The 283431-nt window shown below is 37.2% G+C and overlaps 7 protein-coding genes and 1 long non-coding RNA gene across 13 annotated transcripts in view; 3 read left to right on the forward strand and 5 right to left on the reverse strand.

Moving 5' to 3' along the window:
- Nucleotides 1–2252: 2252 nt before the first annotated feature.
- Nucleotides 2253–23060, reverse strand: foxred1 (FAD-dependent oxidoreductase domain containing 1). Its single transcript, XM_039764085.1, has 11 exons — nt 22794–23060; nt 19904–20124; nt 19664–19774; nt 19321–19439; nt 14952–15046; nt 13253–13354; nt 12816–12892; nt 6933–7093; nt 6205–6334; nt 6010–6114; nt 2253–3530 (listed from the first exon to the last, which is right to left on the reverse strand). The coding sequence occupies exons 1-11, from the start codon at nt 22927–22929 to the stop codon at nt 3276–3278; spliced, it is 1512 nt and encodes a 503-aa protein (XP_039620019.1). The 5' UTR covers nt 22930–23060; the 3' UTR covers nt 2253–3275.
- Nucleotides 23061–28828: 5768 nt separating this feature from the next.
- srpra (SRP receptor subunit alpha) lies at nt 28829–62332 on the forward strand. The gene is made up of 15 exons (XM_039764088.1): nt 28829–28934; nt 29092–29249; nt 32515–32598; nt 33943–34103; nt 36412–36560; nt 36993–37164; nt 38093–38240; nt 42256–42356; nt 42442–42560; nt 46062–46148; nt 46320–46492; nt 53544–53757; nt 56033–56196; nt 58772–58870; nt 61358–62332. The coding sequence occupies exons 2-15, from the start codon at nt 29133–29135 to the stop codon at nt 61484–61486; spliced, it is 1917 nt and encodes a 638-aa protein (XP_039620022.1). The 5' UTR covers nt 28829–28934; nt 29092–29132; the 3' UTR covers nt 61487–62332.
- fam118b (family with sequence similarity 118 member B) lies at nt 62321–95732 on the reverse strand. Of its 2 annotated transcripts, none has more exons than XM_039764087.1 (8): nt 95568–95732; nt 82721–82804; nt 71873–72125; nt 68666–68893; nt 67962–68090; nt 66811–67108; nt 65807–65857; nt 62321–63030 (listed from the first exon to the last, which is right to left on the reverse strand). In XM_039764087.1, the coding sequence occupies exons 2-8, from the start codon at nt 82795–82797 to the stop codon at nt 63017–63019; spliced, it is 1050 nt and encodes a 349-aa protein (XP_039620021.1). In that variant the 5' UTR covers nt 82798–82804; nt 95568–95732; the 3' UTR covers nt 62321–63016. The 2 variants fall into 2 exon arrangements, with proteins under 2 accessions (XP_039620021.1, XP_039620020.1); XM_039764086.1 differs by lacking the exon at nt 95568–95732 and adding an exon at nt 84483–86690.
- Nucleotides 95733–104728: 8996 nt separating this feature from the next.
- On the reverse strand, nt 104729–134262 carry stt3a (STT3 oligosaccharyltransferase complex catalytic subunit A). Its single transcript, XM_039764089.1, has 18 exons — nt 134165–134262; nt 126322–126450; nt 126102–126162; nt 124294–124415; nt 123095–123240; nt 121799–121889; nt 121500–121606; nt 119217–119381; nt 116589–116769; nt 115940–116095; nt 115181–115272; nt 114689–114844; nt 112848–113036; nt 112643–112759; nt 111912–112014; nt 107317–107505; nt 105383–105498; nt 104729–105049 (listed from the first exon to the last, which is right to left on the reverse strand). The coding sequence occupies exons 2-18, from the start codon at nt 126407–126409 to the stop codon at nt 105011–105013; spliced, it is 2118 nt and encodes a 705-aa protein (XP_039620023.1). The 5' UTR covers nt 126410–126450; nt 134165–134262; the 3' UTR covers nt 104729–105010.
- A 167-nt stretch (nt 134263–134429) lies between these two features.
- On the forward strand, nt 134430–150682 carry LOC120535912. Of its 2 annotated transcripts, none has more exons than XR_005634988.1 (3): nt 134430–134504; nt 147823–147914; nt 150580–150682. It is a non-coding gene; the product is annotated as an uncharacterized LOC120535912 (long non-coding RNA). The 2 variants fall into 2 exon arrangements; XR_005634989.1 differs by having other exon boundaries at nt 134436–134759.
- On the reverse strand, nt 138628–165464 carry ei24 (EI24 autophagy associated transmembrane protein). Its single transcript, XM_039764090.1, has 11 exons — nt 165336–165464; nt 154890–155023; nt 154439–154584; nt 149169–149229; nt 146820–146886; nt 146279–146403; nt 146057–146176; nt 145844–145955; nt 145123–145234; nt 143905–143979; nt 138628–140621 (listed from the first exon to the last, which is right to left on the reverse strand). Exons 2-11 carry the CDS (start codon nt 154929–154931, stop codon nt 140459–140461), a joined length of 1023 nt encoding a protein of 340 aa, XP_039620024.1. The 5' UTR covers nt 154932–155023; nt 165336–165464; the 3' UTR covers nt 138628–140458.
- A 5281-nt stretch (nt 165465–170745) lies between these two features.
- Nucleotides 170746–210969, reverse strand: ilvbl (ilvB (bacterial acetolactate synthase)-like). Of its 3 annotated transcripts, XM_039764092.1 has the most exons (16): nt 210867–210969; nt 210419–210561; nt 200695–200896; nt 196690–196817; nt 195007–195145; nt 194819–194930; nt 193657–193756; nt 193098–193195; nt 184434–184570; nt 182022–182156; nt 181758–181872; nt 180169–180338; nt 176707–176777; nt 176384–176455; nt 174459–174564; nt 170746–171234 (listed from the first exon to the last, which is right to left on the reverse strand). In XM_039764092.1, the coding sequence occupies exons 2-16, from the start codon at nt 210530–210532 to the stop codon at nt 171056–171058; spliced, it is 1878 nt and encodes a 625-aa protein (XP_039620026.1). In that variant the 5' UTR covers nt 210533–210561; nt 210867–210969; the 3' UTR covers nt 170746–171055. The 3 variants fall into 3 exon arrangements, with proteins under 3 accessions (XP_039620026.1, XP_039620025.1, XP_039620027.1); XM_039764091.1 differs by having other exon boundaries at nt 210419–210964; XM_039764093.1 differs by lacking the exons at nt 170746–171234; nt 174459–174564 and having other exon boundaries at nt 176453–176555; nt 210419–210964.
- A 27579-nt stretch (nt 210970–238548) lies between these two features.
- Nucleotides 238549–283431, forward strand: part of LOC120535914 (beta-galactosidase-1-like protein 2) — a 108809-nt gene continuing 63926 nt past the window's right edge. The window contains exons 1-3 of one of the 2 annotated variants that reach the window (XM_039764095.1): nt 238549–239024; nt 282747–282944; nt 283404–283431. The exon at nt 283404–283431 is cut by the window's right edge and continues 41 nt beyond it. In XM_039764095.1, coding sequence (XP_039620029.1) covers nt 238942–239024; nt 282747–282944; nt 283404–283431 — 309 coding nt within the window. In that variant the 5' untranslated portion in view covers nt 238549–238941. The remainder of the gene's footprint in view (nt 239025–282746; nt 282945–283403) is intronic. The other variant, XM_039764094.1, reaches the window with a different exon arrangement.

Consider the following 283431-nt stretch of genomic DNA (forward strand, 5'->3'; position numbering starts at 1 on the left):
TCCTCTTTAGAGTGATTATAACAGAGTGAATCATTTCTGCTGCCAAGTTTAAAGATGAGCCTCAACCGGATAATGCAACAGCCTCCTAGTTAGTAATGTGGAGTAACCCAAACTGAATTTCAAAGTCTGAATTTCACATTTCGGCTTTAATTGTAATGTATTTGATTTTTCAATACATCTTATTCAGATAAGTCTCTGGCTCCCTCCTGCTTTTTCACCTTTGTCTGATTCTATCAGATGTAACCCGTTCAGCATCAAGCAGCATCTAAAACAGGAGGTTTAAGCCAGCTCTCTGCATTACCCAAAATGCTACAAACTCACATTAACTCGCCATGAGATGTGATACTTCTTCTAATTTAAAAAGCCATCAAGGCTGGCCAGTTTTTGAACCCTCTCCACCTTACTTTTTTCCTGGCTCTGGACATTTGCCATCCTCAGAAGAGCTGTTCCTCCCATAAGGAGAAACGGAGCTCCTTCGGCAATACTGATCAAAGTGCTACCAGCGGAGTGCAGAATATTTAATATATCCCCATTTAACTTTGCTCAAGGTCTCTTAAATTCCCAGATGTAGTAGACATGAGGTAGTCTCCAGATCGTCAGTGCTCACCCTTTGACATCTCCCAAGTATGCAGTTCTTCAGGAAGGCAGTTCAGATGAGCAGAAGCTCAGGTCTGTGATAACAACAGTATACAGTGCATCCAGGAAAGTATTCACAGCGCATCACTTTTTCCACATTTTGTTATGTTACAGCCTTATTCCAAAATGGATTAAATTAACTTTTTTCCTCAGAATTCTACACACAACACCCCATAATGACATGAAAAAGTTTACTTGAGGTTTTTGCAAATTTATTAAAAATAAAAAAACTGACAAATCACATGTACATAAGTATTCACAGCCTTTGCTCAATACTTTGTCGATGCACCTTTGGCAGCAATTACAGCCTCAAGTCTTTTTGAATATGATGCCACAAGCTTGGCACACCTATCCTTGGCCAGTTTCGCCCATTCCTCTTTGCAGCACCTCTCAATCTCCAACAGGTTGGATGGTAAGCGTTAGTGCACAGCAATTTTAAGATCTCTCCAGAGATGTCCGATCGGATTCAAGTCTGGGCTCTGACTGGGCCACTCAAGGACATTCACAGAGTTGTCCTGAAGCCACTCCTTTGATATCTTGGCTGTGTGCTTAGGGTCGTTGTCCTGATTAAAGATGAACCATCGCCCCAGTCTGAGGTCAAGAGCGCTCTGGAGCAGGTTTTCATCCAGGATGTCTCTATACATTGCTACAGTCATCTTTCCCTTTATCCTTTATAGTCTCCCAGTTCCTGCCGCTGAAAAACATCCCCACAGCATGATGCTGTCACCACGATGCTTCACTGTAGGGATGGTATTGGCCTGGTGATGAGCGGTGCCTGGTTTCCTTCAAATGTGACGCCTGGCATTCACACCAAAGAGTTCAATCTTTGTCTCACCAGACCAGAGAATTTTGTTTCTCCTGGTCTGAGAGTCCTTCAGGTGCCTTTTGGCAAACTCCAGGCGGGCTGCCATGTTCCTTTTACTAAGGAGTGGCTTCCATCTGGCCACTCTATCATACAGGCCTGATTGGTGGATTGCTGCAGAGATGGTTGTCCTTCAGAAAGGTTCTCCTCTCTGCACATTGGACCTCTGGAGCTCTGACTAAAGCCCTTCTCCCCTGATCGCTCAGTTTAGATGCCGGCCAGCTCTAGGAAGAGTCCTGGTGGTTTCGAACTTCTTCCACTTACGGATGATGGAGGCCACTGTGCTCATTGGGACCTTCAAGGCAGCAGAACTTTTTCTGTAACCTTCCCAAGATTTGTGCCTGGAGACAATCCTGTCTCGGAGGTCTACAGACAATTCCTTTGACTTCATGCTTGGTTTGTGCTCTGACATGAACTGTCAACTGTGGGACCTTCTATAGACAGGTGTGTGCCTTTCCAAATCATGTCCAATCAACTGAATTTACCACAGGTGGACTCCAATTAAGCTGCAGAAACATCTCAAGGATGATCAGGGGAAACAGGATGCACCTGAGCTCAATTTGGAGCTTCATGGCAAAGGCTGTGAATACTTATGTACATGTGCTTTCTCAATTTTTTTATTTTTAATAAATTTGCAAAAACCTCAAGTAAAGTTTTTTCACGTTGTCATTATGGGGTGTTGTGTGTAGAATTCTAAGGAAAAAAATGAATTGAATCCATTTTAGAATAAGGCTGTAACATAACAAAATGTGGAAAAAGTGATGCGCTGTGAATACTTTCCGGATGCACTGTATCTTCAATTTTGTAAAAAAAAAATACAGTATATAGTAACAAGCCTGAGACTAAAACCTAGTATTAATTACTAATAACAATAATAACGGGTAAATAAAAAACTGCACAGGTGAGCTGCTCTACTTATTGAAACTTCTTAGATATATTCAAGTACAAGGCTTATATTTTCCCGACAAGGTTTTCACTTCCTTTTCTTTGACTTTTTAATATTTACACGTCTCAGTGAACTTTGCACTGCCAATTTCATGTGAAACGCAATGTTAGCCAATGAATAAGCTGCTGCTGGGCTGGACTTGTGACCTATGAAGGGACAAAGGTTTACGTTTTAGTTAATGAGAGCACTTTCTGCAATTTAATGTTTTTAGTAAGAATACACGTGTTTGGGACATTGCAAGTATACGAATGAATAACTCAACAGGTGCCCTATGGGACACGAGGAACTGGAGATTGACTTCATGGATGTTTTGATATCATTTGCTGCTGTTCAATATTGGACACCATTAGCTTCTTTTGTATGAAAAACTTTTTTATTTCTGTTCTGCATGAAATTCAAATATTTACTGAGCCATCACTACAAACTACATAGGTGAAGAAATATATTATGTGGAGGTTTCCTTTAATGTCAAAATTTCAGCTACATATAAAAAGCATGATAAAATGAAAACAATTATTGAAATCGTTTATTAATACTGTAAATCACATTATATTTGTGTATCACTAAAGTCCTCCTCTGGCCCCCTCGAATTAGACCCACCCCTTCATGAAACTAAGAACCATCATAATAGAATCTGTTTAATAATATGTCATTTTATCAGCCAACATGTTAACAAAGTTTCTGTATGCAATGAAAACAGCTGCTGTCAGATGTTATGGGTGCTACGAGAAGCACTTTATTGCATATAAATGGAGTGTCTGTTACACATTGCAATAGTAGGTGTTTGGTTCAATTCAACAAGAAATATTTCATTCTGCTGGACGGCACAGGTCACACTATATTTCTTTCAAGCATCTTCTCCCCAATGAATAAACGTTTGAAGCCTAAATTTGTGAGGTCAAGAGTCTGAAAATCACCATCTAGTATCAGTTCTGCTATTGCTCGTCCTACAGCTGGAGCTTGCTGGATCCCATGACCACTAAAACCAGTGGCAAAGTATAAGTTGTTAACCAGTGGATGGATTCCCAAGATTGCATTCTGATCGAAGGTATTGTAATCATAATATCCAGCCCAGGCACTTTTCACCTGCATAACAGACACAGTATTAAAACTTTAATTTATTGCAGTGCATTTACCTTTTTTTTTTATTAAAGATTATAGTTTCCTTTGTTGTCTGGATTGCACTATAATCCGATAATAATATTACTGTGAAGTGTGACAGTTATTGAATTTATGTAAAAGCACACTATCATAGAATGTGAACAATCAGAATAGTGCTAAAGAAAGAACATTTGAGCTACGTATTTGTAGTGGGTTGTTTGCTTTAAGCATCAAAGTAATTTAACTAATACAATCATATGAAAAAGTTTAGGAACCCCCCCTCGGCCTGCAAAATAATTTACTTTCAACAAGAAAGATAACTGTGGTATGTCTTTCATTTCCTATGAACATCTGAGTACTGGGGTGTTTTCTGAACAAAGATTTAGGGAAGCAGTATTTAGTTGTAAGAAATTAAATCAAATGTGAAAAACTGGCTGTGCAAAAATTTGGGCCCCCTTGTAATTTTGCTGATTTGAATGCATGTACCTGCTCAATGCTGATTACTTGCAACACCAGATTGGTTGGATGAGCTCGTTATGCCTTGAACTTCATAGACAGGTGTGTCCAATCATTAGAAAAGGTATTTAAGGTGGTCAATTGCAAGTTGTGCTTCCCTTTGACTCTCCTCTAAAGAGTAACAGCATGGGATCCTCAAAGCAACTCTCAAAAGATCTGAAAACAAAGATTGTTCAGTCTCAAGGTTTAGCGGAAGGCTACAAAAAACTATCTCAGAGGTTTAAACGGTCAGTTTTAACTGTAAGGAATGTAATCAGGAAATGGAAGGCCACAGGCACAGTTTCTGTTAAACCCAGCAGGTCTGGCAGGCCAAGAAAAATACAGGAGAGGCATATGCGCGGGATTGTGAGAATGGTTACAGACAACCCACAGATCACCTCCAAAGACCTGCAAGAACACCTTACTGCAGATTGTGCATCTGTATATCGTTCTACAATTCAGCTCAATTTGCACAAAGAACATCTGTATGGCAGGGTGATGAGAAAGAAGCCCTTTCTGCACTCACACCACAAACAGAGTCGCCTGTTGTATGCAAATGCTCATTTAGACAAGCCAGATTCATTTTGGAACAAAGTGCTTTGGACTGATGAGACAAAAATTGAGTTATTTGGTCATAACGAAAAGCATTTGCATGGTGGAAGAAGAACACTGCATTCCAATAAAAAAAACCTGCTACCTACTGTCAAATTTGGTGGAGGTTCCATCATGCTGTGGGGCTGTGTGGCTAGTTCAGGGACTGGGGCCATTGTTAAAGTCGAGGGTTGGATGAATTCAACCCAATATCAACAAATTCTTCAGGATAATGTTCAAGCATCAGACAAAGTTGAAGTTACGCATGGGTTGGATATTCCAACAAGACAATGACTTAAAACACAGTTCGAAATCTACAAAGGCATTCATGCAGAGGGAGAAGTACAATGTTCTGGAATGGCCGTCACAGTCCCCTGACTTGAATATCATCGAAAATCTATGGAATGATTTAAAGCAGGCTGTCCACGCTCAGCAGTCATCAAATTTAACTGAACTGGAGAGATTTTGTATGGAAGAATGGTCAAAAATACCTCCATCCAGAATCCAGACACTCATCAAAGGCTATAGGAGGCGTCTAGAGGCTGTTATATTTGCAAAAGGAGACGCAACTAAGTATTGATGTCATATCTCTGTTAGGGTGCCCAAATTTATACACCTGTCTAATTTTGTTTTGATGCATATTACATATTTTATGTTAATGCAATATACTTAATGTCACTGCTGAAATATATACTTTCCATAAGGCATGTCACATATTAAAAAGAAGTTGCTACTTTGAAAGCTCAGCCAATGATAAACAAAAAGAATTATGACGGGTTCCCAAACTTTTTCATATGACTGTAGTGTTCCATGATACTCTAGTGTAAGCAAATAAATTGTCAATAGATGGCACATATTGTTTAATTTCTTGTTCAGCTGGAATACTTTTTCAGAAAAACTGCTTTTGACCTGCAAGGTAATGGAAAGATTTTCTAGCTGTGCTTTTGGAAGTGGCTCCTAAATTTGGTGTTCAAAATGCTACTGCCATTGCACACATGGTCATCTAAAGCATGCAGCATAACTCCTTTTAATTTCTACACGGCAGAAACTCCAAATGGTTTTTAACATTTACTGAGTAATTATAATAGGAGAAGTGCTCTTCAGAGATATCACGTTAGAAATAAAAAGACTGATTGTTGTTGAGGGTATACTGAGCTACAAAAAATGCAGTTCAGTGCATTAACAGAAAACACAGAAGCACAGCATAAACCATTATGTCCCAACGTAACCAGTAAACATTACAGACCTTAATTATTTTTAACATTCTACTTAACTGAACCACACTACTTGCAACAGCAGAGTGGAAATTCTATTAGGATAAATGGCATGTCTTAACTGAAAACCAGATTTTTTTCTTCTTCAATGCCAGGACACTTACTTTAAGGTTTTGGAAGGAAGGAATTCTGTTTGCCAAGTTGGGCCACACATTTTCTGTAAAGAAGTCGTAATTGACGTCTAAGTTGGAAACCTCAGGCTCACCATCCTAGATTAAATACATATAACCAAAATTATTATTGTATGGCTTATGCATTGTAATTTATTTAAAAGCAGTAAATGAACCTAAAATATCTACCTCGGTAGGAGACTGTCCACCAAGATAATTTCCTCCCAGTCCTTCTCGTCTTGCATAGGCTCCGCTGTTATCAATGAGCATAGGCATATCTAGACCTGGTCCTTCAGGGGAATGAAACACATACACATACCTAGGAAAATTAAAATTAATTTGTTTATTACAATTTTGACTTTTCTTTTATATCCATTCAGAATCTTAAACATTTTCAGAAACACTATTTCCTCCCCAGCAATAAAGATAAATATTCATGCACAGTCTGAAACTACATAAACAAATTGAGGAACACAGGAGCTGCCAGCTAATCCAATGGCAACAGAATGATATTTCTTTGAGGAGGCAACATCATTAACCACTGTTTTAGTAAACTACTTAGTTTTCTTTTTATTATCTATATATCCAAATCTGGTTATAAAATTTTGCAATGTACTTCTATAATCCATGAAAGTGTAAATTCTACATGACTGAATTATTCTCATATGCTCATATTTAACAGTGAAATGTTTACAGATCTTGAAAATACTGCAGCTCAGTGGTCACTTGCATAATTACAATGGTTTGCTTTCTAATATCCATCAATCCATTATCCATCCCGCTATATCCTAATATGATGCTTCAAATTCTTTTTGATACATAAAATACTTATGGCTTCTCATTCTTTCATCACCCATCAGAGACATATAAATGAAATAAGAGATTAGAAGTGATTCGCCCATGTTCCTTTAACATACCTCTTTCTTGGTTCCACTGGTACTGGCATGCTTAGAATATTGTCTTTTGAATCCTCACCAATCCCTGCCATTTGTGCCACATTACCAGACCAGGCACCAGCAGCATTCACTACTAAAGCACACTCCACTGGTTGGTACTCTGCACTATTTGGCATCTGTACCTGCAGGCACAAAGGTAGATTAATACATTTAGATCAGTAGTGGTTCTTTGTTACATGGTTTTACACCTCATTTAAATATACTTCAGAATGCCCATATGCTAATACCAAATGATTATTTTCAGAAGGTGTGATGTTTAAAATGAACAGAAACATTGTCTTACATAACAAGTCAGTACTAGAAACTGACTGAATCTAGAATACAGCAAAACACATTTTTATAGAATTGCCTTCAGTTAGATCTACAGGGATTGTATTGCTATGGAATCACACAATGAAGCATCTGTTTGTAGACTTGCGGTGTGGTAACTGTTGGTGGTCAGCCATGAATACAACTGGCTCAGACGTTGATCCAGATGTTTCAGCAGTTACCACAGTGCAGATATGTGAACTGATGTGTGATGGGAGTCCACAGTAATACACTGATATACAAGGCAGAGAGACAAAGACAGTTTTTTTTTTTTTCAAATAGGGGGCTTTGACACTGACATTTTTTGTAAGCTTTAATACTTTTGTAGAGGTCATTCTACAGCCATCAGAGACAGAATGTTGTATAAAGTCATTAAATGCACTTCTAATTATAAAAGCAAGTATCTGAGCCAAATCACAGAGCACAGTTTCAGTATTATGAAAAAAAATTTGTAAGGAGGATCATACCAAACCTATTCTTTTACTAAATTCTTCACAAATATAAACTTAAATATCAGTATGTTTCCTTTCTGATTTGTCCAAAATCATACTAGCTTAATTTTTTACAACTCCCCTAGGTTACATACAGTACAATCATATGAAAAAAATTGGGAACCCCTCTGAGCCTGCATAATAATTTACTCTACGTTCAACAAGAAATATAACAGTGGTATGTCTTTCATTTCCTATGAACATCTGAGTACTGTGGTGTTTTCTGAACAAAGATTTTTAGGGAAGCAGTATTTAGTTATATGAAATTAAATCAAATGTGAAAAACTGGCTGTGCAAAAATGTGGGTCCCCTTGTAATTTTGCTGATTTGAATGCATGTACCTGCTCAATACTGATTCCTTGCAACACCAAATTGGTTGGATTAGCTTAAGCCTTGAACTTCAAAGTCAGGTGTGTCCAATCATTAGAAAAGGTATTTAAGGTGGTCAATTGCAAGTTGTGCTTCCCTTTGACTCTCCTCTAAAGAGTAACAGCATGGGATCCTCAAAGCAACTCTCAACATATCTAAAAACAAAGATTGTTCAGTCTCATGGTTTAGGGGAAGGCTACAAAAAGCTATCTCAGAGGTTTAAACTGTCAGTTTCAACCATAAGGAATGTAATCGGGAAATGGAAGGCTGCAGGCACAGTTGCTGTTAAAAACCCAGCAGGTCTGGCAGGCCAAGAAAAATACAGGAGCGGCATATGCGCGGGATTGTGAGAATGGTTACAGACAACCAACAGATCACCTCCAAAGACCTGCAAGAACATCTTTCTGCAGATGATGTATCTGTACATCGTTCTACAATTCAGTGCAATTTGCACAAAGAACATCTGTATGGCAGGGTGATGAGAAAAAAGCCCTTTCTGCACTCAAAGTCGCTTGTTGCATGCAAAATGCTCATTTAGACAAGCCAGATTCATTTTGGAACAAAGTGCTTTGGACTAATGAAACAAAAATTGAGTTATTTGGTCATAACAGAAAGCGCTTTGCAAGGTGGAAAAAGAACACTGCATTCTAAGAAAAACACCTGCTACTTAATGTCAAATTTGGTGGAGGTACCATCATGCTGTGGGGCTGTGTGGCTAGTTCAGCGACTGGGGCCCTTGTTAAAGTCGAGGGTTGGATGAATTCAAATCAATATCAACAAATTCTTCAAGATAATGTTCAAGCATCAGTCACAAATTTGAAGTTACGCAGGGGTTGGATATTCTAACAAGACAATGACCCAAAACACAGTTCGAAATCTACAAAGGCATTCATGCAGAGGGAGAAGTACAATGTTCTGGAATTGCCGTCACAGTCCTCTGACTTGAATATCATCGAAAAATCTATGGGATAATTTGAAGCAGGCTGTCCATGCTCGGCAGCCATCAAATTGAACTGAACTGGAGAAATTTTGTATGGAAGAATGGTCAAAAATACCTCCATCCAGAATCCAGACACTCATCAAAGGCATCTAGAGGCTGTTATATTTGCAAAATGAGGCTCAACTAAGTATTGATGTAATATCTCTGCTAGGGTGCCCAAATTTATGCACCTGTCTAATTTTGTTATGATGCATATTTTCTGTTAATCCAATAAACTTAATGTCACTGCTGAAATACTATGGTTTCCATAAGGCATGTCATATATTAAAAGGAAGTTGCTACTTTAAAAGCTCAGCCAATGAGAAAAAAAAATGCAAAGAATTAAGAGGGGTTCCCAAACTTTTTCATATGACTTTAAATAGTATAGACTTTTTGCAATTTCCAATAAAACAACACAGGTTTATAAAAATAAGATGCCGGAAAAACATGATATAGAGTGGATATTTTAAAAGGGTGGTACCAGGTTTTCATAAATTCCTTTCCTTTAGGACTTAAATGTAACCTCTGCAAGGACAAATTAGGCTAAAGGAATGTTGATTAGAAAGCTACCATCTCTTCGCTAATCTCCAGCCGTGCTGGGGCCCTGCATTACTCTAGCAGCTGAAATCTGAACTCTTATAAAATATGCTTTCCTCACATACATACAAAATAGTTCATTTTTTGTCATACAGACAATGTGTCCATTTTACCAGGTACTGTTTAGTTTACTACTAATGAGCAATGTTGTTTAATGTATGCTGGCAGGCGCTTAAAATTTAGAGAAATATTTTGTTTTTAGAGAGATCAATTCTATTACCACTGCATTCCAATGGTAATCAGATATGCAAGTCTGCTTATATCAGGGATAGCAGGGTTTACATACATGTTTATTTTTACAGGTGACTATATGTATTGCTGTAAATGAAGTATTAAAGTCCAGGGGTCGCCAACTACGGTCTTGCAGGACTACTGTGGCTACAGGTTTTCATTCTAAGCCTTTTTTTAATGAATGTCTTGCTAATTAACTTCTTTTGAACTAATTTTAAATGACTTGCTCTTGAAGACTCAGATCCCATAATTGTTTCTTTTTCCTTAAATAGAAACCAAACAATAATGAGATACAACATGAGCCAAAACAACTGGTGTCCATCATACACTATCTGAAAATAAAGAACAATGAAGGTCTCAGGAATGCTGATCTGCTGAGGTCCCCAAAAAATTTTATTTACTGCCCTTAGAAAGAGAAAAATCAACAATTTCGGAAATGTCTGCTAATGCACCACAAGAGCAGCAACAAACCACAGAATTAAAGAACTGGTTTAATTAACGACAAGAATTGGCACCTCATTTAGCAACTGGTTGGAGTTTGAGGCCCTGACTTAGTTGGTCTTCTGATGGCTCACTCACTTCACATTTCATTTCTTAAGGAAAGAAATGAAGCAATTTAGAGGCATGATGAAGAAATTCAGAAGAACAAATCTTAAAAAAAACAAGTCAATTCAAATGAATTCACAAGAAATTAATTAGCGTCACAAACAGGGCACTCATTAAAAAAGGGTTAGAATGAAAACCTGCAGCCACAGTGGTCCTCCAGGACAGGACTTGGTGACCCCTGTTATAGCCAATACCTCAATGCAAACAATGGAAAACAAAAATATGGACTGGTATGGTATAAATCTAATATGTCATTAGAAAAATAAATGAATGACATAGAAAATATAAAATTGGATGCATGCCTTCATGACAGCAGTGTACTTATTCATGAATTTTTTTTTTTGGCAGAATAATACTCCATACAACAAGGTTAGGAAAACTTCAGTGTAGCTCCAACAACATTACATTTAATTCAAGTTTAATGAAAGTTTGGTGGCTTTGAACTTATTCTTTTTACAGTTATGTACATTTAATTTTAGGCATCGAGTATAATTAATAGTTTTTCAAACTGAACAGTTCCCTATCAAAGTCACTTGCAACTTGCTACTATATACTTTTCAATTCATTTAATGTTTGTTTTAGAAAGCTAGAAAGCAGAAATCTTTAAAAAAATCCTTTACAAAATCTTGATACAACTTATACATTTTAAACTATTCTTTTTTTAATAAAATTGATCTTGTTTAAATAAATAAATAGTGTCTTTGCATTTTATTCTTATACCCATTACACTTACAAACCATCACGATTTGAAGCACTTCCCTTTTTTTATTGTAGTTTATTTTATTAGTTTCATTTTCACACACACACACATACATATATATATACATATATATATACACATATATATATATATATATATATATATATACACACACACACACACACACACACACACACACACTGTATATTGCCACTGTAATCGGACCAGAACATTTAAATAATTTTAAGTTTTGAAAATTCTACAAAAAACATTGTTTTAACTTAATCAGAATTTTTAAAAAGTGCTTAGTGCACTACTATAGCCCATATCTCAAAATAACACTACTCAAAAAGCTATAATCAAATTTCATACTCAGGTACACTAGGCAAATATAGTCAGCCACCCTTAAAGCACACCTTTCACATGTTACGAGACTGTATAATCCGTGTATCTTAATTTAATACATCTGTAGTACTAGGATGTTGTACCGTGTTAGCCATTATGAATGTAGAAAAAGCCAAGCAAAATGACACCTTTTATTGGCTAACTAAAAAGATTACAATATGCAAGCTTTCGAGGCAACTCAGGCCCCTTCTTCAGGCAAGCCTGAGTTGCCTCGAAAGCTTTAATACATCTGAAAAACACTGCTGTGTAATGGGTCATTTTTAGTAACCATGACCACAAATGTGCAACTGCAAAAAGAATTTGTTTATTCTCTACACCCACTTATTCCAACACAAGGCTTCTTGGAGCCAGAGCCTTATTTTGGAAACATAGGGTACAATGAAAGAACCAACCAAAGACAAGGCGCCAGTCTTTCACAAAAGTGCAACTATAATCATACATAGGCAGATTATAAGGGTTAACTTTAGTATATAATGTATCCATATAATCAATAAAGGTATTTATATGAACAAAAAGGCCTTTAGAAATGTCATCACAAAAAGTGATTTCCCAAGGTCTTACTATTGCAATATCGTAGAAGGCTTGTTTAAATTATCTTAATGTTTGTTTTAAGGGTAAAAAAAAAAACAACTATAGTTTCAGTGATTGGGGAAACAACTGTAAAAAATTATATGATATTTAAGCTTTGCCAATTAAACAATCACATGTATTTTAAGCAAAGCGTGAATGTCTAGGAAAGTTTGAGTATGTACATATATATATGGATAGAAGTGAAGTATGTCTGTGAATGAATATAGGTAAAAAAAAAAAAAAAATGGATCTCATATGCATAGACGCACTTTATATTTCAACTTTTGGTTACCATATACAACTCTGGGTAGAATGCCCTCTGTGACTCTGATTGGTCTCTCCAAGTCTATACTTTGAACTTTCAGAGGTATAACTTTTCTCCCACTGCAAAAAGATTCTATCATGTTAAATGGGAACACTAAACTCTTCCAGTCTAAGCATGGATTTTTTTTTCATGCTATGCATCAGAACAATCTATTTCTCACATTAAGTTCCTTCCTTACTCCTGTTACTGCTACCGTTGGCACAGGCTTTCTTGTGATCCTTAAAAAGACAAAGAAGATGTTAGATGATCTACTTGTACTTACAATGACATGATGGATTCTTTTAAAATCTACCTTCTCCCCACTTGCAGTCACCATCTGCCTGCTTGAAGTTTTGAATCCTAAAGAAAGATAGAACAATTCATACTATAAGACCTATTTAAAGACCATTTTGACATTACTAATGATTCTAGTGATCTTTAAAAATATATGATTTCATAATTCTAATGTAAATAACAGTTGCATTACTTGCATATTCACATAGCATCTTCTGTTTTCTATATGCAAATTTAAAAATTGGTGAATGTTCTATACATTGTTACATATAATTATGCACACATAATATTTTAAAATGAATGCATTCTGATTTTTTAGACATTTACCTCTTGCCTTGTTTTCAAAACTTACAGTTACTAATGTCTAAGAACTAAAAATAGTACAACAGCACACTGGGAGGAAATTCTTCTGATACTGAAACTGACCTGTAACATCTCCAAAGCACTGGTATACCCCCATGCTTATTGCCTTCTTTCGAAAAGCATTTAAAAGAATCCATGGGTCAAACCAACCTTCATTCTCCAAACCTTTTATAAACAAAAAAGTAGAAATATCAGCCTAATAAAGTGTAATCTCTTGAAAAGAATCGATTACATGAATTTCCTCACATAATCTAAAAACACGAGCTTTTGGTTTAATTAATAATCAAAAAGCAAAGGTTTATTATCCCAGCTTAGAAATGCTACATACACTGTATAATACTATCATATCAATCTATTATATATATATATACACATACACAGTAGGGGAAACAACTATGTAATCCCCTGCCTGAATTTGTAAATTTGCTCACCTACAAAGAAATGACCAGTCTAATTTATATGGTAGCTTCATTTTAATGGAGAAATGCAGAATATCAACCAAAAATCCAGAAAAAACAACACATTACATAAAAGTTATAAATTGATCTGCATGTCATTGAAAGAAATAACTACATCCCAGATCTTCACAGCAAGCAGTAACACAGACATGCAGCATAGACATGCAGTGTTGCTGAAAGAAAAAGAACCACAGTGTGCTCTGATGACAGTGAAACCCAGTGCACAGGGTGAGTGATCATTTTCAGTGCACGCTTCAGTCAAACTCTAAACACATCAGAAAATCCTATACCAAAGAATTAGTGATGGGGGATTCCTCAAACACATTTTTGGGCCTTAGGGCATGTGTCATGCCTGATAGGAAAAGATGTGCATTGGCACCAAATCACACTAAAGTACACTACAACAACCTAGAATGCCGGCCTCAACAAACTTATCAGGGTTTTTTTTGTTTTTTTTTTCATATGCTGCCCATCAAACAACCTGCTGGTGCTCATACACTACTGGGGCTGGAATCTTGATCTTGGGAGGACTGGAGGTCCGCATGTTTTCTAGTAGTAAATATTGTATTCATGTGGTAACACTTGTAAGTGATCCATTCAAAACACAAAAAAGCATGTATTTTTTGCTTGTAGCTGTGACTTGACTTTTTTCATGACTAATACACCGTTAAAATATATAAATAAATACATAAATAAAGTATGATATGCTATTACAATCACCGTTTAGATTTTTAGTGTACAGAATTTGTAATAGAAAGTCTTGGGCAAGATTATTCAGTACCAGCTCTCTTTTAGGAATATGACAAGAGCAAAATTTTATGATTTATCATTTTTTCCACACTTACAATCCCTCTGGTGTTCTTTTGCGCATTAGTTTGTAAAGCAGTTTAAAACTGAGCATTGAATACATAAAAAGTATAAACAAAAAATAGCATAAAATTCTAGTACACTAAACAAATTCAGGACCACAAATGGCTGGAATACACACCAGAAGCATCAGCAAACAGGCAGGAAACAACCCTCCATGAGATGCCTGTCCACCACAGGACCCACTCACTCACTCACGCACACAACACATCCTTGGGGCCAATTTACAATTGACAGTCAGTCTAATGTGCCGGGTTTGTTAATGTGAAAGGGGTTCCAAGAAAAAAAGAAACACAGTATATTCAAACTCCTCTCTGACAACAACCAGGCACAAGAGTTTAAATTGACAATGCTAAACATTTTGGGCAGCAGCACTAAACACTGTGCTACCATCCCACTAATAAAGCATACAGCAGTATATCTAAAATAAAAGGTACCATATGATGCCAGAGCAACTCCTTCTGTGTTGATCCAAGGAAATTTTTTCTTCAGTTGCTCTGGTGATAAAAGAATGACATTTGCTCCCTCTCTCCTACACAAAAAATAAAACAATTTGCTTGTAAGTACCATAAAAATTAATTTGCAATTATTATCAACAAGAAAAATCTTTACAGTCAATACTACTTAGATAACCACAAAAGAAACATTTTTCCCATAACAGACCAGTCATCTCTTTTCACCTATTTCCTTCATAAAACCAAAATGCTACTACCAACCACACTGCTTAGTAATTTATTCCATATATGCATTGATCTAAATTAGTGTGTTGTAATATTAATGCAAAATTTACTAATTGTCAATATTTCTGTTTCTGTGTTGTTGTTAAAGAATTAACTTAACATTAACAGCTGGCATCCACCATATTACTTTTCTTCAAGTTGTAAATCACTTGTACTGTGTTGCTTCTTAGTCTTTGTTTAGACTGAAAAGATTCAACTCTTTCAAGCTTTAATCACTGGTCATACCCAGCACACCTGAAATTCACCTAGCTGCTTTTCTCTGGTCTTTTTCTAATGAAAGTATGTATTTTTTGTAATATGGAAACAAAAAAATGCACATTGCATCTAAGTTTAACATAAACTTAAGCGAAAAAGAAAATATTGATGGATATTACCACATTTCTGTTGCAACATACCAGCGATCCACTAAGGACAACTATGAAGCCAAACGTATATGGACACCTCTCCAAATTTTTGAGTGCAGGAGTTTCAGCTGCAGCTATTTATAACAGGTGCATAAAATCAAGCATACAGCAACAACCACCATTTATTTCTTGTAAAACCCAAAATCACCTCACCTCCCTAGCCTTGACTTCCTAAGAAGACAAAAAAAAACTGGAAGGAATCTACGGAACGGCAACTCAGAGCAAGGCCCTCTTCTAGGTAGGTTGGGCATGCAATGAGTGTCACAAAATAAGGTAAATACAATACACAAAACTGAACACAAGTAATCCTTTTCACAGAACTAGATGAGGAATCTATCATTGGCACCTCAGAAATACAATACTGCAAACTACAAGGCAAAATGTAAAAATATACAGCATTATACCACTCACTAAATACAGAACTACCACATAAAAGGAGGTAAATTTGTTCAAATACACCAAAAGAAACTAATTAACATAAATAAAAAACAACAATATCTGTCCATTATCTAATTACAGAACCACTGGCAGATTGCAGAAAATGAGTCAGACAAGCCAGATGCAGTTGGAGTCATGGAGACCTTGGCAAACTAGCCGCTTCTTCTCTTACTGGCCATTCTACAGCTGAGTCACTGGTGGGTCAGCCAATCTGCTGAAAGGACCCTTCTACTCCATTATTCCAGTGCTCCTTTATCTGAGATGACTTTACCATAGATAGGCAAACAACTTGGCAGTAGAGTAGTGGCATCAACTGCATGACAGGAGAAGCATTGGCAGCAAAATAGGTCATACTGAAGAGCTCAGAGACTTTACACATGCCACTGTTGATACAAGTCAATATGTGAAATTTCTGCTCTGCTAGATCTACCCTGGTCAACTGTCAGTGCTACTATTGTGAGGTGGAAGTGTCTAGGAGTAATCACATTGTGCTTATGAATGAAAAGTTTAATAATATATATATATATATATATATATATATATATATATATATATATATATATATATATATATATATATAGAAGATATAGAGAGAGAGAGAGAGAGAGAGAGAGAGAGAGAGAGAGAGAGAGATAGTGAAAGTAGCATGTTAATTGGTCTACATATGGGAATTTACATTTTTGTAGCTCACAGAACTTTAAATGCATATTTTTAAACATTATCAATTGGTAGCTGACAGCCTCACTACAAACACAAGGACATATTTCACAAAGAATCACTCAGAGCTAAGAACAGATAATGCATCTCTGGGTAATGTATACTGTACCTGAGTATTCCAAGTGTTACTGCACAGATCACCAAAATATGTTAATCCTATAAAATGTTGTCAAAGTGATAACGCCAATTATAGAAAAAGACCAGAAAAGTACTTATGAGGAGTTAATTATGCCTTAAACGATTGACAAATTATTGCCTATAAGGATTAGATCTCAGCTCTAACTTCACTCCTATAAAAATGTAATTATAAATTGCAATACATTGCAAAACCCCCCCAAATCCTTCTCATATGTTTGGCTTTTAATTTTCAGACACCATTTTATGTACTTATCTACATAAATAAAATTGTAAGCTGTGTAGATATCTGTTCACCAATCAGTGATAAATGACTAAACCAATTTTCATGAAATTTTGCATATGGGTTTTCATTGGTCCAACTTAAAATGAAGGCTGCATGCCATATTGTAGAGTGGGGTTGTAATGGTGTGGGGCAACCCAAAAACCATTGCAGATGTGAAGACTTCAATCCCCTTAAAGAAGCAGGAGTATCCAGAGGCTGATGGGAGGATACCATCGGGACACACAAAGTTTTGTACCAACCAACGTGTGTCCTTGTCAAAGACCACAGGTACATAAAGCCCTTTCTTCTCGACAAATGGGGTCAACAATTTCTTTGTCTTACTAGATTACAGCTTTGTTTACATCTTTTTATCTCACAGTGGGTTGTGTTTGGCCATAATTAATGTCAAAAAGATTGTTTTTTTTTGTTTGTTCTTGTTTATTTATGCCTAGGCAACAGTGGGTAATTTGGCAACTGTGTACTATTTTTACTTCCCATGTATATACATTTTATTTACATTTACTTTCATCTGAGATACATACAGTATAAACAACTTGGAATTCTGTTCTGTAATGGTTGAATGGATTTCATGGTGTCTACTAATCACTCTAATTCAGTGCTTTAATCCATGTTCATTTATTGGAAATTAAAAATAATCACCAGGTACAAGTAACTTGCAAGTATGTTTTAATATGAACTCAGAAATTGTAATTTTAAAAATAATTTGTATTAAGAATTATTACAGTACATTTATGAGCAGCACATACCGGTACAGTGCTTAGAGCTGCTTCCTACAAAATCAAAGACCAGGATTAAGTTCCTGGGCCATCTACCATCTATATGGATTTTATACATACTTTCTGCCTTCTGGACAGTTTACTCCAGGCACTCCAGTTTCCTCTCACATTACAAAGACACGCATGCTGGTTGTCATCTTTAAACTGGTCCAATGGGTTGAATACGTGCTTGTGTGTGTATAAGAGTGTCTGTGACATCTGGTTCCTGTCTTGCACACTGGAATCGGCTCCACTGCCTTATGATGACTTAATGGCTTATGTGGGCTTAGATAACGAAAGGATGTACACTTCTTATCCACTTACATTGGTAAAACTGATAAGGTAGTGATACCAGGATCTGCTCATCTATAAAAATGCCACTTCTCTCAGACCTCTTTTTGGGGCATAATATTTTTCCTTCTTTCTGTTGTTCCAGGCCTTTAATGACCTCTTGGGCATAGCCATAAGCAGTGTGCCTGTCTGAGGAGGGAATGTCAACCTTGTCGAGAGGTTTACTTACCTCAGCAGTGACATTCATGTCTCTGATGACTCTTCCTATGAAGTCAGTAAAAGACTGGGAGAGAGCATGGAGGGTCACAAGGTCGCTGGAAAGGGGTGTGTGGCATTCCAAATATCTTTACAAAAGGACAAAGTTCCAAGTCTTTTGAGGCATGGTGCTGCCTGTTTTCCTATATGGTTGCAAGACATGAATGCTATCCAGTGACCTGAGATGAAGACTGGACTCCTTCAGTACTATGTCTCTTCTGAGAGTCCTTTGGCACCGCTCATTTGACTTTGTGTGGAACAAGTGCTTGCTCATGGAGTCCCGACTGAGGCGCATTACCTGCAATGTGAGGGAGAATCAGTTACGGTACTACGGCCATGTGGCACGACTCCCTGAGGGTCATCTAGCTCACAGGATCCTCATTGCGGAGGACCCAAGTGGTTGGACCAGGCCAAGGGGACGCTCAAGTAAGAACTGGCTGTGGCAGATAGATGGTCATTTCCAAAGGGTGAGACTGGATCTCGTGTCTACCTGGGAAACCGAGCTGTTTCATCATGTGATGGATGCGGCAACATGCTCTACCAGTGCATGCTCCCCAACCTGACGTGACCTGAATTATTTTCTATCTTACTACTTTGCAGGTTACACTTATGTAATTTTCTTATATACTTTGCTATACTCTATTCTGGATAGTCCTTTCATTACACCCTAATTTGAGAATGTGGAGGGATTGTAACCTACAACCTGGACTTTTTCCTTTTATTTATACAATTCTGAAAAAATAATAAATTAAAAATTGAGCAGCGATAACCTATGCCATTGTTACCTCTGAATATGATAATTTTCCTCCATGACTTGGGCACCATTTTCACTTGCAAGAAACAGATACCCTGCATGGTTAAACTGGACATCAATTGGGTCTTCATTCATAACTGAAAGGTATTCCTGTGATGCAAAAAATACACTGCAGCTGAAAGCAGATGTATAAGCAGGACTAGCTAAAATGTGTGCAGGTATGAAGCAATAATTAACATAAGCAAGTGTTCTTTACATTATGACTACACCATAGTAAAAATAAAGAAATGCAAACAGCACTGCTATGTCAGTAATAATGGGGATGAAATTAGTCAGCTAATATATATATAATTATTTGTCTTTAATGGTCTTACATTGATATTCCTTAAGAAGTAGCAAGAGAAGAGAGACATGTGAATGTTTTCTGGCATTGAAAACTGCTGCCGTATCCCTCCCACTGAGAGCACTGTGGAGGCCTGGGTGTACTGAAACCAAAGAGAAAAGAAAGTGATTTGTATACTTGATTCTTTTTGATCACATTATTTAATTTCAGAAGCACATGCGTGCTGATATGTTAAAAATGTAAAGAATTCTGCTTCAGTAAGACAATTTACCGTTGGGTCACGCTCCACTACCACAACTCTCACACCATCTCGAATTCTTTCCTTCTTTTTTAGCCAATATGCAATTGCCCAACCCATTATCCCTCCACCAACAATGACAATGTCAGCTCTCTCCGGAGGCAGATTTGTGTTCATATGAATGGGTGTCCAATCACTGCCAGGTAGTGCAGTTACAAACTTTTCATGGAATTTCTTCATTTCTGATTCCAAATCTAAATAAGGCAAAAGAAAAAGGTTCCAGGCAAATTTATAATGCTTACTTTTTCATATACTGTATATAATATGAGGCTTTCATACAGTTAGCTAGAGTGATATAAAACATCCAAAGAGCGGTAATCAAAGTACTGACAGACCTCATAGTAGACAATTTCCATGAATACTTCCAGGGTGGTAGAACCAATATGTAACCATTTTTACAATATGATTCTCTTTAATTATTTCATGACAGACCTTTTGTATATGTAAATGCATATGTATGCATAGACACACACACATACACACATAGTGTTAGAACTATTGTGACCATAAACATTTAGACAAAGAACGAGGTCCTTCACTAATAGATTGAAACAACCCTATCCCCACTAAAAGAGCAAATAAGCTACACTCTCATACTCACAGAATTCAAGACCACCAAAATTTAAAAACACACCATTTCTCCCTCATTTATTTTCAATGTAAATAAATACTCCTAAATGTACATAAGTGTTGATAATGTGCAGATGTAAAACATTTGACTTAACAAAAAAAAAAAAATACATGTGAATTTTAAGAAATTAAGTATTAAAAGTATAACCTTTTCATAAATGAAGATTTCATAATATACAACCAGTAAAATAAATATTTGCTCTGTAATAAATATTTTCTAATATTTAAAAGACTGTAGAGAGATTATCAATGTGGATGCACAGAACACAACTGAGGGACTGGCAGAGACAAAAACAATAACAAACAGCTGGCACCTTAAGTATGTGTGACTGTTGATCCAATTCAAACTTTTCATCCTACTAGTCCTTCAGGTTATTAAAACATTTGAGTTAAATTTTAGCAGTTTCGAACATTAACATGCTTTTTTGTCCTAAGCAAGTCTAATAAGTTACCAGTGCTCCAAACACAGAAAAAAAATTAAACTTGATGGATTGATGTTTCCTATGAAATGTTCTATATAAAGTCAGTCTGAATTAAGTTGCATCAAAGCATAGCGAGTACTTTATTTCAAACAGATTGCAATGCATTCACCTTGTGGATTTTTATTTATTTTTCTATAGTTTTAGGTGCAAGTGATTTTTGTAGATCAATGCAATATGACTTTTAATAGGTTTCTTTTCAAATCATGACTGCCATTTACAAATTAATACTCTACCGCAAGGTCTGAGTATGGTTATTGTTTGGATGCCAAGAAAGGGAATAAATAAGGTACTATGTTTATAAAAAAAAAAGTTCTTTTATTTTCATCCTAAAAAAGTAGTCTAGTTTAAATCTATAAGTAAAATGATTTACTTAACTGAACACATAGCATCCTGATTCTACATTTCAGGTGTCTGGTACTTCTGGAATATACAACAGTCAATTTTACTATTGCTAGAGGTCTAATTGACATGTTTCAAACTAATTAATAATAAAAGTGCTCTTACTGTATTCATACCCAACACTGTAACACCCACACCTTTTGAAAGTTGCTAAACCAAGTCAAAACATTCTAGTTCTACATTTTTGCAGGGTTGATTCTACCACCAGCTACTACAAGTTTTATGTTTGATCTGTAGTTCTTTAATATCTTGTACTGTACTGAACTGATATCTTGCATCTGTACTGAAAACATAAAATGAGGCAAAAGAAAAGAGGCTATTCAGTCCATCATGCTCGTTTGGGAAGGCAATCTGTAGAGGATCCAATTCTGAAGCATCATTGGCCCTAGCACTATAGTTTATCATGTAAAAGGTAGTAATGCATTTTTGGCTAACTCACTATCCTCACCAATTTTTATAAATCCTGCTCCCGAAGGAAAGACGGCAAAGGGCAGAATCCAGGATTTAAAACACTGCCTGGTCACGATCTGTATGGACTGTGCATGTTCTGTCTACACAAATTGTCTTCCCATATCCAAAATAAAGAACTACAGTACTAGGCTTTTCAGCAACTGTAATTAGGCCATGTATGGGTGTATGTGTGATCATGCCCTGCATTGTACCCAGTGCTGTTAGGACAGGCTCCAGTCCTTGTAACCCCAAACTGGATTCCATAATGGATGGGTGGAAGCATGATCCTGCAGGATCCATGTAAGCAATGGTTTTCAAATGTTATAGTACAATTTCTTAATACATTTTTACTGTCCCACTAGGAAAACTTGTCCCCCATGGAGTGTAAAATGGTACTATGGGTGCGGTAGCACATCAGCATTTTTTATTAACCCTAAAACCACAGTATTGGCAACAGCTATCATCTTGACCATGGGAAAGGCGCTATATAAGTAAAATATATTAATATTAAAAGCTTAGCTTACAATCTACTCTACGGTATATTATTGAAATACACAAAAACAACCTCTCACAACCCTTATACCTTAGGGTACACCGCTCATCCTCTGAACGTGAACAGCTTAACAATGTCTTATTAATCATACACTCCGTATGCATGCGGTAAGTTAACTACCCCTTAAAAAAACAAAAAACGCAAGAATTCATACAAGAAAACTAACGCGTTAATACTGAAAGTTTGCCATGATTTGCTGCTTGTTTAGTGAAATGTATTCCACAGACAGGATGACAGACGTGATAAAACATGCTTATTCCTAGCCATCTGTTTACCTTTGACCGGTGCATATAAGAAGGAATACATGTTGAATAACTTTATCGAATACAAGTTTAATAATGAAACTTACCTTTAAAAAAGTCATTGCCTTTTCGCAGTGCTTTGGAAGAGGTGAACTCTCTAGCACATCGACCAAGACTTACAGGCTTGCATCTAAAAAGACGAGCAGTGAGTAATCTAAAGGCTATCCGCCTCCACGCTGCCATCCTTTCTTACTAACAAAAGGCAATGTTGAACACTCTCCAAATGCCAAACACGAAGTCCACTTGAACAGCAGCCAACTGCGAGGACATCAGGGACAGTAATCAGAGAGAGAACTTCACGTGTCACGTAAGGAACACGCACTTCCGCGAAGCCCGCGAACCCGCCCCTCTGATCACGTGACGGGGCGGTTCGTTGCCGCCTCCTGTTTCTTCCAGTCTGTGGATTGTTGTTAGCGGAGACGGTATCCATTTGAATTGATTTTAATGCTGTTGTTGGTATAAAAAGTTCTAAATAATCTTCCTCCTTTGTATATTTTGGAGTGCTTTTTCCCCTTACCGTCGCAGTCGTAACTTTAGATTTTCTAATAATGGCCGGCTCATTATTCCATGAGCTAAACATTAAAGAAGTGGTGAATACATCCATCCATCCATCCATCCATTACCAATTGAAATAAACCAAGCTAACATCCGTAAACAACTAAAATAAGAAAAACTTCTAAAACGTTAACTTTTTTTCATTTGGTCTTTTCATAGCTACATTTTAATTCTACTTCAAATAAACTATACATGCAGAGAAATATGTTTTCATGGGTTTACGAACAATAATAATCTACTTTTCTCTGCTTTCTTTTTCAGTTTTCTGTGACAGCGTTATGGGCCACAGCCACCTGATCAAAGTACTCCGCATCCTCCTGCTGTGTTGGAATTTAATAAGATACCCCTGCTGTCGACAAGACCTACGGCATCAAATCTTCCGGGATGAAGCTTAAAAAACAATAAGGAGCAACTTAAGTACATTTATGTTATATAGAATGCCTAAAAGGTCCTGAGTGGTCTTTGGATATTTTTACCCTTGCAGATTTTTTTCTGCTCCAGCACATCACATCTGAAAGCTTTTTTTTTTTTTTTTGTCCCTGTGTCCATCTGACAATAGCATCTCTTATCTCTAGAGACAGAAAAACAAATACTGTACATGTATAAGGAGTTTATTTTTTCTGTTAGTTGCATGTATGTTATGTAAACTATTATTGGTTTATTCATATCTATTATTTCTGATTTGTTGTTTATTCTTTCTTATTCTTATTTGTTTCTCTTTTCTTTACTGTCTTGTTAGCCACTTTGTTACATCTTTTCTATGAAAATATGCCTATATAAATAAACCAATAATGGCGCACTGCACGATAACATGCAGTGAATACACTTGACTTGAGCATTCCTAGTTTTCATTGTCTTTCTCTGTACGTTTAGCATTTGTTTGTTCAGAGGTTGATGCGCTTGCTACTTCCTGAGCAGCTCTTCTTTTCTTCACCCTAGCGGTCAGATTCTTCTCTTCTTTTGTCTGCATCTTTTTACATTAAAACTGTTTAAGTCAGTCTTTGTGTTGCAATTACTTGGTACGTTTTCATTAATTTTTCACTTAAGCTGGCACTTAAGTCTTCAATCTGCCTCAAGAATGATTTAAGATATGAAGTGACGGCGAAGGTGGTAGGGAATGAGAACAGTGCGCCGTATGCATGCACTGCATGGCCACCCTGCTAAAATAAAATAAAATAAAACTAAAAACAGGAATAATGTTGGAGGTCAATCGTCATCACGAAAGTAGATAGTAGACGTCACATAGTATATGTATACGAAATGGCAGGTCAATAGGTCAAAAGGTTTGCGAGCTACAGGTGATTTTAAATCCTGGACAGACAAACAGACAGCCAAGGTAGTGTATTATATAAGAAGATGTCATTGATGCTGTTACTGAAGCAAGTAGAAGAAGTCACAATTTGGCTTCAGTTTGCCTATAGAGATGGCTCTTTCAGGTTTTTTTTTTTTTTTCACTTACAACTGTTTTAACTTCCTGATTGTTTTCAAATTACCTCCCCAAACAGGAGCAATGTAATGTTTACTGTATTTTTCCTACCATATATGCAGGAGAATTAACTTGTTTTAAAGATCAAGTTTATTGAGGTATGTGCAGTAAAATGGGTTTCTTACTCAAATCTCTTACAGACTAGTGACAGTAGTACAGTACTGACTGCAGACATTAAATACAACAACAGAAAATATGTAAGAACACACATTAGGCACCTTTGGGGATTTGTCAGTATAAGTAGCTGTTGGGTAGCTACCTAGGGATAAAAACAGTCCCTAAATGTGGTGGTATGAGTCCTAATGGTCTTCATTTGCTAAAAGTGAAGGTGCAGAGAACAACTAGGGTCTTCAATAATACTGTTTGCCTTTCTAAGGTAATGTGTGTATTATATGTACTGGACTAAAGGGTACTGTGTGCCAATATTATTCTTAACCAAATTCCTCACCCTCTGTAGTGCTTTCTGCACCAGGTCTCATATCACGGTGCTACACAGCCAAGTAAGGATGGAGTCCACTGTGCAGCTATAGCAGTGTTTCTCAATTATTTTCTGTCATGCCCCCCCTAGGAAGAAGAAACCATCTCGCGCACCCCCCGCTCAACTATAAATAGTATCATTTGTCTATAAAATTGTTATAAGTACACCTCTGCATAACACTGTATCCTTATTAACGTATAAGAGAATAAAAAAGGAAAGAAATATGGAGTAGTGGAGTGGTATTGCACTTTATTCTAGAACAGTAAAAAAAATCAAAATAGAAAAATAAAGTTCATTTCACTTGTTACATCTGAATGATGATTAGCTGCATTACTAATTCTATTATTATTATACTATTGTTACTAATGCATGTCTGTCTGTATAACAGCTACAATAAACAGTATTTTTAAGAATGTAATGTGTGGGTGTACAATGAGTGTAATTCTTTCAACCAGTTACTGCCAACAGGACATTTGTGGCCACGACTGCTTTATTCTCTGAGTGTTAAAGTTTTTTCTCCTACATTCCAAAGGCATATGCATTACTTTAAATTGCAATTCTAAATAGTCCCTGCATATGTACTTATGCACACTATGTTAGCCCTGGATTGGGTAGATTGGTTCCTGCCTGGTGTCCATGGTGCTGGGATAAACACTTGCCTCATGACCCCGAACTGGGCTTAGAGGATTTGATCGATGGAAATGTGGATTTTGAATCAAAACATTTTTTTCCTATGTCATTACATTGGGGCTTTGGAGAAATGACTGAATGTTTAGTTTTTGTCATGTTGGAAAGCAAAACATCTTCTTCATATCCACTCTGCTGCAGGTTGCCTTGTTTGTGTATGTTCATTTTGAATTTGATCTTTATAAGTTGCCATGAGCCACAATAGAGATGTACCCCTTTTTGCCAGATGCTGTCACTGCCATACTTCGTGACAGGTATTGCTTTCTCTGAATATTGTGGCTTTATACTGGTGCCAAAGATAGCACCTAGTATGGATATGAAAAGTGTTGCCCAGATAAATTAGAAAATTGAATCTTCCTTTGCTTGGTTTCCAAGTGTTTTTCTTTAAGTTCAACTTGAACTTTACTGCCAGGCAACATCTCTTGGTGTTACAGCAATACACACAATTTTCACAGGTGAAAATTTTTGTACACTGGGTGTTTTTTTTTTTCTCTTAGGCAAAGAAACATCTAAATATTAAATGTCAAAACCAGTAGATGAAGGGGCAATAGGCACCCATTTATTGGACTGGGATGATAAGTGGAAAGGCAAATCTCCTGAGTAATTGTGTTACAGATTATTGTTGCTGGTTGTCTACAGGACATAAATAGTTACCTGCTTTGATTTTGTTGTTTAAACAATGATAATATGTTTACATTACAGCTGAAAAAAGCAAATTGGTATGTACCATTGTTTGATAAATCGTCATGTTAATCTAGACAGGGACTGAAGCAGAAATATACTTCTGGGCAGTGGGTGGTACCGTGAGGGACAGTTCACTGAGAACGCCGCCAAGACCACATGCAAAGAGCACAGGTAAGACTTGAGACATACTGACGACAACACCTACCTCCAGGGAGGAAGAGCCGCTGAATGGGATTCGACAATCTGGCAAAACTTCTGTCGGGAAACAAGCAAACGGAGTGTATCTGTGGACAGTGGAATGATTAATTGTTGTGGTAACACAGAGCGCATCTGGACTCCGCACCATGCACTAAAGGTTGTATTCTCCACTTTTTTGTCTTTCACGGATTTTTAGAGTACGGATTGTGTTTTTCTTAAGTTTTCGTTCCTGATATTTCTGGATACTTATGTTATTTATTGTCTTGTGTAATACAGGTTGCTTTTCCTGAAATTGCTGCCGAGACTTTCATTGTGTGTTTACTCGCCACCCAAAACCAGTGTTCTATTAAGTAAACCTCAAGAGTTCCCAGTCTGTTAATAAAACTGGGTGGCGTAGTCGGATATTGTATCTGTGTCTAGGTTAGATTACCTATAAGTGTGAGCAGAAACCTGTCACATAACACGGTACATATAACTAAAAAACACGATATACTGTACACGACGCCATTGCAACGTCATATACTGTAGAACGCAAATATACTGTACAAGACAAGATAGCTCGATAGATAGCTCGATAGATAGATAGATAGATAGATAGATAGATAGATAGATAGATAGATAGATAGATAGATAGATAGATAGAATGGTCTAAACACTTTACAGAATTACAAAAAAGAACGAAAAACTGTCTTGGGAGTCACATCGAGGAATTATGCAGGGGTATTGCCTTTCTTGACTCGCTTCTGCCGAATAATTTGTTGGCTGAAAGTATTCAAAGTTAGTGTGTCAGCAGAGCTGTTCATAACAGCACTCAGTTTTGTTTTAACTTTCTCCTTCCCTGCTGTCTCCAGGAGGTTCAGAGTGCATCCCATAACCGAGCTTGCCCTTTTTGTATAGGATTGCACTCCTGTCCAGTAATATATTAAGTAAGTCATATATAAAATGAATACTAAAATAAACACAATTTGAATTGAAAGGAGGAGTGTAGAAATCAGTAAAAGACGGAGATGAATTAGATAATGTAACTATCTTAGTGGCTGCATTAGGAAAGAAACTATTTACATGTCTAGTAGTTCTTGCTTTTAGTGACTGGCACTGTGAAAATTGAACATTTTCGCAATTTCTGACTGGATTTTCTCTCGGTACTCCAAAGTCTTCCCATATTCCAAATATGTGGATTAGAAGGATTGGAGGGAACCAACGCAGTATAGGGTAAAATTTAGCAGCAACTGGACAGAAGAACACCATTTTATTAAAAAGTGTTGCCTTTATATGTAACGTCTTAAAAGAATTACTGTACTATAAATTACAGAAATACATCTGTTCACATTCTCCACTATTTGTTCCCATCCTTGACATGAACCTGTGACCTTGTACTGATACACAGGGCCGCTTTGAAGGAAAATTCGATGAGAGCATGTTAAGTCTAGACTGACCAGCTTTTCATGGTTCCAAAAACCTAACTCAAGTTACTATTTTAGCGAATGGCATAGATGCAAATTAGATCGAAGAGCGGAGAGTGGTCCCTGGTGTGTATACAGTAGCTCTACTGGGAGTATCGTGCGCATTGTAAAACTGTGCATTGCATTAAAAAAGTTGATGAGAAAACCTCTTCGCGTTTCGGCCGGTTCGGACATTTTGTTGTATTCCTTGACATAATGCAAATAAACGTGACTCTCCCATAAAAAAAACAGGACGTCTGGTCACTCTCCCATAAAAAAACAGGACGTCTGGTCAGTCTCTTCATTCTTGTAACCCAGGGAACTCCCTTACTTTGCATCAGCAGGGCATGGTTGTTATAACACCCAGTGCAAGACGTTTATTTTTAAGTATATGACAATATTAATCAAATTCGAGTAAAAGAAGAATGAGTGTCATTTTTTCAGGTTAACTCTATTTGTCAGATATGTGGCTTGAATCTGGAGGCTTATGGCACGGTTCATCACGTGACTGGGACACATTACTGTCTTACGCTAGGGTGACGTAACCGAAAGAGGGCGTGTTACTGAACGTAAACCGGCCTTCATCACATGACAAGGGGAAGAAAATGTCATTTCCTGCGGTGACGTGTCAATCAGAAGGTAGCGGCGCAAGCATAAGGTAGAGTTCTTCATGTTGTATTCTGTTGATCAGTTTATTTATGGTTTTATTTCGACAATAAACAGGCAACGAACTACTTCAGTGTAACTTTATTCATGTTAAGGAACCTGTGGTACCTAATTATATTCTATTACATTTTTCCGTTTATATTTTACAGTGTGGTCGCATCAGCATTTGTAATAGTGCAGTAACGGAACGATGTTAGACTTCTTCACCATTTTTAGCAAGGGAGGCATTGTACTGTGGTACTTCCAAGGGGTGAGCGAGTCCTTCACTGGCCCTGTCAATGCGCTCATTCGCACCTTCATCCTTCAGGTACTGAACATGGGAAACATTTGGAGTGGGCAACAGTTTGGCGTCACGTTAACGGTCTTTGACGTAATTGCTCATTTGCTTTACTATATCCGTTGACTCATGAACCTTTGGGTATATCAATGCAATCGCTATTTAATAAGATCTTGATTTGTGTCTGGTATTTTAAAAGTTCGGCCTTATGTATTGCATATCCTGGAACCTTGGTTGCGTAGTAGTGCTGTGTAATTATTTTAATTATACATTGCCTCATAGTTTTGAATACTCTAATGTACTGTTTTTCTAATAATTGCAATTTTTAGGGAGCGTAATCCTTTTAAACAAAGTTTCTTGGGCTCTTCTTCACTATGAAGTGAACTATATACTGTACAAATATTTAATGTATTCAATATAATATATTGTATTGCTTATTTTGGGATACAGGCTGATAGTCCACATTGTGTACTGCATTTGTAAGAGGTTTAATAAAATACGAATTTTAGGTCACAGAGTATTTAGAAGAGGGCTATATACATGTAATTAATTCATTATTTATAATTGCATTGCAATCCGCTTTGTTTTTAATACAGTTTAAGTCTGACAGACTGTAAGCAAATGAACAGTATAACATTTTGGTGTTTTTACATGCAAAATGTTTTTTTTTAACAAATTATTGCATTGTTTACAGCATTTCTATTTCCTTATAATTTACATAATAAAGACATAAATTCAGACTTGTACAGTCCATTTCTTTCCTTATTTTCTGCATGAATTTATATCCTATACAGACTATATAAATGTCTTTATTGCTACTATGTTATGTGCTAAGAAGTGTGTGTATACCCATCCACAGAATGCTTTAGCCTTGCCCTTGCAACATAAAGTCAAGCACCGTGACAAGGACCAGATGTTAATATTTTTTTTTACTCTGAGACAAGAAATACAGTAGATATCATTTGTATCGCATTAAAATAACAATTGATAGGCCAAACTTATATTCTGTAACTTTCTCTTCATCACTTTTTAATTTTTTTTCTTTACCATACTACCATATTGGAGTAATTCTAAGTATAAAACTGCAGTGACATACAGTACTGCATGTTTCCTAAGTGGTAATAATGACTAAGATATATATTGTAGATTTGAGTGCTTATGTCCGTAGCAGAATACTTGGTTAAGGCATAATTTTCACATCCATGTTGTACAAAGTATTCAGTTTTTTCACAATAAGGTAGAAGTTTTGAGGAAGAAAATAATTGAAATGTTTTATGTTATACATCTTGTAACTTTTATGTGCTAAATTGTAATGGCAATATTGGGTAATAGTATAATGGTAATTATTCATGTTTTCTCAAATAGTGAGTCTTTATCAAAGTTGTTTGCAGATTGATTTTAAATTTGTTTTACCGTGATCTATCTTGCAGCAATACCGGACTTCCATTTCAGTTTTTAATGCACTTGTTAATTCTAATAATTGCCCTTTGCAACAGTCTACTATACCATATCACTTATATAAAGAATTATGTATTATTATTAAAATATATATCTCTCTCCAATCCATCCATTATCCAACCTGCTCTATCCTAACTACAGGATCACGAGGGTCTGCTGGAGCCAATCCCAGCCAGTACAGGGCGCAAGGCAGGAAACAAACCCTGGGCAGGGTACCAGCCCACCGCAGGGTACAAACACACACACCATACACCAAGCACACACTAGGGACAATTTAGGATTGTCAATGCACCTAACATGCATGTCTTTGGACTGTGAGGAAACCAGAGTACATGGAGGAAACTCATGCAGACATGCGGAGAACATGCAAATGCCATGCAGGGTGGACCAGGGAAGCGAACCCAGGTCTTGCAGTTAGGAGACCTGGGTTCGCTCTAATATATATATATAATATATATATATATATATATATATATATATATATATATATATAGACCTTAAACATGATACTTTGTGCCAGGAGATTGACTCAGGACTGTCTCACGATGACGTAGAACATGAGATTCTTGCAAGACATGCCCTACTTACAAATAAATAAGAGCAAGGGCAGCTGCACACTCAGTCGTGTTTTGGCTTCAAGCACACACAGATCCAGGGCTCTCAGCGCATATAAAGCATATAAGGACAATACGTTATAAATGAAATGTCGACAACTAAGCGAAGAAGAAAGCAGCACGGAGAAAAGGGACTCAAAAGCATTGGAAGGACAAAAAAGAAAAAGAATAATCTAGGTGAAAATCAGAAAGTATAAAAAAAGAAAGTAAAGATTGCAGGAGCGCAAAAAAACGGAAATTATTAATCGAAAAAGGGAAAATAATCACCACGGACCAGGTGTCATTGAAACAAAAGCAGGACAAAGTGAGGTCAGAAATAAAAGACAGAGTAGAAAACAAAGTAAAACACCATAAAAAGGTTAAAAAACAAGGGGACCAAATACATGCAGAGCAGGTTAGACATAATGAAAACTGGAATTCAAAAGACTCCAAAAAAACATAGGCGCGAAACACATGCAGAGCAGGATACAGAATATGAAAGCAGCAAACAACGACAGAAAGAAAGTAAACATCGCATTAGAGCAAAAAAAGAGAAATTATTACTCCGATAAATAACGAAAAGGTGAATAGAGATCGAAAATATGGACATAGGTGATATGTCAGAAGTATGTAAATATTGTAAGGCTTTGAAGTTTAAGTCAAGAGAATTTCAAAAACGTGGTTTATTTCATATGCATTTATTGGTTACTTTGCAAAAAAAAAAAAAAAAATATTAACTGGTGATGCTGTAGATAATTTTGTCTGTGCTTAATTTCCAAACCAAGAAACCTATCCTGAATTATGGTATAAAGTCATTAAACACACGTCTCACTGACCTCATTAAAAAGATTCAGCATGTTGGGACTCAAAAGATTTCAAATATTGTTTTTACAGAAGTTCTGAAATAAAAGTGAAACTAAAGAAATAGCAACAATTCAAAGAAAATAAAAATATTAAAAGTGTGTATCTGGAAAACCAAAACGGGGATTGGTGAGCGAAGCGAGTAATTGTGTGTGTGTGTGTGTATGTATATACTGTAATGTGTTTTCTGAAAACTATTTTTGGTGCCCAACAGAACTCCTTCCATTCCAGCATATTAATAGTATAAGATCATCTGTTTGTATTATTATTGTTGTATAGCATTTTGGATAGGTTTGTAATTTATGTTTGCAATTCTTGTTTTATATAGTGTATTTTTTAAGAGCTGGTATATATATAATTTTTTTTTATTGTGTTCACTTTAGGAGCGCAGTGGAAATGACCCTTTCACTTACAATTCTCTGAATCTGAAGTATAAACTAGATAATGAGTTTGAGCTTGTGTTTGTGGTGAGTAAATTGTACTTAATGAACTAGGTATTGTACAGACTAAATTTATATGTCAGTGTTTAAAATGTTATTTAGAACAGTGCTTGTCAATATGAGCATTTTTTTGGTTAGTGATTACTTGCCCATTTCCACAACTAGAGTGAAATTGTTTACTGTACTGGACAGTTATTTTAAGCCATTAGAAATAATTTGTGTGACATGGCCCAGATGTGGGTCACCGGATGCTTTAGATCAGTAGTTGTTAACCTTTCTGTCCTTGGGCCCCATTTTTATTCTTGTTCAAAGATTAACCCTTTTTAAACAATAATTTTTATTTAAGTTTGCCATCATTTTCCCCTGGATGGCGCACTTTTAACACATAACAGTAAATACATATTTGGTATTTAAATACAAAGTAATGACTGACACAAGACTGATTAATGTTCGGTTAAATTTAGTGTCCTTAAATTAATTGGCTTAATGGGAAACTTGGGCTTGTGTGGTTTTCAAGTGTATTTAAATCTAGGGGTAAGTGAAAAGAGTTTAGTTCTGAGGTCCAACAACAGACCAATGATTGCCTCTCCAGAAGTGGGTATTTTGCTGTACAGTTTTATGCACCCTTTGATTCAGCTTGTTTACATGAGATATAGAGGATGGGGACGTCCAAGAGCAGTTTTTAGTTAGTGCTCACTTACCCACAACTTCCTTTTCTTCTTCTTAAGTGGTGTCAACTCCTCAAGAAGACAAATGAAAGGACACTAAGTTTATAGTATTAATCATTCCTTTATCAGTTATTTCTGAGTGGAGTACTGTGCATATTGAATCTATTATGTACTCTGTTTTTAAATGCTTAGATATGTATTTACTAGTATTTGTTAAGGTGTGTCATTCAGGGTAAAAATGTTGGAACGTTTATATAAAAATCACCAATAATAATGGGACAGAAACGTTGAGAACCATTGTTTTAGAACATGTTCCTCAGCAAATGTTATGCAGAGCACAAATAACAGTAATAAAGATTAGTCATTTTAGGGCTACTAGTTTTTTTAGGACAACTTATCTTTAACCAAAAGATTCATTTTTTTTATTGTGTACATGTGTAAACATTTTCATGCTGCTTGTTTTTTTTTTATACATATATTGATTATGCTAATGATTTGTTAACAGTAAATTGGATTATAATTATCTTGTTGTGTATTTTTTTTTTTTTTTGCTATGTTGTATATTAAAGTATTTTCACTGTGCCTTTAGCTGAATGTAATTTAATATAAATAAACTTCATCAACATTTGTGCTGATTACTCTGAAACTGTTAAGGTCAAACACCTGCTAATATTAATTTTCTTTTAAACATTTATTATTGTAGGTGGGGTTCCAGAAAATACTGACGCTGACTTATGTTGATAAGTTTATAGATGATGTACAGCTCCGGTTTCGGGATCTTTACAAAAACCAGCTTGAGCAAAAAGGAGCACTGAAACTGCTTGACAACTTTGATTTTAAAGATGACTTCCTACGGCTTCTACAGTAAAGTGTCTTTTTGTTTTAAATTATACTACGCAAATAAAGTAGGCCTTTTTTTAGATATTTGTATGTTTTGTAATTTGAAATTTTGATAGTTAAGGCATTGTTATTGATGTTGATGAGATAATCAAGAAACAAGGATTCCAAGATGGGGTAATAGTATAACACAACAAGCATATTCAATATATACAGTGGGATGCAAAAGTTTGGGCTACCTTGTTAATAGTCATTATTTTCCTGTATAAATCGTTGGTTGTTACGATAAAAAATGTCAGTTAAATATATCATATAGGAGACACACACAGTGATATTTGAGAAGTGAAATGAAGTTTATTGGATTTACAGAAAGTGTGCAATAATTGTTCAAACAAAATCAGGCAGGTGCATAAATTTGGGCACCGTTATCATTTTATTGATTCCAAAACTTTTAGAACTAATTATTGGAACTAAAATTGGCTTGGTAAGCTCAGTGACCCCTGACCTACATACACAGGTGAATCCTATAATGAGAAAGAGTATATATAGGGGGCCAATTGTAAGTTTCCCTCCTCCTTTAATTTTCTCTGAAGAGTAGCAACATGGGGGTCACAAAACAACTCTCAAATGACCTGAAGACAAAGATTGTTCACCATCATGGTTTAGGGAAGGATACAGATAGCTGTCCCAGAGATTTAAGCTGTCTGTTTCCACAGTTAGGAACATATTGAGGAAATGGAAGACCACAGGCTCAGTTCAAGTTAAGGCTCGAAGTGGCAGACCAAGAAAGACTTCGGATAGACAGAAGCAACGAATGGTGAGAACAGTCAGAGTCAACCCACAGACCAGCACCAAAGACCTACAACATCATCTTGCAGCAGATGGAGTCACTGTGCATCGTTCAACCATTCGGCGCACTTTACACAAGGAGATGCTGTATGCGAGAGTGATGCAGAGGAAGCCTTTTCTCCGCTCACAGCACAAACAGAGCCGCTTGAGGTATGCTCAAGCACATTTGGACAAGCCAGCTTCATTTTGGAATAAGGTGCTGTGGACTGATGAAACTAAAAATGAGTTATTTGGGCATAACAAGGGGCGTTATGCATGGAGGAAAAAGAACACAGCATTCCAAGAAAAGCACCTGCTACCTACAGTAAAATATGGTGGTGGTTCCATCATGCTGTGGGGCTGTGTGGCCAGTGCAGCGACTGGGAATCTTGTCAAAGTTGACGGACGCATGGATTCCACTCAGTATCGGCAGATTCTGGAGACCAATGTCCAGGAATTGGTGACAAAGCTGAAGCTGCGCCGGGGCTGGATCTTTCAACAAGACAACGACCTGAAACACTGCTCAAAATCCACTAAGGCATTCATGCAGAGGAACAAGTACAACGTTCTGAAATGGCCATCTCAGTCCCCAGACCTGAATATAATTGAAAATCTGTGGTGTGAGTTAAAGAGAGCTGTCCATGCTCGGAAGCCATCAAACCTGAATAAACTAGAGATGTTTTGTAAAGAGGAATGGTCCAAAATACCTTCAACCACAGTCCAGACTCTCATTGGAACCTGCAGGAAGCGTTTAGAGGCTGCAATTTCTGCAAAAGGCGGATCTACTAAATATTGATTTCATTTCTTTTTGTGGTGTCCAAATTTATGCACCTGCCTGATTTTGTTTGAGCAATTATTGTACACTTTCTGTAAATCCAATAAACTTCATTTCACTTCTCAAATATCACTGTGTGTGTCTCCTATATGATATATTTAACTGACATTTTTTAGATAGATAGATAATCGTAACAACCAACGATTTATACAGGAAAATAATGACTATTAACAAGGTTGCCCAAACTTTTGCATCCCACTGTATCTGCAAGACAATGAACACAATATTGCAGTTTAAGATATCTTTGTTGTAAATTGTATTTTAAAATTTAGTGAAAAGACTTTTTTTCTCTCTCTGTACTTTTGGTGCCTAAACACATTTTCTCGGGGGTGAAGTGTGTTATAGTTAATTTCCAAAGCATCAACGTATTGAAAGAGCTGTATGTTTTCTATGCTGGAAGGAAGAATTTGGTATGGCTTTGAAAATAATGGGCTGCTGAATATCTCCAGGTAACTGCCAAAAGATGAATAGATGCAGCTCTGCGGCCAAAATATGTAAACTTTAAAAGGTTAGAAGTATGCCAGAGTATTGTGAGACATGCTGTTTAGTGTTCAATTTCTATCAAATAAAAGATTTATATTGAGCATTTTAAAAATGTGCTTGTGTTGGGTAAGTTATTTATTTATTTATTTTTTAAGCCTGTGTTAGCATACATTTCCTTTCTCCCCACAGAAAGGCGGAGCAAAGCAGCAAAGCTCGTGCTCCGACTTCAATGAAAACCTATGAAGAGTCAAAGAAGTACCAGAACACTGTTAAATCTATGATTGAAACAAAAGGGTCTGATACGGGAAGTAAGAAGAGCAAAAATGGGAAAAAGAAAGGTGAGTAACGGACAAAAAAACTTTAAAGAGCCAGTAAAAATGGAAACTGGTAAGCTATTTAGCTCTCTGTAGTTTAAAAAAAAAAAAAAAAAAAAGATTTAGGAGGTAGTGGCTTGATAAGAATGGAGAAGAATTTATTTAATAAACTTTTTTTGCTGTCGTCTTAATACAATTGTAAATAATAAATTGTTAAAATGAGTAAGTCCTTTAAAAAGTAATACTCTTAAAAGGAATCCAGTAAAAATTGTTTAGATTACTGGCAACTTCCATCTCGTCATTTGTGATGTGTTGGTCGTAAATTAGTATGACATTTTTCATTCTGACAGTTTGAGCTTAGTACAGGTCTATTTTTCCACTTTGGAAGTGTATTTTTGCAGACATTAATTCCTGTAAGAAAAATACCTCTTTTATGATTCTTATTTTTGACTTAAGCATCAGAAACTGGTGGAGACTCTGCTAAAGCAGTAGCACAATCAGTATCAAATAAGAGCAGTTCGCATAAGAGTGGAGGAGACGTAAAAGATACACTGAGTGCTGAAGAAATACAAAAAAATAGAGAAGAATTCTTTCGCAAGCGTAATAAAGGAGTTGGAGAGAAACCAAGGTAGGCTGATTAGCGGGATACTTAGCAATTTATTTCATTCTTCTTTTTCTGTCATAAATAAATATCCCTTCCAAATGTTTTCTGTGTATCCACTCAAATTTTGAGCAAAATGTCTGTAAGCAAATGTACACAGTTTTTGTTAATGTTTCAGATTATAGCATTTTCTCTCCATTATGCTTTCTAAATCAGTTTTCAATGCAGTTTCTGACTATTCTTTGTTTTCCATGTAGAGAAAAGCTAGGTTTATACTGTGCTTATAGACTTTTAAATTTGCTTTGGGTTATTTGACAAAAATATACTCAGGTAGAAAAATTATTAATTAGTGGCTTTTGCAATAAATTTCTCAATCTCTTCTATGAAATATTATAACTGGTTGGTGTGTTTTTTTGTTTTGTTTTTTAAATGTAGGGGTTTGGGCAGAATAGATAAGCTGATGTTTTTGCTCTTAAATTGCAAACCCAAATTTGGCATCTCATCAGTAATTCTTTATACCAAAATTAATATCTTGCATCGTTAAATGGCATGTTAGATTATAATACAGTGTGCAATGTATCAGATGTAATTGAATAGCACAATATTAAAAATGCAGAAAACTGAAAATGCACTACTGGTACACAACAGCAGCCTTTGAAAGCGTACCTAATAAAGTTTATACAGCAAGTGTCAAAAGGAAAATTTAACAATCCAGTGTACTGTAGGAAGTATAAAGTTATAAAAAAGGTAAACAACAATAGTGATGGACAAAGTAAGATGAAGTAACAAGGCACAGTTACAAAATTAAATAATCATACAGGGTATTGACAATTGGAACAAGTTAAACCAAGAAATTCAAAGTAGAGTTTAAGGTTATGTAAATGTTGTTGTGAACTGAAAATTAAATGCACAAAGCAGGAAGAAGTTAAAAGTATGTTTTGTTTTTCATTAACAGCAAATCTCCCAAGCCTGACAAAAAGAAGGGAAAAGAGAATCGCATTTGGGAACTGGGTGGTAACAGTACCAAAGATCTAGATTACAGCCAGAGTTTAAATGGAGGACAAAGCCCTGTGGATCAATCTAAAGAAGATGTGGCTGAGCTGGTACGGTGAGAATAAGGAATGCCCATAAAAAAGTTTGCCAGTGTATTTGACTGTTATCCACTCATTTTTATATGCAAAGTCTGGCTTGTAGTCCAGTCGAAGAGCTGCCAAATACTCTCAGGATAACCTGAATCAGTTGAGGAAACGATCAGACACTGTGCTTGAATATTCCTTAGATGTTTTGGTCCCTGCTGACTTGATAGCATCAAGCTGTGGGCCTCCTCATCTTAAAGGTGTGTTACCTTGGCACAGTCCAGGCCACTGATAAATAACTGTGAGTTATGTGCAACTAGCTTGACTAGCACATCACGATGCAAGGATAAAATAAGATTTTGACTTTTGTATAGGTATACCACCAGTCTAAGAATAGGAAATAATGACACTATAAGTAGTGTATGCCTGCATGCATGTGTCTTCAGCTAATGGGTGTTTCCTATCTTGTACCTAATGCAGCAATGACTGACTACCACTCTGAACCTACAGATTTAAACTATGATTGACAAATTATGAGAAACTGCAGTAAACCGGAAAATACAAAAAAAGTATTTGTGTTATGAATCAGGCACTAATTGCTAATTTGTTGCAATTTAAAATGAAAGTGTCACTTTGATCTTGTTGACTATCTATCTATCTATCTATCTATCTATCTATCTATCTATTCTTGAAATGCAGATCGGTACAGTAATCAGTCAAAATGCTGAAGCTGTATTATTAGTTTGGTGGCTTTAACGGGATTCGATCCTTACTTTTAATTGTTATTTAGCGTATCCTGCCCTAATTCAGAGTGTTTATCAGAAATGTAGTAATTTACTTCATGACATACAAATACATAATACAAAACAAGAATAGTTGCATCAGATATTTATGTTTGAATCCCCAGCAAAAACTCTTCTGTTGAGATGTATACTATCTTTCACATTACTTACATGTATTAAGGAAAAGGAATGTGTAGGTTTATAGGTCATTGTTGTGTAAATCAGCAGTCCTCAACCACTGGTCCATGGATCATTTAGTGTCGGGCTGCACAGAGAATAAAAAAGGTTTTTATTTTTATTTGCATTTTATTGACTATCGGAGTCTGCTGTTTTATTTTGAAAAATGAGCAGATCATCTCAGTACAACAGTTCTGTTCTGTTGTTTATGTACTTTGACAGGCACTGTAGTTGAAGTAGGAGGGGCGGCATCAAGTAAAGTTTGGATGTGCGTGCAGATTTATTTTTTTTTTTGTGGTGTACAATAAACCGTTGATAACTTTCAACAACTGTGACCAGTTGTCATTTAGCAGCCTCCCCATTACTTCCATCTGTGCCTCTTTCCCACACTTGTCTCTTACACCGTTTTGATGCCTGATCAATTAAGCCCACAAACCAACCCTACATAAAATGAGTAAAAAAAAGCAAAACATCTTTGGAGATCGCCACAAAAGAAAAACGCTGCTTCTGTTTCCAACATTGTGACTTTGTGAAGCAGGGTTTTCTGCAATAATAGCAACTAAAAAGAAATTATGGAGTAGACTGGGCATCATGAAAACGCTTCAGGTGTCATTGTCTCCCATGACTATCTGAGATGGGACCATCTCGTTTCATGGAAACAAGCTTGGGGCTCCTCCTGATTCTGTGTTATATTGAGTTGTATTTACTATGCACTTGCAATGTCCAGTCTGTGGAAAATTTGTCTTACATGAAACTGGTCCGTGGTGCAAAAAGGTTGGTGACTGCTGGTTTACATAATATAGTGAAATTCTTACTTGCATATGCTAACACATTGCCGTTCACTGGTCCCATAGTGATTTTTCACAGTAGGTTTACCAAGAGTCCCATAGCTCTCAAAATACAAGATTATTAATACCTCTGTCGGATTTAGTACTACACCACACACTTAAGTAGTTACTTGAGTTCATGCCCAGTTTTTAAATTGTGTGGCTAGAAGAATACAGTATATGAATTAGTAAGCCTGGCACATTTTTAGAGTCAAAAAAGCTGCTGAATTTCATAATCTTTACAACAGTGATGTGATGAATATGGCAGTTCTACTGTCATTGTACTGAAAGTATAGAAGAGTTAGAGAATGAATAATCCTGGTTCCTTCTTTATCCTGATGATGTTGTTGCAATAGTCTGTGGGCCCTTATGACAAAAATGGCATCCTGATTGATGGATCGAAAAGGTGACTCATTCATCTGTAAAGAAGATTTTAGAAACTATTGAGAGGCATAAGGATGTGACTGTTTTCTGCGTTTTGCATGGGGGTTGTGTTAGTATATCTGGAGTGTAACAGTGCTGTGCCAGTCTTTAATGCTAAATGCAGTTTCAGTGGTCATGAGCAAATGGTCGAAAACCTTGTTGCATATTCGCTGTTTTGCCATACTTTGAATGTACAAAGAAGCCATTGTATTAAGTTTCATGTGCAATAGCAAGGGCAAATTCCTTTTCTTAACAGCGTTTCAAAATGGTTCTACCAAGTACAAACATCTGCAGAATTATATTTGTGTATTGACATAACTCTGACAAATGTTTCAATTCAGTTTAAATGTCCTGTCATTGTGGAGCATGACCCAGCTAGCATAGGGTGCAAGGCAGGAACAAACCCTAGACAGGGCATCGGTCTTTCAGAGGGTGAACACCCACACACCAAACCCACACTAGGGCCAATTTAGCAATGCCAGTTCATGTAATCTTGCATGTCTTTGGACTGTGGGAGGAAACCCATGCAGACACAGGAAGAACCCAGGACATGAACCCTGGTTTCCTTACTGTGAGGCTGCAGCACTACAACTGCACCACCTTTCTGCCCAAATTTAAACATGACAACAGTAATCTGTATTGTACTACAATACTTGATTTTGTTTTTTCTTTTTTTCATAGGGCAATTGTTGTAAATGCTATTTCATTTCAACCTCTACTGGGGTGGGCTGGCGCCCTGCCCGGGGTTTGTTTCCTGCCTTGCGCTCAGTATTGGCTGAGATTGACTCCAGCAGACCCCTGTGACCCTGTAGTTAGGATATAGCGGGTTGGATGATGGATGGATTTCAACCTCTACTCTGGTAATGCTGAAAGCTACAGTGAACTGATACACTCAACTTACCAAAATGTTCCACATTTGTTGAAGATTCTGCAGTTATGGTAGCATGCGTAGTTGCCTTCCGCCTGTCTACACAAAATACAGATTATTCACAGGTTATTTTCATTCTCCCAAAAAGAATGCATTGTTCCATGAAAGGGAGTTTTAAGACGTGGATTTTGTCATGCAAGTACAAATAATAGGTGCAAATATTTCAAACTAGTTTTTCTCCACCATGCACATTTGTTTATTATTTTAAATGTCTTAGTTAGGCCTTCATCCACTTTACAAACATTTTTATTGTGTCTGGGATAAAATGAACCAGAGTCTGTTACAATATAATGAACAAATCAGAGGCCCATAAACTTTACTATTCTCAATGTGTTGTTTATAATGTTTGTGGTATGTATATTTAATGCAGTGTAGTGCAAAATCACGTCTGTAGAGTCCTGTGTTTAAATCCTGACCTACTCACTGACTTTGTAGAGGTTGCCTGCTTCCCCTGTGTGTGGGTGGTACTCCTGGTTCCCAAAAATATGTATGAAATATTAATTACCTAGTCTAGATTAGATTAGCTCCATATGAGCGAGTGTGGGTGAGCCCGTGGGTATGCCCTTTTTGAAGGTCTTCCTCCTCATCCGTGATTTGTCCCTGTTTTGCGCTTAGTGCCACTGGGATTGGTTCCAAGAATTTGATCTTAAGTATGCAGAGTTATGGCTGGGTAAACGTTAATATGCATAATCTTTCTAAATCGCCTGAAACATTTTTAGGCTTGTTTTAAGTAAACTTCATGTGATTACAATCTGGAATAAGTCTGAGACTCATTCGTGCAAATCCTCTTGTATGTAGGAAAGAGACAACATTCAGAGTGATAAACCCTTCTGTTTGCTTTCTCGGTTTCCCTTTCAGTTGTAAACATCTTGCCTAACTTTGTTCTTCTGATTTTTATATTTAAGAGTAAATTGGTTGGCCGAATGAAGGGAGAGCTTCGTTCAGTGGACTATGAGAGCAGTGAAGATGAAGAAGTAGCTGAGGTACCAGACCATAGTAAAGCCAGGTATGTTTCTGTTTCTTACCAGATGTTGAGCATTTTCAGAGTATAGAATGTTAAATATGCAGTATTATCTGTTCCTTGTATTCAGCTCTAAGAAAGGAGGCTTTGGTGGAATGTTGGGCATGCTGAAAGGACTTGTAGGTTCTAAAAGCCTCACAAGAGAAGATATGGAATCAGTCTTGGAGAAAATGTGCACTCATCTTATAGGTATGATAAACTTTCAGAAGTATAATCTTGTAGAGGTCTGTTTGTTTACGTTAATCTGGAAGTATTGCCTAGGCTATAGAAATTAAAATATATGTATGGATATGTGTGTACAAATGAGGATTGAATTGTGAAATTGGAATAGTGGGGAGGAGAATAAGACTGCAGTCATTTTTGCATTTTAACAGAATGTTGCAAAACTTTGGGGATACTCCTAGACCTGTGGTTCAAAATACAGTGTACATCAGAAATAATGGCCATCCCTCTGGTGTACTATGTAATGTGTTCCCATCAACGGTTTAGCCAACTAGACACAGACTCATATTTTGTAAATAACTTTAGGTTTTCATTGGTCAGATCGTGAACAGTAACTTTGGGATGCTTTTGTCATCCTCTTAAGAGTTTTTTCAATCGTGGCATGTTTTCACATTATATTTTTACATCCTATGGAAAATATGGGGAATATGTGCATTCCAGTGGGATATTTCACATGAATGCCCTTCCAATTAGTAGCTTCCAGAGTGGATTCACACTGGGCTTTGTTGGCCCAGTTTGCCAAGTTGTGATACAATGCTGCAAGTTACCTATTTACATTTAACAAATAAAGACCTGCTTAGCAAGAAATAGATTTTTGCAGCCACAGTTTACTTGGAAGGCTGTGATATCCACTTGTAATGCTTTTCTTTTGTGTTTTATTTTCACACAAAAAATATTACCGCAAATCAAGAATGGCCTTGCTTTTATCATATTATCTGAAAGAAAACATACATTAACATTAGTTCACTGAGCAGGCTCTTTTTTCTAAAGCAATTTACAAAAGACAGAAAAATTTCTCCGGAGGACTATTTTGAAACGAGTGTTCTAGGACAAGGTTACAAAATTGATCATTACAAGTGAAGAGCTTTAAACCATACATAACAATGCAAAACTAATTGCAGTAAAATCCCTCTTAACTGGCCTCGCATTAACTGGCCGATGGATTAACCAGCCTGTTAAAATAAAATGCAATTTGTGTTTTTTTTTAATCCCGAGTTCTTCTTTATATTATATGTATGCACTTCCTTCTTTCCTGGAAGGTGAGAGGTATTTTAAAACCAGCAAACAACAAAACAGTGTTTAAATAAAGTGCATTGTATCAAAAGTCTTCCTTAAATAAATAATCCATTAAAATGAGTTAATTAGTGGCTGTTAAAATCCATTAGGTAAAAAACAAGTCCTTTAAAAACAAAGCAAACAAGGTTAAAACAATGGCTGGAAGCGGTCTCTTAAAATCCAAAGCACGGTGCCTTCTTCTTTCTACCTGGCGGCTCCCCTGCTTCTCCCCTCGGGCTTTGCAACAGGGAAGTCTCCCTACCTGCAGGTGCAACTGCCTACCACACTGGTTCAGTAGCGCTCTGATCCCTGGCTACGTCGGGCTCCATCCGGACCGAGACTTGGGTTCTTGGCACAGCGGCCAGGGCGCTCACACTGGGGCTAAGCCAGCCCAAAGCCTCCATGACTGCAGCTGCCTTTCGACGGCCAGTCGTCTTCAATACCGGTCACTCCAGCTCCATGATCGCTCAGCAGGAGCGACCGCTTTCTTCAGCATCACAAATTCCCCGGGAATGATCGGCCACACATATCACACCCCCTCGCTAAGCTGCGAGTGCGGCGATTATTTATTTAAAAAGTATCCTTTTTGATTTGAGTTGTGGACTGGCTACACCACACTGTCCAGTCGTTGTTCGAGAAAAAAAAACCCGTATGCGAAATCGCGGATGAAGCCCTGTGGATATGGTTTCTTCAGGAACGTTGAGGTACAGCATATACCTGAAAATAGGTATGCGTCGGATTAACCGGCCAAAGCGGCCATGGGTCCAGTCCCGAAGGAGGCCGGTAAAGAGGGATTGTACTGTAATGTTTCCTTAGTTGCAAAAACTTATGAAAGCCATTATCAGTTAGATATTCACAGAACAAGAGGTTCTTAAAAAGTTTTTCTAAAGCTCTGAAAATTCCTATAGAAAGACTACTAACTACATTCAAAAAAAGGAAATTTTGCAGATTAAAAGAATTTGATCTGTAAAAAAAATTATTACTGCTTTCAGTATCGAATAGCAGAACATTGCACTTAATATGCTGACTTATTTTGTTTTTGCATGTTAGAAGCGGTAGCTTTTTAAAATTTAAGGGTGCCGGGTGAAGCGGATTCATGACAGGTAGATCTGCATCATTGCTGAGCTTAGTAAGACAATTGACAGAAGCAGAGTTGGAAAATGTGAGGTTTTACTTTCTGTAAACTGTCGACTCTTGCTTATTAAAAAAGAAAATGGGGGGACACCAGCTTCCAATTTTTTTCCCCCAAGTTTTTGGGCATTGAATGTGTTGGCTGCAAGATGTCCTCCTTGGGTTCATACCTATTCTTTGAGAATGAACATCTGCTAGATGTCAGTACACCACGGACAGACTGCTGACTGTAGATGTCTTTGTTGCCTGATGTCACAATGGGTGCACCTCTGCTGACTTCATTCTGCCTTCTTACACTCTAATTCTTCTGTCAGAATAATAGAGAAAGATAGCTTTTCATCCACAGGCTGAACAAGAATTTAGGCTGTTCGAAAACTGCCATCTGTCCTTGTGTAACAGAAGCATTTGAAAAGAATATGCCCATAAAGGAACAGTACGTTCCAGAAGCACTGGACTTGTCAAACATGGTTTTATTACGCTAGAAATAAAAGGATAAAATGAACAAAGAATGAGAGAACAAAAAGAGTATATGAAAAGATGACACACCGTTATTGCGCCTTAGTAGACTCCTTCCACACTGAATTTTAGTCAAATGGCTTGCCCACCACATGGCACCAAATAGTCAGTGTGCCAATAGTGTCTGACTGTCCATCTCTCTTCCTAACCCTAAACTCCATTACTTCAGAATAAATTTTTAAATGACTTAAGAGGTTTGCTTTAGGGGAACACATAGAGGGCTTTTCAATTTTAGGCCAATCCTGATGAGTCTTTGTGGAGTCACTGGGTCAGAGTGTCTTCTGGTGGTTTGGATCACGCTGCTACACTGAGATGTAATATATGCTTACACGGTCAGGCATCTATATCAGACCGATTTCTGACACTTTCTGCCCTTTTTTGAGTTTACCTGCTGCCAAAATGTGTCCTTTATCAAAGCATGTTTTACAACTGGCCATCAGAAACTGTGTCTAATCTGATGCCATTTACTTATATAGCGCTAAATGCCTCCCGTTAAGCCATGTTCAACTCCAGTTACTGTACATCTATTGATGTACCCTCCAAAAGCTTGTATTTGTTTTTGCACCTTATAGATACCATTATTGCTCTTGATAGCCAGGCCATCAGTTAAACTTATACTGTAAATCATTTACGCATTGTGGCCAACACAGAAGAGTGGTAATTGTGAAGACTACAGATTAATTTCTGGCTGTGTTTAAATTTGTGGGCCAGGAAATACATTTTGCTCTGTGCTTTTAATTAGAATGTAGTTTTTATTTCTTGCAGAGAAGAATGTTGCTGCTGAGATTGCCAATCAACTTTGTGAATCTGTGGCCAAAAAACTAGAAGGAAAGGTTATGGGTACCTTCACTAGTAAGTGAAAACTTGAACCTTTAATAATACTATAATTGATATTTTTTTACAGTATAACCAGTTGGTAAACGTGACATATAGGTAGTTAGTAGGTACCTGTTTTAATTAATAAGCACTAATAAGATGAAGGATGAGCTTGTGTCCTAACTAAAACATTTTGTACCTTGCTAGCTGTGAGCTCGACTGTGAAGCAGGCACTTCAGGAGTCGCTTGTACAGATTCTACAGCCAAAGCGACGTGTTGACATCCTACGTGATGTCTTGGATGCACGTTCACAGCATAGGCCTTTTGTTATCACTTTTTGTGGAGTAAATGGAGTCGGCAAGTCTACAAACCTTGCTAAGGTGGGTATGTAGTTAGCGTTCAGTTTAAGACTGGTGTGTGGTATTAAACTTCTTGGTATGTGGATGTGGCACTTGGTGCCACTGCTGTCCCGTGTATAGAAAAGTCATCTCCGATAAAGGAGCATTGGAATGAGATGGGATGGCCAACACAGACTCCCCTATAGAAAACTCAGCAGGGGGCCAGGACTGTGGTTTTATTTTTGACTTTCTCTTACAATTTTAATCTCCTGTGTTGTCAACTGGCCATAGTTTATTAATTAATTAATAGACAGATATTGTTGGTTTCCATTTATGTTTAATCAGTTTCTATATGGTTCTTTATGCATTTTAACAAATTTGCATGTATATGTCTACCAGTTCTGTATTAGTATAATCTATATTTGTGTATTAACTAAGAATTGTTCACAGTACACTTCACCTGCACTCGGTGAAGACTGATATACAAAAATTAGAAGAAAATAAATCTTGTTAACAGCCGGAGTCCAATCAGTTTAATTTTTAGCATCCTTTCTAATGCAAATCCAAAACAGTGAAATGTTAAGCAGTTTTATGTGATGAAATATTTACTGAAGTTTAACTAACATTGATGAGCAATAGAAATAATGACATCAACAGATTTCTTATGAAATAAGCAGTCAAAAAATGTAAAGACAGTAATAATAACAGTAAAATACAACCCCAGCCACCGAGACACAAAATATGCCCTGTTTTAAAAGGTAAAAAGAAAACGGCCTGACCAAAACCAAATTAAACCAAATTAAAATACAAAAAATAGAGGAGAGTGACAGCAACCACCAGTCATTCAGCTCCACAGATGTTGACCCATTGATCCTGCTGCTCAGAGTTATTGGAGAGTATGTTTGAAAAAAAGCCAAGCCTGGGAGGGAGGAGGGGTGCACTCCCAAAACATATGCAACAAAGTACATTTTATTTTTTATTGCTCTTTAATTCATTTTTATCATATGCTGCTGCTGAAGTATGTGAATTTCCCCTTGGGGATTAATAAAGTATCTATCTATCTGTATCTCTTATCTCTATCTGGAATGAAGGAACAATAGGGGATGAGTGGACAGAATCATGGCAATACTGTACTCATTTTGGGAGTAGAATGAGTGTTATGAAGTCCAGCAGTGCGCTTGTGGTTTGTTTAAATTTCCACATTTATCCTGTTATTAATTTCTTCATAAAGAATCCAAACTCTTGTGTGATCAAGAACACTGCTCATATCCTGCTTTACCTCTGGTAGGAGCTACAGTCGTAGTGTGTGTGTTTTAAACATTCTGTACAGTTGTTTTAGCTTTTTGTTTTGTTTACTTTGCCATGTTATGGTGGGAGGTACTGACTTTCTCCACCATAAAAGCCATTTATTAAAAGACATTATTTAAGAAGCCATACCACATGCACTTCAGAACAGGTCATCCACCGGAAGCTAAGCATGCTCAGGCCTGGCCAGTACTTGGATGGGAGACCAACCAAGAAAATGCTTGGGTTGCTTCTGGAAGAGGTGATGGCAAGGTCAGCAGGGAGGCACTTAACCAGTGGTCTGAATGTGGATCCCAGTGCCCCAATGCAGCGACGAGGACACTGTGCTATAAAAATTTTGCCGCTTCAAATGAGAAATAAAACTGAGGTGCCTAACTCTGTGTGGTCACTAAAGATCCCCTGGTCCAAGATGTATCCCGATATCTAGGCAAACTTGCCCACCACAGCATAGTCATTGTGGCCCCCTAATCATCCCCTGTCTTTTATATTGGCTAACTATCTCTGACCCCTTCACCTCCAAACATATAATGTGTGGTGAGCATACCGGTGCAAAATGGCTGCCGCTCATGCGCATTAGTGGTGGTTGAAGTAGCTCGCTACTCGCTGTGCAAAGCTCTTTGAGCAGCAAGAAAAAGTGCTATATAAATGTAACAATTTAATAATAGTAATAATGATATTATTAGAAGGCCTCCTTCAACTGTGCCCTGCAGGTTCTTGCTTAGTAAACCGTGTTTTGGCTTCCTTTTTGCCCTTTAACTGTGAACTCTTTGTTAGAAGAAGAAACATTAGGCCGACTCTGTCATTTGACACTCCTGCATTTCTTGGCATTCTGCACTGATCTGATAAGACAAAAAAAAAAGGCTGTGTAATAGACTGTCCTCCCTCAACTGGACATTTAGGAAGAGAACAGCAGTTTTAGTGAGGATAGGCCCATTAGCCCAAAATAGTTTGCAATACCTGTTCATCTAAAATTGGCAAAGTATCCTCCATCTGAGTTGTGGACAAACATGTCCAAAGTACTACTGTTTACAATATTTATATGGTGAATTCTTTCCACATAGTATCTATGGTTTCCTCTGTGGGGAAAAAAGGGTTACAACAATTCAGTAAAATCTTTATACTTAACCAGTCCCAGAATTCTTCTGTCATGTTTCCTCATACCCTCCATTTGCTTAAACTGAAAAACGGACTCCTTCAGGTTCCCACCACAGCTCATAACCCACTGTCCTGTAGCTCTTCTCCTGGCTTTCTTTAATGCTCTTGTATCTGTTACACGAGTTGAGAAGGGGCCTACACAGTGTGTTGAGTAACTTAATAACCTCTCTTGACTTGTACTCATGGCGTTATCAGCCTTCTGACCTATCTGGATGTGGACGGTGAGGAGTCAGTCCACTGTGATTTGTATGTCTTGCTCTTAATGTGTATATTTAAATTTCCAGGTTCCTATTTTATATTAAAGTATAAATTTTTTGTTTTCTGCATGTGTCGTAATCTAAAAATAACAAAGGTTGTTTCGTAGGCAGGTTGCTTCTTTGTTTCTTTGTTTTGTGTAGAAGGGCACAAATTAAGACATGATATTGTGAGATGAGTTAAATAAGTAAAATATAATTTAGAATTTTAACTATTTTGTTTCATTTTGAGAAATGGATCAGACTGCCAACAGGATTTGTTTTCCCTCTTAATTTGTAATTTCAAATACTAAGAGTGTACCAATCATTTATCTTCTCATGTGTCCATTTCAGTCCCTTACACAAACTCTGAATTTTGTGTATACAGTACTTCTAAACTTTTGGTGGTTTAATTTTGTTTTTTTAAGTATTTTATTGATTTTATTAAAATCAAATAACATTCCATACAAGCAAGTCAAGTTTAACAAAACTAGATTCGAAAAAATCAACACCCACTCTTTAATAACATAACATTCTGAAAGCCAATTGAAACGAGTCTTGACTGATGTGCTAGTCCTTTGAAGGACTCCACCATGTTTGTTTGCACAGAGCTAATTTAAAATTGTTGGTTAATAAAAAACCCATGCCTTTTCAAGTGTGGGAAAACCAAGCAAGAGTGAGTAAATGCCACATAAGGGTTAACTCTGCACAGGGTGCCAGGCCATCCCAGGACCCAACCAAACATACACTAGCAGTGGGTCTAATTTAGAGTCCTTTAAATACACATGTCTTTGGGATAGTGCTGTAACTGGAGCACTCTGAGAAAACCTCTTAAGACAGGAAGATCTTACACATGATACACCAACAATGAAGGGTTGCAGGAGTTGGACCTTGGGTCTGGGGAGTAACAGTATTTACCACTGTACAGTGCATCCGGAAAGTATTCACAGCGCATCACTTTTTCCACATTTTGTTATGTTACAGCCTTATTCCAAAATGGATTAAATTCATTTTTTTCCTCAGAATTCTACACACAACACCCCATAATGACAACGTGAAAAAAGTTTACTTAGATTTTTGCAAATTTATTAAAAGTAAAAAAATCGAGAAAGCACATGTACATAAGTATTCACAGCCTTTGCCATGAAGCTCCAAATTGAGCTCAGGTGCATCCTGTTTCCCCTGATCATCCTTGAGATGTTTCTGCAACTTAATTGGAGTCCACCTGTGATAAATTCAGTTGATTGGACATGATTTGGAAAGGCACACACCTGTCTATATAAGGTCCCACAGTTGACAGTTCATGTCAGAGCACAAACCAAGCATGAAGTCAAAGGAATTCTCTGTAGACCTCCGAGACAGGATTATCTCAAGACACAAATCTGGGGAAGGTTACAGAAAAATTTCTGCTGCTTTGAAGGTCCCAATGAGCACAGTGGCCTCCATCATCCGTAAGTGGAAGAAGTTCAAAACCACCAGGACCCATACTAGAGCTGGCCGGCCATCTAAACTGAGCGATCGGGGGAGAACGGCCTTAGTCAAGGAGGTGACCAAGAACCTGATGACCACTCTGTCAGAGCTCCAGAGGTCCTCTGTGGAGAGAGGAGAACCTTCCAGAAGGACAACCATCTCTGCAGCAATCCACCAATCAGGCCTGTATAGTAGAGTGGCCAGACGGAAGACACTTCTTAGTAAAAGGCACATGGCAGCCCGCCTGGAGTTTGCCAAAAGGCACCTGAAGGACTCTCAGACCATGAGAAACAAAATTCTCTGGTCTGATGAGACAAAGATTGAACTCTTTGGTGTGAATGCCAGGTGTCACGTTTGGAGGAAACCAGGCACCGCTCATCACCAGGCCAATACCATCCCTACAGTGAAGCATGGTGGTGGCAGCAGCATCATGCTGTGGGGATGTTTTTCAGTGGCAGGAACTGGGAGACTAGTCAGGATAAAGGGAAAGATGACTGCAGCAACGTACAGAGACATCCTGGATGAAAACCTGCTCCAGAGTGGCTTCAGGACAACTCTGTTAAAGTCCTTGAGTGGCCCAGACAGAGCCCAGACTTGAATCCGATTGAACATCTCTGGAGAGCTCTTAAAATGGCTGTGCACCGACACTTCCCATCCAACCTGATGGAGCTTGAGAGGTGCTGCAAAGAGGAATGGGCGAAACTGGCCAAGGATAGGTGTGCCAAGCTTGTGGCATCATATTCAAAAAGACTTGAGGCTGTAATTGCTGCCAAAGGTACATCAACAAAGTATTGAGCAAACGCTGCAAATACTTATGTACATGTGATTTGTCAGTTTTTTTTATTTTTAATAAATTTGCAAAAACTTCAAGTAAACTTTTTTCACGTTGTCATTATGGGGTGTTGTGTGTAGAATTCTGAGGAAAAAAAAAGAATTTACTCCATTTTGGAATAAGGCTGTAACATAACAAAATGTGGAAAAAGTGATGCGCTGTGAATACTTTCAGGATGCACTGTATCTCCCTGCTTACCCACCTTTAAATCGCCATTAAATAGATGATTTGTCTGTGGCTTAAGAGTTTTTAGTCAGTGATGTTTATAGCAAATTTTACTTTGTCCAATTTTCTTTCTATTATAAAAGAAAAACCTGAGACAAGACGAGACGAGAATATTTCCAAGAAATTTTTTCAAGTCCTGCAAGATGAGAATTTTGCTATGAGATTTTTTTATTTTTTTTTTTTATATAAAGTCCCACCCTCCTCTCAACCATTTCTGGTTAATGGCCAACGTCTATGGTCTTCTCACCTCTCACTCATGTGAATGCTTTTGACAGATACAGTTCCTGCTCTTTCAGCTCTTATAAATTTTGACGTTTTTCTCACTTAAAGATCCCAGATAAAGAAGACTTATTATGTCCAAATCTTATTGAAGAATTTCATCCCAAAGCGTTATCAACTGAAGAAATGAGTACACGGGCAGTCGTAGCACCGAGAAGTCAAACGAATTAACGCAGAAATTGTCAATTGGTTACATGCCAAATTGGTTAAATGCATATTAATAGACTATGCTGAAACAGTTGGTGGTGATGGTGCGGAAGATGAAAACATCAGCTTACAAATCCCATAGAATATCTACAATCGTTAACACTGTGCGGTCTTCCACTGCCCAAATTACGGTTGAAAGAAGTGCTACATTACCTTTCTTGGATACATCCATCTTCCACAGATAACATTATACAACAAAGGAGATCTTGATGTGCCATTTGTATTAAAACATTAACAGTTTCTTGTTCAAATAGATTTTGCAAAGAAAATTAACAAATCACAGAGGCAAACATTCAAAAAAGTTGGTTTATTTATTGGAGAGAAAGAAACACAATTCACTCACGGGCAGTTATACGTTGCGTTGTCACGATGTAAGTCCAAACACAGAATCTAAATTCAGTGCAATATTGACTAAAATTAAATTCAAAAAATTCATTTTACTGACATTTTACAGTAAAATTGTAAGTTCAAAAAGTATTTGCGTGTTAATTTCAAAGTTAAACAGAACAAAATCGTATAATGCAACGGATATCTCTTAACGCAACATGAAACATAATTTATTTTCAAATTATTATGTTTTACTGTTTTTTAATATGGTTAATTACTCGCTGTAATGTAAAATAGTTCTATACGCATATGTAACAATTCCCATGAAAATAACAATCTGTTTAAATTGCACATCTGCATCCCCATATGCGAGCGGCAGAAACACAAAATGGCTAGCATATAGCACCCACATGGGGGTAGGCGAGTGAAGCGAGCAGGGGGCAAAGCCCCCTAGTTTTTCAAAAAAATGAAAATTGTTCAGTAGAGAAAGAAAAGAATTTTGGCATTGCACACAACAGAAGTGATGCTGGCGATCCAAGAATCTGCAGCTAACAGAACTAATCAGATATGAGCAGATCATGTGTAAAGAGCTTATATGATGAGTAAAGATTATGTAATCGGCCTCTGACTTGGCTGTCATTACCCTGCATCTAATGGCTATGGAAATCTTTGGAAAGCAATATGGTGGCAAAAAAATGCATTTCATGGCTTTTGCTGTTAAAAGTTTGTTTTCTTGACATCAAAATCCCAACCCACCATTCAACTAATGGCATAATGTTTTGTACCTCAGTATCGTCTGATCCTTTCTTGTTAATTTTGAGTTATTCCTCAAAGTCAGTTATTATGTTAATTATTCCAAAAAGTGTTCCTATGATATTGAACATTTAAATAAAATAAATAATACAAATAACAAATAATCCGTTTCAGCTAGGAATACGAATCCAGCTTTCATCTGCTAGTGTGCACACCTTCCAGTATTAATGGTCGGCTGTTAACATGTGCAGTCTTCAGGCTGCTGGCGACATTTCATTTGTCTCTTCTCTTATGTCTGCCATCACAGATCTCTTTTTGGCTTATTGAGAATGGCTTCAGTGTGCTCATTGCAGCTTGTGACACCTTCCGTTCAGGCGCTGTGGAGCAGCTGCGCATCCATCAGCATCGTCTGAGCTCTCTGTACCCCTCTTCAGAAACGGGGGGCCAGTCCAGAGTCCAGCTGTATGAGAAAGGATACGGAAAGGATGCTGCTGGTATCGCCATGGAAGCCATTGCATATGGTAAGTCATTCTGAATCTTCTGTTACTGGCAGTTACTTTCTCTTGTGAGTCACATTTATGTGTACTGTATTTATTTATAAGTTGAAGTCTCCTTATATGTAATATTTAATTTCCCTAATTTCACAGTTTATGGAAGTCTTTTTATGTGTCTTTTAAGGCATTCAGTACTTTGCAGTCATTGGATTATTATTAATTATTGGGGGTATATCCATTAGAAAAGTTCATCTATGACTCGGACAAATCCCAGAGTTTGACTCATTGGAGTGGATGGCAGGGGGCCTCTTCCAGGCACAATGTAGGAACCAACACTGGAGAAGGTGGTAATGTGTGCATTAAATTGAGTAGCATTTCTAAACTGGCCTGGCATGTGCATTAGTGTGCCCTGCGACAGACCACTACTCCAGTTCCTGTATTGTGTCCAGTGTTTCTAGATTAAGTGTGTTTGATAATGGATGAGCTGAAGGATGGATCACCAGAAGGGGGTTGCACAGAGTCATGACTCACCATTGTATTCAATGGGAAAGGGGTGCAAACACTTAGCTAAAAGTCTGATGATGGGTCGCCATGGAATTTCGAGTAAGTTACATAGCTGCGCTATAACTGTCAGCCCTGATTTCCCAAGGGGAACCCTCGATGAAACCCTTGCCGGGATAACTGCTGCCAGTGAATCCCCAATGGGATTACTATCAGTGGTAGTTTTGTGTCTTGGTGACGCTAAGATGGACAATATTGGGTTGTGAGGAAAACAAAGTTAAAGAAACACTGACATTAAGAAACATAATACTGCATGGGGAAGTTTAAATATTTGCCTTGTGCAACTTTTTACTTTTACTTGTCCTCTGCAGCTCAGTGTGTGTCACATTTATTTTAAAATATGCCCGAATTGCATATGAAAACAGATGGACTTGGACCCTGGTTAACTACCCTCCAACATAAGTGGGTGGTTTCCCACTAATACAGGGTTACAAACTACAAACGAAGTGCTAGCGTGAAAGGACCGGAGTTCCCGCTTCTGATTTCGGGGAAGATGGAAAGATCCCTTCTTGAAAAGCATTACTAGCCTCCCGTTTTATGTCATCTGAAGCCTATGTCACATTTTCTGTCGTAGCCTTCATTTACATAATCTTAGCGAGTCGGGGGCATTCTGATGCGTACAATTGTGAAGCTGGTCACGTAGTGTGACAAACCCCACTACTCCCCCCGATAAAATCTAACAGGTTTGATTCTGTCTTTGGTCAGAGAGGCTGACTGGGTGTGCAGGAGAGCTGACAACCAATGAATGCTCATCCAGAAGTACAATGCACAGAATGTAGTGACAAGGAATAAAGAATGTGAGTTTTGAATGTCACAGATTGATAGAAGAGAGGCTCATCTGTCTGGGGTCACGCGTTTTTCATTCTGTTACGTATGTATGTTAAAAAATATAAGTTAAGATGGCTGCTGAACTTGATGCAGCCGTTAACCCTTTGCGCAGCACGCAATTGGCTTTCGGTAAAAGCAGCAAGCACACCTGGGCTGGAAGATCAGGGCTTGACTGGTAAATGTGAATGGGCTGTGATTTTATTTTTTTCAGTTGTGTACTTTCTCATATATGATGTATAGGCAGAATATTGTAATCGTCCAAAAACTTGAATCTCGAACGTTTTAGACCTCCCTGAGTCCGAAAATACTATTTTTGGAATTATGTCTGTCTCTCCGTCTGTCTGTCTGTGTGTGTGTGTGTGTAAACACGATAACTTGAGTACGCTTTCACTTTGATCAACCAAATTTTGCATACAAGTATTGGGTACAAAACGTAGATTTCTATCAACTTTTGACCTATTTCTGGTAACTGGAAGTGGTACGTTACCTTTTATTCATGCAGCTGCAGAGTCTGATTTATTCAACTTTACTTTTATAATAATTGTTTGATATATTATTAATTTGATTTGATTTATTGTTGCTGGTTCTTTAATGTACATAATATAAAAATCTACTCATTGTCTTGCTGTTTACTCCTCAAATGTCCATCCCCATATCTGAGTATACAAGAAAGTCTAGGGGAGACCATTCCTGATTTTTTTGAAATGTTGCAGTGACGAGATCGGAGACTGCGGTTGGTAAACCTGCCATACCCCAAGATAAAAATATAATGTGACCTCGGTTTTAGTTGACAGCAGTTTTCTGAAGTTACTTTTGCATTGGCTTTGAAATATTAAGCAGGACAAAATTGATTTCTGCTGAAAGAACCAAAGTGGGATTTGTGTTTTACATTAGTGCTTCTTTTGTTTTTCAGCCCGGAACCAAAATTTTGATGTGGTTTTAGTTGACACTGCTGGCCGTATGCAAGATAACGGTCCATTGATGAATGCGCTGGCTAAGCTGATTGCAGTCAACATGCCAGACTTGGTTCTGTTTGTGGGTGAAGCACTGGTGGGAAATGAGGCAGTGGATCAGTTGGTAAGTGTTGATTCTTTTTATTTTTAGTTTTTTTCCTCCTAGTGGAGTGTGCCTCCCTTTTTCATGTTCGAAATCAGCAGAAAAAAAAAAAATACCATATATACTCGCGTTTAAGTTTTCCTGTGGATAAGTCGGGTTTGATTTTTACCTTATAACTTCGGCATTTTATAATGTCAGTCGTATAAGTCGAATGTCAGAAACTCGCGCTATTTGTCCAGGAGATTGTGATATTCTAATGCCCAGCTGAGAAAGTAACCACGGGGCCTTTTTTTATCTCTGTGTATTGTGCCTACGTGACCACAGGGTAATACCCGAACTATTTCGAAGCAACGTTTGCACTGTGTTGTGCTTTTTTTTTTTTTTTTGTATCTCACACACCATTATCTTAAGAGCCTCCCTTATCTACGATGGAGCGTTCGATCAGATTTGTAACTGCGCTGCTGCAACAAAATTCAATGTGTCTAAGAAACTGGTGTGAGATTGGAGGAAGCAAGAAGATTAAAAAAAAGTGTCACATTTTTGAACTGGCGTACAAATTGGGGTCTTTTTTTTTTTTTTGATCGATTTTTCAGGTTTTATTTGCCTTTTGGGCCAAACACTCTTAACACATTTTGGCCAGGTTAGTGCACCACATACACTTTTTTTTGTTTTTTATTTATGTGCTACATGTCTTTAATAGGTGGCACAGTAATACAGTGGTTTGCACACTTTATTCCGATCCTGCTCCCGGTGGTCTCTGTTCAGCTCCTGTCCGCCTGACATCTGTTTTCACTTTTTCTTACCAAATCCCCACAGATGTTAATGGTCGGATAACGTTTGTCAGTTTTCTAATAGGCCCCATGAGTGTGAGTGACGGTGTGTTCATGAGGGGCCTTGATCTTCTGGGGGCCCTGCACTGGAGGAGAGTAAATAAATGTTGCAGTGCTTGCCCGGTTTCCCATCATTCTCTTTATAGGCACTAGAAAACACACAGACCTCTGGTCCTCAGGTGAAGGTTTTTCATATACTGAAAAGCTCACCAGTTCCATTCACATTCTTTTGTTTTCAGGATGAAGAAAAAAAAAATAAAAAAAGGCTTCACGTTGAGCAGCACATCACCAATGTAACATTCTAAAGTAGTGCTCATCAACCAAACATCGCTATAAGAACATAAACGCAAAGTTTGCGTATTGGCAGAAGTTGTCTCTGCTCTTGCTGACATACATTTCTTTGTCGTTGTTGGTTTTGCATTCTGTAGCATGGAGTATGTGTGGCATGTCGATGAGCCATCGACAGCAGCAAAGGTCATGGTGTAAGTGCAGCCCACAATACCTGTGAAGTTGATCACGTAATGCCCACAATGTCAGTTACAAAATGCCCCATTACACTATGGTTAAGATTTGGGTTGTGGCAGAGTTATCTGATTTGGAGGCCGTTTTGTGACTGACGTTCTGGGCGTTAAGTGACCAATGTCATATGTGGGCTGCAGTTAGACCCATTTTGTTTGCACAATCATTTGTCTGTCCTTGTCGCTCAGCAGGTGGTGCTTCTGGTCTTCCGTTTCTTCTTATGAGTGGTCTCAGCAATGCACTGTAAGCTCAGCAGATGTTGCCCCTTTTCCTTTTTGCCATGTTGTCCTCTTGAGCCGTTTGCAATAATAGACTCAAATCCTGCTAACTTCATGGAGGAGACCAAGACCCTCATTTTTTTAGTTTTTTTTAGTTTACCAGCGTGTATCACATTATAAGCTTTCGATCAAGATTAAGGTTCTGTTCCCAGTGGCTTGTTATTGATTTTGTAACAGACGGACACAATCCTTAGCATTTTATATTTACACTTGCCACAGTAGCTGTCAAAGACATTTCGCAAATTTGTTAATTATTCTACTATATTTTGCCCTACATAGACCGTCTAAACCTTTTTTCTATGTTTGGGTGTGTGAATGTCACTTCACTGGTGCTCCATCTCTTGAGCATGTTCCCGTGAGGCCCATTTCTCAGATGCTCCCATTATTTTCTCGCCTCCTGTCGTCTTTGAAGGCGACTCTCTCGGCGTGCTCATGCTCCTTTACTCCTCCTTGTGTGTCTCACACTCAGCTCTTTTATTGTGTCAACAAAGCCAAACTGACCAATCAGATTGCTTACAGGGACTGGACACACAGACCTTCATTTTGTTTTATTATGTAATAGATACAGAATAGATTCCTCTTTTTCCTGAAGGATAAATATATGCCTTACAGACTTATGAGCTGCTTCGCGTGTCCTTTTTATCATAAACAGAGTTTCAGTGAAGCTTATGCTGTCATTTCTTTTATAATAGAGTAAATATTGTGCAGGATTTAATTAAACTGTATCCTTATTTTGTGCAGATGTGCCTAAACAAAATGACAATAATGAGCATTTTAAAATGTCTGAAAAGATAAATAGTACAATTATAAAGTCCTAAACTTTTGATTATAAGAATTGACATTTGGTACAAAGATCTTGCCATGTCAAAGCTGTGAATGTTTACAACATAAAAGGTAGTTACAACCGAGTTGGGATTCAGCTGGAGCCTTGGACTGCCATTAACGCGATTATTTTTTCTCCCCTCATAGGTAAAATTTAATCAAGCGCTGGCCGACCACTCAATGTCTGATAAACCACGTCTGATTGATGGCATTGTCCTCACAAAGTTTGATGCCATTGAAGACAAGGTATGTCTGAAGTGGAGAGTTCCATAATTTATGTCTGACATTTCTGAAAATCCATCTGCCTATGGAATTCTTTTCTGTCCATTCAGAGGATTGTCAGGGTCCTGTGGGTATCGCATGGAAATTCTGCCCTGTCTTTGTGTAGTATCACTGCATGCTCCCAACCTTTGAGTAGTGGTTGTGTTTCTGTATTGCTAGGGTTCTCTTCTTTTGCGTTCCAAGTTAAAGAATACATTTGCTATTCTACAAGTTGAAGTTGTTTCTTCACAGTCATGGCATATATTAATTTGCCACATTAAAAAAGTAAAATCTGATTTTTTTTATATATCTCTACTAAAAAAAAATCTTGGGACGAGACAAGACTTTTTTCTGGCAATGAGACGTGATCTTTTGAAGAGAGACACTTTCACGTCCTGCAAGATGATCAAATCACGTCATACTTATAACTTTTGGAAGCAAGTCCTGTGATACACATGCAGAGCAGGTTAGAGATAATGGAAGTAGGAATTCTAAAGTCTCAAAAAAATGAGAGTAAAGATCACATTAGCACTAACAAATGGAAACTAGTACTTGGTGAAATAATGGAACAGTGAAAAGAGATCGAATAGTGTTTGAGGATGTCTGGGGGAGAAGAGAGACAAGAGGACAGCTGCTGTACAAGCTTTTAAATGTTTGAAGTGCCGCACGGGATGCAGATCATGCGGCACGGCGGCAGCAGCAAGACAGCAGCTGATCAAGCAAAGTGGAGGTTAAATAAGTAAACTTTGTTTCCCATTGAATCACCATTTAAGAGGGGGTTTCGGAGAAGCGACCATGTCTCCTTGGGGTGTGTTTAGCCTCACTCTTAACAACGGCACACAGCATGGGGTGGCAAGACTCCTAGTATAGATTAAAAAACTAGTTTGCTCTTGTGCTTTAAGGGAGATATAATATAAGAAAGAACACTTGAAGCTTAATGAACACATCTATTTTGAAGCAATAAAGGCTTTGATTTAAGAAACTGTACTTTCTGTACATTTGTCTGTTCAGTTACAAGCATCCACAACCCCATATACATGTCGCTTCAGGCTGCAGAACTCTTTCCTCAACTGTTCTATTCTACCTTGGACTAATAACAAGTAGTGCTTGGCAGAGTCTGATATTGCATGCAGAGTAGTCAGTGTACCCAGAAATCATCAGCCAAGCTATGAGGCAGTGACTCTGCACACGTGTAATCAAATCATATTTTCCCATGCTATGCAAGTGAATTGAAAACAAATCTATTTTTTTTTTTTAAATTATGCAATGATGCAGATGTACTGAATAACGCGTTACAATGTGCTTTCAAATGTGTGTCTGTCTAAATCCCCTCCCCCACCCACTTCTTGCATTTCTTCTGTTCTGTTGTTTCACATAGCCAACACATCAGGTCAGCATGGTGCGTGATTGGGATGTGTGCACATAAACATCTCATTGTATATTTTGCACAATAAACATATCTGAACTGAACTCATTGCAATGCCTTGAGGTTTTTGTAAAAGCCCTGACATTTTAAAAGAGCTAAGACAATCAACTCATCAATACTAACCTAATACGGCTAACCGACACCCAAAGTTATTCAGTGACCCTTGTGTGTCATGTGCATGCAGAATCAAAAAAAATAATAGATAAAAAGAGAGATTATGCGATAGAGCTGAACTACAATAAAGCAGACTGCCACTTATCAAATGTTATAGCGCATGTTGAGTAATCATTTGGCTTTATTTTGGTGATTACTATCACAGGGGCAGCAAACCACATGTGGGTAATAACTTGAGGAACAGCTCTTGGCAGTGGCTTTTCCAAGTAAAGCCACTCTACTGAGGCTAACATGTTGCTGCAGAGGGAGACGAGTAGTTGAGGTTGGGTGCACAGTGATGTTGTTGACCCCCTAAAATGACACAGACACACTTTTTTTTTTTTTGCAGTACATTTACAATCTTGAGATGCAAATTAATACCAAACCACATTCTTTAGTTGTAAAATTGACATTCTCTGAGTTTCAAGTGTTTTGTTTTAATTTTTAGACCCTGTCCCCCATTCACTTTGATTTTAAAACGCAAGAATACACTTAGTGTAATTTAGATATTTAAAAAAAAAAAAAAAACTGCTTCATTTTAGAACACTATTTCATGTGGCAAATTAATACATACTATGATTTTAAAGAAATAACTGCATAGTGGCACAGTGGTTATCTGTACTACCTCAGTGCCCTATTGTCCTCGCTTCAGGTGGTCTGATTCATTCCATGTGCTCCAGTTTTCCTCCCACCTTTACAAAGATGTTGATGTCTTTGGTTCATTGGCGAGTCTTAATCGATGGGGCCAAGCATTCGATGGGTGGTTTCTGCCTTGAAGTCGGTGCTGCCCAGATTGGCTTCAACCCATAACTCTGACTTGATTAATGCTGGTTGCAGAGATAAGGATTGTAATTATTTTTTCTTTTTTCTACCACCTTCTTTCTATCTTCCAGGTGGGAGCTGCTATTTCAATGACATACATCACTGGACAGCCCATAGTATTTGTTGGAACAGGGCAGACCTACAGTGACCTGCGCAGTCTAAATGCCAAGGCCGTGGTCAGTGCATTGATGAAGGCTTAAATCACAGCTTTGAAAGGAAGTACCATCATGTATAGTTTAAAATGACATTTAGCTGCAGCACCACACGTTATTTCAAGCAGAAGCACCTGGCACAGTAGCATTGCTATTGTAGTAGAAGGGGGGGAAAAAAAAAATGTTGCTTCAAACCATTTAAATTTCTTACATCTCGTATGAATGCGACAGCCTCGCCAGCTTGCCTTGGTTATTAAATAAGCAGGCTGACGTCTGCATCTGTTAAATCCCTTTAGATCTTTTACCAGAAGCAGTGGCTTGACTTGTGTGCTGCCATTTCCTTTCAGTCATTATGATCATAAGAACAGACTGTGCAGCTTGTCTCACACATTTGCCCCATACTGTGCTTTTTCCACATATTGCATTGCTGCCACGCAGGCAGTGACTCTTTGCTGCATTCCTTAACATTACCACAGTGCCTACTGCTGCAGATTTCAGGAGATAATCAGATTAACTTTGAAGTGACTCATCCTCATCAAGAAATCCAGTCCTCCATTTTGATGTGCACTTGCCATGCTTTGTAAATTCACTATGAAGTTGGCATAGCAGCCATGCAGGTATACAGTGGGTGATGAATGGTTGTTCTGCAGTGAATTGCCTGCTGCTGTTCCTATTTTATTTATTAATGTTAATTCATTTCCCAAACACATTTTTAATGGCCAAGTCGTCTCTTGATTATGCTGTGGTGCAATTTGAGATTTGGCAACTGTATGGCAGAGGTAAAAAAAATTAAATGTAAGAATTTACCACTCTTGTTAAATAAAGCTGCTATGCCAGTCAGTGTGCTGCTTATTTTCCAAAATAAAAGACTTGTTACACAAGTGCCAAAAGTAACGTATTTATTAGTAAGAAGTCTGTAAACAGTGCACTGCTATGCATAAAAATACACTTCTCGGACGCTCAGAATGACTACTTTTAAAGACTGGCATCTCCAACATCTTACGTGATTAACCCTTCATTGTGCTTCACTTCTCATTGCATCCATAATGGCTAACACGGTACAACACCCTATTACCACCCACATTTTATTGGCCAGAGACAGGGTTTATAATGATGGTCAGCTGGGGTTACTGATGGTCCTTAGGATCTTGTTTCAAGCCAGTTTTCTCCCCTTTGACCTTGATAAGATCCAACTTAAACCAGTGTGCAATTCTGGATATTTACCAACACTTCCTAAATACTGAGGAGCCCTGGCCCCATCTGCAGTCTTAATGTGGGTGAAGCCTGCCATTTTTAGTACCATGTACAGATGAGGCAGAGGTCTTCAGTTTCCTGCAGTGCAACTTGTCTGAGGGGCTGTATGGCATTGTCATCATGCACAGGAAACAAATTAACAATATTTGCAGAATATTTCATTAAATTTGATAATTCTGGTGCTGTATCTGGTACTTATTGTAGGGCTTAATCACATACGCACACCCGCCTCTTTGGTCTCTCCAGTGTGCTGTCCCTTCTGAAGCTGGCATCAGTCCTCTAAGATTGAAAAAGCAGGTATGCTACTGCCAGGAAACTTTCTTGTCATGTGTGACAGTCTGTAAGGAAAAAGGGTGAACATTAGACGAGGAGGTGCATACTTGGGTTGTGTATTTAAGGCCAGTTTCAGTGGACAGGGGGCACTGTGACCAAAACTATTCAGCTACATACATTACTTGTGCCTTGCAACTAAATACCCATATGTAAAAACTGAAAATAGATTTCTGCACCTTGGCATTTCTGTGTAAAAATGATAAACCTTAAGTGTGACTCGGGGACGGGTGGAATGATCTCATAAAATGGGACAGCATTCTTCTGTGCTCTATTGGATGATTAAAAAAAAAAACATTTCAATATGTTCTGCCACACTATGGTAACTTCATCAATATTCATTAGTAGGGCACCGCTGTCTACCAAAACATGGTTTACAGCATTTCGTTAAAACTAAATGAAACCGAATCATTAGTTGTATCGATTGACCGTGATAACAATGTGAACTGGTCATCAGACATTGAAATTGATCAATACAGCACTGTATGACCGGTGAATTCAGGTAGATGCATGCCAAAAAGGTAAAACGATTATGATCAAGTAGAAGAACAAGCAAGATGGTAACCGTCTAAACACTGTTTACAGTGACAGTGTAAAAAGACACATCTCTCCTACTGTAGTTGTGTTGATATTTTGGTATTTACAGGTTTGTTACAGAACATTTTTTGGGGTGGGGGGGGGAATCATTTGGTTTGTTGTTTTTGGGTGTAAACATAACACTAAGGAGCTTAAGCGGCATGTGTAGTTCATTACCCTGCGATGCACTGGCAGTCTGTCCAGGGATTGTTACTGGCTTGTTGCTGATGATGGTCCCCAGGTCCCCACATTGGAGAGAAGCAGGTTCAGAAAATGGATATTTATTTTTTATTTATATAAAAAACCCATATACAAATAGATAATTTAAAAAAAGAAAAAAGTTGATTAAGAAACAAACCACAACTCTGTATTGGTATCAAAGCTGTCAGCCTCAACACATTGTGGACGTTTTTATACATACATGTGTATACCCCATGAGTATGTATGTATGGATCTCTGAACCACAATGTAATACAGGGGTATCCAACTTGGCTGCAGGTTTTTAATTCTAACCATCTTCTTAATTAGTGAAATGTTTTTGCTACCGATTAAGTTGTTTTGCCTTAATGAATAGCTAAACAATAATGGAGATACAAAACAAGCCGGCACATGACCAACTAACCTGATGGTAAAGGCGATACACATGTATATGCTGTATATAAAAGTATTTTTTAGTGGAGTGTTCTTTTAAGGAGGTTAGTCAGTACATATATAAACCATTATTTTTAAAATATCACAGCATACAAGGGAAATTCCTAACAAATGGATGATGGTAAAGATATTACTATCAGGCTGGTCCAAATGATTACAGGCCAGAAAGTTTAACGTGCATCATGGATAGACGGATGAAAAACACAAGTATAATGTCAAGAACAGATGTATTAGTAAACAAGTCTAAAAGAATTCCAGTATACTTGTGACATACAATGAGGAAACAACAAAAGCACATGTTACAAGAAAGGCATTGCAGCGCTACAGAAAGTTCTGATAAGAGCAACTAGACTGATTATACTGATGAAGAAAGGCTGAGGAAGTTCATCATTTGCTTAAACTAAAAGGGTTAATTGTGTAGTGACAAAGTTTTTAAAATTATTAAAAAAAATTAGTTCAGTAGATTCCAGATTACATTAAAATTATGGAACCTCTTTTGGGGTAAGTTTCATACAAATGTTAAGTTTCCCCTCCCACACAGAGAACCACAGACATGGTTGGGATTTCAAGGACTTTCAAGACTTGATGTCTTTTTAGAAAAATGTGGCTAAATGGCCTGTTCTCATCATTATTGTTCTAATTATACATTTAACTTGGGCCTTCCCATGACAAACATTCCACAATATAAATACAGAAATATTGGACAGTATGCACCTGCATCAGTTTATCTACTCATAATATGAAATAATAATAGTCTTACACTTACTGGAGCGGAGGGGCCTGGAACCTATCCTGGCAGAATTATACACCACGACCCACAGTCTGGCACACAGTGCGAATTTGAAATCATCAGTTAGTTAATGTAACACTAGTCTTAGGGAAGAAACCCCTTGCAGACAAGAGGAGAATGTACATATTCCACTTGGATAAAGATTCAAACCCAGGATACGAAGTTCCATTGTTCTGGTTAATCAATTCTCAATTATGCACAGGGGCATTTAAAGAACTAGATTTTGCATTCCCTTGTTTCAGTCCCATCTACCAATGCCATAGGAACTTACTGTAAAATTATCTATACTTCAAATTTCAGTGCATTTTTAATCTCATATTTTATAGACGTAGACTGCACAACACAGAAAAAAATTGTACAAGGAAATACAGGGGAACAAGACAAAAGTTCACAGCCACTGCATTTCAATGAGTTACAGTTAGTGGTTATCTCTAAGGTCTCCCTCCAGTTTAAGAGCCATGTGTCAACTTTCCCACCAAACCTCATTTCTGCAGCAAGGACCTAGAGTCTTTACTAGCAATAATGAATAGGAAGCCACCAGAAATGCAACACCAGGCCAGGAAGAGATGTATAATTCAGAAAATCAAATAACTGAAACAATGACAACTGTGACAAAAACTAAGCAGAAGAAACAGACAGTAGCATCTCTCTCATCACCAAAATGAGCCAAAATATCAAGACTATAAATTATCCTGAAGAAACAAAATCAATTATTTGTTTTTCAGTGTCAAGCTCTAGGAAAAATAGCAAAGACATGAAAAGGTTACCTTCAATGGAACTTCTATTTGAATCAAATCCATTCTGGATATCATCATTACCTGCATAAAACAGTGAAATACGGTGCATTTAAAAATTACAATTATTTATATATACCAATAACACAACAACATGTTAAATATAAATGTGTGCCTTTTTAGTAGATCAACAAAGGCCAAGATTTTATCATCTTAGTGATGCATATGACCAGGACCACTAAAATCTATGTTTTGACATACATTCGAACAATGATGACATCAATATTAATCAGCCTCCAGCCTCAATCAAAAATCTTTCCACTCAAAAGAGCGACCAAGGACAAGCCTAACTCTGGGAAATGTTGCCAGGACAGTACAGAGTATACTGTAATCCTGAGAAAAGCGCTATATAAATGTAATGAATTATTATTATTATCTAAAAGTTAAGGGGGCTAAATTTGGCTATGTGGAGAGATGATGGCATCCTTGATACATAAATCAGGCTAAGAGAGACACTATTCGATATTATACGGCCAGCTCCACTCAAAGCTGTAACAAATGCTTTTAATAATATAAAGTTGCATTGCTTTATAGCACATACTGCTGATGAGACATTATCACATTTGCAATCAAGAATTTTGTCAATTTAAAATTTCTACAAATGCCTAATGCAGTCCGGTATGAGTAAGTGTGGGTGTTTCCATATCTAAACATGTCCTGTGGTAAAATGGCTTACCCATAAAGGGTTGGTTCCTGCTTTGCATCTTATGCTGTCAAGACAGGCTCAGAGTTGGGTTTGGGGGGGGAGATACATGTGCAATACAATTCTACCTGTACCTGTATTCTTCACTGACAATTATGTGACGTCCTCAGAGACATACTGAATGTGGCAAGAATCAAATAGTAGCCTTTTCATTATTTTCAGGTCAACATATTGGTCATTCTACCCAATTATTTTTTTTCCTAAACATTAAAAGACAGTAGTTTGTTTATTCTGCTGTTCAATTTAATATAGTATTATATTTTTCCATACACACCCCATCCATTGCCAGCACTGCCCCGTGTGCAAATCTCGTTGGCCAGTCTTTCGAAGTATTCAGGCAAGTCAGCATATTCATTGCCATAGGAGATAACTTTAATTCCCTTATCCAGCATATTGTCTCGTAATTTCTTGAACTCTCCAACATCTTCTCGCCGTACCAGCATAAAGTGTTCCAGGTCAGATTTGTGTTTTACAGCCTCTAGAAACAATGCCTGAAACGTGGTATCATCCACTGTGCGTCCACAGCCCAGGAAAACAAAAGATTTGGTTTCATAGAGCTTCTGGATCTCCCGCTGCTCATTAAAACAGAGAGCACATTTATATTTTAATGCGATTTCCCAATATGCCAAGCTTTCAACTTTCAAACCTGAGCCAGAAAGTGAATCATTTCTGCTTACTTTTACTGTTGTGTCAAATGTGCAGGGTATGCACAACACTAAACTTGCATGTAGAATTAATTAAAGCTAAAAAAAATCAAACATCAATATTTAGAGCACAATCAGGAAATGTTCCAGCTTGTAGTAGACAATTGCAAACAATGTCAAATTTGTGTTACTATGGTGGACTTAAAAGCAAGGGGCTAAACACATGAACTCATTTCTTTTAGGGTAATTCTGCCAGAATTACTTTTATGGGTGCTTATTTACAGTGGAATATCTACATTTTAGGAAATGCCTCTCAAAGCAGCGTGGCTATCTAATGAATATAAATTAACTGGATAATAAATTATCTTTTCCCTTAGTTCAATGTATCAGTTTTTTTTTTTGTTTTTTTTTTGACTCTCAACAGAAAACACCAAGGACTTGACATACTCACACATTAATTATCATGAGCTAAGAAATTAATCAATTAGTCAAATTCAATACTGTATAGACTACTAAAGGAATAATTCAGCTGTATATCATGTCAACCATGGGAAATACAATTACAATAAAGTACAAAGAAGGCCTAAAAACAGTTAAACATTCCTAGCCAATCAATGGATGAAAGTGTGTAGCTGGCCTTTCTATTACAGGTTGTTTGAATAAGGAAATGCCAAAGAGAGAGACAACCATTGTCCAGTCCTAGACCATTGTAACGGTCTCAGACATTGTAGACAGTGACACCAACATCTTTTCCACCGGCTGAGGACTACCATCATCTTACCATAACCTCTGTGTTTCGCAGCACATTCTGATAACCTGCAGGATGAAGAACTATCCCACAGGGGTTAGTATAAACACCATGAATGTGTAGCACGCTTAGCCTCCTCTTTTCTTGGGCCCACTCTAACACCTAGAGAGAGAGAGAAAAAGTTAAAAACATATTTACTAAGGCAAATTACGTTTGGAATACGTACACATGTTGTACACACATTGACAAAAATATTCCCTTAATTGATGCCACTATTTATCATTCACCCTTATACATATAAATACAGTACTGTAGAATACCTATTGAACAATTTCAAATATCCAAATTTTTGGTTTAATAACTTGACCCACAACACATTTTCTCCTTTCCTTATGTTACAAGAATATTACTTCTAAATAAAACTAAAATTATAAAACTACAAGTATGCTTTAGCAAGTATCCCAACCTCTTAAAACTAGGAATAAAATTAGAATAACCAAGTGCTAAATAAAAAAATAATCACATAGCTTAATTGAAATGTCTGGAATTTCATTGACAACTAAAATGAGCATATTTCAAAGTGTGCGTAAACATTCAGTGTACATAATCACAGATATAAAAAGAGGCTTAAAATAAAATAAATAAAAAGGAATGGGTCACATCTAGCACAGCCCAAACGGGTCTCAATTCTGAATGCAAAATAAGAAACTACAAACCAGAAAAGAAAAAATGCCAACCTTTTTCTCATCAGTAAGGTCGAGGGATTCCAATTTGGTGCCTTGATGGGCAGCATAGATCTCTAACAGGTTGTCAAAGTTAGTAGTAAGAACAAGTGATCCACTCTCCATTAGCTGCAAGACGGAACGGAGCAAGTGTTTCCCAGCATGCTCCATCTTAGACTCAAGATCATCAAACACTTCGTACAAACAGTCTTTAAAAAATGTAGAACGGACATTCCCTGTACGCTGTAAGGAGGAAGGGAGGGGAAAATAAAGAGCAACTTCACTAAACTATACATTCCCACAAGGAAATTTTTTAAATACAGTAATTAAATGATGAAAAAAATGGTAATGTGTAATAAAAGCCTTTCCCCAGTAAATTATTGTAGTTGCTTTGCAACTCTTGCTTGGGAATATTTCAAACTAAACCTAGTTGTTTTAAATATTACTTTCAAAATAATGGACTGTATAAAATTTAAATGTTATGTAAAATGAATGCAGAAAACAGTTGGTTATTCAAATGTGTGGGCAGGATTTCATACTGTGCTGCAAAATCAATAGTGCTGGCAAACTTCGCAATCAATGTCAGGTTTCTCAAAGATGCATACAAAGCTAAATAAAGGAAACAAATGGCTAAAAACATTTATCACCGATCTTTTCAAAGCCTGCTACATATTTGAATGGTGAAACAGAGGGAGGGAGAGTATTTTAATATTTGCAAATGTTGTCTAACTACTGTATGTAACAGGCCAACATTGATGTACCAGGTGAATACAACATGTGACACAGGAAATGCTTGTATAATTGGCAAATAAATTAGAACACAGCTTAATTACTCTAAGGTTATGGGCCAAAGTTTCAAATATTATGGACTATACGTTTCAAATGAGGTATGGGGCAGCATATACTGTGCAGTTTACTCTAAGATGGCTAAAGCAACACCTAATCTTTCTTCTTTCACTTGTCTTTACTTGTAAACTTCCAGGGAAAAAAATTAGCCAAGTAACACAAACAACAACAGAATTTTAATTGCAAGTCAAATCTGTTCATACTCTAATATTACAATCTTCTTCACTCTCTTACCCACACACTTCCCTAATTCAGAGGAAGCCATAAATCATCGCTGTGGGGGATGAACTCAAAGTCTTTATCAATCGGATTAGCCAACAACAATTCATATTTCAAGGCAACTGTCTAAAACATTTGACAAGGGCTTTGGAATAGTACTTAACTCTTGGATGCTCATCTTCAGCATGCTAAATTGTACACACTTGAAAAATTAATAGCTAAAATGTCAGGTATTCTTAATTTGCAGAGAGCTACAACTAAACTCATCTTGCAAATTTTATACTCCCTCAGAAAAAAAAAACATTTCTAAAAATATAAACTACTAGATCAAGTACAAGGAAACAGTCACCTCCACTGAGGTTGTGCCATAAGAGTCATCACAAATTCTCTATTATAAAGAAATATGCTAAATTGAGAAGGACTACACAGGTTACCCCAACATTCAATCATGCCTGCCCTCTTTCTTTTAGATTCCTTTTCTGAATTTAGAGACGCACGTATTTTATACAAAATATTCCAGTTTTTGTGTGGAATTTATTTGTGCCAGGCAGTAGGCAGTTGTCTTGTATTTTTACTCGGGCCAAGTTCCTGCCTTTTTGTTTAATGTAGACTGAAAAACTTACACCTCTCCTGAAAACTAACAATAATGAATTGGTAATTGAAAATTGATTTTTTTTGATTATCACAGGCTTTTTAATCAAATATATTACAAAAGTGCTGGTTCTTTAACAGAATTTTGTGCAAAATATGTGATAAAGTTGAAGTAAAAAGTTTACATACACTATATAACCCCTCTACAGATTTTATATGAACTACAAATTTGGCATATCATTTAAGACATCTACTTTGTGCCTGGCAAAAGTCATTTTTTCCAACAATGTTCACAGATAGAGTATTTCACTTTTTATTGACTCTATCACAATTCCAAAAAAAAAAAAGAGCTTTGCCCTGCTCATAGTAGAGGTCTTAAATGAAAATAAGCCAAATTTATAGTTTGTTAGTTTAAAAATCTGTGGAGGGGTTATAAAGTGAGTTTTAAAGAACTTGCCCTAAGTAGCAAGCGATATTTCCATTAAGACTTTAGGCAAAATTCTTCTTTCTGTATATCAAACCCTCTCCTGTTCTCCACTTCCGGTTAAGATTATGCATAAAGCTTTATATACCAGCTAGCTGTGCTACCTTTCAAAGACAGGCTGAAATTAAAGGCTGTCCATCTAAGGCAGGTTGAAATCCAAGTAATCAACACAGACGAGTGCACCATGCAATGCATATGTGTGTCTCTGTTATATGCCATTTGGTATGGGACTCATAACAGCAGTGGTAATGTTTGTGATGCGCTATCTACTGGAATGATTAATAAAATGCATTACTAGAAATGTTTGTGATGCACCAATTTTTGGAATGACACAGACAACACAGTAGCAAATGAACGGACACAGACAGACACACTTATCCTTTTATTAAGGTGAATAACTACTTCTGCTTTTTATTTGTATTTCATTACACTGTTTTTGGTAATCTACCAGACCGTCAAAAGCAGATCAAGAGCAGTTCATTTAAAATAGTTTGTCAGAAACATGTGGCCATCTCTGGAGCAACAGAATTAAGTTATACAGCAACCCTACCTACACTGGGCTACAACCTCATTGACGACAGTCATTTAAAGAAAATCACTGTTAACCCACAAGTATTACAGGCCACACATTTAAAAATTGTGACGGATGCCTTAGTGCAACAGCATACTCTAGATGCTGCTCAATCTAACTATGCTACTATGAATTCTATGACAGACTAAAACTGACAATACTAAGCCTTTTTAAATGTGTTGAAACCCAAGAGTTTAATTATACTTTGAGTAATACAGATGTTTCACTTACAGGAAATAAGTCATCATGTATTAGTTTGTGCATGTTAGCACATTCCTTACATATCACACTACAAAACGTTTGGCTTTACTCTTACTGCACAAACAAAGGCTTCAGCAGAGAAGAGGCATTTTTCTGCCCCCACAATTACTCCATGTTTCAGCAAGACAGGACTTCTTACTGAAGAGCAACCAGAAAGTTTAGTTAAGTATTATAAAATTTGACAGAAACGAAATTGAATAAAAAAATGTGGCAAAGACAGGCAAATATTGTTTTGGTGTTTGCTGCTTACTGGTGATAGCTTCTGGATGAGGTCATGAGCCACATGTACCAAGTTCTTATCCTCCTGCAAGCTTTGCTGGAAGCGCTGACTTTCCTCTTCCTCAAGAAGATCAAAGTCATTAGCAGCATCCAAAAGTGCCTGGATGAGTCCTTTCCAGGAACGAAGAGCTGGTACTTGGGGAGCAACTGCCGAACTGACTCCTGTCCCAATCACTAGGACCAGTTCTGGGGCACGCTTGGTCTTCAGGCTGGGAAGTAACTTTCTTCAGGTCAGAGGAAAGACAGCATAGTTATTATTGCAAAGGCAAGCATGATATGGACTATCCAAAACTATACATTTTCTTTCCCAGACAGATTTTTTAAATTCACAATATGGATGAAAGCAGAACCATGGCATTGAAATGAAAATATTTACAGATGTTTAAAAAATTTAGAAAGAGTAAAGGGTTTACCAGAAATCATGCCAAAAACTTGAAAGCAAGTTTTATTTTAAACACTGATTAAAACCTAAAGTTTACTACCATATCTTTAGTTAATGTGGAAAAGAATGTCTGCCTAGAACTTTAATTAGCAAGACTTTTAATAATAACAGTTTTAACAATTAAAACCAATTCAAACCCCCTTCCTTTGAGCAATACTGAATTACAAAAAATTAAAAGTTTAGATGTAGCATTTTCTTCTAAGCTAAACAAAGTCTGATACTTTTTTTGTATTTGTTTAAAAAAAAAACACAACACTAGGGCTTCTAACTGACCTTTCAACTGTGAAATAAAAATACATAAGCTCATTGGTTATTAGTGCCCCTCGCCCCAAAAACCTTTTCTTAAATTGTTTGTTCAGTGCGCCCGCACACACACACACACACACACACACACAATCATTATGAGAAAGTGCAAAAAGTATTTGCAACACATTTTTATAGCAGTGTATATGAAAAGAAAGAATTACTATATGTTTGAAACCTGAAATGTTTCAAAACTACAAGACACTGACTGCACTGCTGTAATAAACTTGCTGTTCATCCACTGGAATCCCAAATTAAAACCCACTCTACAAAACATTAAACAAGGCACATTTACTGTGAATTAATAGGTACACCTAAAAATAGCCCATTATTTACCTATTTAACCTTAAAGCAGCCCATATACTGTACTTCAGAGCATGCAACAAAGTACTGATAGTGTGGCATTGAGACGCTGGCCTATGTTGATTCGGATATGCCTCAACAGTTGTTACAAAAAGCTACTGGCTCAAATGAATTTAAAATCAGATGTCGCTCTGCTACAAGAAAAGAATCCAGCTTCAATTCACAGACTCCAGTGGTTTTTATCAGATACTAATCCACATATGTCAACATAACCAGACCAGTTGATTTTAAAAAGAACAGAAAATCTTGGAGAGGGGACATTAAAGCGGACAATGAAGCCTTAACTGCTTTCTATGTGGTAGAAGATGGAGAGGATTATGAGGTTTTGGAACACTGAAATTCATATATTTCTAGATTTCTCAGCTACAACCGCCTCATAACAGGCAGCATTTTATAGCATCAAACACCACTGAAAACCAGGTATAGCATTTTGTTTCCAGCTGAACTTAATAGTCCCTTCTATATTATTCACAAGTATATTTAAATGAATGTATGATAAATATAAAATAATGCATACATATACATACACAAAGACATACCTCTCCACATGAAACTGGAAAAAGAAAAAAAAAAATAAAAGATTCCCACAGTCTTTAAAACATTAAAAGGTCGTGGTAAGTTCTGGAACAAGATTGCAAAGGGGTTGTTTTTAAAGTCAAGACTGGACAGCTGGGGGAATGCAAAGAAGAATGTCAGCAATGTGACAGAGTTTGATTTAACTTTTATCATAACGTACTATGATTAATGGTTTTGCCATTATTTTTGCCTTTTTTGTGATTCATATAATAAAAATAATAATAATAAATACCTTAGTATATGCAGAATACAGAGAATTTATTGGTAGTACTATATACTTGGAGTTGTGTGCACTCTTAAGTGTACTGGCACACACTTTAGTAGAAATTAAGAATACACATTAGTAAAACACACACCCACATATCACACACAGTGGATTCAGAAAGTTTTCAGACCCCTTCACTTTCTGTACACTTTGTGTCATAAATTTAAATTTTAATTAGATAAACGTTACCATTTTTGACCATCAATATACTCAACAATCCATAATGACAAAGTGAAAACATATTCAGCAAGGTTTACAAATTATTAAAAATCAAAACCCGAAATCTCAATTTTAGGTATGTATTCAGACCCTTTACTATGACACTCCAAATAGTGGTTAGGTGCATCCTGTTTGTTTAAATTATCCTTGAGATGTGTCTAGAACTTGCTTGCAGTCTACCTGTGGTAAACTGGGCTGACTAGACATCAGTTTGAAAGAAACAAACATGTATATAAAATGCGCCACAATTCACACTGCATTTCCAAACAAAAACCAAGCCAAGATATCCACACAACTTTCTGTAGACCTACATGAGCAAATTATGCTGAGGCACAGATCGGGGCAAAGGTATAAAACACTTATAAAGCTTTGAGTGGTCCCAAGATCACAGGGATCTCAATAATTGTGAAATGGAAGATTTGGAACCACTAGGCCTCCTCCTAGAATTGGCCTTTCAGCCAAACTGTGGAACTGGGCAACACAGCCTTAGGTCAGAGAGGTGACTAAAGAACCCCATTCTTTACTCTAAGAGGGGTTAAAAAAATCCTCTGGTGAGATGGGAAAAACTGTTGAAAAGGACAACCATCTCAGCTACATTACATCAATCAGGCACAGGCATTTATAATAAAGTGGCTAGACAGAAGCCACTCTTGTCAAACAGCATTTAAAAGACTGGTCTGATGAGACAAAAATTGAACATTTAGGAAGAAATTCCCTGACTATGTCACAAATGGCAGCCTTGGTTCAGTGTTCTCTAGTATTCTGTCTGTTTTGGTTTATTTTTCCCCCATCATTTGGTATTCAACTGTAATCAAGTACACTCATCAAGAAATGCCAAAAATTTGACAATTCACTTTGTGCAATATGACACCAGATTTTTCACAATTAAGAACTTTTCTTGATATCTTAGCTGGCAGACACAGAAAAAACTATCGCAAAAGCGGAAAGCATCCTGAATGCACTCATTAGGCTGAGACGGTGGGGTTTTCAAAACAGCACTCCCAAGTTTACATCTGGTGAATCTCCACGCTCTAGGCAATAAAACTCCTCAACTGTACTTACAAGGCCTTTTCACTTTCTTCTGTTCTGTGTTGCACGGAAACCTGGCTTAATGAATCCATTGCAGACTCTGCACTACACCTGCCTTGCTTTCAACTTTACAGAGTGGACCACGGATCAGAGACATCAGGGAAAAAGGAAAGGGAGGCAGAATCTGCTTTAATATCAATGAAGGTTGGTGTACTGATGTCACGGTATTAAGGAAAATGTTCTATCCTGACTTAAACGCCATTTTGTTAACTGTAGGCCTTTTGATTCACAGTGCGAGTTTTCCTCATTTATTCTGGTTAACTTTTACATTACACCTTAAGACTGTGGTGCTTCAAAAAACTATGTGATCTGATAATGAGCATGGAGCAAAATTATCCAAACTCCTTTCTGATTATTCTAGGGGACTTTAATAAGGCAAATCTCAGCAACAAACTTCCCAAAAGTATACACCACAAAGTTCCCTACCAGAGATAGAAACACAATGGATCATTGCTACACAGTGTTAAAGCATGCCTATTGTGCTGTTCCCCCATGTAAATTTGGGTTTCTCTGACCACGGTTTGATTCATTTGCTCCTAACCTTCAGGAGTAAGTTAAAAATCTGCTAAACCTGTGATTAATACAGTGAAAAGGTGGACTATTGAGACAAAGTTGAAGCTGCAAGCCTGTTTGACTGTATGGACCGGGGGACCTTACATGAACTGGCACACACAGTAACATCTTATGTTAACTTTTGTGATGATGCGTTTCTCCACTAAGACCTGTTTAAAATTTAACAGCAGCAAACCTTGGTTCACTGCAGAACTCAAGCAGCTTCATCAAGCTGCCTACAGAAGGGATTTAAACACTGCTTAGACAGGCAAGGAACACACGAATGACAAAATAAATAAAATGGGCTAAAGAGAGTTGCGCTGAAAAACTGAAAAAACAGCCAATGACCCTGCATTAGTGTGTAAAGGACTACAAAATATTATAAATTTCAGGAAACCATCCCCCATAGTGGAGTAAATTACCAATTGTCTGATGATTTGGAGCATTTTACTGCAGGTCCAAAAAGCCCCATAATACAATCGACATCATCTCCAGCCCTCTCAAGTGTACAGATGTATACAACTCTCTCCCCCACACATTCTCTCACTCAATCTATAATAAATTTGTCAAGGATGTGTGTCAGCTCTTCAAAGGCAAACATGCTAAGTAAGCAACAGGTATAGATGGGGTCTCTCCCTCTTGCTTAAAAAGCTGAACAATGGACCCCAATTTTACTCGCTTTTTCAACAAAATCATTAGTGCTATGTAAAAGTTCCCTTATACTTCAAACAAGCCATAATCATACCAGCTCCCCAAAATATCCAGTAAACAGGACTGAATGACTAGAGGTCTGTTGCTTGGATATCTGTGACCATGAAAACCTTTGAGAGATTGGTGTTAGCTCACCTGAAGGACATCACAACTCTCTTGTTGGCCCCCCTGCAGTTTGCTTATTGAGACAACTGATCAGTAGACTATGCATTCAACATAGGTCTGCACTACATCCTGCAACATCTTGATAACCCAGGAAACATATGCAAGGATTCTGTTTGTGAACTTCATCTCAGCATTCAATACAATAAATCCCAGCATGCCTCCACTTGAAACTCCCATCATTCCGTTCCTGCCTCCACTTGTCAATGGATTACCAATTTCCTGACCAATAGGAAACAGCATGTGAGATTGGGGAAACTCACATTTAGCGATTGCATGATCACAACTGGCAACCCCCAGGGGTGATGTGTGCTCTTCCCAAACTAAAGATTGTACCTTTAAAAGGACCCCTCCATCAAACTTATAGAATATACGGATGACACAACCACCACTGGGCTCATCAGGAATGTTGATGAGTCGACATACAGCAGCTGGCCCTTAGGTACAATCGGAACAATCTGGATCTAAACAGTCTCAAAACTGTGGGATGACAGTGGACTTTAGGAGAGGTTCCACAATTTTATCCCCAGTCATCATACTTAATACTGCTATGACAGTGGTGGAAACGTTCATGTTTCTGGGATCCATAACCTCATGGAATTTGTAATGGGAGACCAATGTAGGGTTCCTCATAAGAAAGGCACAACAGCGAATGTACTTTCTGCGATAGCTGAGGTAGTTCAATCTTCCAAAGGAGCTGCCGATTCAGTTCTACACAGCAGTCATTGGGGCTGTTCTCAGCTTATCCGTAACAGTGTGGTTCAGATCTGTGACTAAACATGTCAAAATGAGCCTTCAACAACTAGTCAGTTCTGACCACCTTACAGGGCCCTGTACTATTCTAGGGTCATGAAACAGGCTGGGAAAATCATCAACAAACCCTCACATCCAGATCACAACCTTTTTGAACTTCTATTATCAGTCAGGCATTATAGATTAATATACACCAAAACAAGCAGATATAACAACTTTTCTCTCCACCGGCCATCAAGCTCACAAACAGTTATTCAGCTTAATTTGGCTACGCACCCCCACCCCTCAGGGTCTTGCAATACTGTTTACATATTGTTAATACTTGTTTTTCAGTGTTTATTTTAGCATTTTATTATACTGAGTTGCACTTTGCATGCACATATTACATATTTATATATAATTTTTTTTTATCTCCGGTGCTTAACAGTTTTGTGTATGTCAATTATAACTTATACTTGGAGAGCCACCAAAACCAGAGTCAAATTCCTTGTATGTGTACAAATACTATGCCAATAAACATGATTCTGAACTACAAGCACTATGTCTGGTGAAGACCAGGAGCTGCTCATCAATTGCCTAATACCATCTTTAGGCTAAAGCATGTTGCTTAAAGCATCATGCTACTGGGCCTCTTATCAACAGAAGAAACAGGGAGATTAGCCAGAATTGACGGATGGATGAATGCTGCCAAGAGAGGTCAGAGTGCACGCAAACTCCGATTCTGCGCGTTTTGGGCATGACCTGCATCATAGAAGGTCAGAAGACCGGGACTCTGTGACGTCTAAGAAAGAGGAGGAACAGGTGTGGGAAGAGAAGGCAGTGACACTAAGTTGTTATTCTTTATTCATTTCTACCCACTGTCTTATTAGGTAACTCACTGAACAACTAAACTAATGGCAAGACCTGACAAAGATATGAAATTAACGGTAAAGAAGAATTTTCAAGTTTCTCACTGGTATTGGTCAATATCAAAAACTTCTTCCCAGAAAGCAAAAGCAGTAAATCCTCACAAAACATTGCTTAAATCAGAATGTTTAAGGCCTCAATCATGACGCTAGGAGAGAAGAGAGTGGGGAAAAAAAATCCAAAAGGATCAGAGCCATTTAGATTTTTCACTCCATCTATCGTAAGAAAACTAGAAATGTGGCAATTTCAATCCACAAACCAATCCCATTCATAGAAACAGATATAGCCTCAAATCCTAAAGAGACATATGTCGTGGTGGTGGGGAATTTGCTCCATTTTGAATGCATTTTGGTTAACATCTGTATAAAATGTACTCTCATTAGATCCCTATATGAACACTCGTAAAAAAAAAAAACGGTAATATTTGGAGACTTTAATTGCACCTTAAATCCAGTTTTAGACAGGGTTTCAGCAACTGTGACCATAACATCCGAAACTGCAAAGACAATTAGTTTATTATGGATCACAATCTCTCTCATCCAAGGAGATTTCTATCAAAATTCAACAGAATACTACATTTCTCCTCCTCATCAGTACACTGTTAAAATTGATTGTATTGATAGTTTATAGTATATAGTTTATCAACCTCCAACATAAACCTTTAAATACAATGGTTATGGCCATCTCTGACTACGCTTGTCTAATTCAGGAAATTACATCATTATGCCCTGTCAGGTTTCAGTTTACAACTGGAGTCTTAACCCATTATTACTAGTTAATAATATATTTTCAAAAGGAATATCATTCTGAATCATTAAGGTTTTTGCTAAAGTTTTAAAGCTGAATGCTCCTCTTGACTCTAACCTTCTCTATCCCTGCTTTTGACCTGCACCAGGTTAAGGAACTTTGTACCCTTGGTGGCTAGACTCAAAAATAAAACAATTCTTTCTTTAAGAAACTGGACTACTCACGAGCACTTAAAGGAAAACTTCAGGAGCGATAAACACTTTCACATCAATATGAGAGTTTGTTCTGCCACTAACTGCGTCTGTTCTGTCCTTACCTCCAAGGGGCAAAGCCTAGAAGACACTAACCACAACAACAGGCTATTCACAGAAAGTGTATGCTGACTCTTAATCTCTAGCTAAGGCAACCTTTAACCAAGGATAACTACGGAAACAGCTTTTTTTTCCCCCCTTTGTCTTATTGAATTCTACAATGAAAAGAAAATTTAGCTTACCTAGAGGTACCCCAACCCCTTAACTATTGCACGACTAGATACTCACAGCAGTATGCAACCTATGGAAAACACTGAGTATTGCTAGAAACTTCTAGATTAATAATATACTTTCATCTTTTGAAAAACAACATCCAAATTTAGTCTTCCAGCCATATACTTTTTTCATGCTAAAATTTGAAGTTTTCTTAAAAGTAACCTGCCCAGCTTCCTACACCTTTCACTCATATGTATTCATGAAGAAATATACTAATTAGTCTGGATGACGATTCAGATGTCTATAAAGTACATAAAAATATTTCAAGGAATTTACTGTAATAATCCTGAAACAAGGGGAAAGAGATTTCTCAATTAAAAACTTCTATGAATAGATTAGTTTGCTTCTTTTTCAGAACACATTCTAGTTTATTATGCATCAAGAACACTATAATTCAACTAAAACATCTCATTAAATCACATCTCCTTTAAAACCGTCTAAAAATGTACCAAAAAAATCCCCTCTATCCCTAAGCCATGCGTTTTGGGAATGCCCTACACTTAAATCATTTTAAGCAGTTTTTTTTTGCGCTTTTTTCTTGGACAGCACTGTATTTAAAATCACTCCTGATGCATTAACAGCAGTATCTGGAGTCTACTACATGGATTCAAAGTGCATTAAAGAGAAATATCCTATACCACACTACTATCTTATTTTGCTCAACTGAAAGATCCAAATCCGCATTTTATAATTCAGTGGGAAAGTTATATACTATATTTCAAATACGAAAATATAATCTGAAATACTTTTATGAGGATCTGCTCACAACATTGCAAGAACTCATTAACATAATTCTAAAATAAATATTTTGGGCTTGTAACTAACTTTCATATTCTACTTACTTGTTTTATAATACAGTATTTAATTATAAAATTTAGATTTTGTTTTGCAAATACAGAGTGATTTTGAAGTATGCAGTTGCATTTACTACATTTTTGATTGTGCTGTATTCAATGTGATTAATTTGCGTTTTCAATGGGGGCAAATCAAGACTGAACTCCTCATCTCACTCCAAACGGCTTCTTGTTTTTCACTGACAAGAGAGAACATCATCCCATTTCAAACATAGCAAGTAAAGCAAGTAGTACATTCCAACATGCATCTTTTCAAACCATGCTTGTGTTTGCATGTTACCTGACTGAATATTATTCTATATAAGCAGTTTTAGAATGTACATACTAGTTTTATTAAAGGTCTATTGCTGACAAGACAATTGTTACTATGCAAGTTGAAGGTCATGATCCATTCAATACAGTCATTGCACTGTTGAGCAGAATAAACTCAGCAGAGTTGATATCTTTTATACAGTAATGCCACTGCATGTGTTGCACACAACCATGCTTGTAGTGAAAGCAACATAAAACTTTAATCATGCTCATTATCTATCTGAATTGATGAGGTCACTCATCAAGCAGTCAAATATTTTGGCTGTACCCGATAGTCATAAATTGTTTCTGGACTATAACAAATCAGCTAGTGTAATTCAGAAATAGTGTTTATAAAACAAAATAGTTTAAATAGCTTTATGTAAAATGCTATAGTGGCAAAAAGCATATCTGATGGGGCACTACTGTTAGGGTTTCTAAATTCATCTGCTATAATTTACTGTAACGACGATCATGTAAACACTTCAAATTATAAATGATGGCTATTGTTTCAAGTGAAAAAAATTAACAAGCTACAGTACTTTCTAATTCTAATTCATTTCTAGTTAATTTGAGAACATTCAAAAATTACCCATCATTATCTATAAATTCTCAAAATTAAAAAAATATATATATATATATATTATATTATACTATAGAGATCTTTTTTATTATGTAATCACCATTAATGAACCAAATCTAACTAATAGTTCAAATGGTTGAACTATATGCAAGAATGAAAAACTACTGGGGCAATTACATAATTGTGAAAATAAAGCGCATCCGATGTACATTCTCCTAGAGTGGAATATGTAATATACTTTTTCCTAAATTCTTTGCAGCCCTTTGAATAACTCAATACCAAGCATCATGTTATCAATTAAAAGGTTATCAGCTAATTTGATTAAATTGTCAGTTCTTGCATCTTAAAATATTAGGCTCCTCATGCTATGTCCTTTAAAGTTAATGGGCACCTCCTTCATACATATGCAGGTATTTTACTAAAGAATACAGTACTTCATTCTAAAGAATATCTAGGTTATATAAGCAGAATAAGCTTCATGCTACAGTTGTATATTGTGAGCTATGCAATTTAAATGTTTGCAGAAGGTACACTACATGCTTAAATACCGCATTCAAGAATCTAATGGATCCTAATGCGGTGTTAACTGGTGGCATTAGAAGGAGCTGGAGAAGGACAACCATAACATATAGCTTCCTCTGGGACCAGCGGTCTTAGAGTACTTGTGTAAAGCTATATACTTTGGGGGACTATCTATAGTTTAAGAAAACAGCATACAAATAGTTTCAAGGGGAGAGGGGTTAAGGTACATTGTACTGCCAACATTTAAGATGGCCCCCCTACTCCAACACCACCCAACTAATGACAACTTCTTGCAAAAAGTCTTACCATTAATATCAGTTCTTCCATCTATCCCCATCCTTCAACAACTGTACAGTTACCGGTTTTATTAAACTTTAAACCCAGGTTCAACTGCACGAGTGACCGTTTATAACTTGTCTTCTTCCTACTTGTAATGCTGCATTCTGCTTCAAGCTCCTTTTTGATCACCTTTTTTAAAATTTTTAATATAGGAATAATACAAACATGCATAGCAAGTGAATATTCACATCACTGTGACAAATCATCAACGACTATCCCTCAATCTCTACATGTGTGATTAAATAACTACAAAACAATAACCTGAAATATTTCATTTCTAAGAAGGATTCATGTGGGAGAGTATACTGTAGTTGCATTTCTTTAATGTAATTTTTGACATAAGCACCCGATTTTACTGTGTGCAGGAACTGCAACTGTGAGACAGAGTTCAACTCTATAATTATATAAAGACAGAAAATTAAAACCATGCAGACTCTCCTAGTCCAAAGACTCTTTAGTAGTCATATAAGCTTAGAAACCTGCATGCATTTTTAAAAATTCCATTTAATTTACAGTCTCATTTTCTCAAGGTTATAAGTTTTAGACAATTAAAAAAACATTGGCACCAATTGTGTAATGTTCACTCCAAAACACTGCACAGAACTGTTAATATACCTGGGCTTCTTAGCAGGAGTATCTAGATCTTCAGAAGAAAGTCGCTTCTCACCCTTTACGTTCAGTGCCGAGGCCATCCAGCTTCTGAAAGAAGCAATGGGATAAAAGAAGGCTAAACTTAATACTTTATGCCTGTTGTGTCTTAACTTCATTGCATTCAAAGGCAATTTAATAGGAAAAGGACCGTAGAAGAAAATTTATGAAAGAGGATAAAAAGATTAATGAAAACTCCACATATAGAAATAATGTTCAACGGAGATCTGTTGAATTTAAACACCTACTACCCAAAGATGTAGACCACTGAACTCGCATTCTATGAAAAGATTCAAATGAGGACAGACCATTTTAAAAGTGGAATTATTTTTTTTTTCTCAGGACATACAAGGTTTCTTTTAAAAACCAACAGCAGCAAAAACTAGTTATTTTGGTCTAGCAAACATGTTGCAAATAGAGATTATATTGTTAGTAACAATGCAGCTGTATAATACATGGGCTTAACCAGAAAAAGCCATGTCAAAACCCTGCTGGTTAGTACTCAGATTTGATGCCAGGTTCTGTAAATCCACCATTCAAATTCAGTAAAATGTAAAACACACATCAATATATGTGGCTCAAAAATCAGATAAAAATTAACTAGAAAATCATAACAGAAAATGTACAGTTTATCCTGAATTGGAAAGCAGGTGTACTCTGAAAGAAATGGTCACATAGAGAATGTGCAGGCTCTGAACAGATGGAGACAATGCAAAGTATTTGAACCCAAGATACTGAATTCATAAGGCAGCAGCACTAATTTATGGCACAAACTCAAGCCAGAAAACAATTACATTTTACAATGTATATGAAAGATTAAACCGATCATTAACTAAAAGCAAAAATGACCATGATTCCACCCACCCCCAAACAATCCTAATTTATTAGCAAGATACAATTCCAATATATTCATTTCCCATTATATTTGTCACTCCTAACCATATACTTTAATATGAAAAGCATTCTTGAGTTTTTATATTTTTATTAAATGGAATTCTTTCTCAATTTCAAATAATGTTTTCAAAGAATAAAAAAGACCTTCATTCTTACTGCAGGAATATTACAAGAACAGAAAAACCTGGCCACTACTGCAGTTAATGGATTCCTGATATCTCTGACCATAATTCTTCATTCCTGTTTACATTTAATTGAATGCCTTAAAATTCACACTATGCATTTTAACATGTTGTACAGTATTTTGTTTTTAATTGATTCTTCTGTGTTTATTATACTGACTTTGGATTGTAGTGTTATTTCCTCTTCTTTCTTCCTGTCTATATAGTCTGCTATTCACTTACAACTTCACATTCACTAACCAAGACTCTTCTGATTACTTCCGTTAACTTTACCATATAAAGAAATGCCTTATTTTTCGTTGTTTGAATGGTACTTTGGTTTGCATATTTGGTTGTTTTGTGTTGATGTGCCGCGAAGGATACAACACAATACGAAACTCAAAATATGAGGGAAATGGCAGAAACTACAAAAGGGAAAAAGATGGGTAAACTTTTTACTTAATGGCGATGTCAATTTAAATTCTATTAAATGACATTTTACAAGAGAAAACTTGAGTTAACTGGAAAAAATGAGCCATGTACTCCGTAGAAATATTAGGCACCAGTGTTTTACGGATTTCTATAAATGTGAAAGTGTTGCTAGTAGTTACTGCCTAACGACTTATTAAAATCTCAACTAAGCCAATAACCTTAAAATAACCAAAGAGGCTTACATTTCCTTACTGAATCCAAATTGTACCGGTTGCTTATTCATTTCCGCCGATAAGAAGCCTAAAGTTCTGGGGAGCTCTTGCACCCCCTCTTGAACCAGAAACTTTTGAAGTGTGTCGAGTGCGACAACAGCCTGGGACGGGGTCACGGGGGCGACGTCGGAAAGCTCTGGACTCGAGTTTTTCCGATGTCTGTCCTCCTCTTCTCCTGTAGTCTCATCATCATCATCCCGTTTGATCAGCACGGACATGACGAGGTCACTGTCGCTGGTCTCCTCTGACATACTTAGAAAGCTGTCCACAGCTAAGTCATCTTGGGAATGTGGCCAAATTACCTGCGCGCTAAGTGGCGCAGTTGCCTCAGTCGTCTCGCTTTGGGTAGAGCCTTCTTCGCCCTTGATAAAGCCACAGTGCTTAAAGCAGCTGGCGATCTTGTTGGGCGGCACGAGGCTCCACGCTTCATGTAAAAGGTTCAGAACTACAGGCAAATCGAGACTGAACTCCGGGTGGTAGTCCGCGGCGCTCAGGAGTCGGCTCTCCAGTAAATAGCGGTAATGCATCGTGAAATCCTTGATGACACCGTCCATTGGCTGCATGCGGGACGTCGTGTTGGGAGGCAACATCTGCAGGCGAACTGACTGCAGTCCCGGAATCTTCGCCGGGTGTACAGAGCAACTGTTAACGATCAGGAGCACTTTACGTCCTTGGCACGTCATGTCGCGGTCCAAGTCGCGTACATACTCGCGGAAGATGGAGCTGACCATCCTTGCATTTTTGTTTTCGGTGTATTTCACAGGGAGCGACTCATCCCCTCGCATACATCGCGGGTGCGGCGATCCACCAATAACTAAAAGCTTCCTTTTATCTGATCCGTCCATGTTCGCCGCGACAAGGATGGTGAGTCCGTCCTTATCGCGTTTTACATCTGCTCCCGGTTCACCAAGAAAATGCAGCATCTTCCCGGGCAGCATCTTCCACAACAGGCCGGTCTCATCTGCACTATAAATGTCAGCTGGAGAGTACTCCTGTTGGATATTGACTAGTGTGCTGGCTTTCCACTGCTTGATTTCATCATCGAGTGCAGCATTTCCCCCAAAGCCGGGTGGCCTAGACGAAATTTCGTACCGGGATTTAAAGCGATCAATCCACGCGTCGTTGCACTTAAAGTTCTCGATCCCTAGGTGACGGGCAAACTGCTTGGCCTTGGCCAGCAAAACCGCTCCACTCACTGGGACGTTTTTAATTCGCATATTGTGCCACCATTGCAGCAGGCACTCCTCTACCCTGTACTGGACGGAAAATCGCATTCGTTTTCTCCCCAAACTGAAGTTTGCAGATGATACTGCACCGAGGATCTTCTCCTTCTGGTTGAGCCACGTAGTCACCGTGCTTCGGGGCACTCCAAATTTATCGACAACGGCTTTAGCAGACACTTTCTTTTCAATTATATCACGTATGACCTGTGCCTTGAAGCCAATCGATCGAGAGTAGTTTTTACGTTTTTCGCTCATTTCTAGTAAAGACCAGAAATGTAAACCGACACAGAAAATGAATGGATAAGCAACGGAGGCAAGAGTCCGTATTTTGACGACTACTACCGGTCACCTGACAGGAAAAAAACGACAGGCTGCCCAATAGAAATCCACAAAAACTGTGGCTTGGGTGTAGTAAACAGCATTGTCAGGCAGTTGCATTTTGTGATCAACTTATTATTGTATTTTTTTCAGTGATCAAATGATACATTTCTGTGGAAAACTAGTATTTCAAAGAAAAAAAAGATATGTCCACTCCAGTTCCAGACGACACTGCTACTGTTTCAAATGACGTTGCGATCTTACAGCCAGGGTGATTCTCGCTAATAAAAACAGCAACCTTGGAGTTTACAGAGTTTATATATTTTCGACTATCGTCCCCGTTTTCAAGGAAAATCGTGTGATATCAACAGCTTCGGAAGCTAAGTGTCACGCGGGGAACCTTCAAGTAAAATACTGATTACAATACATCTGTGAAAAGCCTGCAGCAAAATGGTATACAGTGGGGGCTGCGTGGACTCGTAAACAAAATTCTATATATGTATAAAACATTTAGTTATGTGGCCGTATCCAAGTTTCGCATTTTCAAAAACTGGTAAGAGAGACGTTTTAAAACGTTTATTACCCTTTTCATCCCTAATACAATATATGGCAATAACTTACTGTATAATGCGTTTATATGGGTCCTTGATGAACAGTTTATGCATCTGGTCAGTGTTACTGAATAAATACTACCATAGAGCCAACGACATTTCTACGTTGTGCGCAGTATATGCTAACCTATTTCCCCTAATTCTAACCAAATTCTACCTAGGATATAACAAAGGTTATAAATTTGTTAATCTCAGGTAATTGTACTGCTTGAAGTCTACATTGTATTGCTCTCAGAGATGGGAGTAGATTCACACCTGGTGGCATGGGTCGTGGACTATTTTACAGACAGACCTCAGTATGTGCGTCTCGGGAACTGCAGGTCTGACATTGTGGTCAGCAACACAGGAGCGCCGCAAGGGACTGTACTTTCTCCAGTCCTGTTCAGCCTATATACATCAGACTTCCAATATAATTCGGAGTCACTGATGACACTGCTATTGTGGGTTGCATCAGGAGTGGGCAGGAGGAGGAGTATAGGAAGCTAATCAAAGACTTTGTTAAATGGTGCGACTCAAACCACTTACACCTAAACACCAGCAAGACCAAGCAACTGTTAGTGGATTTTAGGAGGCCCAGGCCCCTCATGGACCCTGTGATCATCAGAGGTGACCGTGTGCAGAGGGTGCAGACCTATAAATATCTGGGAGTGCAGCTGGATGATAAATTGGACTGGACTACCAATACTGATGCTCTGTGTAAGAAAGGTCAAAGCCGACGATACTTCCTTAGAAGGTTGGCGTCCTTCAACATCTGCAATAAGATGCTGCAGATGTTCTACCAGACGGTTGTGGCGAGTGCCCTCTTCTACGCGGTGGTGTGCTGGGGAGGCAGCATAAAGACGAAGGACGCCTCACACCTGCACAAACTTGTTAGGAAGGCAGGCTCTATTGTAGGAATGAAGCTGGACAGTTTAACATCGGTGGCAGAGCGACGGGCATTAAGCAAGCTCCTGTCAATCATGGAGAATTCACTGCATCCACTGAACAGTGTCATCTCCAGGCAGAGGAGTATCTTCAGTGACAGACTGGTGTCACTGTCCTGCTCCACTGACAGAGTGAGGAGATTGTTCCTCCCCCACACTATGTGACTCTTCAATTCCACCCGGGGGGCAAGCACTAACATTATTCAAAGTTACTGTCTGTTTTTTCATGCATTTTTATTACTCTTTAACTTAATATTGTTTTTTTTTTTTGTATCAGTATACTGCTACTGGATTATGTGAATTTCCCCTTGGGATTAATAAAGTATCTATCTATTGACCCAAATAATAATATCTCTTATTTGTTGTATTTATGGTAATATTAATAATAATTATATGGAAATGCTTTCTGTCAACTGTCTAGTAGGAAGACTCTATACAACTTCAGTTTCTGTTGTTTTACCTCACACAAATGTAATCTTTAATTTTGTTAGAAATATTTCTTGCTGCCCACCACTCTTCACCCCACTTGGTTCTCAAGTCTCCACAATGGTTAGTTTGTTTCCTAAATTAATTCTCAATTGATATTAGCATCACACTTTGCAAATAAATTTGAACATTCAGATGTTGAAACTGTAGCTTCTACCCAGAAAATTCACACAATTATTATTACTTATTATTTGGCTGACACCTTTATCCAAGGCAATTTAAAATCTTTGAGATTACAATGGTTGAATTTTTTTTTGTTTTTCCAATTGTAGCACAGGCAGGGGAAGTGACTTGCTTATAGTCACACAGTGTCAGTAGCGCAATTTGGCCCCACAGCCTCAGGACTTGAAGTTCAAAGCACTCACCACTATGCCATGCATAATAAATCAGGATTATTAATTAAAAATAAAGTGCTTCCAATTCCAAGTAGACTTACATTATATCAAGAATTGCTAGAACCAGTACGTGCATGAGAAAATTATGAAAAATTGTCTTGCATGTGATCATTCACAGTGATTATTCTCAGTCAGCTTAGGTTAGGAACAGGCACTGATACAGTGCATTGCTGCACCCACCATATGACAAGCCAACTCAGGATCCCAGATTATGACCCAAGTGCAGCCATGCAACGGGTGACACCTCAGCACCACACTAGTTCAGATGGAATGGAACAGTCTTGGGGACAATTAAGAAAACCCATATTATATACTGTATATTCACATTTCAACACAATATTATTGTTTGCTAACATTGTATTAAATGGTTAAGGCGAATTTGATAGTTCCATCTCCAAAACAATTATTCATAATGTTAACATGACAACTTTCTAATTTATAAGGCAGTTCTTGGTAAAAACTGGCTAAATGATTACATGCACATAAATGCAACAATCTGCCAAAGAGCAGCACAAATAAGGAAAGATATAATCATAACCTGTAGCACAACCATTGCATTTGTCATGTGGTCATCTTTACCCTGACATGAAATCTGCATCTATACAACCCTGAAAAGGAATCTCAGCAATATTAGAACCATATTATGAAGGAAGGAGTATAATGCAAGGCCAACTCATGTACACAGACTCACTCAGACAGGGCCAGTTTAGAGTCATCAATTAAAGTAATGTGTATTCATTTGGTAATATGGGAGGAAGACAGCTATGGAGAGTGGATACACTCTACACAGATAACGACTGGGCTTGGGATTTGAAGCATGCTAATTACAACTGTGAAAAAGGGGTCTTCATTGTAACTGCACAAAATTACTGCAAAAAAGTCACGTGTTCTAGGAGACTTACATCTATCCATACATAAGGATCCATACATAATTAAAAAAGGAAAACACTCAAGCTTGCATAAACTCAAGCAAGGGTAAAGCAATGGTCTAAATTCCATATTGCTCCTCTAAACTTATAGGCTTAACAGTTGAATTGAGTCTTTTTTCAGTACAGTACACCAATACAGACAATCACAGGAAAGCTTAGGACTATGACCCCTTAGTAACTAAATACCACACTTTGATTCTGATTTTTAACATGAAAAATACCCAGAACCATGACAACTTTGTTGTCAGGACACACAAGCTTCTGGTTAAGTTACTGTTAGTAAATTATTGTGGGGGAAAAAGGCTAACCTGATAGAGTGACAGAGAGGTTTAGAGCATGCACTGATACAGCGTTTTGAATCCTGTAAATACCAGAAGTGACTCCACTCTGTAGCGCCCTTGAGCAAGGCTGCAATTGCTCCATCCAGGGTATGACGTTAACTTAACCAGACAGCCTGCATAAAAATCCCAGAGAATTATCCCTTAAAATGAAATATTGGAACTCACTCTTGGAGCCATATCTGCACAAGGTGCTTTTGTCTGACAGCACCTTGTAAATGGGGGCCACTTGCAGCCCACTCAGGTTCACCAAAAAAGGCCACAAGTGGCTACCACATGGGCTTACCCACACTAGCATATTAGTCAGACAGACAGGAGGACAGACATATGCAGGACAAATTTAAAGACAAACTTTGCTAATGAAAAATGGCTCTATAAAGAGAGCACTACTCTCCCATATCCTTGCTTTCCCCTTCAAAATTTAGTAAGAACATTGTTTAGAGTTCAGAAAATTGCTCAGGGTAAAAGTCACTTAAGAGTCTCCTTTCATTGAAATTCCAGTTTTCCACTGCAAGATCACCCTGACAGTACCAAAGTACACAATTATAAAACACTAGTCACTAGATGATACCAGGTTTTCTACAAGTTATTTAACCAATGGCAACTGAATCTAATTCACTGTTATTTGCACCAAATTTATAATCATCTCCACCTTACGCTAATTACTGAAACGTTCAATTTTTGAATTCCAAGCAATCAAGTAGCCACAATTTGAGTTAGAAGCACTGATTAAATGCACTTAAGCATGGTATGGTTTTTAAAAAAAAAAAAAAAAAAAAAGTAAAAGAAAAAAATAGCACATTACTTGGGATGTTTGGGAATGAGATGATTTGTTAGAACAAAAATTTGACTTAGAATGAAAAGCATACGAAATCTATTACACAAATTCCAATTTATAATTCTGTGCTAAAAAGAAAAAAAAAAAGTTAATGAAACTATTAAAATATGGCCTGACTGTGAATTTTACAGACTTCTCCGTCTCTTCTACCCAATCTTTAGAGGCCACTTCAGTTTCAATCAACTCCTTTCCTGCTGGATGACTTTAACCAATACCTACCAACAGAGCCACTGCTGTAAACATACAACATTTTTGGTCATATAGAGCCCATGCTGATTAAAAAGTTGACAGTCATACAAAATAACCATTTCAGTTATTCTGTCCTAGTGCTGTTTTACATCCATCAATTTGCTTTGTAATAAAATAATTAATCATATTCTACCAAATAAAGTGAAATACCTAGTAAAAACAAAGCAAGGCTTTGCAATAAATCACAACATTTTGAAACAAAACTTGTAATAAATTTGTATTTCTAGTTATGTTTTTTTCTCACGGATTAGCAAGCACCTTCAAAAAAGCAGCTTAACTGAATTTGCCTATATACAGTACACTGACACTCTAGTACACATGCATAAACCAGATTGACTCATCCGAGGTTAGGATGGGTCTATGGGCTAGATATGTTGTGAACAACAAGTGGCCATGTATCAAACTATCATCATATTCTCCCAGGACAAAAATCATTGTTTGACTTTCACAGGGTTTCACTGTAGATAGCCATCAATGCAGCTATATGGTAGGCTTACCTAAAATAAAATATCTAGAATCTGGGAGTAGAATGTGTTTTTCTCTTCTCATTCAAGTTCTTCAAGAACCCAATTATTATTTAAACAAAACATGTTTATTATATACTTGTACATACAACATGGCGTGTAACATATTAGCAAAGCTCTCTCTCTCTCCACATAGATCCTGGGGACCATGTTCCACTCTTAGTCCTATAATCATCTGTGTGGAGTTTGTGTGTCCTCTACACACATGTATGGTTTTCCTCCTAAATGCCAAATACATGAATGGTAAAATGACTGGCATATTTAGACCTGCCCAGTAAGTTTAACAATAAGTGTGTGTGTGTGACAGTGTCCTGCGGTGGACAGTTGTCCCATACAGAGCTGGTTCCATGCTGGCTGGACACGTTGCCAACCGACACCCCCACCCCTCTATGAAGAGATATAGGGATAACTATGTCAATTCCATCTATCCATCCATCATCCAACCTGCTATATCCTAAATACAGGGTCACGGGGGTCCGCTGCAGCCAATCCCAGCCAACACAGGGTGCAAGGCAGGAAACAAATCCCAGGCAGGACGCCAGCACACACTCAGGGCACACACACACACACACCAAGCACAAACTAGGGACAATTTAGAATCGCCAATGCACCTAACCTGCATGTCTTTGGACTGTGGGAGGAAACCCACGCAGACACGGGGAGAACATGCAAACTCCACGCAGGGAGGACCTGGGAAGCGAGCCCGGATCTCCTAACTGTGAGGCACAGCGCTACCACTGCGCCACCATCCCGCCCACTATGTTAATTATCAACTTAATTGATTTAGTACTTTGCTTTCAACTTATGCTACTATCTAAATGTTTCATAATAATCAATAATTTAAGGTTAACAATATCCATTATAATAACTCATAAAAATTATGAGTCTATACACTAAAGAAATATCCATCTCTGATCCTCTGTGACCAGATTTTGTTTGCCTTGTTTAGGAGAGTCATTTTCTTAGCTTCTATAGACAAAGGATCATGGTTAGTCTATAAAGTGTTAAACAGCTGCCAAATCTACATTTTCTTTTTTACAATGATGATTTAGGTGAAAAAAACATTTTCTTATGTTTTTAGCAAACTGCAATAAATTTGAATAGATTTAAAATGTTGAGCACTGCAAAGTAACAACTGTATGAGTAAATATTATGGCATACTAGCAAATGTAAAATGGTTGCAGAAAAACAGGACAACAGATATATACGGCAGCATTTGTTTTTACCACATATTTTAATACTTGGGAGATTTAAATCTAGGCTCTATGTCATATAAAAATCGACAAACTACAACATTAATCCAACAACCTTAAAAACGCTGCCTTTGTTTCTGTGATGTTTGAAAATTCCTGCCAGAAAAGCTCAATATAACAGCAGCTGTAACTTGTGTGTGTTTTTGTTAAATAGCATTTGATAAGGTCTTTTAAGTGCCCAATATTAAAGTACAATCTTTTCAGTCAAAAATCAATGCCTGCATTTAAAATGTGCAAATTACAAATTAAAGCTCCTGCAGCGATCAAACCAGGTCTCTTTCTATGTGGGACCCCCAAGTAACTACAGTATGTCACTTTAAAATAAATAACTCTCTCAGCCTATTCTATCTTGGCAGAAGAGAACACTTTGCAGTTTGATTTATTGCTCTTTGTTACCACCGGTTTGGTGGGGAACAGACAGCTCTGTCAACAAAAGTCAGCTTAAACCAGCAAAGCTTTCTTAGGTTTTATGACTACAACACCGCTCAACAGCCATTAAGAGGTAGATGAGAACAAAAAAAGGGGGCATTGCAAAAAAATAGTACAATACTCAACAAGGGATGACTATGGATGGTTATTTTTATGATAAAGATTGACTAAGCTTAAAAATAAAAAAAACACACTTGGGTTTAATTGAGAAGATTTGATTATAGATCTTTCTGACTTTCTAAAGACTTTTTATCGACACTTTCAACTTATCTGTGATCTTTTTAACCAAAAATGTATCTGAACTTAAGATAAAATGGTTGGAACTATTTTTCCATATATTAGAAATGTATCAAACAATCAGTCATCAATTTATACAATGAGAATTGAAACATTCATTATTTTTTCATTGTTAACCTATATTAGTATGCAGGCGCTGTTTCCTTAAAATAAGAACTACACTAAAATATACACTAGACAGATTTAATAATTAATAATTAAGTGCACTTATAACTGGCAATATGTTGGCAAAAAGTTTGGCTTGCTGCTTCTAAGTTCAATTCACAGCTTGGTCAACATTGGCCAAGTCTCTGTATAAGCAAGGGGTCTCAAAGTATTCTGGTTTCCTCCCACAGTCATGCATGATAGATTGACTAACAATTATAAATCAGGCCAATATGAGCAAACTTGAATATACCCATGAATCTGTCTTGTGAAAGGATAGTACATTCAGAACTTTGACGTCTATACTCAGAAACCTTTAAAAGAATCATATACATTATAGAAAAGTCTCAGTATCTGTATGATGCCTTTGCAGGCACCCACAACAACTCAACATATTTCATATCAACAAAACCAAAAAAGATCAGATCACCTTGGGAAAAATGTGACAGAGAGGCAACATATTTGTATGGTTCATAAACACAACAAAACAGTTGAAGGTTAAACTGTTCTACAGGAGCTTAAAAAGTGTCTGTATTGATATTACAATTCTATGCAGACATTCCTGCCCCTTCAAGTATACAAAATCCCAGAAACAAAAAAAAAAAAAAAAAGTTTTTCAAATGCAATGTACAAACATAGGTAGCACACAAGTACAGTGATCAGGACTGCTTCCTCAATGTTCAAGCACCCTGGGAGCAAATACTGCACACAGTTGATGTATGTGTGGCATTTCCATGTTCTAATTATTATGTCTGTGTGGATTTACCTGTCACATCCTCAAAAATGTGCATTTCATGAAATGTGGCAGTGTGGGTGTATAAAGGTGGCCTACTGTGATGGACTGGAATGTTGTCCAGTTTGGTTCAATGTTCATAGAGACAGAGTATTCCAACAGGTTTAGCTTGTAAGTAAATATCTCTACTGAGTAAACTTTGTGCTAGCGTTACTATATTCTTGGATTCCTCATCCAATTCTAGGTCCTCAAGTTTATATAGCATAAATACACAGGTTAAATGAGGTCAGTAAATTGCCCATGGGTGTGACAATATCAGTCCCCGTCACGTAGAATGCGACTTCGGGCAAAACTCTGCCCTTTTTCAGACTATTAACAAACTAAGCCTTTTGAAAGATAAACATTTTTAAGATAGATTACTTTTTCTTCTTATCTACTTTTTAGTTTGAGTTATTCTACATTAGCATTACCAATGTTTAATACTATATGAGACAATCTGAAATGGATATATATATATATATATATATATATATATAGATATATATATATATATATATATATATAGATATATAGATATATATATATATAGATAGATAGATATATATATATATATAGATAGATATATATATATATATATATATAGATAGATATATATATATATATATATAGATGATAGATATATATATAGATAGATAGATATAGATATATATATATATAGATAGATATATATATATATAGATATATATATATATATAGATATATATATATATATATATATATATATATATATATATATATATAGATAGATATATATATATATATAGATATATAGATATATATATATATATATATATATAGATATATATATATATATATATATATATATATATATATATATATATATATATATATATATATATATATAATAGCGTTTTCTCCGGCAAATAACGACTTTTGTAAATCACCTTGAAAATTGCATTAATAATATTTGAACCATTATTCACTCACAATGAAAAGATACAACACTTTTCTTCCAGCTTCCAATTATCTTAAACATAACCCTGACATCTGTCTCCGACGTTCAACAGTTTGGAAGACCGGTGTTCAGTTACTGTGCCGTTTCTGCGACCGGAGTGTTGAGAAAGCAGGAGAGGATTCATCACTTAGTGCCAACTTACAACAACAAAACTTGTACTTTCAGTTTAACTGCTAAAGCACGACATTCATGACAGCAATAGCTGCTTCAATAATATAAATACAAGCGAAATAATTTTATATAACTATATTAGGCAACCACAGATTTAAAAATTAGCTTATTCTAAAGTATATGTAAGAAAACTAACTTGCCCGGTCGCTTTCACTTACCACTTAAGTCCTACTGAAAAATCCGACGCCTTTGCTCCTTAAAAGTCGTGTGTAACTGTCTAATACGCAGCAGAGATTTTGCCAACGCTTATTTCCACAGAGACTCCAAAGCTCTTCCACTTCCCCTCTAGGATGAAGCCTTTCTGGAGAAAGACTATCATACTACAGCTTTAACTAACACCGGGTGCCTCAGGTACTGCAACTACGGGTAGCCGATTGGAACAATAAACACCAAGAAGCCACAAAAGCGGAACAAAAATGACCACTCAAAACGACTGGGTGAAGCTTGCAAGAGACACATTACGCATGCTCATCACATGTGTTGCGATTGGTCAATGCTTCTACGCAGGTTTGATTTTGCGCGGGTGAATGTCGACGATTCACAAGATAAGAAAGCAGTTACATTTGTATATATTAATACGGTATGTGAAGTTCTTGATTGCAAATATTGGAATATAAACTCTATACTTGCACTCCAACAGTTCTCTTTAATTTAAATGCCCAACTGAACTGGCTATCGATATAGAAACAGTACCTTCGACCAAAGGTCTAAACAAGATTCTTTAACACCCAGTAAGTTCTTGGTTGGCTAAACGTAAAGGACGTGTATAAAACGGGGGATAGGTGTTTACAGCGTAATGTTTTAATATGTAAAACATAAAATTAAATGAATATTCAGTGTACTTTTCACCTGTACAGTGTCCTTAATTATTATATGTACTGTATGTACTGTACCGGGGTTTGGATTATTTTGCTAATTTGCTAAATTAGTTTTTTTAAGTGCTTAATGATTGCAATAATAAATCTAACAATATGGTCAGTTGACAACTGAGGATAGAAAAATAAAAACTCCAGCTGGACAGATGCTAGAGAAAAAAAAATCCAAGGGTTTCAAAGCCCAGTGTCCACCTATACCCAACTGGGCATTCTACCAAACATAAAATGTGCTTAAGTAGTTCCTTATTGTTTTTATAAGTGGATGTTGTTGACAGTTAAGAGTATTCAATATTACTGGAGGCTGAAGAGTACTTTGATCAGGTGGTGGTGATGAAACATACAACAACAGAAAAACAGAAGAGAAAACAGTGAATAGTTAAGGTTAATAATGATTGCAAATGTATATCATATATGATATTGCAATACATATAAAATCTGTCAGAAGTGTCAATAAAAAGCAGCTATATAAAAAGCCAACTGTAAAAACTGTTTTTTTTGGGGGTTTTTTGTAGCTTTTTTTAAAATGTTCTGTTCTATTAGCCTGATGCATCTCTTGTGGTTAGGAATTCCAGGTTTTTGGAGCTTAGCAACAAATGCCTCACCATTTCTTTTATGCTTAGCTTTTGTAATAACAAGCAAACCAAGGATCTCGGGTTATATCTTGGAACTTAAGGGGGCAAGCACTCTGAATTAGAAAAAGGAGCAAGATTATTCAAGATTTGTAATTCCAAATAACACAAGTAACAATGCTAAGACTGATGAGATGTACTCAGATTTTCTTTTACTGGTTTTATATTCTTGATGCTGCATTCTGAACTGTAACCAGTTCATGTTTTTCTTAGATAGTCCAGTTTGGAGGGCATTACTGCAATCTATTTGACTAAAAACAACAGAATCAATTATGTTTTGCAATGTTCCTTAAATGAAAACACACATTCCCAATAATGTCATTTTCTAACCCACTTAATCCAGGCCAGGGTCACTTGGCAAACTACAGCCTACCAAAGGCAAAATAGCATGACAAACTGTTAACTCACATCACATGATTAGGAGGACCTGTGGATACAAACTCAACTGGTGGACATGCACTGCAGCTATGTGTATATAAGAGAAACTCGAAAATTAAATAGCCAGATATCTCCTAAACGAAACAGGTAGTGTGACTTAGTAGATGGTAAACCGCAAGGTTGCCAGTTCAATAACAAACTATCACACTTGATGAGACACTGCACAATTCAGTTGTATTGCTCAAATGTTCAATAAAATAGTGTATGTAAACAATTTACTGTACTGTTACTTGCATAGTGACATGGCATATATTCACTAAGGGAAAGTCCTATATATGCAATTGAATGCTGAACCTGGACTTTCTTTCTACAACATGTTTTTATGAGTTGTGCTGTATCAATGTAATTTCAAAAAATTATAATTTTTAACATATTACCTTTAATGAACTATTATAATTACTTCTGCTACAAATTAAGGAATGTTGATAATGATGGACAAGTGATAAATATATGTTAAAGTATAGTATTTCTTGAGAAAGCTGTGTTAAGCTTCAAAGCAGATCATTCAAATCTTTAACTTCATCTGTACATACATATACAGCTTTATGAAACAGTAGGTACACTCCATACATTTTTTTTTTACCATATATAGACGCATCATGATTTGAACTTCATTTAAACAGTATTTATAGATAAAGGTAATGTAACAAACATCATGTCCCATTTATATTTTGTAGTTTATTGTATAATTTTAAAAAAAAAAACAATTGCTCCTACATATATTACCTTAATTGCTTAAAATTAGAATCAGATGCAAAGGATTAGATCATTAGAGATTAGGTCTTGTAAATAAAAACATCTTTTTTATTTAAGCCTTGGATATTAAGGTTGGTTTGCTCTTCACTGTTGAAGTGTGAGACATCGCCATTGCTAGATCAAAAGAGCCCTTTGTAGCCTTCACAAAGAAGATTAGTGATGCCTGTGGATCTAGTAAGGGTTTTAAAAACACCTCCAAAAACTGGAAATCAACCATTCCACTGTTTAGAAGATCATCTACAAGTGGAGAAGGTTTCAGACAACTGGCCCCAGAAAGTTCAGCCCAAGAGCAGAATGCAAGATTCTGAAAGAAGTCTCTATGAAACCCAGAATTTGGGTAACTCTTGTCACTGTTGACATCCTGCCTTCTATCAATGGTTCAGGCTGGTGGAGGTGGTGTAATGGTGTGGGAAGAGATTTTCTTGGCACATTTTGGGCCAATGTCTATCCCTTTATGACCACAGTGTACCCTTCTTCTGCTGGCTACTTCCAGCAGGATAACGCACCCTATCACAAAGCTCAAATCATCTCAAACTGGTTTCTTGAACATGACAATGAGTTCACTGTACTCAAATGGCCTCCAAAACAGCAACTTTGGGATGTGGTGGAACAGGAGATTCACATCATGGATATGCAGCTGACAAACCCAAAATCCCTCAGGAATGGTTTCAGCACCTTGTTGAATCTATGACACAAAGAACTATGGCAGTTCTGAAGAAGTAGTGTCCAATCTGATACAAGGAATGTGTGCTTAATAAAGTTGGCAGTGAATGTACAACTCCAATATAAACAGATGCTAGAAAAATAACTATAATGGGCCCACAGTCATTAGGGTAAATCCAATCAAAGACTATCTGACCTAGCAGTATGTACTTCATTGGGGTCTTGGCTCATTTCTGAATACATGTTCCGCTTTACAGGTTAAAAGGTGGGAGTTTAGAAAAAGCCAAGATGCCCAGATCAAGTGTATTTGTATACACTATGTTTAACTGTTAATGATTGATGCAGTTAATGCGACTTCTTACAGTTCATTACTTGAATCTGCATTTCTCAGGTTTAAAGGGAGACTAATACTATTCTAGCATCACCAAAGGCATGATGAAATCTAACTATAGACAAAGTGCCAGTTAATCACAAAATATGTACATAAAAATAAAATGGCTATAAGTAAGCTAGGAGCATTTAATATTTTCTCTGCACACATTAAGGATTAGCTATGTTTGGAGTACATATCCTAACTACATATAAATACAAAAATAAAATCTAATTTGAAAAAGAGCTAGAGGAATTAATCATTACATCTGAAAAACTTTTGCACTGACATAATTATATCTGTACTCCCTCTCAAAATATCTGAATTAAGAAAAAGTAACTAGCTACTAAATGTACATGAGCAAATTCTTGAATGTTTAGGATATCTAAAAGGTAATTAAAGAAAGCTACATCCAATTAGCTAACAGACAAAACAACTTCTTTCATATACTCAGAAGAAACACCTACAATTTCCTGTTATTTCCATAACAGATCGCAGCTGCACTTCACTCTAAAAATTAATGAAAATAAACTTCCAATAGGTGACATTCAAAAACAATCATACATTCAGAAATGCTAAATTGGAAATTTTAGTTTAGTATTAATTTGGTATATATATATATATATATATATATATATATATATATATATATATATATATATATATAATTTCAGCAATTCCATATTTCTCATGTAACCTGCTGAAATGTAAACACATGGCAATGGTAGTTAACAGCTGAAATGCAACTGTTATACATTTGCTAAATGAAGCAGAAAAGGTTTACAGACAGTCATGGAGACAGAAAGCTCCTATCCCCCACCAACTCATTTTCCATTTAAATGCTGCTGAAAAGTAAATAATTCTTATCTATTATAAAAAGAACCCTGCATACCTCAGTGTTACTGGGCAACAGCTATTTGTTTTAGGCTCAAGTTTAAGATATTGGAATTTATTTCTCCGAGATATGAAGAGAGAATTGCTGCCGGTTGCATTTGTATGACACAGTCATATGCATGGAGGAAACTCAGGAATCAATCTACAAAATGAAAGCCAACTCTGAATTATACATTTGTATTACTGTAGTAAAGGAAATAAATCATTTTTCCGCATAAGTAAAAGAAAAAAGGTACTTGAATATTTACCATAGTCTATGTGACTTTTAGTACTCACTTGTAATTTTACTAGGGACAGAAAGTGGTGATTGGAGCGGATTCCAATGGGGATGTTGGTTTAGGGAACAGTGGAGACAAGGAGGTGATGGGTAGGTATGGTGTCAAGGAGAGGAATGAAGGTGGTCAGAGGATAGTGGATTTTGCCAAAAGGATGGACACGGCTGTGGTGAATACGAATTTTAAGAAGAGGGAGGAACATAGGGTTACGTACAAGAGTGGCGGAAGATGCACAGAAGTAGTTTACATCCTATGCAGTATAGTTGATCTGAAGGAGATTGAAGACTGCAGAGTGGTGGCAAGGGAAAGTGTAGTTAAGCAGCATAGGATGGTGGTCTGTAGAATAACATTGGAGATCAAGAAGAGGAAGAGAGTGAGGGCAGAGCCAAGGATCAAATGATGGAAGTTGAAAAAGGAAGACTGCAATGTTGAGTTTATGGAGGCGGTGAGACAGGCACTGGGTGGCAGTGAAAAGTTACCAGACAGCTGGGAAACTACAGCAGATGTAGTAAAGGTGACAGCAAGAAGGGTGCTTGGCGTGACATCACAAAAGAGGAAGGAGGAAAAGGAAACCTGGTGGTGGAATGAGGAAATACAGGAGAGTATACAGAGGAAGAGGATGGCAAAGAAGTGGGATAGTCAGAGAGATGCAGAAAGTAGACAAGAGTACAAGGAGATAAGGCGCAAGGTGAAGAGAAGTGGCAAAGGCTAAAGAAAAGGCGTATGATGAGTTGTATGAGAGGTTGGACACGAAGAAGGGGGAAAAGGACCTGTACTGATTGGCTAGTCAGAGGGACAGAGCTGGGAAAGATGTGCAGCAGGTTAGGGTGATAAAGGATAAAGATGGAAACGTACTCACAAGCGAGGAGAGTGTGTTGAGAAGATGGAAAGAGTACTTTGACAAGCTGATGAATGAAGAGAACGAGATTAGAAGAGGTTGATGTTGACATAGTGAAACAGGAAGTGCAACAGATTAGCAAGGAGGAAGTAAGGACAGCTATGAAGAGGATGAAGAATGGAAAAGCCGTTGGTTCAGATGACATACCTATGGAAGCATAGATGTGTTTAGGAGAGATGGCAGTGGACTTTTTAACCAGATTGTTTAATGGAATCTTGAAAAGTGAGAGGATGCCTGAGGAGTGGAGTAGTAGTGTACTGGTGCCGATATTTAAGAATAAGGGGGATGTGCAGGACTGCAGTAACTACAGGGGAATAAAATTGAGGAGCCACAGCATGAAGTTATGGGAAAGAGTTAGTGGAAGCTAGGTTAAGAAGTGAGGTGATGATTAGTGAGCAGCAGTATGGTTTCATGCCAAGAAAGAGTACCACAGATGCAATGTTTGTTGTGAGGATGTTGATGGATTTTAAATACTTGGGATCAACAGTACAGAGTAATGGGGGTTGTGGATGAGAGGTGAAGAAGAGAGTGCTGGCAGGGTGGAAAAAGAGTGTCAGGAGTAATTTGTGACAGACTGGTATCAGGAAGAGTGAAAGGTAAGTTCTACAGGACGGTAGTGAGACCAGCTATGTTATATGGGTTGGAGACGGTGGCACTGACCAGAAAGCAGAAGACAGAGCTGGAGGTAGCAGAGCTAAAGATGCTAAGATTTACACTGAGTGTCACGAGGATGGATAGGATTAGAAATGAGCACATTAGAGGATCAGCTCAAGTTGGACGGTTGGGAGACAAAGTCAGAGAGGCGAGATTGCATTGGTTTGGACATGTGCAGAGGAGAGATGCTGGGTATATTGGGAGAAGGATGATAAGGAAGGGAAGAGGAGAAGGAGGCCTAAGCAAAGGTTTATGGATGTGGTGAGAGAGGACATGCAGGTGGTGGGTGTAACAGAACAAGATGCAGAGGACAGAAAGATATGAAAGAAGATGATCCGCTGTGGCAACCCCTAACGGGAGCAGCCAGAAGAACAAGAAAGCAAGAATGTCAATAACAACTAGAGGTCCATCTTACCTGAAGAGTAAGCACCATCAGATTTTTCTAAACAAAGTGGCAACAATGGCAGGGGCTCGCATATTCCAAGATTTGCATATATTGAGCAAACATTTACTGCTGTACAACAGAAAAGATCTTCAGATTCACTTTTAAACAAATGTTCGATTTTCAAGAGTACCAATGAGGACAGAAGTGCAAAGAGGGATTAACAAGGAATGACACCGTACCAGGAAAGTAAAAGTGACTAACTGCACGAGTCTGGCATTTGGGCGGTTATTCTCTCCTCATATAATGAGCAACCATTCTGGGATAATAAAGCAATCACTGAACCAGACAGACTGAATAAATGGTTTCATTTAATTAATAAACTTTATGGCCTTTTAATTGACTAATGTTGATTAGCTGTGAGTGCTCTGCACTGAAACAAAATAACTATGGGGGATTTTGTCAAGGACGATGATCTGCTTTGTACATATCCAGTGTCAGGACTATAGAGAGAAGTCAGGCAAAATGACACCTTTTATTGGCTAACTAAAACAATTACATCTTGCCTGAAGAAGGGGCCAGAGTTTTCGAAAGCTTGTATATTGTTATCTTTTTAGCTAGCCAATAAAAAGGTGTAATTTTACTCGACATCTCACTACATTCATAATGGCTAACACGGTACAACACCCTAGCACTACAGTGTTAGGACTGAAAGTCAGTGGAGACACACAAGTTCATACAAACAGGTTGCAAAGGGGACAGTCAAAAGACAACTCTTTGTTAACATTTGGCATAAGGAGCTTAAACATGTTTTGTTTTACAGATTGACATCAGGTCTACAGGCCTTGTGGGCAATGTAAAACTTTGACTCTTAATCTATGGCTTCTGTTTATTAGAACAATTCTTTTGACTGCATCAGCAGTCCAAGCAGTCGTGGACAACTTTTGCAATGATGTCTGGTACAAACAAGTCTACAGCAACAACCTTTATCATCAACCTCTGGAATTTGTCAGAACAAAGTTCAAAAGATATGTGTATCTTCATTGTTTTGTCTACAGAATACATTTTTTTAATGCATCAAATTTTGCTCCTATATGAAAACAAGGTAGAATGGCAGATGTGCAGAATCAAACAAATCATTACCATGGACCCTGACAGAATTTGTAAATGGGAAAATTTCTGGCAGGTGGAAAGGAGTGTGAAGTTAATATAAAGCATTACACATTGAAAGTAAACGTGCTGAATTTAATACATAGTGGGAGGACTGAAACTTGAAAGTACACCTTATGAGAAGGGGCTATGAGTAGTCGTATCATCTACATCCAGACAATATAAAGAAGTCTTTAAGAAAGCTAACTGAATGTTAGGTTGTACAGCACAATGCGGAGCAGAAGTCAAGAGGTTATGCTTAAGTTAAAGACTGCGCTGTTGGTCTCCATATTAAAAAAGAAAAAAAAAAGACAGAAGCAGTAAAACTATGAGGTTTAATCTATAATAAAAGATTTAAAGTGTTGAAGCTTTAAAGTGTAAGCATACAGAGAACAATAGTAATATGATTTAAGTGTCCAAAATTATGAAGCAAACAAATTCTGGTAGATCCTAGCTGTTATTTTAAAACTGATTTTTCAAGAAGACATGGACACACATGGAAACCAGCTAAAGGTAAATTTCACACAAACATTTGAAAACTTTTCATTGCAGAGAACCATACAGTAGATACATGGAATAAGTTAACAAATACTGTGGAAGAAACTTTGGGGACATTCAAAATTCAACCCATTATTCTGGAGATAAATTAGGTTAATAGAAATGATAGGCTTTGTTGGCTGTTCTTATCAAAGTTGTTCTTCAAAAGAAAAAAAAAAACTACATCTAGTGGTAATCATGTTCATAATGCATCTACATATATGTAGATTAAACTGTTGGGTCTAGCCATCCGTTTTAATCGTTTTGGGAATGCAAGAAGTAATTTTACCACATAATATATCCAGGCACAAGCCAATGCCAAGAAAATTTATCATTACCATTCATCCTAACATATATATCTTTCAGAAGTAATGGATAATTCTAGTATCCATTTAAAATGCACACAAACAAGGTAAACGTATACAAACAACACAGAAAGATGTTGGGCTAAAAGTATCCTCTGGGTCTCTCAATGCAAGAGGCAACAGCACTAGCAACATGTTGTGCCTACCGTCATCACAGCTTAACAAAAATCATAAGAACATGTGTGACACGAACAAGCAATTGATCCTGACATTATCAAACTCTATTCAATCAATTCAAAGGTTTTTCAAAAGGAGTTGTATATTACATGTGAATTAGCTAAAATAACTTCAAAAGTCTAGTACATCTAGCAACTTCTTCAAACAAATCCTGTGAAAATTGCTCATTTTATTTATCCTTGATGTACTTAAATATTTGAAACTTTATCAAAATATATATATATAAAAAAAAAACAAAAAAAAAAAACACCACAACATATTCCCCATTTCTCTTTTTATTTGACCACTGTAAAACTTTAAAGCCCACAAAAACTGCTGATTTGGTCATAGGCACCGATTGCAGAATTCAAATCATTCACACCAAAAATGGACATTTTTACCCTCTTGTTTGTTCCTGACAATTCCATATAAAAGAACAAAAAACAAAAATCTCTTTCTGCAATTAAAAAGTATAAAAAAAGTTGATTTTTTCTGTATCACAGATGAAGGCTTCAGTGCTAAGTGAGGAGGGCATGATGTATTTGATCAGCTGTCAGCTTTTACGTTCGGGACAGACCACGGTTATCCAGATCTTTCACCTAAAGACAATAATTCATAAATCTATTATTTACCTGAAAAATGTGTTTCTTTGTTTAAAGATCTAAATATCAATGACTACCTATATCTAAACACAGTGAAAAGCAAATGAAACAATAGTAGTGAATCAAGATATAACTATTTAGGTTTAAAGTTTGGTTAGGAATACATTTTCAAATTACTAAAACACTAACAACTTCCTTTGTAACATCACTTATATTTTACTCACCTTCAGACATTTAGAAAGAAATATTTTAATTACTTGTGTATTTATTATTATCTATCACACACACAAACCATTAACAATCCACTGTCTTTCTGCTGTTTAACTTTACCTTGTATATCCTAACCAACCAGTGCTCTGTAGTGTAGGCCTCTTCCAATACATCCAGCTCAAAATCTTTGTTTCCAATTTCAGCATTTCGAACCCTGTCATATCCTGGTGGCCTCTCTGATAAAGAAAATAAGTAAGCATAAACACATTACATGTTTAATATTGCTAATAAAGATGTACGATTAAAAAGTAAAGGTATTAATCAAATAAAAGCTGAATAAAAAAGTTGTGATATAGTAAGGTCACATTTGGCAAACTAAACATTTAAAGTGTGAAATTGATATGATTTACACTTTAGCCAACAGTCTACACTTGGTTTAATAATAAGCAACAACACGTTTTGTTATAATGTTACACAACTGGATGCAAAATGTTTCATGAAAAATATTTCAAATGCAACAACATTTATTTATATAGCATAATTTTACAAACAATATAGCTCAAAGTGCTTTACATGATGAAGAAAGAAAAAACACAAAATTAATAATTAAAATTAGGGAACACTAATTAACACTGTGCCTGAGAAGTCACAAAAATTACCAGTAGCTCATTACAAAAGATTTTATTGGACCTTCTATAAATGCATGGTGCTCTGGACACTAGACTCTGGAAAACAAGGATCTGCCTATTTAAGCGGAGCCTTTCATTTTATGGTAAATGTTCTTTACATATTTCAAAGATATAGTAACACTTTAGTAAATTTTCCAATGTGCCAGGCTAAATAGGCATGGAAATGAATGTTCAGTTAGAGAAAAAAAAACAAAAAATAAAAAACTACGTTACTAATAGATACAACTACTGTACTGATGTAACCATACAAAATGCAACTAAAATAAATATTGGCTTATTTAATATACTCTTGTTGCACACCGTCTACAAACACAATATTTGTGCATTAATGAATGATATTTTTTATTTACCACTGATGCATTACAAATATAAAACCTATTTTTATTTCTTCCTACTGATTTATGCACTAGGCAAATCCTGATTGCTGTGTGGGAGCTGCGCTTAATGGTTAGTTTCTACGACCCAAGGGGCAGAACGTAATGAGTCAGTAATACAATGAAAATGAATGCATAAACAGAGACCCAAGAAGAATGAGTAAATGCTATCATTCCAAGATCACCAGTTAAGAAAATCTGTTTGGGTAGTCGTCCCAATACCTGAATAAACAACACATACTGTATACCTCAGCACTGACGGTCAAAAGCAACTGCATGAAATTAGACCCCCCAGCTCCCAGTTTCAAAGTCTGTAGTTTACAGCACTCACTTACACTTTTGATAAACATCCTAAATTACTCCAACTGCCTGCATTATTTTCTCAACATAAAAAGTAAAATAAACAAGAACATTTTTGCAACATGCTTCAGCAGAAAAAAGAAAAAAAAAATCAGTTACAGTATTTACAAATATTCTTTGCACGTCTAGGATTGAAAGCACTGAAAATGCATGTAACATTATTCATTTTATCCACAAGACACAATTACATTTACTTGCTTGGCAGCTGCTTTTATCCAAAGCGACTTACAAAAGATCACTCGCATCACTAAACGCTTATGATTAGTGCAGAAGTGGTTTAGGCCATTAGGAAAACAAGACACTAAACTACTGTTAAACAAAACTGAAGCATTTCACCAAATACACTACATTATTTAACTATATTAAATACTAATGTATACAATTGCTAGCATTTGAGGGGATGAAACCAAACAGCACAAAGACACACTGAGGAAAAAAAAAAAAAGTTTTAATATCACATTTGAAATGACTGAACACAAAGCAGAACTTGAAATCAGAATGTTTCCTTTGTGATTTATTCACTATTACAAAAATGACTATGTTGGTTTCACATAGTGCACATGCAAAGAATGTTTTCCTTTAGAAGTAAATTTATATTGAGTTTAAACAAAAAAAAAAAAGCTCTACTTACTGGCTTCTGTATAAACCTGCCCAAACCGGTAGTAGCACATCTTGTACATAAGGCAGTTTAGTAATACTGGGGAGCCTTCTCTGTCAACACGGAACTCTCCTGTTGATGTGTAGTAGTCATGCTCCTTAATGTGTCTCCCTGTGTCTGTACTACCACCAATGCGAACCATCCACAGGAACTTGTTAATATCTGAAGGGACAAAATATTTTACATAATAAAGAAAATGTAAAAATAATCATGGGAAAATATGGTAAAACAGAACCTTACATTCCTAAGCACGCAGTAGTCAGGGGGGCTTTAAAAAAATCTCTTATAGTGAGGCACCCTTTACATTGCCCCCTGAAGCACTGTGACCTTCATTTTGCGTATTCCCATTAATATAGCATGTACATTCACCCCTCATTATCTGAACCTAATCCGTTTCCCTAATCTTTTTCAATGGGTAAAAAAAAAAAAAGAATGCATTCCCAGTCTATCAGGAAACCTCCACCAATTTCCCCAGGTATCACTGAAATACTCTTAAATACCTATAGTTAGTTGCACAGGTATTAGAACAGTGACACAATTTTCATAATTTTGGCTCTGTATGCTACTATAATGGATTTAAAATAAAGCAATCATTAAGTGAAGTGTAGACTTTCAGCTTTAATTTAAAGGGTTTGCCAAAAATATCGTATGAGCTCTTTAGGAATATACAGAGACAAAATTATGAAAATTGTGTCAGTGTCCAAATATTTAAGGACCTGTGTATAACAACCAGCCTTTGATTACTTCATAAAACACTTGATTTATCAATTACCTAATTAAGAAAACTGTTAAAAGTCATTAATGGCAACATTTCCACACATTATCCTACCTTCAGGATATCAGATAAGAAACAGTGTCTGCACCGTTTGTGTGTGGAGGGAAAGCTTACTTTACAGGACAAAAATGTGGTTATGAAATTTAAACAAACAAACTGCACTACCTTTTCACTTTATTTCACCTTTTTGGAGCCCTTACTAAAGATTACACAGATGATATTTAGTGGTAAATGCAGCCACTGCCAAAGTACATTGTGGTGAAGACAGCAGGAGGCTCCTATATCCAAATGTTCACATAGGCACACTTGCTGGGTTCAACTTTCAAATTCATTTTTTTTTCCAGTTTTTTCTAGAGGCACATTGGATGAAATGCCTTATAGCAAAACACATTCTGGATACCAAATTAGTGGTAAAAAAAAATCGGGAGTGGTCTACTCAGATATGGGGATGTATATTTGAGGAATAAACGGCAAGACAATGATACAACAATTATATTTTTGTATTATGTAAATTAAAAAACATCAACAACAATTCAAATTAATAATATATTGAACAATAATTATAAATATAAAGTTGAATAAATCGGACTCTACAGCTGCATGAATAAGAGGTAAAATACTACATCCTGTTAATGGAAATAGCCCAAAAGTTGATAGAAATCTATGTTTTTTACCTAATGCTTGTATGCAAAATTTAGTTGACCCAAGTGAAACGGACTTAAGTTATCGTCTTTACATATATAAGCACAGACAATTCCAAAAATGGCAGGTTTGGACTCGGGTCTAAAACGTCAAGATTCATCAAAATCTTGAAATGGAAGTTTTGTAGGATTCCAATACTTTCCCTAAACTTTGTATACGAGAAATTCAGGGAAGCCTGAAATGTCTCGACATTGAATCTTTGGACAATTACAATACTTTTCCTATACTCTGTATACAAGAAAGTAAAAAAGCAAGAGGATGGTTAAAGAAAAGTTGGTTAAGGAGCCATGAATGTACATTAATATCTTCAAATACAAATCTGCATAAAGCTTTAAATGTAATGGGCAGCAATGTTATTTTGCAAGTAACTCAGGCTAATTATCTAAGGCTACAGCAAAGGAACACAATGGACCTTGTGCAAGTCCAATATGGCTCAAGTCAGAATACAGTTCTGTCTCACATAAAACAGTTACCAAAGCAAGATCTATATAAGAAGATACATGTGGTAATTACAACCATGTGATAGTACTGAAGTGGGAGCAGAACATTGCAAGACTGCAGGGAGAAAAGCAACTCACCCTTGCATACCTTGCGTTTGGAAATGAGATTATGAGAGCTATGTACATCACTTTTGCTTGCACCACTGTATGCCAGTTTGGGTGAACAGTGAGAGTATTAAAGGCTCTTCCTTCACCTTAAGGAAATTAAAGAGCCCACACTGCACAAATTTTCATTTTTTTCATTAATTTTTAATCTTAACTGTTCAGACACCAGTTTGTGTAAAGCAGAAAATTGTCTAGTTAAGGTTGTATTGAATAGGTACAGCTGTGGCTAATATGTGGCAACCTTGCATTTTAGCTATATAATATACAAGATTCCCTGTAAAAAAGCAGGCAGTAAAGTCAAACAGTAAAAAGTAAAAAAGGAATTGTGTGCAAATAGTTTACAAACCATCATCATAAAATAAAATTGCAAAAGGGTACAAGGTACTTCTGTACTTCAAGACTTGGTACTTCTGTTTACACAGTTCACGGTGTTATAAAGAAGTCTGCTCATGTAATTGTCAAAACCTACTTTTAATTGTGATGGAAAGAAGGAATTTGATCAAAGAAGTCTTAGTCAGTTGGAGCTAGGGCTGGGCAATATGGACCAAAAATGATATCTCGACATTTTTTAGCTGAATGGCGACATATGAGATATATATATATATATATATATATATATATATATATATATATATATATATATATATATATATATATATATATATATAATCAATATTTTTTTCTTCCCTTAAAGTAATAACAAAAAGACATTTCTGAGTCAAAGTCACATGTCTCAAATGTTACACAGGCACTTTAATTAACATACAGCTGTAGATGTACATGAGAAATGGCTCAAAAATAAATTATCAGCATATATTAAATAATAATGCTCCTTGAACAAAATAATGTTCTTTTTTTACTTCATCCTGGGTATGTTAACCTGTACCCAGCCCTGCAAGCGGTCCTCTAACTTGCAGAGAAAACTTGGGTTAGTGGCAAAATTGGCACACCAGCCACCATAAACACCTTCACACCATCCCACACACTCTGATAGTTTGGGCGGATAGTTTATGTAACAAAGTTTCAATTTCATAAGTGGTAGCTGTATAAGAAGAAACATTTCAAATACATTATCTTGTGGTCAATAGGCTTATTTAGCTCTGTAAATGATTCTATAAAACTTTTCAATTAAATCTTTTAGGGCGGGCAGAGGGCGAAAAAAGCTGCAAATGTATTTAACTCGCCTTTACATTGTAGGTAGACCCTCTTTGCTTGGAGAACTGTTATGTTGACTTGACATCGCATCCCAGCATGTGTGTGAGTAGCATTGAGTAAAAAACATCTAGAATGGCATCAACATCAGGCGAGAGAGTGAAGCGAATGTACAAAGCAAAATATTCAGTGGATGATGACATTTTGCATATATTTTATTATTTTGAATTGGACTCCGACTTGTTGGACTATGATTTGTTGCAAGTGATCTGGAGATCAAGGTTTGAAACTAAAGTGAGGTACTGGCATCAGCTGATCAATCCCCAGCTAATGAGTCACCGCTGACGCCCGGCCGCTGCTGCTGCCAGATCTCTAACACCTAGTGACAGCACACTGCATGCAGCAACAAACATTTTATGTTGATGTATGTGGTAAACTATTGCTTTGTGTGATTTTAACAAACCCAAGTTTTTTGGAAAAATATTCAGCCCTGGGAGAAAAGGGGGTGTGTGTGAATTCAGCGATATGATAAGCCACTGCTTTAGTTATGTTGCCCCACTTCTCACTTTTTCTCTCATAAGGCACAGCATTAATATCTGAGATTTGTAACATGGTTTGTTTTGGAGCAGGAGGCTAGCAAGGCTTCATGGTCTGGGCTGCAGCACACATTTTGACCCACTCTTTATACTGCAATTTATGGTGCTGTTGTAAATGAAAAGATTAGTAGTGCTCGAAGCTTTTGTCAGGACTTGTTTTCTGCATTTCCTACAGAAAACATTATTTTGCTGCTCATCTGACACTTTGAACCTGAACTATCTCCAAAATTGAGCCATTGTTTTTCTTTTTACCAACCAGCTCTTCTTCGATAGCTTCCTTTTTGTCTTATCCATCTCAATCATGTCGTTGCCTGCAGGACTTACTGAGTGAAGCGGTGGGAGGAAAGGGTACGTTGCGTTCAGAAAGGGAAAGAGGTGGGGCAGGGTGAAGTTATGCAAGAGACAAACGAGGAGAAGAGAAATGTGAACTGGCGGATGTAAGAGTATCATTTTAACGCAACATAGACTATATTGATGTAAACGCTCAGACTTACCTAAATGAACAACAATCTATTAAACAAAACATTTTATAGGATTTTGCAGCCAAAGCAGAACTCTTTGCAAATACATATCAGTAACTTCTTAAGAAATGTCACTTACAGAAAAAGTACAGCAGGGTCATATATGCATACAACATTGTGCATAACAGGAGAAAAGGGGAAATTCTAATGTTGCATTTGTAATTTTCAAGGCTTGCAGTTAAGAACTAGAGTCACAGTACAGAAAAATTTTGCTTACCATCTGAGGAGTATCCAGTTAGTCCTCCAAAAATTACCAAGACATAACTGACGTCCAATTCTCTCATTATTTCATAAGCTCTCTCCTCAGTTGATGCCATGGCCTGCAAGAAAAACGCTTACACTGATGCTTTTTCAAACATTGAAATTTTCAAGATTCTTTAACTGTAGGGAAACAAACATCACATTTAATCCTTTCATGATCTCAAATGTATGCATGCAATTTATTAAGGCGAACAGTTAAAAGTACAATAAAGCAGATTTGAAAAAGCAGCACAATATGGACTCTAATTAGAGCAACTTACAGGATATGGTACCACTACTTTCAGATCAATAAAATGTTTCAACTTCCTTTTCTTTTGTAATTGTTTTTGTCATTTTTACAATTACTTTTTGTAGTGGGTATCGTAACTTACAAACATGAAGTTAAATAACACTTTAATAGCTTTATGAGGAGAAAGTGGATGAGGCTTTCTAAAAGTAGCATTTTTCACAGTATTAGAGAGTGAATGGATACCAAGTTCCTTCCCAATAGAATACTGTGGAAATTCTCTAATGTACTGATGCTGACTGATAGTATGCCTAGTCATGTGCCCTTCAATTGTTAAGAGTGAAAAAATAAATTATCAATGTGAACAAATAAGGACATGATGAGAATTCCTTAGTTCTGCAAAGTTATAAACACTGGTCACACACATAAAAAAAAAAAAAAAATCATATTACATTACTCACCTGTCCCACCCGAGAGATATGCGTGTTATTCCATGTATTGTTGTCCACCAAAATAGTTCGGTTGGCCATAGCTGTAATCTGATAACCGTAATCCCACCAAGACATCACTTTTGCATCCTATACGTGCAACAGTAAATAAGTCAGAAACAACACTCAAGAAGATGAGGCCTGCATAACCTGGATTAGAAATTGCTTAACAACTGACCTCAGGAGTGTTGTGTCGCAGCCAGTAATATGCCTCTCTGAAGTCATCAAATATGATGCGACTACCATCACCACCACGTGCAGACAGAACAATGGACGGTGAGGAATAAGCTTCACTGGTAACCCATGTTGAGTGGAATGTGTAAGTGATAAGAAAAAATGCCATGACCAAGATCATTCCACTGGCAACCTAAGCAAGACAGAGTGATATTTTTTTTTTCTCACCTTGTAACTTATGAAGACATAAAAGAAGCCTACTTTGTAATGATACATCTTCACCTAACGGGATTGACCAGAAACCATGCTATATTGCAAAGGCAGCAAGGATGGTGAAATGTGAATATAAACAAAAAGCAGGGGATTTAGTTATACTGGGTTCAGCGGTAAATAACAAGAGACAAGGATATAGCAAGACAGTTCTCTGGAACCTGCTTTATGGATCAGGCACCTAATCAACTGGCAAATTCTATTAGTACTGAGCAAAATATCTTAATACAGTATTACTCAGCAGGGTGCCTTAGAATTCTCAGTATAATCAGGGAAATTTATTTTTTGTAGGTGCCCATTTCCTGTCTGCTCAATATAATATTGATCTAACATAAAGAGTATCATGTTTGATGAGAATTTCAAGGAACCCAGCAGCCTGCTGTATATTCAAGGTATGTGAATCTACAAAAGAAGGCATTTGGGTTGCATTAACAATGTGTGTTATAGACAATGGGAAAAAAAAAAAGAGATGCACCCTGGACAGATAGGCAAGAGAAGAGAGGAAGTCAAAGACAGAGATGTGGAAGGTTTAAAGAGATGTGCGAATTAACAATTATTTGTACAATAATACTAAGTTTGATTTAATTACGAATTTGAAGATGCTCAAAAGAACAATAAAAAATGTACAAGACAAACACGCTATAAGAAATAAAATTAATATTTAAAAACTTGAGAAAATTCAGAAAGTAATTAATTAGAGATAGCAACATAATTACGATGGGGGTGGGGATTTTTCTAGCTGGGAAGTAGTGAAACTTCAATCCCCAGCAGTACATTTGAGGGGCAGAATGAAATGCTACAAAAAATGAATGAATTGGTTAAGATGGTGTAACCTTTATATTCATATTAAAATGGTGGCTTTTTTATTTCATCAGTGACCAGAATAGTACCAGTTAACGGGAATTTTGTTAGCTTGTTTTTACTTAGTCTAATGAAATCATTACAGTACAAATGCTTCATACTTTTAAAGATTTATCGACCAATTATGAAACAACTGGCTGATCACATATTAAGAAAGAATCTCAACCAGTTTCACTTACTGGACTGATGACTTTCTAGTTTACGATCATCTTAATATTGCAGCATCGCAATATGTCTTATTTCTCTTCTTAAACTGTATTTTATTCATAACATGTTATGCACACTAGGCTGTAGGAACTTGAAGATGTTTTAGTCTATAATGACTATTAATAAATAGTTCTTATATTTGCAGTATACCACACGTGTGTGTGCCGACTTAGTAATTTTAAACATGATTTTCCTATACAACCAAATATTGCTAATTCACAACATACCAAAAATAAATAAAAAACAAACACATCCAACACTTAACACATGCAACTGTTGCACTTGAATAAAAAAAAAAAAAATCATATTTCCACTGTCCTATTAACAATAACTGACATTTACAGACATCTTAACTATGCAAAATATTAAATTAATTTAACAACTTTTCACCACAAAGCCATTGTGACCAAATCTCTTGAATACATGCCTCTATAAACAAATAGTGCGCACAATTATCACAGCTCTGTAATTTCAATGGCATAAATGTATAACGCATTTTCTCATTACCTCATTCTTGATGGGGTATGTAGAGTCTTGTTGTTTTTTGGCCTTTTTCTCAGGGCGGCTGACATCCAGGTTCTTCATGTAAGTGGTCAGAACCTGAGAAACGCCGATACCAGAAAGGATGCACATCACAGGAGCCAGGACAAGCATGAGACGTACCTATGAAAAAGTTTAATATCAAAGAATAATTGTTACTGAAAAATGCAGTAGATGTACTGTACGGAATATAAAAATGTCAACTAGAAAAGGAAAACAAACATGGTGGAACAAGTAGAAGCTTTTTTTAAAGTCCTATTTATATCAATACGCAATACATATGAAAATAAACTTGTATAATTTGTGCATTCTGGTACCAGCATTGATGGCCTAATCATATCTAACCAACCAGTATGTACAACATTTATATAAATATGAGATATTTAATAAAGTTTACTCCAAAGTGTTATACATTCTGTTTTCTGCTAAACGAGCATTTCTTCCCAGTATGCTACATACCATAACCGCTGAGAAATACATGCTTGTCACTCCATACATGATGATAAATATTCTGGCATCAGAGAGATTGTTGAAGCAGTAGTAAAGTCCAACTGTAGAAGATAGAAAATGGTTGAAGAAAGATGCACTGAATAATACATTCAAATAATCTGGGTATGATCAAATCAGTTAAAAAGGTCAAGCAAACCATATGTAGTGTTTCAGGATTTTTTAATACAAAGATAAATATTTCACTTTTCTATTATAGTAACAATTTTAATACATTCAAGTCACCAAAGCCAATTCAAAAGCAGACATACAGAGTACAAAAGTATTTTTTTCCAAAGATATATTTTACCGTCAAACATCTCTGGCCCAAGTATCTCTAATACAAAACAAACTAGGAATATAATTAAAACTATGAAAATGACTGTTGCAGCTCTAAAGGCTTTGACAGATTCAATTGTGATACTTTAAAACACTAGTAGATCATTGTAAAACCATTGATTTTACCATGGCAGTAAAGGACTTAAGTCTGGATTTAAAATTCAGAATTCTTAGGAACAATTAATAGAAGACTCACATTTTCTAAGTAGTGCAATTTTAAATTTACACTTTCATGGACTGCATCACAGCTAACTGTAGTAAATAACACACACCAAACTTAAGGTAAAATAAGGTCCAGTTCAAAGCAAAAAAAAAAAAAAATTAAAAAAGTTCCTTCCATCTGAGAGGCAATCTGTATATTATTCCAATTACAAAAGGTCTATAGACACACACCTGGGAACATGAAGACAAGCAACTGCAAATCAAAATAATAGGAAGACCATGTGGTTGGCTGGTGCTCAGAAACTGAAGCAATGATGGGAATGTTGTTCTTGGCATAAGAGGGGTCCAACAAGGAGTAGAATCGCCCAGTCCATGGAGAAATTTTGCCTGTCAACAATATTCAGTCAAGGTAGCACAACATCAATAAACATTAGATACTATAGCCATTTCCTGTTTGAATCATTATTTGAGTTTATGTGGGTGTTTAAATAGATTAAAGAAACCCTACTGGTAATTTTAATTTCCTAGATGGCATTATTTATACTCATTTGGAGTTAATTTTAAGAAATTATTGCTGAAAACTTGCAGCGAAATTTTACATTGAGTGAAAATACCATTATTCTCAAATAATGCAGAAACAAGTGAAACTTTAAAAACGTTATATTAACATAATAAACCGTGTATAGACACAACTTGCAAATTATATGCTCCATGCTATGCATATAAAATATGTACAGTATGTATATATACACTGCATACTATATATAGTATCTATTAAATGTTATACCTTCAATTTAACTGTTCTATATACATTATGTACTCATATGTACAATAAATTTGACTTGACTTATGATTAGCAATGTAGTAAGAATTTCCTTACCAGTCAACATAAGCACTGCACCCACTGACAGAAGAATGAAGCCAACAAGGGAGATGACACTCTTAAAAAGGACCTCAAATTGCTGAGGATTGAGTTTGCTGCGCAAATAGTCCACCAAGGCATGTATCTGACATAACCCAAATACACCAAAGGCTGCCATATGCTCTGAAGACTGAACAGGCTGTAGAGAAAAATGCAGAAAACTGGAATGAAGTTATCCATAAATTATCAATTTTTACTGAATGTAAAGCACCAGTTACCAGAGGGGACTCATGATATACTGTAGGAACTGATGAAACAGTTTATACACAAGAATGACTCACATTTTATAAGGCTTCAATTTAAGTTGCTTTCTTAAGGAGATTAACTCACTATGAAGGTTTTACAAACAAGGCATTTTCATTCCTAATGCTATTATAAATAAAAAAATATAGGGTGCATAAATTTTAATGTAACAAAGAATGTGGAAGCGAAAAAAGTTAAATTTTTGATTTAAAAGTAGATAGTATAGTGACTGCACAAAGTTCCAAGAGCCCAACTTTAAATGTTGGCTAGGTCATTGTCTCTGTGTTGTTTGCACACTCTTCCTATCTCTGCATGGATTTTTCTCCAGGTAATACAATTTTTCCTCTCACTACCTAAACACATGTCTGTTGGGCCAATTCGTTGCTCTGAATTGACCTGGCTGACTGACTGTGTCCTGAGGTCATCTCCAATGTTGACTCCAAACATGTGCCTGAAGCTGCTAGGATTGATTCTGTCACCCCATGATGGCAAAGTGAAATAAGAATGTTTTGGTTCATGTGTAGCTAAAGACTTTCAGAATAGCATCAGCAACAAGGCAGAAAAGAATCCTGGACAGGACAACAGTTTATAATAGAACAACATGTAGGAACACACATATAGGCAAAAAAAAAAAAAAAATCACTTATACTGTCCCAACCTGAAGAATAAAATCATCCACGGAAAAAACAGAATGAGAAACTGAACACTTCTCAGGATGACTGGGGATGCAAGCTGTGAAACAGCAGCAGTAGAAAGTGTTACACCAACCCTAACATTTAACTAGCCAATTATGTTTATACTATGAAGAACTTCTGCAGGTATAAATAAGAAACAACAAAAACCATGATTCCATAAAATTCTGCCCAATTACAACATTTGTTACAAGGCAAAACTATAGCAGCTGACACATTCAAGTAGACACATGGCCCAACACATGGAGGGGAGCAGCAATTAGTGCTGCTGATGCTACAGGGCAGGAGCCCAAAGGCAAAATTCCAGGCTGGTTGCTGTCTGTGTGGAGTTTGCATTTCTCTCCAAGATCTTGTGGGCTTTCCCGGATGTTCTGGTTTCCTCTCACATTCAAAGAACATGCAAGGATACCCTGCTTAGCAAATATAAATTGCCCCAGTGTGTGTGTTAGTGTGATCCCTCATTGTACTTGCACTCCATTACAGGCTGATCCCTGTTTTGTATCCCATGCTGCTGGGATAAAAAAAAAGATATTTTAATGACATTAATTATTTTGAGAAACATACCAACGACTTTATATAGAAATGCCATTTTTAATTTAATTTTGCCTAAAATGCTGGAGAAATCAGATGACAGTAAATTATCTGCTGAAGTCTTTTTTTTTCCCCAAACAGAAGAGTAGCAGCAGTTAGGTTGAACAGATAGCAGAATATATACAAATGAAACTCATTAATGCAAGGACGTAAATTTTCTGTTTCACTGTTGTTAATTTTACCTAACTAACCTGTTAAACAGTGTAATGTTTCTAACTCTTACTACAGACTAATGGAAATACCCACCATTGTCATAAGTGCACTTGAAAATGTAATACTTCTTTTAGCCATAAGGAAAAACATGCATAAAATAAAAAAGATGTCTCAATTTGAATACTGTAATTAGGTACATGTTAATCAAGCCATACAATTTCCTTGTAAACTATTTTAATTTTTCCACACTAACAAAATACATAATTATTACATACTCTGAAACAAAACACATCCATTCTAAAAGTGTGAATGTATTAGATTTACTTATTTTCAAATTTCACCCAGTCTTATATTTACTGATTACTGAGTAGTGAACATCAGCTAAGGTATCAATGCATTTATTCTCTTGTAGGAGAAATTTGACTTAAGATCTGTTTAGATTTGTAGTAACTATTTATTGATGATTTGTGCTGTCTTATGTGGCAAATGTTACAATTTCATACACAAGATTTTCATAGAAATAAAACAATAGGAGATAAACTGGCTTGTGTCCTATATGAAAATATTTGTATACAAAAAAAACAAACATATTTTAAGAAATAAACTAACATTTGCTATGTTCTTTTCTTCACCATAAAATCAAAAAGAGTAAGTATTGTTAGTAACTTAATTTATTGCTACCATACGAACAAAGACATGCAATGCCCCATTAATTTTGTATTGTAACTAATTGTTATATTAATTTCTATACTGACTTCATGAAGAAATCACCATATAAATTTAAACAAATCAACTATCTAATAGATGAATTAAATCAATATAACACAGAATGGTTTTAACTAGTTTCCACACTAACATAAACAAGGACATTTTCTAAACAAAAATGTTTGTAACAGTAATGTTTTACCTGAAACCCAACAAAGGAGATCTGCATCGACAATATGGTCCCCAGACAGTACACAGTACAGTAGGCCACATAAATGCGATGGGAGAACCGTCCTGTTAGCATTAATACCAGCACGTGAAGAGGGATCAGATTAATTAGGAAAACATATCCCCCCCAAGATGACACCTGTAACAAATGAAAGATTTATTTCTGTAAAAATGAGAAAATGCTTACTTAAAAACTAATCAGAAAGAAAAAGTATGGGCACATTCAATAGTATTGATAGTAATTGTTACAAACATATTTGAAAAGAAACACACAAAAAATGTTCAAAATATATTCCAAATGCAAATTTTAGCATGTTTCTTTACTAAGCAGTGTATTTTGTTTTATTAAAGTATTCAAATTATATTGGATCATCCTGAAAGCATTTGCAAATGTTACTGTCTGTAATGCAAAACAGCAGCTGTGCATTAAATATTTTGAAGAGACTAAAAATAAACATTTGTGAAACTTTAATAACATAACTCAGCAAAAACAAAATGTTACAATCAAAAATAAAAATGCGTTCTCCTGACAAGTTTTGGTTATGAGGTGGGCTTATCTGGCTAATGCATGTTCTTACAGCATACGGTGTATTCAATTTTTACATAAGAATAGGAGTGAGTTACTACCCCCACAGCCTGTACTGAGATTTTTTTTTTTAATGAAGCATTCATTAACAATTTTTTTCCATGAATTTGAAACACTTAAGTTTAAATATATTACAGTGGCAGTCCACTTTGGACTTTAGATCACTTCCCCTTTGCGAGCCTCAGTTATTTTACATTGTGAAATTAAGCAGTCCCCTTGCTTAGCACTGTGGGATGATCAATACAAACTATGTCAAAAGCAGCATGTTTATCATGAGATAATGAGGTTAACTGGTGAATTTTAAGGCTGATAATTGTTTTTTTCTTTAATGCTTTGGTTTTCTTTATTGAAAAGCAGGAAATTTAACATAAGCTGGAAACTAAAGGGAGAAAATGAGTCACATATCTTAAAGTAGTTTTTTTTATTCCTAAGCTTTCCACAACCAACCAGGTGTCATCATCAGAGGGAAAATGATTAAAGATTAAACATAGAGGAATCAAAGTCAATATCAAAGGCTGTCATGCCTCCTTTGTCGGCTGGTATAATAACAATGCTGTTGTCATTCTGCAGCGATCTTATAGCCTTGTGTTCTTTTTTAGAAATAAAGTCAGTCAGATTTCTTGTGTGTAACTGGCTGGCCAGGGAACACCTTACTTCCTGTGCATTGTCTGCCAGTATCTAAAAATCGACCAGAGAAGAAGAAACACAGTTTGTAAACACTCACAACATGTATACAGGAACATTATAATGCCAATAGAAGCAAGGACCCATGGTCTCTAATATACACACATAGAAGTTTCACTGGACACACGTTTAACTGGGACACTATGAAAGTAAAATTCAGGGCCAATGCTAAGAGTGCCAAAGAGCTGGTTGAATGAAAATGCCATTAACAGACACTTGAAGTTGAACCCAGCATATACAGGCTTAAAAAGTAGAACATCCAAATAATAAAAAACAACTTTATGACCAACACCTCCTGATCACCTCCTTATACGCAACACAACCGCTATGTTACATTAGATTCCTGCATATCTAATCATTTTCCTCTGATGACACCTAATAGGTTGTCAAAGGCTTAAGAATAAAAAAACTATTTTAAGAAACGTGACTCATTTTCTCCCTTTGTGGATCTCTAGTTGCAAACGAATATATAAATATGCATACACACAGTGGATTCAAAATGTATGCAGAGTTTGAGACTGTACACCTTGTTTTGTAAATTTTTATAAATTTGCCATTTTTGCAAGTACAAGCATCCAAAATAAAGTTTCCCCATTGAATTTCTGAACTCTTTCCACAACAAAGTGAGAAGCATGGCAATATGGAAGATAGAGAATAGACTGAACAAATGCATCTCAAGATCAGCTGGTGCTGAGGTGGTTTTGCCAGTTAGGATGCACCTTCAGTACAACTCCCACAGGAGGTATATAGGACAAGGTATATAACATTATAGTGGGTTCATATTTAATCTATCCTGTAAGCACCCAGATATTCTACAAGAGGAGTTTGTTTTGCCTAGCTCAGTATGTTGCTATTTACAGAATGAAAATGATAGCGAGTTCCAATATGATTTTTTTTTTATTTTTTTAATTTTTAAAAGTACTTTATTGAACCAAAAATAAATAACAAATGTTCCAATATGAGCATTTTTGACAACATGTACCATACCATATAGAAGTATGCTAAAGCACACATTGATGACCAGTAGACTGAGCCAGTCTTCACAGCTTTAATCCACATGTAGTAAGTCAGCAACATGCAGAAAATGGCAATCCCTGAAGGCATAAACATATGTATATTACAATTGATGGTCCTGCAGCTCCCATCACCATTAAACTACATCTGCATGTGATATATTTACATTACATTCAATTCAACAGAATAACTCATCATGGAAAATCAATACATAGTACTAGTTCTTTAGTTTTCTTTATTCCCCAAAGTGGGGATTGTCAGTTAAAATATACCTTCATTGTCATAAGACCCAGCGACAGAACGAGAGATGTAGCCTGGTACAACTGCAATCATTGCAGCTGCAAGGAGTCCTGCACCTGCATCCTAGACAAAAAAAAAAAAAAAATAATCAGAAAAATGTAAAAACTAATTAATAGTATTTCATTATCTTCCCCTGTACTCAGCTAAGCCAAGAAAACGCTAAAGTCAATGAAAAATTATGCTGAAATCAATGAACCTTATTCTTCCATACCAAAAAAGGAAACACTCTACAGCACCCAAGAAAGCTCACCACCACTCTGTACAATACATCTAGATTAACCTGACAGATTTATATATAAAAAAAAAATCTGTATGTATGTATTTGTCACATTCCCAGAACAAAAAGCATACAAAAGCAATACAGCAATGTTCTGTGCAGAACAGTTATTAAAACAGATGACTTTTTTATATACTAATGGGGAAAAATTCATTGCCATGGATACAAAGATCAGGGGAAAAAAAATTAAGGGATTTATTAAACACAGAAAGACATAAGTAAACAGAAGATTTTCCAATGGGAAGAAACAAATGTTAAAGTTCATAGTGCAGCATTTTCAAAGATTACAATAAAACCAAAGTTAAACACAAACAATTAAAATTACATGAATAACCAGACTTTTTAATTTTCTATCACAGACAAAAGAAAACTTGACACAGTAAATGTGGCAAGTATAAAAATACCATACAAAATTAAAGCACAGCATGAGTCACAAACCTTAGCTTTCTCCTACACTGGTAATCATGCTGCTTACTGTATGTTGTGTGTGTAGCGGGTGACGTGCCTTGATTACACTATGTTTATTTGTACTAAAACTTTTATTCAATTTATTTAAAGGATAACAAACCATAAATAGATATCCAAGATGAGCACATAAAATATTCATTATAAAACATCTACCCACTTTGTGAATTGTGTTCAGGGATGCAGGGGAGCCAAGCCTACCTTGGCACAACATAGGGTGCCCCATCTCTGTTTTTCTGCATCATTAGTGTAAAAGGTAAAAGTGAAATTAGTTTCTGTCTTAGATATTTAATAGACGGGCATAGTTTCTATTAACCCTGAATGGAATACACACACTGCTTTCTTAATCTGGTTTCACTTGTTTCATTTTTGAATTATTGTTTATGCTAAAGTTATTATGAAACAATTACATTCAGTACAGCTATGACAAAAACAAAACCAAGATGCTGATTTGAAGCCTTAAAGATTTTCATGTTTACAAAATATGGTTGTTATTCATTGCCCATGTATCATAAATCACTCTTACCTTGAGCTCTTTGGTTAGATGGTAGGTGACAATGGCTGTAAATGAGGAAAACAGAGGTGCCAAAAAGACACACACATTCCGGATATCTATAGTGATATGAAAGAAGTGCAAAATGTGGTACAGAGCAGCTGATGTGATCATTAACCCTGTAGGATTAAAACATCTTGAATTAGAGAATACCCAAGAACAGCACTAAAGTACTCAATCCAAAAATTCAACATAAGTGAAAGCAACTTTGCCCAAAAACAGTAAAGTGAAAACTAAATAAATACTTTCAAGTACAAAAAAAACAAGGGTCACCACTTTTAATGGCACACCAAAATGCCGATTAAAGCCACTCTCATTTAATTTAACTCAACAGCATTGTACAAATTCAGGAACTGAGTGAAAGGTGTGCATTAAATACACACAAATGCATTGCAGATAATCTTTCAGAAAATACATTATACAAAAAGGAAACAAGCTGTGCTTTCTTTTTTAATTTCAGTTGTGTGATTAGACTGAATAAGAACATATTCACTAGTAGAATTACACTTACTCTCAAGCTACAGTATTCACTTTGGAAAATTTTCAGCAATTCATGAACAAGTAAATCACTTTTACTGGCACTGATTTCCAAAAATATCCTGAAGCATTAAAAGTTAATCCAAATATTTACTTTTAAATAAGAAAGTTTATTGAGGCCAACTGAAATAAGTTGAGAAAAGTATCCTAGATTTCTCTCAGCTGTGAGCTGGAAAAGCACATTAAAAGCAACTGAAACAATCTTTCAAAAAAAAAGTTCAATATCAGTAAATTTGAAAAGTTATGGTTTATCATCCAACAGACAACATATTAAAATATTTTGTTTTCGATTTTGAAAAATATGCTGTATTTCTTTACAAGTTCCGTTAAGCATACTGTTATCCGCTAAGTGGAGATGGAACTAAAGATGTATACAAACTGTAAAGGATTACTGTATTATATTTTCAGAAGCCACACTGTTCATAACAACAGCATAATCTAGCAGCAAAGAAACTAAAGCCAGATTAAGCTTGGAAGAAGGTGCAGTTCGCTGTTGGTCATTATTATTTTTATATCAACAGAGACTCGTATTTAAAAAAAAAAAAAAAACTTCAGCATACCTAAAAGGTATGAGCAATGTAAAACATAGTAAAAGGGTTCACAGCAGTCAAAAAATAAGGAGTTTACTGTCTTACCTGGGTAAATTGTTCCTCCAATTATTCTTCCCAGAGGGTACCAGGCCCTGTCATCAAACCAGTTATGGAATTTGTAAAAACCTTCTTCTGCCAAAAAACGAGTGGTACGGTAGTTGAAGTATCTGAAAGTATCAAAGACAAACAAAAAGACCATTCACCAGAATAGTTTCAAGTCATATAGAAACACAAGCGTTTCTTAGAAAGGCCTCTTAAGAAAATCAGAAACAGTAAAAATTCCTTCACACTGTCCGCTCTGTCAAAAAACCATCTAGAATAAAAACTAATTTAGCCACATGCAATGGAAATTGTGTTTTAATTATAACTATAAGATCAAAGTGTGAAGAAAATTAAAATATTTGTTGCCTTTTTTCAAAATGTTACTTTGCATATTTTCAGAAGGGAGTACAGTATTTGGTATGACATTTGGAAGGGTATCAAAATTTCTGCATCTCCTTTTAACTTCTAACTTTCTAACTGTATACTAGCATTCCATAAAATAAACTCAAGAGAATACAGCATGATTCTAGCAACATTTCTTATAAGAGTCTACAGATTAATTAACACCCATTAGCATGTCTTCCTAGGCTTCTTTCACCAGCCTTGCAATGTATTTTTGTAAGTGAATGCGGATGCTAATGGCTTCTCTACCTTTAATCCTAATAGTAACAGTTTACTATAACTTCCAAAAACCCATTGACTTCTAAATTATATACTTTGCATTTCTCCACATCTATGATTTTTCTTTAAAAAAAGTCTATCAAGCAAACCTGACAAGACTTTTCCTATTTAAATTGGGCTAATAGTCACTTAGAGAATGTTCTTTAATATATTTTCTCACTGAAGTTGACCCATCTACTTTAAAATATTTTAATAATAAGGAGGTAGGACTGTCAGATTGAACTTCACTATTCAAATATAATTCGAATTTATTTAAAAAAGCTCATGTTCGAAGGCAAAAGCTGACATTGGATAGTGAAAAAAATTATTATTTGTGTTACCTATGCTAATTTTGGATTTGGGGAAAAAGAAAAGACAGTGGGGCAGATTTTGATGGTGCTTAACCGTTAAATAATTATTTATATATATTTACTCAAGTACTGTTATAATTCACCCAGTTTGTTTGTGCTTGTTCTTACAGTGGCAATCAGTGCAGCCGTTACCATAATGACTAAGAATATTTACAGTTTAGCTATACTTCTCATTGGGTAAATCTTGGTGCAATGTTTATCTTTAAAAATCTCATTAAAAAAAGGTTTTGTTTTTGCATTAATTTTTATTTTCTTTATGTTCCTTAGTTCCCATAAATTCTGCATTTTGTAAATTGACTTCATTTTTACATATTTTGGGAAGCAAAGATCTATGCAGGTTTCCTTAGCATACTGATTATGGAAGTAAGGATTTGCCATTATACATATTTCAACTTTTCTTGTTCTGCAGTAGGATATTTTCTCTTAACATCTGGGAATTTAATGTATATGTCACATCTGATTACTACACTTCCATAAAAACTTAACTATCTCATTTCATTGACTAAGATGGTGGTATTACCCACTACACTAAATGTCTTAACTAATTTAAAGCAAGTGTTACATATTTTTAGCAGAAATACATTAACATTTCTTACATAAGAAAGCTCACTGGTTCATAATACCTTAAAAACCTTGATTGTTAATGAGAAAACAAAGCCCCATAATACATAGTGTTAATCAAAAAATCACCACAAGAAACAATAAAATTATATTAGTGTCTTTCTCAATATCATTGTTATCACAAGATCACCAACAATTAAGCTTGTAAGGTGTACTTACGGATCAAACTCGTGAATTACACTCTCAAACCTCAAAACAGAGAATAGCCGTGTTGAAAAAGCTGCAGAATGAATGGAACATAACATAAACATAACATTCTCAAATCCGGTTGGGGCCTGATTCTGTGTTTAAATGGTAAGCCCCATACATTTACAATTACAGAAATATCAACAAATCATATTGCAGTGTTAACAAAGATAAAAAAAAAAAAAACCCCCACAGAGCACAGCTGCCATAGATAAAATAAGCAGCTTGAGAAGTGTATCCTGCTTCTCATAGGACAACCGGAGAAACCCCAACTTCGTCATTGTGCTATGGGAAGGGAGGGGGTAAATAAGTCAGGACTCCTCTGCAAAAAAATAAATAAATAAATAAATAAATAAATAAATATTTAAAGCCAGAAACAAGTTAAATGTTAAGGACCTCAATCTGTACTTGATTTTAGGGCAACAATCAATTTTCTACATATAATTTCTGTGACTTTTTTTTTTTATAGTTTTCATTAATTAGGCGCACTACCCATCTTTCCTAAATTATAAGCTTACCCATTTTCAAATCAATCTGCATTTTTTACATATAAACTCCTCTAAATATAACCTCCGTACCTTTCAATTCTATAATCTGTTTTAAGAAAACTACTTATATGTCATGATTGGCACTGCTGCGTTTGTGATCCAGAATACCAAATTTGAATCTCCTGCCTCATTCTTCATGCAGAATTTGAATATCCTCTGTGTGAGTTTTCCCCTGTTAGTTAGGGTAACTGGCTATTACAAACTAGCCCTAAATGAAAGTAGTTTAAGGATCTAAATCCTGCAGTGTACTGACACACCATCCAGAACTGGTTCCAGTCTTGCGTCCATTCTGGCAGGACAAGCTCAACTGCATACAACCTAGGAACAAACCATCAACACACACACACACCTACTTTCAGATGTAACAAGATAATGCGGCAAATGAACATAATAGCATGTCCTTGGATGGCAGAAGGAAACATGTTCCCAGTTGTAAACCAAGTAAAGGATAATATACAAATGTCACGCAGAAAGTACACCCACTGAGGTAATAACCAGGTTATGACATTGTGACCAAAGACAATAATGCAGCCAATCACATTCAAGAGAAATCTGATCCCTATGACTCAGAATGGATTTCAGTATAACAGTGATCAGATGACATTTATGAATAAAAAGAGGTTTGTACCCTGCAGAGTGCACAATAAAAACTTTACCAAATTAAATTAGCTCCAAATCTGATATATAGAAGACTTAATGTGCCATTTAATCAAAAAGAAAAAGTACAATATGGTAAAGTATAGCCAAATGTATTAAAAGTCAATCTTCAGAATCAACACTGGAGCCAAAAAATAAAATAAACAATACTAAGTAATTTCCAACCAACAAGCCTGTCTTTCTCTTCATTCAATTACTAACCACCTACCTGCTGGTCAGACATTTTCACACAACTCTTAATTTATATTTTGTTAAAAAAAAAAAAAAAAATCCAAATGACCTTTAAAGCCTCCATTCTGACCGCTTCCTCACTGGCACTGACTTCATGTTTGACAGCTCAACAGAAATCCCGAAGATTATACTTCAAACACTGCCTGAACATGTTATAAGAACATCACTTAGTTTACATGTGCTTAAAAATGTGCATCTGTGTGGGGAGAGGGAACCCAACTCTGTAAACATTTTATAATGGTGATTACCTTGAATGGCACTATAGGTTTTTTTAGATGTCATAAAACAAACAATGGTTTTAGCGCTGCTAGACAAATTATCTCCAGGCAATTAACTTCACTATTAACTGCAGGGTATGTGAGGACAGGAAGCTTAAAGGCTCTTACAAAAAATACTTGTAAAAGACAAAAGCTGATTTAAACAGATTTTTTCAGCATTTTAATAGTAAAATAACAGTCAAAAAGAGGAAGTGAGGTATACTAGAAGCATTAAGAGTGAAATTAAATATACTGAAACTGAAATAGCAAATGCTCTAAATTGCTATTTCTCTGAAAATTCATGTAGTAGTAAGTAAAACAACATGTAGAGAGTAGGGTGTAAGGCTGGGGTTTAGATTCTGCTTTTCATTTGTGAAAATCAGGAGCTCAGAGAATGGGGCACAAAATGGGTATTTCATATTATTCTCTCTCTCTCTCTCTATTATATATATATATATATATATATATATATATATATATATATATATATATATATATATATATATATATATATATATATATATATATATATATATTTTTTTTTTAAATCCGATTGAATTAGTACAGGACTTCATATAAATCAAGAAAAAAAAAACAGGTCTTAATGACAAATATCTGTTTTGAAAGAGGACGTCAATCAATTCAAAATTCTCGTCCATAACTCACTTTACAAAGGACAGTCATATTGTTCACCAGGGGCTTGGCGCTATAACAGGAACTACTGTGTCACTTGCAAAAATTTCACCAACAATATCCTTACATCCAGTCCCTCTGGTGCATTCAATGTTAAACAATGGGTGTCTTGCTAGTCTGTATATTTTATTTACTGTATTTTTTGGAAGAAGTGTCCAGCCATCCATATAGGTAAAACAGGAAGACAACTTGAAGGTTTATTCAGGGGTCATGTTTGCGTCATTAAAATCAAAGACCTCACAAAGCCTACTGTAGAATGCTTCACATCCCTTGAACATAACCACACTGATCTTTCGGTTTGTGTTCTTTTGGAGGGCTTCAAAGATACTATTCACATAAAAACAGAAGAGGCTAAACTCATTCTCAGCTTGGGATCACGTATTTCTCCGAGTCTAAATGACAGACTAACTTTTTAATCTCACCTTCTTCTCTAATGGCAGGTTTTCACACCTCCTCTCACCTGCCCTGGTTTCGGTTAAACTTTTATATACTTTACCTGCTTTTCTATTTTCAATTTCACATCTGAGGAAGGGTATACAGCTTAAGCATTGTTTCTTTTACCTTGTCTTCTTTTCAGCATGGAAATACATTTTTTTTCCCTTTGCAGATTAACACTGATTCAGTTCTATACAAACTTCAAAATATACTATCTATATATCTATATGAAAAAATTATTCTCCATGTTCCCCTAGGTCTAACATTCTCTCTAGACCTCACTTCTCTCTCAAAAGTCTGGCATCTCTTCTGTTCAATAGTCAAATGCTTGCCACCAACTCTTGTCCCAGAATCACACTGACTGGATTCTGGTATGAAGGTAACATTATAGAAATTACTTTGGTTTCTGCCTGAAACAATTTTTGTATTATTAGTGACTCTATGTATACACCAAAAAACACTGCACTGCTATTCACATATCCAACCTTTTGTTCAGTCACCCTTTAAGGACTTTTTAAAATTGCGCTACAAAGCAACCTGAACAATTGAAGCACATGGACACATGAACACTTCCAGTGCTATATATGGATGTCACAAGATATTGCTACTTAAGTCACTTCCCTTCAAAACTTCTCCTCTCATGTAGATACTAATTAGGTGACCAAGGTAACAGCTGAGTCATCTGTCACCCAATTATTCTGGTAGACAATTTTTTTACCTGTCTCCACCCAGGATTTGCACTGCATATTACTTATGCTGAAGACCTGGTGCAATAGATTCTAGGAGCACCCTGTGTACATACAAGATATGACAACTTTTGGGGTTTCTTACCTTTGGATCTATTGTGAAGACCACTAGGAACATTCACTAAAAACTGAAAATTACCAAATGGTTTTCCAATTAAATAAATAAGTCACTGCACTGATCCTAGTAGCTGTAAGTTTGTAAGCTTAACCTACATCATGGGTAAATAAATCAAAGCAATGTTTAAAGGATGCAGAAACACATGTGAAAACATAGCTTTATTACTAGATATACAACACGATTACGGACAGGGAAGACGTTTTCTAACATTTAGAATTTTATGAGGAAACAATAAACCCACCTGAACATAGAGCAACATATGATAATATTTATATTGATTTCCAAAAACCTTTGATAACTTGAGAGGCTAGAAAACAACCCTAAAAATAATGAGTTGAAGAAATCGTGTAAAAGAATGAAAAAAGCTGAAACATGGAAAGTAAAGTTTTAGCAAGAGAAACTTTTTCCGAACTAACACACGCTAAAAATTGTGTCCCACAAGGACGAGTGCTGGTGCCACAGCTCTTTTTAATTTTTAGAAATGATCTTGATAAAATGCAAGTAACAAGTTGGTTGAGACTCCATATGACACCAAACTATAGGAGGTGGAATACTGTATAACCTACAGACAGCAGAATCATTACTGATGGATCTGTACAGGCATATACGTGATAGCTGACTTGTAATTTAAATAAATGTGCAGTGTTGCACACAAAACCTACAAATGTTACATATGAATGTGCAATGGGAGGGTCTTGTACACCTAATGAGAAGCAAATGAGAGTCATAGTGGACTAGTCACTTTCACACATGCAAGTGGTTTACTGAAGAAATTAAATATGCAATAAGATATTAGATTATACAACATGATGTGTTGGTTATTCTTAAGCTATAAATTAACTAAAGAAAGCTCAAGTTCAGGGAAATAAACCTCTTTAGTCTTGAGCAAAGACGGATGCATTAAGAACTAATTCATCAGAATTTCCAAACACATTGGCAAAGTTCATTCATCAGAATTATTTTGATTACATACATACAGAAAAGAAAATAAGTAGAAGTGTATTTAAGACTAGGCAGCACTTTTTCTCATAAGCTGTTATGGAACAAACTAACAACTCAAACCAATACAAATTTAAAAAAAAGCATTGATGAGATTTTGGGTCAACTTAGCTATTAGCCAAGCACACAATCTTGATGGACTGAATCGTTTTCTCTCATTTGTCACACATGACAAAAAAGACATACTGTAGTGGTATTACGGAAGAACCAGAGAAGAGCAAATTGAATGATTCTAGACTAAGACTACAGAGATGGTCAATGAGGAAAGATCGTAAAAGTGGAATCTTTTAAGTTTACGCAAACTTAAGAGGAGACATGACTGAAATGTTCAAACTTATGGAAGTAATTAGTACTGTGAATTCCAACTATGATTTTTAACATAACGTCTTCAAGAAGAACACCGGGCACAAATGGAAGTTGGTTAAAGGCTAATCAATCGCAAATGTTAGAACGTTTTTTTTCCACTCAGGGAGCCGTAGATATGTGGAATCAATTAACAAGTATGGAGGCAGATCATAGAACTTTGGGGATCTTCAAAACTTTAATGAATAATAAATCACAAGTTACAATAATACAGGTTAAATGAACTGATCTTGTCAAAAATGTTCTTTTGAATATTAAAACTATTTTTGCAGTCTAAGCAGCAAATCCCATACATCCTTTTCCTCAGCCATACTTGCCAACTCATACTATGGAATCCCAAGGCGTTCCCAGGCCATATGGGAGATATTACCCTGCCAGTGAGCAATGGGTCTTCCCTGGAGTCTCCTCCCAGCTGTTCACGCCTGTAAAACCTCCATAAGAATGGACCTCCGCATCGGATGCCGAAACTACCTCAACTGATTCCACATGATGCAGCTCTTCTCCGAGCCGGTCCTGGATGTCTGCACTTCTGAACCTGTCTGCAAGGGACAGCCCAGCCACCCCATGGAGAAAGTTCATTTTGGCCACTTGTACCCACAATCTCATTCTTTTGGTCACTTTCCAAAGCTCATGACCCTAGTTGAGGGTAGGGACATATATTTTACACATCGTGATATACGCAAGTCAAGATGTAAAGACTTTAAATTTTTAAAATTTTGCAAGGAATTAGTACACTGTGTTAAGACTGATAGATCGAGTGGAAAATCAAGAGCTTTGCCTTCCAACTCAGCTCCTTCTTCACCACTACAGATTGGTATAGCAAATTCGCTCGCCGCCCCAATGTGCCGGTTTCACCTCACTCATGAACAAGACCCCAAGGTACTTAAACTCCTCCACTTGAGGCAGTAACTCACCTTCCACTCAGACAGGACAGTCCACCTTTTTCCTACTGAGGCACATACCTCCAGTATAATACCAATGCCACATAACGGCTATCCTACTTAGATCTAAGTAGGGGTGCTATTACCGAAATTATACTAGTCAAGGGTCCATTATTTTTTCCCCCTCAAACAGCAAAAAAATAATTGCAACTTATCCTTTCAGTATTTTCAATTATTACTGTAATTGCAAAGCATTCAAAATCCTTAGAAATCGCAGAAGTAGGTTTGAGTTCCAAAATGATGATGTACTTGCACTCTGTCAGTGTCTACTACTTTCTCACATTCTTTTCACAGACAATAATATGCATACAATTCATCCTGTCTGTTATATCATAAACAAGTACTAAGTCATAAACTGTACATCTGAGTTCATATTACTGTATAATCACACAGACATGCACAGTACAATATAAACAGGCATGTGTATGGCATTCTATCAAGACAAAAGTCATTTCCATTTTCAAATGGCACTGTATATCCTCACACATAATTCACTCTTGTACATAATAGAACACAACATGTTTACATTTGCTGCATTTGTCACCTAAAGAGAAAAAAACATTTTGACAATATAGCAATAGCAGTTAAATCAGACTCCTACATTACATGTGCAAAGCACAGGGAGCAATGCAGGTACTGGCCAGTAATGCATGCTCGATTACTTGCCTTAAGTATATACAAGTCTAGATAAACATTGTTAAAATAAATGCTACCTCATTCAAGGAGGCATTGTCTCCTGAAAAAGCCTCTAATGTTTCTGACACTGAGCAAGAAAGGACAATAGCAATTTGGTGTTGACTTAGAGCAAGCTGTCTTGAAGTACCTTTGAAAGTTAATATTCTTTTCTTACTGATAAGCACTACATTCACAAAAAACACACAGCTTCACTCTAATTGGAACAAACAGATAACTTTCTGTTTTCAGCTTAATGAAGACTCTTTCTGGGTAACTACTTAAAACTGACTGTTACCACGGAAAGGATGGGACAAGTAAGAATAACTGACACATTCTGTAAACCGTATAAGTGCTTACAAAAATGAACACTCAAAATTTTTTCTCTTTTTAATTAAAATCAAAGCACCTGTAAAAACTCTACTCAACGGCTGAACCTGGAATGGGGCTGCTAGTTGAACACAATTTGTCTGATGTTGTAGTTATCTACGAAAAAACACAATCAGAGCTTGATCTAGAAAGTCACTATGCATATTTTATTTTCAATATCTCCTTTTTTCCAAACCCTTCATTGCCACACATGCACGTTGCTTAACCTATTTCATAGAAACCTTACATATTTTGGATCGGTATCAGAATTGCATTATTAAGTGTAATTCTTAGTTACATTATTAATATAGGAGGAACAGAATACAAAGCCTTAAGTGGTGTAAAACATGTACACGCACACGTTTAATGTATGCTAGCCTAAAGTTCCTTTTACCAAACTGCATCTGCGAATACAAAGTAATTTATATCATTCACTCAACAATAATTACCCCCATAGTAAATGGTCATCGTCATAAACCCGAAATAATACTTTTCATTTATTTTTATTAGGCAATATTATGATGATTAACTTCAAAGTGACTAAACACCTAAGTTTCCAAAGAATACAAAATGCCCCGAAAAAGAATCTCTAAACGGTATTTCTACCTTCTGATTTACTCTGGCGTACTGAACAAATACAAGAAAACCCTTTCTTTTAAAACTATCACATTTTTAGAACTTGCATAGAAAAATAACCTTAAAAAAAACATGTCACTCACAGTTACGTACACAAAGTTTTAATACACATGCAACTAAACATAACTTTTGCACTTTTTGTCAAACATATTTGCTCACTGCTTTATGGAGAGCAACTAACTTGCATTGATTAAATGTAATGTTTGATTGAAATGCTGCCTAAACCTCCAAAGGCGCAAATAACTACACAGTATACACAAATATAGAAGTACAGTTTGCATAGTAGCAACCGTTCTTTAGTTGGCAATCTGAAAGACTGTATAAAAACGAAACCCTGTAATTAAAATATATGAATTTTCTCCCTTCATTACCTTATATCACCCACTGTCAATGCTCAACTCCGACAGCACACACACATACCCACAACCTATCCCAACGGACAATTCCGCCCGCCCCATTCATATCGGGGCTGAATGTCATTAGATGGTACGAAACGACTAATGAGAACCTAGAGTTCTGATAGGTCAAAATAATTATCCATCTTCCTGACAGGGGGGGCGGGTCTGCTTTAAAGTTACTGTGCCGCTTCATCGAGTGACGTGTCCCAGTCGACAAAAACCGGAAGCGCATGCGTGACGTGTCATGAGGACCCCTACAGGTTGGAGGCTGATTTTCAGGAAAATTAATGAAACCTTCGTGCTGTTTACTGCGGTTTGTATTGTAAATTTAATGAGAGTTTAAAAAATAAATGTTATTCCGTTACAAGACGATGGACGAGTTCGAGAAGGACTGCTAAAACGTATCATTATTTTATTTTGACATCTATAGACGTCAATGTTGAGTTATTAATTGAAAAAATAAGACTCTTGTTTATTCCGTGCTGACCCCAATAGGCCGGAGGATAATATCAGCGATATTTTTAAAATTTCGTTAACAGTGATTTTGTTACATCGATTATTACTACAGGTAGTTTCCGCCTGTTAACATTTATCTGTTATATCTTAACTTAGCATCTTGTGTAGACTGTTCTTAATACCATGCCATTCATTATTAGTTAAACAATACTGTATTTACTTCAAAATATACCAACGAATTTCATGTCTGTAATTATTTCTAATGTATTTTGCTTCGTATGCATAGATCATATGGACAATATTTGCTGTATGCTACCTTTACGAATGTATTTGTAAAAAGCCTTTTAATAATTAACGTGTTTAGCATTTTTATTTCTTCCTAGGAACACGATTCACAGTTATCCTTTGTTCATGTTGATGTTTAACATAAACGTTATGTCATTTAATTATGTATTTTTAATTAAACAGTTGCAGTAAAAGTCCAGCCTAACATTAATCCATACATGTAAAAATGTATAAGATTTCTAGGCTCATCCGATGTAATCATAATTGGATTTAGAAAATATTGGATCTATAGCTCAATTTTAGTCAATACAGCCCTGCCATATTCGCTTCACACATCTCAGAGTAAAGGTGACGTTAATGCACTTTTACAGTGGAATTGAAACGGTCTTAATAACAGAAACATTTGGGTGGTAGGGTCAGATTTTGGTATTAACAATAAGAAAGAATGGATCCATCGTGCCTTGTATCAATGGTTAGGGCTGGTGTTGTTGGTGTAATGATGTGAGTGATATTTTCTTGGCATACTTTGTGGCTCTTTGTACCCATTGAGCATTATTTAAATGCCACAGCCTACCTGAGTATTGTTGCTGATCATGTCCATCCCTTTATGACGGCAGTGTACCCATTTTCTGATGGCGACCTCCAGCAGGGTTAACATGCCATGTCAAAAAGCTCAAATCCTCTCAAACTGGTTTCTTGAACATGACCATGAGTTCACTGTACTTTAAAAGTGTCATGTTTTATTATTGTTATACAACATTGAATCACAGTGGATTTAATTTGGCTTTTTTGCCACTGATCAACAAAATAAAGACTCTTTAATGTCCAAGTAAAAGCAGATCTCTGCAAAGTGATCTGTATTTATTACAAATACAAAACATAAAATAAATGATCACATAAGTATTCACTCCCTCATATCAGTATTAAATAGAAGACATTTGGTAGCCATGAATACCTTGAGTCTTTGTGCACAGGTCTCTCTTTATCAGCTTTGCACATATGGACACCACCATTTTTCCTTATTCTTCTCTGCAAAACTGCTCAAGCTCTGTCATCTGGCATGTTGATCGTGAGTGAACTGCCTTTCTCAAGTCCAGCCAGAAATTCTCTCAGTTGAGATCTGGACTCTGACCCGGCCATTCCTGGATGTTCATTTTGTATTTGTAAGACAGTCCTGTTTTGACATAATGTTTGGAGTCTTTGTCTTGCTGGAAAATAAATCTTTTCTCCTTCACATCAGGATTTCCTCTAGAATTTCCCTGTATTTTGCTGCATTCATTTTCCCCTAAACATAAAGATGATGGGGTGGGATGGGGTGTAATGCTATTTGGTCAGATGGCCAAAAAGCCCAATTTTGGTCTCATCAGACCATAGAACCTTCTTCCAGCTGACTTAAGACTCTCCCAGTGCCTTCTGGCAAACTCTACCTGAGATATCATATGCATTTTTTCTCTTTGCCACTCTCCCATAAAGCTGTGACAGGTGAGGTATGATGGCAACAGTTGTTGTCTGCACAGTTGCACCAATCTTTTATCATTGCAGCTTGTAACTACTTCAGAGTTCTCATAGGGCTCTTGGTTGTCTCCCTGATCAGTCTTCTTCTCAGATGATCACTCAATATTTGTGGATGGCTTGCTCTAGATTTATACCTGTACCATACTCTGCGTTTCTTAGTGATTGATTTAACTGGACTTCAAAGGACATTCAATGACTTAGATGTTTTCTTGTAACCATCGCTCTTGGACTTGTGCTTTTCAATCAACTTTTCATGGAATAGTTTAGAGTGTTCTTTGATCTTCATTGTGTAGGTTAGGCTTGACTTATCACAAGTTGGACCTTCCAGATTCAATATTTATACTACAATCAATTGAAGCCCATTGACTGTGGGGAGGATTAGACCCATTAAACTAATTACTTGTATTCTAAAAACTACTGACTGCACCAATGATGATTTGGGTTTGTCATTTTAAAGGGTTGGTCATTTATATGGTCCGTTATCTTCTATTGTATATTTGTAAATAATTTAGAGCACTTTGCAGAGATCTGTTTTCACTTTGACATTAAAATGTCTTCTTCTGTTTATCATTGCCAAAAAGCCCAATAAAATCCATTGTGTTTCAAAGTTGCATAGTAATATAATTGGAAAACTTTGAAGAAAGGTACATGCTTTTTATTGCATCATATATATGACAATTTTGCAGCATTTCCACAGAGGTGCATACATATACAAGTTTGACTTTGATATGAAAAGTATATTGTTTAATGAGAGTAATATTTAAGCTGTAAGACAAGGTCTTTTCAAGTGGAATTACATTTATTAGAAGAAATGTAATTGGAGGGGGATCAGTGCCTGAACTTAATATCTTTTGTGGCAATCTCTTGTATTTATGCAAAACTCTCTGTTCATCAAGTTTTAGGTATAATTTATATTATATTAAAAATGGTATTAGTCAAAATGTGTATTGCCTTAAAAAAATCACATTTTAATACTTAAGATCTCTGATGACCAAAATGTTGAAGCCATGCAACATGTTTTCAATCAGATCTAAATAAAACGTTTGACTGCACCAACGACATTTGCAATCTTCTAGTGAAATTTTTTGTAACTTGGTTTGAATTACAATATATGCTTTAATACCCATTTTAATTCTTTATATATACATATTTACATTTTCAGCTTTCTAAATTAGAACTGGAGACACACTGAATGAGAGTGGCACCATGATCACTGCTATTGCCTTGCAGATTTAGCAACCTGATTTTGAATCCTGCACCTAGCTGTTGCCTGCCCCAAATGTTACAGTGGGTATGTCTGTGTGTGTGTGTTGAAGTGGACCCTGTTCTAAAGCTGGTTTGAGATTGTGTGATTATTATACAGAACTAGCTGTGTAAGTCCATGCTGTAAAAAGCCCGGGCTACTAGAAACCATGGATTCTGGCACTATAATTAATCAATCGCATCAGTTTTGCATAAGTGGCTAAGCGAGGTTCTCTATACTCGGTGGTTTCGTTTTGCCGATGTGCTCGCCTCGCTTGTGTAGTAGCGGCTAAGGGAATTTCTTTTTTCTCAGTGGTTTCACTTTGGTGTCAGAGTTGCTTTCTTTGAGTGTCATGCTGTAGCCTCGCATTTCTGGGCCAGACCAACAGAAAGACAGACACACACTTCCACGCATAGACATTTATGTATAAAATAAACTTAATTTAAGGACATTGTGACCTCTGGGCACAACACAATGTCATTAAATGTACTTTTAAGTCTAGACATGCTGGGTTCTTCTATTCTCCAGTCATCTCAATTTAAAGAGTGGTTTCTTTTTTTTCTCTCCAGTCAGCACAGTAAAACTTTCAATTCAATTAATTTTTGTGTAGGGTTCTTGCACAAGTACAGGCACAGGACAATGGCGCACATTTACAACTCTTGCCTGCTGCATTTTGTAGGGGACAAATTGTCTCTGAAACTTTTCATTTTGCCTAACTGCTAACCCTTGCATGTACACCCACATATTAAAATAGGCAAAAACTCTGTTTGAGAAAAATGCTAATTACATAGTCTCCTGTCTTTTCTATAATGTCTATAAGCTCACATTTTTTTTTAACACCACCAAAGATGACCGGTGTTCAAGCTAAAACTGCATTTCTGGTCTTTCTTTCATGCCACAATGTGTACTGTCCACCAAAATAAAAATTTCACTTGGATTTAATGTATCAATGGGATTTATTAACAGAAATTCATAATACTTTTACAAATTGTCACAATTATCAAGTAGCACACTGTCATTCTGCTTTTGTGTGCACTTTTCACAATCTGTAAATATATTTATTACATAACCAATGGCCACCTGAAATTACCTGATCTGAAATGCACAACCAAGAAGAAATATGCTTCCTTTAGCTGGAATAAAGGAGAGTTTATACATAGGGTCATTATTGTGTTGAACTTGACCAGCATTCATTTTTTGATTAAATGACAACATGGACTAATAGCATATATACTTATCAGATTGTTTTTATTAAATGAACGCAACTTATCAAGACTTCAATACAAATAATCAGAGTCTAGGACAAAGCATGAGCAAAAAGTGTCCATATGAAAATCTGGAAGCAAGGAATTAGCTGTCAAGTGAAAGCTTCATACCGCTGAATCTCTCAATTTTATTTTCAGATAAAGGAAGCAGATTGATTGTGACCAGGCCTCCTGGTTTGTTAACACTGCTCTTTGAAAGGTGTGCCATTTTCAGTTCACTACAATATGTCAGTGCATTGCAGAGGTCCAAACCACATTTGGAAAAGAAAACAAAAAAAAAAAAAAAGCCCGCCGTTACGTTTCTCATGGAACATAGATATTAGATATCCCATTCAAAAGACATACAGTATGTAGGAGCATTCCACACAACTATCAACGTTTAATACACAACATCTTCAGAAGATTTCAGGCCTACACTAGGAAGCTGTCCCTCACATACAGCGACAGGATGCTTGTCTCTTTCCTACCTCTTATTGTCTACATCAGATTACCACTGTCTGGACATAGGACTTCATTTTTTCCAGTCCTTCTTTCTGCCCTTATCATGGCATTGCAGTCTAATGAGCACAGGTACAAGACAATAATGAAAAAGAGTAAAAATAAAAGGGAAATATTAATTCATCAGTGATTCTTAATTAGCACTGCAGATCTGTTCAGAAGCTAAAAGGCAAAAAAAAAAAAAACAACTAAATAGCAAAGCACAAATCCAGAACAAATCAAATTTCGCCTTTTAACAAAATAGTATGATGCATGTTGTAGTGATATGGTAATCCTGATTAAATGACACATTTTTCTTATGCGTGTGTCCCTTTTTCAAAAACTTTAAAAAAACCTGGCAGTTCCACTTCTGGCATCACACCTTGTGTTTTGCTTATACCTATACTCAGGTGTAAAGCTTGGTTTGGGTCCTTTTGTCACAAGTAGTTTTTTTTTTTGTTGTTGAGGTAAGACATGCCTTCAAAGGTCTGACCACATCATTAACTTGTAGCCAAAGTTGTCTCTCAAGAAAACAGAATCCAAACAAACAAAAATAGCAAATCATAGGTAGGCCTGGAAAGACATGCGGAAGGGGGATGGATATTGATGGTCAAAAGAAATGAGTTTCTTTTAATATGGGCAAATGGCACAGCTTCTATACAAAAATAAAGTTACAAGTCTCAGGCACAAGGCAGTCACAAAGTCTATAAAACATTGTTCACATAAAAACAATATTTTTTCAGTGTTAAATCACATAGAAGCATCAAATTTCTGAAAAAAATCAAAATATGCCACTCCCCCAACCTTAAATAAATCTTCATATAAAACCTACAGAGTTTATTTTTCTTTTGCATTCATTTTTTATGTACTGTCCACTAACAGACATGTGCAACCTTCAGGTGGTTAATGGCTGCCAGAATCTGGCATTTGACCACCCTTAAAGAGGAATCAAGTGTCTTGCACTGTCTCATAAGTTGTGGAGAGCAGCCTGAACTGTATTGTTCCCTTAATGTCCTATGGTGGAGCTCACTGTGCAGCAAGGGGGCGATGTCGAGCTGGAGATGAATGGGGAGAAGACAGCCTCTCCGTGGAGGCCGAGGTGGTCAGGGACGACTGAAGGTGTACAGTCTTGTTGAACAGTTTGTTGCTAATCAGCACAACCAGAGAGAAGAGGCGTAACGGAAAGTGGCTGGACAGTAAAAGACAAGAAAAACAAATAAAGAAGTTAGAAATCTGTATGTAAAAGGATCAATTTAGCAACCATTAAGGCACTGTCAAGAGATTTTGTGATTCAAGAATTTAAATATCACCACCAACTGCAAATTATAAAGGACAGCCTTCATGCAGTGCTTCCTGGAGAAACGAGCACAGTAAAACTTTGAAGATATTAATTTACAGACTGAAAACAAAAATGAATCAGTTCAATATCTTTTATATATACAAATATTAGAAACATTTGTACACTTGGTTATCCATGTAGTTACTTTATCAGCCAATCGTGCCAGCATGTGAAAGAAGTTATATTTGCATATATTAATACAAATTGTGAAAGTATTGATTGGTAAACGTTGGTACCCAAACTCTACACTTGCTTCAACAGCTGTCTTTATATTAAATACCCAACTGAATGGGCTACCGATACAGAAATGGTTACTTCTACCAACAGTCTAGAAGGAGGCTTCAACGCCCTGCAGTTCTTAGTTGGTTAAACAGTAAACTGCATAAAAAGATGGGTAGGGTATCTACCACATTAACTTTTTAATATGTAAATCATAAAATTAAATTAAAACTTGCTGTACTTTTCACCTATACTGCATCCTTAATATTATACACTCACTGTGCAAATTATTAGCAACAACTGTGCAGCTGCTTATTCATATAATTTCCTAATCAGTCAATCATGCGACAGAAGTACAATATATAAAATCATGCAGATACAGGTCAGGAGCTTTAGTTATTCACATTAAATACCAGAATGGGGAAAAACTTGGATCTCAGTGATGTAATTGATGGTGGCAGACATTCTGTTTTGAACATTCCTGTAACTGCTGATCTCCTGAAAGTTTTACGTACAACAGTCTCTAGAGTTTACTCAGAATGGGGCAAAAATCAAAAACATCCAGAGAGCAGCAGTTTTGTGGACTTGAAATATTTTGTTGATAAAGAGTTGTCTGAGGAGAATGGCCAGAGTGATTGGAGGTGACAGACAGGCTACAGTAACTCACATGACCACTATATACAACTTTGGTAAGCAGGAGAGCATCTTAGCATGTCCAACACATCATACCTTAAGGTGGATGGGCTACAAAAAAAAAAAAAAAAAATCTACATTGGGTTCCACTCCTGTTACTCAAGAATGTTGCAGTGAGCACATGTTTATTATAACTGGACAGATGAAGACTGGAAAAAAATAGTCTGGTCTGATGAGTCTTGATTTCTGCTGAAGCACACAGATGGTATGGAGCCAACAGCATGAAAACATGCACCCAACCTGCCTTGTGTCAATAGTCCTTGCAAGTGGTAGTGATGTACTGGTCTAGGAAATGCCACGACCTATTTGAGTACTGTTGCTGAACATGTGCATCTCTTTGTGGCCATCTTCTAATAATTACTTCCAGCATGATAATGTACCATGTCCCGAAGCAAAAGTAATTTCAAACTGGTTTCATGAACATGACAATGCGCTCAGTGTTCTACACTAGTTACGGACCCATTTCAAAAGAACACATTTGGGATGTGGCAGAACGAGGGATTTGTAGCATGAAAGTGCAGCTGATGAACTGCATGATGCAATCATGTCAGCATGGACCAGTAATCTCAAAGGATTGTTCAAAACATCTTGTGCAATCCATGGCACAAAGAACAGAGATCGTTTTTAGAGCAAAAGGAAGCTTTAGCCAGTATTAGTATAGTGTTCCTAATAATTTGCTCAGTGAGTATATATGTATTTGTGTACTGTACATGAATGAAAAACAAGTATAATCTGAATGTATGAGTATACAGAGGATGGCTCCCTTGATATTTTAGAAGAAAAACCTGCCTTCATTCTTTTATAGCCTAATACATTTTTGGATAGGTTCAGGGGTGTTGAAATGCCAATTAAGTCTGCTGAAATCTCTGCAGTGTTCTCTGGAACCTATAACATTTGAATCAACTTCTGATTACCAAGCTACTTATCTTATATTATTATCTTTATGCATGTATGACAACAGAGATGTATGCATCATTGTTGCTGCTCTTTGTCTCCTAGGACAGAGGTACATATGACAATAGAAAGGCCAAATGTGCCCATTACTTTGTAGTAGGATTTTGCATGAAGACCTTAATTTTTGTCCATATAAAATGATGGTAGTGCAGGAACTCACTGAGAGAGACTTGGGGAGCAGAGCCGTAGAAAGTTGTGAACGAACATTGTGTAAACTGTTCATCGAGATGCCATTTGTCATGTGCAGTGACGAGGCATATTTTCATTTCAATGGTTGCGTAAATAAGAAAAACTTTCACTACTGGGCTGAAACCAACCCTTGTGAACTTCATCAGAGACCCCTGCACAGTGAGTGTATTACAACTTGGTGCACCGTTGCATAATTTGGCATTGTAGACCCTTACTTTTTTGAGGAGGGGGGGAGCAACAGTCATTGTCACTTCAGAATGTTACATTAAAATGCTAGAGAAGTTTTTGAGGCCCCAACTGAAAGAAATGGATGTGGTGGATGACTGATTTCAACAGGATGGAGCAACAGCTCATACGGTGTGGAGATCCATGCAAGTTTTGCGGGAGATGTGTCCTGGGAAGCTATTACCCTGAGTGGCGATGTCAGATGGCCTGATTTGCGGGTGATTTCTTCTTCTGGGGCTATCTCAGGTCAAAGGTCAAGGACACTATTTGCCACAAAATTGCCGCTATTCCCCTTGAAATGACCGAACAAGTCATATGAGCATTCAGATATTGTCTCGAAGAATGTATCGCTAATGATGGCCACCACCTTGAAGACACCATTTTTAGAACACAGTGAAAAAAATCTATTTTGTATACGCTTTCTTGTGTCATAATGAAAAATATTTTTATCTTGTAGCATTTTGGTAGAATAAATGTTTGAAATGTGATACTTCTTTTTGGCTCATCCTGTATAACACTTGCTGCCTTAAAAAGGCAAACATGATAACTGAAGACCGTTACCATCCTGCACTGGACTCCAACCTTCTATCTAATGCAGAAGTAGATTTAGGGACAACTTCTAACAATAGGTGGTACATTGCTAAACAGTCAGTCAAAAGAACACTGTCAAATAACTGTGTGTGTGTGTGTATCTTGCATAATCTCATTTTCTACTGGGAGAGGTTCTGGTTCATTCATAGACCCCAAATGGGTTAAAAAGTTTTGGTAAACATATAAAATTAAATGATTTTAACTCACCTTGTTGAGATATAAATATTAGAAAATAAGGAGGGGTATTCACTTTCATACTTACTAGAGTTTCACTGGAGTTTTGGCCTCATTAGCACTAATAATGAAGAGAGGAAAAAGGATCGAGAACAGACAACCACTAGAACGAAAAACAAAATCATTTTATAATATCAAAAGTTTATAGAAATGTGGTAACAGAAATGGTGAATAATCACTCAGATTGTCTAAGATTCTGCTGTTTAAATGGCTATATGCAGTTAAAAGAAGCAATAATTATGAACAATAAATGGACAATGATAAACTATTAATTACCAAGCAATGAAAGTGACTTAGGGTTTAATGTTAACATACCATTTTAATTATCAAGGAAATGGACATAAAATTGTGCACTACTGTAAAGGCTATACATATAAATGAATCAGAATAATTTTCAGCGTCCCTATTAATCCATGAGGACTGCAAATGGTTTAAATTGTGCAGTTCTACTCATTATATACAAAAACACAAATAAACAAGTTGAAATCAAGACTAAAGTGAAAATCATTCTTTGAAGGTCTAAGGGAACTGTGAAAACAATATTTTTCCAGCTAACCAATAAACCTGAAACAGCAGAATTATTTGAAATACCGCTTTAGTTAAGGACCCCGGGGAAATTAAGGGAAAATTTGTTAAAGGAAGAACCCAGTAAGTATTTTTTTCTTCAAAAGTTAATTAATAAAAAAATACTAAGTCAAGGAGTAGTGGATGATACCTTTAAGTTTCAAAAAATGGGGATGAGATCAGTGGAGGACCTACATTTTTTGGGGCACTGAAGCTTGAACTGTTATGAGGGCCCCTTTGCAACCAGCAGCGGGGTCTGGGTAACCATGATTATCTTCTTCGATAGGGCTATTCCATGACAGATGACCACATTTTTTTTTATACTTTAATAACCTTTACATTTTTATTTTAACTATTATTTTGTATTGAATTACACTATATTATTCATATTATTAAAAAAAAACCTTCTAATATAGTAGACATCCATAATTTTTAAGCTGGAGTCCCTTCAGGGTTAGGGGCCCTGAAGATTAAGTTTATGAGTTTCAGAGTAGATCCACCTCTGGATGAGACACTGTAAATAACAGGTGTCAGCTCCCCAAATAAGCTTGATAAACTACATGACATCCTTTCAATGTAAATATTTCTCTAAAAGAAGCCATTAAGAATTGAAACTATTATATCATCAGCACACAACCAAAAAATAAACTGTTAAGTAGATGTGCATGTCTCATTTTCATACCTAATGATATAGGAAGAAGGCAAGGCAGTTAGTAGAGCCATTGGAAGCCCAAAGCCAAAGTAATAGGGCCAGTTTCGTTCAATATTGGAGAGCCGCTGATGCATCTCAATGCCTACATACCAGTCATAAAAGAAACACATGGAATATTACATAAATTGTCACAATAATAAAATATGTTACATATGCAGTAAGTCCAGTCAAAAGACATGCTATTAAGATCATAAGAGGAGGGAGGAGAAACTCAAAAACAAATGGATTAATTTTGTTTAGCAGGAGTACTGCGCTGAACATCCAGTGCATGGACAAGCTCAACAGACTATTATTATTTACCTACAATTTGCTATTAATTTAATTATCCTACAGCACTTTGAAATTTTTACTGCTTTAGCATTTATTTCAACTAGCAGTTAATCCATAAACATACCAATGATCACTTACACCGAATGTGTTTAGTACCAACAGTTAACCTGACCCTTACATCTTTAGGGTATGAGATTAAAACAAACAATAGAACACAGAACACGGACAAACTCCACATTGACATTGACTAAGGTGGGGTATGATTCCAAATATTTGGAACTTTGAAGCAGTGGCCCACTACAAAGTAATCTTAAATTATATAGTGTGATAGCCTGATTCTCATAACAAAGCATCTCTTATTTGGCAAAAAAAAAAACATCACACACACACCAAAAGAACAATGTTGATGCAAGGTCCTTACCGTGATTAAACCAACGGTACTCAAAGCAGTAGAGTGAATAAAGTAGAGACATATGAAGAAGGCTGATCAGCTGACCAATGACATCAATAGGGAAGAGACAGACTATCATTCCCTTTTAAGAATAATAAGAATAATAAAAGATATTCATGTTAGAAAAACTTCAACACTGTTTGTAGGTAAAAGCAATTAAACAAGGGATGCCAGGGGTAATACCTGAATGAGGAAGAGGGCCTGAAGCAACAGGTTGAAAAGCATGTCTGCTATGATTTTACTAACACTTGGAAAAGGCTGAATCTTTCGTCCTGACACTTCAAAAGCAAGATCTGCAATGTCCTGAAGAACAAAATGGGAAAGAAATATGTTCCAAAAATATTTTAGACACACTAAGAATATATTGCAAATTAAATGAACAAATATACTAATGGTTGCACAAACCTGAAACCATATGGCATTAACAATTTTGCTAAGAACAAAAAGGGGCAACACCCAGAGGGCACTGAAAACTGAAGTCAAGATGAACTCTAACCAGGACCATACATCACCATGGAGAGAAGGATCCCCTTAAAAGAAAAATAAACATTTTTATTAAATCTTGACAACAACAGGAATATTTACACAAAATCTTACACTTTCTCAGTCATATTTCATGTTTTCTTCTTTTATTTTTATCTATCCCTTATTCTAACACAGAGTTGCCTAGGACCTATTCTGGTAACATCAGTTGCAAGGAAGGTGTTATCCAGTTCATCACAGTGGAACTGTTTTTAACTGCCAATCACTAATCTGTTTGCTTGGAAAACCAGAGAATCTGGAGAAAACCGACACAGACATAAGAGCAACTAAAACCACCACAAACAGTGACTGGGCCTTTCTATTCTGATTTGACTGTTTGGAATTATTTAAAGAGGACCACAGGCGTGCCACAATTTAACAGAGTTACTTTTTATTTTGTAATAGATTTTTGTGTCTTTCTTACCAATTATTCTTGCTGTGATGGTTTGGAGAAGGGGAATAAATACTCGGTAGAAGAGATACAGACTTAGCTGGAAAAAAAAGAATATTTACATTTTAAAATACTTCTCCATGGCTTTCACAACATATAGAAAAATGTATCAATATATTCACCAACTTTTCTTTATGATGTACAACAATTTAAAAACAGGAAGAGAAAAAGTAACAGGGGAAACAGGTCTTTGAATAATTTTATATGATAATTTCCTAATCTTTAAATAAAATGGGAAAAATGTCACTTTGAATCATAAAATATTGTATAGCAATGAATTTGTGTGCAAAAACTTAAATTAGTGGTTATTAACTTGAGGACATTTCTGACAAATGTTATAATTTAACTGCTTTATTTTAGTTTGCACGTTCTCCCCATGTTTGCGTGGGTTTCCTCCCACAGTCCAAAGACATGCAGGTTAGGTGGATTGGCGATTCTAAATTGTCCCTAGTGTGTGCTTGGTGTGTGGGGGTGTTTGTGTGTGCACGCCCTGCGTTTTTTTTTTTAACTGAGAGGGTAATTTCCAGTAACCAAAAAAACAGCATGCAATCTGAGATTGAGTAGCTCTACTGAAATATGAACCAAGAACAAAAATGAGACTCTACTACTGAAACAATTAAGGACCAACCCACAACCCTTCCCTGACTGTACTGAAGCTAAATGCATCTACAGCATTGGCTTCCCTGGCTAGCTCTAGCTTCTCATCTCAAAGGTAAGTTTACACAGAGAACAGTATCTCTCATTGCTGCCATCAAAAAGAACCACCAGCATTATTGCCCTAGGAATACAAGCAAATAAAGAAATTTGATAAAATAACACTTATTCTAAATGCCAAAAAGGTGTCTGCATTTAAAAAGGAAAAGTGTTAACCGAGATCATTTGCTTAGAGTGTGTTGCGTATACCTGTGTGGTCTAGAAGTGATGATTATTAAAATCACAAAGCTGCAATTTCTAATCTCTCTCTCTCTCTCTCCAGGTGTACCAAGCAAGTCACCGAACCCATCAATACTCTTATTAAGTAAGACTTTTGGACATCAGTAAAAAATACAGTGCATTTGAGGTACTTTGGTAAGATACTCATTATGATCTTCACTATATCGAACAGAAATGCTTAGCTTGATTTATACTTAGTAATAGTAAAATATTTCTTTTTTTCATGCATATCTCCTTCAAACATCTTCTTAATAAATGCAAATGTAAATATTCTAAGAAATTCTACATTTATGTTGGTAATTTCTTTCGGTGTACTTATACCCTCTATATTTATTCTCATCAATCAGAAGGATATCTAAACAGCAGCCAATACAGCATACACAAAAACTGCAGGAATATGTTACTCATTAAAGTCCGATTTTCTGTGTTACAAACAGGTGACTGACTATAAGAGTAAACTATACAGTTTGTTAGGTTTATTTGGCCTTACTTGAATACACTGGCTGACATCAATTTCATGTTTAGTGTTTTATTTATTTTATTTTATTTCAATTAAACTATCACAGTTCCAAACCTACTATATTGGATGAATACTACTTTAACTGTTAATGTGAATAATGGCTAGGAAATTAGGAAACTTATTATTTATAGTAGAAATGTGTTTTTTACTTGGTATATGTATGTAGATGCATACTTGTGTCTGAGAAATTTGTTCTAAATGTACAGTAACACTGGAATCTGTTAATGTGAATAATGGCTAGGAAATTACCCTGGGGAAATACAAATTAGTAAACTTATTATTTATAGTAGAAATTGTGTTTTTTATATGGTGTATGTATGTAGATGCATACATGTGCCTGAGAAATTTATTCTAAATGTGCAGTAACACTGGAATAGCTAACTATGCCAAACCTAATGAATTTGTGTTTATTCTTTTACTGTCTGAAATGTATGTTAGTAAACTACATAACTGCATTTACTGTACTATAACCATTACAGTTATGTAACATTCAACTGAGGTACTTTTAATGTAAAATCATATAAAAAAAAAAGAATTACAGCATTTGGAAGGTTCAAAATAACTGCCTAATAGAATATTATGAGTAAACACATTACGATTTCAAATAAGTTTACTGTAATTTTCATGTGTAGAAGTACATTTTATAAATCTCACTATAGCTCTTTATATATTTAACATTTAATTCTTTTTTTAATAATAACAGAAAAATAAAAAAAACACTCCTGAGATGCATCTTTTCCAGTAACAGATCTGCCTGGGTCTTATAAATTTCTTTGTATGTGATTTCATGCTTCATTAAATAACGCATGGATTTTAATGCCTTGCGCATTCTCTCTACTTAATCTGACATTCTCCCACAAATACATTACCCAGAACACGCCGCCATTCCAGGCACAACACTGCAGGATTCTACTGGCCAGACGGGGTTCACTGGAAAAAAACCCAAAAATGTCTTAGTTTTACTAAACATGAAATAAATTAATGAACATATAAAAATGTAATGAATACATGGATATAACAATTAAACAAAACTAAGTTAGAGCTATGAAAAAAACTATTTTAGCTATTTCACGAAAAAGAAATGGAATTACTTCTCTTTGCAGACTTGTTTAATCTTTCCCCTTAGGTAAGATCCTAGACATTCATCTGAGAGGTTATGAAGCCAAAAAAGCACTACTGTATGCCTAATCTGCAAAAAAGGCCCATTCCAAAATAAAGACAAATACAGCATTCCCAAGTACCCAAAAACAGCAGCTAAGAAGTAATCAGATGTATTTACAGATGTAGAAGAAAAGTTGTCATTAATCAGCAGTGGTCAAATTAACAATGCACTACGTAACATCAACTCCAAATGTAAAATTTACTAAACAAGGTTAGTGCTCTGGTGCTTCTCCTTCACCTTCAGTATTTTCACATGTGATTTACTAAAGCACAAAACAACACAAATATGCTATTTAAATAAATACCAATAAAAAGAGTTATATTTTTTCCTTTCTGTATATTATCACAACATTCATATTAAATAGCTAGCAACAGCACTAAATGATTAATTGAAATTTACAATAAAAATGTAAAATTTAACTTCATTTATTGAGAATGATTTATATGCAATGAACATACAGTATTTTAATATTGCTGCTAACATGCAGTAGCTATAAATAACATCATTTTGTCCATCTGGATATTGCAAAGCTGGCAATTCTTCATTGCAAAATTTCTCAAACTCTCTCATGTGATCTATAGCCGTCTTATAAACAGCAATTTGCAGCTTCATATCCTCAAATGGAATAAGATTGGGATTTGACTTTCACTCGTTATTTTAAACCATTACAGTGTAGCTCTGGGTGTATATTTAGAATCAGTGCATTGCTGGATTATTACTTTTGAGGTTCCAAGTCTCTTAATGAATGCATCGGGTTTTCTTCTAAGATTTCTCTGTATTTTGCTGAAATAATTTTGGATTTTTTCTTTGCAAGGCTTTCTGGCCACAGTACAAAAAGGCATTCTACTTATACCATATTCCACAGTATAGATAGTGCTATGAAAGTGATGTATGGTGTTATCCTTGTTGCCTGTAAGTGTAAATTTGTTCTCTTTGCAAAAATAGAATTTTTTTTCCACTTTGTCTCAAGTTCTCCCACATGCCTGTTGGCAAACAATATTCAAGACTTGAAGAGGAATGGTTTTCATATTTAAACCCAATATGTTTAGCAATTGGTTAGATGTTACCATACAGGTACTTTCTCCCATTTCAGATCTGAAACACTTTACTCCTTACAGCTTCTCTGGGCTTCTTTGCAGTTTCCCTGACTAATGTCGCTCTGACATCACATGTGATGAAGACCATGGAGCAGCTGCTGCTTCACCACCTGAGGCCACAGGTCCTCCATGCCCTCGACCCTCTGCAGTTCGCATAGCAGGAGAAGGTGGGAGCTGAAGATGCCATCATCTGTATGCTACACTGATCCCTCTCCCACTTGGACAGAGGCAGTGGTCCTGTAAGAATTATGTTTCTGGACTTCTCTAGCGCCTTCAACACTATCCAACCTCTGCTCCTTAGGGACAAGCTGACAGAGATGGGAGTAGACTCATACCTGGTGGCATGGATCGTGGACTATCTTACAGACAGACCTCAGTATGTGCATCCTGGGAACTGCAGGTCTGACATTGTGGTCAGCAACACAGGAGCACTGCAGGGGATTTTACTTTCTCCGGTCCTGTTCAGCTTATATACATCGGACTTCCAATACAACTCGGAGTCCTGCCACGTGCAAAAGTTCGCTGACGACACTGCTATGGTGGGCTGCATCATGAGTGGGCAGGAGGAGGAGTATAGGAACCTAATCAAAGACTTTGTTAAATAGTGCCACTTACACCTGAACACCAGCAAAACAAAGGAGTCAGTGGTGGATTTTAGGAGACCCAGGCCCCTCATGGACCCCGTGATTATCAGAGGTGACTGTGTGCAGAGGGTGCAGACCTATAAATACCTAGATGATAAATTGGACTGGACTGCCAGTACTGATGTTCTGTGTAAGAGAGGACAGAGCCGACTATACTTCCTTAGAAGACTGGTATCCTTCAACATCTGCAATAAGATGCTGCGGATGTTCTATCAGACGGTTGTGGCGAGTGCCCTCTTCTACACGGTGGTGTGCTGGGGAGGCAGCATCAAGAAGAAGGACGCCTCACACCTGGACAAACTGGTAAGGAAGGCAGACTATATTGTAGGCACGGAGCTGAACAGTTTGACATCCATGGCAGAGCGACGGGCACTGAGCAGGCTCCAGTCAATCATGGAGAATCCACTGCATCCACTGAACAGGATCATCTCCAGGCAGAGAAGCAGCTTCGATGACAGACTGCTGTCACTGTCCTGCTCCACTGACAGACTGAGGAGATCATTCCTCCCCCACACTATGCGACTCTTCAATTACACCTGGGGGAAACGTTAACATTATACAAAGTTATTGTCTGTTATACCTGCATTTTTATCACTCTTTAATTTAATATTGTTTTTTTTATTGTTTTTTATCAGTATGCTGCTGCTGGAGTATGTGAATTTCCCCTTGGGATTAATAAAGTGCTGACTATCTATCTATCTTTCTTTCTTTCTTTCTTTCTTTCTATCAAATGGTCTTCATTTCTACATACACAGATCTACAGGGCACAACATTCTACAATGATTTACATGCACAGAATATTTTCTATATGTTGTGTTAGCCTTTACTGTGTTTTGGGAATTTTAAAAGTCTTGTACCTCTGCCCAGATTCTTCTTTATAATCTTACAAAGACTTTACTTTAAAAATTGAATTTTCTTCAATATTTATTTTTGGTAGGGGCTGCAGTTACCTGGTTTTAGCAGAGATTATTCAAGTCTGTTTTTCACTTCATAACTAAAGATCAGGCAATAATTAAGTGGTTGGAAATGCTGCCTTCAACATCCTGGGTTTGAATCTTTCTGGAGTTTGCACATTCTCTCTTTATCTGTATCTGTGATCTGGGTGACCTACCAACTTCCCAAAGATGTTCAGTTATGGGTATCTGCTGATTCTAAACTGTCTTTGAGTGTGTGTGTGAAGTGTGTATGCGTGTGCGACTGTGTGTGCATATGTGAGTGGGCTCTGTAATGAATTGCCACCCCAAACTGTGTTGGCAAAAAGCCCAGGGTCCTAGAAACTATTGAAATCATCAGAAAAAAATGGAAATGTAGAGATGTCAGGTAATTGAAAGGAACTACTCTGGGCATCTCTCTCCTAGAAGGTTTCGTTTTGCCTGACATGCTCGCCTCGCTTGTGCATTAGCGACGGGAGGAAAAGTAAAAGCGATACCGTTTTGGCGATGTTAGCGGCTAAGCGACTTTATCTTTCTTCTAAGGTTTAGTTTTGTTGACGTGCTGGCCTCGCTTGTGTTATTAGCAGCTAAGCGAGTTTTCTGTTTCCTTGGAGGCAGAGCCCTTACCCCGACTCCACCTCTCACTTCCAGAGGTAAAATATATAACTATAGTTTGTCAACGTTAAAATATTGCGGGCAGACAACTGTGGAGTGAAATAACTTTCTGCTCTCAGGACTGTGTTGTCATTTAAGAATTAAAGGAGCATTTAATTTGTGTGAAGAAGAAAAAGGTAAAATGTATCCACATGCCGCAAATGCTTATATTCTTATAACTATTACTTCAGTACTTTTTTCTTAACGTTAGTTTTATAAAATTACATGGCAATAAGAATGACACAGCACCATTAAGCATTCAACAGCGATATTTAATACTATGTTTTAAGTCAAACTAAATTTCAACACGATCCCCAAACTTCTTCCACTGTAAGCCATGGGTCCCTAGGTTCCTATATATTTTTTCTCAAGAGCCAAATACAAGCAACATTACAAAGCCAGAAGGCACTGCGTCAACCTTGTATGGTTGTACTATATAATTATTGTACAGTATTTTTAATGGCAGCTGTCTTATTATTATAGTATTTTTATTATTAATAATTATTAATTGCAATCTATTACGTAGGCTTTATGCTAGTAATTTCACTTAACTTGCCATTCAAACTGAAGTGACAGTGGCAAGTAGAAACAAGAGACTTGAGGGCAAGATGGAGTTCTGCTGCAGCAATGCAAAGGTGTGCACTGGAGGGACTGCTCCTATCCTGACTGGTGATAATGCTAATTGGAAAAAATAAATATTCACAAACTAGATGGAGGAAAATATTGTGGAGGGCAGCACTGTAATCATACTTGTGCATATTAATCTGGGAGCCATGTTTATACATGTTTAAACAGAAACAAAACTGATTTTGATATTTCAAAGGTGTTCAATCGAAGAGACGCTTCATCCAGGGATGAAATTAACCTTTTGGCCTTTGCTTTCAACTGGCCAAGTCCAGAAATTGAGAATGGCTGTAACAGAAGCAGCAGGATTTCATATGAGGAGTTGACATTCTCTAAAAGAAACTGTCTATCAATTCTGCTGTGAATGCGTGCATCTATTGAAAATCACTGCTTTATGTACTGAGGTTTGTTATGTGATAGTTCTGTAGGAAATGTTAAGTTAAAATGACCATTGCCCTTTTTGGCTGGGGTTTCAGTGGCACACAAGGTTTCTCAGCTAACAGACCTCACTGCCCATCCATATATGTACATCAGAGTGGAGAACATGCTGGAAAACTGTCTGGGATGGTCTGCTGAACTGAGAACTTTCTGCAGTCATCCCACATCAGCTTTCTGAATTTCATCTGACAACAACACTACTAATCAAGATTAGTGACATCTTTGCAGACTTTGCTGTCTAAAAAGATGTCATAATTTCATTGTTACTAGCAGGTGAATTCCAGCCAGCAGAAGAAACACCTTGAATTAAAACTAGGTACACATTTTTGTTGGCAGCAGACATTCTTGCCAGCTTCTTATATGAAACAGGTTTAGCTTTATATAGCTTTTCTCTACAAAGTTAAAGAAAGACAAGGCAAAGCAAGCTATGAAAGATTACACCGTGGACACAAGCAAACGACCATTTGGAAATGAAGAACAAGTGCACTCCACTGTAAATGTAGTTCCCCACTTAACCCAGATTAAAGACAATGCCAGTCAATGCCACATCAGATGTCATCTAAAAGTCCAAAAACTAGTTTGACTCACGTCTCCCGTTTGTGCTCCTCACTCTGTGCCCTTCTCTGTGCCAAAGCGCCACTGATCCTCCTACGTCTTTGCTCTGATCGTTTCTGCTGGATCCTTGCATCTAACCTGTAGATTGTGCCAATCCCTAAAATGGAGTCCTTTATTCCCTGAAATAAAAAAATAAGCAAAATCCTATTTTGAAGATAAAAAGGCTTAAAAAAGAAAACAATTACAGGACAAACATAACTCAGTCTTTTTCACTCATACTTTTAAGACATGTGTCTACCTCTAATAACAATACTGAATATTAAATGGTGTGCCGTTATAATAGTCTTTGCTGGGGCTCTAATGATAAACTAAAATAACTAGTCGCTAAAAATACCTCACTTTGAAAATGCCTCTTTACTTAATGGAAAAAAAATCCCCCAATACTCATTGCCAATTCTCTTAAATTGCCAAGAGGATGACTGACTGTTGCAACATCACGCAGGAAGGTTCTGACGCTGTCAGCCATTTCCGGTACTTAGACAAGTTCATCAGCTACAGAAGGAAGGTGTGCTGCAACTCAAGAAAACTCTCATGTTGGCTGGAGGGAGGCCTTCGCACCTGGATTAGAAAAAAAAGAAATATGTAAGGAACAGAAAATAAAACAGATTAGTGAATTTCAGCTTTGCGTTCAAGAAAGAATAAGTAAATATTTTTTTCATTTGCATTTTTCAAAATTTACAATTCTAATTTACTTGACTCCAGTTAAGAACTGGATAAATCTCTAGCCATTCCCTTTAATTTTCCATATTTTGACATAAAAGGGGTTCAAGTTTTTGACAGAAAATGCAGGTGACATTTACTGTACATGACACAGCAGGGATAGCGTTACTGGAATGCTGCTAGAGCAACCTTACCAACGAGTAAGAAAAAAAATATTAACAGGTTACTAAGGTAAACTTTAAATTAATCTTATTTAATAGCATTAATGTTATCTTTACTGCACTGAACTTTTCTCATTACATATTGACAGTAGGTCCAGAGAAATTAAAAGTCCATCAAAGAAAAAGCATTTTTGTTTTTTTTACTTTAATAGTTTTTATTGTATTTTTGAAAATCAGAACATTACAATCCCATACTACTTAATGAAACAAATGATAATAACATAAAAGATGTACCCATTAACTTCAGAATTAATCTGGAAATACAATAGAAATACAAAGAAAAAACAAAACATATATCCATCCATGTTTAAACCTGCTTATCCTGAGCAGGGTTGTGAGGAGGCTGGAGTCTATCCCAGCAGGCCTTGGACACAAGGCAGGAACAACCCCTGGACAGGGTACCAGTCCATCGCAGGGAAAACACGCACACATACAGTACATACAACAAAAAACCCACCTAGGCACAGGGGGAACAAGCAAACTTTGCTCCACATGGAGTACACCGGATGTGAACCTTGGCCTCCTTGTTGCAAGGCAGTAGAAAAACAGAACAAAGCCCTCAAATGAAACTTTAAAGACATTTTACAATTTGATCTTATTCATACTGCAATGGAAGATGATTTTTATATCCCATAATTTCATTAAAAATATTCTGACATACTGGAAATAAAAGAGATTAACTATTGCAGTTTCAAGTCAAGTCAAGTTGGGGAGCATGCACTGGTACAGTGCATTGCCGCACCCACTACACAACGAAACAACTTGGGATTCTGGTTGGCAACTCCACACAGTCCAGTCCCACCATCTGGAAATGACCCTCTATCTGCCACAGCCAGGGGTTAAGTGGGCGACCTCTTGGCCTGGTCCAGCCACTCTGGTCCCCAACAATGAGGATCTTACAAGCTGGATCACCCTCAGGGAAACTTGCCACATGACCGTAGTGCCGTAACTAATGCTCCCTCACAATGCAGGTAATGTGCTTCATTCAAGACTCCATCAGCAACCGCTCTTTCGACACAAAGTCAAACCAACGTACCCAAGGATTTTCCGGAGAGACACAGTACCAAAGGGGCCCAGTCTTCGTCTCAGGTCACTGGATAGCATCCATGTCTCACAACCATATAGCAAGACAGGAAGCACCAGGACTCTAAAGACTTGGACCTTCGTCCTTTTGCAAAGATATCGGGAGCACCACACACCCCTTTCCAGTGACCTCATGACACCCCCATGCTCTCCCAATCCATCTACTGACTTCATAGGAAGAGTCACCAGAGACAGGAATGTCACTGCCAAAGTAAGTAAACCTCTCAACAAGGTCCGCAAACAGACAAACTGCTGATGGCTGTTCCCAAGAGGTCATTAAAGGCCTGGATCTTGGTTTTTATCCAGGACACTCGCAAGCCCAGACACTCAGACTCCTCACTCAGTCCCTTGAGCGCCCCGATCAGAGCCTCCATTGACTCTGCGAAGATCACAGCATCGTCAGCAAAGTCAAGATCCGTGAATCTTTCTTCACTAACAGATGCCCCACAGCTGCTGGACCCCATGACCTTGTCCAACACCCAGTCCATACAAGCATTGAGCAAGATAAAAATATTTTATTTTATGCTCTGTACATGCAGAACCTTGACAATGTATTTGGCCACCAACCTTTTTTTTTTTTTTAATTTTTTTTGAATAATCTGAGTAGGAATTTTTATTTATAAATGAAACAGTTGCCCTCCTGGTCTTTTCACACACTATAAATATCGAGAGTTTACAGAGAATGGTGCAATAAACAACAAATAGCCAGTGAGTGGCAGTTATGTGAGTTAATGAGAGAAGCCAGAGGGAAATGGCTAGACTAATTCAAATTAGCAGAAAGGGCACCCATGCTGAAACAGCAGCTCTTTACATCAGTGGCACAGAAGAGTACCTGTGAACACATAACATACACAGCCTTCAGCTACATTATTAGAAGACAAATGCCAGATTTCACACCTGTCAATTAAGAGCAGGAAGACAAGTCTGTGGTGGGCACATATTACCAAAACAAGGTGACTAAAGATTGAAAATATGTTGCCTAGTCTGACAAATGTTAAGGTCAGAATTAATGGTATAAATAGTAGTATAACGGTGTGGGGAATATTTTTTTTCCACACAGTAGGCCTGTTACAACCAACAGGGCATCATTTGAATGCACAAAGTGTAGACCTTGTATATCCCATTATGGCTTCGGTTTGCACTTTTCCAAACATATATTTACAGCTGTGCACTATGTTATAAAGCTTATACAGTCAACTATGGAATTATTGACCCCCCTGAAGAAAATGGGTAAAAACAAAAAAAAAAAAAAAAACATAAAATAAGCAATATGATTAAAACATTCTTCAAAATATTTGGAGATTTTTTTACCGTTTGTCTAAACGTAAAAATCATTCCTACAAGAACATAGTTTTATTTTAAGAAAAGTGTAATGTCTCAAGGGGACACATTTATTGCCACATTTAAATAAATATCAAATAAATACATATCCTTGCTTCTCTTATCCAGGAACTCCTTTGCTGTCTACAACCATTTCCTGTTTCCCTGGGGTAAAAATAAGATGCTGCACACACGTAAAATCCTTTGGTCATCCTTTGTTGTGCAAATTAGGAAATGGTTATAAATAATTCATAGGCCACAGAATACAATGTTAAGGACAATCAGGGTATTAAAAAAATTTCAAAGTACGAAATGGCTGAAAATCTGTTTGGAAGAAGACATGTGAGCATGATGCCCCAACGCATAGTGAGAAAGGAAAATCCTCAAAGAACACATGTGGTTTCTCAACTCCATAATTTGGTTGAATATTGGGGTTCTAATATTTCTAAATTAACTGTTGGATTCCAACTCCAAAGACCTAAAGCTATTTCAAAAGAGGCCCTTTTTAGGCGCAAGACACAAACAGATGGCTCCTGAAGTTTGCCTTGCATCACTAGTTGTGTGCTATGGTCAGATGAGATGGAAATTGAACGTTTTGATTGTGCACACTAGTGGCATGTTTTGGCATAAAGAGAAGCACCTGCTTACTCACTGTGAAATATGGTGGCAGACCATTGATGTTTTGGGGCTCTTTGGGTGCAAGTACTCTTGTGAAGATAAATGGAAAACTGAATTCAAGTACATAGGAATTTTAACCCAGATACTGACTTCTTTTGCCAGAATGTTGAAATTCAGCCTTGGCTGGACATTTCAGCCACATAATGTACCCAAACGCACATCAAAATAAACACAGAAATAGTTGAATAAACATAAAGTTTTTATTCTGCAGATTTAAACCCAATTCAAAACCTGTGGAGTGAACTGGAGAGGGTGGTATACAAGCACAACTCCAAGAATATTAAAGAACTGGAAATGTCCTGAAAGGATTGTGTAGTCCAAAATCCCTTTATACATGTGCCCTAACCTAGTTAAAATTACAGAAAGACGCTCAGTGCTTTTATTTTTGCCAGGAAAGGTTCACTTAATATTAATAATGGAAGTGTAAATGTTCTCAATGAAAACTTTGTTCTACTACAGAACGTTTTTTGTTTGGAAAAAAAAAGTGTTAAAATAAAAGATGAGGCTTATGTATTTGTTTAAACCCTAAATATCACTGATTACATGTAGTTTATGTTATTAATGTTTAACTTGTTTTAATGAGTGTAGCCAAAAATTCTGGAGTTGACTGTACATGTCGTGAAGAAAGAATGTTTTTATATTACACAATTTAGGACCAAAAACACTTTGTTTGCTAAGATATTTGTATTGGAGCTTTACTAAAGCAGACAAAACTTAAATATGCTTCAAAACTGGAATAAACCATTTAGTTCCGAGTCAAATTGAGAAAATATAATTTGAAATCTCCTGCGATGCACTGGCACCCTGCACACTATAAAACTGAACAAGGAGCAGCTCACAACAAAGAAATGGAGGGTTATGGAGTGGCCTGGTCAAAGCTCTGATTTGAATCCCATTGAAAATGGGAAATGCAAGGAAACCCACAGACATCTTACAAATGGAGGAATTCTGCAAGGCAGAGCGGTCACAATTTTCATTACTACATCTAATTATATTTTTGTTGAATAACCGATTGAAAAGGCAAACATTCCTTATGTTTTTATTCAAGTATATCACCTTCATCTGTAGGCACTGTTTGCATGAAGGCCTACCGTGCCTGTTCAAGTTTGTTGCAAAAGTCAACAATTTCCATTGGGTGTATTTACTTTTTCACACTTGTAGTTTAGTTGTACTCTTTCATGGCTACATGAAACTGGGTTTAAATCCTAGCCAGACACTAACTGTGTGTGCATTTGCATTCCCTTTAATGACCTGGTTATCCACAGAAACCTGGTCTCGGAAGTTCCATGTATGTATATCCAGTAGGAGAAACAGCAATATTGGTCTCGGAGAAACTCGGTTAACGCGTGAAGACTTCTCAGCAAGTAATCCAGTTATGTGGCAATGTAAACTCTTAATCAGGTTACACTTACGGATTTCACAGTGTTTGCTTCATGCGTACATCCAGCAGCCATGGGTAGGAAATGTCGGAAGCATCCACAATAAATTTTCTGAGTCAAATGCATTATTCCTTCTCCTAGTTGAAATAATGTTGTACTTCAGAAACTGCAAAATGTATGTTGAAGAACTGAATGAACAGTGCTACTGCAGGATAGGTAAATAATTACAGTAAAATAAAGGGATAATGTCTTTTTTTTTTGGTGAACAAGATGGGCTCCGATTCTCTAAGAGACTAATTTACAGACCAGTATAAAATGGACTGGGGAAAGGTTTGTAGGCAGGTGTGCTGTGGAGATCGTTAAGGACTAATGATGCATTCCTTTTACCTCAAAAATGAAATATTGGAGCTGTGAATGACGTAATAGCCAAGATGACTACATTGGGGAAACTAATACAGATGCTGCCAGCAAAACCTGCTGTGTTTGCTCTTTCGGAGTACAGGCAACAACTGAACAAATGAATAACAACTCATTAGGAGGTATTTTGCCCATACAAACACCGTAGCAACACGTCCAGAGACAGTTTGAATGTACTGTATGCACAACTGATTTAAACTGACACAACTAGACAGAAGTGCTAACAAACAGTGTAATACTACAGCTTTCAGTTCTGTTGATGTGCGGTGCAGTCATCTTGGATTTTCAGGTCAGGATTGGTGAGGCTCTCCCCACTTTCTGAGTAGGAAGTCTGACTTGTGGGAACATTCCAGTTGAAACTTCCAACTAGGAACTCGGAAATTCCGACTTTCCAGTTCAAATGGAATGCAACATAACTTCAGTGGGTGACTGCAGGTCAGCAAGCAGCAACGTAAATCCATTTGTTTCAAATAAGAATGTCTTTTATGTGATAAGCTGGTGTTTGTGACTTTTTTTTTTTGCTCATTTCTTTTTGTTCATTTTTGATTTGCCATGAATGTTGCTGAATCACAGTTATGTTTGCTGTGTAATTTCACAGCGTCATCAAGTTCTTCCATGAGAACCCTGAATACAATGAAGACTGATTGTGGTCATGTATGTTAGGCAGAATGCCTAGAGGTGGCTGGGCGGTCTCGTGGCTATGGGACCCCTGCAGATTTTATTTTTTTCTCCAACCATCTGCAGGTTTTATTCCATATTAATTAGTGTTCCAGAATTCTATTTTCTTATTTATTTGGTCTTTTTTCTCTTTCTTCATTATGGCTTTATAAGCTACATTATTTGTATGAAAATGTGCTATATTAGTGCTGGGTGGTATGACCAAAATTCTATATCACAGTATTTTTCAAAATTACACCGGTTTCACCGTATTCAACGGTATTGTTTTCCCATGCATGAGTGGATGTTAACCACATTTTCCACTGCAAGTACTTCAGTAGACTGGCTAAGAATAACCTATTCCACTGACATGAGAATTGTACATTGTACAAAACAAACATTTTAATGTGCACACAAGTATTAATACAGGTTTGCATGGCCCCATAAAGTGATAGTTTTCAACAGGGTGGCACTAATGAAGAGAAGGAATTACACTGAATGACAAATGCAGTCAAAATATGGAACCTTTTTATTGAACAAATTCTACAAACAACTTAAACTAAAATTTTGACAACATATTTTCAACCATCCAAAGAGGCATTTACACTTAGTAAAATATCCAGAGGTGCTTGTCAAAAGTTGTATTGCACTGTACATGTCTTAGAAAAGGAATAAATAGAATAAATAAACTACACTTTCTATTAATGTTAACAATCTCTGTCCACTGACATGTTAGCTATGTGGATTGTAATGGCGTTGGTTATGTTGATCCACCGCTTGCTCTTTTTGTCGTAGGCAGTACCTCTAGCAAACACGTCTGACTTGAGTGTCCTCTAGCTTTTTCAGGTTTACCCGAGGACGTGGAGGACACCAATCTTAGTTCCATACATTCATGGTACTCCAAAGCATGTGTGCGGCTGAGGTGGTGCAGCAAATTGCTTGTGCTGTCACCTCCGGCCTACGGCGACAACTTTAGCTCTACAGCATTTGCAGTAAATAGTTGTTTGGTCCACATCCGACCTTTTAAAACCAAAGTATCTCCAGACAACAGACACGGCTCCTTTTTTCGGCAGAACTTCTTCTTTGTCATCATGTTCAACTTTATCGTCTGCTACAGCTTCAGTTTCAGAATGTTCTCTGTCCATTTTCACCGCTCAATACCTCCACTAAAGCATATACTCCGTTCCATGAGTGTTTAGTGGTGTAGCAGTGGAATGACCTACCGAAATTAATCAGATCAGCTGACTCCATGAATTCTTTTAAAAAACAACTCAAAACTCATCTGTTCAGGAAGGCTTTTAGCTCTACTTGACTTTATTACCCTTCTCTCAGTTTACCTCTCTGTCAAGATGATCATGTAACCTGTATGTGTGTGCGAGACCATCAACTCTGTTGTCTGTTAGGCTTTTTTTCTCTGAATTCACTGTCGTAATCTTCTTTACTTATTTATTTGGTTTGTACAATGCTATATACTGTATACCCTGCCATTCTTTCTTATATTCTGTAAGTGCCTTGAGCATGGGAAAGGTGCTATATAATTAATATGTATTATTATTATTATTATTAAAAGGTCCCTCCTTAATCACTTTCCCGCTGCGCCACGTTCCGAACATTGTTTAGGCTATTTAAACCGGTACTGCGGTATAAAGAAAATCCATACCACAACAAAAATAAAAAACGGTTTTCGGTATGAACCGGTATATCTCCCAGCACTATGCTAAATAAATGAATGTTGTTTTTGTAATTTTAATACGATTGCACTGATTTTATTTATTTAGTGTATTCTTGAGCAAACAAGTTTCTTTTAGACATAATAATTTCACCTGTATTTTATTCCAACTTTATGCCTTGAAGAGTCATGGTGAAAATTGTCTTTTTATATATATATCAAATACGATAAATGATTGTGTGATTCATTTAAAGGCATGAGCATTTTTAATTAAACACTGGGACCTTTGCTACACTAAGCTCAGCAGCACAATCTCGGGAGACACAAGCTCCAAACCTGTTTTCACATTCATTTTGGCCATTGTTGATATTATTCTTTTTATTTTATGTGGTTTTTTTTTTATGACATCGGGAGTGTTTTGGCAAAGGATAACCGCTTAGGTGGGCTCATGCATGTAAACTGGGCTTTTTAAGAAACCAGGTTTCTGCCTTCACTGGGTTACTCACCGTATCCCAGTTTTGTATGTGTATGTACAGTTAAGACCACAGGTTAACGTAAACCTTGGCTAAAACCTTTCAAACTTAAAGTTCGTTAAGTATCACACAAATTACGTGACCAAACAATTCACATGTTAAGTCAATTAGCATATATACTCAATTTCAATAAAAGTTTTTCTCCAAAATAATCATTAAGAGACAAATTTATTTTGGCTTTTAACCACTATGTCAGATATTCAGTGGGTCAAAAGCTTACATATAAAAAGTTGACTGTCTCTTTAAACAGTATGGGTGAGTCTGGGAATTGATGTAATTAATTTTTAACAGCTTCTGAGTTGCTAATTATCATAATTAGTGCTTAATTAGAAAACCTGTGGCTGTATATAAGTGCCTACCTGTAGAACTAGCACTTTCTTGGGGTTAAGACAAATGGGGAAATCAAACAAATCGAAGTCAAGGCCTTAGGATGAAAATTCACAAGTCAGATTCCTCCTTAGTTCACAAGATATCACAAGCAACTGGATAATCAGCTGTATGAAAATATAAAAAGCCTGGGACCATACAGACTTTACATCACTCAGAAAGGAAATACAAATTGACTCCCAGAGATGAACAAAGTTTGTTTCAAAAGGGTTCAACAGAACTCCGAGATAACAACTTAAGGAAGCAGTGAAGGAGTTGGAGGTATCAGTAACAAAAGTGTCGTCACCCACCTCCATTGCCGTAGCCTGAAAGGCTGTTAACCAACGTTAGGAACCATTACTTCAAAATCAACATAGAAAATCCAGAGTACAGTTTGTAGTTGCTCACCAGGACAAAGATGCAGCATTTCACAGGAGTGTTCTCTGGTCAGACAAAGCACAATTTGAATTGTTTGGCCATCATGACCAGCGATATGTATGGAGGTTGAAGGGTGAGGCTCTAAATTCAAAGAACACCATGTCTAACTGTGAAGCACGGTGGAGCCAGTATCAAGTTGCGGGGGTGTTTTGCTGGGAAAAGGACTGGGGTACTTCATACAATAGATGACATCATGAAGATGAAGCAGCATTATCTGGCCATCCTGAAGCAACATCTTTAGACATCAGCCACAAAGTTAGAGCTTAGTTGCACCTGTGCAAACTGTTTGCTTCAACTTGCAAGGCTTTGTTTACTTTAATTAAATTACCGCAGAACATCAAAGCATCTCTGTAATATTCTGAAATTTCACTTTTTTCAGTTTTTGCTAATCTAAACTTTAAATGTAAACCTCTGGCAGTTTACTGCTTACCTTTTCATCATTTTAGGTCATGCATTGCATTTCAACTGATTAAGAAAAACCGGAAAAAATGAGGTGTTCTTTAACTTTTGACAGATAGTGTAGCAATTAAAAGGTGAAATAGATCTGTCTCTTAATCATTATTTCATGGAATATAAGTGGATACACTGACTTAACACATGAAGTGTTTGGTAATGTGACATTGTGTAAAGCTGGGGTAATTTAAGCATGAAAGTTGTTAGCCAAGGTGGATTCAAAATAAATCTAGTTTGAGGAATGAGTGTGCCTCCTCCTTCCTGTCTTGTGCTGCCATATTAAGAAATGTAACTGTTGGATTTTGGGAAGCTATATTGGCTCATTGTATTAGCAGTGTGAGGTACTTTTTGATTTCTCAAAAGTAATTCAATTAACTTAACAAGTTATGAAAATGCCATATCAGCAAAATGAATGCGTTGATTTATTATTATTAATGTACATTACAAATATGCTACAATAAAGCTGGCAAGCATAAACAGGTGCACAACAGAATGAAACCACTACAATGATGTTTATTTAGATGCTGAAAATCAACGACTACTACGTGGCTTTGATGGCATGCTCCAAACAGCAGCACATTCAGAGCTGAACCGACCAGAGCAGAGCAGAGCAGAGCAGTGCCGGTGGCTCTTTCTTTTCTCACATTCTGTGGTGTGACTTTTGTATTCCCGATGAACCGAAAGATTTTATTGCTGGCTGCCGCTCGCCTCGCACGTCACTCACTGCATTTTTCGGGTGTTTCCGCGCGCGGATGTGTCGCGATCTCTGAGAGGATCAGTGTTTTTTAAAAAAAGAATCTTGTCGATACCAATTCACTTTGTCAGTTTCCTTATTTTTAATAGGCATCAAGCAAATAATGGGATATACGAACTGCAAATCCAGCTGTCAACAAGGCAACAGCAGCAAACTGCTCCACCCGGGAACAAGACTTTTGTTATTTAAAAATGATCGTTTAACTCGTAACAGAGAGGCAAAGGGAGTAATCTAACACTTACCTCATGTAGATAATCTTGCCACCGTCGCTTTCTATCCGCGTTTTAATTTTAAACAGTGCTTGTCTCCCTCCTTTCTTCTGTCACACACATCAATACACCGCTCTGAGGCCCAACGCAAAACAACACTGCGCATGCTCGCGTCCATCACTGAGGCATGACGGTCTTTGTCGTTCTCTTGGCGTGTAGGTGGCGAATTCGTTTTTCGTGACACTTGTTGCTGTACATCTTGCTTTCTGTTCACAGTTTCTGCGTGAGGACATCCTGTTTAGTACAGTAGAATAGTGTAGTCCATCATGCTTGGTTTTAGTCGTTGTTCAGCTTATAAAAATTGATTTATTAATTTTCTGTTCTGCAACAACAGCAAAATCATTTTTGTTTCTATACAATTCTTTCATACAAAGGATGTAGCTCAAAGTACTTAACAAGAAGGCAAAGAAAAATATTTCAAGAAAATGACAGAAGAATTAATAAAGGGCATTCCTAAGATAGTAAAGATACACAAAATACATACATCAGAGCTCTAATTTTGTTTAGAAGAATTATAAGTCGTTTCAATTATTTTTGTCTGACACCTCCTGACTCGCAGGTAGGAGTAAACACACTGATAAACCGTTGTCTTGATGTCAAATTATGGAAGACATCAAGCTGTTTGGTAGACCACCTGCAGCTCCTAAGAAAACATTTTTTTCTATTTTTGGACCATATATACTCTACAAGAAATTACACCCTTATGATAAAGAGTTAACCACCCTGACATCACCACTCCCGAGACTTCCCTCTGGTTATTAAAGTCGAAGAAAAGATGAGCTTAAGAGTGTTGCATTGAAGTTCTGTAGGAGTCTGGTAAGTTTAAGTCTGAGCTCAAATTAAAATAAAAAATGAAATCAAATTGAATGTTATTCAACCCCCAGCTTCAGTACTTTGTGGAGCATCTTTTAGCTTTTAGAACTTCTAATAATTGTTTTCAATAAGTGTTATTTCTCCTGGCATATTCTAGTTGACCTTTGATGCTCTTTGTGGTCAAGCTTCTTAACACATCCCTGTTCGGATCTTTACCCATTCTTCACGTGCAAAAGCCTCCAGCTCACTGATATTTGATGGGTTCTGTGCTGCAGCTGCCTTCTTTCAATCCCACCAAATATTTTCAATGGGCTTTAAATGTGGGGACTGAGAAGGCCATTTTAGGATCCATTTGTCAACCAAGCCTTTGTTAACTTTGTCCTGCTTCAAAGTCCAATGATCACCAAAATTCACTTTTTGAACAGAACGCATCAAATTCCTCTTTAAAATGGCCAGGTACTTCTGGGAATCCATGATGCCAGTTCCACGGGCGAGATTTCCGGTTCCTACCCCAGAAAAATATCCTCACAATATCAATGACCCATCACCATGCTTGACTGTGGGGATGGTATTCTTTTGGTTATAGGCATGGCCTTTCTTGTACCAGACATACTGGTGGTCCATGTGTCCAAACAGTTCCAATTTAGTTTTATCAGTGCGTAGAACTGCCGTCCTTTGATGTTCTTTGTGGTCAAGAGTGGAGTGCATCTTGGACTGCGACCATGAAGTGTTCATTCTGTGTTGGTCTAACAGTTGCCACCTAAGTAAGTACTTGTCCTGGTCTTCATTGGTTCGTCCTGAAAGGTATATTGCAGCAACACGGGGATTTTTCCTCATTGTCCTGACTAAGTTGTTAAGGGCTCTTGAGGACATTTTGGATTTTCTCCCACGGCCAGGCAGGTTTGCGGATGTGCCATAAGTTTTAAACTTCTTTAAAATGCTCCCCAGTGGTGCCTCTTGCAATGTTCAGTTTTTGGGAGATCTTCTTAAACCCGATTCCTTTCGGGTGCAATGAAATAATTTCCTCTCTCAGATTTTCTGAAAACTCCTTAGTCTTACCCATGATTGCAACTCACCTTCAACACCTTCATGGGTGAGGCTTATATATGCATCAAAGTTGAAGCCAATTGAAGATCATTTTTGAATTGAATTCCCAAAGGCTTAATTATGTTTTAGTTCCACTTTAGGCCATAATAGCTAGCAAAAGGTTTTAAAAACAACAATATTATATAGGATTTGAATAATTGTGACAAGGCTATATTAATGAAATATCCCATTACTCATGGATACTACATCAAACATGTATAACTCAACGAATAAAGAAGACATCCAAAGCAAACTAGACCTTGGATCAACAAAAGAAGGTTGCCTGGTCCAATGCATCCCATTTTCTGGTGCATCATGTGGACGGCTGGGTACATGTGCATGGTTAACCTAGAAAAGGGATGGCACCAGGATTCCCTGGAGGAAGATTACAAGCTGGTGGTAGAAGTGTTATACTTTGGGCAATGTTCTGTAGGGAAACACTGGGTTTATGCATTTATGTGGAACTTTGATGTATACCACCTAACTAAAATCCTTGCAGACCACATACACCCCCATCTTGGCAATGGTATTCCCAAAAAAAAAAGTGGCATCTTTCAGCAGGATAATGTGCCCTCCCACATTGCACAAAATTATTCAGGAATGGTTTGAGGAAGATTTCAGGATGTTGTCCTGGCCCCCAAATACCCAATATATCTCAGTGTAATCAGGTATTTGTGGCGTATGTTGGAACAATGAGTCTGATTGCTGGCAGAGTTAGAGGATCTGCTGCTAGACACCACGGGACAACTTCAGAGGTCTTCCAGAGTCAGTGCCTCAGTGGGCTGGAGCTACAGTGGCACATGCAGGAGCAGTAGCATATTAGGCAGGTGGCCATAATGTTTTGGCTTGTGTGTGCATGTTTATGCACGTGCAAGGTAAAATATACTGTGCAATATCCCAGATGAGCTTTTCAACCAAAATGACTTCCCATGCTACTGCTGATAGGTAACTCACACAATGTTAGCTTCTAAATTAAAGCAAACGAGTTTTCCAGAAAATGGAATAATGGATAACAATACAAGATATTATCCTTGTATGTGAGTAAAGCATGTCATGTTAAACATCAGAATACATACAAACTGAATACCATAGATAAACTGCACTAAATGAATAACATTTCAGAAAGAAAAAAATATACGAAAGTTAGCAAATGTACTTTAATTAGGTTTTTAGGGCACAGAAGCATATATGACTTTGTAGTAGCCAAACTTCGGTAAAACCATAATGTAGCAATTCAACAGTAGTTCAGTACCATAAAAATAAACATTTAATGTAATGCTACACAGAAGCAGACAATACACTTCAATAGAAAAAGAATCTGGAAATTGATTACCGTTTTTTTCATTTTGTTTTTTGTTTGTAGCTTTCCTGTTAGATTAAGCAACAAATATATCTTGCCAGCTTTAATAACTGCAGGTTTCATTTTAAATTATTTAAATTGTTTTCCTCTACTGATTAACATCTGAAATGTCCACATAAACATTGTATGTTTCATACAAGGAAAGTTACATTTTAGTGATTAAAAAAAAAAAAACCAAAGTGGAGAGACCTTCAACTAACTTCTGAGATTACAGAAAGTCTTGTAAAGGAGTCACAGTTGTCACATTTTTTAAAAACAACATTGATGATAAAAAAAATATATAACTAACAAATAAAATGTATCTATGGCATGGTAAATGATCCCTGTGCAGTTTGGAGTTAGTTAACTGTTTTCAAACCTGAATCATGGCTCAAAAAAGCTTGCATGGATACCAGGATCCAACTCAAGTGATGTAAAACCTGCACTGACTATTGAAATACTGCTACTTGTTGGATGTGGAGAGTCTATGTCTAATTGTAGTTTGTATTTCTTAAACATAACATATTTGAAAGAAGAACCCAATGGACAGGTATAATCTATGTTGAAGTCCTAAGCTAAAAATGTTGGCTACAATGGACTGTGATGTACAGCCGGTCATTCTGTGTCAAAGAAATATTGAATCATTATAAACTTCAGATAATAAAACATGGCTGCAGCCATGACACTGATTTTAGTGTAACTTAAATGCTGAGTAGACATTTATTCACTGTTTATATCATGGCCTGCCAAGCCATGCCTTCTTCTTAAATTAAGTGAAGTGACATTCTGCTTTACTTGCTTGTATTTATTTTACTTGTAGAGTTATAAAGGTCACTTAACCTAATATGACTGCCAGCAGCGTGAGAAGTAAGTTGGGGTTGCAGAGGTTCACACAAGCAGCTGGCATGATGGTGATTTTAAACCTGCAAGCCTGACTTTACTGACATTTAAATAACTTTTATTAGGAATCTATTTTACTGTCATGACTGGCTCTCAGACAAGTAAAAGAGAAAAATATAGTTGGTTATAAAGTTGAAATAACGTCCCTCAGGATTCATTTGAGGAGTAAATGAATCAGTAATATTCGTTTTATACAAATCATATTATGTAATATTATCTAATGTTGAATTTTGCTCTGTACTTGTAATATTTCTATTGCTCTATTATATTGAATAGAGAATTACTTGTCTTCTGTTCTGTATATTGTATTGACCCCCCTTTTTTTGACACCCACTGCACGCCCAACCTACCTAGAAAGGGGTCTCTTTTTGAATTACCTTTCCCAAGGTTTCTTCCATTTTTTCCCTACTAAGTTTTTTTGGGGGGGGAGTTTTTCCTTGCCTTCTTAAGAGAGTCAAGGCTGGGGGGGCTGTCAAAAGGCAGGGCCTGTTAAAGCACATTGCGGCACTCCTTGTGTGATTTTGGGCTATACAAAAATACATTGTATTGTAATATTTTAAGACACACAATTTTGAAAATTCACTTATGCATTTTAAGTGAGGGGCTTTTCAAATTTCAGACACACAATGCTGAGCTATATCAATGAAAACTGAACTGAGTGTATATGAAGAATAATGGTTCGATATTACAATGAAACTGGTGCACTGGTAACCAAGTAGTTTAACATGGACAGGAGGAAAGAGATGACAATGACTTAAGAAGCTTTTGCATTTAATGTGAAAATCAACTATAAATGTATATATTATTTAATCAGGAAATTTCCATGTTTTTATATATTAATTAATTAATAATTAGGATAATGTATTTGATGTTAGGCTTAGAAGACACAGCAGACCCTGAGGATTGAAGTCTGACTCTGTGATATCACTTGGCCTTTTGTTTGATGTAAAGCTGCCTGTAATAAATGTGTAAAAAATGTGAAGATTTGATTAATGTTCCTTTTTATTATGTACTCAACCTGCAGTGTTTCTGTGCTACTTGTCAACAAAGGATTGTAAATAACAGTACAATGTACAAAAATCTGGGCTGTGCAGCAGAGTAAACTTCCTAACATTTAATTAAACAAATTTCTTTCTTCTTTAAATTGCTTTTTAATATGCTGAGGTAGGAAATATAATGCTACAGCCAAACATACACAAAAAAAAAAACATATCGAAATGTCAGATATTAAAAGGAATTCCAGTACACGATGAATAGTGCTTTTTATTTATGCCTAAAGTGCATGTGTGCTTTCGAATGCAAGCACATGTGCTACAATTGAAAATGAACCCATTTACAAAGAAACAAGATTCTGCTGCAAGATGTGAACATTATAGCACCTAAAAAACTTAACCGGGACTGTAATTTAAACCATTTTAAAAATAAGCCATTCATTTTAAAAACTCTTTCAGATGCAGCTTCAGTATATTCCTTTTTAAACAATCACATTAACAACAAAGCTAAAGAATGAGATAGGTGAACAAAATTAAAAATAAAAACATGACTACCAGGAACTCTACACAGAGATGGAGCCCTCTCTAAAAGTACTTTTTCCTATTAGGACATTAATGAGTGCAGCACGTCCCTCTCGGTTGTCCCGCTGGGCACTCTTTATAATTTCATCCAGTTTGTGTTCCTCACTGGAGCTGACCAGATAGCCTTTACCTCCATAACCGTCTGCCACTATGTGATAATCTAATTAAAAAAAAAAAAAAAAAATTATATATTTATAACTGTATTTGTTTGTTACATGCACATATACAACACCTGTACAAACATAAAGCACAAAGTTCAGTGTAGTATGAATAAAGCCATTTTGGACTCTACACTTAAAAAATATTTTGATAAATAATTTTCATTAATAAAATAACACTGGCTCCCAAAAACTCAATGTAATTTTCCATAGTTTTAGAAAGCAATACAGTATTTGGTTATTTTAAATATTCTAAATAAAATTGTTATTTTAGGTTTGAAATGTAGTATAATACAACCATGCACATGCAATATATTTCTTTAATTTTACCGAGTGACATTGTTTTTAAAGTTAAATTGTAAACTAACACAAAATGGTGTCAGCATTTATAATATAAAAATTCACAACTTGCTCATTCAAAACTTTTTTTACTAGGTAAAGCAACAAAAAGTACTACAGCTTTCCTTTCTGCTAAAACTGCTCCTTAAAGTCTATTTTAACAAATGTCAATGTTCGCACTTCATATTTTGTCTCAATGTTGTCATTCTGAACAATATTTAAGCATAAAGATGCAATGGTCAATTTAAATGTATTTGTATTTTATCAGTGAAAAGATGTGTGTCCCGGCCTAACTGGCCTATTTACTTCTGGTGTGAGTGAGCGTGGGTGTGTCGCACAAAAGAACTTTAAAGGTGAACTTGCACCTTCTATTGGGCTGGCTGCTGTCAGTATAGTTTGTGCCGCTTCAACATCCTACAAAGGGATTAACTATGTCCAGAAGCTGGATAGCCAGAATTTTTTAACCTGTCATTTCCGTTTGTAACTATGTATTTACATATCAGTTACTTGCAAATTTTTATCAGAACACAATACAGCATTGATAAAGGTTTTAGGCACTTGTGAAAAAAAGCTGTAAAGCGAAAATGCTTTCAAAACTGATGTCACAATTAGTTTATTCATTAATAAAGCTTCTAAAAAGTGCAGTAAACAAAACATGCATGAAATCAGTAACCGCCTTTTGAGTTAAAATCAGCAGTAATACACTGCATGCAGTTTCTTAAAGATACTCTTATGGTTAAGTTTTTCCAAGACTCTTTGAGAACTTGTCATAGTTCCACTGCAGACTTTGGCTGTCTTAGTTGCTTCTTTCTCTATAGGTAATCCCAGACTGGCTTGATGTCAATGTGATCAGGGCTCTGTTGGGACCATACCATCTGCTGCAGGATTTCCTGCACCTCTTTTTGCTGCACATACTTTTGTATGATTTTCCCCATGTGTTTGGGGGCCACTGTCAAGCTGCAGAATGAAGATAGGACTGATCGGACATCTCCCTGATGGCACTGCATGATGGATATAAATCTGCCTGAGTTCCTCAGCAGTGAGGGGCCATCAATTTTAAATAAATCAGCAGTGAGGGGCCATCAATTTTAAATAAATCAACACCATGTGTGAAATGCAGCCACAAACCTGGAAGGAACCACTACAGTGCTTCACTGTTCCCTGCAGACATTTATCCATGTACCATTCTCTAGCCCTTGTCCTGTCTTCTGTTAGGGCCAAAACTTTTTAATTTTGATGCATCAGTCCAGAGCATCTATTGCCATGTTTCTATGACACCAGTCATTGTGTCTTCCTGTGTAGGTAATTAATTTATTTCCACCTCACAGGATTGGCTTTTTAATCACAACTCTTCCATGAAGACGCTTCTGACTGAAGTGCTAGACACCTTGCAACTTCTAAGGGAAGTAATCTTGATGTATTTCTCATCTGCTGCACTCAGATTCTGTGGCCAACACTGTGTTTCTAGTCACCAGCAATTCCCATTTGTAGGTGCTTCTGCAGAAGAGCTTGGAGAGCACATCTGGAAACACCAGTCTGGCATGAAATTTCTAGTTGGGAGACACCTTGATAATGCAGGATGGCCACCTTGTGTCTTGTTGCTATGCTCATTATTGCTAAGGTTTAAGACTTGCAGGATAAACTGCCAGAACTACCACAACCTTCACCTTTTTACTATGGCTGTTCCTTGCCCAGTTTGATTTCCTCTAAACAGCTGTTTCTGATTCCGTCAATCACTATGACTCAACCTACACATGATAACTTTGATTATTAGCACCTTAATCAAGCACTGAGCTATATGCCTACAAAGCTCTCATGTCTTGTAACTGAGAAGTAGTCTTTTACTTTGTTTCTTTATTTAAGACATTAAAATATGTTATTGTATCACTTCACTTTTTGAAAAACGAATGTTTGGAACTCTAAAATAGGCTCTTTGTTTATTGACACACTAATTCTGAAGACATAAAATAAGCATCTATGAGGACCATTTATTTAACTAGCTAAAGTGCCTAACACTTTTGCACAGTACTGTATATAGATAGAATATGCAAACACTTAATTGTGTTTGGTTCATAAACAAAACACAAAGGTAAAACAAACCTCATATATTATTCCTTTAGGCTTCTTTAATACCAAATATTAATCTGTAATTATTCATTAAGTATGGCACACAATTTGATATTTTTTTATTCTCTTGAACATTACCAATATAGATTTGTTGGTGGCTTTTGGCCCACCCTAGAAGCATTAAACGCAAAGTAGCAACCAGTCATGGACGGGGCATCCGATCACTAAGACATGCTTAATGACACCAGGGAAGCTGACAACTGTCAGTCCTAGCCCGGAAGTGGGACAAACATGGAGTACTTTGACAAATCTTCCATGAGCACATGAAAGAACCTGCAAACTCCACATAGACAGACCCCAAGGCAGACGAATCCACACACAATAGGTAGGTATTGCTGCTTTATATTCCCATGTCTAATGGTTTGGTCCTTGGCAGATTTTGCTTTTAGATTTACTAGCAATTCTTAACTGAAAAGGAGTATCCTCTCTGGTAAATCTGTATTCTGTGTAGGCTTGTGCCCATTACCGCATTACTCCCGACTCTTCACAATTCTGTACTGTAAAAATGCAGCATTTGTGAGTGGTTCCCCATAATGGAATTGCTCCCAATCGGTGGCTGGTTTCTGTCTTATTTCTGATAATTCCTCAATAGGTTCTGGCCATCACAAATTTGCATTAAGTTGAATTGAGAAGGCTGTTTACATTTTTAAACAATAACCTGTTATATTAAAACAGTAAACCAATGAATAAGTCTGAATTTTTAAACTCAGTTGTGAAATTCTTAAGTCCACATTCTGAGCTTAAAGATGGGTGTTCTGACCTGTGAAGGCAAGTCCACAAGCAACATTGCTTCCTAGAAGAGGAACCTGCTCTCGAGAGATTTGGCTCCAACAGGCATCATTTCCCACTAGAGAAATTACTGGTGTCTATAAAGGGAAAACAAAACAAAAAGTAAAACGGCATCAAAAAAAAAACAAAAAACACTTAAGTAAAAGTCTCAGTGCTCTGATACTGATCAAAAACCCTAATGTGGTTAACATATCATTCTTTATATTAAATGGAAAATAAAACTGTGTGAAAGAAAACAATAGATGACATCACACAATGATACACAGTAGCACATTAAGGTAAGAATGCCAATACAATACACTTAACTTAAATCTATCTATGACTGGTGAAGACTCTTCAGTGCTTACTTCCATTCTCATAAAATCAAACATTATAATAATAACCTGGACCAACAAATACAATGGAAGTGCATCATGTATTAAGCTTGTTCTCTCTTTAACTATAATATGTACATGTAAAAATGATACATTCAGCATAAATAACAAAGTATCAATGCAAAGTGGCAAAATAATACACTATGTGATGAAAAAGATATACACTAAATTGTTTTGATTCACTGAGATATTTTAACATAATGTACTTCAATTTCACAATACTTATAACTTTCATAATAGTATTTATCTTAGTGTCTTAAAATGGATCATAGGTTAAGAGGTGCTTGTGGTTGGGAGTTATTCACAGATGCATTATAAAAGAGTCAAATGTCATAATCCTTAAGCTGTGGTAATAAGGGCTAAAAATTTTTTGAAACTGGCAAAGACATAAACTGGGTGTGTAATGCATTAAGAGTAGTGATGCACACACCTGCTGAACTGGCTTTGCATTGAGTTTCACGAAATCATGAGAATGTTCAGGAACTTCACTGAACTCAGTGAAATGCACTGAAGTCAATGGGTATGGAGAAACTAAGGTAGGTTTGGGTGGATTATAATAATGCAGTTTTACTTTTGCTTATTCACTGCCACTACTGCCAAATAAGCGTTAAGGCATGTGGTGTGTTCATTCATTCCTGCTTGCCTCTGGGAAATACCATTAAAGATGTGGGCCCATGATTTACATACAGGTGACACACAAGCCCATACAAGAAGACATTACCTTTAAGACACAAATACAATACATTTCCAGTTTCCTTCTGTTTGCACATTTTGTGTTTAAATGTATTCACATGAATTATACTCTGGAGTTTTGGGGGCTACTCCATCCAATATTAATTGCTACAATGTAATATCACACTGGTCTCACAAAGCATTATGGGGTGCTGAGAAAAAAAAAAAAGTTGTTGTAAGCTGGCCACAAGGCAAATTTCCATGAAAATATTTGTTACTGGCAAATGCATTATATTTGCTATAAAAATGCTTTGGTGAATTTCGTCAACACAAGTTAAGAGTATAGCCCCTTAATTTATAAGTGGAGACACTGAGATTTGAAAGTCTGCCTTCTGAATTTGAAGAGAGCTTTTTTAATGAGATTTGGGACCAGCAGTCACAAAATATACAACCAGATTTGAGAAAAAGAAGTGTACTAGGTGAGCAAATTGACATAGAGGGACAGTATTGTTTAGTTAAGTCCAGTGAGGTTAGGTAGATTTCTTTCTTTCTTTCTTTCTGCCTGGTACTTACGTTTGTACCTTTCCTGTTTGAATGCATTTAAAATTATTTATCTTTAAGAGGTGTATAACGTTTTTAAACACCACCATGCAAATTAGGTTTTTTAAATTTGAATCAATAAATATTTAATTTGCATAATTCTTAAAATTAAACAGCAGCGCAATGCACTTTAAAAAGCATCAACATACTAGCATTCCAAAGAATAAAAAAGAATGGATATCTACATTAAGTAGAACATGCAGCTGACATCCATTTTCATGTTATATATAATCCACAAAAAAACACATACCTTGTGACGAGTGAAGGTGTCATATTCAGCAACACTGAATCCAAGTGACCCATCACCATAAATAACCCAGACCTAGAGCGAGAATAGTTTTATTGCAACAATGTTCACAAAATTGTAGGTAATCCTAGATCAGCTTTCTGACTTTCTGGTCTTCCAGCTGTCTCAGTCACGCCTAGACCGAAAGGAACGATACATTAGAAAATAATTAAGGAACAAAAAGGTAGCATTTCTCTAAAGTAAAATAATATTCTTTACAGAAAAAGAAAAACAAAAGTCTCCAAGACTGGGAGGACTGGATCTAGGTCACTAGCGTTAATACATACCTCTGATTCTGGCCTGCAGAGTTTTGCTCCCAGAGCAAAACCTCCACCGACACCCAAAGTTCCAAATGCACCTTAAAGAATAAATCAAAGAAAACAGTCTTTAGATATGACAGATTTAACAGGTCAGTCACAATAAATATGGAGTCAAACACTAACATATTATATAAGTATAACAGAACACTATATACACAGTATATATTACATTTGGTGAACTATAAATAGAGTCAAGACTTAATTATCTCATTCTGTGTCATCCACAGACTTTCAAATTAGTCTTAATAAACTGTTCTGCTTTTGGGAAGGTAGCTGGACTAAAACAGTCAAGTTTGCTTTTCTCATACGTGAATTTGGAAAGAGACAGATTAAGTCAAAATTTCAAGATGCATGTCTGTCCATAAAGACCAAAACAATATACCAGTCACACTAACAGCTTTAATTTAGAGCATGCAGTTTATCTTTATTCTGCAAAGCAAGTGGCTATAAGATTACTGCAGCAGAGGTGGACTTTATTTAACTTTTGGAACTTGTACTCTAAAGCAGATTGACAATCTACTGTAAGATAATTCATGTGCAATCCTCATAGCTGTTTGTGATTTTTTTTTTTTTATTGTTTTAAGTTTTATTAAGTGATTTGGCTTAGCTAAATCTAAATCACACTTGTATGCTACAATGCAAATAATTTTCTGCTTCAAATTAATTATTTGTATTCACGGGTGGGCAGATTCAGTTCTGGAGGGCCGCAGTGGTTGCAGGTTTTTGTTCCAACCCAGTTGCTTAATTAAAAACCAATCCTTGTCAATTATTTTATTTCATGGCTTGCTAGTGCTTTAACTCTGCCATGTCAAGTCATTCTCATATCCTAGATTTTTTTTTCCTTTCTAAAGTTATCATCCAAATAATTTGAAATCTAAAACAGATGACTTATTCTCAGTGCTTCACTTTTTTCTATTCACTTTGCTTCCAAGTATTTAATTAAACGCAATAGTGCATGATAAATACACACAATTGAAACAAGCTAAATGGAGAAATGATGGTTTCTTTTGTCATTTGCATCTTATTGCTAATAAGGAACAATTAAAAACCAAGACTACAGCTGTTTAAGACTGAAATAAGCAATAAGGGTAAAAAAAAAAACAAAAAAAAAAAACGAGCGAGACAACTAAAGTGAAGAAGAAGTGTTAGTAGGGCAATAAGTGCTTATTAAGTAATAGGGTTGGAACAAAAACCTGCAGCCACTGCGGCCCTCCAGGACTGAATCTGCCCACCCCACTGTATACCACACTAGGCTCATCAATAGAAATGCACTTTTTTATTATTAAAAAAACACATACTCTAACCTGCTTAAAACAGTATATTATATCTCTTGATAATACTAAGCATGGTATAGAATAAAAATAACTTAGAATACATTAAAACCTTTAATAAATTTGAGGTCTAACATAATGCCCCTCTATTTAAATGAAAGAGTACAAGCAGAATGTCCAAAGGTTGGAATTCAGTAATTTAATTTACTTTGCTCAATACAAGAGGAGAAGTTTCAGGCCAGAGGAATGCAGTCCTTGGTATTTTACCTGGACCTTTTTGTGTAGTTTCAGCTAAGACTTTGCAGGTAAATTTGACCCATACAGTTTAACACTGTATGTTGTCAGTTTGTCAAAGTCACATAATAGTAACACTGAAGCTAGAATTAATTGCTGAAATAAATCTGCAAGTAAATTCTGGAGAGGGATATAAATGGTTAAAAAGAAGAAATCAAAGGATGAGACAATGTGCAAAGTGGAGAATCTTAATTGTATGTTTTTTCCACACCATTTGGGTTCCTCTGCTGTGCTCCCATAGAGCACAGTGACAACATAAACTGAAAAGCAAGAGGTTGATTTCATCAGTTGTTCAACAACAATACTGTACCAAACGGTTAAAAGTGAAAAAAGTTTCACAAGTTTTCACTTAATTATATATCATTATGAAATAATACATGCTAAGAAGAAGCTAACAGGGAAGCACAACAAATTGCAAATGGCATTTGATACCCTCACCAAGCAAGAAGGCATTATGAGAAATTAACAGTGATGCTCCAATCGATCGGCTGATTTTCACACCAAGAGACTCGATTGGTGATCAGTAAATCAGTTGGTCTTAAAAAAATGATTTTTTTCAGGACCTTCTTACTACGCTTTATGGTAAATTAGCTATAGTGTTTGTTTACACTAAGTATTATGGTACTTAAGGAATCACACATGCCATTTGATGACAAACTTCCTATAAACAGAGATCAGTGAAAATTTAGGAAAGAATTAAGATGGGCATATTAGCTTTCACATTAAAGAAAGTGCAGTAATAAATTGATAAAATGAAATCTAAAGAGTCATCCTCTGCATGCAAAGGAACAGCAGAGTATAAGAAAAGGAGTGCATCTTTGGCAGAAACGGACAATGAATTCAGATCTTTTCACTGACTTGTAATTAAGATGGACACTCCATGTCTGAGCGTGCATAATGAGTGAGCTTATGTTTAGTACAGCAGCTCACATTTATAAATCAGAAAAAAGGATAAAGAAGAATTTGCCTTCAATTCTTGGTTGGTAAGCAATAGGCTTGTTAACTAAGAAACATGTCGATGTTATGTGTAAACTTATTAAGTATTTAGTCTTGTATCTTCTTGATAAACATTTTATTTGAACTATGGTTTGTAATCATGATAAGAATTTTTATTTTCTTTTATGGCATGTGTGTTAAGGTGAACAGTTTGGGTGAATGTATGTTTTAAGGGGGTTTTATTTACTTTAGAATTGTTCATGGTCACTGAACAATAAGTCTACAGAATTTCATTTTGTTAATGAAAAAATAAGGTAATTATTTAATTATAAAAACACCACTTTATATATAGAACAAAAGGCTACTTATGCAGTAACGTAGTGTAAAACAATTTTAAATATAAAAGAAAACAGATTTGAATCAGTATTAGACAATTCAAGTAACACAGAATTAGGCAGTGATCAGTAACGGCACTAAAAAGTGTAGCATCCCTACTTGTTATAAATGTAAACTGCTGTAAGTGAACCAAAACTGCACGCAGCTCAGATACTATATAAATCAGCAAACTTCTGAGAATCTTAAAGTCTAAGGGGGATTTGTCTATTTCACTGCATAATCTCTTAAGAATATACTAATCATCAGGTAAGACATCATTAACATACATGAAATCATTAAAATATTCCACATTTCATGGACTCTCTTAGCAGTATCCAAAATTCCTGCCTTTATCTGTATTATGTAGTTTTTAAATTTTAATTATTTGTCCTCTGTAAATTTTCTTAACTTCTTGTAAAGCACTTTGAGTTACCTATCTTGTGTGAAAATGTGCTATAGAAATACATTTTGTTGCTTCTCTGTCACCAAATCATGCAGCACTCAATAATTTGAGCAGATGAGGTAGTGAAATATAAAAGTATAACAGGAGTACCTGGGTCTAACCAACGCAAAGGTCCACGAGGCTTCATGATATAAGCAGCGCTCCCCACAAAATCACCACCATCTGCCACAATGATGCTGTCCTCTGCAATAAGCTCATCAGCAAGATGCAGCACCTTCAATGGATTGAGATGTCGCTCTGTCTTCTCAGCTGCTCTCTCTCTGTAGAAGAGGTAGCACAGATAAAGAGAGCCATGAAGATCTCATAGTCAATCCTGGAGCCCCAGAGACTAATAAGACTATTCACAAATATATTTAAAAAAAAAAACTGTGTATACATTCAAACTCAGAGTTTCTCCTGGTAGCTCTAAGCCAGGGGCGCCCAATGCGTTGATCGCGATCGACCGGTAGATCGCAAAGGTAGTGCAGACAGATTGCGTTGCATTCAAAAAAAATTTTTTTAAACGTTAGTCTATACTGTATATCCTCCCTATGGCATTTGCCACTTGATTGACATACAGGGCGGCTAGTCTGAGATCTCTTCTCTTCTAACACACTGGTCATCCTGCACTCGCGATCAAACGCACGAGCTACTGAAAAACTCCGGCTGTGATTTAGTTAGCTTTACAATTTATATCGACTAAAGAAGGGATTTTAAAAAAAAAAATATTTGGGGAGGGTATGGGCTGGATGTGGAATTGGAAGAGGATTTTTTCTCACAATGTCACAATCGAAATGCGTTTGTCTGATCTGTCAATCTATCATTGCTATTCCAAAGAAGGAAAATGTGGAAAGGCATTTTTGAACTGTTCATAAAACTACAAAACTGACTTCCTTCCAAAAAGCGATCTGAGAAAGAGAAAGGAGAGGGAACTAAAATCGCAGTTAATCAAACAGCCGTCATTTTTCACTCGGCTGAATTCAAAACCTCCTTGACTGCATTATTTGGCTCTACTTATTTATGCTAGTCAGCCTTTTCCCACATGAAGATTATTAAATCCAAATACTGTAGTGACCATAAATGTATTGAACTGTTATTGTGCCATAAGGGTTATTCAGTTATGCAAGGTGCGACAACATACATTTTATGTATAAAGTATACTCAGTATCTGTGTATATATATATATATATATATATATATATATATATATATATATATATATATATATATATAGCATTTTTAATGTAGGTAGATCATTTCGACCTGGTCATTTTAAAAGTAGCTCGCAAGCCGAAAAAGTGTGGCCACCTCTGCTCTAAACACAAAACAAAGACCAAGCTCAGATGACCTAAAAATCCATCACAAGGCACCACACTTATTCACTCCAGTCTAATGACTAATATGCATGTCTTTGAGATGTGGACAGAATACCGAAGAAAAGTCAATAAAGATCCAGCAAGAAAGTTTTAACTGCCCACACAAATTATGATGACAGGGCCAGGGCTCAAACCTAGTCTCCCAAAGCTCTAAGACGGCCCTACCTCCAAAACAAAAGAATAAAATGTACAACTATTAATAGTTATTGTTATTTGCATTTAATGAAATGATTATTCACCAAGAGTCTAGATTTCCTGGGTTAAAGCCATTTTGCTAAGCATCTGCATTTACAAAGTCAGCTGTCAAAATGTGTCTTCATTTACCTGTTAGACTTCTCTTTAAGTATATCTCGTTCCTTAAGGTTTTGTGGCCAGTCCAGTGGACACCGATAGCCTTTCAAACCCTCAGAAAGTTGTAAAAGAAAGGAGGCAGCATCCCCTGGAAGAAACATGGTTTCAATATATCTATTCATATGCATGTCTTTCTATATCTGCTAACTCCATAAAGGGAAAAAGTGTAACAAATTGCTAAACAGCAAATGAAAAGAGGCAAAAAATCTATATTTATATATATTTATGTCAACACACCTTGAACTGCTACACAAGGCTTCCAGAACATGTCTGAATTCTTCAGGAGTTGAGAGTGATCTCGATTTGCAGCAATTATTTTACTGTGACGACTTAAGACACGACCATAACCCAATCGGAAATCGCATACAGTTCCTGCAAGACAAGTAATGATAAAAATAGCAATATCAGTTTAACGGTAATCTTTATTGCCATCAAAAGTACAGAGGCTACAATAACTATTCATTTATTCTTGGACATATTAATTTGTTTTTGCTTTACAAAAAAAGAATATTCATACATTTGTATTTTTGCTGCTGATAAAACACAAATCTATTACGTCAAAGTGAAAATACAATTCTAAAGATGCTTCTAGACATATTTCATGGTGCTATAAATATTATGTCAAACTGAGCATCTGGCTGAAGTTACCGTCATGAGACATCAGTAAGATTTATAAAGTTAGACACTGGAGTTTTCTCCCTCCATTATTTTCTGCACCATTTCTCTAGCTCTCTCAAGTTAAATGGCAAACACTGCTACACAGCAATTCCCATACTATCAGTTCTAATGATGGATCTGCATTGTTTCGTCTACTCTAGAACAATGACATTTTGTTTTTAGGCCAATTATATGCAAGTCTTTTACATTTTTAGAGCCATTGTGCTGCTGGGTATCTAATCTTCTCCTAGTTGCAGACTGCAGGATCTTTTTTGCTGTCATTAATATGCTTCAGATCCTCAAAATAACATAAAATGTTATGCTTCTCTACCTTAATAAAAAAATGTGTTTTTGTGTCCATAATGTTGTCATGTCTCCGTCTTTTCAAAAAATAGTGCATCAGAAACATTGTTAGTAAAAGGCATTTCATTTGTCATTCCAAAAGATGATGCATCACAAAAATGAACACTGCTTTTACGAATCCCATACCAAATGGCATATAACAGAGACATATGCATTGCATTGCACGTTAACCCTGAAGTCTATGTCGATTACTTTGAATTTCTCTTTCCAGTCCAACAAATTAATAAACCAAGTTAACATCAGATGTGACCACTTGCCTTTTATCCTGTTTTATGCAAGTGAAGTTGTGTTCTTAGCTCGCAGTGAGACTGCAATGGAACAGGGATCACATGGCACTCATCTGCTTTAAACTGACCTTTGTATAATATTTAGGGCACAACAATAAGCGAATCTTCAGATTTTACTGTGCTGCATTCTGGTTTCCCTCAGATAGTACTGATTGTCTTAAGGGTTTCTTTGCAATCTGACTATGTAGCATAGTCAAATAAACTGCTTAAACAAAAACAATCTTTTCTGGTCACCAACTTATTTTACTTTAAACCAAAGAAAAGAATAATGATGCTAGAGGTCATATACCTTTTACTCAACTTTTAGCATCCCAGATTACTTACTTGGGACAGTAGTTCAATGTTATTAAGTTAGGAAAATGAAAAATCTTCCCGGCATGTTTAAAGAAACAAATGCTGGTAATTCAATTTAATATATTATACAGTACAATAAAAATAAATGTATTTGTGGATAGTTCCACTACTAGTGCAAAAACTTCAGGAACTCAGAAGCAATACAGTACTGCACATGATAAAATGACATATTTCAACAGACAGAGATCACTAAATAAACACTGGAAATAAAGAATTGCAATATATATTAATTTGCACAGATATAAAAAAAAATTACATTGAAGCAGGACGTGTTTATGTATATAATTGCATAGATTGTAAACCTATCCAACAAGATATGGACCAATCCTGAATAGTCTATTGCAGGACACGCTCACACAAATACCTACACTCAAATGCATGTTGTATCAATAATTTAAAGCTGGCAATTAATCTAACATGCACATCTCAGGGATACAAGAGGAAAGGATGAATAAAACGGAGTAGAACCTTCACAGACATGCTAGAACTTTCAATTACACATAGGCATTACTTCTCCCTGGATTTGGTTCCCAGCGTCTGCAATTCAATCACTATGCTAAATAAAAAGAGGCGTGTATTTATGAAATCAGTTTTTTTTTATAATTAGAAGTATCTGTACTGTTTTATCTTCATTTTGACATTAAAGTTACTAATACATTGAGCAATTGTGAAAAATCTATTAAAAATATTTTTGTTATACAGTAACAATAACATGTGAATTTGAGGTGGAGTGGTGGATCAAGAGAAGACAGAGCTATTTAGCTTTTAGTAAAGAACGTGGAAGATAGGAACCACAATGCTTCCAGACATGTAATCCTCTTGACCTCTTGAATTAAACAAAAATTAAGTGTTTGCGTCTTTTGTAAACACACACCCTGGGACCTCATTACTCAACTAAGAAAACATGGCAAGAGCCAGGCCAAAGGTCAAGAATCTGTGTTACATTTGGTTTACAGAAATTAAACCTTTCTTAGATGAAGTGACTCACCTGCCAAGATAACCACATCTGCTTCTTTTAAGGCTTCTTTGCGGTTTTGCCTTATGTGGATGGGGCTTTCTCTTCCCAGCATTCCACGTGCCATGCCCCCCAAAAAACAAGGAATGCCTAGAGTCTCAAGCACCTCTCTGAAAATAAAACACAAAAGTATCAATCAAGCTTAATGTTATAAGCTTTTAAAGCTGAATACACTCCATGATACATAAAATAGACATTGATAAGGCAGTAGTTGATGCTCAAAAGCATTAGAAAACCATACAGTTTTATCCTAATACAATTACCCTGAGTATTTTTAAAAAGTAATGAGGTCAGGCATGCCAATACTGGCACTATAAATAAGCATTATAAATAAAATAAACCAAAATTAAATCTGCATTACCATGCCATTTTTAGAAGTTCACTATACTCATAAGCAAATCTACTAAAGCCTTTCTTAGCTTCCTTCTTTAATTTTTGGAAAAGAGAAGTAATAGATTTGAAAATATTTTGTACTGAGAAAAAAAGCTAACAATTTAAACATAAAAAAGACAGAAATACTTGTTAATATTCATAAATTAACCGAAACAATGGTAAACTACCCTTTCGGGGTAACGCCATTTACCAGAACAACACCAACAGCATAGTTCCAGGCGTTGTTCCGTTGTTATTAGTAGTAGTAGTAGTAGCCTTTATATAAGAAATAGTGCAAGAATGCAGTACTATCAAATGTACTTGTTTAGTTCCACTGTGTTCTGTTTGGCACTGACAGTTGACAGCGAACACAAGCAAAATAAGAGTGACAGCTTCTGCACTACTACACGTTCTGATTCATCATACATCACTGTGTGAAAAGTACAGATGATAATTTCAGAATAAGACTATACAATACTTTGTAAACATATTAATTTGTGTTGTCAAATTCTACTACAAACTCTACCCTCTCAGCAGAAACATTACCACCCAAAGAAATCACCTCTTCTTGAATTGCAGCAGTATAAGTTTTAACGTTGAATGCCTTAATTATGGCAGACTTCTCCTTAAGTTGTCTTTCACAATATACTGTACACCGAAATGGTAATATCCATTTGACAGGCATGGATTCCTGACACACCTGCTCACCAGAGGATCCTATTTTAACCTTATTTTCTTCTAATTATTTGAGACATTCTATTCATACCTTTAGCAAGGATTCCTATGGTAGAGTGCATGCTAGGTCTCCAAAATATCCCTGCCTTATCTATCAAAGGACCATTCAAAACCATAAAGAGTGATATTCTACAGCCGGTCACAAGTAGATGCAGAACCCAAGGAAACGGATTAGGTCTTGGGAGAAAATGTCAAGTCAAGTCAAGTTGGGGAGCATTAACTGGTACAGTGCATTGCTGCACCCACTACACGACAAAACAACTCAGGATCCTGGTTTGCAACCCCCAGGCAGATATGCGGTCCAGTCCCACCCTACGGAAATGACCCTCTATCTGCCGCAGCCAGGTGTTACGTGGGCGACCCCTTGGCCTGGTCCAGCCACGGGTCCCCAACAATGAGGATCTTATCAACCGGAATCAGTGAAATGCGCCACATGGCCGTAGTGCCATAACTGACGCTCCCTCACATTGCAGGTAATGTGCCTCATTCAAGACTCCATGAGCAATGGCTCATTCGATACAAAGTCAAACCAATGGTACCCAAGGATTTTCCGGAGAGACACAGTACCAAAGGAGTCCAGTCTTCATCTCAGATCACTGGATAGCGTCCATGTCTCACAACCATATAACAAGACAGAAAGCACCAGAACTCTAAAGACTTGGGCCTTCGACCTTTTGCATAGATATCAGGAGCACCACACACCCCTTTCCAGTGACACCCCCCATGATCTCCCAATCCGTCTACTGACTTCATAGGAAAAGTCACCAGAGACATGAATGTCACTGCCAAGGCAAGTAAACCTCTCAACAAAAATGTGAAGAAAAAAAAGCCTAAAATATACATAGCAGGTGCAGAATGACCATGATTGAGTCTAAAATGAAGGAGATACGTTTTCAACTGAAGGATGTAAAAATGCATGCCAATATCTTGTATTAAACAACTTAAACAAATGGCAACTGCTAAAAATAAAGAGATTGCTGACTCTAAAAGCTGAAATTAAGCAGCTCCAGGAAAAACTGATGTAAGGATTCAGGTTTGGCACAAAAAAAAAAAAATTTGTAAAAAAAAGTAGTTTGGGAATTTTAGGGGATCCAGAGGAAGTGATGTCTGACAATCCAAGTGAATTCATGCTAGAGTTATCCCAAGGAATTCTATGGAAAACCCACAGGCTGAGAGAAGTAACTGCTTAACTAAAAGTATACCGATAACGATATGTTATATCAGCATATATTTACAGTGCAGTTTTCCCCAAGGTCTTAAGTTATGCCTGACCCCTGAAGGTCAAAGGTCAAACAGCAGTGCCAACCATGTGCAAGTGACATATGCACAATGATACTGATTGCATTTTTGTATATTGTAATGTATGATTTGGTTGGTTGAAAAATAAAAATCCCTGAAATCTGGGACAAAAGGAGATTTTTTCATAATATTCGGGATGTTCAGTCAGCCTAATTGTTGTTATCATTATGCTTATTTTAACAACAATTGATAGATAGATAGATAGATAGATAGATAGATAGATAGATAGATAGATAGATAGATAGATAGATAGTTTATTAATCCCCAAGGGGAAATTCACATACTCCAGCAATATCAATTAAAGAGCAATAAAAGCGCAGTGCAAGTTAAAACAATGCAAGGTGGAGAGAGAGTGCGAGGCAGGTAGAACACTCTATAATCTTGTATATTGTTAACGTTTACCCCCCACAGGGGTGGAATTGAAGTGTCGCATAATGTGGGGGAAGAACGATCTCCTCAGTGAGCAGGACAGTGACAGCAATTGTTGCTGAAGCTGCACCTCTGTCTGGTGATGATACTGTTCAGTGGATGCAGTGTATTCTCCATGATTGACTGGAGCCTGCTCAGTGCCCGTCACTCTGCCACAGATGTCAAACTATCCAGCTCCGTGCCTACAATGGAGCCTGCCTTTCTCACCAGTTTGTCCAGACGTGAGGTGTCCCTCTTCTTTATGTTGCCTCCCCAGCACACCACCGCATAGAAGACAGCGCTCACCACAACTGTCTGATAGAACATCTGCAGCATCTTATTGCAGATGTTGAAGGATGCCAGTCTTCTAAGGAAGTATAGTCAGTTCTGTCCTCTCTTGCACAGAGCATCAGTATTGGCAGTCCAGTCCAATTTATCATCCAGCTGCACTCCCAGGTATTTATAGGTCTGTACCCTCTGCACACAGTCACCTCTGATAATCACGGGGTCCATGAGGGGCCTGGGCCTCCTAAAATCCACCACCAGCTCCTTGCTTTTGCTGGTGTTCAGGTGTAGGTGGTTTGAGTCGCACCATTTAACAAAGTTCTTGAATAGGTTCCTATACTCCTCCTCCTACTCACTCCTGATGCAGCCCACAATAGCAGTGTCATTAGCGAACTTTTGCACGTGGCAGGACTCCGAGTTGTATTGGAAGTCTGATGTATATAGGCTGAACAGGACTGGAGAAAGCACAGTCCCCTGCGGCGCTCCTGTGCTGCTGACCACAATGTCAGACCTGCAGGTCCCGAGATGCACATACTGAGGTCTGTCGTAAGTCCACAATCCATGCCACCAGGTATGAATCTACTCCCATCTCTGTCAGCTTGTCCCTAAGGAGCAGAGGTTGGATGGTGTTGAAGGCGCTAGAGAAGTCCAGAAACATAATTCTTACAGCACCACTGCCTCTGTCCAAGTGGGAGAGAGATCTGTGTAGCATACAAATGATGGCATCTTCAGCTCCCACCTTCTCCTGCTATGCGAACTGCAGAGGGTCGAGGGCGTGGTGGACCTGTGGCCTCAGGTGGTGAAATAGCAGCCGCTCCATGGTCTTCATCATATGTGACTTCAGAGCGACAGGCCGGAAGTCATTCAGCTCACCAGGACGTGATACTTTTGGGACTGTGGTGATGCAAGATGTTTTCCAAAGCCTTGGGACTCTCCCCTGCTCCAGGCTCAGGTTGAAGATGCGCTGTAGAGGACTCCCCAGCTCCAACGCACAGGCCTTCAGCAGTTGTGGTGATACTCCATCTGGACACGCTGCTTTGCTGGTACGAAGTCTCCTCAGCTCTAGGCTTACATGGGCTTCTGTAATTGTGGGTGGGGGAAAACTCTCTCCTATGCTGGTATCAGCAGAAGAATAGGTGGAGGATGCAGTACTCCGAGGTGAGAGTGGGTTAGGGTGGTCAAACCTGTTAATGAAGTTGTTCATCAGGTTTGCTCTCTCCACATCTCTCTCGATGGTGGCATTCCGCTTAGAGTTGCAGCCAGTGATGATCTTCATCTCATCCCACACTTCCTTGATGCTGTTATTCTGCAACTTCTGCTCCAGATTTCTCCTGTACTGCTCCTTCGCCTCCCTGAGCTGGACTCGGAGTTCTTTCTGCACGTGCTTGAGCTCAAGCTGATCACCGCCTTTAAAAGCCCTTTTCTTCTGGTTCAAAAGGCCCTTGATGTCACTTGTAATCCATGGCTTGTTGTTAGCATAGCAGCGTACTGTTCTTACTGGAACTACAATGTCCATACAGAAGTTGATGTAGTCAGTAATGCAGTCAACAACCTCTTCAATGTTCTCACTATATGATCCCTGCAGGATATCCCAGTCCGTAGTTCCAAAGCAGTCTCTCAGAGCCTGCTCTGCCTCAGGGGACCACTTCCTGAATGAGCGTGTGATTGTAGGTAGCTCCCTCACTCTTGGTTTGTAGTGAGGCTGAAGCAGAACCAGGTTACGATCTGCATTCCCAAGCGCAGGCAGCGGGGTGGCGCTGTATACGTCTTTATCATTTGCATACAGTAGGTCAATTGTCCTATTTCCCTGGGTGTTACAATCCACATACTGGGAGAAGGCAGGTAATTGTCCAGAATTACATGGTTAAAGTTTCCAGAGATTAGCACAAGCGCCTCGGGGTGCTGTGTTTGTAGTTTAGCAACAGCAGCATGGATGATGTCACATGCTATCTCCTCCATGTCCGCCTGAGGAGGGATGTAAACAATAACAACAATGACGTGTCCAAACTCTCTGAGCAAGTAGTAGGGATGCAGACTTATGGCTAGCAGTTTGATGGCCCTGCAGCAAGTGGAGATTTTGACGTAACATGTACAGGGTTGCACCACCTTGTACTCAAATAGAGAGCGAGTCCTCCTCCTTTCCGCTTCCCACAGGTATTTGTGTCTCTGTCCGCTCTAACCTGGCTAGCTCCACATTAGCATCTGGGATGCTAGTTGTTAGCCACATTTCACAAAAACACAACATACTGCATTCTCTGTAGGTCCTGACATTTTTCACCAGCATAGCCAGTTCGTCGACCTTATTTGGTAGCGAGTTCACATTTCCCAGGATCACAAAAGGCACCGAAGGCTTGTATCGCCACTTCCCCGCTAGCTGCTTAGCCTTTAGCTTAGCGTCAGCTCTGTTGCCACGATATCTTCTTCTTACCTCGTCAGGTAAATAGGGAACCACACCTACATGGGCCTTTGTTCCCAGCGCTAGAAGTTGACTACCTGAATAGACGAGTCTCTGTGTGTAAAAACCGATGTCCAATTAGTAAAAAGTGTCCAAGAAACGAATCCACATAAAAGAAAGTGATACGAGTGATCAGAGAGATAGAAAAGAAATGAATCCACATAAAAGAAACTGATACGAGTGATCAGAGAGATAGAGAAAAAGGTAGAAACATAAAGTTGTACACAGAGCTGCTGGAAAGGCTGCCACTCACGGCGGCGCCTATGACTGGTTTTACTGTCACATATGAATTTTCCTGAAGAAATTCTTTATACAGTATATCTCCAACAATGAAGCAGTAAGCACATCTCTTCAAGTGCAAATCTTTATCTCTTGTGGTTCAATATTGCACTTTGCATCTTTGTCACCAGCTGGCATCTTGACCAGATGTTTCTCCAATGCTTCCTGCACTTATCTTTTAGTATCTTGGTCAAAAACAAAATCAATCATTGTATCTTGGATCAAGGACAGTACTGTAGATGTATAGTACGCTTGGAGATGTGTTTTGTGACAGTCTGCAGAAGTGTATTTTTCTCTGTCTGAACTACACAATCTGTCTTGCCACACTTGCTAAGGAGACATTTAAGCACTTCAACAGAAGGAAAAACATTTGCAATTTTCTATAAATACATATATTTGTCTTTAGTAAGTTACTTGAATGGTTGAAGCAGAGTAATCATGCTTTCCATAAGTCCCCACTGATGCACAGTGAGAGATGCAGGAAGCTCATAATCAGCACCACACATAGCAGGAGTGATCAACCACACTTCAAAATATAATAAGTACTGTTCCAACAAGTCAGGATATCATGCTGTAACACTCCTGTCAAGGAGTCCAACTCTGTATTTCTCTCAGCCGCAAAATCGCAAGTTGTGAGTGCCTAAAATAAGTGACTATTCATCTCTTAATGGCAGTGCAGACAGGGATGCTTCTATGGCTCAATAAGCCTGCATTCACAGTGAGATGCAAAGTGTGGCCCATGCAGCCTAAACTTTTAATGCCACTTTCTTCCATAGCTTTCATCATGTTGCAAATGATATCACAAAGCACAAAATGCACATTATTATTTGAAAATTTCCATTTCTCTAATATGGAATTAAAAGCTTGTGTGATAAAAGTTGCAGAGTGAGAACCAGATAACTCATTAGCATGCAACAGGACTCTTTTCCCCTCAAAAATTCAGTCAACCCAGTGTGCTGGCAGACTCAACATGCTCATGGGACTGACCTCCAAGCTCTACAAATCTGTAGTGAAGATAATGCCAGGGACATTGTTTCTTAAAAGCTCAATGATATGTGTAGCAATCACATCATATATAATGCAGGCAGCACAACACCGGCAAAGAATCACCAACTTGGAAGAATGTACCGATATTCTAAATGATATTGTAGCAGACAGAATCCCTCTTCTTCACCCAGGGAAAAAGGTTGGTCATTGAGTGCGATCAATAATTTTTGTAGTTACGCCAATGGATCTGGCACTGTCTTAAGGAAATGTCTTCATGTTTTGAAGGGACTGCTGTATGAGGCTACTGCTAGTGAACCTGCTAGCGACCGATTTAACTTTCATTTTGTTAGCATTAGCAGCGAAAAACTCCATATAAAATTCATTATGGAGGTTCTTTAGAGTGGTAATTAAATTTGTAGTGTTGAAAGATTTAATTTTACAGCCTCTTTGCATTAACTAATTTTTGCATGTAGAATAGATAGCAACTCTCTTGTCATGTGCATGTGTGTTTTTCTGCTGTGGCTTATAAACTTAAACATGTATGTTTACAATATCTGCCTCCCTAAACAATGAAAAATTATATTAAAATTATTCAATTAACTTATAATGTTGGCAAGCCTGCATTATCATTCGGCGGTATTGGCCAAAATCTATATGTGGTACTGAGGAAGATGTTATCACATATATTGTACATCTCTAAGTTCTAACTTTTTAAGATTTAGCCATGCCATCTTCCACTTAATATGAAGCTAATTCAAATAACTAGTTGACCTAAGCAGAGGAAGATATAGAAGGCAAAATAAACAAATCAGGACAAATTTGAAAGGGGCTATTTTTAATGTAGAATGAGTCAGTACATTCCTAAAGAATTCAGCTAGACACACAAAACCTGTACAATTATCTTGATAGCAAGAACTTTTCCAGATCCTGGCTAACTCTCTTGGTCTGATCGTTTGCTTCAGAAGTAAGATTTACAGAACTTTACAGAGCCTTTCACAGAAAAGTTTCCAGAACCAGGAGATTAATTGCCATCCATGCAATTAAACATGCTGGGCCTCTTTTAACCCTTTAAATCAGGGTTTCTAAATTTCAGTCCTGGTGTACCAGACTTTTATTCCAACCTGTTTCAAAAATGAACATGTCGGTCTTACTTCTAATTGAATTAATTGTTTGATTAGCTGGCCTTTATTCTTCACTTACTTTGTATTCATAAAAAAGAAAGGTCCCTTAATTTTATCCAAATACTGGCAGTTAGTGATAAGCAGAGCAGGCACAGGTGAAAATGACGCTGAATGCTAAAGGGGAGCAGATACATCATTGTCGTATTTCCTTGTGTGCTAATTGCCAAGAAAAAGCTTAAGTAACCAGAATATTAATAAAGAGCAAAACCTCCCAAAGCAAGCAAAAGAAAAATAATCCATTTCAGTGTAACACACACACACACAAGCTATATTCCAATGAACATTTAGCAAAACTGCTTTTATAATTTCTAGAAATGACTAAAAAGTAATAAACTATAACTATATAGTATACTGTAGTGGGTCATTGAATTTCATAGCTCCCCGTAAGGACTTGGATAGTGTAAAGGTGAATTTGAATTTGTTACTTAGGCCATGTCCATTTTTTTTAAATACATATTGTAATGTATTGTTATAAAACTAATAAATTGAACCAAAAAAAAAAAAAAGAATTATGACATGGTGATCCTATTCCATCTCCAGATTACCAATCATACAAACTCAAACCTTAGAATTCCTTCTGGGGTGTAAGCTGCATCTTAAATCCTTCACTATAACACAAGGAAACCCACCACATACCTAGTTTTGTCAGCAGGTACTGGAGGCAGGGTCACTTGGCTACCAAGGAGTATGAGGGGCTTCTTTGCTCTGCTAACTATCTCCACACACTCCTGTACCTAAAGACAGACAGACAAGTCAAAGGTAAATTAGAGCCAAACTGGACTCTTCAAATAAAAACATTCTAAAAAAACAGCTTGAAAGCTAATCCAACAAAGCATTTGGCAATATCAAACAACTAACATAATCAGAGAGTTAGCAGATGTTTCAGTTTTTTCAACAGTTCAGGACAGTACCCTATGACTCTTATTAATGACTTGGAGTGTGGAAGAAAGACAAATAAATGTGAGCATTTTATGTACATTATGACACTAAAAACAGAAGCTGGCACAGCCATAGCTGTTTAGAGGGCAAGCTGTACAACATGCAGTTAGCCACCCGCTTTATGTCAACAGAAATGAATAAATTGTCAGGGGCTAAATAGAATCACATTTGATGGTAATACAGACCCATTTAAGTTACTGAAAATATTGCAGTTCATTTGAAATACACCATCTTGAGTCAAATACTGTAATCTTGCCTGTTGTTTTGTAGCTTGAGGAATATGAACAGGAAGTGGTGAAATATCTCTTGGTTCCCAGGCTCCAGCAAACAGGTTGCTTAAATGATTCTGGAGGTACCTTTAAGAATGAAAATGGAAAGATTTTTATTCAGTCATTTACTTTCTGAACGGACAATACAGTGCCACAGAAGTGTGCGCTGTTCCTTCCAGACATTCTGGTTTTGAATTCCACACCGTGTCATTGCCTATGTAGAATCTGCATTTTCCCCAAGGTCATTTCTGTAGATATTACAGCTTTCATCCCACATCTCAAAGGTGTGCAAGTCGGTAATTCCGTATTAGAAAGTAAAAATGTAAGCTTGGGTCTAAATGGTTCAATGGTTACAATTTACTGGTGCCCCAACCAATTTCTATGTTGTGCATGATGATGCCCTTACAGTTTTTGTCCTCTCAAGACCCTGGGTTAAATAGATTTCACACTGTTGGTTTATACTCTGTTATTTTCTGAACCCATTTATTTTCCATACAATGTCACAGTCTTAACAGCATCAGGTGCAAAATAGGAATCCACCTTGGATGGGGGCGGCACCAGCCCATTACAGGAAGCATTCACTCCAGGTCAATTTAGAGTTCCTTATCAGTTTACTCTGCACTTTATTTGGAAAATGTAGAAAGAAACTATGTATGAAGAGAAAACACATAAAACTGTGAAAACTCCATATACAGTCCATGGGTCAGGACTTGAACACAAGACTTTGAATCATTGGTTACCACTCTAGAACTGTTACAAACAAATTTAAATCTTTTAAACATTCTGTATTCTGCCTAGTTGCAAAGACAATGGCCACTCTCATAAAATGCTCCATTTATTTATTATGTATTACGTAGTAAGTTTATTACCACCAATACTGCTACTACTACTTCTACTTATCCACTATAATCTTTTTCTTTGCTGTGTAAACCATCTTGGACTGGTGTTAACTATTATATGCACCACATAAAATAATTAATTGATATTATATTTAAAATGATCAATTCGGCCATTTTCTTTGCATACTTACCCTAGTCAGCATAAACAGAACTCAAAGCCTATCCCAGAACTAACATATACAATGGAGGAATCATCCCCGGATAGATTCTCCAATACTGATATTTAAATCTTTGTTAATAATCAACATACCAATTGATAACCTTTCCAATAAGCCCTTTGGGTGGAGTTTTGGGTGCAACTTCTTTTTCAACAAGGTGGTAGGGGTATAGTGTGTCAATTGGCAGCTCCACAAAAACTGGACCTTTAAAGGGAAATAATCATTTTTTAGAAGGCCATAAAATAAAATAAATAACTAAATAAATAATAAAATAGTATACCTGGTGTCCCTGACTGGGCAACTGCTATAGCTTTTCTAAGTACTGGAATGATTTCTCGGACTGTTCGGACTGAGGCACAGAATTTGCATAGACTTTTAAACAAAGACATCTGATCAATATCTTGAAGCGCTCCACGGCCCTAAGGGAAAAGAAAATGCTAACACTACTAAATGAAAATTATAAAAAAAAATTAAAAAAATAAAACAAAAACTATTGCATACATACAAGCTGAATTTCTAAACTTCACTTCAGTTTTACTTTAATGTAGCACATACATACAGCAAAAGGCTGGCTCAGAATGCTGTACTGAATCAATATGCAAAATGTATATGTATACTTGAAGAGTCATAGCTTATAAAATAAAACTAGTAATTTAAACAATGTTAGACTAAAATATCTTTAATGCAGCAAGGTATACTTTGTCTACAAGGTTTTAGAATATACAGATGCCTGCCAAATTTTTCTCTGTGCCATTCAACTTTACCAGTGTTTTGATTTTTGCACATGGAAGAAAATAAAGTGCTTTACTGAGAGTGAATGTAAACCACCTAACTAATCATGTAGGTTCACCTAATTGTAGTAAACCAGTTCTGAATAATAAATTACTGTAAAAGAAAACCAGCAGCAAAAGGGTGTACTAGCAGACTGTTTGAAAGCCTAGGTTAACTTAATGTGCTACTTGGAAACATACAGTACATCATTACTTATTAACAAAAAAATCTGCAGCCGAGTGTTTCGCAGTTTTTTTTTTCTAGTTCAACAGGCAAAGAGTTGAAGCCTTACTCACATGATTTTCAGTACTTATAGGGAACTGTGATTTACAAGGTCTCTATTCTAAAAACATATTTTGAGGAGTATTAAAATACATAATGATCTCACTAGAAATATTGTTTTTTAAAGTGATTGTCAGACCTATCCTTTTCATGCAGAAAAACAGATTAACACCAACAGATGCTCTAAAGGCAATCAAACTCACAATTTGTAATTGATTTTTTCTAACAAATTAGCACATAATATTGAATACCTTACAATATTAAAAAAATCTTTCATATCATGATCACCAATTTTAAAAACTGTGCAGATGTGTCTGTCTGGACTGGGGAGTTGGTTTAGGGATTTGTATTTTAGACAGACATTACTACTAGGCATATTACAAACTATAAGTATGTAAAGACATGGAGATTAACAATTGAAATAAATGCTGACCAATCAACAGATACATTTTTCAAAAAGAGGCCCACAGGCTAAAATAGCTATTTATGATGCTGACAGTGAACACACTACTTCACAAACCAGCTTTCATTTTAAAACTTGAAATAGTAAAATACTGGTTTGAATTACCTGGCAACTTTCAAAAGCAGGGGGCTTGAGTTGCCTCAAAAGCTTACATATTGTCTTTTTAGTCAGCCAATTAAACGTGTCATTTTGCTTCACTTCTCAGTTGGTTTGTCATGTGGTGGGTGTGGCAATGCGCTGTATCAGTGCGTGCTCCTAACCTCCTCCTCCTCTCATTAAAAGCAGGAGTTAAAAGATCTTGACTAAGTTAAACAAAATATATGATACCAAAAGTGCTTTGCATGGCAGATATGGCTACCATTTACAAATTATTACAAAATTAAAATAGTATACAGAATGTACTGTCCCGCTCAGTGACTTCATATTGAGAGGAGGTAGAATTCCTACCTGAAGCAAGGTTGCTGCAGCTCCACCTAATAACAGGATAGGGGACTCTGCCATTTGAGCATTTTTTATTGCTGTTACAGTGTTGGTCAACCCTGGCCCAGCAGTTACTGCAGCAACCCCAACTGTTCCTAAAAATAAACAATAAGAAATTCATGTTATCCAATAGACTAAAATGGCAATTTCTGCTCTTTGGTAGTGAATGGACTTGAACTTATAAATCAGGCAGCAAATAACCCAAAGGCTAAGAACCACTGAACATACTAAAAACATATGACAACTCATATGCAAAAATGCTAACTAAGTGACTCATTGTCAAGATATGTCAATATTAACTAAAAATCTTTCATGCTACAAATCCATCCTCAAATCCAAAGATAATTAAATATTTTAGCTGTTATCATCTTCATTTTTTAACCCTAAATTTACTGGATACACTTAGTCCAATACAAGGCCATGTTGGTATTCTGGAGCTTTTCATATCAGTACCAGGTGCAACATTATATTGTCCTGGGACTCTCCAGAATGTGGTCAACCTGAGAGTAGAATCTAAGTCTCTATGGCTATGAAGGTGTGCAAACAACCATGCTGTGCCACCATGCTTCGCCTCAAAATTAATCCATGATAATTAATCTTCTTTCTTTGTGTGCGATTCTGTACAAAATCTTCTTTAATAATGTTTTTTCAAGTTAGCTGTACTGAATATTTTCTTCTCACACAAAGTTTGATTTCTTTTGAAAGAGGATACAGTGCTATAATGTGCCTTTTATAGTTCCATTCACATAATACTCCCCACATAATAAAAACTGTATTAGATTTATGTTTTTATTTACAGATTAAGTACTTTAAATACATATCTCTATTATAATAAAAAAATCTTGGGTCGAGACGTGATTTCCTCAGAGACAATTTAATGTCCTGCAAGACAAGGAAGTGAGAGAAAAGGACACCTTCTGTACAGGCTTTTAAATGTTCGATGCGCTGTGCGATATGCAGATCATGCAGCACGGCACAAGCAGCAGCAGCAGCAACCCAGCTGATCGAGCACAGAGGAGGTACAAAAAATGTATTTGTTTCCCATTGTATTACCGCTTAAGAGGGGGTTTCGGAGGAGCGATCAGATCTCCTTAGCTTACATTTAGCCCCCCTCTTCACAACGCGCATTCTCATTCACTACAGTTTTATTACTGGAAAATATCAAGAAATGAAAATAATGAATGAAAATGAATGAAATGCAAATAACAATCTCTTTAAATTGTATATTCAGTTAACCAAACCCAGAGGTGAGTAAGCGAAGTGAGCAGGAGGCGGAGCCCCCAGTACACAATAAAAAATATAATATATATTATAAACTACCACTGTTGATTAAATTATAAGGAAGGAATCTTGAAAATGAATGACCTGAATGTGTCTAGGCCCTTGGTTTCATACAATATTTCCCGTTTTAAAGTAATAAAATATTGCCATTCTTTATTGTATAAAGTGGGTTTGTTTATATTGTCAAAATCAAAACAGCTGTATTTCATATTGAACATATTGAACACAAGCACATTGAGCATAGGTAGTGACCAATGACTGGCTGTCTCTAAATCCTACTTACACTTAAAAGGCGCCATACGTTGCAAATTCTGGACTGCATAAGTTGCTACACTACAGCAAGTTTTCTGAAAGTACTAGAATGCTGACTACATCAACAACCCCATCTTAAAACAAGCCATACATTTACTAGTGTTTCTAGAAAAAGCAATTTAAATACTTCATGATCTTTATGCAGTTCAATCAAGTTGTTAATTGCGTTGTGCTTTTTAAACTGACTGTCACTTTGCAGCAATCTTAGCTAAAGACAATGGTCACCAGACTGAGTACATTAAATTCATGTCATGGAGACTAATAATAATAATAATCATACTACATTGTATTTATATAGCACTGTTCCCATACGTAAACACTGAACAGGATAAAAATAAACAGCACTGGATACAAACTATTATCAGATGTTAAATGCCAAATTCATTAAACACAACAATCAGAATTAGAATAAGAAATAAACAATTCACTGAACATTTAGAATGCTAAGATTTATGTTTGACTGGTTGAAATAATTTTCATGATGAAATGCAGTAACATATTTGTGAGATTATTTTATGTAGACAATAGAACAGTTAAATAATTTTGACTAATAATTACCGATTTATAAATTGATATTTCTAGTGTTCTTTCAGTTTTTTGAAGAACTGACTGTGAAACACGCTTTTTTCCGTATTGCAATTGGTTACACAGACTTCCTCTGTATTGCATGTCGTTATGGAGAAATGTGGAAAGAAAGAAAAGTGAAAGACCAGAAGTGGGGGTTGGTATGTTTGCAGAGATATACTACTGTTTCAGTAAAGAAAACCTACTTGAGAGAATATCCATAGAATTCTGTATTTACAGGTACAGTATATCTCTGACCATTACCACACAAATCCAACACTTGCATATTACTTAAGGTAAATCATTGGGTTGTAGCAGATATTCCTTCATACTCACTGCCTTTTGGAGCCTAGATACACCTGCAATACAGGTTTTCTGCATTAAAAGTAGAAGTGATTTGTAATCATCAACGTTATTTTATGGATATTGCGGCAAACTGGCCTGTAAACACTCGTGATGTCTTCATCTGGGGAAATTAGGCAGTGTGTCACAAGGCAAGATATGACGCGTTTGGCGGTTGGTCACTACTGGGTGATAGCAAGTATTCCCTCTTTACTTACCGTGTGACATCTCTAAGTGTATGGACATAGAAATAAGCCATATGAAGAATACATTTTCAAATTCACAATACAGAACTATGAATTAATATATGGGGTGGGCAAAAGTAGGTTTACAGCTGTAAGGATGCAAAACACAAAGTTTATTCTTATTTTATTATTTATTTACTAATTATTGCGTTATTTATTTGTATTAGTTGTCTTCTTATTATTACTGTTATTATTTTGTATCCTTGCTTATGATTTATCTTTTAGGTAATGATGACTAGTAATTTAACCAATGACCAACGAATGTAGATACTTAAACAATACTGAAAGACAGAATGCCAAAAAGGTTCAACAAAAATGGGCCGATGAATTTGATAAACAACCACCAACACCAAGTAGACAAACAATTTACAGAATATGCGATAAATTTAATGAAACCGAGTCCATCTGTAATACTCCACAAATCTACCGACCAATCAGTGTTAACACCCAGAAAAATGAGATGAGTCAGGCATTTATAAACAGCCCGAAAAAATCAAAACAAAGAGCTTCTGTTGAGTTAGCCACTTCCTGTAGATGATATAATAAGAAGAAGAAAACAAATAATACAAATAATAAAATAATTAATAAATAAATAATAATATATGAATAAACACTGTGTTTTGTATACTCACAACTGTAAACCTACTTTTGTCCACCCCTGTGTGTGTGTATATATATATATAAGAATTTTCACAAATTGTGCAAAACTGATTGACTGGCCAGACTGTTGCTTTTCAGGCAAACTAACTTACTGACTATGCGACTCCGTCTCACTGAAGATTGATTAACTTCTAAATTTCTCCATGGGATTAATAAAATGTATCTTATCTAATCTAAGTAACCTCAGACAATGAAGAACAGTAAAATACTTTACATCAGCAAACTCACACTATGGTGGAACACAACACAGGTATGCGCCACTTAACATCCACAATACGTTTCATGAATATCATCATATGTCCATCCTGATCGAATATACAGTGTTTCCTCTAGAAAATTAGTAGGATGAATTTTTTGCTGACAAAGGTGGGGGCAGTACTGAATCCTTCTGAATAAGACTTCACAATATTTCACTGATAGGAATTAATTAGTTTCAAATAAACAAACTGTTTCTGATAAAAAAAAAGCTGTATTAGGACTGCACAAACACTAATAATGTCGTAATACCATCAGCAGAGAAGCAAAACATTTCTTAAAAATATTTTTGTGTAACTTTTTTAAAACTTACCTGACAGTCTAGCAACAGCATCAGCAGCAAAAACGGCTGTGGCTTCATGACGTGTGTCTACGATCCGGATGCCTAATTTCTCACTGGCCACAAGAATTGGGGAAATGTGACCACCTACCAGTGTAAAGATGAACTTGACACCATGAGCCCGCAATACTTCAGCCACACTCTCTCCACCATGGCAGGGACTCTTTGGCTCTGTCTGATGCAAACAAAAAAAGATGAAGGATATGTATTATATTCCTCACATTTCACAAACATTACTTGAAAGCTTAGCTGCTTTAGCATCACAAAAATACAAATTGTGTCATCAAAACGTTGAAAGTACTTTAAAGGAAGCACTACCAAAACCTGCATTTGAGTTTAAACTGCCTATGTGTGGCGAATTTTCTAAACTTATAAAAATGTGTTCTGTAAAAATAGTTTTCAGATTCCATTTCATGAAATGTTATATTGCCAACTTCATAGTCCTCCATGAGTCTTCTATATTTTAAATGTGCAATTTACATGTCTGGGTTGAAGGAACCCTGAGCCTATTTTGGATACACTGGGAATATGACAGGGACCATCCAGGGATGGGAAGCCAATTTGATGTGGGCTGTGCATACATATATACCGATATAAAGCCCATTTAAACTAAAAAGTCAACTTAGCATGCAGATCTTTGATATATGGAATGAAAAAGAATCCATAGAAAACCAATGTGGACATGGGTAGTACTAACAAACTCTAGGATGGCCTGGTCTTAAACCCAAGGTTAGGCCAAGGTAGATGCTCTAACCAGTGTGCTGCATTTTAATAATTATATAATTATACCACACTTAAAAAAAAAAAAAAATCATCCACAACTCCATTTTCCATTTCTTGTTAAGTGAGCAGTGCAAAACAATATGAAATGATCAATAAAGTTAGGAACTCAAGAAAAAATTAAAATAACCAAAATCATCATATAACCAAACAATGCAGTAAGTTGAACATCTGTATAATAACATATACCTGTAATTAAAGAAGTATATTATATCATACATTTATACAGTATAAACATTAAGATAAATACTGAGATGATGCGTGTAAACACAGCATAATGTGAAATTACAAGGAATTTTGTTTCAAATAAATTATTGAGATTTATATATAAATGTACAAGATAAACTTAAATTATATGTATATATAAATATGGAGAAAAAAAAAACACACACAGTATAAAGTAGTTCAATACTTTAACTCATTTGTTGTGGAAGAAAGACCATTCTGCTAGTGTTGTGATAAATATTGCTATGAATGCCAAGAGAATCCAAAATTTTTTGAAGTGTAGTATGGAATCTAAGAGGTAGCTGACAAACTTTAAAGGAGTTACGTCCTTCTTCAGGGCTTTTTGCAGGAAAAAAAAAAAAACGTATATGTTACCCAAAATATAACCAGACATAAAAAAAGGAGGAGTGAAAAAGTAGAAAAATTACAAAGCTTACAATAAAGATAATACACAAGGCTATGATAAACACCTGATGTTTCTAGTTTCAGCGGATTTTATACCTCATCCTCCCAAAGTTCCTCAGTTTCAAGTCTTGAACACGGTACAATTCAATGCAATATTAAATATCACTGCAGGTAGAGTTAGACTTGGAGTAAAAAGAAGCAGTGCTGGAAAAAAGTAAAAAGACTGACCAATACGCTTGAGCAATCATGAGCGATTTTGAATGTGTTTCGTATGTGCATTATAGGTACAAACAGGCAGCAGTAACTGCGCCTTCTGTCTCTCTACCTGGGTTTATGTCACTTTGTGCAGAGAGGCCTGCTTTTGTGAAGACCTTTGTTTGCAAGTTTCAAGTAAAATAAGCAACAGATTTAAAAGCACTTTTTGATTTGTGGATCCACCAAAGACATTATAGTAAAAATGTACTAAAAAGAAAAAAAAAACAAAACACCCACACATACACGTGTCATCCAAAAATTTGAATCTACATTTGAACAAATGCTTTTTTAATATGAACATTTCACTTCTATACAGCTCCTATCAAAAGCTGCTACTAAACCCTTTTTCCTTGCAACCTAGCCCTGTAAACTGAAGGTAGTCTCATTACTTTCCATCCACAGGATTTAGGGGCATCCCTCATATCAGGCAAATTATGATGTTGAAAATTGGGAAGATTCAGCTATAAAACAAATTTTTGAAGAATGAATGGCTTGAGAATCCAGAGTTGTATAATCGATTTATATATACTGTAAATGGACTATAAAAACCTCAAGTACTTAAGAGCCTAAATACAAAATGAGCAAAATCACACTACAGCAACTGAATGTTTAACATGAAAAATGCAACTTGGAAGCATTGCCATTTTAAAATCAACTACTCCAGAGCAAAACAAACTAGCATTGTCTCTCTAAATTCAATTGGCGGCGTGCCTCAAGGCTTATTTATATTAAATTTAGAATTCTTCATGTGTACCAACATATACTGCATAAACAGAAATAAGAGAAGCAAGAAATCTTGGCTAAGTTTATCAGATTTTTTTGCTTGTGTATTGTATGTAAGTTTACCAAGCAAGAATAATAATGTATTCTAAAAACTGCATGTTAATGGTCTATAAAAATATATTCTGTCATCAGATATTTATGGTTGCCCCATAAATTTTAAAAATGCAATTACAGTATATATATTGAAAAAAATATTGTAATTATAAGGTCTAATTTGATTTATTGGACGACAGCACTCATCCTACATATGCAGCATACCAACGTGTGATATACGAGTATGTACCAAATATCCCTGATATCACAATGGAGAAAGTTAAGATGCCTAAAATAAGTTTTCAAATTTTTAAGAAGTGGAATGAATGAAGTTAAGGGTTTTTTTTTTTAATAAAGTGTGTAGGCAGACACAGTTTCGAATATGGAGATGCAAATTCCTCCGTTTTCCCTTTGTTTAAGGCAGGGGTGTCAAAATCAATGTCTGCAGGCCGGATCTGAACTTTGGACTTATTTAAAGTGTCCCACTTCATCAATAATGAAAATATGTTACATATGGCTTATGATGATTGTTAGTCTGTGGTGGGCTGGCAGGGATTTGTTCCCGTCTTGTGCCCTGTGCTGGCTGGGATTGGCTCCAGCAGACCCCCGTCACCCTGTGTTCGGATATAGCGGGTTGGGTAATGACTGACTGATTGTTAGTTTTCTCAAAGATCCCCTTTAACTTGTGTTTCATATATAGATTGTATGCATATATGATTAAGACAGATTACATTTACACCTGGCATTAACATGTGTCTCCAGTGTCCACTTTTTTTATATGCACATTACAGTTCATCGCACCTACTAACATGTAGTTAGGATGGAAACTGACACTTTGTAATGACTCAGCAAGAGCAAGTAAAAAGGATGTGATATGCCACACTGCCATCAGAACTGAAGTGTTTTAGCATGATGGGACAGCCTAATTAAAGAGAGAGTAGCTCAAATTCACTCATACCACTGTGCTGATGTTTTAAAGCTGGACAGACATCAGGACTAGCCACCTTTCCAAAGCTTACCTGATTGCTTTAACCACACTACACAATTATTTTTACTTATTCACTGGTTTGACTGTTGTACTGTATGTAGATATGAAAAGCATTTTCATTTCCACTCATGTTAAATGTGATTGCTTTTTGTTTCAGGCCATTTCCAAATATGGTCTGCATGATCCATCTCCACCGTGTTTACACCAGATCATTTATAATTACGTGCCATCCAATCATGATGTATGTTAATGCAAAATGTATTTTGCTTTAGCTTCAAATTTTCATTTGTGTTAACAATGTCCAAGGGAAATCAATGCTGATAAAGAGGTATGCCAGTTTCAAGAGAGATGAAAGACAGAATATCTGATTGTGATGAGCAGTGAGGTACCTGTGTGTACTGTTTGAAAGGAATATGGGGCAGTAGCTGTTTGTTGCTATATTCCAGACTGTGTTGGATATATAAAGTGTTCTTTTCAAATATATGAAAATATGTGAAATTCTCTTTATGCCTGGTATGTTTAGTCTGTTTTCAGGTTGCTGGGACAGGCCCTTGGACAATGCATTGTTCTCAGCATACACCTTTTCTCATGTGTGAGCATTTCAATTCTGCCTTTGGGCTTGAAGGGTATTAAGTAACCCATTGGTTGATTTTTTTGTGACGCAGATGAAAGCGTGCCTTGTACCTTAAACTTGTACGTTTTGCAATTTTGGATTAGATGTCTATATTATCATAAATCCTGTCGATAACTTATGTACAGTAAAATTTAGTACTTTGCCCATTGGATTGGAAATTTATTAATGTTCATTTGTGTTTTTATGCTTTCAGTATTAAGTATTTGATGTTAACGTTAAACTATCTCTAAAAGCTGTCATTTAATTTTTGGACCGCATGACAAAAATAACATTTTGATAGATTTTTTTTTTTTGGTGCGGCATTATTTGGCATTTATCATCTCTGGTTCCTGTAGTCTGACTGAACATCCATGGCCACCAGTTATTTTTTTCTGTCATGTCCCTTGCCTGTTAATTTATGTCACTTGCTTTCTTTTTCTAACTCCATGATTAGAGACGATCCAAGCTAGGATCCTTCCCGATATCGCCTGTGGCCAATGAGTGAAAGAATTAAAACTGAGGGGAAGGTCTCATTAGGTTTTGATTTTTATGTGCTTGATCCTTCCTCCCACCATTACTCTCTCCCTCCCTTTCATCCATCCACTTGTTACCACACACATATATGCACAACCTCTGCAAAGCTTCTAAGCATTTGTGGCATTTAACCGATTTAATCTTTACCCCTTCTTACAGCATATCCTCTCTGGGTTCACATGGCCCCACCTGAATTTTCACACTAAAAAACACCACTACTTCAACTTTAACATCAGTCTAATAGGGAGGAAATAATACATTGTAATATACTACAGAACTGATTTACAAAAATTGTATTTTAAAATAATAATTGTAATATCATAATATTGTGGACCAAGAATCAGAATAACAACCCTCACAACTACAACCCTTAATTAATACAGCAATTCGTAAAGACTGAGCACTACACTGTCCACTTTTAATGGATATGTAAATGCATAATGACAGGAAAAGCTGTTTTAAATGTAAATAATTAGCTTGTTCAGACATTCATTTTATTAATGTAATTTATCGTGTAAGTACTAGGAGTGTGCGATATTGGGGGAAAAAAAACTCGATATTTTCTGGGACCTTGACGATAATGATAATTCCAAGATAATGTAATGCATTATTTGAAATTATATTGAATTATATTTTTGTCATCTATAGCTTTACTTATCAGGTCTTTTTGTATTATAAACCTAAACTGCATTTTATAGAGGAACCCAAATTACTCTCCAATCGCAATATGAAGCCTATGCCCAAAACAAGGTAGCCTCTTCCAGTTATTAATCCGTAGTGCACTGACATCTGTTGTCATGCAAACCATGCGGTCTTCTCGCAGTGACCATGATGCCAGCGCATCTTTCAGACCTTGCACAATGATGTCGCCAGTGTGATCTTGTGGGAAGTAGGATGTTTGCAAACAGAAGCTTTGCAGTTGCCAGTTTTCATCAATGAAATGCACCGTCACTGAAAGGTATGGCTCGGATGTTCGGCTTGACCATAAATCCGTTGTTGTGGCAAAATGTGAAACCTTTTGCAGTTTAAGCGTCAGAGTTTGGCGACACGAATCACACAACTTAGGCAGAGCTGTTTGACTGAAATATTTTCGGCCAGGCAGTGTATACCTTGGGTCTAAAGTATTCAAACGTTGTTTAAAACCATCTCTCTCAACCACTTGAACTGGCACCATATCTTTTGCGATGTAATTGGTAACGGCGTTTGTTATGTCATGACATCTGTTGCTTTTATTGTCGTAAGGCACTTTTTTGCAGATTGAGTCCACTAAAGTTTGCTGAGTGTGTTTTTGTGCTTGTACCTTGGTTACTTTAGACTTGTGCTGGACAGTTGACTCCTTCAGCATTTCGTATTCTGTGCGGTGGTTAGTTTGCAAATGGTGAAACAAGTTAGTTGTCGAGCTGTCTTTAACAGCAACCGATTTACCACAGTTTGCAGATTGCTGTCTTGAGCAACATCAGTCTTTTCAAAACCAAACCACTGCCATGCGAGTGAGAATAAACCACGTCTGGCAATTAACTCTGACAACGTTGATGGCGAGGCTGTTTTATCATCTGCCGCTGTTTGTTCACTCATTTTGGGGCAGGGAGTGACGCTAACTTGCGGCTTGCTGGTCTTGTACGCCTACGCAACTCGCTTTGCACACATGCAGTGGTCTATACTGTTGCATTAGTGAATGAACTCTGTTTCTATTTTTTGCAAAGCGAGTTACATACTCGATAATTTAATCTCGCACATCGTTAAAACAGCAATTAAGATATAATCGCAAACAATGTATATTGCACACGCCTAGTAAGTACAGTGCTAAACATAAATCTAGTGCAAGTATGGATATACAGTAATTATAAAGAACATTATACTCTCAATTTTCATTTATCAAATCCTGAAGCCTCTTAAAATATCAACAGGCCAACAGAAGTTAACTCTAGCAGCGTTGCCCCTCTTGTCTCTCCTCCTTTCATAAACAAAGACAGCCAGCATAAGAATGAAGTGTTTTAAATACAGTATACACCTAACACCTAACTGTACTGACAAACTGTGAAATTTCAGACAGTCTATGGTAAAATTACAGGTAACCTCCAAAATGGAAAACAAAACAAATGGTGTAGCATACAATGGAAACGTAAATGCTCTAGACATCTTACTTCTATTTTTTTTTTTTTTTTATTTCTCAACATGGCTGTTCTTCTGTGTTGACAGAGTTATGGTCTGAAAAACAACAAATAAAAAGACAAAACACTTCCTAAGCAGAAATTTCACTATATGCTTCCTTGAATTAATAATGGGGAAATAGAAACTATAAAAAGCAACATAAAGTTTTTGAAAGTAAATACTCTCACTGGCCACTTTATTAGGTACACATTGCTTAGTACCGGGTTGGACTGGTAAAATCCTAGTAGATCAGCCCGTCTGACACCAACAATCATGCAACTTTAAAGTCACTTAAATCACCTTTCTTCCCCATTCTGATGCTCAGTTTGATCTTCAGCAGGTCACTTTGACAAAGTCTACATGCCTAAATGCATTGAGTTGCTGTCATGCGATTGACTGATTTTTGCGTTAACAAGCAGTTGAACAGGTGTACCTATTAAAGTGGCCGTTTTGTCTAATACAGATTCATAGATCATCAGCATCAATGGGTGCAAGGCAGGAACCAAGAAAGGGTGATGTGCCGCTCTCCTGCAGTTATATTGGGCCAATTGAATGTCACCAATCAGCATAATGTGCAGGTATGTGGCATGCTGAAAGAAGCCTGTGTATCTGAAGGAAGCCAAAGAAGAAAATGTGAATATTCCACAACGATAGTAACCTATGAGCAATCTGTAGTACTTTGATAGTCACAGCTTAGTCATAAAACCAAAAAATGCTGACAGTCAATTCCAACAATAAATAACAAATATTACTATAGAGTAAAAAAGTTTTTTAAACTCTTGGACTTTGTTCTTGTGGAATTGTGTGTTTTATATTGTGGATGTAGCAAGAGCCTTTGCCTGAAGTGTGGTGTATGCTTCATTAAACACTTTGAAGTCCAGGAAGCAATCAGATCACCATTAACAGCATGAAACTTACCCATTTAGGCCATTTCTTTCTAAGTGGGTAGCTTTTGACCTTCTTATCTAAATATCCAATTTACAATGTCATAGTAGCCCATGAAGCTCTTTGGACTTTGAACCAAATGAAAGTGTGTTAAAGGTTCAACTATGCATGCCCAGCAAAAAAAAAAAAAAAAGGCATTTTGTTTCCTAGTGATATTCTATCACTATGTAAAAACTGTTGAGGGCAATACATTAATTTTATTTTCTTCTTCAGCCTACAAAAACATAATGAGAAGCAAATATTTCTTACTAATAAACAGTGTATCAAATACTCCAGGTTTTCAGATTATCACCATTAAACAAAATATTTGTAACATGTCAAAACTGGGCAAACCATATAATGTATATAATGTTTTGATGGTGTTGTGTTGTGCATGGATGTAACACCAAGGGAAACTCCTAACGAGTGTGTTGCCTAGCAATAAAGTTAAAATTCATTGCCAAAACTTAAGTATGAAAAATGAAAGAACTATATGGGAGTTATATATGTAGTCTCTGCAAAACAGAGATATTGCACCATATTTAATGGAGTAAAACTGCTCAAGTAATCTTTTTGCTTTTAGAAAGCCTATATAAATGTTAAAAACAAGAAAACATCATTCAGCCCACACATGCCCTACAAAGTATCAAAATTTCATGTTCATGGTAGGTTGGAGTCTTTCTCAACAGCAATTGGAATAAGGCAAGAACCATTGCTGGACAAGGTGCCCATCCATCAGAGGATAGACATACGCGCGCACACACACACACACACACACACACACACCCCTACACTCTCCCACGTTCAGGCCAGTTTGGAATGTCGATCTACCAAAACAAACACAGAAATATTCATGCTGACACAAAGAGTCCTTGCAAATTTCACTTGTAGAATAACCAGGCACACAATTTGAACTCAAACAATGTACCCACAGGGCAGCAGGACTAAATACTACACCATTGTGATGCATTTTTGACAAGAAACTACTGTGTTATTTTTTTGTTTTAAAAATCAGTTTTATCTTGTCTCTTGCATGGGACTTCCTTCCGGAATACATTTGTAATACAATACTGAGAAATTTACAAGAATATTGTTTAGCACTACAAAGCAAGTTATATGCACAATATGACATCAAACACAAATTAGCAATTTCATGGCATCAAGTCCAGTTCTTAAATCATTACTCTACAATTCCTGCCTAGAATATTTTATTAGCCATCCTATAGTTATGCCTCCAAATGAAATTACATCCTGGGAAAAATACACTATTTTCATTCATGATAAATTTTCTACATACAGTAGCTTTCGTTATTGAGGATTGCAGATATGCATACAGTATATAAATATAAATATATATCAATCCATCTATTCTTTTAATCTGCTTAATTGAACATTTGGGCTACCGGCATCTTAGCCCATACAGTGTGTCAGTCCACTGTAGCATAAATTCATACACACAAACACAGAGGAAAAATGCAAACTCCATAGAGACAGTAATATTATTCTCCTGAAGCTGTGAAAAAGTATTAACTATTTTGCCACTCTCTATATATTCATTCAGCACTTTTCTAACCCATGTAATAAGCACTTTTTAAATTATATATTTCTGGCAGTCTTAAAATAAAAAAAATGTAATGTATGTATGTTCAATGTATGATACTGTGTAAGATGGTTTTAAATTGGTTTAAGTTTTATTAACCTGTATCTTCATGATACAAGTATGCTCAGGATTCTCCTCAATCTTGAACCATACAATGTATTCAAAAAGTCTGCATAATGGTAAAGAAGATCAGGACAAAATATAATTCGGGGGACCAGAAGAACTAAAACTGGAAACACGACAAATGCTATTTCTCCAGGATTAGAACGTCTAATTCTGGTAACTAATCACATAATACTGCAGTAGTTACAAGACTGAAACTCCCCGAAGAAGGAGGCAATGTGTGAAGTGCCGGGTAATCACGGGTGCATGCTTTACACAGTAATCTACCAGCCTGAAAGCTTACCTTGTGGAAGAACTGATAGAGCAACCCGAGCTTGTAAGACGCAAAGACCAAGATTCCAGAGAAGGCCACCAAAATCGTCCCAAGGACAGTGCACAGCATGCAGCATCCTTCCATTGCAACTATCGTTGCCTCTGGGTGACAGGCTGAATTAGAAAAAAATATGCTCAAAAGCTACTAAAGGGAAAATAAATAAATAAATACTGCTATCTAATCAAAAACATACAACTCCTGAAATAAATTATTAATAACTGTGGTCATTGACACTGAAGCAGTAACACAATTAGTAGTCGCAAAGTTGACCGCTGCAATCTTAAACTGTCGTCAAAAGCATCTCGTAGTCAGTCAATTTGAATTTGCTTCGAAATAATAATGAAACACAATGCTAAACAGAGGTTACTCATCTACAGGGAACTGCCAGTCACAGGTCGTCGGGTTTTTGTTTCCTTACAATATCAAAGAACGTTGGTCGCGCAAAGTATATGCTGTTAAACTGTAGATACGCTAATTTGGTGCATTAACAGCTTCCGTGAATTCAGCTTCTACTGACGGTAAAATGTGAGCGATTTACATTATGACCAATAACTTTTCGAGAATCTTTTTTCCTCCCAATCACTGCGAACAAAAGGCGGGGCCACCACAAAATATGCTTCCTGGTTCTCATTGTACGGTACGGTGCTTCCAAAATTAGAGCGTGTTTGGCCTCTTGTTAGTGACTCGATAGGCGGTATTATGTAAATTATACATGTAGAGGCGTTTTTATGCAAATATATTTCTGGGCACTTGAATGTCATTCGTAGCAAGGTTAAGTATGCGAATAAAATACCTATTGGATTGGTCACTATACTATCACGTGATCCCGAATAGTAGGTTGGTGTTAACAGAAATTTTCTTTGGTTGAGGAAGTTTTTTCTTTTTCTTTAAGTAAGGATGTGCTTTCAACCATTGTAGCTTATGACCTTGACTTTTTGTTTTTAAATAGATAAGATTATTTACATTTGGGCTGTAAATTGTTTCGAAATATCTTTTTAGTTACTCATTTGCAAACTTTGTTTTTGGTTAATGAAAATTATATTAAACTTTATATACGCATTGTTAATTCTAATTGATAAAAAGCCAACCTTTTCTTTATATACAGTATTGCTAATTAAATGTTTGGACACACCCAGAAATATCCATGTTTTTGATAGAAATTTCTCATTTTTTTAAATCGGGATTCCATCGATTGATTTAAAAATACAGCCAAGTCATTAATGTTGCTAATGGCTACTACTGCTTGAAATGACTGATTTTTAATGTATTGTTCACATATGACTGCAAAACCTGTTTTCAGGTGTAATTTCTTCATTGTTCAAATAGTTAACACCCCTTAGCTTACTTTTCATTTGGCATTGCAAATGCTAATTGGTTATTAGAGAAATCACTGTTTTTTCATTAGCACCGCTGAAACCTATTATTCTGTTCATATGTTTCTCTGGCTTTTCTAAACTTCAGTTTATTTCAAGCAATAATAGCCATTAGCAATACTAGTAATGTCTTGGATGTACTTTAAATCAAATTAATAATAACTTAATAAAAAGTTACTAATTTCTATTGAAAACATAAAAAATTCTTGGTGTGTCCTGAGTTTTGACTGGTAGAATATGTACAGTTTAAATTAAAATTAAATGCTATTTTCTGTCTTTGTACGCTATCACTGGGAAAGTCATCTATCCATCCCTTTTCTCATAAATTATTGTAATTTAGGATTGTAGGGAGCTACAGCCTTACCTGACAGTATCCGACTCAAAGCAACAGCCAAGGCCTGAATGGGACATCAGGGGCCTCATGTATGGTGCATACACACAAAAATGTTACGTGTGAACGTTTCCATGCTCAAATCGCGATGTATAAAACCTAAACTTGGCGTAAAGCCACGGACATTTCCACGGTAGCTCATACCCTGGCGTACGCAAGTTCTGCGCTCGATTTTGCAGACTGGCGGCACCCAGCGTCAAAGCAGTACTACTGTTCCAGTGTGGTTTCCTTTCTTTTTTAGATCCACATCCCTGAAGCGGCTTTATAAATACACTGAAATTAACCGCATATTGTTTATTAGTTTAATGCATCTGATTGTAATTAACCTGTAACAATATAATGGCCCACAGAATGGTCAAACAATTCTAAATACAATAGCTGCTTTAGCATTCTTACTCTCACTGCACCTTCTTCTTCTTCTTTCAGCTGCTCCCAATAGGCGTTGCTACAGCAGATCATCTTTTTCCATATTACTCTCTCTGCACCAGTCGGAGTATTTATATCACTGTACCTGAATGGGGAATCACATCTCTACAGCAGCTGATCGGAAGGAGAATTATCGGTATACAGCATCAAGCACACGCTGCCTCAGCCATGCTGTCTACAGTATTTAACTGCTGTCATACGGCAAACGCTTCAGAGCCTTTCCTCGCGGTTCAGAAATAGTTTCATCCCAAGAGCTCTAAACGCACTCAATCAGTCCATCAGGTGCTCCTTGTAGAACGTTTTGTACTTATGAGTACAATTACCTGACTGTAAGCTTACGATACAGTTATAATATTGCACAACCTGTGCCACTTTATAAAGCGCTTATTTACATATGATGACAATATCATTTTTAAGATGAAATGCAGCAAAATAAAACTTTAAATTAATTTAAATAATCTATATTGTTAATAAATAAACATGTGAGGACATAGTGTTTTGCGGCGCTAGCAAGGAGTTGGTGCTCCATTAACGGATTAGAACATTTGAACACTCTAGACGAGAACAGGCCATTCAGCCCAACAAAGCTCGCCAGTCCTATTCACTTGTTTCCTCCAAGAAAACATCAAGTCGAGTTTTGAAAGTCCCTAACGTCTTACTGTCTACCACACTACTTGGTAGCTTATTCCAAGTGTCTATCATTCTGTGCGTAAAGATAAACTTCCTAATGTTTGTGCGAAATTTACCCTTAACAAGTTTCCAACTGTGTCCCCGTGTTCTTGATGAGCTCATTTTAAAATACAAGTCTTGATCCACTGTACTAATTCCCTTCATAATTTTAAACACTTCAATCATGTCACCTCTTAATCTTCTTTTGCTTAAACTGTAAAGGCTCAGCTCTTTTAATCTTTCCTCATAATTCAACCCCTGTAGACCTGGAATCAGCCTAGTTGCTCTTCTCTGGACCTTTTCTAGTGCTGCTATGTCCTTTTGTAGCCTGGAGACCAAAACTGCACACAGTACTCAAGATAAGGCCTCACCAGTGCATTATAAAGGTTGAGCATAACCTCCTTGGACTTGTACTCCACAGATCGTGCTATATAACCTAACATTCTGTTAGCCTTCTTAATGGCTTCTGAACACTGTCGGGAAGTTGATAGCTTAGAGTCCACTATGACTCCTAAATCCTTCTCATAAGGTGTACTCTCGATTTTCCGACCTCCCATTGTGTATTCAAACCTAATATTTTTACTTCCTATGTGTAATACTTTACATTTACTGACATTAAATTTCATCTGCCACAAATCTGCCCAAGCCTGTATGCTATCCAAGTCCTTCTGTAATGATATAACGGATTCCAAATTATCTGCTAATCCACCTATCTTGGTATCATCTGCAAACTTAACCAGCTTGTTACTTATATTCCTATCTAAATCATTTATATATATTAAAAATAGCAGCGCCCTAGCACTGACCCCTGTGGAACACCACTCTTAACATGGCCAGTTCTGATGAGGTTCCTCGCACCATCACCCTCTGCTTCCTGTGTCTGAGCCAATTCTGCACCCATCTAAAAACATCACCCTGAACTCCCACTTCTTTTAACTTGATGCCCAACCTCTCATGTGGCACCTTATCAAATGCTTTCTGAAAGTCCAGATAAATAATATCATAAGCTCCACTTTGATCATATCCTTTTGTTGCAACCTCATAGAATTCCAACATGTTAGTAAAACACAACCTCCCTCTTCTGAACCCATGCTGACTGTTCAGAATAACTCCTGTCCTTGCCATGTGTTGCTCAATCTTATCCTTAATAATTCCTTCCATTAATTTTCCTGTGATGCATGTTGCTTACTGGCCTATAGTTGCTTGGATCTGCCCTGTCACCCTTTTTATATAATGGGATGATATTTGCCATTTTCCAGTCCTTGAATCTCTCCAGTGCACAGTGACTTCCTAAAAATATGTGTCAAGGGTTTATATATGTACTCACTAGCCTCCTTAAGAACACGAGGATAAATATTATCTGGTCCTGGTGATTTGTTTGATTTCATCTTATTTAATCTGAGCAGCACTTCTCCCTCTACAATTTCCAAATCCCTCAGTACCTCCTTAGTAGTTGTGTTTACCTCTGGGAGGTTATCCACTTGCTCACTTGTAAACACCTCAGAAAAATGTAAGTTTAGGGCATCTGCTATTTCATTGTCTGTATCTTTTAATTCCCTTTACTATTCCTGATGAACTTGACCTCCTCCTTAACTGTTCTTTTACTACTAAAATACTGAAAGAATCTCTTGGGGTCTTCTTTCGCCTTATCTGCTATATTCCTCTCCAGCTGTCTTTTAGCCACCCTGATATCCTCCTTAATGGTTGCCCTCATGTTCTCATATGCACTACGATTCACTTGGCAGTCATTAGTCTTATATGCCTTATACAGCAGTTTTTTCCTTTGCAACTTCTTTTTTAAATCTTTATTAATCCACCGTGGAGTTTTTTTTTGTTTCCTATTAATTCCAAATTTAGGTATGTATCTGTCCTGCATTACATGTAAAACATTTTTAAACCTGTTCCACTGCTCCTTGACTGTCTCCACATTTAAAAGCTTATCCCAGTCTATCCTACTTAGACTTTTTGCATCTGCTCAAAATTAGCCCTACCAAAGTTCAACTTAACAATTTTAGTCTTTGCATCTGTACTCTTACAAAATACCGAGAATTGTATTACATTATGGTCGCTTGACCCTAGTGGTCCAATCACCTCTACACCCTCAATTCTATCCTGATTATTACAGAATACTAAATCCAGACAGGCTTCACTGTCTGCCTCGCGCTGTATTCTTGCTGGGACTGGTGCGACACTGGATGGATAGAATAATTTAATATGTACTAAGAAGATATTTCAATGTTCCTTAAAAGTTTTGAAGAAGCTGCATTCTAAGCTTACAGATGGCTTAATGTCTATTACAGAGCTGATTGTGTGGCGATTGGGTATTTGGAGAAAGAAAAGTAAGGACAGGAATTGGAGGTTAGTGCATTTGAATGAGACAGTACTGCTACAATAAAGTATTTCATCGAAAGTAGCACACGGTGCAGCAAGCATCTTGCGTGAGGCATGAACAATCACTGTGCCACCGTGTTCCCATGTTTAATAACATGCTTAACTCCAATCATCATGAAAATGATATCAAGTATACATCTCAGTATTTTAATTATTCAGAGAGCTGTAATATCACAAAAGTATTGGATTCTGTGTCCTGTTGGAGGAAGAGAAAGCCGGTATAAGAACACGTAGTGATTCACACACATAGAGCACATAGAAGATCAAATACAAAACAAAGCATTTAACGTGCTATTTTAGTTACGCTAGGATTTGAGAAACTAGTAAATTAAACAATTTTAAGATGAAGTTTATGATGTTCTACTTTAATGACAAAATATACTATGTGATTAAAGTGGAAATTTAGAGATTAAAGTTGACATTTCCCACTTTTTTCCCCACTGTGTGCCTATTTTTTGTTTCTCTGTACCCTAATAAGCTTTCATATGACACTCAGACGGTGGGCTACAACTCACGGCGACTTTGATATCTGACAACTTCCTTTTTATTTCGGGCACTGTGCGACTTTGTGAACTTGAGCTTTCGAGTTTCTCCGACACACTATGTCACTCGATCAATTTCCTTTTGTTGTTTATAAAACTGTTTAAACCAACAAACAGTTCTACTCCCCCCATAACTCCAACCCGGCTTTTGCCATTCCCTTTTCACAGAATGCTGAGCTTAAGGACTATTTATATTGATTTGCATATTCAAAGAGGCATAATTCTGGGAGGAGACGGGGAGGGACAACGGGCGTGTGCGCGTGTGTTACTTTTCACGCTGTCCGGGATTTATGTAGCGGAAGAACATGGAAGTTGGTGTTTGCACAGATTTATGCATCTGGATTTTTTTTGTGCGTACGAACATTTCTGCTTTTGTGCTTATGCCATGTTATAGTGTGAGTTCTACACACGCTGTTATACATGAGGCCCCAGGCCATTGCAGAACACATTTAAATACACATGCACACTAACTTAAAGTGGGCAAATTTAGAGTAAATTTAGAAGTTAGTCCTGCTGCCTCTCGGCTTTTAGAGTCTTGGATTTAATACCTAGCTCAGACCTTGACTAGGTGGAGAATGCCAATTTCTCACTTCTTCAGCATTGGTTTTCTCCCCCATTTTCTAAAGATATGCAGGTTTAACCTGACCCTATGAGGGAGTGGTTAAAGGAATGCATTTCTAAAAATACATTCATCATTTCATTTTCAAAAACCAGTTATCCAGTTTAGATTCAAAGTCAGACAAAACCTATTTTTGTAAAATTATGTGCATGATAGGAACCAGCCCCAGACGTGGCACCATGTCAAATGTAGTATATTTTCACAAAATACATACACACACAATTACTCATACAGGCAAATTTAGTGTTGTTAATTAACCTAACATGAATGTGTTTGGGATATGCGTGCACACACACACATACACACACACACGCACACACACGCACACACACGCACACACACACACATACACACACACACACACAGACAGAGATGTATACAAGGAGAACATTCAAAATCCAAAAAGGCTGTGGCCATTTTGGGATTGAACTGTGAGGCTTCTAAGAAAATGCTATTTTGCATATTTATTTAGTACATTATTTTTAAATAATTTTAAATAACAAATTTGAAATGTATTACTATATTTAAGTGATGTAACTTTGTAGTAGAATGTGAACAACTTCATCTTCTATTTCAGTAGAGGCTAACTCTGATCCTGGAGGTCTACAATGGCTGAACATTTTCCTTCCTGTCACTTTCTTAATCAGTGACCAACTTTTGCTGTTAATTGACTTCTTTTTTTCTTCATTTTAATTGCCTTGATTTTCAAGACTCGGTCCTCTGAATTGCTTCTTTTTTCTTTTAAATAGCAACCAGACAAAGTTGTGATGTGAAGTGAGCCAACAGATGACCAGCTAGGTCAATGCCTCAGACTTCAACCAGTTTCATTCCAAGAAGTTTCTTAATAAGAAGCCGATTCTTGTTATTAATTGAACTTGTTATTTAATTGCATGGCTTGTTGGTGCTCTCATTCTGCCACAGCAGACATTTCCAAAACTGTTGATTATCTTTCTTTTAAAAGCACAATCAAAGCATATGGTGGACCTGTGCAGATCAACATTACTTTTTCAGATATTGTGTGATGGACACAGGTTAGCTCCTCATGTGTTGGCTCATTTTGTATTTCATTATTGTTTGGCTGCTAATTATGGAAAAACAAAACAAGGGGTCTAAGTCTTAAACAGCAAATCAATTGAAATTAAGCCAAATTAAGTTAATTAGCAGCATTAGCTGGTCACTAATTAAGAAAATGGTTAAAATGAAAACCTGCAGTCACTGTGTCCCTCCAGTATCAAAGAGGCTGCTGGCCCTTTTCTCTTAGAGAGGTGACAGCAACAAATGATTAAATAATTGTAGCAACAAGAAATCAAACAATGCAAAGAATATGTTTTACAGCAATAAATGAACACATATAGATCTTAAAGAGAAAGGACAGCTGGGGAGTACAACTATTATTAATTTCGAACATCTGTTAAAAACACATCTCTACAGCTGTGTTTGGGGTTCTTCCAGAGGGGCTTAAAGTGGAGAAGGACAAACAAATTGTGATTGCATTCACTACACTCTTGGCACGCAGACTTATTCTGATAAACTGGAAGAACCCAAACTCTCCTCTTTTAAGTCAGTGGGAAACTGATGTGTTATATTATTTGAAATTGGAAAAAATCAAATACTCAGTTAGAGGATCCGTACAGACTTTTTTCAAAATATGGCAGGATCTAATCAGTAATATTTTAAAATAAGTTCATAAAGCATAGAGAATTTATTAATTTAGGTATGTTTACAAGCCTTAAATTTTACGCCGTTTGGCTTGCTCTCTCTCTCAGGGGTGGGGATCGATCTGTTCTTAACATAATTCTTTTTTTGTAAAAACTTGATTGCTATGTATGGATTGTAATAAAATTAATAAAAAAAAAAAAAAAACACATCTCTTCAATGAGTGCTTTTCTTCATGTATGTAATTTCTACTGTCTTCATGTATGTAATTTCTACTGTCTTCATGTATGTAATTTCTACTGTCTTCCATTGAATTGCAAAGTGTATGAGTGTTTGAGTGTATGAAAGGTGCTATATAAATAAAACGTATTATTATTATTATTATTATTATTATTATTAACTACAATATCACTGAAGTGATGCAAGAAAGCAAGGTGGCTACATTTTCTTGGTGGGATTATGAGACCTCTTGCAGGAGGTGTTAGGGTTTAGTCCCTCCTAGTTCACAAAATAACACTAACCCAGAGAAGTTTCAAAAAACCCCAAGACATATTTTTATGAATACCTAAGTTTATTAATCTAAGTATCTAATATATGTTTTTCAACTCAATGATGCTGAATATCTAATTAATTTAGCCATTAATTCTGTAATGGCAATTAATTTGAGTATTATTTGTTTTGCAATTTACTGCAACATCATTTTACTTTCATTATGGGTGCCACCATTTTCTGATCCTCATTCTATAATCCTTTGCATGGCTGCCACAGGCTTTGTTATAGAAGTTGCATCTGGTGACATTCTTGCCACAACAGTTTGTAAGCTGGAAGTACACAGCAATCATCATTTGAGGTTTCAGATTTTAACTGAACTTTCTACATGCTTCTGGTGTTTGATTTAAGGCAAACAATCAAGCAATTGTTCAGCATTCAGTTTTGATGAAGGAGAGGATTGATTTTCTGGTTTCATCTCTTGCCTGTTTATTCTGACCTGTCCTTTGTTGTCCTTGGGTCCTGACACTTTTTCCACCACTTGGCAGTATACTATATACAGGTATATATGGTGACAAAGAGTTCAGTTTCACCTACGTCACCTTAGGTGACTTTTCCATCTATTTTCAGTCATAGCCTTCATTTATATATTCTTAGCAATTGAAGGCAGTCAGCGGCACAATCCTATGAAGCAGCTAGTCTAATGTGATAAACCTAAAGACTGAGACCAAATAGTCTACAACTGGCTAGGACAAAATCAAATAGGTTTGATTTTCTCATTAGTCAGAGGGACAGGCTGTGTACACAGAGGAGCTGACAACCAAATGAACCAATAAAACTTGTCAGTAAGTACACAGAATGTAGCAATGAGGAATAAGGAACACACTTGTTTTGATCCTGACATACAGAAGAAAACTTTGTCTGAGTAATGCCATATATTTTACATACCAAAGCAGAACTGAAAAAAAGAATTAAAGGCAGAGATTGCTGTTGAACTCTCTGCCACTGTTAACCCTTCACAAAGCACTACTCGGGTCAAGCTACACGCAGTTGCCTGTCAAAAAAAGGTGCAGGCATGACTGCGCTGGTAAATGCGACATGGAAGCAATTTTCAGTCATGTAATTTGGCATGATGCAGTGGCAAGATCAGCGACCACAACTGGCATATCTGACATGGCCTACAGCAAAAAATTGTTGCTTCTCTTGGCTCTCCAACCTCTGGAAGTGGTCAAAGACCCTGCCTCACAAGGGCTTCCCTTGCAGGATTTAAAACAACCATTCTGGACCTAGCAGGAGAACTGGGAGTCAAGAGGATAATTGGGGACAAGAATGGCAGGGGCAGAGATTCCAGAAGTCAGAGTTTGGAAAAAAGGGAGAAAAAGAGAGAGAGAGAGTAAACAAAGTGGGCCAACCACCTGACTAGACAGCTTGCTATTTAGTTAGGCACAAAGAGGCATTGGTTTATTGTTTAACAATGTATTTTTGGTATTGTTTATTAATCTGCTGTCTTAAGGGTCTTGATATTTCCTTTTTGATGCATTAAATTCAATTTATTTTATATAATTTCTGGTCTCCTTGGCATGTGTTTTTGTTTTGGGCAAGCTCAAAAGCCCTCCCATCCATTAAAATACAAAATAATTGGGTGCCATGTATGAAAAAGTTAATTTCCCTTTAAGGTCAATAGCTAGTCTCATCATTTTCAGTAGCATTAACATTATTATTGCTCTCATGATCCTGAACTGGACTGTGCATTTAAGAATGTTATATATGTCAATGTCATTATTGATTAGCCTCACCTTGCAGCTCTCCCTCAACTTCTTTATTTTTGTGGGTTTTCGAACATTAAGTACTCATTTCATGTCAGGCTATAACATCCACACAGGATTTCAGCAGTTTTCATAGGTCAATTAAAAAAATTAATATTTCTTTTACTTCATCCATTCTCCTGTACAGTTGATTATTTTTTATATAATTGGCTTGGTGGTTAATCCACATGTGCTAAAACTTTAGCAAACGGATGGCCTAACATTTTTTTGAAGAACCCTCTGATCAAGCATTCAATTCATGAGCTTGTCAGTAGGAGCAAATATCCATATGTACTGATAATTGTCATAATTCTTTACATTTACATAGTGCTTTTCTCACTGGTCAAAGCGCTTTACATAGTGAGTAAGAATCCACTTCAACCACCACTAATGTGCAGCATCTACCTGGATGATGCAACGGCAGCCATTTTAAACTCACCACATATTAACTGTTAGGTGGTGAAGGGGTGAGAGAGACAGATGATTAGAGACAGGGTATGATTAAAGGGCCAGAGTGACTAGGTCATGGTAAACAATTTAGCTGGGACATCAGGATACACCCTACTCTTTATGAAGGACGCCCAGGAATCTTTTATGACCAGAGAGACTCAGGACGTCGATTTTACATCTCATCTGAAGGATGGTGCAATTTTTACAGCACAGTGACTCTGTCACTGCACCAGGGCATTGGGTTCCACATTCAGATCACAGGGTAAGCACTGCCTGCTGGCCTTGCCAACACCTCTTCTACCAGCAACCCGAGCTTTTCCTGGTTGGTCTCTCATCCAAATATTGGCCGGGCTCAAACATGCTTAGCTTCAGGTGGATTATTTTTTCTAAACTGTATGTGGTATGGCTGCTAATTTATACATGTGGTATGTACTGTTTCTTTACAGCATCTATTATACGACCGTCACAAAATAAATGTATATATGACAAATCTTAACATGTTTGCCTAGGTAATGGGTGACATGCAGTTATAGAGAGTAATGTTATTGTCACACAAACTTAGATGTCCGGATTTGATTTTCTTTCCAACCAGTTTCAATGCAGAGCTTTCTCAATACTCCTGTGTGCATGGCAGTTTTCTTTAAATATTCTAATATCATTCCACATACAAAAGACATGCACACTAGATTAACTGATGACTCTTATTTTGGTCGGATAGGGCACAAGGCAAGATACACACCTAGACTGGGTACCAGTTCATACTTGAGCACACACAAACCCATTGGCCTGATCAGCAACAATGATGAGGTTGAACAGATGGTGTAGTCTAAACAATAAATGACGAGGTTGAACAGATGGTGTAGAGAAAACAATCTATCTCTTAACATTGACAAAACAAAGGAGATTATTAAGGACTTCAGAAAAACTTGTCCTGTCTACAGACTCCTGTCCATCAATGGCTCCTCTCCTGAGGGTAATAGTGCAAAGTTTCTGGGAGTGCATATTATGGAGGACCCCACCTGGGCCCACAACTTTGCCAGATTACCAAAAAAAAGTGACAGAGCACTTCCACTTTCTGCGATGCTTAAAAAGAGCAAGCCTCCCCATGTCATTCTCTTCACCTTCACCAGGGGCAATATAGAGAGCGTCCTGACCATTTCCATCATTATCTGCTATGGAAATTGCAGTGCCTCAGACTGCAAAATGCCCTGTAGCGGATAGTGAAGACAGCAGGGAAGATCACTGGAGTGTCTTTTCCATCCATCGAAGACATTAACCAAAAATGCTGTGTACGGAAGACCTCAAGAATGGTGGATGACCCCATTTACCCTTGGCATACACTCTTTCCTCTTTACCATCTGGCAAGCAATGCCACAGCATTTGTGCCCAGTCTTCTTAACTGTGCAACAGTTTCTGTCCACAGACTGAGTCTCTTTAACATCTTGTTGACCCCATGACCCAAGTGACCATGATGGCATGTCGTTGAAAATTCATACAGACTGTCTTTGTACCATAGAGATCTCTCTGACACACATCTGGCATAATGTGGTTTAAATTACATTCCCCATTTCCAGCACATCTACATACATAGCTTCCTAAATTCTGGACTGATACCATGTTAACATAAATATGCACTGTTATAGACTATCTCCAGAAACAGTATATGTATTTCTGCACTTCATTACACTGTGTAATCCTTAGGAACTTCTTGCTGTTACCCATCACTGAGTCAGTATCTTAACATGGCGGAATGGTTTATGTGAACAACGGTCACCTGAGAGATGCCGTTGGGAGTTGTGGTACTCCTGGTATATGGGTACCCTTGGCAGTAAGGTCAGAAGTGAGGTCCTGATTTAGACAGACTCAGCCACTCCTACTTCCAACAAATGTCCATCCAAAGTGGTGCAACTTCCTGCCTTCTGCTGTTGTCCTGTACACAACTTTCTAAATGAAGTCATGACAGGAAATGAAGCAGTGTTATTTAGGACTGTGCACTTTTTCTACTACCAATTTCAACAACTCACTTGTACAGGTTCTTCCTTCCATCTTCTTCTTCTTGCTGTTAACACTGTTTCTGTTGGAACCTATCTTATACTGTATTCTACTGTATAATAGATGGCATGCAGTGAATGGTATCCTGGCCAGGACTGAACAAGGATACTTGCCTGACTGGGGGGCCAGTGCAATGGAAGAACAGAGGAAGACAACGGGTTATGTATTCCCCCAAAATGCTTGGTGGCAGCATCGCTAGGATACAGTTCCTCTATGGACACCCATGGAACTGTATTCCCATGGAACAACCCTGTTCAATTTCCGTGGGTGCCGGCAGGGGGCACTGAAGGGACTAAATGTTCCTACTTTATGGGAGTTTCGCCTAACCCGGAAGTGCTTCTGACAAACAGTCTTATGACACGAGAAGGAAGCAACTCTGCTTCAGTACAGGGAATTGGAGTTGGGAGAGGAGCTGGACAACACTCATCTGGAGGAAAGAAGGAAGGGAGCAAGAGAGAAAAGGAAAAATTGTGTCTGGGCTTGTGATTTTAAATACCCTGTAAAGGTATTTTGTACAATAAATCAATTGTCTGAACCCAGGACGTGTGTTTGTGAGATTGTGTTTGGGGTGCTACAACACCCCCTACTGGCCACAATGCATAGATATTTTTGGTAGTAAACAAGCTGTTAACTTCATGCTGCTGTTCCTATTTCTATCTCTTCTATTTCTTACTGCTAAGTTTCGTACAGTTAATATGTTAAATACTGTATACCCGTATTGAACACTTGACCTTTGATTTTTTTTTGTCTCTGTTTATAATACATATGGAGAGATAACAAATACAGCCGACCTGAATTGACCCACACTCATTTATTCACACTACTGCACTTTAGAGCTTCAAGGCAATCTAACTTGAATCTATTTGGGATGTGGAAGAAAAGCTGATCTATGCAGAGAGAAATTCAAAAACACCAAGAGGAAAGGGAAAAACAAAACAAATGGTGTTCTGACCAGGATTCAGATGCAAAGTTGTGAAGCTGTGAGGTAGATGTGCTAACTACTATGCCACCACTCCATCCTAAACTGAAAAAAGGAGGTGAAATTTATCTTTTTTCATTTATGCAAGTATGATATGCCCTTCTATCACAACAGTCAAATAATGAAGTCAAAATGTTGAGTAAATAAATCAAAGTCAATTACAGCTAGTTTCCAGGTCAATACATAACTAATGACACCATGTTTTACAATCATTAGTTATAAATTCCAAATTCACTGTTCTCACATTGATTGATATGCCCAGTTTGTCATAAATTATTGTTGTGCAGCTGTATGAATAGACATCCATCCTTTTGTCCATTTATTGAAACTGCATATTCCTTTACGGGGCTGTAGAGAGTCATGGCGTATGAAGCACAGGACTGGGTGCAAGACAGAAACCTACCCTGGATGGGACATTTTGTATGTCTCCAACACCATCCTGCTATGTACTTCACTTTTGGTTACTTTCTGTTGCTGAGATAGGAAGCCACTTTGGGTATTAGTGTGGCAACCTTTAACAGTCCATGTGGGGCAACACTAAAGTAGGAAATGCATTATGTCAGAATTAAGGAAGGCGCCAGTTTGCATAAGGAATAAACAGGAACTCTTTGTGAGTTAGTGTGTCAGATTGGTTATTTCTGGTAGTTTGTTTTCCACATGTAACTCTAGTATATATAGACCATAGTTCTGCTAATGTATCCATTAATATTTCTTTCTTATGAAAATCAGTAGAATGGTTGTAGAGTGTTCTTATAATTGAAGTTATAAAAAGGCCATGTTAAAGTAATGTGTTTTCAGCAGTGTTTTAAAGTGCTCTACTGTATTTGCCTGGCGAATTCCTATTGGCAGGCTATTCCAGATTTTGGGTGCATAACAGCAGAAGGCCGCCTCACCACTTCTTTTAAGTTTAGCTTTTGGAATTATAAGGAGACACTCATTTGAAGATCTAAGGTTACGATTTGGAATATAACGCGTCAGGCATTCCGATATATAAGATGGAGCGAGATTATTTAAGGCTTTATAAACCATAAGCAGTATTTTAAAGTCAATTCTGAATGACACAGGCAACCAGTGTAGTGACATCAAAACTGGAGAAATGTGTTCGGATTTTCTTTTACCAGTTAGGATTCTAGCAGCTGCATTCTGCACTCGTTGCAAATGATTTATGTCTTTTTTGGGTAGTCCTGAGAGGAGTGCGTTACAGTAATCTAGTCTACTGAAAACAAAAGCGTGAATTAATTTCTCCGCATCTTTCAATGATATAAGAGGTCTAACTTTAGCTATGTCCACTACATGTTTAGCTACATCCACACTAACAGTACACTGGGCCAATTTGTAGTCAATAATTCATCTAACCTGGATGTCTTAGGGATGTAAGAAGAAAACTAGAGCACCTAAAACAAAACCTACACAGGCACAGTAAGAACTAGCAAACTCCATACAGAAAGAGACAGGGCCAGGATTGAATGACATGATTGTAAGGAAACAGCACTAAACACTGTGCTGCTTACTCCAGAGCTTCGATTTTGTATAGTATGTTTTATTGTGCTCTAAACTTCTGACAATACACAAATTGCCATTGGTCAGGAAAAAATGAAAAGCATGAAAATACCTGAATCTTACAATATTTTGTGTGCTGAATCCAAATTCCAAGGGCGGAGTGGTGGCTCTGAGGCTAAGGATCTGCTGGTTTGAATCCCTGTCACTGCCAAAAGAAATCCTACTCTGTTGGGCCCTTGAGCAAGGCCCTTAACCTGCAATTTCTCCAGGGGCGCTGTACAATGGCTGACCCTGTGCTCTGACCCCAAGGGGTATGCGAAAACTAACAAATTCCTAATACAAGAAATTATATAAGGCGAAATAAAGAAAATAATCTGCTGCCTCTATCAAGTAATGTTTTTGAGTGATGTACAAATTAAATTTGAACATTTTGTATATTTACATGCTTATTAAAATGACAAATATAAAATGTAAAACTGAGCTGTTTTTGTCCTTCTGCTGTACTCTGTATCAGGAACATCTCTTTTAAGAATCCAGCAGCAGTTAGACAGCATTCGGGACTCCAATTGCTTTGTGAATGCTTTTCCATGTGGGAAATGTCCTGATGAAATTGCTCACTGTGTTTACAGTACCACTGGCTATACCAAGAATTTCAAAGAAGATGTCAAAGTGACTAGTCTTCAGGGACATATTGCACCCCATTGTTTGGCATGACTTGAGAAGGTCACTCACTCTTTCAGCACAGAATAGTTTTCAGACTTAACAATTTCCCAAAAAGCTTATACAGACACTTGAAATTCTGCAAAGAATTTTTCTCAACTTCATTCAGCTGTTCTTCATATCTTTCATCTTTTAACACTTCTCTGATCCAAAGACCCACAAAAATGGCTTCCTTAATCTTGGCTTTACTCATCCATGGAAATGAACTTTCTCAAGTACATGAATCCCATTTGTATTTTACAACAACAACAACATCTCGCTCCATCCTATATTTCAGAATGCCTTTCACCTTACACTCCAAATCGTAACCTTAGATCTTCAAATGAGTGCCTGCTTATAATTCCAAGAGCTAAACTTAAAAGAAGTGGTGAGGCAGCCTTCTGCTCTTATGCACCTAAAATCTGGAATAGCTTACTGATAGACATTTGCCAGACTAATACAGTGGAGCACTTTAAAAAACTTTTTATTTTGACATGGCTTTCTCATAGCTTCATTTTAGTTTAATCCTGATATTCTGTATATGCATTTAATTATCATCATCATTCATGGTGACTCCGAAATCCGTACCCCCGTACCCTTACTTTCTCTGCTGTTCTTTTTCCAGTTTTCTGTGGTGGCGAACTGCACCACCACCACCTGATCAAAGCACCGTGATGTCCCTACATTGATGAATTGAAAGCCAGAGGTCCACATGACCATCATCATCAAGCTCTTGCATGTGAAGCCTGAAAACCATGAGGACTGATTGAGATCATTTATGTTAGGTATAATGCCTAGAGGGGGCTGGCGGTCTTGTGGCCTGGAACCCCTGCTGATTTTGGTTTTTTTTTTTTTCTCCAGCCATCTGGAGTTTTTTGTTTTTTCTGTCCTTCCTGGCCATCGGACCTTACTTTTATTCTATGTTAATTAGTATTGCCTAGTTTTATTTTTCTATTTTGTCTTTTTTTCTATTTCTTTATCCTGTAAAGCACTTTGAGCTACATCATTTGTATAAAATTGTGCTAGCTGGAGTACCCGGCTTTGCCCGGGAATCTATAACCGGTGAATTTACCAAATGAAAGAAACAGAACATAGAAATAGAACAAACAGTTTTGTGATTGAAATTTTATTGTAATAGGTAATATAAGTGGTTATTCCAGAGCCTTTGGATACAGTGTATTTTTTGTTTAGCCTTGTGGTACAAAAATGAACAAATTCTGAGGATTGCCCACTCTAGAACATGATACATAGAGTTGTGCGTGTGAAAAGCATGGATTTTCCAAATTGATGCCTTTAACTTGCAGTGATTGGCTTTGAGCGCTATTAATTGACATAGCAAAAGCCAAAGGAAATTGTAGTAGTTTGAAATCAAAGGGTAAATCATTTGGAATTAGCGGAACTGTTGGTATGAAAACATCATCACGCCGTGCACAACACTTCAGACGCCCTTGAAATAGACTTTTTTTTCTGGCAGCAGAAGTGGACTTTCTAATTCTACGTGGAGTTGTTGGTATGAAAACATCTTCACTTCTTGCGCAACATTTCAGACGCCCTTGAAATAGACTTTTTTTCTGGCATCGGAAGTAGACTTTCTAATTCTACGTCATTTTTTCGGTGGCATGGGTATAATAGCAAAAAGCAGGACAATTATAATGTGTTACATGGTATTACGTATGGAATAAGCACCACAGTGAGATGAATGCACGTTATTTACAATACATCGCAAAGCAAACAAATAGCACCAGTGAGTCAGAAAGACCAAGACTGAAATCGTACTGTGAGTTGGAAAGTGAGCAAATAGCACCACAAATACGGAAAGCCAGTCACGTGCAGTGGGTTGGTCACGTTTTACATCCAAATGGCAGTTCCCCTTCACCCGATGAAAGCAGTCGGCCTTTTCATACTTGTACACTTCTGCCATCTGTTTGTAATTTAAAGAAACATTGGTAAAGAGCGACGCACAGGGACCAAATGTGCCGTTAATGTCTGTTGCAACGTGTGTCCATCTTGTCGATGATAAGTACCGGCACCTGTGCCGAACATTGTGTCACTGAAAAATTGCCCTGCACTTAACCATGAACATTTGTCCAAACCAAACATACCCCATGACCTCCTCCTGGTCACAAAGGAGCCCCATCCCCAGTTTGGTGGCGATCGGATGCCCGGTGTAGATTTGTATGGTGGACAAACAAATAGCACCAGTCAGTCAGAAAGACCAACACTGAAATCGTATTGTGTTGGCCGACAGCCTGCCTTCCCTTTCTTCAGATGTTTCATCCGCTCTTGCATCAGCAGCCCTTCTCCTGTTGGCAGACAGCCTGCCTTCGCTTTCTTCACATGCTTCATCCACTCCTGCATCAGCAGCCCTTCTCCTATTGGCAGACAGCCTGGTTTCCCTTTCTTGAGATGACTCATAGGGGTTTCCCTTTCTTGAGATGACTCATAGGCTCTTGAAGTAGCAGCTGTAATTATTTGGTATGCCAGATGGAATTGCCTGGGACATGTGCTGAACGTTGTGTCGGTGAAAAGGTACCCTGCGCTTCTCCACGAACATTTTTCCCAACCAAACCTACCCCATGACCTCCTCCTGGTCACAAAGGACCCCAATCCCCAGTATGGTTGCAGTCAGAAGCCCGGTGCAGATTTGTATAAAGGACAAACAAACATACACTCATACATCAACTCTGCTTTATACTGTATATTAGATGTTGTTGTATTTTACCCATCCTTTCAGTTTGGATCAACCAAATACTGTTAAAGTCAAGCAAAAGTCCAATCACCTTTAGATCTCCACAGATCTTCTTTCTCATCACCCTGCCATACAGATGTTCTTTGTGCAAATTGCACTGAATTGTAGAACGGTGAACAGATACACCATCTGCAGCAAGATGTTCTTGCAGGTCTTTGTAGGTGATCTGTGGGTTGGCTGTAACCATTCTCACAATCCTGCACACATGCCGCTCCTTTATTTTTCTTGGCCTGCCAGATCTGGGTTTAACAGCAACTGTGCCTGTGGCCTTCTATTTCCTGATTACATTCCTTACAGTTGAAACTGACAGTTGAAACCTCTGAGATAGCTTTTTGTAGCCTTCCCCTAAACCATCATACTGAACAATCTTTGTTTTCAGATCTTTTGAGAGTTGCTTTGATGATCTCATGCTGTCACTCTTCAGGGGAGAGTCAAAGGGAAGCCCAACTTGCAATTGACCACCTTAAATACCTTTTCTAATGATTGGACACACCTGTCTATGAAGTTCAAGGCTTAACGAGCTAATCCAACCAATTTGGTGTTGCAAGTAATCAGTATTGAGCAGTTACATACATTCAAATCAGCAAAATTACAAGGGTACCCAAATTTTTGCACAGCCAGTTTTTCACATTTGATTTAATTTCATACAACTAAATACTGCTTCACTAAAAATCTTTGTTCAGAAAACGCCCCAGTACTCAGATGTTCCTAGGAAATGAAAGACATACCACAGCTATCTTTCTTGTTGAACGTAGAGTAAATTATTATGCAGGCTGAGAGGGGTTCCCAAACATTTTTGGCTGTATATGGCAGCCAAACAAAAATAAGTTGTGAAATAAGCCAACAGATGAGCATCAAAATTGGGGCTTCAAATACAACCAATTTCATTCCAACCAGTTCCTTAATGAGAAGCTGATTTTTTTTTAGTTAAATATGTTATTTCATCCCCTCCTTGAGCCGTCACCTTATCGTGGTGGAGGGGTTTGCGTGTCCAATGATCCTAGGAGCTATGTTGTCCGGGGCTTTATGCCCCTGGTAGGGCCACCCAAGGCAAACTGGTCGTAGGTGAGGGATGAGACAAAGAACGGTTCAACACCTCCAATGAAGAATAAAAACTGTGGATGACGTTTTCCCTTGCCCGGACGCGGGTCACCGGGGCCCCCCTCTGGAGCCAGGCCTGGGGGTGGGGCTCGATGGTGAGCGCCTGGTGGCCGGACCTGCACCCTTGGGGCTCGGCCGGGCACAGCCCAAGAGGTAACGTGGGTCCTCCTTCCCATGGGCTCACCACCTATGGGAGGGGCCAAGGAGGTTGGGTGCAGTGTGAGTTGGGTGGTGGCCGAGGCGGGACCTTGGTGGTCTGATCCTCGGCTACAGAAACTGGCTCTTGGGACGTGGAATGTCACCTCTCTGAAGGGGAAGGAGCCTGAGCTAGTGCGCGAGGTGAGAGGTTCCGCTAGATATAGTCGGACTCACCTCAACGCACAGCTTGGACTCTGGAACCAATCTCCTTGACAGGGGCTGGACTCTCTACCACTCTGGAGTTGCCCCCTGTGAGAGGCGCCGAGCAGGTGTGGGCATACTTATTGCCCCCCGACTTGGAGCCTGTGCATTGGGGTTTACCCCGGTGGACGAGAGGGTGGCCTCCCTCCGCCTTCGGGTGGGGGGAAGGGTCCTGATTGTTGTTTGTGCGTATGTGCCGAACAGCAGTTTGGAGTATCCACCCTTTTTGGAGTCTCTGGAGGGGTGCTAGAGGGCATACCTTCTGGGATTCCCTCTTTTGCTGGGAGACTTCAATGCTCACGTGGGCAATGACAGTAAGACCTGGAAGGGCGTGATTGGGAGGAATGGCCCCCCGATCTGAACCCGAGCGGTGTTTTGTTATTGGACTTCTGTGCTCGCCATGGATTGTCCATAACGAACACCATGTTCAAGCATAAGGGTGTTCATATGTGCACTTGGCACCAGGACACCCTAGGCCTCAGTTTGATGATCGACTTTGTGGTTGTGTCGTCGGACTTGCGCCATATGTCTTGGACACTCGGGTGAAAAGAGGGGCGGAGCTGTCAACTGATCACCACCTGGTGGTGAGTTGGCTTCGATGGTGGGGGAAGATGCCGGTCAGACCTGGTAGGCCCAAACGTGTTGTGAGGGTCTGCTGGGAACGGCTGGCAGAGTCCCCTGTCAGAAGTAGCTTCAACTCCCACCTCGCAGAACTTCAACCACGCCCCGAGGGAGGTGGGGACATTGAGTCCAATGGGGCCATGTTCCGTGCCACTATTGTTGAGGCGGCTGACCGGAGCTGTGGCCGCAAGGTGGTCGGTGCCTGTCGCGGCAATCCCCAACCTGTTGGTGGACACCGCGTGAGGGATGCCGTCAAGCTGAAGAAGGAGTCCTATAGGACTTTTTGTCCTGTGGGTCTCTGGAGGCAGCTGATAGGTACCGCAGGCCAAGCGAATGCGGCTTCGGTTGTTGCTGAGGCAAAACTCGGGCATGGGAGGAGTTTGAGAGGCCATGGAGAACACTTTGGACGGCTTCGAGGAGATTCTGGTCCACCGTCCGCGCCTCAGGAGGGGAAGCAGTGCAGTGTCAACACCGTATATGGTGGGGATGGTGCGCTGCTGACCTTGACTTAGGACGTTTTGGGTCGGTGGGGAGAGTACTTTGAAGACCTCCTCAATCCCACTAACATGCCTTCCACGAGGAAGCAGAGCCTGGGGACTCTGAGGTGGGCTCTCCCATCTCTGGGACTGAAGTCACCAAGGTGATCAAAAAACTCCTTGGTGGCAAGGCCCTGGGGGTGGATGAGATACCGAGTTCCTTAAGGCTCTGGATGTTGTAGGACTGTCTTGGTTGACACGCCTCTGCAACATCGCATGGACATCGGGACAGTGCCTCTGGATTGGCAGACCGGGTGGTGGTCCCCTCTTTAAAAGGGGACCGGAGGGTGTGTTCCAACTATAGAGGGATCACACTCCTCAGCCTCCCAGGAAAAGTCTATTCGGGGGTTCTGGAGAGGAGGGTCTGTCAGATAGTCGAACCTTGGATTCAGGAGGAACAGTGTGGTTTTCGCCCTGGTCGGAACAGTGGACCAGCTCTGCACCCTTAGCAGGATCCTGGAGGGTGCATGGGAGTTTGCCCAACCAGTCTACATGTGCTTTGTGGACTTGGAAAAGGCGTTCGACCGTGTCCCTCGGGGAATCCTGTGGGGGTGCTGTTCGGTCCCTGTACAACCGGTGTCAGAGCTTGGTCCACATTGCCGGCAGTAAGTCGAGCCCGCTTCCAGTGAGAGTTGGACTCTGCCAGGGCTGCCCTTTGTCACCGATTCTTTTCATAACTTTTATGGACAGAATTTCTAGGTGCAGCCAGGGTGTTGAAGGGGTCCGGTTTGGTGGACTCAGGATTGGGTCACTGCTTTTGCAGATGATGTTGTCCTGTTTGCTTCATCAGGCCGTGATCTTCAGGTCTCTCTGGAGCGGTTCGCAGCTGAGTGTGAAGCGGCTGGGATGAGAATCAGCACCTCCAAATCCAAGACCATGGTCCTCAGCCAGAAAAGGGTGGAGTGCCCTCTCAGGGTTTCGGGCGAGATCCTGCCGCAAGTGGAGGAGTTAAAGTATCTTGGGGTCTTGTTCACGAGTGAGGGAAGAATGGACCGTGAGATCGACAGGCGGATTGGTGCGGCATCCGCAATGATACGGGCTCTGCATTGGTCTGTCGTGGTGAAAAAAGAGCTGAGCCGTAGGCAAAGCTCTCAGTTTACCAGTCAATCTACGTTCCTACCCTCACCTATGGTCATGAGCTATGGGTAGTGACCGAAAGAACGAGATCGCGAATACAAGCGACTGAAATGAGTTTCCTCCGCAGGGTGTCTGGGCTTTCCCTTAAAGATAGGGTGAGGAGCTCAGTCATCCGGGAGGGGCTCAGAGTAGAGCCGCTGCTCCTCCGCATTGAGAGGAGTCAGATGAGGTGGCTCGGGCATCTGATCAGGATGCCTCCTGGATGCATCCCTGGTGAGGTGTTCCGGGCACATCCAACTGGGAGGAGGCCCCGGGGAAGACCCAGGACACGCTGGAGGGACTATGTCTCCCGGCTGGCCTGGGAACGCCTTGGGATTCTCCCGGAAGAGCTGGAAGAAGTGGCCGGGTAGAGGGAAGTCTGGGCTTCTCTGCTTAAGCTGCTACCCCCGCGACCCGACCTCGGATAAGCGGAAGAGGATGGATGGATGGATGGATGTTATTTTATTCCATGGCTTGTTGGTGCTCTCATTCTGCCACTGCAGACATTTCAAAAAATAAATCCATTAAAATAAATCCTTCACCTTATCTGTGTCGCATGGTGTCCCTCAGGGCTCAATTCTTGGGCCATTACTCTTTCTACTTTATATCCTTCCTTTGGGTCAGACTATTCGCATTCATGGCCTTAACTTCCACTGTTATGCAGGATGATAAACAGTTATATCTTAGTACACACTCCACTACAGACTTGCCTCCCTTCACACTCACTGACTGCATCATTTATCTTAAGCTATGGATGGAAAATAACTTTCTCAAACCTAATGCCAATAAAACTGAAGTGTTACTGGTAGGCCCAAACTCCCTGCTTTCTAAGGCATCCAACTTCTCTGTTTTGATTGATGGTACACTTGTCAAAACTGCTCCTGTTGTCAGGGATCTTGGAGTTTTGTTTGATTCATCACTTAACTTTGAGCAACACATTAGGTTTCTTTCCAAAATTTCATTCTATCATCTATGTAACATTGCCCACCTCCGTCCATTTCTGTCCTTGAATAACGCTCAAACTCTGGTTCGTTGTATCACAATGTCTCATATTGATTACTGTAATTCCCTCTTCATCTGCCTCCTTGCAAAATCTATACAGAAGTTACAGTACTTTCAGAACTCCACAGCCAGAGTCCTCAGCCACACAAAGTGTTCTGCTCACATCTCTCCTGTTGTCTCCCAACTTCACTGTTTACTGGTTCCTTCAAGGATTAAATTCACAATTCTTCTTCTCACCTTCAAAGCTCTGCATAACCTTGCCTCATTCAGCTCCTAGCTCCATACACTACTTGTCACTTGGTCAGGTCCTCGAGCAGTAATCTCCTTACTGTCCCACACACCAGACTCTCCACCCTGGGAGGCAGATCCTTCTGTGTTATGGCCCCTCAACTCTGGAACTCTCTTCGTCAGGCTCTCCAAGATTGCTCCTCTTTCTCCACCTTTAAATCTCAACTCAAAACTTTCCTCTTCGATGAACTTTTGTCTTTTGTGTGATATTTTTTTTCCTCCCCCTCTGTATGTAAAGCAACCTTGGGTTTGTGAAAGGTGCTCTATAAATGCAACTTATTATTATTATCCATCCATCCATTATCCAACCCGCTATATCCTAACCACAGGGTCACGGGGGTCTGCTGGAGCCAATCCCATCCAACACAGGGCACAAGGCAGGAAACAAACCCCGGGCAGGGCACCAGCTAACCACAGTTATTATTATTATTATTATTAAAATGTTTTGTGGACCTGAGCAAATCAACATTACTAAGACTTTCACCTTTCTTAATTTTCAGATATTATATGATGAACCCAGGTTAGCTGGTTGGCTCAGTTAATATTTCATTATTGTTTGGCTGCTAATTAAGAAAAAAAATAAACAGTTAAGGGGTCTGAGTCTTAAATGGCAAGTCAAATAAAATGAAGGTAAAGAGTTAATTAGCAAAAACTGGTCACTATTTAAGAAAATGGTTAGAATGAAAACCGCAGCCACTGCAGCCCTTCAGGATAAGCATTGATCATCTTTGCACTAAATGATGAAAATATGAAGGTGATGTTGCAAAAAAACAAAGCCTGATAGAAAAAAAAAATCTTGACTTCATATTTGGAATAAACATTATAAAATATGCTTATAACACTCTTGCTGTTGACCAGTGTTAAAATGAGTCACAGCCTGGTGTAGCAATGTGCTTGGCAACAGACATAAAAGAAGGCCACACCTTGAATATGGCAGATTCCACAACAGTCTTTAACCCTGAGGGGTTCCTTACAACACACTTATGAAATTAATGTGTATGTGAAAATTCTTTGTTTTGCATTTTCCTACACAAAATTATTACATTATACTGAAGTACAGACACATTTCACATTAAATGTGGGGAACATCTACCCATTCATGCATCATCCTAACACACTTTTCCATAATTATATATTAATTTCAACAATAAAATGCAATTAAAAAACAATACAATCAAAAAGAAAACATAGTAAATAGAATAATATGTTTCAAAGACAAATCATGGAGCTCAATAGTCAGTCAGTCAGTCATTATCCAACCCGCTATATTCTAACTACAGGGTTGTGGGGGTCTGCTGAAGTCAATCCCAGCCAACACAGGGCACAAGGCAGTAACAAATCCCGGGCAGGGTGCCAGCCCACCGCAAGGCACACACACACACACCAAGCATACACTAAGAACAATTTAGGATCGCCAACGCGCCTAACCTGCATGTCTGTGGACTGTGGGAGGAAACCAGAGTACCTGGAGGAAACCCACGCAGACATGGGAAGAACATACAAACTCCACAGGGGGGACCAAAGAAGTGAACTCAGGTCTCCTTACTACGAGGCAGAAGTGCTACCACTGTGCCACCGTGCCGCCCTATATAATAGACAAATCAGAAATTCTATTAAAATTTCACTTTATCTCAAAAACTATTCAGGCAAGAGTTTCACAAATCAATATGCCTGGTCCCATGACTAAATGAAGTGGAGCGTAAAAATCTCATCTGAATTAAATAATTTCTGTCACAGTTAGTGTTGGACATAGGTCAGGTGGTTTTTGAAGTAGAGATACATACTGGACCAAACTACTGTAGACAAAAGACAACTGGTATGGAGCATGTAATACAGCAAACTTGAGATAATTTGTTTGAGGAAGATAGCGCAGTTTTTTAAGAAGATAATTTGTTGTACATGGGTTCTCGCGTTCACAATGGATAAAACCGCTACAATTTTCCAATGAAAATTGTAATTTTAAGACATGACAATCAGTTTTTATTTTCCATAAATACACACACACAGATACACATATGGACACCATGCTAAAATCAACATTTCTCAATGTTTTGAACATTGTAGAACCAGAATCTGAACTTAACTGGATATTGAAATTTTGACCTCATCACCAAACTTCCATTTATATGGAAATAATAAAAACATTCAGCTCAAGAAATGCAAGCTTACAGTACATTAATTAATTCTTTCTACCGTAGATTCTGAAAAATTCTGAACAGATCATTATAATGAGAATATGATTTTTTTCCAGTTTAAGAAAATGTGCTGCAAGAACATCACTTTTCTACTGAGTAATAGAAGGTAGATTGGGGCAAGTAATCATTTAAGCTTGCATATTCATAATCTGCTTTTAGAACACATGGAACCACATTTTTTGTAACCTGTAAAACGTATTTATAAATAGATGTGGGAGGGTTAATAATGACAAACAATATCTACAGGGTATTCAAGCACTTGGTGAAGTCTTTGATGATGGAGGAATCAAGGCATTCCAATTAGGGTTATCCCTATCCCTATTAAATTTTGTCCGATTCCTTCTTCTTTTTACTTTAGCTATTATCAGTTTTTAGGACACTGAATCCCATTAACCTTCCCTCTTTCCACCCCACCCCTTTTTTCTTTTGCACTGTCATTCTCATCTAAATCCAAACCGGTATCCTGATCTCTTCATGTTGTTTTTAATTGGCATCATGATCTCCCCAATACTCACTCCTAGTGCTAGAACTCCATTTTTGAAAAGCATTCAAAATTCTTGAGAAAATATTGACCACCAGCACACACAATTTAAAATAATACATTGATTATATGCTACCCCACAAACCGTTCATCTAATGGGCCTCGCTACTGATCTTATATGCCAGGTTTGTCCCTTAGTGCCATTGGAACCTTCCTCTACATGTTCTGGAACTGTTCCTCTATGGTCTCTCTTTGGTATTATGACACTTTCCTGCCATATCAGTCTGTCCTCTCAAGTACTACTGGATTTTTTCTCCTTGTCTTTTTCTTCCCTCCACCTGAGACTTATAATGTTGGCTTCATTGACAGTAAAGTTACTGTTAGCCTCATGCTGGAAACATCCTGAACTGTGCTCTCCCTTCACCTGGAAATCTTCTTTCTATAAGCTCTTACATTTAGAACTTTGCAATTCAATTACTTAAGGACAGTGGTGCATCTGTGAATCATGTTTCTTTCTCTTTAATTTTCTTCCTTTCTTCTCATTTACTTGGCTGAGTGGTGGCTCTGAGGTTAGGAATCTGCACCACCAATCAGAAGGTTGCTGATTTGAATCCTATAAACGCCAGAAGTGACTCTGCTCCATTGGGCCCCTGAGCAAAGCCCTTAACTTGCAATTGCTTTGTCCTGGGTATGCCGTTAATCCGCATCCAATCCTTCAAGCAGGTCCTCCAATTTGTAGGTAAAAAGTTGGGGGTTGGTGGCAGGATTGGCACTCCAGCCACTGTAAAGAAACCTCACGCTGTTCCAGTATGGTGCTGAGGTGTCACCTGTTGTGTGGCTACACTCAAGTCCCAATCCAGGTGGTTTGTTGTGCGGTGGGTATGGCAGTGTGCTCTAAAATCAGCATATGCCCCCAACCTTCTTGTTTCTGTCTTTACTGGTAGAGTCGCCTCTAGTGGCCTGCACTACTGATTTCTATTTGACCATTAACTTGAGAAACAAGTTCTCTGTGGCTATTCAGCATAGCTCTGTAGTGGGTGGGCATCATTACTATGGTTTGTGCTTAATATAATAAATTGTGTGTTTTATATTTCATTGTTTTCTTTCTTTTCCATACAAGGTATGTTAAATATATATTGCATTACCTTGTCTTATTCTGACAAGTAAAAATTGATAACAAAAATTAAAAACACTATAGCCAACACTGCAAAAACGAGCTATATGACTATATAATAATTAGGAATCATCAGGTAAAACAACCTGAATTGGAATGCTCTTTCACAGTGCCATAGCAGAGTGTTTGAAACCCAGCCGGCTTACTGTATCCATGGAGTTCAGACTTTCTCCCAGGGGCTCCCTGCAGGTTTTTTTGATACTTTATTTGTCTACCACATCCAAAAATCAAGTGTGTTAAATTGATTGGCGACTCTAAAATGATTCTTTACGAGTAAGTATAGATGTGTGCGTGACACTCCCCCGCCCGTCCACGTTTGGTTCCTACCTTGGATTAAATGTATGTTGATGAGGCCACTGCTCTCCATACCTGTCTTTGTATTAAATAGGGCTGGAAATGGTTGGTTAAATTTTACCGCTGTTGATCGAAGCTTACTTTTGTCGTATATGGATTCAATGAAAAATATTTACCTAACCTAGCAGAGATGCACTCTTTGACACGCACTCTCATTATTTCTGACTCTTCTTGTGCGAGCTTTCAGTTTTAATGCGCGTTACACTCGTATCATTACGGTAGTAGAAGAGTTCTTTTTTTTTCCGTTTGCAGTAGTCGTGGAGAATGAGGTGCGGAGGTTAGGGCGGTGCGATTACAGCAAACCTCCGGAACTGCTCGTCGAGTTATGTTGGAGATCCCAGAGAAACGCTTCGCTTGTGTGTAGTTTTTGTTGCTTTTGGCTCAATGACATTTTTATCCTTTTGTCACTTAACTTCAGCAAGAGAGTCGCGTATCGATGTTAATATTCAGTTTGAAGAATGTGCACAAAAAACGTCTTTTTGGAATTGCGCTCCTCATCCTGGGAATTATTATATACAGGTAAGTGAAGATCTGGACAACTTAACGCAGAGCGATTCCTGGCGTCCTTCTTCGATGTGGCCACTGTGCACGTGGGAATGAGGACAGCAACGGTGATGACTGAAAGTTATTCAATAAATTATTTCAATTGAGTAGTTTGTCAGAAGTTTTAATTGAACAAAAGTTCACTGATGAATTTCAGGAGCGAGGACCGTTTGTATGTGCGAATTGACAAGCATTCAGAAGAGTGCCTGGGGTTTAAGAGACCTCTAGGCGTCGTTTATATTTAATGGGTTTGTCAATCTGACTAAATTCGAAAAACTGAACGTAGGCTTCATTTTTTTACTGGAGTTCACCTGAAGTTGTTAAAATCGGGAGTGCCGAATTTTAGTAGATTAACAAAACTCCTATCAGTCAGATTTATACCGTACAAGTAAACCTTTCATCATTAAGTCGTCAGTCCCACGTGTGAGATTACAATACATAAAAAAGCTAATATTTGCAGGGTTTTTAGTATTGGCGTGTTCTGTCTTTTATATGTATCACTAGCCGATTGCATACATAAACAGTACTCAACTGAGAAGGTCATTGGAATTGACAGTCCGTATCTGCGATATATATCAGATTGTGGCATGATTATATTGTGAGATAACTGCATATTTACCTGTATGATATGTGCGTGTAGGTGACCACAGATAACTGCATATTTACCTGTATGATATGTGCGTGTAGGTGACCACCGGGTGCTCCGATTTACTCACACAGTCCAAAGACTTGCACGTTAGGCAAATTGGTGTTGCTAAACTGGCCATAGTATGTATGCGTGTCATGTGTGTTGGCCCTGTACTGGACTAGCGCCCTGACCGATTGGTGCCCGATGATTGTTGGGATTGGCTACCACTGCCCGGCGACTCTGCCCTGGACAAGCGGCTTAGGAAAGTGGATGGACTAGAAGCAAGTGAGTGTATGTGGAGTGTACCTTTTAGATGAGACACAAGGTAATATTGGTTTCTGCCTTGCATCCATTGCTGCCAGAGTTACATTCTGGACCACTGACCGGTTAAGCATCTTAGATGATTGAATGCTATAGATATATAGAAACGTAATGATTATAATACGTGCTTTTTATATACATGTGTGCAAATCATGTAAAATACTTTACAGTTGAAATATTTTTTTCTCTGTTTCCTTGAGCTAGTCGTCGTTTTATTATTAACAATTAGCATAACCCGAAACCGCAGGGGCTCCTGATAAGCCAGCAATTTTAACTTTTGACAGTTAGGGTGCCAGAACAAATAAAAATAAAAACAGTTAAAATTGGATTAAAAAGTATCCAGCAGCTGATGCATGCATGGAAGGAACAATGACACAGCTTAAGGTGCTATAAAAATATCTTAAAATAAATGTGTCATGAAAAAAGATATCACTATTAAAAAGGAGTTTTTCTCAGACTTTCATACTGTACTTCATAGAAACTATGCTGCTCTTTGAATATATATTGTTCACATTTTATTTGCTGAATAGCTTACATTGTGTGTATGTATATATTTACTAATGAATGTTTATATGTACATATGAATATGTTTATACATTTATTCTGTGTGTGTTTGTATATGTACGCTGTATATACCAGTTTACGGTTTTTTCAGTACTGAAATTCGTTTTGGCTGTGTAGTATCTATCAACTGTGTTACTACCTCCCAAATATAATATGTGTATATTTATTTATTTTGAAATATATACAGTACACTCTCAACAGAAGTGGTTCTGAAATGGCACTTTGCTGAATTTTGTGATTTCCTGTCGAACTCTTGCTTCATAAAGAGCCATTTTTTTCTGTCAGGGTTCTTTGCATATGAAGTTGTTTTTTTTTTTGCGCTTTAAAAAATTTCCCAATATGTGGAAAAAATAAAGGCTTTAATGTATAGTAGGCAACCTAGCAGGATACTAACAGATCAAGAAAGCCCAAACTTAGCCTGCGTTATTGTATCTAACAGGAGTCTTTTTGAGGTCACAAAGACATTGGAATTGCACAAATCTGTTATAATCTATTCATGATTATTTATGGAGACTGTTGCAAGTCTGAAAAAAAAAGTTTCTTTTGGACCTTCATGTGGATGGTTCTTTTGGGATGCAAAACTGAGTTGTATATGGCATAGTGCTGAAGAGAGCAAGAGTGCATGTTAGTACAGTATATATGTGTGTGTGTGTTTGTATGTATATTTTTGTATGTATGTGTGTGTATATGTATATGTACATACTATATGTAAAAGCTTCCATGAGACAAGGTTTAATAACTTTTTGTCCATTTTAATGCAAAGACTGGACACTCAGTTGTGAACTGATTGATATTTATGCCTTTTGCTTTGTTTCAATACTTTCTTGTGAGTGGAGGCACTTGAGGGCGCTCTTTTTAAGGCTAATAAACAGGTTTAGTGTAGTATTTCCTGTTTAAAATCCATTAGGGAAGTTTGGAGGTCCAGGTGACTAAGAGGAATGCTAATAACACACCTTGGTTTGGGTTCTTCTGGTTTTTAAAGCTATTTAATTTAACACTGACTTCCTTGTAACTGGAGTTGGTATTACATCCATTAAAAAATGTAACTCTTTAATATTCTGGTATCAGAGTGTTGGTGAAAGATTTGTAGGTACATTGAGTCATTTTCTGTCTGCATCTATTAAATAACAAAACAAACTGTATTGCCTTTTGTTTGCTTTGGGTAATTTTTAGTGATTTGCAAGCAAAAATCTGGTCATTTTGTGTAGTGATTGGCTCATGTTTTCTTCTTATAACAAATGAGGCTGTTTATCAAGTAGGGGTCCCTGCTTTGGGTGTGGCTTATTTGTTACCTATTGTTTCCATAGTACCCTCCACATAGCAACAGAACAATTACCTGCTGCTTTGGGGGCCTTAATCTAATTCATTGTTATTTGCTGTCCTTTTCAGTGGAGTAATTACATTAAGAGAGCTAAATGCAAGCCCTGCAATTTTAATTTAAGCAGATTTAGTATAAAAAATTATAATTGTTAATATGAATCAGTTTAATATTTAAAACCACATCAAATTAAGAATATTTGATTTTGGAGTAAAAGAATATATAAAGGACTTAAGACTTTGTAGTCCTCTTATAGCTCACACAAATAAAAATTCCTGAAAAGAAATTTTTATTACAGTTAGAAATACTATTAAATGTATTTACACTGCAATTTTCCCTATTATAGCGTAAGGTTATATAACTTTGGATTCATTTTACAGTTTTTTTCTACAATCAAAAGGGTAATGTCAGTGTTTTTTGTGACACATTTCATAATGTTGTAGTTGTGGTGCTGGCATGGTATGTAATGCAACTATTTCACCGTAGTTTAGAACACTTAATAACAGTGAAGAATATCCAGTATTTACTTATATTCTGATTATTCAGGTTAATTAGTTAATAATGCTTTAAACAGCTGGTCACATCATGATGTTTCCGTAACTTGAACTTGGTGCATTGATTTAGTGCTCACAGCTGAAGACTGCTAGGTTTGAATTTGTAATTTGCACATATATGCATGATTTTTTTCTTTGAGCACTCAGGTTTTCAGCCATATTCCATTTTCCAGCCATATGTGAGCCTCCTGGGGTAGAATAATATTGCCCCATTCATGTTTGGTTCAAGCTTTGCATTCAGTGATGCTGGGATATGTATTAGCTGCGTGTAACCCTTAAATGGATTAGCCGGGTTCAACAGATGGATGTTGAAGTGATTCTTTCATATTGAAAAACTGCTTCACCCAAACGGTACATTTTTTTAATATGTTATTTGTAGTGATGGACAAGAAAAAAATGTGAATCTCTCATTTTCATGTGGAATAGAGAGAAAAAAAGATTATGATTTACTAGCTGAAATACCCAGCGTAAAATAAAGTGTTTTTTTTTTAAATAGTTGGAGAAAAATATAATTAAAAAAAAAAAACCACAACGTTAAAAATAAAAATAAATGACCAAATAATGAAGACTCACTAATGCGCTTGTCTTGCGGTCTTGTATGCATGTTATCATCTAGTTGATGCTCGGAACCGGCCAAATGTATTTAATTTTAAAAGCAGCAAGAGCGTGGTGGTGCTCAAACATAACGAATGCTGGCAGTCACCTCCAATTCGTCCTCTGGTGGTCGTTCTGAATGTCACCTGAATGATAACATGCATACAAGACCACAAGATCACCCCACACCCTAACCAGAAGGGAGTGGGTTAGGGTTGATTTCACCCTACAGTATTTTTATTACCAGTATTTTTGGTAGTGTGTACCAAGTTTCATGAAAATCACTCCAGCCGTTCGGAAGTGATGCTGGAACATACATACACACACGCACACACTATATTGACTTTTTATATATATATATATATATATATATATATATATATATATATATATATATATATATATATATATATATATATATACACACACTCTCCTAAAGGATTATTAGGAACACCATACTAATACGGTTTTTGACCCCCTTTCGCCTTCAGAACTGCCTTAATTCTACGTGGCATTGATTCAACAAGGTGCTAAAAGCATTCTTTAGAAATGTTGGCCCATATTGATAGGATAGCATCTTGCAGTTGATGGAGATTTGTGGGATGCACATCCAGGGCACGAAGCTCCCATTCCACCACATCCCAAAGATGCTCTATTGGGTTGAGATCTGGTGACTGTGAGGGCCATTTTAGTACAGTGAACTCATTGTCATGTTCAAGAAACCAATTTGAAATGATTGGCCTAAAGTGTGCCAAGAAAACATCCCCCACACCATTACACCACCACCACCAGCCTGCACAGTGGTAACAAGACATGATGGATCCATGTTCTCATTCTGTTTACGCCAAATTCTGACTCTACCATTTGAATGTCTCAACAGAAATCGAGACTCATCAGACCAGGCAACATTTTCCAGTCTTCAACTGTCCAATTTTGGTGAGCTCGTGCAAATTGTAGCCTCTTTTTCCTATTTGTAGTGGAGATGAGTGGTACCCGGTGGGGTCTTCTGCTGTTGTAGCCCATCCGCCTCAAGGTTGTGCGTGTTGTAGCTTCACAAATGCTTTGCTGCATACCTCGGTTTTAACGAGTGGTTATTTCAGTCAAAGTTGCTCTTCTATCAGCTTGAATCAGTCGGCCCATTCTCCTCTGACCTCTAGCATCAACAAGGCATTTTTGCCCACAGGACTGCCGCATACTGGATGTTTTTCCCTTTTCACACCATTCTTTGTAAACCCTAGAAATGGTTGTGCGTGAAAATCCCAGTAACTAAGCAGATTGTGAAATACTCAGACCGGCCCGTCTGGCACCAACAACCATGCCACGCTTAAAATTGCTTAAATCACCTTTCTTTCCCATTCTGACATTCAGTTTGGAGTTCAGGAGATTGTCTTGATCAGGACCACACCCCTAAATGCATTGAAGCAACTACCATGTGATTGGTTAATTAGATAATTGCATAGGTGAGTGTATATGTATATATATATATATATATATATATATATATATATATATATATATATATAATATTAGAATTCAATTATAAACAATTCTGTAGAGGCAAACAATGTGAAAAATGTCCATTGAAAAAATAAACTTGTTACGCGTTTCATGAAATTCAATTGTCTGTTACCAGTTGTATGCTCAAAATGAGCAAAACACATGCATTTTTTTTAAACTGAATTTATTTCAAATTACCAAAATACAACCAGAAAATGTAATATACATATTCACCATTGTATTTTATAAAATTAGGCACTCTTGAGCGTTGATGTGTTTTAGAAATGAAGCAACTGAATATCCTACTGTGAAAGATGGCATTCTGATGGCCTTAATTATTTCCTCCAAATTCTAATCGGTTAATTAGCCTTTAGTTAAAAAAACTTGTAAAAAGGCTGTAAAGTAAGTTTGAGTGTTTATTTGGAACCTACACCCATGTGTAAATTGAAGCAAACTCTGAAAACAGCATAAATAAGTTTTTTGTTATAAATAACTAGGGGTCTCCGCCCCCTGCTTGCTTCGCTTGCCAACCCCCCTACCTGTGCTACGTGCCAGCAACTTCACGTCTCTGCCGCTCGCTTGTGTAGATTTCACTTTCACGCAGATGAGAAATGATTGAACCGTGTGCATGGTTGTAAATGTTTTAGATGTGGGCGGGACATTTCCAAATGTCTTTGCATAAAGTCTTGTCTCGTGGGGCTTGAAATTTTCTCTTGCGTGATTTCACTTTCACCAAACATCAAATCTTTTAAGTCTTGCGGATATGCCTCTTCATTGGGAAGAAACACCACTTTTCCTTGATGGCAACACGAATTAGATGATCTACAAGTCTCCGACTTAAAGTTTAAATCCGAACAATATACTCAACCTCTTTTTGCTGTTCTGTTTTTTCACCAAGTAATAATTTCCGTTTGTTTGCACTAATGTGATTTTTACTATCATTTTTTTGAGACTTTTGAATTTTCATACTTCCGTTATCTCTAAACTAATCTGCATGTGTACAGCACCAACGTTTTTGAATTCTTTATGACGTTCTACTTTGTCATCTACTCTTTGTCTTTTATTTATGGCCCCGGGTGTGGTTAAATCTCTTTTTGTCTTGTCTTGCGGGACGTGAAAGTGTCTCTCTGAGAAAGTCACGTCTCATCTCTCTTCCCAAGATTTTTTTATTATAATAGAGATATACATACCATATATCTTCCAGTAGTGGCCGGCTTCTTATTGACGGCCGTTTCCAATAAATGCTGGGTTTGAAGAGATGTCGCAACAAATAGACGCTGGTCTCTAATAGTAGCCGGTCTCCTTTAAGCGCTGGTCTGTAGTAAACGCCGATGTCCAATGACCCACCGCCTTTTTTGTACGCTAATCCTCTTTTCGTACCACCTGGGCTACCGCCCTCCTGTAGTGAATCATACGGTAAGTACCTTTTCGTGTCAAAAATGTTTTGTCGTCGGATGCTATCGAGGAAGCGAGAAAGTCAAAAAGAAATTTCTTTGTGTACATTTTGCCCTTTCGTCTCCACGTCAATCATAACCCCACAGGGAGGGCAGAGGTGGCGGAAGAACATGAAAATGCCATCTTCGACACGTTAATCCTGATAAAACTTATTACTGCATGACAACAAACAATGGGAGTACCTGTATTGCCTTCACAAGAACAGGAAGATGAAGAAGAACTCGCAATTTAACGAAGCAATCATTACCTATTTAGATGACGAGTAGATGGTAAGTACTGTACTTTATTGTATCTTATCCAGTCTCATGTCGTAATGTATACGTATATGCGTGAGTTTGGAGCTTATTGCATTTCCTTATGTTCCGCAGGGGACTTGTCGGGCTGATGAGCGCTTTCGTGTGAAATTCGGACTGGTGCAGGCCAGTGCTGGTTGGCATCATTGGCAAGAAAGTTGACGTCTACCGTACCTGTTTTTCATGCTTACAGTAGTACCGTACTGTATACTGCTTTAATAAGACCGTACTGCTGTACTGATAATTTCATTAAATCCTGAAATGTTCATCCGGTGTTGTCGCCTTCATTTTGTTACCGTAAATACGGTACCATACCGTATTTTACTGCCAAATGAATCCCGTTTACCCATCACCATTCCGTCTGCGAGGCGAATAATGTCCGGTCTCCAACAACTGCCGGTCTCTTTTAAATGCCGGGCCGTCCGAATAATTTTTTGAATAAACGCCGGGGCTACTATTGGAAGGTATACGGTATACTTACATCAGTACATGATATGACCTCCTTGACTCTTGCGAAGCATCTTGATGCGATGTGGCATGGACTCCACCAATTTTGAACAGTCTTTGAGGATTTTGGGGTCTCTGTACCAAACTTATATTATGGCCTGAATCATCTTCTCCATGGTTGTACGGTCCATATGATGCTTATAAGTAGACCACACATTTTTGTTAGGTTCAGACCAGGACAGTTTCCAGGCCACTCCAATATGTACATTTGATTCTTCTTGAAAAATTTCTTCACTTGTTTCAATGCGTGACAGGGGGCCAGATGTTGTTGAAAAACACCGGGTCCATTGGGAAATAACTTGTTAAATTCTGGAACAACTTTTCTGCAGAGAAGTGTAATGTATTGTGAGCGCATCATGCCCTCACAAGAGACAAATTGATTTGCTTAATTAGGTGTTTTTAAATGTAATATTCTGTTTTAATGTTAACCATTATTGTAATAGAGGAAATCAGAAAGGGAGCAGATATTTTTTCATTGCAGTGTACATTTATTGTATCAGTTTCAAAACAGAACCATGTCACAAAACATTGTGTACTCTTTATACTAGTTTATAGTAGTATCAACATTGCTACAGGGAATGGGTGGTGGTGTGCATGATGCTATTATTTTTGTAGCTAGAAGTTGAACATTTTCTTCTTAGTTTCTGTGGTAGTATTTGCATCCCTGGAGTTTCCTGGCTTGAGTTTGAATGGTCTGCCTGTGCCTGCATGGGTTTCATTCCACACCCCAGAGACATGCAGTTTAGATGGATTGTCGATGCTAAATTGGCCTTTGTGTGTGTGTGTGTGTGTGTGTGTGCGTGCGCCCACGTTTACCCTGTGATGCCCTGGTGCCTTGTTCAGAGATTGTTCTCGCCTGGTGTCCGATGCTTGCTGGGATAGACTCCCGCTCCCCCATAACCCTGTTCAGAATAAATAAGTTTTAAGAAGATAGTTGGATGGATGGATAGATGGATGATTTTATTTACATAAAGGAACACAGCCTTTGATGTGGGACAACCCCACCTCCTTCCATATCTCAGTTAATATAAAGTTAAATGTGAAGGTGATTATGTTCTGTATGTACTCAAATCATTTTGAAATCAACTCAAAATAGAAAGAAAGCAAATAAACTGAATTTGCCACAGAATTTAAAGAGAATTGAGGTATTTGAAATATTAGTAACTTATGCATTGTGTTGAGACAAGGGAACAAGCCAACTTTTAGCCATATCATATTTGTTATTACAGTATAAGTTAAACCACACAAATCACACTAAAGCCAAACTGACCAATCAGATTCCTTGGAGGGACTGAGCAAACACATGCACACAGACAGTAATGGTTTTTATTATATAGTAGATGCTTCAGTTTAGAACATAATTTCATGTAAAAAATTGGTAATATACTGTGATTGTGAAGAAATAAAATAGACTTATAAATAAATACCAAACTTTCCTTTCACTGAAATCAAAATATTATACAGTTATCTTTGGTATAATGATTTTTACATGAACATTATGGTGGATAATGCCTGAAACAGAATTAATGATCAGAGTCTCTGGAACCAACTGCGTTCCTGTTTTATCGTACAGGACTTGAGTAAAGCCACAAAACATTTAGACTTCTTGTTTGATGAGTATGTGTGAAGTTTTTTGTCTCTATTTGTGGAGGAAAGCTCATGTTTATCTGTTTTACCTCCTGAATTCTCAACAGACACTCAAAAAAGCTACAATTTCCAGTCTTTGCCTTCATGGCCAGCTACACTAGTTTGGTAAAACGTATACTCTAGCTGTATCAGGATTCTGTTGTGGAGTGTTCATTGAACTAATTAATATGCTCATTCACAAAAGAGCAGATGGCAATAGGTTTTCTTGTTTTAAAAGCAAGCTTTGGTTTATGGCAAATAAGGTGCATAGCAACTGTCAATTTCATCTTGCAGGTCAGGGTTTCCTTTTGTTTGTTGATTGATTAAATATCTTGTTTTTTGCAAGAAGCTAAGGGCTCATTTAAAGGTGGGGTTAGCTTTCCTGGGGCCCATAGTGACCAGAAATTGCTGCTTGTCATCATATTACACACAATATGCAGTTCTTCTGTGGTCACCTCTTGCCATGTCTGTAACCTTTAAATGCCATACAAAGACATTTGCTGATAACTTTCACCCTTTCCTCAGACTTTGAGTCACTGGTGTGTTTGTTTTCAATACTTATTCCCATTCTGAGAGTTCCTCTATTTATAGACTAGTATTATTTTCCTTAAATAAATTTTCAGAAACAATTTTGCTTTGGGCATATTAAGTCTAATGTCAGTTTTGTTAATCACATATTGCTAATTTCCTGTATTTGTCTTTTATTTTTTTATTGATGGGTTACTGATCATTTTGGTTTTAACCATGACCCTTTGTCCTCCATGTCTATAAATAAACCATTAATTAATATAAATAAGAACCATTTCTTTTATAACGTTGCCAGCTACAGTGATCCACTTAAACATGTTTCAGATACTCGCACATACCAGTGCTCCTACTCTCATTAAGGATTAATCGTGAACCTCACAAAGGAAGTGAAGGTCAATGTTGGGTATGTCAGGTCTGACCATACAGAGATGCTATATTTGTAATTGTTATCAGCCCTTTTGGCTGTCTTGTCTCATCACACCACTTTTCCTGGTGAGCTTTGTGGTGGAAGCAGGTCAGCCCAGTCGTTCCTGTACCTAGCTACAGATTCCAGCTGTCATTGGGGAATTGCCCGGTGATCCCAAGCCAGTGTATCCTGGGTCTGCTACAGGTTCTTTGCCTGGTTTGACATGGCTGGGGTAACTGTAGAGAGGGCCGTTCTTTTGACTTACCCAAACCACCTTAACTAGCTCAGGAACTATATTCTGAAGCTCACTCGAATCACTGAGCTTCTCAGCCTCTAATGGAGCGTTGGCACAGTGGCCTTGCAAAGAAAGCTCATTTCTGCTTCTTGAACTTGGAATCCCACAACTCATAACCATAAGTAACGATAGGGATGTAAATTGACCAGTAAACTGGTGGATTTTGAATTTAGACCAGTACAGCGTCCACTTGTTAATCCAATTAGGTCCTTCCTCTCCATTTGTCCAATAGATCTGTCTGTCTGTCTATCTTACTGCCTGCATGCCTGATGTAGTGTCTTTCATTTTTGTGTTCTGTATGTAACTTGGCAATTACAGACAAAGATTTTCTTCATACCTATCAATTGTATCTATCTACTGTATAAGGAAGAAAGGAGCAGGAAGTGTTTTCTAAATTGTCCGCATAGTTTTTTTTTTCTCTGTCTTTCTGAATAATTAATCCAAAAGAAGAAATTGAACTTGTAATTTTACTTCTTTCTCAGAAAACCACTTTGTGAAATTTGAAGCTGTGCCTTTACCCTGGTAAAATTCATTATGGTTACTGTAGAATAATTTGTATTGAAAGCAGACTTGTGTTAATGATGTAGTTCACTATTTATAGGTTTACTAGCTGTGTTACCCAGTCTGATATTTTGTCAGACAAAGGACATCAGTTATAGTGCTGTTGGTTAATCAGATGTATCAGAAGTACTCTGTAACTCAGTACTGTTCTGCATACAATATTTGTATTTTTATTTTTTTTTTAACCATGGACTGATATTATAGGCAGTATTTTGTAGTGGTTGAGGATCTGGACCTAGGACTCCAAACCCTGAGTCTCTGGGTCTCTGGGTTCAAATCCTACTACTGACATTGTGTGACCATGAAAAAGTCACTTCACCTGCCTGTACTCCAATTGGGTGAACCCCCCAAAAAAAATGTAACTAATCATATCTTAAATGCTGTAAGTTGCCTTGGGTAAAGTCAGTCAGGTAATAAATACTAGGTCACTGGAGCTGCTTACATGCCACCGTATGTACAGTTGGCCATGAGTAAAACATTTCTGCTTTACTTATTCTTTTGGCATTTGTTGATGGTCATTGCCATCATTGGAAATCAGGAATAATGTGAAATTTGAATATATATAATTATCTTTATTTAATGTTTACTATTTTCATTTGTTTGTTTTGTTCACTTAAGTATTTTTTTCATGTTTTTGGTCAGTTGTATGTGGTCCCCCTTTAAAATCGGCAGATGCTAATGTATATGTAAAGAACTTTGAAGATCAGTGAGGTGGGGCATCACTTTTCACAGTAAGCAGATACGCATGAAAATGTATGTGATTTTGGAGGAGAAGGTGTGGAGACCCTTTTAAAATCCATAGATGCGATTGTATATTACAAAGGAATAACTTGTGGGGGACCCAAATTTAAACTGATGCTGTTTGTCCTGGGTTGTACTTGATCGTAGGACACCACTTCCGCCTCTATTTCTCTCGCTCCCTTTTTGCTCATAGCGAAGCAACACCTATAATTACAACTACATGGCCTGACACTGACACTCAGTAACCATTGAGTTTCACATTTTCTTTGAGCCTTCACCAAACTATCTCCTTCCATTTCACACCTCACTGTACATGACAAATATGATTGTGTCTCATTTTTCCTGTTCAGGACACTGCCTCTTTTTCAGTTGTCCATTCACCTTATTGGTTGGTGGTGCTGTTTGTTTAACTAGTCATCGCTTCTGCTTCAGCGTATGTGTAAAGCTGGTTTTCAGCACAGAGCACCTATGTATAATAGCAGAATGTTAATAAATACTGACAAATAAATAATAGAACTTTATTGTCCACAGGGGCTATTTGTCTCTCTCTCTCTCTCTCTCTCTCTCTCTATCTATCTATCTATCTATATATATATATATATATATATATATATAATATATATATATATATATATCTATATATATATATATATATATATATATATATCTATATATATATCTATATATCTCAGTACTGGAGTGGTTGCGGGTAAACCACACTTTAAAGACTGTGTAACACAACAGGTAAGTAGTACTAACAGCAGCTAAAATGTATATGGATCATCTCTCGGTAGTAGATCCCTTTTGAAAGGCGCTACACGACGGCTGTGGTATAGAAATTACATTTTCTATGTAAACGTTCAAATTTCTGCCTCTGGTAATGTGCCTTACCGGCATTACCAGCAATTAAAGAAAATTAGTTTTGTGTCCTCTGCAGTGTTAAGAGAGAAAGGCTTTGGTTTGGGATAAAAGGTGTTAAGAAAGGAAAGTTGCCTTTTTCTTTTATATAGTATAGAGATGTGTTCGCTGACGTTATGATCGCCTTTTGGGGACAGTCGCAGTGGGTCTTGTGTAGACTGGTGAGACGTACCTGCATTAATCGGCTGTGATGGCACTGTCAGTCCTCCACTCGTGTGCGTGTCTTCATAATCCGAGCTGACAACCTCATAATCGTATACGTTGAAAAGAAAGTGCAAATCGCCTTAATATTAGTTCGCCGCGGTGTAGGAAAGGGATCCCGTGTTTGCACTTGTCTGGGCTATAGCTCAGGGGGAGGATGAAAAAAATTAAAAGTGCTCACTTTGACTTAAGGCAGAAGCGCAGTCAGCATCTCAAAGGCCGGCACAGCTATGCTCGCGCGCTGGCTGCTCGACTTTCGCTGGGCAGGAGACCCCAGTTTTTGCAGACACGTTCACGATATGAAAAGTCTCAGCGCTCTTTGGAGGTTATTCATATATATATATATATATATACAGGGAGTGCAGAATTATTAGGCAAATGAGTATTTTGTCCACATCATCCTCTTTATGCATGTTGTCTTACTCCAAGCTGTATAGGCTCGAAAGCCTACTACCAATTAAGCATATTAGGTGATGTGCATCTCTGTAATGAGAAGGGGTGTGGTCTAATGACATCAACACCCTATATCAGGTGTGCATAATTATTAGGCAACTTCCTTTCCTTTGGCAAAATGGGTCAAAAGAAGGACTTGACAGGCTCAGAAAAGTCAAAAACAGTAAGATATCTTGCAGAGGGATGCAGCACTCTTAAAATTGCAAAGCTTCTGAAGCGTGATCATCGAACAATCAAGCGTTTCATTCAAAATAGTCAACAGGGTCGCAAGAAGCGTGTGGAAAAACCAAGGCACAAAATAACTGCCCATGAACTGAGAAAAGTCAAGCGTGCAGCTGCCAAGATGCCACTTGCCACCAGTTTGGCCATATTTCAGAGCTGCAACATCACTGGAGTGCCCAAAAGCACAAGGTGTGCAATACTCAGAGACATGGCCAAGGTAAGAAAGGCTGAATGACGACCACCACTGAACAAGACACACAAGCTGAAACGTCAAGACTGGGCCAAGAAATATCTCAAGACTGATTTGTCTAAGGTTTTATGGACTGATGAAATGAGAGTGAGTCTTGATGGGCCCGTGGCTGGATTGGTAAAGGGCAGAGAGCTCCAGTCCGACTCAGACGCCAGCAAGGTGGAGGTGGAGTACTGGTTTGGGCTGGTATCATCAAAGATGAGCTTGTGGGGCCTTTTCGGGTTGAGGATGGAGTCAAGCTCAACTCCCAGTCCTACTGCCAGTTTCTGGAAGACACCTTCTTCAAGCAGTGGTACAGGAAGAAGTCTGCATCCTTCAAGAAAAACATGATTTTCATGCAGGACAATGCTCCATCACAGCGCCCAAGTACTCCACAGCGTGGCTGGCAAGAAAGGGTATAAAAGAAGAAAAACTAATGACATGGCCTCCTTGTTCACCTGATCTGAACCCCATTGAGAACCTGTGGTCCATCATCAAATGTGAGATTTACAAGGAAGGAAAACAGTACACCTCTCTGAACAGTGTCTGGGAGGCTGTGGTTGCTGCTGCACGCAATGTTGATGGTGAACAGATCAAAACACTGACAGAATCCATGGATGGCAGGCTTTTGAGTGTCCTTGCAAAGAAAGGTGACTATATTGGTCACTGATTTGTTTTTGTATGTCAGAAATGGTATATTTGTGAATGTGGAGATGTTATATTGGTTTCACTGGTAAAATAAACAATTGAAATGGGTATATATTTGTTTTTTGTTAAGTTGCCTAATAATTATGCACAGTAATAGTCACCTGCACACACAGATATCCCCCTAAAATAGCTAAAACTAAAAACAAACTAAAAACTACTTCCAAAAATATTCAGCTTTGATATTAATGAGTTTTTTGGGTTCATTGAGAACATGGTTGTTGTTCAATAATAAAATTATTCCTCAAAAATACAACTTGCCTAATAATTCTGCACTCCCTGTGTGTGTGTGTGTGTGTATATATATATATATATATATATATATATATATATATATATATATATCAAAATACCCGCGCCTCGCAGCGGAGAAGTAGTGTGTTAAAGAAGTAATGAAAAGGAAACATTTTAATAACGTAACGTGATTGACATTTGTCATGAGTGTTGCTGTCATATATATGCCTGCCTAAATAAGTCACCCTCGCTTCACTCTTACTTTTTTACCGTTCATTTAATCATGGCTAGTGGCAGAAAAATTATAAAATGGAAGGAGGATTACACTGAGTATAGCTTTACCAAAACAATTATTGATGGCGAATCGATTATTCATAAAGCTTGAATTGGTGATCTGTTTTTCTGTTTTAACCTCATATTTTTTCATACTTCTTCTCAAACCAAGGTGGTGCGAGGGTAAAATGAATAGGGATGCACTAATCAAAGTAATCGGTGTACCAGGAAATCATGCATTGACAAAAGTTCCCCTTTGCTTGTAATGCAAAGTGTGATTAAATGCATTATTTTTTAATGCGTTATGGAGCACATGCATCGAAGCTTCTCTGCTGTGCTTGTGCTAAGAAAAGGAAAGATTTTAAAAATAACGTAACACGATTGTCAATGTGATCTTTTGTAAGTAGTGCCTGGAGGATTCAGTGTGGAGAAACTCTAGAGACAGCGTGTGTATTAACTTGTGGATTTTTCTGTGAGTATTTGATGGCAGTGTGACTTACAGCGAAATGAGGTAAATGGGAGAGGAGATGATGACGTGACTCCCCCACCCGCCTTAACTGTCAATCCCCCACAAACACAGTCTCACGGAATTTGCATAAGCACACCCCTTCATAGGGCTGGGCGATAAGGCAAAAAAAAAAAATCTAGGTTTAAGTTTGACCGATTCACGATTTTTTTTATTGTGTAACTAGTCAACTTAAAACATTACAACAACATGACTTAAGTAACATTCTCTTTATAAGTAACTTGAAAAACCATCTGGTTAAGGAACATTGTATTTTTAATGGCCATGCCATACATAAATTGGTCAACAAGGTGTTAATAAATGTAAAACAAATTCACGAGTTAAATATCTTTGCAGAAGATTTGAATGAAATATAAAAGTAAATATTGTGCAATTTGAATTAAACATTAAATACTTCTGAATATATAGTAAGAAAATAACCATTTTAACCAATGTAAACATTACATCAGTCAACTCAAAACGTTATGCAAATTTTCAACAGTAAACAAAAAACAAACAAAAAAAAAAGATTTGAAATAGCAGTTCATTGTACTTTGACAGAAATATTTTAAAGAGCTTTCTCCTTCATAACTGCAGAATATGAATCTATAACCAACAAACTCATGTTAAGTGATTGGCACTGTTATTACAAAAGCAAAACAATAATAATCATCATCATCATTTCAGCTATTAATGAAATAACATCTGAATAACTGCGATTTTAATGCTTGAATTATTAATCATACTTACCAATGGTATTGTAAAGACGATGTCCAAAGCACTGAAGATGGGTCCAGTCGTTCATCTTCATTGCTTTGATCATGTTCGTTCCACTGTCAGTGGTCACCCACACCTGTCGATCCTCCACAAGCTTCCAAGACACCAGCGCATCTTTAAGCCCATGACCAATTATTTCCCCAGTATGATCGTCAGGAAAATAACATGTCTGAAGGCAAAAACTTCGCAGTTTCCATTCTGCGTCAACATAATGGGCTGTAAGGTTCATGTAAGGCTGAAGAGTACGACTACTCCACAGGTCAGTCATCGTAGAAAAAAAAGATGCCCTTTCAAGCTGCTCCGCTACTTTTCACGTGTTTCAGTGTACATTCGGGAATAGCTACGTCTTTGAAATATTTGCGGCTCGGCAACTTGTATCTTGGATCAGCAGTGTGTAGCATTTTTATGAACCCTGGCTTTTCGATGGTGTATATGGGAACCATGTCCTTAGCGATATGAAACGCCACAGCATCTGTCATTTCTTTCCATCGGGGCGCCTGTTTGTCGTATGGAACGGAATTGGAAAATGATACCGCTAATGACATCTGGCGTTTTGCAATTTTAGGTGGACCTTTTGCACTTGGATTTGGCTTGTTTTCATCTCTTAACTTTGAGCATTCTTCCCATTCAGCTTGGTACCTTTGTCGCAAATGTTGGAATAAATTAGTGGTGCTGCCACTGCCGGTTGAAACTGACTTTCTGCATATTTTGCATTTGACAAAAGTTTGTTCGACGTCTGAACTCTCGAATCCTAACCATTTCCAAACCACAGAGGAAACGTTACTACCTTTCTTTGGCACAAGGTCATCCTAACGTGAAGAACCGTCCATCTCTATGATATTATTTTTTTAGCCTATTACGTTCCTTCATAGAGCATTGTACTCACAGGTGAGAGGTTAATTAGGCGCGCCATCATGTGTTCGGAGTCGGACAAGCCTCTTAATTTTTCTGCCATAGGTGCAATTACAATGTATCTAATTTTTTATTAAAAAATCGCTATACCTCGATTTAATAAAAAAAAAAATCGTCTTAAAACATAAATTCGAATTAATCGAAAAAATCGCCCAGCCCTACCCCTTCACCTGCAATTTTAACTTAGTTACAAAGTGATCAAAACTCTTGTTTATACCCTGCGTCCTCTTATTAAACTTGTATCCCGCATTACCCGTGGGCATGAGAAACGCAGCGGCAGGCTGTCTATGAACTTAATTTAAAGTTTAGGTTTACACCTTGCTTTCTTTCCGAAGTAGCAGCACTCATGAATATGGTAGTACATGTCACTCGCTTGCTTCTTATTGTTTCGCTGCCTTCTCAATTATATAATGCATGTTTTCCTCAGTGCTTTTTGGAGGTCTTCCTGGTTTTCTACGTACTGCGTTGACAGTCAGTTCACGTGATTACGTGGGGGGCGTGATGATGTCACACGAAACTCCGCCCCACGGCTTCGAGCTCAACTCCATTATAGTAAATGGAGAAAAATACCGGGATTTTCAAAATGAAACCTGCCCAACTTTTGTAAGTAAGCTGTAAGGAATGGGCCTGCCAAATTTCAGCCTTCTACCCACACTGGAACTTGGAGAATTAGTGATGAGTGAGTCAGTCAGTCAGTGAGGGCTTTGCCTTTTATTAGTATAGATAATGTATTGACAATTTAAATAACTCAGGTTGGCTAATTTTCCTTTTTCTATGATATCACCAAATTTCAATCAAATCAGTTAAAGCATTTTTGAGATTTTGGTGCATTTAGTTTTTCTATTTTAGATGAAGTTTTTACCCCCAAATTTTAATACTGTATATCTTAATGTCCTTTCTTAGCAGAAACCTACTGCCTTAGATGCACAATTCTGTCAAATTTTTAACTCAATGGGAAATACACACATCCCTACTGTGCCTATATATCAGAGTTTATTATTGTCAGTTCTTAAGCAAAAAGTAGTTAAAATTTGAAGTGCCCACCTACCTCCACAGAGAGCCTATTGCTTGCCTGACCCTTTTATAACTAGACTTTAATTGGGTGTCCCATTGCTGGAATAATATATAGGTGTGGCTCAGAAAAACTGGTTCCATTAGTGATGTGTCCTGAGTTTACCCCTTGCCAGGGTGAAGACTATAGTATAACAGGCCTTATTGAGGCTTCTTTTAAATTTCTGCTCCTGCACAGTGAAGAGTAACAAGCCTTCCTGGCAAGGGTATCTACAGGGAAGCACAGAGTAGCATTTGCTGCCCTAAGAAAATTATGTGCCACCTCATTTGCCCCCAATGTAAATATACTATAAATCCAAAAATTAATTAAGTTTCAGAAAAATTCTTCTGTCCTGAGCCCAACCTTCCATGTAAATTTCCCCTTCAGAGAACAATGGTTTGTTCCACACACCACTTGTGTCTCCTCATCATTTATTTTTTTTGTCTGATGCTACGTATTTAATGGAGTGCAATTTGTGAGATTGAAATGGTCTCTCCTTGATGAAAGAATGAGGTAATGTTAAAAATAATTAATAAATTCTCTCCTTTTCCTCTTGGTCTTTGTGGTGTGTGTGATTTGCAGCTAGGTGTTTAGCTGAAGTTAACATTAAAGGTGGTGATATACTCAAAAAAAAGAACTAAATCCAAAGTCGAAATACCACCTAATTAACACCAGCCCCATGTTATATTACTTTTTACATGTTATAATTCCATGTTTTATGTTTACAGCATTTTATACATTTGAGAACTTTATTTTACCCTAATACTTAGAAAAACTTGTCATTGCACACTGCTTTTTCCATACATTTGCTGTTGTTGTTGTCGATATATATAAAACGGAAAAAAGATGAGTTTAACTAGGGCTGTGTGATATGACCAAAATCTTATATCCCGATATTTCATTTCATATCCCGATATAACGATATAGTACATTTTCTTTGTATTCAGTGAATAGTTTATATAATCACCACTCTTTTTTTTCATTTAAATTAAAAAAATCAAAAATGAGAAGTACTCAACTTGTAATTATTTCTGTTCTTTTATTTAGAACATTTGAGCAAATGTTTGACTTAGAATGTAAACATAAAATGTTAATGTATCTATACTAATAAAAGGCAAAGCCCTCACTCACTCACTCACTCACTGACTCACTCACTCACTGACTCATCACTAATTCTCCAACTTCCCGTGTGGGTGGAAGGCTGAAATTTGGCAGGTTCATTCCTTACAGCTTCCTTACAAAAGTTGGGCAGGTTTTATATCGAAATTCTACGCGTAATGGTCATAACTGGAAGCAGTTTTTCCCCATTTACTGTAATGGAGATGAGCTTCAACGCCGTGCGGAGTTTCGTGTGACATCATCACGCCTCCCACGTAATCACGCAGTACATAGAAAACCAGGAAGACCTCAAAAAGCGCTGAAGAAAACATGCATTATATAATTGAGAAGGCAGCGAAACAATAAGAAGCGAAGCGAAAGTGACATATACAACCATATTCATGAGTTCTGCTACTGAAACAAAGCACGATGTAAACCTACACTTTAAATTAAGTTCATAGACAGGCTGCCGCTGGCGCTTGTAATTTAGTGCCTGCCCATATAAGGCCGTCCGTCAGCGGCAATCCAATAGCAAACTGCCACTAAATATTCACGGGTGAAGGACTGTGCTTATGGAGAGGAAGATGAGATGGTCAGGGTGGTGTTTGACACAAACTCAGCGAAACTGTGAGAGAAAGTTTTAAGTGCCAGGACTAAGGTAACATTAAATACAGCCATGGACATAGCACGAGATGGCACCAGCACAGCTGGGAACCTTCGATGCATGTACACCGAGCGGCTCACGGGAACTGACGCAGTGCACAGATAAAAAGCAACAGTTCCAAAGAGCGCTGAACAAAACGAATTACACAATTGAAAAGGCAGCAAAAATATGAAGCGCCTCATACATACAAGCATATTCATAAATCCAACTACTGCGAAACAAAGCACACGTTGGAAAAGTCAATGTCCCGCTAAAGGAAGACAGTGTAAAAAACCCGTGCATGCAGTGTGTCAGGTCTCAGATAAAGAAGAAGACGAGCTGTTTATTGATGCAGTAAGAAACGAATCGATGAATGAAACCTGTCATCTTTACAACGATTGACAAACACGGAATGTAACTTGAACACAACACATCCTACAAATACGAACCTGATTGAAAGAAATAATGATAATCAAATCCTTGATGACAGCAACACTCAGTAACACTCACAAAACAAATACTGTATATTGACAGTCATGTTACGCTATTTTTAAAATGTTCCCTTTTCTTTTCTAGCTTTTTAACACACTACTTCTCTGCGATACGCTGGTATATATAAATATGTATATATATATAACCCGATCTACATACTCGAATAATGGATACTTTATTCGCCATCAATGATTGTTTTGGTAAAGCCATACTCAGTGTATTCATTAGATGAACGGTAAAAAGTAAGGGCAAGGGAGGATGACTTATTGAGGCATGCAGGCTGTAGTGCGCCAACTCTATCTGAATTGCGCGATCACATTTGAAAAATATATCTTTTCAAGTTCTATTTAGTCCATATGTGTCAAACTCAAGGGCAGCGGGCCACATCCGCCCCCGCGTAATTATATCCGCCCGAGATCATTTTATATACTGTATTATTGTTATTAAAGCCCGGTATATGAAGCGCTGGTAACACAATAAACTACAGATCCCATAATGCAGCGCTTCAGCTGCCTTGCCGAACAGTTACCGCGTTAATCAAGTCTACCTTAAGATGCTGCAAGTTATTGCGGCTAGCTCACACGATGCTGAAGAGAAAAGTTGATTCTGAAAATAGAGCCTTTAAAACCGATGGGAGGCTGAGTATATGTTTACTGAACCCGTGTGTCTCATTTGTGGAGCTAATGTGGCTGTAATTACAGAATTTAATCTAAGACGGCACTATAAAACAAAACATCAGGGTAACCTGAAAGACCTGAATGCAATGCAGAAGATACAGAAAGCAGAAGAATTAAATAAGAATCTGACACTTCAGCGGACGCTTTACCGTGCACAATCACAAAGTGATTTCAATTGAGCTGCTTTTATGGGAGACACAACCACTTGCCCCACTTTCCCTATTACCAAGTAATGTTAAACCAAGTCGTCACTACGGTGTTCCCAAATACGCACTTTGCTGATAAACTGAGCGCACTGAGTTTGCACGGCGCTTTGGTGACTTTGAAGAACAAAAAAAGTCCGTCTACATGCGGCTCGAACCTTGTGCATGTTTGGTAGCACATATCTGTGTGAGAAGCTCTTCTCAGTGATAAAGACTAACAAAACAGCACACAGGAGTCGCCTCACTGATGAGCACCTGCAATCCATCCTGAGAATCTCCACAACACAGAACCTCACACCAAACAGAAACGAACCTGTTGCCAAAAAGATGCCAGGCGTCCAGCTCTAAAATGACATATGAGCAAAGACAACTGAATGATTTGATTTGTTATTGCTGAAAGGAACACATTTTATTTATATTTCCAGGTTTTGTTATGCAGCATGTTCATATTTGAATTTGTATAATTTTGACAGGATATATTTTTATGGAGAGCAAAATCTTTTGGGATATTTAAAATCTAAGTTTATTTTTATAAAATATAAAATTACATAAGAGTAAAGAAATGTGAATGTTTGTTCTTTTAACGTTTACTTTATTTCTAACTTGTATAATTTAGACAGGATATATTTTATGGAGAGCAAAATATTATAAGTTGTTTAAGGTTTGAGTTGATTTATTCAGGAATAATATTCCTGTCTGTTTTACCATTCCTACCAAAGATATTTCTGTCGACTAAATAAAAATTCCTTCTATTTAAAATTTAAATAGAACTTGAACAAATACGATAGTTCATAATATCCACGCAGACTTGCACGTAAGAGCGGAGTCATCCGTTTTAACAAACAGCGTATTGCACTGATACTGAAATAGCTGTGTGTGTATATATGTAGATATGTATGTATATGTATATATATGTTTATATGTGTGTTATATATGTATATATATATATATGTTGTGTGTATATATGTGTGTGTATGTATGTATGTGTGTATCTATTTATGTGTGTGTGTATATGTATGTGTATATATGTAGATATATATGTATGTATATATGTGTATATGTATAGATATGTATATATATATGTTTGTGTGTGTGTGTAAATATATATATATATATATATATGACAACAACACTCATCACTCACAACAGTGACAAAACAATAACATTGACAATCATGTTACGTTATTTTCAAATTGTTTCCTTTTCTTTTTCATTGCTTCTTTAACACACTACTTCTTCGCTGCGAAGCGCGGGTATTTTGCTAGTCAAATATAAAACACTTTTCAAAAACAAATTACTAAAGGCCCAATATAAAATACTGCTATATAAAATGCCTGACATAAACAAAATGTGAACTGTAGCAGCAATAACTCTCACAACATATAAATATAAAAGGATCAAAGCACTAACAACTAAACTATATAAGGCCAATAAACCCTTTAAACAAAATAAATACAAGTCTAACATTAACTGTCAAAACCAAATGTAAACATTGTACTTCAAACTGTAGCAGCAATAAGGCTTACGACAAAAATATATTAAATATATAATATTAAATATAATATTTTTAGGCTACATTCTAGTAAAATGTTAATTTGCACATCGTAGTGTGGCAAATCTCCGTTAATGAGTTAATGAATTGATGCCATCCAGCCCCAAGCACGGGCGATCCGCGGTAACTCTTTAACGGAGATTTGCCGTTTTAATGCAGTTGTGGCGTAAACGTAATTTTAACAAGATTAACGCTGACAGCAAAGCTGCAGGGAAAATTATGCCTTAAGCAAATTGTTTTGGTAGCAATTAATCTTCCAAGCTTTTAACATGCTCGTTTAAATAGTACCTTTACAACTGTAATATCCTACATGGCCTGCCTCTCAGTTGTAAACTCTCTGCATGCTCGCTCACGTGCTTTTTGCGGAGGTGGTAGAAGAGGTTTGTCATGTTGGAGTCTGTGGTAGCGATCGGTTTGCAGCATAATTTGCACAGTACCGTTTTCTGGTCCGTGTCAGACTCTTCAAATCCAAACCATCTCCATAATACAGAGGTAGCCCCTCGTTTAGGAACAAGGTCCTTCTGTGTGGAGCTACCTGGTGTTGCCTCGTCTTCATCAGCCATGCTAGTGTGTCTGCATCCACGTGGTGGCCATCAAAACAATGAAAAAAATATTGCCATAAACAGTTTATTTTGCGACACCACGAAACAAACGATACCGTAATGTGCAGCGATAGACGTTTTCATATTGTCATCCGATATATATCGTTATATCGAACAGCCCTAAGTTTAACAATGATTTTCAAATCGTGGATGAAACTAAAGATGTCAACAAATAAAATAGCAGATGTCATTGAACTGAAATACAACAGCATGTTATATGACATTTTCCTTGAGTTTCAAGAGGCAGAAAGTTTGGATGCTATTGCATTAAGTGCTATATTTATTGGCTGCTTGGAGCGGAATGTTTTGGATAATAAACAAAACCTTATAGGTCAAGTATACAATGGAGCAACAGTTATGAGGGGTGCATTCAGATGTCCAAGCTAGGATTAAAGATGTTGCCAAATTTGCATTTTTTGTCCATTGCACTGCACATTGCTTAAACTTGGTGATAGTTGATGCAGTCAGAAGTATACCTGATGCTGGAAATTTTTTTGCTTTGTTGGAAAAATGGTATACATTCATGTCTGGACCCTATGTCTATCAGAAATGGTTATATGTGCAGTGAGAGATATTTACAGGGACACCAAGGGAGCTTCATCACCTTAGCGATACATGCTGGGCTTGTGGACATGTAGCATGTCAGAATTTAAAGGACAGACTGCCTGCTGTTCATAAAGTGCTTGAAGAAATTCAATGTGAGAGCAATCCACAGAGAGCTATTGAAGCTTGAGGAATACTGTGCCAAATTGATTTGAGCTTTGTAGGGTGTCTTGTGATGTTCAGAAAGGTTTTAGGTGATTCTATATTTTTTCAGGCATGCTGCTGTCAAAAACACTCAAGTCTTTTTAAGGCTGTTAATTTAATTCAGTTACTGGAAGACGGAATGACACATTGTCATAGCTATGCCTATTTTTATGAGATTTGGAGTGTTATAGTTGACACTTGTGAAGGAAGTGGTATTTCTACAACACGGTTCTTCCCAAAGTGGTCAGTGAATGTAACAGGGAAATTCAAAAGATTATGTTGTCACCACCAGCCTAGGATAGCATGTAGAACCAGACAGTGAATATGTCAAAATGTATTACTCAGTTATTGATAGCATGATTGTGGAATTGGAAAAGCACATTTTCTAATACCAACTACCATATCATCATTGGTATTTAGACTCTAAACCCATCTAGTTCTAGCTTCCAAAGACAGGAGGATGTTCTTCTTTTTTCAAATGCTAAAGAGTCCATTATTGAAGACTTGAAGACTTGAAGCATGAACTTCACCAGATTAGGAAAATCTTAGAAAGGCATAAAAAGAAAGGTCAACAAAATCCTGCCACTTTCTTGGAACTTGTATATTTTTTGGACCCATACTGGGATGTGTTCATTGAGCTGTTACGCTTGTGTAAGATAGCTGTAGTAGTACCAGTCAGCAGTGCTTCTAGTGAACGGTACTTTTCAGCTTTAAATCTAATCAAAGAATAATGGCAGAAAGTAGATTGTCAAATTTGGCTACACTAAGCATTGAGTCCAAATGCAGTAAATCTTTGAATTTGGATGATTTTGTAAAAAGATTTGATGGACAACATGGTAATCGTCCTATTCACCTCTTATAGTTGAATTTTCTCTAGTTGTAGTTGTCATATGAAAAGGAGCACTGTTTTTGGGACAGGTCTTTTGCTGCAGATACTGTATATCTAAATAATTTCAAAAACATTATGACACTTCATTTGACAAATGTACGTTAACATTGTTGAACGTATTTGTCTGTTGTTTCTTTTAGGGTAAAAATTGTAAATTATGCTAATCAAACAATAAACTGCTAATTGCTACTCTGAGCAATACACCTATCTCAAACTTGTATGTCATTTACGTGCATCTGAATGAACAATGTTTTCATGTTGTAACCCTCTTAAAAATCTTCCAGCCACACCATGTAACATTCTGTAGATCTGCCTCTGCTACGTGGTTAGAGTAATATCCCCTAAACTAGCCATGTAAATTGTCTTGCTTCCCTTTCTTAGATATACAGAATATTCAGGTCCTTGCCTTCTGATTAAGCTGAATATCTGTTTTCTGTTATGTTAACATGCTATTTTAAGTTAAAAGTTATGTATTCTGTGTAGTTTTTGTGGGTTGGCTGATGCAACACTTCAGTGTTTCTTCATTTACATTTACTTATTTGGCTGATGCCTTTATCCAAGACAACATACAATATTTATAATGCCATTGTTTACATTTCCTTTTCTTTTTCTAATTGGAGCACAGGCAGGTCAAACAGCTTGATCATGGTCACTCAGTGTCAGTAGCAGGATTTGAACCCACAACCGCAGGGTTTGTTAGTGCTATTCTCAAGTTAAATTTTACTGTTTAGCTGCTGTGTTGACCTGCTTGTTTCTGCTGCTACCGTGACCTTCACCAGGAAAAGTGGTTTCAGAAAATAAGATGAGATAAGATGCTTAGTTATTTGTTTAAATTTAAATATACATCAGTGCCAGGAAATAGCAAGTAACGCACTGCTAGAAAGACAATGTCCTGAAAAATGTTTTTTTTTCTGGAATTTCAACCATGTACCTAGAAAAAAAAAAAATCAAGCAACCCATTTCCCTGCAGAATTCTGAACAGGGTCATCATAATTGCACTTGAAAGCTACAATTCCTTGAAAACTGCTATAAAACCATAACCTGTGAGCTATGCATGATATTTAATTTCTCCATGAAAGTTGAATTACAAGGTATTTACTTTTCATTGTGTCGTAATTCAACCCATCTACTATAAATCTATGCAAATATCCTGTGCTGATAAAATGAAAGACTGCTTGAAAATCTTCTAAAAAGGACTAAACAGTGACACAGATGGACGTGGTCTACTATAGTAACGTTTATTGGTTTTCTGAACCAGTTTCAGGGTCTGAAGGTGCTGAAGCCTATCATGGCACCATCAAAAAGGAAATAGCCCTGGAACAGAAGCAAACCGTTTTCGGAGCATAGTCATGCACACACACACACACACACACCTACATCTGCCTGCACCAGGCCAATTTAGACTTTCCAGATAAACTATTGTATATTTTGAGAATTTGAAAATCTGAACTACTAGAGGAAATAGGTGCCAAGCAGGAGTGCTAATAACTGTGCCACTTTTTAGGGAAAACATTCTGTATGAGTTTGTGAGAGTTTCTAAATGTTTGATTATCCTGTACTTTTTATACCATTTATTTCCAGCACATTCACCAAGGAAACAATCAGATAGTGAAAATGAACTCTTTGGGGTTTGTTCTCTGTAAGAATTTATATATAAGAACTTTCTATTTAATAGTATGATGTTTTACAAGACTTTTAATCTGTTTAACTATTTTTAGGACCTTTACATATTTCAAAAGTACAGGTCGTGTTACAAATTATACCAATTATCTGTATGCCGATTGGTGCAACAAAGTATTTCTGAATTGTGTTATGCAAATTAACCTATCTTACTGCATGGAGAGCTCACATATTGAAATGTAGGCTCATTTCAAGCCTGCTGAAGATGAAAAACAGAGAAAGAGCTACACTGTCTTGGTAAACTCTTAGGAGTACTATGCTGATACTGTTGACATGTCCACATCATGCAATTTCTGCACATTTATCAGCTGCACATTCTGGCTGTGAATCCATACTGCCACATCCCAAAGGTGTTCTGTTGGATTCAGATCCAGTGACTGGGAAGGCACTGAAGAACACTGAACTCAAACTCGCGTTCATGAAACCAGTTTGAGGTGACTTTTGCTTTGTGACATGCTGCATTATCATGCTGGAAGTAGCTATTATAAGATGTGTAAATTGTGGCCATGAGGGGATGCACATGGTTAGCAACATTACTTAAATAGGCCATGGCATTCAAGCGATGATTGATTGGTGTTAACAGGCCCAAATGTGCCAAAAAAGCATTTCTGACACCATTAAACCACCACTCCCTCCTGCCTGGCCTGTTGGCACAAAGCAGGTTGGGTGCCTGGATTCATGCTGTTAGGGTTAGAATTTGGCACCATCGTTTGTGTGCCTCAGAATAAATGGCGATTCGGACATTTGTGTGAGCCTTTTGCCTTTGTGCAGCCTCAGCTTTCTGCTTTTGATAATAGTGGAACCTAATGTGGTTTTCTGCACTTGTTCCCCAACTGTCTCAAGGTTTGCCATGCTGTGCACACCACAGTTGTAATGAATAGTTGTCTGAGTTATCTTAGCCTTTCTGTCTACTCAAACAAGTCAGGCCACTCTCCTGTGACTTTTTCTATCAACATCTACAGAACTGCCACTCACTGGATGTTTTTTTGTACAATTCTGAGTGAATACTAGGGTGTTGTACCATGTTAGCCATCATGGATACAATGAGAAATCAAGCAAAGTGACACCTGTTATTGGCTAAAAAGATTCAAGCTTATGAGGCAGCTCAGGCTTCTTCTTCAGGAAAGATGTTAAATGCAATATGGATCATCTCTGAAATGTCTAGCACTGGAGCATAGGGCACTAGGCCAGAACTACCCTGGATGTGAAGCCAGTACATTGTGTGGCATGCTCACTTACATATCTAGACCTGCTCACACCAGGCCACTTTAGAGGAGCCAAATCAGACACACCTTGTTTTGGATATGTGATGTAACCAGAATATGCAAAGAAACTATACACAAAGAGTGACAACATTGGGTTTTATGTACATATAAAATAATGCAAAATTAATTAATTCACACACTCATCAACAAAACACTATTGTTCGTTTTGTTAAAACTATAATTTTGCAGGAGGTTACATCTAGGTAAACAGGTATCTGCTAAGAAGGGACATTTCAATATATCAATATTTAGTGGTAAACCCCCACAATAAAAAAAGTAAGAAGTAATTCTCAAAATCTCAAAAATGCCTTGACGAATTTGATTCAAATTGGTGACACTAAAGAAAAAGAAAAGTAGCCAACACTTTTTTTTTTTTTGTTGGCAAATTTTGTATTTATTGATATATATTAATATTATTCTAAGTATTATGCTCTTGGCTTCTGTGAGATTGTGCTTTATGCAAGTGAAGGACACAGCAGAAGTGCTTGATAGGCCACGTGAAAAACAACTGTAACCATTAGGGTGGACGGATAACAGAAGACGGGGCAGTTTCGTGGGCAGGAAAAAAGAAACATAATCACACTGTAAAATAGAAAGAGAGAGTTCAGCAAAGCTCAATGATTAGCAAGCTCAGCTACTTTACTGTTGACAGCCAGCACTACTGGATGCACACCAGCCCTCTTCTTGTTTATTTGTTCCACTCCATAGACCTCCAGCCCACAACTGTGGTGCTGAAAATTGAACCCCAACTCTGCACTTTGATCGTAGTGCTGTTCCAAGGGAAAAATGGTGGTCTTATGTCAGGTATACTCTGTGAGATTTTTAGAAATTGTGGTCAAGCAACTGCTCGTATTTCACAATAGTGTTGCTAGTTGTATATATGTTGAAAGTACTTACAGTGTGATTGACACACCATGACATTGAGGGCTCAGGCTATATTTGTACATGGCTTCAATGGAGATAAAAAGAGAGAGGAATGAGCAATTTGAAATTAAGGTTACAATCTTCAGTTGTTATTTGACTCATGGCTGTTCTCCTTGTTCATTTACTATTCCATCATAGAACACTATTACGGGGAGGTTTTATATATATATATATATATATATATATATATATATATATATATATATATATATATATATATATATATATCCGCCCTTTGCTCGCCCACCCCCGGGTTTCGTTTACCAAATATTCATGGGATTTGTTACATATGCATTATTTTCACTTTTATTTTAAAACTTTTTTAAAAACAATACTTTATTTCTTGCCCCGGGCATCTCTCAGGACGTATAACGCTGCTCGCGTTGTGAAGGGGTTGCGGCTGAACGCACGCTAAGGAGATGCCGTCGGATCATCTGCTGTCTTTCTGCTGCTGGCGAGCTGCCTGTTCTGCTTGTCTTGCTGCCCAATCATTTCAAAACCTGTACAGCAGCTGTCCTTTTGCCACTTCGCACTTCTGTCGCTTGCATTGTGAAGGGGGTGGGGGCGGGGTGAGGGTTAGTTTGGCTGAACGCACGCTAAGGAGGATCATTCTGATCATCTGCAGGCTTTTTGCTGCTGGCAAGCTGCATGTTTTGCTTGTCTCTTGTCGTTGTTTTAAGAGCTGGGAGCACATGATGCGTGTCTGCCAGCAGCAGTCCAACAACTGCTAGGTTAGATTTCTGTGGACTTGTTTTAAATGATGTCTCACTGCCTTGTCTCGCATGACACTGTAAAACAAATACTTGTCCTTTATTTCCGGCCCCGGGCATGGCTAAATCTCTTTTTCAGGACGTATAATGCTGCTCGCATTGTCGGGGGGGGGGATCAGCTGAACACATGCTAAGGAGGTGCCGTCGGATCATCTGCTGTCTTTCTGCTGCTCTTGCACTGCTACCAGTCTTCTGTGCTGTACTCCGCCCTCCATCAAACGGACCTAACAGTCACTTAAAACAAAAAAGGCTTCAACCTGGCTGGGACGCTACAATACGTTAGAATTTTACTGCTTTCATATTCTTTACCTTTCTCTGCATGTGTATCGCACCATCGTTTGTTTGAGCCTTTCAAATTCCACTCCTTTCATAATCTCTTATCTGCCTTTTTTCTCTCCAGCGCTTTTGGGTCTCTTTTCTCCAAGCTGCTCTTTCTTCTTTGCTTAGTTGTTGACATTTCATTTAGAATGCATTGTCCTTATACGCTTTTTATGTGCTGAGAGCACAGGGTCTGTGTGTGCTACGTACCTTTACACGACTGAGTGTTATTTGATATTGTTTGCGTCTCGCGGGTCTTTTAAGTGTCTTCCAAGAACTTCCGAGAAGATCACGTATCATCGCCCTGCTTTACCTTTCCAGGATTTTTTTTTTTTATATATATATATATATATATATATATATATATATATATATATACACAGTGGGATGCAAAAGTTTGGGCAACCTTGTTAATAGTCATTATTTTCCTGTATAATTCGTTGGTTGTTACGATAAAAAATGTCAGTTAAATATATCATATAGGAGACACACACAGTGATATTTGAGAAGTGAAATGAAGTTTATTGGATTTACAGAAAGTGTGCAATAATTGTTCAAACAAAATCAGGCAGGTGCATAAATTTGGGCACCGTTGTCATTTTATTGATTCCAAAACTTTTAGAACTAATTATTGGAACTAAAATTGGCTTGGTAAGCTCAGTCACCCCTGACCTACATACACAGGTGAATCCTATAATGAGAAGGGGGTCAATTGTAAGTGTCCCTTCTCCTTTAATTTTCTGTGAAGAGTAGCAACATGAGGGTCACAAAACAACTTTCAAATGACCTGAAGACGAAGATTGTTCACCATCATGGTTTAGGGGAAGGATACAGAAAGCTGTCCCAGAGATTTAAGCTGTCTGTTTCCACAGTTAGGAACATACAGTATTGAGGAAATGGAAGACCACAGGCTCAGTTCAAGTTAAGGCTCGAAGTGGCAGACCAAGAAAGATTTCGGATAGACAGAAGCGACGAATGGTGAGAACAGTCAGAGTCAACCCACAGACCAGCACCAAAGACCTACAACATCATCTTGCAGCAGATGGAGTCACTGTGCATCGTTCAACCATTCGGCACTTTACACAAGGAGATGCTGTATGCGAGAGTGATGCAGAGGAAGCCTTTTCTCCGTCCACAGCACAAACAGAGCCGCTTGAGGTATGCTCAAGCACATTTGGACAAGCCAGCTTCATTTTGAAATGTGCTGTGGACTGATGAAACTAAAATTGAGTTATTTGGGCATAAGGGGCGTTATGCATGGAGGAAAAAGAACACAGCATTCAAAGAAAAACACCTGCTACCTACAGTAAAATATGGTGGTGGTTCCATCATGCTGTGTGGCCAGTGCAGGGACTGGGAATCTTGTCAAAGTTGAGGGACACATGGATTCCACTCAGTATCAGCAGATTCTGGAGACCAATGTCCAGGAATCAGTGACAAAGCTGAAGCTGCGCCGGGGCTGGATCTTTCAACAAGACAACGACCTGAAACACTGCTCAAAATCCACTAAGGCATTCATGCAGAGGAACAAGTACAACGTTCTGGAATGGCCATCTCAGTCCCCAGACCTGAATATAATTGAAAATCTGTGGTGTGAGTTAAAGAGAGCTGTCCATGCTCGAAGCCATCAAACCTGAATGAACTAGAGATGTTTTGTAAAGAGGAATGGTCCAAAATACCTTCAACCACAATCCAGACTCTCATTGGAACCTACAGGAAGCGTTTAGGGGGCTGTAATTTCTGCAAAAGGCGGATCTACTGAATATTGATTTCATTTCATTTTTGTGGTTCCCAAATTTATGCACCTGCCTGATTTTGTTTGAACAATTATTGCACACTTTCTGTAAATCCAATAAACTTCATTTCACTTCTCAAATATCACTGTGTGTGTCTCCTATATGATATATTTGACTGACATTTTTTATCGTAACAACCAACGATTTATACAGGAAAATAATGACCATTAACAAGGTTGCCCAAACTTTTGCATCCCACTGTATATATATATATATATATATATATATATATATATATATATATATATATATATATATATATATATATATATATATATATATATATATATATATATAAACTGCTCAAAAAATAAAGGAACACTTTGAAAACACATCAGATCTCAATGGGAAAAAGAAATCCTCCTGGATATCTATACTGATATAGACTGGGTAATGTGTTAGGAACGAAAGGATGCCACATCGTTTGATGGAAATGAAAATGATCAACCTACAGAGCCCTGAATTCAAAGACGCCCCAAAAATCAGAGTGAAAAAATGATGTGGCAGGCTAGTCCATTTTGCCAAAATTTAATTGCAGCAACTCAAAATTGTACGCAGCACTTTGTATGGCCCCTGTGTTCTTGTATACATTTCTGACAACATCGGTGCATGCTTCTAATGAGATGACAGATGGTGTTGTGGGGGATCTCCTCCCAGATCTGGACCAGGGCATCACTGAGCTCTTGGACAGTCTGAGGTGCAACCTGGTGGCATTGGATGGACCAAAACATAATGTCCCAGAGGTGTTCTATTGGATTTAGGTCAGGAAAGTGTGGTGGCCAGTCAATGGTATCAATTCCTTCATCCTCCAGGACCTGCCTGCATACTCTCACCACATGAGGCCAGGAATTGTCGTGCACCAGGAGCCACTGTAACAGCATAGGGTCTGACAATGGGTCCAAGGATTTCATCCTGATACCTAATGGTACATTACATTGACAATCATGTTACGTTATTTTTAAAATGTTTTCTTTTCTTTTTCTTTAACACACTACTTGGTATTTTGCTAGTATATATATATATATGTATTTCCCCTTGGGACTAATAAAGTGTCTATCTATCTATCTATCTATCTATCTATCTATCTATCTATGTGTGTATGTGTGTATGTGTGTATGTGTGTATGTTTGTGTGTATATATGTGTATATATATATATATATATATGCCCATGAATTGGATTGTCTGGGCTATAGTGGCCCTGTAGTTTGTGGGCATACAGCATCATGCATTGACTTATGGGAAATAGATGAGATGAAAACAATAGATGAGTGATCATCCTGTGATCAGGTCTGCCACCAAAGCAGAACCAGAGGTATTGGCACATGGTGTGTAGGCAGCATTGCTGACAGGAATCCCTTAGAAAGCTGTAAATGCTTCCCATTATGCCCCTCCATTTGGAAAGTATGGGGTGGTCCAGTTCTAATTATGCAATTTTCATTCCACTATAACTTAAGTTTATTACATAGAACATCATCTGAAAAATCCCAGAGCATCAAGAAGTGTGCAAACTGACAACATGAAGAATTGCCTTCATGCCGAACTGGAATTGTCCCTGCATAAATCAAAGTCATCTAGACGATCTGGATCTGCATAATTAGATCTGGACCACCCTGTACAGGCTGTCATTAACACAAACAGCCTTTACAAACATAAACAGCCTTCAGAAATAGAATGTAGATTGGACAAGAAGAAAAAGAGACAGACGGCAGACAGATTCAAGATGTTTAAAAGTGCAGCCTCACTGCTTTTACACAAGACCAATGGTGTTACAATGCAAAATACTATGTATTTTTGCTTAGAACTACTTAACTACTAAAAAAACTTAACTTCCATAAGACATGTAAAATTCCACAGTTTACAACACATGTGCAATAATAACAGTTCCTTAATTTTTGCATCCAGGAGAGCCTCTCCTGATAATCCCCCACAACATAATGCAGTCATCTACACTACTTATAATCAAGTTTATCTTGACATTGGTGGACTGCACCCTTACAAAGATGAACCTCCAGGTTGTCTACCGGTCTTTTCATTATATATCTTGATGAAACGCTTAGACTAAACAAAGACTTTGATGGCATTAAAATAAAGGCATCAAAACTAAAGGATATCAGTGACACTAACAATCCTTACAACCGATCATTTAAAAAAATGGTTCAAGAAGAAAAAAAACATAAACACAAACAGGGACTAGGTGGTTTCAAGAAGTAACAATGTACTTCCCAACCAATTTTACAAAAACCTTATAATAGTCCTATGTCACATGCAATTGCTGCCATGTTCACTACAAACAGGCAAGCACCACCACAAGCAGCTTTAGTCATTTCTTCCAAAGAAGATGAACCCTGAGACCTAAACATTTTAAGCCCTTATGTTGATCCGATTGTTTTCCCATTTGATTGAAGGTGTGCTTGTTCTGCTAATTTATTTCATCCTTTTGTACTGTAAATTCAACAATAGGTACAGAAAAGGAACAGAACGTAGATATTGTAAGTTTCAGGCAGTTGTGGAACATTATCCAATAAGTTTATTGCCCTGGGAACTTTTACTTGTCTAACAGTTTTGCATATACAAACTAAATACATGTTAACTCTTGCTTGGCCTATTGCAGCACATTTGATTCAGTTATATTCTGCCCAAAACATATGGCCATTCAGTCTTTGTCTGAGCATTTAATTATAGAAAGACCTATACATGAAGTTTTGGCAGCATCTTCTGTTCTACATTTCTTAGAAAACACTATCCTAAAGTGATTTACAAAATACCTTTTTTAAGATGCATACAATAAAGTGAAAATACTTCCTCATATGGTTTTTCTGTTTCATAATTTAACAGTAAATGTTAGAAATATTTGGTTGAAATGTAATTTTTTATATGAGATGCTGAGTAAAACACAAATGTAGTTGCATGCTTTGTATGTGAAAGAAACTTTTCCTTAATTATATACTGTATCTATCTTTTGTTTTTTGTGTTTTATTTATGCATTGTGTTGATCTAATTTCAATGTGTTTTTCTTTGCCTGTAAAGCATTTTGAGCTACATCATTTATATGAAAATGTCAGTCAGTCAGTTATTTTCCAACCCGCTATATCCTAACACAGGGACACGGGGGTCTGCTGGAGCCAATCCCAGCCAGCACAGGATGCAAGGCAGGAACAAACCCCGGCCCACCGCAGTGAAAATGTACTATAGAAATAAATAGACCTTAGTGTTGATGTTTGACGTGCAACCTCTATTAGAATGTATTTTGTGCTGCATGTAGTAATAAATGCGTTATATTTGTCATTCCAACAGCAGCAGATGGCACATCATAAACATTTGTAGAAATAAAATGAATTACTACAAATGTGTGTGATGTGCCATCTGTTGGAATGACAAATTCAATGCATATGTCTCTGCTATATGACATTTGGTATGGGACTCGTAAAAGCAGTGTTAATTTTGTGATGTACCATTTGTTGGAATGACAAATGCAATGCATTTAAATACTACAGATGAATTCTGATATGCCACCTTTTGGAATGAAAGAGAAATAGCAACCAGATGGACACACACAGACACTTATCCATTTATTAGGGTGGATAATAATTATTATTGAAATGCAAAACACTATATACTCTACATTGTATTAAATATGTAACTCCAGAAATGCCAGGGTTAAAGTGTGTGATGACCAGTTTAGCGACAAAGCAAAAATCCAGCCTTTGTAATCTTTTTGTTCCTTATCAGATGTGACTAATTATTGTAAGAGCACATAAACAATCCTTCTAAAATTGCTCTCAATAGCAATACACTTCTGGAGTTGGTCAAAAACTGGTATTGACCACATTTAACGTGAGTGGACATGCAAATACAAGCGAGTGTCTTTCTTGGGATGTTCCCTTTTGCCAGTGTGCTGGCCTCACTTGCGTATCCTCTGAGCTGGAGCCCTCACCCCGACTCTACATCTCACTTTTGGGCTGGACAGACACACAAACTTGCACACGTATAATTCTGTTTAATTTCAAAAGCAACAGGGGTGCAGTGGCGCTGAAACATAAAGAATGCTGACAGTCACCTCCAGTTCACCCTCTGGTGGTTGTTCCGAGTGTTAACTGGATGATAAAATCCATACAAGACTGTAAGATTACCCCCCCACCCTACCAAGAAGGGGGTGGGTTAGGACTGATTTCACCCTTTAGTATTTTTAGTCGACCATTGACAAACGTGTACCAAGTTTCATTAAAATCGCTCCAGCCGTGATGCTGGAACATACATACATACACACATTGACTTGGCAGCATTAAAGAGGTCCTAGGGCCAGATGCAGACATGAGCCTTGAGTTTGACAGCCCCACTTTAGGGGAAATAAACCATGCCTGTTATCTTGATTTTGTGTTAATAAGAAAGCTGAGGAGCATTTAGCATTTCTGCTTGTCCCTGAAAGATCAGCAACATGCCATCACTCAATTTCTAAAGTAGAAGTTCTTTGTCATGTGTCCAGTACTGCATGTTGAAATATTTCATGTTTATGTTTTCAGTGGTGTACAGTATAGAGTGCTGTAAAATTGTTTATGTGTGAGTCAATTGCATACAGAATTTCCTAATGAGAATGATAGGTGTTTCAGCTTTCCAGCTTGTGCTTGATCTTTGGTGGGGTGTTGCGTGACAGTTTGGTTCTGCATTGTGTGGTGAATTGAAGATGGGTGTAAGGAAAAATTTCTAATACAATGTGATATCCTTTGGTAAATAAGGCAGACCGGTGGTTCAGTGGTAGGAATCTGCATTAGTATCTGGATGGTTGCTGGTTCAAATTCTGTTACTTCCAGCAGGGATCATACTCTGTTGAGCCCATGAGCAAATCAATTAACCTGAAAATTGCTCCAGGGACACTATACAATGGCTGACCCTGTGCTCTTTGGGTATTAACAAATTATCAAAATCAAAAATTTGGAAAGAGCAGAATGTAGTAGTGGCAATAATATAACTCTCTGCAGATATTAATAACATGACCCACTCAGTCTTGAAACATTTTTCTTTACCCAGCTACTTTAATCACTTGTGTGTTTGAAATGACTGTAAGGATGATGTCTGGGCTTAAAGTTCCACATAACGCTTACAGTATAAACAAAGTCCAAATGCTGCTGCCACACCCAGTGTGCACATTATTTCTTGTCTTTGCTAGCTTCCTGTTTTGGGTTCCAAAGTCCACTTCTGAGTCCTCAGCATAGACTCTGGGCAGTGGACTTTCTCTTGAATCATAGGGCCTGTCATGGTACCTTTACTATGTTCAGCTGATCTTGGGGATAGAGCAGATACAGAAAAATGCGTGTCCTAATGCTCCAGAAAATCTGTTCTGTGAAGTGAAAGCATCAGCTGAGAAAAGTCACCAGCTTCGACTGCCACCTTCTTGTTGGCATGTCACGTCACATTTGTTTTTTGTTTTTTTGGATATATGTTTATTGGGTCAGTATTGTCAAATATATAGAGTACAGTGGGGTTCTTGCTTGCATTTACTAATCAGCATTCAACACAACACCACTCTCTGGTGCCATGAGTAGTGCTATGCAGGCGTGTGTGCAATGGTTTCTCCAGGTTAAAAAAGATCAGTCTCTTTCACTGTTGGCATTATTCACTTTCTGCTTCGCGTCTGTTATTCAGTCATCTGCAACAATCTTAGAAATGATTAAATCTCCAGAATTACTTTAGGTCATTCAAACTCTTTGAAACTAGTATCCTTTGATGCAGAACTTCTTATTAATCCACACATCGGGTACTCAGTTCTGTGAGAAATCCACTACAGAACTCTCTTCCTTGCTCTGTTTTTTTTAGATACCACCTGACTTACCTGTTCTCCTTTGCTTTAAAAATACTTTTTCAGTATTTATTGTTTTTGTAAGAATTGCTTCAGAGCCCTTTGAAATCAAATTGTTTTTTTTTTTTTTTTTTGCCTGGCACCTTCTGACTCAAGAATACTCCCACATATGGCATACCATTCAATGTATTGGTGCCTAGTTATGCAGGACATTGAGCTTTATGGCCCCCTAGACTTGACATAAAAATCTAATTTCTATGCCTTTTTGGACCACTGCAGGAAATACTTTTATGATAAAAAAATAAAACAATAGGTGTCTTCAGCAAAAATGATCAGAAAGACTTGAAGATGTAAATGACACATCAACCAACCCCAGTGTTACACCTCCTAATGAGACACGAGTGGTCAAATGTATTCTTTTTTTCAAAAATCCTGGAAAAAATGGGGAAATATATTACTGTATAAGCATGTAAAGTGCCATTTTATGCTATTCCGAGGATTCTGATCATGATATTTTGATATTTGATTAATTATTGGTGGTCCTAGCCCTCTAAGATTCAAATGTCAAATATACGCATGTAAGATATTTTTTTCCGTTATTAAGAAAATGGAAAGATTATGGAAGAGCTGTAAATCTGACTAGAGTAGACCATCAACAAAAACAGCGATCTTGCAAGACGAAGACTAGTGAGGAAGGCCATTTAGGCCATTAAGAGACGTATGGGAACTCTGAAGGAGTTACAAGCTACAGCAGCCAAGATTGGTGAGATTGTGCATTGTGGGAGAGTGATAAAGAGAAAGGCACTGTTAATTGCTGAGGTTGGAGAGAAGGAGAGCAAGCTATTTCTTATCCATCCTTTTTACCCCCTCTATTGTAAGTGCCAACACAACAATAGGCTTCATAGCCATAACTCCTGGCAAAATTAGAAATTAAGCTTAAAGCTATCTTATGTAATAATGTACTGCCTTAATTTAAGACTGTAAAATGTCAACACAACTTCAGAAGCACTGTCCAAACAGTGAACTTTGTGAGCTGGAATGTCAAAGGTCTCAATCACAAATTAAAGAGAATTAAAGAGGTTGGACTGGCCAAATATTTCACTTCAACTTTACAAAGTAAACCAGAGGTGTGGGAATCCTAATACATGCAACATTTGATACTACAAATGAAATTGTTCATTCTGATCCTGAATGGCGATATGTGATGGTGATGGGTAATTTATTAAATTGTAAAGTGATTTTGATAAATATCTACACATCCAATGTGGATGATAGAGGCTTCATCCAAAACATATTTGTATCCATTCAAACTGTGAAAACTCATAAAATTATAATGCTTGGAGACTTTTAATTATGTTTTAAATCCAGACCTGGATTGGTCTTCAGCTACAGTAACAATAACATCTAAGACTGCAGAAACAATTACAGTTTGTAATTGATCATAACTTATCAGACCCATGAAGATTTCTAAATCCAAACTTAAGAGCACATTCCTTCTTCTCACCAGTACATCATTGCTTCTCAAGAATTGGTTATTTCTTTATAGATAAAAATTTTTTGCCCATGATCAAATCTTGCAAGCATAATGCTTTTGTTATCTCCAATCATGCCACTCTGATCATGTATAAATCAAATCAAATCGCTATGCCCCACATACTCATCTCACAGCTGGCGTTTTAACCTCCTGTTATTAGCTGATGAGAACTGTACAGAATTTATGTCCAAGGAAATTGATTATTTTTTAGAGACAAATGCATCCTCAGAGGTCTCTGCAGGAATACTCTGGGGAAATTTGAAGGCATTTTTAAGAGGATAGATTATTTCATATCTCTCCCACAAAAATAAATTGGAAACCAAGAAGGCATCCAAGTTAGTCAGTGAAATTACCTGAATAGATCAAGAACAGGTCTCCAAATGAGGCACTTTATAGGACAAGACCAGCTTTGCAATCAGAATTCAACCTCTTGACAACAAAATAAATGGAACAACTAAGTTTTAAATCTTGACATTTTTACTGTGAACATGGAGAGAAGGCTAATGAGAGCTCAAGAAATCCATAAGCAGGAAGTTCGCAATGCAATATCAGTAATTACCAACACAGATGGAGAAAAAAAATCTTTCACCACATTTACAGAGTACTTATAAGTCCTTATATTCTATTCCGTTTGAAGAAAAGACACAGTCTGATGCGTTTTTTGATGCATTACAGATACCACAGCTAGATGCTCTTAGTGCAGAGGAACTCGATAAACCTCTGACAGTCTCAGAATTACTAAACACTATAAACTCACTTCAAATTGGGAAAGTAGCAGACCCTGATGGGTACCCTGCTGAATTTTTGTATAAAATTTTCAATTAAGTCTCCTCTATTATTAGCAATATTTATAGAAGCCAGAGACAATACAATTCTACCTCAAACTTTTTGCCAAGAATTGATTATCAACATTCACTTCTGAATAATGATGTTAAGATACTCTGCAAAGTTCTAGAAGAAGGATTGAGAACCTACTTCCTTCGGTAATATCACAAGACCAAACTGGATTTATTAAAGGCAGACACTTAGCTTCCAATCTTCGATGCCCATTTAATGCAATTTATTCATCTGTAAAGTCTAACACCCCAGAGATCTTATTATCTTTGGATGCAGAAAAAGTATCTGATGCGGTTGAATGGAACAACTTATTTGCCACATTGCACAAATTAGGATTTGGCCCGAACATATGTGTATAGATCAAACTACTGTATACCAGTCCAGAAGCTTCAGCTTGTATTAACAGCCTTATTTCAGACTACTTCAAACTAGAGTGTGGTGCTAGACAAAGATACCCCTGTCACCACTGCTCTTTGCAGTCTCCATTGAATCATTGGCTGTTTTTTCAAAATGCATCTGAGATAAAGAGGGTTATCAGAGAAGGACCTGAACAGAAAATATCACTATATGCAAATGATATGATATTATATATATCAGACCTACAAACGTCCGTCCCTGTAGTGTTAACAGCACTGGCAGAATTTCAAAAGATATCTGAACTCAAAATTGATTTGAATAAAAGCATGCTTTTTCCACTGAACTCTCTAGCACACAAGATGAGATTAGATACCTTCCCTTTTATTATCAAAAATTTGTTTAAATACTTGGGGGTTTTGCTGCATGGAGAAACTAAAACATGCATAGATGATCTACCCTCTGTCTCACTTCAACAGGAAGAATCAGCACTGTCAGGATGAATATCTTTCCCAAGCTTCTTTTTCTATTCCAAAGCATCCCCATATATATTAACAAATCATTTTTAAGAAATTGGATTCAATCATAACCTTATTTATTTAGAATTTGAAACATCCACACATCCACAGGGTGATCCTACAACACCTAAAGCAGAAGGTGGCATGGCACTACCTAACTTTCAATTTTATTACAGGGTGGCAAATATACTATTTCTGTTCCAGAAGAAATATTGAATAGTCTTGAAGACTCTATAATAATGTATATAAAAACCTCTAAAGTCAATTCTTATATTATAGTATAGTATAGTGGGAAAAGGATCTCTTACTCAACATTTCCTCAAAGGAGTGGAAGGCTGCCATGCACAGAATTCACTTGAGCTCCATATGTGCAAACCAAACAATTATTTAACTTAAAATCTTTCATCAAGCATATATCTCATTTAAAATTGTCCAGAATTTTTCCAAGGTAAGATCCAACCAGTAGACGTTGCAATCTAGCTCTAGCCTCACTGGCCACATGTTTTGGGCATGCACCAAATTAACATCATTCTGGACCAAAATCTTTAAATGCTTAATCAGACAACCTTTGTGTCATAATCCCTCCTAATCCATTAATGGCTGTTTTTAGTGGACTTCCATATGGGCTTAAAGTGGAGAAGGACAAACAAACTGTACTTGCCCTTACCTCACTACTAGTGCATAGACTAAACTTGCTCACCTGGAAGAATCCTAGCTCTCCTCTTTCAAATCAGTTGTTGACTAATGTTATGCTATTTGAAATCAGAAAAAATTACATTCTCTCTTGGAGGATCAGATCAAAACTTTTTTAAAACCTGGCAGGATCAAACCAATAACATGTTAGAATTAGCATTTATCCGTCCATTTTTTTCTATCAGGCTTTGTTTTTTTGTAACATCCATCCATCCATTATCCAACCCTCTATATCCCAACTACAGGGTCACAGGGGTCTGCTGGAGCCAATCCCAGCCAACACAGGGTGCAAGGCAGGAAACCAACCCCAGGCAGGGCGCCAGCCCACCGCAATGTGCACACACACACACCCAGCATACACTAGGGACAATTTAGAATCGACAGTGCACCCAACCTGCATGTCTTTGGACTGTGGGAGGAAACCGGAGTACCCTGGGGAAACCCATGCAAAGATGGGGAGAACATGCAAACTCTATGCAGGGAGGACCCGGGAAGCGAACCCGGGTCTCCTTACTGCGAGGCAGCAGCGCTACCCACTGTGCCGCCCTATTAGCATTTATATTGGGGAAAATTATTCTCCTCCCTCTTTTTTATTCATAGTTTTCCTCTCTTTCTCTCGGGTGGGAGTCTTGAATTTAGTTTTGTTAAGCTTGATTTGATTGTAGAGAATGTTACTTACTTTTAATAAAATAAAAAAGGCTGTTCACTCCTTATTTCCACGTCACCCGACAGAGCTTGAGCAGTTTTGCTGAGAAGAATGAGGAGAAATTGTAATGCCCAGAAGTGGAAAGTTGATGGAAACACACAGACTTGAGGCTGTCAAGGCAGCCAAAAGTGCATCTGCTAAATACTGACATAAGGGAATCTGTGTGATCAATTACTTTGTGTTTTGTATTTGTAATTAATTTAGACCACTAAAGAGTCCTTTTCTGTTGATTAGTGTCCTAAAGCCAAGTTAAGTCCACTGTGATTCAATGTTGTATAATAAAAAATGTCAAAACATCCAAGGGGGTTAATACATTTCATGGGCGGGGTATTTTATTTTAACCCCTGACTAGACAGACAGGATGTTTTCCTCTGTGTATCCTCTATGGTAACATTTTATCTCTTTAAAATTTACTATTGTATTTTTCCTTTTATTTGAACAATTTTTTTCTGTTTTTGCTAATTGTAATGTTGAATACTTTATAAGGCTCCTATTTTAATATACTTACTGTGGAGGGTACAACATAAAATGAAGTTTATTGTGTGATCACTACTTTTCTATGCTTACTTAACTCTGTTTGCCTAAAGACCGTAGCACTGGAAAATGCCCTGAAAAGCACAATGTGACAGTTGTTTTGTGTTTGAAGCTTTGTTGGACTGGTTTCTCTACATAAATCTATGTGAGAATGACATTTGAGCCCACATTGCAGCAGTGCAAACAATTCATTGCCATAGAAGTGGGATCAGCATGTTTCTGTATGAAGCGGCCTTTTGTCCTTCTTCGTATAAAACCAAGAGCTGAGGTCTCTTGCTCATGTTCGTTATTATACACTGTTTATATTGTTTCAGTCCACATGCTACTTATAGACTTTAGTTGTGGTAATTAAACAAATGCCATGTATTATTTGGAAGCTACACTCAAATGCTGGTACAGGAAGCAAGAGTTGTTGGCTGAATTTTAGTGTTCCCATTTTACTGCGTAGAAAATAAACCACTTCTCAGCAACATCAATAGTAACACTGGACAACTTTCCATCCATATTTGTGGTGCTTGGAAAAATGGGATAATATGACCTTCTGTTTTAAAATGTTGAAACATTTACGTCTTGCTAAAAATCAAAAAAAAAAAAAATCTAGGCAGATCTTTCTTTCTTGGAGCTAAGAGATGTGCCACCTGCGCCATTACTTAGCCAGGCTTCGCTTTGTCTACTCCTTAAACTGTTTCCCCTTTGGTCCAAGGTTCAACTGGAGAGGCATACAACCCACCAAGATGAAATTCCGGAAAACGGGGCTGAAGGCAAACACGGAGGACTTCCAGCTGGAGGGGCACAAATTCCGAATACTCGGGGGATCGATGCACTATTTCCGTGTCCCTCGTGCTTACTGGAAGGACCGTATGCTTAAGATGAAAGCCTGCGGCCTCAACACCTTGACCACGTGAGCACCCTCTTTATTGTCTTCTTTTATATATATATATATATATATATATATATATATATATATATATATATATATATATATATATATATAATATATAAAACTGATCTGGTCATTCTATTGTCAGTCTTAATGTAAAAATATTTTAATTAGTAAACCTTGCTTAACAATACCTGGTTAATTTTGTATTTAGTATACTTAAATTTAGTAGAAATTATCATAGTAATTAATAATAATTCAAGTAAATGGGGTATATGTTTGTTTTTATTGATTATTCTGTGGAAAGCACCTTGAGTTGCTTGTAAATGTTGTATAAATAAAGTTTTTATTATTATTTAACTTGGAGGAAAAGGAAAAAAGTTGCTTCCTTCTTTTCCTAATATACTTATGTTAAAATAAATCTCAACCACTTTAATTTTCTAAAATTACATTAACAATTGTTCATTCTAAATATCTCAGCTATGTGGCATGGAATCTTCATGAGCCT

This window comes from Polypterus senegalus, chromosome 9 (genome assembly GCF_016835505.1).
Source record: "Polypterus senegalus isolate Bchr_013 chromosome 9, ASM1683550v1, whole genome shotgun sequence".
Classification (NCBI taxonomy): domain Eukaryota; kingdom Metazoa; phylum Chordata; class Cladistia; order Polypteriformes; family Polypteridae; genus Polypterus; species Polypterus senegalus.

Coding starts and splice junctions, on each gene's coding strand:
- srpra (XM_039764088.1), top strand. CDS start 29,133: ATGTTAGACTTCTTCACCATTTTTAGCAAGGGAGGCATTGTACTGTGG. Junction 36,561..36,992: donor CAAAAATGGGAAAAAGAAAG/GTGAGTAACGGA, acceptor TTTTGACTTAAG/CATCAGAAACTGGTGGAGAC. Junction 42,561..46,061: donor AATGTGCACTCATCTTATAG/GTATGATAAACT, acceptor TATTTCTTGCAG/AGAAGAATGTTGCTGCTGAG.
- stt3a (XM_039764089.1), bottom strand. CDS start 126,409: ATGACGAAGTTGGGGTTTCTCCGGTTGTCCTATGAGAAGCAGGATACA. Junction 121,607..121,798: donor TGGGTCTTATGACAATGAAG/GTATATTTTAAC, acceptor TTATGCCTTCAG/GGATTGCCATTTTCTGCATG. Junction 107,506..111,911: donor AACTGGATACTCCTCAGATG/GTAAGCAAAATT, acceptor TTGTCCCTTCAG/ATATTAACAAGTTCCTGTGG.
- foxred1 (XM_039764085.1), bottom strand. CDS start 22,929: ATGGCAGCGTGGAGGCGGATAGCCTTTAGATTACTCACTGCTCGTCTT. Junction 13,355..14,951: donor AGTTGCTCTGGCATCATATG/GTACCTTTTATT, acceptor TGTTTATAAAAG/GTTTGGAGAATGAAGGTTGG. Junction 3,531..6,009: donor CTTCCTTCCAAAACCTTAAA/GTAAGTGTCCTG, acceptor TCTGTTATGCAG/GTGAAAAGTGCCTGGGCTGG.
- fam118b (XM_039764086.1), bottom strand. CDS start 85,990: ATGAGCGAAAAACGTAAAAACTACTCTCGATCGATTGGCTTCAAGGCA. Junction 68,894..71,872: donor TCATCCAGAAGCTATCACCA/GTAAGCAGCAAA, acceptor TCCTCCTTACAG/CGTACAGGGAATGTCCGTTC. Junction 65,858..66,810: donor CAGTGCTGGCAATGGATGGG/GTGTGTATGGAA, acceptor TGTTTTATGCAG/GTAATGATGATATCCAGAAT.
- ei24 (XM_039764090.1), bottom strand. CDS start 154,931: ATGGCTGACAGCGTCAGAACCTTCCTGCGTGATGTTGCAACA. Junction 149,230..154,438: donor GAGGAGCACAAACGGGAGAC/GTGAGTCAAACT, acceptor GTTTTTTTCCAG/TGAACCCCGTCTGGCCAGTA. Junction 146,404..146,819: donor CATCACAGCAAGAATAATTG/GTAAGAAAGACA, acceptor TTTTCTTTTAAG/GGGATCCTTCTCTCCATGGT.
- ilvbl (XM_039764092.1), bottom strand. CDS start 210,532: ATGGAAGGATGCTGCATGCTGTGCACTGTCCTTGGGACGATTTTGGTG. Junction 184,571..193,097: donor GTACCTGCTGACAAAACTAG/GTATGTGGTGGG, acceptor TTTTATTTTCAG/AGAGGTGCTTGAGACTCTAG. Junction 180,339..181,757: donor CTTAAAGAGAAGTCTAACAG/GTAAATGAAGAC, acceptor CCTCTTCTACAG/AGAGAGAGCAGCTGAGAAGA.